General features: G+C 39.8%; 7 protein-coding genes across 11 annotated transcripts; 3 read left to right on the plus strand and 4 right to left on the minus strand.

Moving 5' to 3' along the window:
- The first annotated feature begins 2,270 nt into the window (after window positions 1-2,270).
- LOC105230209 (AF4/FMR2 family member lilli) lies at window positions 2,271-95,044 on the plus strand. 4 transcript variants are annotated; one of them, XM_049453893.1, is made up of 9 exons: window positions 2,271-3,048; window positions 45,888-45,964; window positions 75,105-76,043; window positions 76,916-77,098; window positions 90,019-91,807; window positions 91,904-93,654; window positions 94,362-94,532; window positions 94,597-94,714; window positions 94,788-95,044. In XM_049453893.1, exons 3-9 carry the CDS (start codon window positions 75,200-75,202, stop codon window positions 94,816-94,818), a joined length of 4,887 nt encoding a protein of 1,628 aa, XP_049309850.1. In that variant the 5' UTR covers window positions 2,271-3,048; window positions 45,888-45,964; window positions 75,105-75,199; the 3' UTR covers window positions 94,819-95,044. The 4 variants fall into 4 exon arrangements, with proteins under 4 accessions (XP_049309850.1, XP_049309849.1, XP_049309848.1 ...); XM_049453892.1 differs by lacking the exon at window positions 45,888-45,964 and adding an exon at window positions 20,598-21,464 and having other exon boundaries at window positions 2,289-3,048; XM_049453891.1 differs by lacking the exon at window positions 45,888-45,964 and having other exon boundaries at window positions 2,289-3,048.
- On the minus strand, window positions 14,991-15,670 carry LOC105230180 (uncharacterized). Its single transcript, XM_011210803.4, has 3 exons — window positions 15,427-15,670; window positions 15,169-15,350; window positions 14,991-15,101 (listed from the first exon to the last, which is right to left on the minus strand). The coding sequence occupies exons 1-3, from the start codon at window positions 15,470-15,472 to the stop codon at window positions 15,039-15,041; spliced, it is 291 nt and encodes a 96-aa protein (XP_011209105.2). The 5' UTR covers window positions 15,473-15,670; the 3' UTR covers window positions 14,991-15,038.
- Window positions 32,717-33,823, plus strand: LOC105230181 (uncharacterized). Its single transcript, XM_011210804.4, has one exon. The coding sequence runs from the start codon at window positions 32,747-32,749 to the stop codon at window positions 33,701-33,703; it is 957 nt and encodes a 318-aa protein (XP_011209106.2). The 5' UTR covers window positions 32,717-32,746; the 3' UTR covers window positions 33,704-33,823.
- A 1,945-nt stretch (window positions 95,045-96,989) lies between the features above and the next one.
- On the minus strand, window positions 96,990-104,928 carry LOC105230179 (protein mahjong). Of its 2 annotated transcripts, XM_011210802.4 has the most exons (13): window positions 104,088-104,927; window positions 103,602-103,752; window positions 102,671-103,534; window positions 102,336-102,608; window positions 101,894-102,273; window positions 101,596-101,818; window positions 101,491-101,535; window positions 99,906-101,429; window positions 99,709-99,829; window positions 99,553-99,650; window positions 99,107-99,481; window positions 98,289-98,346; window positions 96,990-98,229 (listed from the first exon to the last, which is right to left on the minus strand). In XM_011210802.4, the coding sequence occupies exons 1-13, from the start codon at window positions 104,528-104,530 to the stop codon at window positions 97,964-97,966; spliced, it is 4,821 nt and encodes a 1,606-aa protein (XP_011209104.2). In that variant the 5' UTR covers window positions 104,531-104,927; the 3' UTR covers window positions 96,990-97,963. The 2 variants fall into 2 exon arrangements, with proteins under 2 accessions (XP_011209104.2, XP_049306929.1); XM_049450972.1 differs by lacking the exon at window positions 96,990-98,229 and having other exon boundaries at window positions 98,289-99,481; window positions 104,088-104,928.
- A 287-nt stretch (window positions 104,929-105,215) lies between these two features.
- On the plus strand, window positions 105,216-106,234 carry LOC105230178 (protein TEX261). The gene is made up of 4 exons (XM_011210801.4): window positions 105,216-105,414; window positions 105,466-105,767; window positions 105,835-105,940; window positions 105,996-106,234. Exons 1-4 carry the CDS (start codon window positions 105,345-105,347, stop codon window positions 106,109-106,111), a joined length of 594 nt encoding a protein of 197 aa, XP_011209103.2. The 5' UTR covers window positions 105,216-105,344; the 3' UTR covers window positions 106,112-106,234.
- Window positions 106,215-107,357, minus strand: LOC105230177 (ribose-5-phosphate isomerase). The gene has a single exon (XM_011210800.4). The coding sequence runs from the start codon at window positions 107,212-107,214 to the stop codon at window positions 106,378-106,380; it is 837 nt and encodes a 278-aa protein (XP_011209102.2). The 5' UTR covers window positions 107,215-107,357; the 3' UTR covers window positions 106,215-106,377.
- Window positions 107,358-219,961: 112,604 nt separating this feature from the next.
- Window positions 219,962-221,530, minus strand: LOC105230176 (antitrypsin). The gene is made up of 4 exons (XM_011210799.4): window positions 221,385-221,530; window positions 220,460-221,322; window positions 220,239-220,380; window positions 219,962-220,162 (listed from the first exon to the last, which is right to left on the minus strand). The coding sequence occupies exons 1-4, from the start codon at window positions 221,395-221,397 to the stop codon at window positions 220,026-220,028; spliced, it is 1,155 nt and encodes a 384-aa protein (XP_011209101.2). The 5' UTR covers window positions 221,398-221,530; the 3' UTR covers window positions 219,962-220,025.
- Window positions 221,531-288,358: the final 66,828 nt, after the last annotated feature.

The raw sequence follows: 288,358 nt of genomic DNA on the forward strand, positions 1-288,358 counted from the left end.
ATAGTCATTATATTTGTATAGTTATTATATTGCTTCATTGTGTGTGGTTGTGTGGGGAGTATACATTAGGGTGGGTAAAAAAAAAATTAATTTGCTTCTTTTTCCATTCCATTTCCACCAATGAAGAAGCGGTTGGTAGACACTTTTAAAAAGTCCTTTCAGGTACGAACTCTTAATCGTAGCGGGATAGTCCGGCGTCTAACGGTTTATTATGACTTTTTTCTTATTGCTTGATAAAAAAAATTGTTATTTCGCTTCCAACTATCTGAAAAAATATTTAATTTCATGGATTTTATAGAAAGTTGAAAGCTTTAAAAAATGGTCTCCAAAGATTGTTTCGTAAGCCTAACCGTTTAAAAGACATTAAAAGTAAAATTGTGTTTATTTTATATAAAAATATATATATATATTTTTTTAATTTTATAACTTAACGAAAAAAATATTAAAATTCGGAAAATATATAGATTTGTAGGAAATTTACTGTTCTTCTAAAATTCTACAAAATTTAATTTAAACAATTTTTTGTTTTCAAATAGTTGAAAGCGAGTTATGATTTTTCTATCTGATAATAAGAAAAAATAAAAATAAAAATAAAAATAAAAAACTGTGCGGTGGAGGACCTTCCCAGTACAATACTTACTTGGAGAGACTTTCTTAAGCATGTCTAACATCCAATTTTTCAGAGTACCAATTGAAAAAAAAAAACAAACTTGACCCACCCTAATATACATGCATATATTTTTTGTATAATTATTAGTTTTCATAGTAGTTTATTATCTATATTTGAATATACATACTAACGTTTTCGTAGTGGCTTATTGTATCTTTTATGTCGGCCGTGTAGCCTTTTAATGATGTCTACACTAAAGACTTAATTAAACTCGGTGTAGGCGTTACACAGCCAAAGAAGTCTAATATTTAAGTACATTGAAATAAAATTTAGATATGTAAATATGTATATCTACATATTATATACATACATATATGTTTATTCTAGCAAATTATTCTTAAATTTTAATACCCTAAACAGCTCAACTATCTTCATACACTAGGCATAGATAATTTTAGAAAACAAAAAAATCAAATTAAGTTGAAACCCGTTGGAAACGACGAAAAATAATGAAAATGAAAGTAAAAATAATTTACGTCGATCACAGATCAGGAAGAGTAAAGAGAGGGTGGTGGTTGACATTTTACGGTTTAAAAACGATTTTTGTTGATCTGACGCAAAACTAAGAGTGCTCTTAAAAAAGTTTCATGGGGTTGTATTAACACCCTATTTATCTTTGAACATACATATGTACATATATGTAAATGTTGCTGAACCCATTTTGCTCAGCTCAACTCCTCTCCTGTCTGCTAACTGCAATATTCACCTGTTCCCTCCTCTTTCATTGCAATGCAAATTTTGGCATGTTTACTTTCGTTCAAGGCACACACAACCACATTTTACCAAGCAACAGGTGTCGCAAATTCTTGTTGTTGCTTCAAACATAATACAACTTGTTGCATGCTCGTTGCAAACAACGAAACTTTATTGCAGTCGGCTTCTTGGAGCGTGTTGGGGATATCGGAGCGAAATTAGACAGTGTTGCATTTTTATAAAATTCAGGGAATTTTTACGAAACTGAAATGAATGAGAGAATAAACAAGTTAATAATTTATGTTAACTCCATTAGCGAGTATAAAAAGCAGCTGCGCTAAATTTAGTTATAACTATATATTGCATAATTCTTTATTTGTCGTGGAGAATATATGTCAATTTAAAAAATTTTAAAATTAACAAAATGGAAGCGTTCCAAAAAAGTTGAATTTTACCTCAAATTTGTGTCGTTTTTGGCCTACCAAAACTCGACTTTTGATCAGACCAAAAAAAAAAATTGTTTAATTGAACAAATAGGGTCATAAAATCTCGCTTTTCATTGAATATTATATCACCTTAAAGTAAAAGCCTGCATTAACCTGAATGCTAATAAAAACACCTGTTTCCGAAGCAACTCCCGTTCAATGTAAATCGGAAGCATCTCCAGTTGAATCGACCTTCATTTCTCTATCATATTCTGAACAAATGAAGCACAAAGCAACAAGTTTCAAATGGGAACTAGCAAATGGAAGGCCACTCTATGTATGGGAAAAATTAATACCCATTCCAAAGCGGCAACACTGCCATCACACTCATGCTCCCAACAACACTCACGCACTCATGTTCGCTCCACTACGGCGGGAGCGCGAGAGCGCCAACCTAGTGCCGCTGAGTGCCATCTGATTTTATTCGTGAAAGTGGAGTCAACTGAGTAGCACGTGTGTTTCAGTGGCGCGCGCGCGTTTTAACGAAGTCAACCGGCTAAAAATGGCAAAAAGGTGCACATAAGTGGTTGTGGATAAATGACAAGACAAAGTGACGTTTCGCTGATAAGAAATTGAAAATAAAAACATACAAAAAAACAAAAATAAATTAAATTACAAAAATTAAATTTGTTTACAAAAGTGAAGAATTCAGCAAGTGCATGTGTGTGCGCGTGTGTGCCTGAATTAAGCAGCGGACTCGGTGGAAGTGACAAGCGAGCAAAAGGTGCTGACTTGAAGGTTCTCGCGTTGGGCACAACAACAAAGCGTTCAAAGCAGTGCAGTGTAATAAACAAATTGAGCTGATAGCTGCTTGAATAACAACAACAACAAAATGACTGTGCAAGCAATTCATAGACGCTGATGGGCTGCTAATTGAAAGTGATAAAATCGGTGTAAAATATGACAGAAAGTTGCATAAAATTGTAATTTTGTATAAATCACAAGCAACTTGTGTGTGTGTGTGCGTTGTTTTTAATTACTTAGCGGTCATACGCCAAGGTGAAAAATATTAAAGTGGCTTAGAAATTCATTAAGTGATTTGAGAGATATTTTTGATTGGTGGACTAGTGTTGGTGAACATTCCTCGACAGCAACATTTTGCAACATAGCGATTGTGTGTTGCCGTGTAAAGGCTCGTTCAACAAGCAGCTGAAAAATTGTTAACCCTCAACGGCAACAACAACAACACAACAATTCGAGGTAAATATTTCTACAGAGCAATTTTGTAATACTCAAACTGGATCATTGGCTCTTGGCCCACATGCCAACCAAATTGCTTTCATACATAATTAAATGCCTTAATTAATGTGACTAATTATAACATTAAAATGTAAATGTAAACTAAAAGAACTACAGTGCAACAACAATCTGTGTATGCTTGCTGCACATAAATTTATGGCCGTGAGCATGTCTAAAGGCCCCTAATATGCGCAAATCGGTCGCGTTTGCGCACGTGCATTGAAGCGTCACAGGCGCAGTCCACTGCTCTGCCGCGGCGCGTTACTTGGAGCTATCTTTAGGCGCTTTACCTTTTAACTAGCGCGACTGTGTCTCAAGCCATCTTTAAGCCAGGGCTTAAAAGCGCGCGTGCGGTCGGTTGCACGTTCTGACGCTGTTGGCGAGGCCGTTGGCCGCTTTTGAAATTGTGTTGGTGATTTGCTTTGATTTTCGGATTTTTTTTTCTCGACATAGTTCTTGCGCCTTGAGTTTCGTTTTTAATGCTTTACTTTTCATTGCGAATTACTCCATTTTCGCTTCCTCTACCAACACACCGCAGCGGCTCGCCAATTATTGCGCTTATTTGGTACAAAATTAGTCAGCCAATTAGTTTTTGCTGCTTAGAATGGTTTGCGTGAAAAGTAAAATGCGCGCCGTGATTTATTGCAAAAAAATTGGTTCATATTTTAGCCATACGTATGTGAATGTATATGTATGTACACATGTAAAAGTGAATTTGTGGCTTGCGAATAAGATACACGAAGCTGAGTATAGACATTTGACTTTTAAAAGAACTAGGCGGCTTAAGCTCAAATATCAGTCTACTTGCTATATGTATAAGAATACATACATATGCTTATGGAAAACAGATAAAATATACCATGTATGTATGTATAAAGATATGTGGTTCATATGTACCTATTGCGATTTTTTTTACCGTTCGTCATGGGAAAAATAATTCCACATTTAAATAGGCTTCCCCACAGCGCAAAAGCATTAAGTATTTTGAGTTTAAGCAAAATAAAGAGCAAATAAAAAAAAACAATAAAATATTCCTCACAAGAACTTGATCTCGATTGCCACTTATACATATGCTATAGTGATCTGATCAGAACAATTTCTTTGGAGTTTGCTTGAGATAATAACCCATGCCAAATTTCTTGAAGTTATTTCCTAAAATAAAAAAAGGGCAGAAGGGCAGGCATACATAGCCAAATCGTGCAGTCGTATACATATCTCCAGTGCTACCAATCACATTATGTCATACGAGTACCAACAGGCTGGCTAAAAAAAGAAGCTCGATGTTTGGGTACCACATGAATTGTCTGTGAAAATTTTAATAGACTGAATTCACATCTGCAATTCTTTGCTGAAACGATATGAAATCAAACCATTTCCGAAGCGAATGCTAACAGGAGACGAAAATTGGATCAAATACAGCAATATTGGGCCAAAAAGATCATGGTCCAAGCGTGGTGAAGTTCATCAAATGATCGTAAAGTCAGGATTGACGCCTCAAAAGGTTATGCTGAGTGTTTGGTGGGATTGGAAAGGAATCATCCACTATGAGCTGCTCTAGCCTGGTCGAACGATTAATTCTGTATTTTACTGTTAACAACAAATGAGATTAAAGCAACCAATCGAAACGGCCAGAACAGAAAGAGCTTCGTCTTCCATCAGGACAACGCTAGACCACATACTTCTTTGATGACTCAGCAAAAACTGGGAGGGCTTGACTGGGAAGTTTTGATGCATCCACCATATAGCCCTGACTTTGCGCTTTGTTTCGGTGCAATGCAGAACTCCTTTAATGGAGTAAAGGTGGCATCAAGAAAATTACCTGTTGCCTGTTTTTCGCCAAGAGGTCAGAAAATTTTTACACTGACGGAGTAATGTCTCTAGCGGAAAAATTGTAAAAAGTGGTCGAACAAAGTGGTATATATTTTGTTCATTGAAGTTTATTATATTCGTACATATAAAAAAATAAATAAGTTGAAGTTTGATAAGAAATACGAAAATACTTTTTCGACTACCTATATTTATGTTTACGAGTATGTAAAAGTAAATAAGTTTCCAAATAGCGGTGATTTCTTGTATGAATCAGCAACTGGTGCCAAGAATTCGCTATTTGATTTTTGCTGCTAATTCAATCAATCAACTTGCTTGTTATTTTCTTTATTGACATTGAATCAGAGTCTAACAAATATTTATTTGTGGATTTTTCATCAATTCAATTGGCCTGCAAGAGTGCTTATCTACCCTTCAAAAACTATTTTTCGACACATGACTGTAAAGCTGTCGCAAAAAGTCGAACTTCTGGACGCCACAGCACAAAAATAATTTAGTCAATTCGCATTTAGTATAGACTATGTGAACACGCGCATGTGTTGTATTTAATGACAACTCAACGCACTCATCCACTATCTGTCATAAATTAAATATTATTTGCACAAAAAAGCGAGACGAAACCGTCAGGTGCCAAAAATGTATGGACTCATAAACAGTTATTGTGCAAATAAAGGGTCATTTGCAATAGATAATGGAGCTAGCTGTTTATGTAGGTGTTTACTTTATAGATCATAAATAATAATTTGTGCAAATGCCACAAAATTTGCCAGCTAGAGTGCTAACGGCAGATAATGCAACTCTTTTCAGCCCTTAAGCCAAATTTACTGTAGTATATCGTCACCTGAAATGCAGAACCACATATCATCAAAAAAAAAATTGAAAATCGTTTTCAGATATAATAATAACCAATAAGTAACCATTTTATAACGAAAACTTTAATTGTATGATAACCAATATATAACCATTTTATAACCAAAACTCAAATTTGGTTTCAATATTAGTGGTTTCTATTATATCACTTGTCCTTCGTCTGTAAACTTATTAAAAGTGATGTTACGCTATTTTGCATTTTAGGAGACGATATGAATGTATGCATGTACGAGTATAGTATCCAAATCAATGAATATTTGCATGAATATTTTAGAGATTAAAATATCGAAAAGCATGTCTACTTGCAACAAGTGCAACATATGCTCCACTAATTTCGCACAAGCTTTAAGGCGGACTAATACATATGTACATACATGCATATTTACACTTTTCTACCAACTACAGTGTAAGTGTAACCACATGTCTGCATGCCAACGTAGGCGTTGAGCAAGTCCATGTACATACATGTTTGTATATAAATGTATGTATGTTTGAGTGTACGCACAAGTATTATATTTTTGTCCATATAACTAAATATGGGCTTAAAAAACTTTTATTTTCGAACACAACATGCTTGTGAACTCAAGTGACCAGCTGTTGGCCAAATGCTACTGGTTATAGTTACTTTGCACGCACATACATACACAGATATATGTATACATATGTACAAGTACATAGCTATTTAGTTGCTCAAATTCTTTGCTTGATTGCTTTTCATTCGCTTCAATTCACATTTAATGCTGTTATTGCTCGCAATTAAGCGAATTTACCGTAAACGTCGGCTACGCGCTGACTTTAATTTAAAGCCACTTGAAGACATTTTAAGCAGCGCTACAACGCAGAAACTCTTAACACACATATGCGTGAATGTATGCATGTTTGTAAATATGTTTGAATATGCTTGAATATGTGCATGTATGCGGGTATGCATGTATGTGTGTTTGTATGTATGTTAAAACAACTCATACATCGACATTGTAATTAAATTGCGCCGCTTTTACTGTCAACAGCGAGCAGCTGATGAACTATCAACGCACTTATGTAGTACATACATCCATATACTTATATATATGGTATGTATAGTATGTATGTATATATGTTCATATGTTTATGAATATGGGTAGCTACGCATTTTTTGGAAAGTTTAAAAGTTGTAATTGTAAAATATTAGCCGCTACACTTGTACCGTTGGTGAAAGACTCACATTTTTAGCGTGAAAATCGTGAATTTTTTTCGAGAATTTTGAAAAAATTTTCAAATTTCAATTCTTACATTAAACTAATTTAAAAGCTTTTTGCTACATTTTGTGAAATAATTATTGCATTTGCTTTAAAAACTCCATAGTTCTCGTTGAAAGTGGGCGAGCTAAGCTCTTTTAGTTTTTTTATTATGCATAATTTTAAATATTTTTATATGCAATCCTATTTTGTGCAAATAAATTTGTTATTGCGCAAGCGTTCAGCTTTCAAGTGCTACAAATTTCATGGAAATATTCGCAGATTTGTCGATTTCATAAAAATTTGAAGTAAAGATTAGTGTTGAGCCATACTTTGATTTTTTCTAATTTTAGAAAAAAAAATTTTTGAAAATAATTTTTAGTAAAAAAATCACCTCCATTAACCGGACAAATGAACACAAAATTTTCATTAATATTTTCATACAAAACCAATTCCTATCACCAGACATGAAAATGTTCCAATGACCATACACGGATAAGATTTTGGTAATATTTCGTACAAATTATCTCCATTAACCGGACAAGATATCATAAAATAATAATAATAATAATACCAAACGATGTGAAGGTAATTGTGTATAATTTGAAGGTCCGGATGTTTTTAAATTCTTATTAATACAATAATGTGGAGTTTTGAGACATTTTTATGAACAATGCGCAAAATGATCTCGGAAAAAAATTGATTTGAGCTGCCCTGGTCTGGCTTGCGGATTAATATTTATTCACTCCTTCATGACACGGGTTAGCATTTTTTGGTTCGATATAGTTCTGAGTTGCAGCATCTGGCTCAAAAAATACATTTGAAACACAGGTTTTTGCCACGCTTCCATATGTTGACATCTCTCTTAGCCGGACAAAAACATGAGGAATTTCACTGTATGTACTTATGTATGTATATAGCTGAAGTAGTCCCACAGTTTTTAGATATCTCACTGAAATTTTGCGCACGTTCTTTTCGCTCTAAGAAGCTGCTCAGGTGTCGGAACCGCCGATACCGGAGTACTGTTGCTCATAGCTGCCATACAAACTGAATGTTCAAAATCAAGTCTTTGTATGGAAATTTTTTGTATTTCGCAAGATATCGCAACGAAATTCGGCATGAGTTATTATCCAAGGTAAATATGTAATCTCAGAAAAATATAACAATATCGAAGCACCATAGCATATAGCTGCCATACGAACTGAATGATCAAAATCAAGGTCTTTGAAGGAAAACTTTTTTATTTGACGAGATATCTTCGAGAAATTTTGCACGGATTATTGCTTAAGGCAATGCCACAATATCCAAATAAATTGTGTAGATCGGATCGCTATATAGCATATAGCTGTCATATAAACTGACCAATTAAAGCTGAACATTTTTAACTTTTTGTATTTACATAATACGTTGAACCCACAAATATACTTATATTCAAAAAATCAAACACGCTTTATAATTACATATTCATACTCTATGGTCTTTTTAAATTATATAGATATGTATATACATACATATGTTGCATTTTATTTGCTGCTTATAATTACTTTAAATAGTGGAACGTGTTCACCTACGTTCACCGCCGAGCGCTATTATACTATTAGACTAATAGCGCAGTTGCGCCACCGATTAATTGCTCTAAAATTCTAATTAAGTAATATATGTAGCAACAAAAACACACACACATACATATCAATATTTATGTTCTCTTGGGCAACATTTATTTATTTGCCGCAGCGAATTTCTGCCAAACTGCTTCATAGCCTACACGCATACACACACACATGCAAACGAACGAGTGACTTACCAGCAAAAAATTACTATTTATGTGTAAAAAATTATTAATCTCTGCGCTTGGCAAATTGTCAAGCCAACAGGTGTACAGCGCACCGCCACACACGGCCACTTCAACGCGCTCTGCGCCGCCACTGACACTCTAACTGACTGGCTGCGACGCAATGATTATTGTCTTTAGTTTTCAGTTTTCTTTTATTCGCGTCAATATTTGCGTTCGCCATTCTTGCGCGCCTGCTGTACATATGTACATATATACTTACATACTTGTAGGTGTGTGTGCTTATGGTTGGCTGTTCTTTTGCACACTTTGTTGCTGTGCAAATTTGCCACCAAAGTGTTGGTGTCAAAGTGCCCGACAACGGCTGCGGCGAATGACTTTGTAACTTTTGTATTTACTCACATACACACACACATACTCACTTACATGCACATGTGTACAATTTTAGCCACAAAGCCAGCGAGTTTTCATGCAGTTTTTGTCCGTTTTTTTCTGCAGCGCGAAGCTTTTTGCCATGTCTATATTTTATAAGCGGTTTCTTGCTGACTGCTGCACTTGTCGTTCACATATTTGTCAGCTTTAGCGACAATTAAGTGTTATACATATACACAGCTGAGCTAAATATTATATATATTGTATATATATTTATGCAAGTATCAAGCCAACTCTGCTTAAATGAGTTTTATCGCGCATCTGTGTGTGTGTGTAGTTGCTTGGCGGCTGGCGGTCCCTCTTTGGCCTTTTCCGTCTGTCTTCGCCAAGCCAGCTACTTGCGTCGGCATAACCTTGTACGATTTTAATGACATTAGATCGCTCAGTTGCGATTATTGAAGTTTATGGTCTCGCCACTTAATTCATTCACTCATTTAAGCGTCCATTCATTTGCTCGCGATTAGTGTTATATAGTTCGCAGATTTCATTTATATTTATTATTATCATTTTATAATGCCCTTTTGCTTTTCGCTACTGTTGCCGCTGCCTGTTAATGCCTGCTTTGATTTCATATGAAAATAATTACATTTAAATATTACTTATATTTATTTTTTATTCTATATACATATATGTATATGTATATTTACATCCATGTACTTGTGTATCTCTCTTTTATCGCAGCATGCAACAATTAAAAATAATACAAAAAGCCTTAATTTCAAAGCGATTAAATTTAGTCTTTATATTTTATTTTATGCTCGCGCTTCGACTTATTTCCGCTATTCGCATGAGAGCAGTTGGAAAGCCGATAAAATCGATTCATTCATGACAGAATATTATAGGCGGCTTTAGCGACATTTTTGCTATTTGTTGCATGTAGTATGTATGTACTGTATGTATAGCATATATGAATGTGCATATCGTCACCTAAAAGGCGAAACAAAGTATCATCAAAAAAAAAATTTAAATGTTTTCAGATATAATACCGAATATACAACCAGTTATATGAGTGTATACTCAAATAGTATTCCTTGTTGACAGTTTGGCCTTTTACAATAAATTAGTAATGCACCACCCCACGATAATCGAAGAAAACTGTCAATACAACCTTGGTTTTTGACCTGCTTTGACGTGGTTTTTTGAGTTTCGGTTCACCTTTGCCACGATATTCCACATATTCCGCCGACTAATCGTCCGTTTCCGTGTCGTGAGCATAGATTCAAAAGTCATTGCCAGTAATAATTCGTTTCATGATATCCTGATAGTCGGAAAGCATTGTTTCACAGACGTTAACGCGACGCCGTTTTTCGAAAGAATTTGATTTTTGACGATTTTCTTTATTATGATTTTGAAACCAATCGTGCTTTCAATTTTCTTAAACCCAAAGGATCCTTTAAAATAGTTTTCACTGAATCTTCCGATATCCAACGATGCTAGTAAGATCCATGTCTATTAACCTTCGATTCTCAAGCATAAATTCTTTTATTTTATTGACGTGTTGATCATCAGTTAACGCGTTCTCGATCGTATTTGAATAATTTGTACCAATCAAAAACACTTGTTCGACGAAATGTTTGTTTTTGAATAAAAAGTCTTACTATTTTTTTCCCACAGTAATACAGCAAATATCGTTCGAAAATGAATGTGGAATTTTTAAATATTTTATTGAAGTTTTTTGAAGCAAAAACAAGAAGTTATAATACCCTTCATAAATGCATTTTTTATAACAAAAAAAGGTATGAAAAATATGTTTATCTTGATCTTGATTGATTAGTTTGTATGACAACTACATATGTATATGCTATAATAATCCGATAAGAGCAATTCCGACAAATGAGCAGCTTTTTAGGGCGAAAAGAAGATGTGCAAAGTTTCAATTCGATATTTAAACTAGATTGTTAGATTTTGGTAAGAAATAAACTAGTCTGGGGTTAGTCCAAAATGCATCAATGTACTTCTAGGCCTCACTGCAGCGCTTATAAATACAATATGTAAAAACATTTTTTTTTAATCTCAACAAAAAATTTAAAGAAGCTACAGCAATAAATCTTCACTTGCTGTGAGATCTCTCAAGTAAGAGTCTGTGCCACTTTTAACCCAATTTGCGGCTTATCAATTTCTTCGGAAAACAATTATCAAAACAAAAGCAGCGAGCGATTATCGTAAACAAAACGACGAAAAGGGGAATGTCTGCAGTCACCCACTTTGGCGCCGCCGCTCTTATACAGCGACTGCGCTGAAAATCTCGGCGCTTTCCGAGAAACATAATAAAGCTAAATTGAAAGAAAATTATGACAGTCGCCAACTGGGAGCTGAATGGTACCGAAATGAACAGCATTAAGTACTTGTCACGTGCAGTTAACAGTAACATGTCACAAGTGAAGTGAAACAACCACAAAACAGCGCGATATGCTAAACTGACAGAAACTAACCAAATGTCAGCACGTAAAGCAAAATACAAGTATAATACATTATAACCCATAACTCGAACAAACAAATAAAAGTTTGTTGCAGCAACTAAAAAGTTGTAAATGAAAAGCCCGAAACTAAGAAAGATTATGCTAACTGCAACAACTTCACCAGAACTTGTCAGAAATCTGTACGTAAGCACAAATGTGGCAGATGAGAAATGAAGGTACTCGTATTGTGCAGACATGACCACTAACACGCACACACATACAAAAATAAATAAACAAATCAGCTCGTATGTGTATGTGTGTGTGAGCCCAGTTAATGGGAGCAAACGGCAGCAGTATGACAGCTGCCATAAAGAAGAAAGCATTAAACACACTCGTAAATGATGTGGAGCACACAAATTGTTGCAAGCGAAAGAGTGGCGCTGACTGGTTGCTAGAATCACGGTAGACCATACAGAAGCAGCCATATGTACATACAGCGGTGTGAGTGTGTGTGTTCGTCAGTCATTCATGCAGGCAAGTGCTTGAGCAATAAATAACATTTAACTAATGCAGGTCAACTAATGGAGAAATAACACTCATCACTCACACAACAACCGCAACAATAACAACAGAAAAGTCATAAAAATCTTTAATAAATAGAAAATGTGCTTAAAAACTTGGTTTTGCCACAGAACAGCAACAAATCGCTAGTAAATTGGGATGCAACGAATTTGCATGAAATCTCGATATGTGCCACAAAACCAAAGACGTTTATGCAATCATAAAATAGTTGCTTGATAATAGAAAAATGAATGCACGAAGATATAGCTCAAAACATGTGAGGTAATCACAACCGTATTGGGATGTATGGGAGAACAACTGTTGAAGGTAAAATCCTCAATATTCATTGTGGAGAGAAATTGAAGATAAAGGAATGAAATAGAAAAAAAAAACATAAAAGTAGTAGCTCCTATAGTGAAGTCTACAATTGCTTGTCATTAATCAAGTTATAAAATCATATTCGGATAAGGTGATCCATTTCAGGGTTTCCTAAGGTGATATCACACGATCTTGGTGGCCAATCGACCGGCCCAAAACGTGAAATTATCTGTATTGTCCTGGGAAGTTCTACATAGGGACCATAAACAACTATCGCAGGGAGAGTTTATGCAAGCGTTTGAACCAATTTTCGAAGCACAGGAATGGAAAGAAATCATTTGGTGACCAAGTCTGGATTTTGCGGTGGGTTACTCATCAAATTGTTGTTTTGAGTGCTCAAAAATGTAATGGATTCAGTCGATATTCTACTTAGTACGCACAAGCACCTGTTGGCAAGAGTAATCCTGCGTTGCATTTCGAAGCTGACATTGTTGTTGCTGTTAATGCGTGTTCCAAGTTAGACGAAATTATCTACAAGTTCGAAGTTATGACTGTCAACGGTAAAGTGAGAACCAAGCTGCGGGTACGACGACTCTTTGTTTGATGACAGGAGATATTTCATCTTGCCCTCGTTCACTGCACCGGACCCATTTGCTTTGCTTCTTTATCCTGTCTGGAGAACGCAGAACTAACGGCGCGGTTGTTGAGGCCATTGATATCAATATCATCGGCATACGCCAACAGCTGTACACTCATATAGAGGATTGTACCTGCTCGATTAAGTTCTGCAGCTCGAATAATTTTCTCCAGCTGCAGAATGAAGAAGTCGCATGTGCTGTCAAAAGCAGCTTTGAAATCGACGAAGAAATGTGTGTCGATTCTCTTTTCACGGGTATTTTCCAAGATTTGGCGCATGGTGAATACCTGGTCGGTCTGTGAGACTAAATCTCTTAAAAACTTCTTTAATTACATTTGATATATTCTGACATTAGAGTGGGTTAACAACGAAACGCATTACAAAGAAAAATAGATTATTATAACCCAAAATATGCTTATTTTGGATGCTTCACCGATTGTTTTCCCAAATTGGTTAACTGGGAAGACTGAAAAGCAATATTCTCGTCTACCTACAGCACCCGCAAATAGCTGCGACAGAGCAAATAGAGCAGGTGAATTATTTGATTGAATAGATGATGGAAAGCCTACATAATAATCCACATACACACATACATGTACAGCATACAATCAAATACAAATACTATCAGCTGGTTTCTATAACAATTGCTGCTTGCAAGCGCATTGTGACCACAACAGCGGCCAGTTGTAACCCACATACCCGAAAGTATGGCTATATTTCATACAATAACAACAACTACCATTCGAGGCTCAGTTGATTATCGCTATTATTATGCAAATTGCGCTTACACAGCTGAACAAACTGGGTCGACACCAATTCTAACAATTTCTATCTCTGAGGCCACCTTTTTGTGTGTGTGTGTGTGTGTGCTTGGAAGTGTAGTTAATCAAGCGCTTTAGACCGCATTAAATCACTCGCGATCACACAAATACCAACAAAAAGCAAATGGGCAAGCGGAATTAGGTACAACACGAGTATTTAGGTGGGTTAGTGGGCAGGTTGGTAGTGGGCTCGTTTTGACCAAAAATGCCATTTAACTGATAAGCCGTGAAAAACGTCCACTTCCGAGTCGAATGCCGCGGCCCACTACCTATATCTAGTTTACGCCGGCACTCGCTTGCAATTGCAACAAACTAGCAATGCTGCTGCTCACTGCAGACTGGGAGGTGTCTGAATACTCGGTACAATTTCAGTTTCGAACCTTTTCCCACTTTTTATTTGCGCTTTTTTTTGTTTCGTTTCACCCCGGAGTTAGTCCGCATTTTTCCGCTTCACCGGCAGAGTGGCACAGTGGCGCATGACTTGAATGGAAATCCAGTCATCAGTGGATGTGTGTAACGGGTTGAGGTGTGGCTGATGGCGCTCGAGCTTTACAAATATTAGCTGACTAATGAAGGCTGCTAAGCCGCGAAAAGTGGAGTAAAACGTGACTGACTTTTCATCCAATTTTCAAACAGATTTTGCCATTTCCTTCATCATAAAGCGACTGAGCTATTTTGAATGAGAAATATGGACAGTGCAGCAGGTGATTTGTGGCCAACATTTTCCTCATAATTCACATAATGTTTGCTACGCTTATTCTTGTGGTCCGTGAATGAGTTGAGGTTTCTTGCATTTCACCCATTTCGTTTTGTGGCAAGTACATGGGGACTAATCAGGCGAGGTTTCACGCTAACCACTTTGTACTTATTACTTAAATGGATTTTTGTGGAAAAAGCGCAGCAAAGCTTTGCTTAGATGGCAGCGCCTGAATGCTTACTAATTGTGCTCAATTATTTGCCGATAACGAACTGTGCGCGGGAGTCGTTAACAATCCACACAAAGAAAGCTAACAATGAAAATTAAAAATCTCTGATTTATCATTTAATAATTAAGTCATTTGCACACTTCAAACAACTTCAAAGGCATCTATCATAGACAGGCACTGTGTAGTTCCAGTTGATGGCCTCATCCGTGAAATGCTACAAGTAAATTGATGTGTGATTAGTAGCTGCCGCGCGACACTAGAGTCACTACTCTTTAGCTTACCATATATATTGATGAAATCAACGTGATAATGCCAACGGAGAGCACAGCCGTATTCTTCAGATTTCTACGGTTGTAGTGCTCCTGCCAATCGCCCTCCGGCTGCGGCAAGTCATTCATGGTGCTGCGTAGTCCACCGCCGGCGAAGGGTGTAGTTGGCGCCTTGCTGGCGTTGCGTAGCGTCGCTAATGGTATTAAGGGAAAATTAGTAGCAAGTTTTAACGTGTTGTTTTTTTTTTGGGAGCCTGACAGCGTACTTACCCCCACGCAGCGCCTTACTCACTTTCAGCAAATGCTTGGCGAGCATTTTTCGCTTTCGCTTTTAAATTTTGCAAAATTTCTTATGATATGCTATGGCTTTTTGTTTCAAAAGTATTTAAAAACTATTTAAAAGTATTTTTTTTTCGATTTAATATTTTTTATTCAGTTTTTGTTTTTTTTATTTTAGACTCAAAATGTGCTTCTGCGATTTTTTCTAAATTATTTAAGTTGTTCTGTAATTTAAGTCAGATTAATCGATTTTCAGAAGGCAATTTCAAAACCAACTGCGTTCAGAAAAGTTTTTGATTTCAAAGTACTTTTAGGTTAGGTTTTTTGAAAACGTTATTATTTCATGTTTTAGCTTTCGAATTGAATTCTATGAATTTAGTATGTATTCTACGCCAATAATATAATTCTACATAATCCTTTAGTTTAAGGCACTCACTTAAGTAGTCTATATTGAAAGAGCTAGCCTTTCACTTTGTCAGGAAATTTGTCATTTATGGACATGAATATTTACTCGGCGGCCGTTGCCTTGTCTAGGTCTCTAATTTCAAGCGTCACTGCTTGTGTTAAAACTTTGACTTGTGCCATTTCTTTTAGGACCTCTTTTGCGCGTTCTTTGAGAAGACTCCTTCGTTTTCGTTTTGAGTTTTAGCAGAAGTTCGCCCTTCTCTGTTTTCCTAGCTCAAGTTGTCACCAAGGTTAGGTAGTATATGGTCTGATTTAATTTTCTTCAGCCTATCTGCGAAGATATGTCGCTAGTCTTCGAAGTCACCAGAGCTTTTGTGCGCCTCAGCTTCCATTTTGGGATCTTTGGTTCTAATTTTTTGGATTCCGGTTTTTTTCTTTTGTATTTTACCAGTTCCCATTCAGGTGCCTGTTCTTTAGTGGGAAGTGTATTTGAGTCCATTGCATTTTAACACTATTATTCCGTCGCTTACTCCTCGCAGTCTCTCTATCGTTTACAAACTTCTTCTTCTTCTCCGCAATCATAAACCATGTTTTTCCTTCTTTTACAGGGGTTTGATTTAGTAGGTCGCTCAGAGCCAGCTAGCTCATACATTGAGATTTTCCGGTTATCTGTTCTATGATGTCCCTCATGGCTTGGTGGATAGATCGTTCCAATCTGCTCACCGAGTTGGTAAAATATTTCCTTCAATAATAGTGCATTTGTTCAATCGCTGTGATGATCCCGTGATTATCTTTGCGATGCAGGTCACGTAAGGCTTGACGTAAGTCGCTATGGGTGTCTACGTTCAGTGCCAGATCAGCATTAATCTGGAGCAAGGCTCAACCTCACCTGGAGACAGACGCTGCCCAGTAAGCCATTCAATCTGAGTCCGGGATCCTGGGATTTTTCTTTAATCGTTCTATAGTCTCAGAGACCACATGCAAATTCTCAATTGTTATTTCAAGAAGTTGCTCCTTGGAGGATGGAGTCATGTGTAGAAGTTCACGCAAGTGAGGAAAGTTCTCTGATCGCCATTCACTTGGGAGTGGCCAGAAACGATTCTTTTACATATGGCTCAAGCAGCTTACGATTTCCGGTCTTTGGTCAAGTATCCTCTGGGTAGCCTAAGAACATCCGTTTTAAGGCGAGCTAAAGTGAGAAGGCGAAACATCCCCTACATAGGGTTGTGCGCTAGGTTTGGGACCCTCCACGTAAAAAAAAAACACCCAATGAAAACTTCGGCTATAATCGCGTAAGCGGTGTCTACGCCAATTAAGAAGAAGCTCCTAAGCTACAGAGATAAAAAATCATTCATATACTGGGTAATACACATGTATTAGTATCTGAAGCCATATGCTTCAGAGATAATAGGTCCAACGCCTGATTGCAGCCAACACCTATAAACTCGCGTATGGCATGCGCTTTGAGGAAGTAAGAACAAGAGGCTGGGCGACATGCTAAGCGGTGGCCCATTCACATAAATATACTATATACATACATACATACTTACGTACACACATACATACATTTTTTCTAAAGTATGCGTAACAGTTATGAGCACAACAGCGAGCGCGTGCTTCTCACATTGGTCACCAAATAAAAGGCATTAATAATGACGCATTTTTATGGTAACAGCAATTATCGGCTTAAAGCGTTAAAGTCGCAAGTAAATAAATAAAAATTAAAAATATAACGGGAACAGGGAACAGAGAAGGATTGGAAAGACATAAAAACATGCACAGATTGCCACAGCAGAAATTGTTATTATCATTTCGAGGCGCAGTGAGCAAACATAAATGGTTTTTATGCGCACTAAGGAATTACAACAGCAACAACAAAATTAATATAGAAGAAATGTGTAATGCGACATGCAAATATTAGCATAACAACAGATGCATTTGAAGAACTTTGCTTCAGCTTCAGCTCCAGCTTGGATGCCGAGCAGTAAATATAATCATAAAATAACCGTAAAATGCACCGCCGTGCCCACGTATAGTGGTGAGCGAGTATACATGTATGTATATATGTAAATATGTATGTAGGTATGCTATCTATGTGTGTGTTTGTTGTATTTAAACGCGCATGTAGCAGTATAAATCACGTTAACTGTACTAAATACTAACGCCAAGTCAAACAAAATGCCTGAACATAAACAATGCGCCTGACTTATGGGCTGAACCCCGAACACCGCCCGAGTTGCGGTGCATAGGTAACAAAGTTGCGCCGCCTGCTTCCAACAAGTGCAGTGGAGCACCTGTAGCACCTGCGGCAGCAGCGCCACAGTGAGTCGCCGCAACTGCCGCTGCAATATATTTGTATGTATGTAAATATGCATAGTATGTCTGTATAAATTTATACACTTGTGCCGTAGCTAAGTGTTTGCTTTGGTATGCTTGCGGAAGCTGCGCCGCGCGACTGTGTTACAGTTATGCTTTATTGCATTTCGGTTTTTAGTAGATGTGTTCTAATTGATAAGATAATTTTATACGAGATTTATGTCTCTTTAGCTAGTTATTCAATTTAATGCTCACATACTTAAATGCATGAAAGGGGCCCAGTAGACTTCTAGCTACTTAGCAATGCTTGCTTACTCATTTGCTTAGCGGTGTACTTTTTATGGTGAGTTAACTCTTTTTTGTTTAATTAATAATTGGGTTAAAGCAACAAAAACATTTTTCATTTGTACAAAACTATTTATTTGAAATTTATTTACTATTTTCGGAAAAATAATACAAATCTCGAATTTCAGTCGTGAATTCAATAAGAACATAGATTAGATAGGTGTATAAGACCTCAGATCATACACAAAAGTGTCATTTGTGTATAGCATCCATCGAATTTTGGGTTAAAATAAGGCTGCATCAGTCAGTGGCAGTTACAGCGCACGCTCGAAAGTGATGTTTTGTTCCAAGGCCTGAATCGAAGCGAAATTGTCCGCATTTACTGAAGTCTAATGGTCTGATATCACACAATCTTGGTGGCCAATCGAACGGCCCAAACGTGAAATTATCTGCTGACCGAAGTGTTCTCTAAATAAATCCATTAATCTTGTTGAAACTAAATCTCGCCGAGATCACGAGCTTCAATTTCAGACATCCTATAGCACACGGTTCGATAACGGTCGCCATTGACGGTTACGTTCTCACCGGGTATCATTTTTGAAGAAATATGGACCGATGATCCCGGCGGCCTTCAAACCATACCAAACCATTGTTTTTTCTGAATAAAATAGCAGCTCTTGAATCCCTTCATGTTGTCATTTGTCCAAATGCTACAATTTTACTTGTTTGCATACCTATTGAGCCAGAAATGAGCCTCATCCCTGAACAAAATTTGGCTCGAAAACGTTGGATCTTCTTGAATCTTTTAAGAGCCCATAGAGCGAAGGCATTGGTTAACAGAGCTTAACTGACAGATGGCTGCTAACCAAATATTGAGAGAAGGATCCTAAATTAATTTGACTGCGCGTAACGGCTGAAACGTGGTATTTTTTGTACAGATTTTTAGATTATTGTGGCATCTTTTTAGGCGAATAACACTTTTTCGTTAGTTTTTCTTTCGTTGCGCAGAAATTATATGAACTTCTCAAATGGTTTACGTATTGCAACCTGATTCCTCTACTTTTTAGAATTTAAAGATGAATAGCACTGAGCAACTTTACTAACTTTAGATTGATAGCAATTTGCTGTTTATGATATGGACGATATAAAATCAAAATTTTTGAACTAACCTCTGTTTATACTTACTAGTGCTATGAGTTAGCTTCGTATGTGAAGCAGATATAATTTTGCATGGAGTCATAATATTTTCCAGCCATTGTATAGATCGAGGTGAGCATATAAACGCATATGGTTATGCTTATGTATGCGTGTGTAGGTATATGTAAGTGCGTGCGTGCTCGTGTGCGAAATGTGCAATCGCGTTAAATTTAATATTCGCCAAAGAGGAAATGGCTCATTGCGACCACAACGACACCACTAATAGTTGCAACAACAGCCGCAACGCCTGCATTAAATAGCAAACAACAAGAGCAACAATACCCATTCTAATGACGAACACAAGTCAGTCAAACGGACTAAATTACAAATTGCAATCGTTGTAATAGAATCTTAAATGTCATTAAATGCAATTGTGGCAAAATGTGGTGCGCTTACATGTATGTGCAACAATCAACAAGCAGTTGCAGCCTCTATTTGCCGTTGTTATTGTTGTTCTTGATGTGCGCGTTGTCGTTGATGCCGCTTGTTGATTCACCGCGCGTAAATATTTGTTGTTTGTTATCAAGCAAGGCGTCGCGAAGGCGTCTAAACGCTGTGGAATGCTTTGTGGGCAATTGTTGCCACACAAAGCACGGCATTGTTGCGCGCCTGTCACAGACAGCAGCGCATCAACCACAGTAACAACAACCAGAACAACAACAACAACAACAATATTTATCAAAGGCACACTTTAGTGAGGCGGACAGCAAATGAAATAATAAACGCATTGTTAACGGTGCATTGGGGCGGCAGCGGCCGCAAATGAGAAAATTACAAGGAAAGCGTTGAGAAATGCGAGAAATGATGATGCCGCCGCTGCTGCTTAACCCATTTTAAATTGAACACTGTTTTTTTTTACTTTTTGCGCAAATACTTTTTCTACGCCGCGTTGCGCCGCGCTTCACTGCATGCCATACTAATGCGGACCGTTGTCTGCTGTCTCTGCTCTTTCTTTGCAGTTGAAAATTATTTTCGCTTGCGTAAATCACAACTTGCAACATACACGCAGCGTGGCGCAGCTGGTCGCAACGACGCGCACCGCTCTCCTCCGCCCCTCTGGTCTGCCACTCAGACATCGCGCGCTAGTCAGCCAGTCAATTTGCAACAGAGTTCAGCACAGTGCGCAGCAGTTCGTCGCAGTTGATGCGTTGCAAGTCACTTTTCAAATCAATTAAACGCATTGCGAGTGGCAAATATAGCGGCAACAGCGAAGCACTCAAGCGATAGTCGGTCAGCGTGACCGATCTCCGAGTGAAGTCGCAAAAGTGTGACAGCAACAACACAACAACAAGCGAACGCATCAGTTTAAGCGCACCGGTGGCAGTTGGTTGGTGCACAGTGTTGGCAGTTGTTGCAACGCAATGAATCACAGCGCATATTGTTTGTGCCGGCTAAGCGGAGCTTATCATTAATCAAATTAGCAGCGCCAGCAATAGCAGCAACAACAGACCTTAAGTGGCTGCACAAAGCGGCAGTGGCAAAGTCAACAAACCTCTGTGCAGCGCACTGTGGAAAGAAGTGGGGAGGGCAGCGTAAACAAGCGTTGTGAAAGAAGAACACTTGTTCGCTGCGGAGTTTTAGATTATCACAAACGGTTGGCTTTTCAGCGTTAATTGTGTTGTATTTGGCCGGTTCAGCTGGCAAATGGATAGTGGAAATATTTAATGGTGTTAAAACGAGATTAGTTTTTGTGCAATCAATGCGTTTTTTAAGTGAGTTGTTGCTCTAAACGAATTTCTGACAGACGTGCAACCGGAGTGTATAGTCCGCTGAGTATAGTGTATAGCAACATATGAGAATCTTGTGAATTAGACCTCAATTTAACGGTAAGTGCATGCATGTTGTTGTTAAGTGATTTTGAAGAAAACATTATTTTTTCTCAACCTTTTGAGTCCACGTAGTGAACTTTTGAATTTTTTTATAAGATAAGCCAATGAGCTTTTCAAAAAGTTGATACGGAACTTATTAACGACGAGCTTTTAACGCTAAATATTCGAGCTTATATCTCAAGATATAGCAGGTCAATTCAAATGCCTCCGGCGTACCATAGTAAAATACTTTTTTTTTTGGCAAAATTCGCTTTTTTATTCACCATAGTTGCCCGATATACTGATTATAGCGACCCTCCAAATTTTCGATACCATTTTTGTAGTACGATTTGTCCTTTGCTTCAAAAAAAGCCTCATTTTCGGCGATCGCCTGTTCATTGAACGAAAATTTCTGCCCAGCAAGCATTCTTTTAAGATGTGAGAACAGGAAATTGTCATTGGGGATCTGGTATCTGGTATTACGGTGGATGCGGAAGCAATGCGAAGCTCAATTCATGGCTGTTTTACATCGTTTTCTCAGACTTGTTGCACAGTTCTTTGCCTTGAGGAAAGAACAGTTTCTTTTTCTTCAATTGAGGCCGTTTTCCGGCGACTTCGTCCTTTAAGTGGTCCAAAAATGCTTTGTAATAATAGCTGTTGATGTTCCTTCCTTTTTCAGTTAGTCAATAAAAATTTTCCATGCGGATCTCAAAATTCAGACCCCATAACCTTGCCAGCCAACTTTTTCGTTTTTCCACACTTTGGAGCGGGTACGTCGTGTGTAATCCACTCGGATGACCATCGATTGGACTTCGGAGTAAAATAATTTTTCCCTTGAAGATCTCCCAACACTAATCCGAATCATCAACTCGTCGTTGTATTTGGTTAAGAGTGAGCTCGCGTGGGACCCACTTTGCAGAGAGCCTTTTCATTCCCAAATATTTGTCAATGATATGATATATACATTCAGTTGATACCTCTAGAGTCCATCTCCAGAAACTTCACTATATCGTCATCCAAAATTATTTTGAAAGCTTTTATGATGTTTTCGTCAGTAACAACCTCTTTTGGGAGTCCACTGCTTTCACCGTGTTCGGTGCTCATTTCACCACGGCTAAACTAATTATTGATGATTCGCGACCAACTTATAACCCGACAGCTTTCAAATTTCTACACTTGTCTTGTAAAGTTTAAAGATAACTAAAAATCATATGGATTTAAAACTGTTAGCGCCATCTATGTGTCAGCCCAAAGACTGTCATTCAATGAGGAGTTCTTCTGTAAAGCCCTCTGTACTTCATAACTTCTCAATAATTTCTAATTTTTGACTGCAAGCTTAGAAAAAAAGTCTATTAGGCATAGGAGTGAGCAAGAGTGGGTCACTTATTTAAGATGTCACTAAAATATTTCGTAAAACACACCTAATTTCGAATAGTACTGAACTCAGATATCCTCTTTCTTGAACACTTTTAGTGATCTACCGATCACTGAGACTTTTGAATACAATCGCTTTACATTTTCTCTTTTTAGTAATCGCTTGATAATTCTCAAATATCTACTGGTCTAAGTAATTAATCCTTTATATATAATTAAATGATATCTTAACTTTATAAATGTTCAAAAGCTAATCAAAATTTTAAAGGTTTTAATCACGCACTAAAAAGCTGTGACCATAAATCAAACCGTAGCAATGACCGAAGTTTGAAATCTTGCGTGAAACTGAAGATAATTTAACTGTTCGTTAAAATGAAAGTGATTCACTGCCATTTATGTGCCCACAGTCATGATCGCCAGATTGAAACACCTGTCTAGTATTGCAACTGATTTACGAAAAACGCACAGCGTCACTCTGAGCAGTCTATTGGTGTGAGGCATTGCCATGCGGCTTAGCCATTTGGAGTGACAAAGCGCTGCGCCAGTGTTATGAAAAGCTTTCGAAATCGAAAGTTGACATTTGCTCACGAAATAAAAAAGTAAATTATTTAAAAATGAAACAACAAAAATATTATGCCAAAGCACAAGCACCTCAGTTTAGACCGGTGACATCGCTGAGAGTAGTAGACATCTCTTTAGCAATGGAAATTCCAAAGGCGAAATAAATTCATATTAGCTTTTGTTTGCCTCTTTGCGTAGCTTTGCTTTAGCCATGCAAACGAAAGCAGTTTTTATGCGCCGCTTTGGCCAGTCTTTTGCTCAGCTTAAGGGATGTGCACTTCGAAGTGATCTTCTTTGTTTGTCGGCTAAGAGCTTTATAAATATTGACACTTCGCTTTGATGCTTGGATTGTCGCACCTTTTTTCGACTTCAAGTGCGCATGCATTCATAGCATAAACCGAGCAAGACATGCTGGCGAAGTCTTAATTAGTGTGCGACGAGCTAAGACTATGATCGTTATGAGAATTTGAGTGACTTATAGAGTTTGGTCTTTGTTCGTCGAAAGAGGACTTTACTTTTCAATTGCCTACTCAGTTCGAAGGCACATATTGACTAGAGTTATTCTGCATTGAGTTTCGAGGCAGAGATTGTTGTTGGTGTTGATCCAAGATAGACGAAATTCGACGTCAAGTTCACTACCAGACCTTATCCAGTCTGGAGAAAGCAGATAACTTTGCAACGGCAAAGGTTAACCTGAACATCCTGATATCAATATCATCGGCATACGCCAGCATCTGTACACATACCAAATTCAGACATAGGCATAAAGGCAGCTGCTGCTGTCTGCCTGCTGTCAAAGACGGTGGGGTTTTGAACTGCAATTGAAGCACGCTTCGTGGATTTTTGAAGATCTGATCATCCACTTTTAAGAGCTTGTGGGTAATTCAAAGGATAAATATCTGTCGAAGTGAGATCCATCGATTTCGGATCCAACCTTCCATCCAGCCTATCCTATTCTGAGTCAAACGCTCGTTTCGATATCCTCATAGTATTAATTAAAATCCACCACCTGCATTGTCCACTAGGCCGAAGTTACTTTGTGATAACTTCGTTTGGGCTTATAAACCGACGCATGAGTTCCACCAAAAATCATAAAAATTAAAAAAAATAATAAAAAACGAAAAGCAGAAATAAATTAATATTTTAACAATCCATAAAATCGCAACTCACAAGAGCGAAATTATGAAATCTTTTACGACCGTGTCATTGCGGCGCATTCGCCGATTCGACTATTTCGTAATAGCTTTATGTACTAAATAGATTAAAAGTTATAATAAAATGTACCGTGAAACGACTTTTCATGCCGTGGATAATTGCACAAATTCGCACGCACCAACGAAGTTATTACAAAATTTTTGTAGCAGCCGCTTCTCCGTTTGGCGAGTGCTGCATTGCTGGCTGTTTGTTGTGTACTGCATTTAACTACCGCTAATCCTACTGACTAACGGCTTCCGCATCTGCTGCAGATGATCTTTGCCGCTTGTGTGTGCCGCTATGCCGCGCGCTTCTTCTTCGCTGCTGCTGCCGCTACTAATTCTAGAACTCTTTCAAATTTAACAACTAATTTTCTCGACATCTAGTGTTATTCACACTTTTATCGCTTAGTTATGGCATGCGCGTATTTAGCCCCAGCTGTACCATGAAGCAGCTGGAACATTTCCGCACTTTGACGCCACGGTGGGGCACCAGCGCGCCCAACTATCTGCGCGCCGTGTTTGTATTTGCACTTATCTGCGAATAGTTTACCAAAGCGTTCGTGTAGAAGCGTATCTGGCAGATACACTTGTTCGATAGGTCCGCAACGCACTGTCACCGTCACTGACGCAGCCACCAGCCAACGCGTTTAGCGGCAACTAATGATGCTTGTTACGGTTGCGCCACTGCACCTCCTGCGCGCGCATAGTTGCCGCTTATGTTGCTCGTTTTATGCTTGCTCTGCCCGCTCGCCGTCTGCACCTTCTGCGCACCTTTATTCACGCGCGCTCGTTTTTTCTGTTTGCAGTCGTCAACCTTGTTGCGACAATTCTAATTGCAAGTCAAATAGACGCGTCGAGTTGTCATGACGATAAGCGTCGCAAGCTCAGTGCCGTCAACGCGTGTTGCACTACATACGCGCGCATCATATCTTCGCAGTGGTATCTGCGCTGCTGGAAAATAGATTTTGTGCAAATTATTGGTTTCGCGCGCCCGCGTCGCAGTCGCTTTTCAAGCAATCCATCAGCAGTTAGCTAGTTTTCTGCGTTCTTTATTTTCCGTTGTTGTTTACGATTTCATTATCTTCTACTCGTATCTTTGTATACATATGTATGTACGCTGTTCTCTGCCTCTAATATTTGTTGTCATTTTGCGCGTTCATTTGTTGACTAAAGATCAATGACACGACAAGTCGCATGGCATTTGTCGCGTTCCAAGTATTTGCCGCGGTTGTTCCACCTTTTTCACCCAACATTTATGAGCAAGATAAAAATGTGTGCCGCGTTGTGCTTCTACGACATTTTAAAGTGCTCAAGTACTGGTAATCCTATTGCGAGTTCAATACTCTTGTTCAATTATTCACAGTTAGTTCTCAAGAAGTTCGGATATCTACAATGCTACTGCGATATATCCTCGAAAGAGTAGTCTCAATAAAATTTTTCTTTCTTGGTGGGACTTGATATTCTTCTCCTTTTTCTTTGGCACTGTAATCGGGGGCGCTCTGAGCGAGATCACCCCGGATGTCACAAGGACGGCAATCTGTTTTCTATACAACCGATTGTAGAATGTTTACATAGGCAATTCTTTGTTTTTTTTCCTATATAAAATATTTGTTAGAGCTTTTACCAACGTGGTTTCTATCTAACATTGTTTTTTAAAGCTTTTTAGTTTTGAAATAAAGTTATCCTGTAAAGCTTGCCCCACGAGCTTTCTCAGATGTGGAAGCTTTTTAATTTTGAAGTAAATACATATGTATCTAGCTTGAGATTTCACAGATATTGAAGCTTTTTAATTTTGAAATAAAGCTGTCTTATAAAACTTACTCCACGAGCTCTCACTTTTACGAAAGCTTTTCAATTCTGAAATAAAGCTGTCTTCTAAAACCTGCCCCAGCATCTTTTACAGACGTGGAAGCTTATTAATTTTGAAAAGCTGTGTTCCAAAACTTGCTCTACAAGCTTTCACTTTTATGAAAACTTCAATTTTGAAATAAAGCTGTTTTCTAAAACCTTCCCTATTAGCTTTTACAGATATGGAAGCTTTTTAATTTAGAAATAAAGCTTTCTTATAAAGCTCGCTTCACAGGTATGAAAGCTTTTCAATTTTGATATAAGCTGTCTTCTAAATCTTGCTCCAAGAGCTTTTACTTTTATGGAAACTTTTCAATTTTGAAATAAAGCTGTTCTCTCAAGCTTGCTTCACGATCTTTTGCAGATATCGAGGCTTTTTAATTTAGAAATAAAGCTTTCTTATAAAGCTCGCTTCACAGGTATGGAAGCTTTTCAATTTTGATATAAGCTGTTTTATAAAACTTGCTCTACAAGCTTTCACTTTTGTTGAAACTTTTCAATTTTGAAATAACTAAACTTTCAGTATTTACTGACATTATCTCAACCAACATTAATCACCACAAAAAGTAAAAACAATCAGACATGTGGTAGTGTATATTTGCTAACGGTAAAAGACAATCGATAATCGCTGAGCGCCGCCACTTTCAATGTCAATGGCACTTGTGGCTTCATGCGGAACTTAATGACTATGTACATAAATGAATTTTTAATTGATTCAATCGTCGCATTTCAGTTTTCGTGCAGCGACGAACTGGAAAAAATCACTAAATAAATATATAATTGACTAAGTCCACACATTTTTCCCACACAGCGCAGACGTCATGCGAGCGATGCTTTCATAGACTTAGCGCTGCCAATTCACTTTCGCCACACACAATTAATTCAGCACTTGAGCACCTTTTAAAGCTTGAAATATTTCATTTCTTGTTCAAACTGTTAAAACTGCTTTTTTGCCACTTAAAAGACTGTCTTTCACAACAGCGCTCTTTAAGCGCTGCACTTGCACTTAAAAGCTTACCTTTTAAGGAGGCGAAATACTGAGGGAAAAAGTAGTGGGAAAATTATTGTCGAAGAGCGCAAGCACGAAAATAATAAAAAAAAAAACTATTAACCAAATTTTTGTGTACGAATTAACGCGGCGTTGGCAAACAAGAGCCGCGCGCATGCGCTGTACAACCCATCGGCCGAAAATAGCAAGTTACGGAAGGAAAAATCTAAAAATATGATTTAAAAGTAAAAATTCGTTGTACTTGTGGCATTAAAAATATACAGCAAAAATGTGTGCCGCACCTGGCAATAAGAACAACTTGTAGAGGCGGTCAAAGAAAGCAAAGAAAACATAAAATTATTTATAAAGAATTGCGAAAGTAGCAGAAACGCGCTGCAAAGCTCGTACAAATTCTAAACACAATTAACTCCGCCAGCAACACAGAAAATAACAATTAACCGACTATAATAAATGCCATAAAAGTGAATATAAAAGTAAAGAAAGCAGCGCACAGCTAGAACAAGTCCGGTTGCCGCTTTCCACAACTCAACTCAACTCAAAACGTTTTGATTGCACGAAAGAATTATTGAATCAAATCAAGAACAAATGCGAACGCGAACTCATTTAGCGCGCAGATGAAGTTGGCCAACAGCAGTTGGTGGTAAACAGCGCTGAACCACGGCGCAAAGTGGGCAATCAAAAGCGGCTGCTTCAACAGTAACAGTAGGTCAGGCGCGCAGCAGTAAACACCGCGCGAGCGCGCTTGTGTGTGTGTGTGCCAATTAGGAAAGTAGCAAAAAAGACGCGAGCGAAGCAATCGCTGACAGTGAAAATTTGAAAGATTAAAGAAAACGAAACACAAACATAGCAAGCTACCATGCAACAACAGCAAAGCTACGTGCGAGTGTATTGGCGCAGAGGCGAAGAGTCGCGAAACTGCGATGTTTAATGAAAAACAAATTGAATTGCAGCGCCCAATGATCAATCAAGAGCGCAGCAGCGCAGAATCGCGCAGAAAATGACAACAGTTGTCGAAATGATAGCGCCGCTGCCGCGCGCTGGCTGGCAGTTAGCAGCGCGCTCTAAGCAGGCAATCGTTATTGAACGCGCGCTCAACACACACAGCAAATATAATCGATTTGTTCGGGCAGATTTCATTAGTCGCTTAATCGGAACGCAGATGCGCATGCGGACGTGCAGATATCGCACGTGAATGTCACTACATTTGCATGCATGCGAGTGTGTGTGTTTATATATGCTTTGATGGTGTTAATGGTTGTGAGTGCGTGTTAGTGGCGTGTAGAAAATTTCTGTAGTTCATGTTATTCATTTATGCGCCGTACTTATTACTACCGCCGCGCGGCTACACAGGCGTGCTTTGTCAGCTTCTTCCGCTTGCCGCTGCCAATTGCTTGACTTACAAGTAGCGGCGCGCTGTCAGTCGGCCAGCCGGCCGGTAGCAGCAATATTACTATTGTTATTCATGTTTTATTTTCAATTTTCAGCGCACGTTTTCAACTTCGTGGCCTTTTTCCGCATAATTTCCATATTTTGCTGATTCATTTCCTTCTCTCTTTTAAACAGTTCAATGAAGTGATGGGTAAATTCTCTTCGATTTTGCTTTATTGACAGTCCGCAATGTGAGGTTTTATGAAGCGGTGTATTTGCCATGTATGTTCACCTTTATAGCGGTGCTTATAAAAAAGTAAAAGATGTGCACTAATAAAAGCAAAATGTTTATTTTTCTAGGAAGTTCATATCATAATTTTATAGTTTTTTTGTTGTTGCTAATCAATTCTTAAAAATTTAGTGCGATAAAAAAATATATAGGGTAGTCGAAAAAGTCTTTTCGTGTTTCTACGAAATTCTCATTTTTTTTTGTTTATAATGAACTTTAATGAACGAAATATGTACCATTTTGGTCGACCACTTTTAGGCATTTTTCTGCTAGAGATTTTATTCCATCAGTCTAAAAGTTTTCTGGTTTCTCGGCGAAAACCTGCGACAAGTAATTTTCACAGACTTCTCTTGAACCCAACTTTACTCCATTAAGTGAGTTCTGCATTCTCCGAAATAAATGGTAGTCCGATGGTGTAATGGTCAATCATTGGTATTCATTGCATTTTTGGCTTTGAATTTGATTACAATCGTGTCTCGATGCGATGTTGTATGGCCAAATAGAACTCCTTGTGGACCGTCAGTCCCTTCGGAACAAACTCATGATGCACCAAACCACGAATATCTAAAGGTGGTTTTGGCGTGTTTCTTTTGTTTCGGCTTGATTTTCTTCCTCCATTCTGATGTTTGTTGAATTGTTTTCATATCAACCTCATAAACCCATGTCTCATCGACAATTATAATGCTCTCCATTAACATGGGATCGAAATTCACACGATCAAGCATGTCCAAAGAGAACTGTTTACGGTTTTATTTTGAAAAAAATTCAGCTTTATCGGGACAAGTCGAATAATAATGCGTTTCATACTCAAAATATTCACCAAAATCGTTCGAACGGACTCGAGAGAGATGTTGAACTTTCTTGCCTGACGATTTTCAAGAACCATATCATTGACTTTTTTCGAATTTTCATCAGTTGAAGAGAACGAAGGTCGTCCAGAACACGACTGTCTTCAACGATCTTTTGACTGTCTTTGAAAGCTTTGTACCACTCGTAGGCTTGTGTTGTTGATGAAACTGACAATAATCTAGAAACGTTCCAGAATTTAATATGACGCCCTTAATTTTTTGAAGCTTTGAAACCCTTGTAAACCTCTTAATTAAGTTACTTTAACACTCGCAATACCTTTACTTTCCGGAAGCTAATATAATTCTCCTTTTTTGTTCAATGTTCAATTTTTGTGGTGAAGCCCTGCTGTCCTCTGCTCTTCTCTCAACATTATCATCAGATACGATTAATCAGCTGATCTGCTAATAGAATACCAAGGTATCACTTTCATGGTTAATTCTTCAATTTATTCAATTCACGAAAATCATCATTAATTTCCACCTAATTCCCACATTTATTTAACTTTTCGTTCCCTGCTTCTATTTTTAGTTTAGCATTGGCCCTCTCCAAAGCTCTAATTAAGCAAGTTTCGTAATTTCGACCACTATTTTTGGCTTCCCAACTCTAAAAATATATTATTTTTTCTCCACATTTTATTTATTTATTTATTTTTGTTTTTGTTATTTTTTTGAGGAGCAATCAATTCCATCGCATCATTTTCTTAGCCTCAAGCGTTTTCATTCTCTTAAGAATTCAACCCATTTTTCTGCTTTCCTGCCTTTCGCATTTCACATTTTTATTTGTACTACTTAATAACGGCAAATCGCCACATAACTGTTGGTTATTAAAAACTCACTCATTTCGTACATTGAAAATCATTAAAGCGCCGCGCCGACGCATGCCGCGCTCGAGGCTATCGGCGGTCGTTGCATCAGCAGCAGCAACGTTCTGAAAATGCACGCGCATGGTTTTCTTGTAAATATGTATATGACTGTGTATGTGTGGGCATTTGGAAGGAAAGTGTCCGCCTGCTGCCACAGCCACGTCCAAACATTTATTGCCGCCCTCTGCTGCCTGTCGGGCATTTGGCGCGTGTGTGGCCTCCTCAAGCACACATACATACCGAGAGACAAAGTGGCTTGCATGTGTACTATGTGTCTGCATGCATTGCGGCGCTCATCAAAATTTTGTTGGCCATTATTAATTCCTTCGGTCAACCTTGGCAGTGAGTTGGCTACCGCTTTCTTAAGCGTGCAACACACATGCAATACATGCAGCTTGCGCGCAGCTCCGGCTTGCGGCACACTTTTCACTCTCCTCTGTGTCTCGATAATAAATTGAATTATTTATTAAGAACATTTCGTGCTTCCTTCCTTCGGGAGTAGCATTGCTTGTGCGCTGGTGGGCTGTGCCACAATATATGTGAAATTATTTTCGGTAAGACGTTGCCTTGGCGATTTATCTTGCGTTTTATTTAAGTCTTCTTTTTTTGTATTTTTAATGCTGCATCTTTCACCACAGACTTCTGGGTTTTATAAAACCGCTCGCATGTAATAAAGTAATTAAATCATGACAATGAAATTTGTTTTGTGGCAAGATTGATTGTGTGGCCCGCTTATGGCTTACCAAATTTTTGTGATATTTTCTTAAAATGATGGATCATGTTGATCTTGTAATTTGGTGAGGTTGAAAAAAAAAGCAAAAAGCGCAGTGTGGCAACATTGACTTAGCGTTGCCTGAACAATTGTGTGCATTTACTTATAAGTTTACTTCAATGAAAGGGGATTTTTGTATAAGAAAAATATTTTCTTATATTCCAGCAGTTTAATTAGGGGGAATCACTATAAGTATCCTCTTGAATTATATAACTCTGGAGTTATTCTCAGAGGAGTGGCCTCAGGAGAGGGCCTCTTGACAATTTTATAATAATTTAATCGATTAGATAAGTTAATAAGTATGAAGATTACATCAGCGGAAGCACTTTACTTGACTAAAATAATTATTCCACTAGGTTGCCATTCTAGCAAAAAACCTTTTATATCTGTGTTGATGCGTTGATAGCAATTTCGTATAGGATTTCCACTTCATAAGCATTTTATATTACTAACTATATACCCTTTCGTACTGTTAAGAGCTTCAAACTTCCACTTAACAAACATGAATTACTCCTAAAAATTCATATCCAGACACCATTATCTAATATAAAGCAATGTCTAAACGTCAAAAGTAAATCAGCTGTGCAGAAAGGTTCCAAACTTGGCTCAATCAGGACACACACCAATTGAAACTTGGATTAACCAAGACACACACCGCTGACATTGAAGCCCGTTGAATTAACTGCCTAACTTTTTGCGGCTTAGTATTACCTTTTAATTAACTATATATACATACACTTGAAGACTATCTGAAAGAAAGTGTTATTACAAAGCTACTTGCCAGACGCTCAAATCGAAATATCTTACCTCATTATTCAAATGAGGCTTGGAAGTCAACGTGACGGCTGTTGCATCACTTATTGTGTTTATCTTGAGTATTGCTCTAATTACTTTTTGTTTGCCTACTTTAGAATATAAGTGCGCGTTTCACTAAGTTGTGCATAACGCTTTCCCTTGCTATTGATACGCGCTCAGCAGGTGCGGAAGCTTCACAATTCAATTATTGCCAAATAAACAACTTTTATTTGCGCACACTTGAATCCACCAGAATAACAATTACTTGCTATCGATACTTGAGCGCAATCAACGCGATTGATAAGTGCGAGCTGCCTCAAGGCGTAGCACCCATAAATACAAGTCGTCGGACCTTCAGCCAAACAGTTCAAGTGCAAATGTCAAAAAGAATGCTAAGCAAAGTGAGCGCAGCGATTTTAATTTTAACGGTAATTTTCTACCAGGCAGCAGCAGCGCCACAGGATACGGTGGACGCGCCTGCTTCACCAGAGGGTCGCGCCAGCGATATCGATGAGAGCGATATCGAAGAGCGCGCTTTGAATTTTCTAAACGTGAACAACTGGAATGAGCAGGCCATCGATAGCCGTTATAATGGCGCCGATGCGACCGCTTTGGCCTATGCTTTGAATAGAATCTACACTGGTACGGCCGCATCCTACAAGAAGATGGTCAAGTTGCAATTGTATTTGTTCCAGAAATTCGACGATGCCGGCGATGTGAATGACAAATACTATTTCAATGTGGCATACTACTTTTTGAATATCAGAAAGAACAAATACTACAACAGTTTGACCAACGAACAGAAGCGCAAATTGAACGAATACAAAAGCTATCTGCCGCCATCGCTCGACTTTATCTTCTTCCAGCCAAACTTTTGCTTGATGAATCGCAAATACTTGCAACACATGTATGCCGCCGACAGGGCCATTGATGGCCAACGTGATTATATTTTCGTCTTTACAAACAATAACAACAATGTTAATAAACGCCCTTGGACAACGCAAGTGACCGATGTGTCCAACGATCGGCAGACGAAATTGAAATTCACGCTCAAACACAATCAATCGAAACGCGTCGCTTATTTGGAGCGCAACAGCTACAATGGCCAGTCTAATATGGTGGCCGCTTGGCACTCTAGCTTCCAGCAACCCAACAATGCCGACTGGACTGTGGAGCTCTACCAAAATCAGCTGATATTTAAGCAGAATGGACGCCTCATCTGTGCCAGTGACTCGATGTACAACAACAACCGACGTTACGTGTTTGGGCAGGGCGGACATGGAAATGGCAATAACGCACCAGAATGTCAGTGGTATGCCAAGGAGTGTCCATGAGGAGAGTGTGATAGAAAAGTTAGTGCATACAGACACACACACACATCGAAAGGAACTGGTAAATGTAAAAATGTAATAGACAAAGCCGAATAAAATGAAATTAAAATTGCAAACGAAAAATTGACTACAAATTTATGCTCAGCTGAGTAATGATATGAACCAGCAAATTTCTAATTTTTTTATACTCAGTGGGGGTAAATTTTCGCTGTCTTTCATATACACTAGCATACATACATACACATATGCATACATACAGTTACATTTGTGTAATTAGATATTGCATCACCACTTCTGAGAAGAAATCAGCTGTAACCGATATAGTAAACACTCATTGACTCATAATTTCTTTTTGTGAAACAATTTAATTGTTGGTTTTCCAAACGGCATTTTTAGTACTTACTGAAAATTTACTGCTTCATTTGAAAACAATATGCAAAACAATATTTTCGGGAAGCAATCTCCATTTATCTTCTTCTTTACTGAAGAGTTAACAACAGCGCCCAGTCTATTTATCACTTGCTGTGTTTCATCGGCGTTTTGAAACCTTTCGATTTCGATTCGGTGCATTTTGGATTTTAATTTTCTATTGCCACATAAGCAACTCACTGCAATTGGAAAAACATGCATACATTTCTGTGTGTAAATCTACAACGATCACTGCTGCAATTTTGCATTTTGTTGCTTTATTTTGGACAATTAGTGCCTATTGAGATTGTTTAAATGCTGATATTAACCAGCATGGTCGTAGCAAGCATAGAGTGGTGTTTCTTTAGTCATATACTTCAGTTTAATTGCGTTGAATTTTCACAATCATATGTAATTTACAGATTTTCCAGAGGTCAATATTTCAATATTTTAACCCATTAAGTCGACTTCGGATTAAATGCTGTAAATTTTCCATTTTCAATGACATGTATCAAATATTTTAAAACTGATTTTTACGTATATGTCTATAAAAAGTATTATTTTGTTTAGAAAGAAGACGTAATTAGGTGAGATTTACCTTGAAAATAAGTAAAATGAGTAAAACAGCTGATAAAAAGGTAATATGGGGGCATAAATGTCAGAACTGTAAACAATAGTCAGCAATATATTGAATTTAGGTAAAATAATGTCACTATGTATTTTTTAAAATATTTTTCTACTATAAAGAAAAACTGTTCTCAGGCACACGCAAAATAAATTCTGGAAAAAACTGTTCCCAGGTGTCTGAAATATTTAAATTGACGAAAATACGTATAAAAGGATGAGACATTTTTCAACACAACATTTTTTACAGCGATGAAAACTGTTCCCAGGCACACAAACTATATATTAAAAAAAATCATACATATACAGTTAATCAAACTTTATACCTTTAAAATAATTTTCCGCTACAAAAAAAAACAGTTCCCTGGACACCCAAAGGCACAGAATATATGCGTAATTGAAGGGAAATATGCAAGGAAGAAAGAGACATATCGCTACAATAAATTGTATGTCTTTAGAATATTTTTTACTGAAAAAAACTGTTCTCGGACGCCTGAAATACATAATTTGAAGGAATTATTCGTAGAAAAAGCCAACTTTAGAAATTTTTTTATAATTAAAATATTTTTACTAAAAAAAACTGTTCCCAGGCACACGAGGTTTATAATTTAAGAACAGGATTCATAGAAAAATCAAACTTCACAAATTTATTTAACTTTAAAATATATGTTCTTACTAAAAAAACTGTTCCCAGGCACGCGGAATATATAATTTTTGAAAAAGAGCCAAAAAAGAATAGACTCTAAGTCTCTCAAAAAAGTTTAATTAATTTTTGTTGAGACCAAAAGGGTAAAAAATATAAAAATAAACTGCCGTAGCAGGTACCTACATATGTACAGTTGTCCACAAAATAATAGGAGTGCTAATATAAACAATTTGTTCAGCTGCATAACTGTTTTAAGTCACATGTAAATGACGCGGTACAATAACAGTACACTTAACGGGATGCTAGCATTAAAACACGAAACTCATTTTTATTGTGATAATCCTTATTCCACTTTTATTTTGCTAATTCTCGGAGACACATGTTATTGCTTGCCACAAAATAATAGGAGTGTTAGATATTTCGTTTGCAAAATAGTCATTAACATAAAAAATATTCACAAAATTAGAAAAGTAAGTACAGTTCCATAATCTAGCAGCTATTTTAGTTAGTTATTGTTTTATTAATAATTCGGGTTTTCTCCAGTAGGTAGAGGAAAGCGTTGTACAGAGGAAAAGCGGGATATAATAAAAAAATTAAGAAAACTAAGAAAAACTAATAAAGAAATCCAAGAAATCGTGAAATGCTCTCCTCAAATGATATCAAATGCCTTAAATTTTAGAAAAACAAATGAAACTCGTGGACGAAAGCGCAAAACATCCACTGCAGACGATCGGAATATTGTACGCTACTGCAAACTTAATCCCTTTGCATCAGCTAGGAAGATCCGTGACGAATTAAATTTGTCAGTTAATACTGAAACTATTCGTAGACGTTTGGTGCAAAACAAATTATTTGCCAGAAGTCCACGAAAAGTACCGCTACTCAAAAAGAAACACGTGGAAGCTCGCATTCAATTTGCAAAAGAGCATGGCTCTTGGCCCGTGGCTAAATGGCGAAATATATTATGGTCAGACGAGTCCAAAATTGAATTATTTGGTACTACAGGTTCTAGAAACTTTGTCCGGCGTCCCCCTAACTCGGAATATAATCCCCGGTTTACAACAAAAGCCGTTAAACATGGCGGAGCTAAAATCATGGTATGGGGTTGTTTTTCACATGCTGGTATTGGTCCAATTCACTTAATTGAAGGCATCATGGATCAAAGGACATATGTCAAAATATTAGATCAGATAATGTTGCCGTATGTCTCATGGAATATGCCATTGATATGGGTATATCAACAGGATAATGACCCTAAACATACTAGCAAGTGCACAAATGAATGGTTTAAGGCCAACGGGGTTGAGGTTATGCGGTGGCCTGCTCAGTCTCCTGACCTCAACCCCATAGAAAACCTGTGGACCGATATTAAGAAAAGAGTAGCTGAAGAGAAACCAACTAATTCAAGAGATTTATGGCATGTAGTGAAAGAGGCTTGGAAGGCAATACCAATAAAACGTTGCCAGGATCTCGTAGACTCCATGCCTCGGAGATGTGATGCTGTGTTAAGAAATCGAGGTTATTCCACGAAATATTAAATATTTTATTATCCTGTGAAACTTTGGATGCATTATAAGTTCAAATTTTAGAATATTCCCTTATTATATAAAATACTCCTATTTTTTTGTGGAACTAGTTTTTTAGTTTAATTAATATAGACTCCGATATAAAACTTTGTTTATGTTTAACTGAAATGTATTAAATGTGGAAGTATTAATAGATCTTTAGTAAATTACATTCTTCAAAAATTTTGAAAAAAAAACTCTTTTGCTAACGAAAATTAAAAAAATCGTTTTTCTCATGTGGTCACTCCTATTTTTTTGTGGACAACTGTAGGTATTAATATATTTCTTAACTTCTGTAACTTCTTCCTTTATTTTTGAGTGAAAAAGTGGTATGAAATAATATATTTTGTATATACCTTTTTCTTACTATGCCATCAACTATGAGCCGCTCTCAAGTTATTGGAATGCTAAGCGCAGCTCTTGCGTAAGCACTCATAAAAAAGGTGTTCCCACCAGTTTCATGCAACTAAACTGTGTGCAAAGCGTTTAAGTGCGCTTCTTTTTGTTAACTACATTGCGCATTTATGGAAAATGAAAATTTTCACTACACCCATTACATAAGCGAGTACGAAATCTGCGCAGTGTGTAGGCCTTTCCTCTATAAAAACGAAGCCTACTACTTCTCGCCCCCTCATAAACGCCACCGAGGCTAAGCGAAAAAGTGTGAACAAATTAACTGCAAGTGGACGCCCACTCCCCCAAACAGCGGCGCTTAAAATTGTTCATCTTCATTAGTTGTTTGGCGCTTTGCGTTTAATGTGAATATAATGAGCAAAACAACTGTTGCATTGCAAGATTACTCTGCTTGCGACGATGATTACTCAGCAAATTGTTGTTGCTTGTTGTGGCACACTAAATTTTGGTGTGATTGTTTCTGCAAGTGTTGGCGTCATTTGAATGCACATATGTTGCGTATGTGTTGGTGTATGTGTAAGCTTGTGAGTGCCGTCATAATACGCCACCACTATTTGGTAATGCTAATGCCAATGGTAATTACTTTCTATTTCTATAATTAATAAGGGAAACGAAATGTGTGAATGAGCTGAGGAATGCGCGTGAATTTCATTCCGTTTCAGCTTTCATATGAAACAATATAACATATTTAAGTAATTGCTTTTACTTAAATTGCTGGGATTACCGCTGCTTGAGTAAAGCAATAATTGCAACTTTTTAAAAAAAGAGCTACTTGCACATATAGTATATGCATATTTTCATATGTAACATCATTTTTATTGTGCAACATAATTTTTGCATACGCAATTGTTATAAAAACACAAATAATAGCGAAAATGAGCTTTCCATTTAGCCACAATGCAGTTATACATGTAACTGCGCAGATGACTCAATCCTTATCTTTGAACGAGCGCTGCCCGTGGACAATGAAAAAGCCACAAACAATACACACATACACGCATATTATTGCAATTGGTGATGATACAATGACCATTTACTGTATTCGTGTGCTTACGCTCACTTATGCAATACACATACATATACTTGTATACATACAGTCATACTTGTAAGGGGCATTTATTCATGTTGATTCGCTAACATCATGCAATAATTTATTAATAAAGAAAATTATGCATACAACTTTCATGCGAAGTACCACACTCAAATAATATAAATAAATAAAGATATGGTTGTATTTATATATTTTTATCGTGAACTATTAGAAGGCAGACAGTAAGTAGCTGAAGTACTTATAAATATTGTCGCCATGACTTCCGTGTCAACTTATAAAAATATAAATAAGTGTGATGTGTACTTGCATATAAAGGATATATATATTTTGAAGTTTACTGCGGTTTATTTTATTTATGGTAATGGTGAATGATCATAATGATATTTATAAAAATATAAATGAAGGTCAATATACATATATGTATGTATATGACTACACTTGTTTGAAGGGGGTCTAAGATATGGCTTTGGGATGTAATTTTCATTACCTAAGGAAAGTACAAAGTGTGGTTAGACTACTAAGTTTATGTATGACCTTCTTAATTACAGAAATTACTCAATTTAACTGTATAGTAAATTGAAACTAGCCAATTTAAGTAATGTAAAACAATTTCAGAGTAATTAAAACAACATTTTCATTCAAAACTAAATAAATTGTAAGACATAGAGTTTAATGAAAACTGTTGCCAGTCGTGAATTGTTCTATTCTTTACACTTAAGGTATAAAAACTACCATTTTCATTCAAAAATAAATATATAGTTAAGTATAAACTGTTCCCTGTAATGAAAAATTCTAGTTTTTTACGCTTTAAGGCTCAAAATTATCATTTCATTCAAGAAAAAAATTAATTATAAGTCATAGAGTTTAATTAAAACTGTTTTCAGCCAGAAAATGTTCGAATCTTTCACGCTTGAAGTATAAAAACTATCATTTTGTCTCAAGAACAATATAAATTTTAAGATTTAAAGTTATTTAAGACTGTTCCCATGAACAGTTCTAATTTTTCATGTTTAAGCAGTATGAAAACTACCATTTTCATTCAAAAAGAAATAAATTATGAGTTATAGTTTAGTGGCAACCTTTCCCAGTCTTGATTAATTAAAATTTTTCACACTTAAAGTATTTTCATTAAACAGTAAATAAATTATAAGATACATATATTCATTAATATAAAATATTTAGTTCACAGGCACTAAAATAGTACTTCTTTGTCGAAACTAACCTTATTTTCTTTTCTAAAATTGACTAAAATTTTTACGAATTACAACTATTTAATCTATTTAATATTTTTAAATGTTTCTAAAAACTGTCCCCAGTTCCAAAAATTACCTGCTATGTTCCCAAAAGCTGTTCCCAGTGTTGAAACTTTACTTATCATCAGGAAGATGCAACAAAACAAAAATTCTTAACTGTATGAGTTTTTAGAAGAGAATTGTGGATATTTAGATAGATGCCTTCTTTTATCTTACATACAAAACTCATACCATAGAAGTAAGGCTACTTAAAAGTCATACATTATGGCGAATTTCATTTACTTCCCCAAACTTAACATCACTCTATTCATCACAAAAACCTGACGAGTAGCAGAAATAAACTACTTAATTAGCGTTAACTGCGAACCAGTAAGGTAGTGTGCGACATGACGCTTTTGTGGCACGTTTGTCACACAATATTAAAGCTGTTATATGCTCATATTATTCACTTGGCATCAAGTGACAGCGCGTATATAAATTGTTGTTATCTTAATAGCACTTGTTGCAACAATATTTCGCATTTAAGACGCCTTGAGTGGCAGACACTTTTCTCTTTCACCGCAACGGTGCGTAGCAAAGGAAAGTGTGCAACAATTGCTGCAATTGCTGAATACCATGGCAATTGTTGTCTGCTAATGATAACAAGTGTTCACAGTTTTCATTGTTGTTGTTGTTGTATTGCTGTCACTAACTGCACTTGCTGTGCGCAGTTTCTGTTCGAGGAGCTTTTTCCATGGCAGAAAACACTGCAAATACAATTTATCGCATCGCTGCACCAGCGTAGCGGCAACAAAAGTTATTGCCTATGATAAGCGATACAAAGCAAATAATACAACAATAAATAAGAGCGACTGATTTCACATTTTGTGACGCCACGCTGGCGGAAAAGCGCTACTGCGTACATATGTATTTTGTGCTGTTTTATTGAATCGTTTGCCATATTGTGCGTGTGTATATACTTATTACCTTTTTTGGTTTGTTGTTGTTTTTGGTTTTCTTTAATTCTTTTTGTGCGTAATTAGTGGAAAATTATTGCTTATTAAACAACGTTTGCAACAACTGCATGCGTAACTGTTACGTCCGTATGTGTGTTTGTATGTAAATAACAACAACACGCCTACATAATTACAACAAACATGTCCATACTCGCATACGACTTGAATGTATCGTACAGGTGCTTTTTGTGGCATGACTTCAATATTCGGTATTGTTGCACCGCAGCGCTTGTAGTAATGTTGTTGTTATTGTTGTTGCATGTGCCTGTTGACATACATTCAGTTATTTGTAGATGTCATTATTATTGTCGCCACGTCGCGCCGTTTGCTCGGCACTTTGTTGGGTTGCGCGGCTGCCCGGCTGACTGTGTGGTGACTGAGTGGTCGGCGCGGCTGCCCGGCTGACGCTGACTGACCGCCGATTACCAGCGACACATGACAGTTTTTTGACCTTTTAATAACTGCAACCGCCACCGCGGAAAGGTTTAGCGGCGCTGCCAGCACAAAACCGTTATGCTTAATGCCTCACACACACACACACACACATATTTATATAAACACAAACACCGGCAAACTAGCGGTCATTGCGGCGAGGGCTTAGTCACTTGTTGCTCAAGCCACTTGGCTGGTCGTGGGCTGTTCTTTTTCGTTGTGGGCTTTTTGTTTTGGTACCTTATTGTTTTTGTATATATGCATCTGCATTTGTATGTCATATTGCTTACTCATATGCATCAGTGCTTCACTATCAATAAACGTCAGCGCATTTCAATGCGGCCATAATCATTTTCTACCTTCTATGCGCGCAGTGATTTGTTGCTGTTATTGTTATTATTGCTGTATTATTATTTCAGTGCGCATAAAGGCAAGTATTTTTATGCCACTATATAACATATGTATGTATATGCATGTATGTTGTTGTGCTCGTGCCCATTTTCGTTTTTACGATCATGTGCGGCGAATTTAAAGAACAATTCCCAGTTTTTAGCTTTCTCCCCTCAAATTTTTATTTACAACAATTTAAAATGCAGTTAAAGTCGCGTTGGCGGCATATATATTAAGGTGTAGTGCCGGTGTGGGTGCAGTTAATTGTGTGCATAAAATATGATTGCAACAAAAAATGTAATTTAAAAATAAATAAAGTTTTGGTCACCGCGAGTTTGCTTTCGGAATTCTCCTATTAAACATAACTCTGCGTCGGCCTAAATGGGTTAACTGGCTTGATAGTAAGACTCTTTTTTATAAGCCAATATTGGAAATTAGTTTTTACATGTACATTTGAGTGTTTGTTGGCTAATTAAAGGGTTTAGTAAAAGTTCGTAGGTAATATAATATTACTAATCAAACCGTTCACACTTGGCTGTGTCACATATAATTTTTTTCTCACCTGTAAAGTAAAGAGACAAGTATTACAATGTGATTAAAGATGTTTTGATAAGTGTTCCACAAGTTAGAGAACTGTTCTCACTTTTACTTAATTCCACAAAAGGATAGAGGCTGGAACCTGATATGTTTAAGCTGTTTTATGATCTGTGTCCAAAATAAAAAAAAACTGCTCCCAGTTTAACAGACTTACTTTTTAGCTATTTACAACTTTTAAACACCTTTATAAATATTTCAAGCTCGCAGTAATGTTAATACTAACTTTTCTTATATTTATAAAACTGTTCCCACTTTAACTAAGCTCCATTTTTGCTATTTACAAGTTTTAAACACTATTCTGCATATTTCCTGCTCGGAATAATGTTAACACTAACTGTTCTCATATTTCAAAAACTGTTCCCATGTCTAATTTTCGCATTTTCCAGTAATACTATTTGTTATCATATCTGAAAAACTGTCTCCTGTTCAATTTTAATTTTTTTCAAAAAATACTAACTGTTCTCATACTCGCTCCCATGCTTGGTTTTAGTTTACTTTTGCCAAAAAAAGTTTCTAAATATTTAAAAACTGCATATCATGCTGCACCTCAGAAAACCTGCTGCAGTCTCACCATCTTAGAGATCGCCCTGTACTGAATAACAGCTGCATGTTGAATATAATTGAATCACATATTTAACATATTAGACTTTATATTACAAAAAACACCAATAATCATATCCTCCTTTCTTTCGGCAACCTCATTATGACTTTAATATGTGCGAAAAGTTACGTTTTTCAGTACAAAGCTGCTCGAAAGGAATTTACAACACAAAAAACTATGCACAAGAAAGCTAAATTGCAAACTTGCAATTTTTTCAATGAAAATATTAAACAATGCTTTATTTTGTATTGTTCACGCTTTTGGGAGAGCAGTTTTCGCTGAAAGGCAAATGACAAATTTATAGCCTCAAAACGGCGATGAATCAATTCGAGCGAACAAAAAAGCCACAAGCGGACAAATGAAACACAAACGAAGAGCGCTTTGAAGATAAAAATCGGCAATTACCTTGGCGAATTGTTGTAGGTGTTGACACACTGCGCGATTCCGTATGATGCAAGCTGCAAGGCAAAAGGTGCTGACACAAATAAGCACAAACATGCGCACGCGCAGACGCAGACGCAGTTGCGAAACACACAAAATTAATTAGTTTTGAAATACACTGGCGGTTGACACATATGACTTAGCAAAAGCTGTCGGCAGGCTTAAGCGAAATTCAATTAGAAAATGTTGTCGCATAGCGTTGCCATACAATTATGTAGCTAAATTTATTTTATTTGGCGGAAATTCATGCAATATAAACTTCAAACCACACTCAGCACATTTTGATGAAGTTTTGGCGCCCACTGCTGACACGCTTTTACGCGCATCAATGCAACAACATGCGCCAAGCATGCAACAGCTCACGCCAGCTGGCAACACCGTTGCGAGTTCATTGAAAAATACCGCCTAAAATTAGCATCGCACACTTTTTTATGGCCAGCAAGCAACAAGTGACTGGCAGCCATGCCCAGCAGCTAGGCATGTTGCCGCAACAAGTTGCAGCACAAGAAAAGCCACCGAACCGCCAACAAGCTGCAGACCTGGCCAGACGACGGCAACTTTCCATTTTCAATTTTTGTACAGATTTTCCTCCAGCAACAACTATTACTATAACAACAACAATAACACGAAGATTTACAGCAACAATAAAAAAGTGTGTAAACAGCAGCAAAAACCAGCCAACGAAAACGACTTTTCATTTTTATGAATCGCCTGTTATGCCAGTAAAATGTTGTTAGCCAACAAGTGTTGTTCTTGTTGTTGCTATTAGCTATTTGGTTGTTTTCAGTGTATGCATGTGTATCGGCATTTTAGTGGTTGTTGATTTGCCGTTGTTAGCAATTTTTATTGCCAATTCGGAAAATTGCATACGCAAGCCAAGCAAGTGCCCGCCACTCGCCCGAGACGAGCGCTAAGCTGCACTGTGTCGGCTTATGCCGTCAACGAGCAAATAATAAATTGAAAAAGCGTTGAGCGTTAAGTCGAAAAAGCCAAATAACTTGTTGTCGTCTGCGTGTTGCAGCAACTTGCATTTTCATCTTCTCACTTTTCAAATTTATGACCGCTCACAATTTCAGCCGACAAATTTTCCTGTCTACCGTCTGCCAAGTGTCGTGTGCGGGCCACTTTTAGCGCTTACCTGTATGTCTGCGGCTGGCACTGTGGTTGTGGCTGCGGCTGGTGTGGTTACAACGCATCTCCTTGGGGATAGTTCACATGTTTTTATTGCTTTTATTTGATTGCTGGCTTTTGATACGCTGTTGTTGGCTTAAATATTATTGCTTATTTGACGATGATTTTCCTTTCACAAATTTGTAAGCGCTTTCGTTTAGGTTTCGCGGTAGTGACTTTTTTCTTCTTTGCACCATTTTGTGGCTAGTAAAGTGGTGAAAATAGCATTTTTCCACAAAGTCTGCTATGAAGCTGCGCTGCTGCCAACCGGTTGTTTCTGGTTGCATGCACTTTCATAGCGCCATAAATTTTGTTCGAAATGAAAGCGAAATTTCGCAACACTGACGACAATCTCTGTATGAGCGAAGGAAGGAATGAGTTGTTTGAAATGCCATTTTTAATTTAGTTTAAACGACTTTGGAATGAGTTATGGTTAAGAAACTGGCTTTGATTTTGAAAATACTAGACATTATATGCATATTTGGCATACAGTAACAACCTGAAGTGAAAATTAGGTTTTTGCGATTTCGAAAAAGTTGTTCTCTTCTAAATCAAATATCTATGAAACCCAAAAATATATTCAGTGTGTTTTCTTTCGGCAAACTAGAACTTGTCTTTGGCTTCAGTGTTTTTATGGAGCTGGTCTCCAATAGTGAGCACTATAAACTATTTTCCTTATTATAGGGATAGCTTCACTTTGAAGTCTACATAATTTCAGTAGCCGACCGATTGAAGTACTAAAAAAGTAAAAAAAATTATACTTTTTGATTTATAGGAGATTTTTGACGCCGAAAATGGAACCCAAAAATAAAAAAAAACCTTCATTTAGCTAAGACATATTTTCCGATCGACGATCAAACAAAAAATCGAAAAAAAATAATTTTACCTCAAATATTGGTCAGTCAGATCAAAAAACGGACAGATCAATGTATGCAGACCTAGTTATGCAACAGACGAAAAAAAAACTACAAATCATCACTTCCTAACCGTTATTGAAAACATATTGTACCATACTCTAATGGCAATTAAACTTCAAACTAATTTCCTTATTAATAAACTTGTTTGCGTTGCAACCGAAATAGTTGCCACATCATCGGCAGACAAAAGGCAGATTACCATTTTCTTATTTGTAGCTCAAATCACGCGAATTAGAGTAAATAGCCGCTTCCGCAAATCAGCTGAAGCGTGAATATCGGTAAAGTCAGGCTGCCAATCAGCCAGCCAAGCAAACAATTCACCAATTCATTTCCGTTTCGATAGTCAATAGGAAATTGCGCCATGTGTGTTAGCAACGACGATGCGCGTCTGACACTAATCGCGCTGGTGAATTGGTGAATGGGCGAATGGAAATCGGGTGAGTGTAATTAACGGACGCAATAGGCGTATGCCGGCAGCTATGTGCATTGATTGTTTGAAAGCGAAAATTACAAAAAAAAATTAAAAAAATAAAAATAAAAAAATATATATAAAATATAAAATAAAAAAAAGCAAAATATTTATAAAATAGAAAATGTAAACCTTTAGGCATATTCTAATCCCACCTGTGCCGCATGTCCAGCTTTATTAATTAGTTTTTGTTATTTTCTTTCTTTACTTGCAGGTAAGCGCAACAAATCGCCTCATAATTTATTCAGTCGAAACAGCTGTGTGTTGACTTTACGGTGAATTCTTCAGTGTGTAAGTCATTTGATATTTTTTAATTAACTCTTGTAGCTTAGTTGTAGTTATTTGTCACAGTACAAGTAAGTATATTTGCCATAATTTCTGTTACAAATGCATTAGTCGTGTGTTGACCGCTCGAAATGCCAAATTAAAGCCACTCTTTTGCCAACACAAACAATATTTCATTCGTTTTCTTCAGCGCTGAACCGTTAATTGCTGCATTCATTTGCCAGTCGCACTGTCTACACGACTGCTTTCGTGAGTTCTGTTAGTTTAGCGCTGCTCCATCAAGGTTAACTTCATTTCGGTGGCCAACAAATATTTTGCCTCAGTTGGCTTTGTTTATCATTGACTTTTAATGTGCATGCATTGCCTGAGAAAAGAGCAGCAATCTAAAACCACAACAGCAATTCGAAAGCGCAACAACCTAATTGATTTCTGACAAATGACGATTTAGTACGGCAGCGAACAGTTGAGTGTTAAAAGCGCACAGTGCTGGGCATATAAATGGAATAGCTCATTTTGATTTTAATTTTTGTTAAATTAACAAAAATATCAAACAATTCTTATTTCCATAAAATTGTATAAAAAAAATTAAATTTTTGTTTTGAAAACACTAAAAATATTCTAAATATAAAATTTGTTTACTATGTATTTCACTCCACAGTACTGTAAAAGCCTGACTGGCAAGCTTTAGCTTCGCGCGCTATTTCTAATTTGGCATTTTGCCCCGCTAACGTCATAGCGCTTGTAGGCGCTAATTGTTAAAAGCATTGAACTTGAACCTTATCTTGCATACAAATTTCATTGTTTACAATTATGCTGCAGCCTTATAATAGGGTTGTCTGTTGTTATTGAAATGGTCGCTGAAATAAGGAGGTTAATCGTACAAGTTTTTCTTGTTTTTGTACATTGTCAACCTACATTTGGGCATTTTTTCTAAGTAAAGTCTCATGTTCATGTGTGTTGTTGGGGTTATTAATCATTTAGATAAGAAATAATTTGAAAAAATAAATTCATATGAAAGCATACACCTATTACTGAAGACTTTATGAGATCATCAGCAAAATGTCTGCAAACTGTTTCTTATACTTTTATTGGTAAATACATGCAAAATGTCAGAAGTAAAATATGAGCTTTCATATCATCCAAGCTTTTATTTATTTGAGCTTTTATCATGAAAATAGAGCTTTCAGAAGTGAAATGTCAACTTTCATAATATCTAAGCTTTCATTTATTGAGCTTTCATCATGAAATTGGAATTTCATATTAAAGTTATGACTTTCAGAAGTAAAATGTGAGCTTTCATATAATCGACGCTTTCATTTATTTTAGCTTTCTTCATTGGAATTTTCAGAGGAAAAATGAGTTTTTGTGATATGTAACCTTTCATTTATTTGAGCTTTTCTCATAAAATTAGAATTTAAGATTAGATATGGCTTTCAAAAGAAAATGTGGGCTTTCATATTACTTAAGCTTTCATCATGAAATTAAAACTATAACATTCGTAAGGAAAATGTGAGCTTTTATTTATTTGAGCTTACATCATAAAATTAAAGCTTTCTGGCGGAAAATGTGAGCTTTCACTTTACTTACACTTTTTTTTACACATGCTTTCATCATGAAATTAGAATTTCATATTAGAATTATAACTTTTTTGAAGTAAAATGTGAGCTTTTATATTATTAAAGCTTTCAGAAGTCAAATATAAGCTTTCATAACATCTAAGCTTTCATTCATAAGAGCTTCCAGCAATAAAACTTGAGCTATAACATTCATAAAAGCTTTCATTTATAATTTATATGAGCGACATACGCCAAATGAAGTCGTCATTAACTACACGAAGTCATTTGCAAATTACGTCGTCATAATGAATAAATATTATGGCGACTTACAATCTGAATATGTTATCAGCCTTATACAACCGCACGATTCGAATATTAAATGCGAATTTTTGTGTCATTTTGCTTTTATTGTTTTAAAAATCTGATAAAAAATAATTAATACAGCCGACACGTAGTTGGCGCGAAACGGGCTTTATATAGCTGTAAACTACAGTAATAAAAGCAACACAAATGTGGTCGTTTCAGCGATAGAGATATAAATGCTTCGCAGCGATACGTGTACGCCAGCGCCAAATATTGGCAAAACGTTAAATCGATTTTATATAAATGTGGGCCAAAGCTGATTGGAATTCTTTTATTATGCAAAAGCGAATAAAAGTCGTAAATTGCAGAAGCAGCCGAAATGGTTGATATTCAAGTAACAACAAAAATTATAACAAAAAGTTCGCGCAACAATAAAAGTTTGTTGTTTCAACAAATTGTTGTTGTTGTACATATAAACCGCTCTTCATGTCATTTATGTTTTTAAATTGACTGACAAAAAAATTTGGGTTTCACGCATAAAACGGTGCTCGAAGCGACTGCCGACTCATCGGCCGCTTTGCAGCGTTGCCACCGCGCGCTGACGCCAAAATGTTTTGTTAAGTCCAAATAACAGCGGCAATTTATGGCATACAAATTGAAAACAAAAAAAAATAAACAGAACACAATGCAAAGAAAACGTTACCCATTGCCATTCATCGGCTTTCGACAATCAACAAATAACATTCTGCATTCAACATTCACCATGAACAACAACGGCTACACCGGTGTACAAATAACGTGTGGCCTTTTAACATTATTTTGTGCGTTCTTGTGATTTTTGTTGTTTCTTTTACACATTTCTGTTGTCCGCACTGCTTTCGTGTCTTGTTCTGCTTTGTGCGCATGCGTGCGTTTGTGTACGCACAATTGTGTTTACTTAGCCGCTTCTTTAGCTGCGCTCTTAATTTATGTCAAAATACTGTAAAAGCGAATGTCTGCGCATTGTGTGACTAAGAAGCCGCGCAGCTAAGCTACCGAAAGCGCCGATAATTCGACACACAATTGAAGTGGCGGCTGAGCATAATTTGTTTTTAGTTTCCTTTTTGTTTGGCGGCGAAAAAGAGAAAATGTGCACAAGAATCGGAACTCACTTGAGCTGCTTGTAAGCGTTTATAGTGAAGCTAGTGGCTATGGCATCATTATTTCTTTATTTCTAACTATAAAATATTGTATTGAAAGCTTTATAAAAGCTCTAAACAAAATTTAAATGCGATAACGCGAAATTGCAGCAAGTTATTGAGATCTCAGAAAAACAGTTCAGTTAATTTATTTCATTATATTTTATATTTTTTTGAAAAACCATATTAGAATCCGAAAGCTTTAAGCTGTATGAATGTACTATGTATAATAACCATAATTCACCAAGTCAAAAAAAAATTTAATGCAGAGGATATAAATTTAATGAATTTATTTTTTTATTATTTTGCTTATTTTTGGCGAAAGCTCAGCATGAATGCGCAGCAGTATTAGCGAGCTTTAAGCTACATAGGCTTCACAAAATATAAATTATTTTCTATTTTTTTTAAAGAGCTATTTATTTGCTTATAAAATTAATTAACATGGAGCTTAAAATAAAGAAAAGCTTTCTTCTCGGTAGTTTTGGCGAGCTTTAAGATTTATAGACTCAAATAAATTACTGTGACTTCAATTTAATGTGCTCACAAAGTGAATTAGCATGGAGCTTAAAACAAAAAAAAAGCTTTTATTTGAAAGCTCGGTAGTTTTAGCAATCTTTAAACTTTACAGACTAAAAATAATATATGACTACAATTTTATGTGCTTATAAAATTAATTGTCACGAAGCTTAAAACAAGAAAAGCTCTTATTTGAAAGCTCCGTAGAATTAGTTAGCTTTAAGCTTCATAAATTACACATATTCTAAAACTGGACCCTAAGTAACCTTTCATAAAGGTTGTATGCTGTATAAAAGCTAATTCTCTATTTACTTTAAAAAGCTTTTTATGTACTAAAAAAAATGAGTTAAATAAAAACATTCAATAGCTGATCGCAACGTCTAAATTAGTAGTCATCTTCGCTCTATTCGTCAGAGAATCTTCTCTAACTGAATGCGGATCCCCAGTACAGTTAGTCTTCTTCTTCTTCTTCAGTTAAATGTAACGTTTGTATTTGCAACTTACAATAAAGTTACTGAAATTGAAAAATATTATTATTAAAAAAGTGACTTAAACACTCAACTATTATAAGAAAATCTCAAATTCCAGATCTTCTATGTAAGCAGCGCTAAGCGATTTTTATTGCTTCACCCAATTGTTGCAACAAAATGCTTAATTGTAGTACTCGTAAATGCTTTTTGTTTCTTGTTATGCTTTTAAGTGCCCATTTAGTTTTTATGCAATGCATTTTTTATTTGCTTTTTGGGATTTCTTCTCACTTCACGTGTGTAAAGCCCTTTTATGCAATCTTTATTCGCTCTGAATATTTGATACGTTAATGCAAGAGCTATGGGGTTGCCATAATGACTTTATAAGCATCTCGCGCATGTGATTACGCATGCATGTAGTTATTGTTGTTGTTTACATTAGCTGTCAGTTTTCCAAAATAAAATGTTGAATGCTGCAACATCAAAATTTAGTTGTAAACTGAGTTTAAGGTGATTTATAACGATTATCTCATTTTGTACATTGAAGGCCGATCAAGTTTGTCGCTTAAGTCTTTGGTAAGGAAGTGCTGCATTGGACGATACTTATACCTTGAACGAGGTAAATTAAGTGTGCCACGATGTTTGTAAGACATAAACGAAATCATAGGAGATGCTAAGAAATATATACATACATATATCAGCTTGATGAACAGAGTCCATTTAGCCGTATCTTCCAGTCAGTCTGCTTGCCGGTATATGTATACGCGAACTAGTCCTTCACTTTTCAAGTAATCCCCAAAAGTATGCTTATTTCTTGGAATCGTCGATATCCGTCTACGATAGCATATAGCTGCCATACAAACTGAACGATCAGAATAAAGTACTTGTATGGAAAGCTTTTTCATTTGACGAGATAAATTTTCAAAATTTGGTATAGGTTATTGTATAAGTCAGTATTGCTATCCACGAAAAAATTTATCAGATGCTTATATGGAGAGCTTTTTTATTTGACGAGATATCTGCACAAAATTTAGTACGGGTTATTGTCCGAAATAACGGTTCAATCTCCGAAGAAATTATTCAGATCAGACCACTATAGCCTATAGCTACCATACAAACTGACTGACTGACCTGGGGTTTGTAGTAGAGTATAATTTGTGTGAGTATAATAGCTGAAAACTAACGTTTTTTTTTTCTTTTAACACTTTCATGATATTTCTGATTTTTTGGCTTAATTTCTTACAAGAAGTACAAAAAGCACCAAAACCAGCCAAACCAAAGTGCCTACAATGATTTATATCAAGAGGAAACTCTTTACTGCCAATAATAACCCTCTACTTGCAATAATATGATGAAATTACTGCGCTATGATGTTCAAATAATCTCAAAACAACAACAAATATGTGTAAGCTGTATTTATCAAACAAAAATTAGGTGAGTCTTTACTCCACCAAGAGTCACTACCTGTTCTCTCCTTCTCTCTTGCCACTTTTTCAAACTTCATAGCATTAAATTATGCTATCTTATCGGCAACAGTAGCAAAAGAGTCGCCACCGATGCCATGCAACCATGCAAAACAAAAGTAACTTGCAGACAGTTATGCTGGCAACAACTCGTAGCAACTAACTGCGGCCAGACAGGCGGCTAGTGGCAGCAACGCCATCTTCATCATTTGTGTCAGTTGTACGCAATAATCAAAATCGATCAAATTTTTATCTAAACAGGAAGAATTCAATAACAACGCCAACGATAGCAGCAAAGCGGTTAGAGGGGAAGCATAGCGAAAAGGTTGCAGCAAGCGCTACTACATACGCGCAAAGGTCTGCAACAACGCAGCCAGGCAGGCAGGTATAGCAAATAAAAGTAAATGGCGATACATGTGTAGAAAAAATCGTCTAGCATGCAATCAGGATGCCTGCCAGCGCGGCTCACCGCCTTTTCCACAGCACAAGTTTGTTTGTGTATGTGTGTGGCAAATCATTGCAGACAGTTCGTTGCTGCTACTGTTTTCGCCACCAGCACACACACACACACACACATAATGCTCCGTGCATTTTTAATATTTTACTTGCCACAAAAAGAGGCAATAGACCGCACAGCGCAAGGAGCGTGCCTGCGTCTGCTGCTTTTGCTGTTGTTGTTTCTATTAGCTGGTGTGCTGGTGTTTGTGTGCGTATGAGTGGCTTACCCAGTTTGGGCCTTAAGGCCATAAACCACTACACCAACTACAACTAAAACAACAGCAAAGTCACCGGCGAGTGTGGCAAGCACAACAAATGACGGCAGCAGACCAGCCAGCAGTAGCTGCTGCTTGTTGCTGCAACAACAGTAGCAGCAATAGCAACTCTAATGAAATTCCATTTAGGGTCTAACATGCTGCCACAAAAGGCAGTTTCGCTTTCGCCTGAAATGGTGAATGAGCAAAAGAATAAAATCAAGCGCTTTATTTGCTGCTGCTGCTGCTGCCGACGGCTGTGGTAATGTTGACCAAAGCGCAAAAATAGTAAAAGGCATCTGCAGGTTTTTGCAGTTTGTTTGTTTTGTTGTTTTGTATCCACTGTGATTTTTTTTCTACCGACTGCCATAAGTCTCTCGTGCTTCTTGGCTTATGTGTTGTTTGACTCTTTCTCCTTTTTTTTGTTGTTGTCTGAAATATTTTTATTTAAAATTTTACAAAAATCATTTTTATGTTTTTGGTTTGGTGAAAGACCTTCCTATTTGGCAGTTTGTGGCAGCTTTTAGTTTTATTTTTAATCTCGAAATTTTTTAGATGAGTTTGTATAATATACATATGTGCGAGAGGCACGTTTGTGGACCGCGAATAATATAACTGATCTCATTAGCTTAGCTATCAAAAATCGATAGCTGGAACGCAAACAGCCTCTATTGCTATCATTATGGATAAATCATTATACTATATATTTGCTTCACATGTTGTGCTTTTCAAGTGATCCTTTAGTTTACACTATTACACCAAGGTACTTCAGGTCAGGTTTATATGACTTTGAAGTAATCTCACTTGTCCACATGGTGAGCGATATTTTTTCTTAAATTCTCCTAGAGCTTACGAGTAAGCTTGGGTTTTCTGCTTTGGCGCCTTTAGACCCATGGTAGAAAACCATCGGTGGTAACCATGTATGCAGTCATTGCATTTGATCCGGAGTTTATCTAGATGTTTGCCCACTATGATCACATTGAATTCAGCAGCAAAAGCGATTTTTCTCAAGGCTTCTGGTTGATGTATACCAGGCACCCCTTCGTACATCAAGTTCCAGAATAAGAGGCTTAGAAACGAGCCTTGCGGTACTCCACTCGAAATAGAGTAGCTTCGCGTTGTTTCGAAAAAAAAAAATTATTGTTTTCCAATAAGCTCTTAATGTACATATGTACGTATGCAGTTCCCCAGGGGTCTAGTATGCTTGCTTTTTCACAAAGCTTTTCGAAACAAAGTGTTTTTTCGAAACAGAATTTTTTACTATTAGTAATGACTGACCTCAGTAGCTTCTTATAATTTTTATGCTATCAATTTCCTTTTGCTCTAAATATCAGTATGCCTTAAGGGCTTCTAGTGTGACGGCCTAAAAAAAACACAATTTTTGAGAATTAAGAAAAGGGTAGGTAGCTAGGTGGGAGTACAGCCCTGTTGTATTTCAGGGTCTATTAGCACTATCTGTGCCACTTTAGTGCACTTGTCGCAGACCTTTTTATTATTGCTATCACGTTTCACCTTCTCGTTCAAACCATTGATACTAATGTCCGATATGCTTTTTGTGGATATCCCTATCGATAGGGTTGGGCAATCACGGAGAAAGTGGAAAACTGTTTCCTTATTTTCTACTAGTTCAGCAGCCTCGGCAAATGCCCTGTTACGGTGCTTAGTCTAAGAGACTTTTCCTGGACCTATTTAATAAGTTGTCAGTTTTTTCTTGTCATATATTGTCATATCTGTTTAGTTATTGCATTTTGTTATACTTTTTCTAAATTTGAAATTGTATATTGAGCTCTTTCCTGATCGATCCTAACAGGCTTGGTATTAACTCACCTCGGAATCGTTCTGTACTTATTAATTTCCCATTTTAATTTTACGAGTATATTTATACATATTTTTCGAATGCTCAGTTTGAAGAAAAATCCTCAGTACTTTTCGAGTTACATGCGATCTTCGATGGCGCCACAAAAGACCTTCATTGCTGATTACGGCTTTGAAACCAAAAACAAACATTCTCTCCGAAAGATGTTGCCTTCACAATGACCTAAGTTCGACAAAAATTTTGGCAAAGTTTTGGCGTTTTAAAAAAGTTTAATTTTACCCAAAATTTGGTTCGCTTTTTTTTTTTAAATTTAGTAGCCTATTGTATGGAGAATTATATACAGAACACAGATAATTTTAAAATAATAGTGATCAAATGTAACTTTGGGAAAAACGTTTTTACAGACAAACTGTTGCAGCTAAAAGGCTCTACTGCAAAAACTGTTTGAGATATCGATTGAAATTTTAGTATGTTATTTCTAAGACTATAAGCCATTGAAATATGAAAATCATTGTAATTGTTCTTGCAAATGCAAATGCCGAATTTTGAAAAACTAACAGTGTTCAATAAGTTATTACAAAATAGTGAAATGTCAGCAGACACACATACACATATGTATAGAACGCCGTATGTATATAAGTAAACACGAAGAATGCGCATAAAATGGTAAAAAGCACGTCAATGCATGCTTTGAGTAGCCGCCAATCGCTTGCGAAGTTGGTCAGCAATTGTAAATATTTGCTGCAGCGGCGACACACATTCACGGAAACTAAAAAGAGCGCGCTGACGGCGTGGCGAAAACGATAAAACGTGTCATGATGTATGTAATATGGAATGCATGCAGCTAAAGCGCAGCAGCGGCACAGTGGTGAATCGATGATGTGACAGTAAATAGCAGAAACAGCAGCCGCCGCGCTGGAGGTAAACGTCAGGCGAGAATAGCCGCCAACATGTTGGGCGGCGATGAGAACAGCAAGTGTTTAGTAAGGAAAATAGCGAGACGGCGAGACGAGAAACATGGGTAATCATAATAATTTTAAATGACTAAGCGAAATGAACGGTTAAACACCGACAGCCGAAGCGATAAGTGAAAGAGTCAAAAACGCGCAAGCAGCAACTCACCGCTTGGGAATGTGTGCGCATGCGCATGTGTGAAAAAGCGAACACGGGGCTTAAGCAGGTGTGCGTGTACGCCTAGCTGCGTACTTAGCTACTGCATATGGACAGACTGCGTTTGTACTATATGATGCGTCAAATTGAGCAATGATGATGATTATAATTTTTAACAAACAATCTTTAAATGCATGCAACACGCACAAAAGCGTTTATCGAGTGACGAGTGAAAGATGAAATGTAATTCAAAAAGGCCGTAAATGCTTTGAAAAATATATAATGAAATAAAAATCAACAATTACGCCGAATCAGTGAATCAGCTGCAGTGGCAGCAACAGTAGCAACGGCGCGGTGAAAGAAATAGAAAATAGAAAACCGAAAATCTTTAATTTCTTTCTCGAATGCTTTGTGCAGTCATGTTTTCTCATGCGGCGATGGCTGATTACGTGCCGCAAGCGCATAACTCGTAATAGAAAATAAATTTGAAAAATATTTGAAAAAAAAAATAAAAATCATTTTCATGCGTTGCATGCCACAAATAGTGTGTAAATGCAGCGTGAAAAAGCGTTAGCCATTAAATGCGCATGAACACTCATAAATTGTTGATTGGAAGGCTGTGAATTCACGCGTTAAGTGCCTCGAAGAAATAGGTGAATTTTCAAAAAGCAAAAGCGTGTGTGTGTGTGCGCTTGTGTAAAAATATACTTAGAGCACAATATGCGTGCGCATACGCAGATGCAATATTGTTTTGGGAATAAATGTATTTTTTGAAAAAAAAAAAGTTTTTTTTTCTAAAAAATTTGGAATATTTTTTTTTCAAAAAATTTTTTATTGTTTTTTTGTTAATTTTTATTTTTTTCCCCAAAAATCTTTTGTTTTATTTTTCTAAAAAAATTTATTTATTTTTCTAAACAAATTTTATTTTTTTTTCTAAAAAATTTTGATTTTTTTCTGAAAATTTTTTACCTTTTTTCTAAAAAAATTTAGTTTTCAAATTTTTTTATTTTTTTTTTATGAAAAATTTTATTTTTCTTTTATTAAAAATTTTAAGTTTTTTTCTAAAAAAATTTTGATTATAGTATGAGTTGACTGAAATGTTTTGAAGGAATTCACACAGCATCAAAAACGAACATATCTGAAAAACAAACACTTTGTTACGGCATGATACAAACTTTTTTTGCTGGTTCATAGAATTTATTGAAAGAACTTTACGGCATTTGCTTCAGCAACTCATCTTCATTTTATGCCGTTTTTGTAGTAATTTTTTTTATGTAACTCTATTTATACTCAAGTTCCTTTTATTTACTCTATAAATCAACCCATTATTTGATTGAACTTAAATAAATCACCCTCACTCTGCGCATGCGCGTTTGCCTCTAAAGTCTTTTGTTGGCCGCCACTTTGCCATTGACGTATTTATCGAAATTACAACAACAGCTTCGCGTAATTTAAGCTGCATTCCAGTTTTATCACAGTTGTTGTTGTTGTTGTCGACTACATATTTGCCTAGCTATGACGCTATAAATTAGTGTGAAAAAGCGCTTGCCTATTCAGCAGTTCATTTGAGTTCGTCTCCGACGAAGTCTTTTGTTTTTCAACCAGACGCTGTTATGGCATCGCCGCGTCGCTGTGCTTTGCCGTTTAAACGCATATTAAATAAGGCACATAATTATATTTTCTGCGATAACATCTGACATGTTTGGCTCATTTGCTTATTGCTGAGGTTATGATGTTTGAAACATAGCAAGCGTGTTATTTATTTTGACAGCTCAAAGTCAATATGTGGCGGTGGAATGCTGCGAATGATAATAAATGCCGTTAACATTATATAATGGCAATAAGTGTTGAGGAAATGATTTGTTATACATCAAAAATGCTAAGGAAGATCATTTCTTGGGACTCTTTATATCAGAGCACTATAGCATATAGCTGCCATATTAACTGATTGATGGAAATCAAGTACTTGTATGGAAAACTTTTTCATTTGACGAGATATATTAATGAAATTTGGTCCGGATTATTATTCAACGTAACGCTACAATCTGTGACGAAATTGTTCAGATGGAACCACTATAACGTATAGCTGCCATACAAACTCACCGATTGGAGTCTAGTGCTTGTATAGAAAACTTTTTTCATTTGCTGAAATATTTTCAGTAAATTTGGCCCAAATTATTGTTCAATAGAACGCTACAATCTACGCACAAATTGTTCAGATCGGATAAGTATAGCATATAGCTGCCATATAAATTGAACGATCGGCATCAAGTGCTTGTAGGGAAACCTTTTTAATTTAACGAGATATTTTCAGCAAATTTAGCTCAGGTCATAACCTAAGGAAGTAGTGTCATTCCTGCAAAACTTATTTAGATCGGAGAACTATATAATATAGCTGCCATACAAACTGACCGGACGAAATCAAGTTCTTGTAAGGAATTTTTTGGGTTTATGAAGGGTATGATAGCTTTGATGCAACTTGTTACTTGTATTTGTTTTTTCTTTCCTTTTCTCTCTCTCTCTCTCTCTCTCTATCTGTGTTTCTCGCTGAAGTTATAGTCATAAAAATCATTAACCCCTAACTAAACCTTATCTAATTTAACTAATATATTCATATTTGGATTATCTATGTAATCAAACTATCAGTGTATGCTCCTTAAGACACGAAAATGTATGTGAGTCAACTTTCTGAGAACGATAACACTGTAACATGTCTTCTTGAACAGACCTTTGTGTTTATATAACCCTTAAACCAACTCGAACTTTCCTTTTTGGTTCCAAAAAAATATAATAAAAATATTAATTTTGCACTAAAAATTTTTTAGTAGATATTTTATGTTACTACAACAACAAGAACAGCAACTTATCAATGACATATTTAATATTTATAGCTTTTCACAACAGTTCCCCCTTCTATTTCTCTGGTAAACTCAAGTCGTACCACAATAATTTACTTTTTATTAGCAAATTTTATCACGCAACACCCTGTACATAATTCTTTATTATATTCTTGAGCTCAGAATTGTATTAAAAATCAGTTATATCTTCGCTTTGTTTTATTTATCATGTGCAGTCCCTTAAAGTGGGCACGCAGCGCTGCTTTGTTTTAATCGCCATATTAGCTGTTGCCCATTATAGAAAATCGCCACATGCATAATTAATTGCTTATAAGCTTAGAGAATGCTTTAGGCACATGCTAAAGCTACATATAAAATCACAAAAACAAATACAAATAAATAAAGTTAGCAGTTATTGTTTGTTTATACTTGTGGCTTTGCTAGTCTCCTCACTAAAAGACCAATTCAAAGTCCCAAATACTTAATAACATGCAAATTTTATTACATTGTTGCTTTTTTATTATTAATATTTTTTTCTGTTTGACTATTTTTTTAATCTCATAATTATTCTTTTTCGTATTTGATTTTGTGCTCTGCTGGCGCGATCTTCTGCCATTTCAGAGCCTAACAATGGCGCACGCTCTTCATTCGCTCTTTGTTGGTTGTATTATGTGAATTGTCTGCTGATTAAATCGCTTATTGAATAATTACTATATATTGTATTCACGTTACAACCGTTAATTTGTTTATACAAATTTTTGAAAGTTTTGTCGCATTGTATTCGCACATTGTCAAATGATGTGTTAAATTTTAGTCAATAGTCGCGGCTTAAAAGACGCTTTTGTGCGTTTTAGAAAGGAAAATAAATCAGAGTTTGAAAGTATTCGCAAGCTGTATGAATCTGAATAAAATTTGTGGAAAAATAAAAAATAAAACTACCGAGTTTGAGCTTGTGAGTGACTGGTGTTTTTTACTGCCCTCAAAGCTGGAGTTAATATTGGCGTTTTGCAACACTGGTTGGTGCATAAAGGAATCATTGAAAATGAGCTTGCTGAACTCCTGGTAAAAAAAAGGTACGGCAACCAGTCCGATAGGACCGGAACCGTCATTCGCTGTGAGCCTGAGAAGGAAGAGCAGGTAAAAAACGCCACTGGCAACACGTGCATGGGCTTCGACAGACACGTTTGATTCTGAGAGCGTATGTTACAAAACGGTCTAAGAAACTAATCACTTTTTCCAGAGACAAAGTAAGGCAGCTTGTGGGAGTTTATATGGGTCACGGGAGTCTGCGAAGTTATCTGTACAGATAAGGGTACTGTTTCAAAGATCATGTCGCTTTTGCGACCAAAAAGCAGAGACACCAAGGCACATGCTCCTGAATTGCTCCGCAATGGCAAGGCATAGGATCAGATAATGTCACAAATAAATCCAGTGAGAGAACACATTAAAACCATTGAACTAGGAGCTTTACTCAGTTTTATCTTTAATATGACGGAGTTAAACGAAGTGTAGCAATTAAAGGAGAGGGTGCAACAGACCACGGAACACAGTGCGTTCTTCAAATTCCAATATAATCTAAACTAATATTAATAAAATATATCGGCATCTAAAATGCAAAATAATGTAACAACACGTTTCATAAGTATACAGGCGAAGAAAAAGTGATATAAAATACAGCAGTAAAATTTATAAAATACAAAAAGAATTTTTAAGCCAATATATATTATCCAGTGCCAAAAATATTGTATGCTGAAACTATTTCCTTGAAATTCTCCTAATAATGAAAAATATAAATTCGTGAAGAATCGCTTACTTCGCCCCAAATAACCGTTTTTTACGGTGAAAACTAATTTTCTAAAACGAAATGCAGTTCATGCTATACGCTTGATTATATAAAGAGGGTAATGCTTTTGCATTAAAAATATTTTCTCAAGACTTCGCTCAAGACACCAACATTAAACTGGAGTTCACACCACATTGACTATTATTTTTCTAAGAATTCTCATATATATTTTGTTATATGCAAGATGCTTTAACTAACATCTGAAGCTTGAATTTGGTCAGCAGCAATTACATCAAGTGTACACAGAAGCCGATAAATGCAAGAAGTAAAACATGACCTCATATTTACATACACAACAAATATAGGAAACGTAACACACTTAAGATTAAGCATATTTATATAAACAGCTGGTTGCACTCTAGCTGCCCAGCAGCAAGTTTGCGTCTTCATAATTATAATTTTTTATGAATTTTGCGCTTTGCCGCTGCGCACGTACAAGATTCGTAATTGAATTCGAAATGTGTTTTGCCATGGCACTCATTCTCATCGAAGGCGATGCAAGCCGTAAAAGAATAATATTGGCGTAAAAAATATTTATAAGTGCATGTATGTATGTAATAATGTAAGAAATTACACATTAAATAGCTAATTTGTTTTTGCGCTTTTGCTTGTGTACGTGTATGTGTGTGTGGCAGCTCATAACTGGTATGCAAAATAATCAGGTGTGCAACAAGTCAGCAGCCGGCAAACAACATGCAATTAACATGTCACTGCCGGGCAACAACAACACAACGCTAAGCTATGAATGTAAAAAAGCGCACAACAATGATTGCTCTGAGTTTACAAAGCGACAACAATAGCAACATATCAAGTAAAACCGAAAATAATTGGCAGACAAGCACTTTTAATGCCAATCACCGTGGCAAACAACAACGTTTTTTAAGAAGTTAAAAAAAATTAAATATTTTTTTTAAAAATAGATATGCAAATACGAATTAGGGTGAGTGCATTCGTTTTTGTTTAAGATAAAATAGCGGCTACTCAAAAATAAAGATCGATTTTTTCACTAATTTTTAAAATTTTTCAACTTTTTCGAATTTTTAAAAATATTAAAAATATTAAAAATTTTAAATTTTATTTTTTTTTTAATTTTTCATAAAATGGAGACTATTCAAAACTAAAAAAAACGATTTTTTCACAATTTTTTAATTTTCGAATTTTTTTTAAATATTAAAAATGTAATTTTTTTCGTTTTTTGTTGCTTCGTCTGATAGAAGGATAACTATGGAATATGCCATATTTCACGTTAAACTTCAGATATTGTGGCCACGGCATCAAAAAAAAAATATTTTCGAGAAACACACGTTTTAAGTTTCGTCCACAGTACAAATCGGTATTGCCACAACACTAGAATAACTATAACTTCGAAAAAAAATTTAAATTTTGAAAAATCCTTTTAGAAACATATTTTTGATTGTCTAAACTACCGAATTAGTAAAAAAAATATTTTCGATTTTTTTTTTTAATTTTTGACTTCACAAGAAATATAGCCACCCTAGTGTTTATATATTAATTGTTATAGCAATAAAATTCCAAAAAACCAACAACAACAAATATTTATGTAATTGTATTTTCAAAATTTTATATGCTTGTATGTCTGCCTAACGCCCAGCGGCAAAATAACGCACAAACAAGCGATGGGTGCCTTCAGCAGGTTTGTGCCTTAAGTCTTTTGTGTTGGTGGGTGGGTTTGACGGCTGTTTAGGGCGACTAAGCGACTCATCAATGATAATTATTGCTTACAAACATTTGCTTTAATGTTACTTTTAATTGCATAACAATCGCAGTTAATGTTTAAACTTTACATAAAAACAATAACAAAAACAACAGCGACAAATAAGCGCGTAATAAATCAAAAGGCGAAGAAATAAAGAAAGCAGACACATTATAAGTTAATCAACTCAGAGGCCTTTGACTGCGTAAAGCCAACACAAAGCAGCAATAACAACAACAACAACAACAAAAATAAGTGCGCAACAAGTGTTTTGTGGCATGCAACGTCGACGAGCTGGAAAAAATAAAAGACACAGACATAAAAGAAACATTTAACTTTTTGTTGTTGCATGCCACATTTTCGCTGCCCCACTAGTTGCATATACATATGTATGCAGATGCTGCAAGTGTTGCTGCCTTCGTGGTTGAATTAAGTGTTGCCTGTTGTTTTAGCGCATTTAAGTGTTTGATTGTCTGTGCGTTATTTGCATGTATGTGTTAGTTCTGTGTTACTGCATATAACATAAACAACAACAAACACAACTTGTGATTACGAGTAGCAGCATCACTTGCTTATATGCTATCGATCATTATGACACAATGGATACGCTTACAGCTCGAAAGAGGCGGCGATGCGGCTGTATTTCACACGCACACACACATATTTGCATGCATAAATACATGCAGAATTCATACATAAATATACATTATAGCTTCATGTGTCTTATTTTCAAAACATTTAGCTTATTGTTGTTGTTTTTTCTTGTACTGCAGTGTTTAGGAAAATATGCCACACACAGCAGCCGAGCGACAGCGCTGCAGCTAATTACCCAAGTGGTGTGGCCTGAAGTGTCATGTAATATCTTCGTTTTACTGCTTTTAGCATTCACCAAGGATCTTCTTTTGAGGTTTTGGTCTTTATTCATGATTTCTTGAAGAAAAAGTTGAAACATTCCGAAAGTCAGTTTGAAAATTTGAGCTTTCAATTATGACACTGTTTCCATTACATTTATTTTACTGAAAACTGTACTTAGTTTCGGTTGGTGCACGTAGAGATTCGTGTGTGTCAGTCCAAGTTCGCTATAATGGCTCACAGCCTCTGCCTTTCAAAGTTCATATATGCATGGAAAATATATCTCATCACACTGCCTCGGTCATCCCGGCGATCCACCACAAAATAGGTGGTTAAATATATATAGTCTTCAATTTTTACGAATAATATACCCATCTAAAACATAACTGACGGCCAATGACAGCGTACAATTTGGCGCGCGCAGAAAAAAGAGCAATTGTTCCTATGCCAGCCAGCAACCATTCGAGTAAGAATTTCAACAGTTCTTCTACTACTTCTGGCATTCAACGTCCAGTTAGTGGTAGCAACTGAGCAACTGTTGCTGTAATTGTTGTCGCTTTGTGTACTCACTCTTTAACTGTTCGCCTGCTCACAGTGCAGTTACACAAGTGGTACGCTGCTCGTTTTGATGTTGCTATTGTAAGCGCATTTCTTAAGCATCATTTAGTTGTTCCCGTAATTTTTTCGCTACATTTTTCACAAGTGAGCTTGTTTTTTGTTTTGCCCATTTCTGTTGTCAAGTCGTCAACATTTGTTACGGCTGTTTTGTTATTATAGCTGTCGCCGCTGCCGCTGCCGTTGCTGCTTTTGTTGCTGTTGTACGCCATATAGCGCTTGACCTAAACATTCGCGAACATCTGTTAATGCTATTATTATGTGGTAACTGTTGTTGTGCCGATATCGGCATTTATTCAAGTGTGTGCAGCATTGAGTTGTTTGTAACTGTGTTTTTTTTTCTTTTGCTCGCAGGTGTTGTTGCGGTATTTAGTGGCAGTTGTGTCTTTGCTAAGGCAGTTTTAACAAGAACGTGAACAACTGTTTTTTGCGTTGCAAAGGCAGTATTTTGACAAGATAATAGTTTTCTAGCGGCTTGCGCATAACTTAATTGAAAAAAATTAGTGCTATTTTAGTTAAATTTCTTTCAGAATCAACTGTTCCCATATGTGAGAACAGTTTTGTATTGCAACATAAGTTGAAAACACTAGTTATATATATTTTGATGCAAAAAAACTATCAGCAAAGCCTTTTTAAACTGTTCCCAACAATAGAAAATAGCTATTTTATAGTAGTATTTACTGTGAAACTTAAAAAAATATGAACAAATTTGAGATAGCTAGTATAAAGGATGAAATATATTTTAAAGAAGAATGAAAAAAATATATGCTTTTACTTACAATACTGTTCCCATATATGATAACATTTTTTTAATTCAAGAAACAGCTATATTTATATTCTAAATCCTTTTAAACTGTTCTTAACAAATGAGAATAGTGATTTATTGTTGTAAAATTCCAAAATTATGGTCAAATTTAAAGTTGCTAGTAGAAGGAGATGAAATAATTTTTCGAAACATAAGAAAGTGCAAAAACAAATATAAAATTTTTTTACTTACAGTACTATACTTAGATTTTACACTGACTTGGTCAATTTCGTTAAAATAGTACCATTTTATTGAAATTTCCTTTGAAATCAACTATTTCCATACATGAGAACAGTTTTATAAGCTCATTATTAAATGAAAAACCTATTTATGATATTTTAAGAACAAAAATTTATCACCAAACCTTATTTTAAAGTGTTCACATAAATTGAGAACAGTTTTTTCATGGCATTATTTGCTTTAAAAGTGAAAAATTATGCCAAATATTAAATTGGCAAGTATAAAACCATGAAATAAGTTTTTCGGAACTTAAAAGAATGCAAAAATATATAACGTTATTACTTTTATTACTGTTTTCATACATGAGAACAATTTTGTACGTCAATACTTAATGAAAAAGCTATGCTATCATATGTTCTGGTCATGAAAATATCACCAAAGCTTTCGGTTAACTCACTTGTGGGAACAGTTTTCTCATTCAATATAAGGTGTAAAATGTATTTACTGATATTTTTAGATTATAAAAGTTTCACTAACACTTTATTTAAATTGCTCTTAAATTGGGAATAGTTAGTTAATGGCATTATTTGCTGGAAAAGTGAAAAATTGTGATCCAGTTCAAAGCAAAAGCAAGTATAGAAGATGAAATATATATATTTTTTAATAAATTCAAAAACAAAAATTATGTTTTTACTTACAGTACTGTTCCCATACGTAAGAACAGTATAACAACATTTCATTATATTTTTTTTTAATTTTTTTTTTAAGAAAGAAAAAAACAAAAATAATATATTTACTTCCGGTACTGTTCCCGTTCATGATAATCGTTGAATAATTAACTTTTATTATATTTCTATTATTATTTTTATATTTTTAGTAACAGTACCACAGTTAAAAATTTACACTGATTTGACCAATTTCTCTTAGTGTAGCAATTTGAGTACAATTTCTTGCCGCATTTCTCCATTTTTTTTCATTTGCTGCTTTCCATTGTGCAATAAGTACTTGCCAATATTTGTATGCAACTCTCACCGCTGTCAGCCCATATTTGTAAATCACTTAAACAACTCGCCAGCGGCTATATTGACAAGCCAGTCGACGATCGACAACAGCCAGCTGCAGCGCGGGATGGTAGAGTGCACGGCGTATTTGTATGTATGTGCGTATATGTGTGTACTCCTTAGACAACCCTACGCGCGCTGCAAAGCGATTTACCACATTTGGTTAAAACACAGCAACAGCGCCCGTGGCAACACAACAAACCACAATCAAATACACCTAGGGCTGGGCTGGCCAGCGTTAGTCGCGCTAATGGCCGCCAATTGCTGCCGCTGCTGCTGCCGTTGTTGTCTGCATTGCAACACGTGCATAGTGTTGTGTCTAATGCCAATTGTGTTTGCTGCTGTAGCTGCTTGTTGTTAGGCAATGTTACTGCATTTGTTCTTGCAGACGATTTTTTTTATTGCTGCCGCTGTTGTGCTTTATTTTTGCTGGTGTGGCAATAGCGCACTGGTCGCTCCTTGTTTGCGAAATTCGCGCGAAATGCCCGTACGTTTCGTATACTGTACGCGCGACGCATGCGCGTGCGCACGTTTTCGCCACAAATGGAGTTATCAACCAAAAGTGTCTTCATTGCACACACACACACACACGCAGGCGCGCGCTTACCAGCAATGCCGTTGTCTGCGCATGACTTGCCACATCAATTGGTTGGCGTAATTTTCCAAGGAAAATGTTTGCACGCTTTTGTCGCTGCCGCATTGCCGTTGCCACTAATGTTGCATGCAACATGTGTTGTCTGCGCACTTATTTTGCGCGTAGTTGTCAGCGCTATTTGTGATTGCAAGCCTCTCACCGCGTCCACTTTTTCGCTGTGCTTCTTCATTTGCCATTGCAACTAATGAAGAGCGCAATATAACACATGTCTAGCGAAAACAGCAACAATAAATTGCATTATCGAAAATAGTGTAAAGAAAAAGAAACAACACCACATAACATTGCTATACCCAAGAGGCAGCGGTACACACGTAGGGGCTGCCGTTAAGGCTTAAACACTTATTAGACATGTTTGGTTGAGCAACAAGTGGAAGTCAAATCAAATGAACTTGCAACTAGCAGGCTGTAATATGATACAAGGGCGCTCACTATTGCCGCTTGAAATTTTATAGAAAGAAATGCAATGTTATCAAATCTAAGCGTTCCTTGCAACATATTCTGTGTCTTAAAATATTTTACAAGTAGTTAGACTTATTAGACATTTATAAAATGCACTTTGTGTATTTGCTAAAAATTGGAAACTGTACCCAAAGCATTAAACTTGACACTGTTTAAAAAATATGTATGTTTAAATGAAAAGTGCTACTCTATGCTAAAAACAAAAAATATAAATATAAAACTGTTCCCACCACGTTGAATATGGTTATATAGAAAATGGGTATTTTAAGATAATAAATTTCACTTATTTATGCTTAGTAATAAAAAATTAAAAATAAAAAACTGTTCCCAACTGAAACTGTTTGAAAAATATGCATGTTTGATTGACAAATTTGATTAGTTTATGCTTAAAAATCAAGAATTCGACAAAAACAACTGTACCCAGAAAGTGGGACCAGTTTTTAGTATGTGCTAAATGTCTTATAAGCAAAACTAATAACTATAACAGCAACAATAATTAACGTTGAACTGTTCTCAGTTCCTAAGTAAACGAATTATAAAATATTTTTCTCTTATATAAACTCATAAAGTAATTGGTTTCAGACTTCAAAGGCATTCTTCCAGTTTATGTAGCTAAACACTTTACGAAAATCCATTCCCACGCATTTCAACTGCCAGCGTGAACTATTTTTAAACTCGTCAATCGGTATTTTTCAGCCATTATTTGCCGCGGATGCATATAAACTATTTCCATAAAATTACTACATGCCACTTAATGTTCGAAAAGTTGAAATACCACTTTTGTATTTTCGCTTGATCATCATTACAATTTTTTTTTTTTGCATTTTGCTAGGCATGCGCGTTGTTGACATTTATTTTTACGCAGCACTCATCAATTGAGAAATTGTTGGCTGCAATTAAAAAAATTACATGTACGTGCCATAACATTTACCATGACCGCGTGACGCGAACGCCTGCGCCTGCGCCTGCGCCTGCTTACATAAATACCCGATACGACCGACATCTATCGTGCGATTTAGTGCGCGCTCACATGCGTTTGTATGTGTCGGACATAAGTGGCACACTAACATTGCAGTGCGGCTAATGCCACGCCAAACTGGAACACATGAGAATGCCGCTGATAACAGCAAAAGCGTGCGCGCCTTCATAGAAAATTGACAGAATCGCCACTCGAATGCCATCACATCAGTTAGCCGCCGTCTTCATCGCTCAGCTCCCGCACTCACAAGTTCACAAACGTCTCAGCGCTGGCTGTGTGTTACAGCTACTGCTATTACAATGCTGCTAGTTGGCTATTTTTTGACTTGCTTGTTGGTGGCAAAGTGTGCCGTTGCTGCTGAAAGTTCCTCATCCTGTGTTGATGACGGTGATGATGCCATCAGCGCGCGGTCAAGCCAACAAACCAAATCCTATTCACGGTCTACGCAAAGTCTCAACTACAATGTTTTGCGCTGCTCTTGGCAGTCAATAATTTTCGCTGCTGATCTGGTTTATACAGCATTCATAAGCTTTGCGCACACACACACACATCACATCATTATGTGTTTTTATAGCTTCGTTCGCTTGGCATCTCGTTCCATGGAAGTTATAAGCAGAAATGTTTAATAACATATATCATACGCTTACAACAAATACGAGTATTTGCTGCGGCGCTTCGTGATTGGGAAGACAAAACTAGCATGCGCGCACATGCAATATACTAAATGTGTGTGTGTGTGTCCGTGTAGGTAGCTAATCGTTTATCTTTTCTTGCCGTAGATCATTGAGTGCTCGGTGTCGATTGCCAGGTCGTTGCGAAATCGCAAAACGCTAATGATACGATTTACTCGGCGTGTGATTAAGATGAGAAGACAAGATGCAAATGCCTACATACATACATATGTACCTATACATATATTTTACACATGTGCACTCTTGGCACGCACAAACAGCGTTCTACCAAATAACAATTACTGCTTTGGTGCGCGGTTTGCTTTTCCTATTTTCTTTACAAATAAGCACAAAAAGAGGTGGAGTGTAAAAGCAAATAAGAAACGAATAATCTATAACCAAACGGAAGCGTTGAAAGTTATGCAAACGCCATTAAATTTTACATTTTTAATTTTCATTTGCCGATTTCAGTGAAATATTTGTGCCATAATACAGATTTAAAGGAAAATAAAAGACAGGAATAGTTTTTATTATGTTAAATGACGCAATTAATTCCAGTTTTGCAAAATAATAAAAAATGGGAACAGTTTTTAAATAGCTGTAATCAAACCAGACAATTCAGGAGCATTTAATAATTGTCATATAGTGCAACTGTGAGAGTATATAAAAAGTGGGAACAGTTTTTTTAAAATAAAATCACATTAAACCACACTATAAGCACTTAATATTTGTCCTATAACATAATTATGACAGAAAATAAAAAAATGGGAACAGTTGTTTTCAACCATAGGTGCATAGGTATAGTTCTAAAATGCTATGTCTGCTTTTTTGTTGAATATATATATAACATCTAAATGTTACAAATTTTATTCGATGCTCTAAATTAACAGAAAGGAGTTATTTTTCTGTATACATACATACATACGTAGGTAACCCTCTGCAATCGGTTTAAGATATCCAAACTCCACAAAAAAATCATTAAAAGCGATTAAAAATTAGATACATATAACCTGGCTGCAATTCCACTCTAAAATTTGTGCTCATTTGCATACCTGCAGCATTCACATGCAACCTCTTCCCAATTCGAGTATCACCAGTATATTGCTTCCAACACTCGCATATTTGTCTTTTGAAATTAATCGTTGGCGCCCATTCTTTCCTTTGCTCTAAACTCGAATGAACACATGTAGCCATTTAACATTGACATTGTTGCCTCAAAAGGTGCGCCCTCCAATTTAACATTCCCGACGATGTAACAAACGCTTTCCCTTCAATAGGGCAGTACACAAGCTTACATGCTTTTACTTGGCGCTTCGCTATTTTATTATTGAATCTTGTCTAACCAGTTGGCAGCGAGGTAGAAAAAGGCGAGTGGTGAAGGAGTGTGCTGTGGTGTGACGTGTTGTGGGGGAGACCAAAACAGATCCTTGCCAAAGCGTGTTAGCATATCCGCCTGTAACACTATACCAACAACATATGACGCAATGTTACAACATGTTGCAGCAAGCAGAAATCAATTGTTGTAGTACGTAATGCAAGATAACATGCAATCGCCGAAGCGACATGCGCTAGTGTTGCTTCATTTAACCAGGTGTCGACACTGATCTGTAATGACAACAACATATTTTCAAGCTCATGCTCAGCACAACCTGCCTGGCTGCAAACCAGTTTGAGGAAGTCAAAGAAAATAAAGTATTTCAAAAGTGATTAAAGTATAGCAATGGACAGGGGGAGAGATGATAACAAATAATTTCTAATAAGCGGAGTTATGAGAGTGAGAGAGGGCCTCAGTTTGCTAGTTTTAAGAACTCTTCAGAATCGTGTGTTTTTTTTTCTCAAATAATATTCGGAAATGTTGCCAAGCTTATAGCCCTTGGTTGGATAAAAACTCGTTTGCGATCCAGTCTTGTATATCCAGCTGTTTGGGAACGGTTAGCAGTTGATCCATGAACGTTAGCACTACGCGGTTGATATATTTCGCCTTTGTCGACTTTTGACTTTTGGTGGCTTTTTTCCTAAATTCACTGAGACCCACATGCTCACGTCCATTCTCCACCATATCTATTAGAGTTGAGGGCAACCAATCTGTGTGAAGCCTTAGCCCACAGCTTAAAGAGATGAAGCTTTGTTGGGTTCAGCGATGAAACAAAATTGAAGACTCCAGTGTTAGCAAAGCGGGGATGAAAAAAGTTTGCTAGCAAAGTAAGAGCTAAAATCAAGTCGACGCTTCGGCGACACGGAGTTGTAGTCTCTTAGACTTGATGCCCGCACTGAATATCTTGTTTCCGAAGTCTTCAGTCAAAGTCTCACAAGCGATTGTCAATCTAATAAAACGAAATCTTGAAAAAATTTTCCACGAAACCAAAGCTATCTTCTAACTGACCGCTTACTCTCAGGTCCGACAGCGAGCCTGATATGCAACAATTCCGATGACTCATTCGTATGGCGCTTAACCGAAGACGAAAAAAAAACTAATTAATACACACACACAACTACAACGACATGCATAATAAATTATCATATGAAAGTGAGCGGTGGAAAGTCATTGGACATAAATTTACAAATACAAAAACAAAAAAGAATCTAAAGATTCTTAATTAACCTGACCGTACGGCTGCAGCAACAGCAAAGGCAGCTACGCCGCACACATTGCCAGTTAGTGGCCAACAACAGACAAAAGCAGCAGTAAACAAACAAACAAACAAATGGCAACAACAACAACAACAACGGTCTATGCAGAACAACAAAAGTACTTAAGGCAAAAGCGCAGCCAGGCATTGGATGCCATTGGCAACGGTAACTTGTCAAACAGGTGTTGCAGCCGTTACGGATGAACAGCAACACGAACAACAACAACAACAACAAAAAGGAAACAACAAAAACTATCAAAAGTCGCTGGCAATGCAATTGCGCACAAAGAAACCGAATATCAACAGAATGACAACAACATTTGGACACTTATTTTACTTTGTTGCACACAGCCACGCACTCAAGCATTTGCCCAAGCAAGCAAGTTATACAATATTCAGTTGTATGTATGTATATGTGTGCGTGTGTGTGTTTATGCATACATATGTTCTGATATATGGTAACTTTGGCTTGCAACATAGCGCGCGGTGCCGCTTACATTGAAGGTCAGCAACTTTTCAATGCAGCAATAACAAAAACAACAGCGCCAGTTTTATCAATAACAACGGCAGCCACAGCAGCAGCAGCAGCAGGTACATGCAGTAGCTCAAACGCCGGCAAGAATCGTGCTGACCGTCCTCGCCGCCTCTCCTCCTCACCGGTCATAACCTGGTAATCCGGCCCGTTTGTCTGGCATGCCATCGACATAGTCATTGCTGCTGCGGCTACTGTATTGTTGTTACCGCCGGCTGCAGCGGCTTGCTATAAAAAAGTTTAAATTACAGCTACTTCATGCGATAACACACACATACACACATGTGTCAAGTGTAAGTGGCAGGGTGAGGAAGATAGAGAATGAGCCAGCATAGAATGTGTCATGTGGCGTCTAAAATGCAAATTGTTACATATTTAATTAAGAAAAAATAATTGGCTGTAAATTTATTTTTAGCTAGACTTGCTGCAACAGGTTCGCAATAAAATAGAGTATTTTAGACTCAAGCTAGTTGAAATGGTAGTCGTAATGGCTTGCAACGAATGAAGCTAAAGAAGTATTTAGAACTACTAAAATGTAAAGCGAATGAAAGTAGCAGAGAAATTTTCGGGAACAGTTTTATAATCTAGGAACAGTTTTATTAAACTCGTTTTAGAGAGTATATCACTAGAACTGCAACGTAGGGAGAAAGAAATACGGCTATGAAGTTGTTTTGTAATAGTTTTATAATGTGGGAACAGTTTTTAATAACATTTTGGACTAATTTAAGATAAAAGAACATTAAAACAGAAGAATCCACATGCTTTCATTTAATGTTAAAAAAATTCCTTTTGATTTTTTAAGCCTAATGCCGGCTGGTTGTAAACACTTTCAATTTCCAGGCCAAACCTGCGTTGCTTTATATAGCATTGATGCACACCGCTACAAACTAGCGCCCAGATTAAGTCTATAGCGCATATCGCATACCAAAGTCATGACGCAACAACGCACAACAACAGCAAACAAACCACAGCAGCCATAAAGCAGCACCAGCGCGCAGTAGCCACCACCAAACGACCTCAGAAGGCGACGCAGTTACGTTGTCCCCAAAACGAAATTCCACACACAACAAAGGCAAAAGACACCGAGTCAAAAAGAGAAAAATGTGTACATAAAATTATACAGAAATATACATAATGAAGTCGAGAAACGAGAAGAATGTTGTAAATTCCACATTTGCCGCATTTAAACCGGCAAGTTAAGTGTTTAGCCGCTTTGGTTGCGTTAGAACTACAAGAAAATGCCGGCAGCAGCGCACGCCCACATTGCTGTCGTGCTGGCTTGCTGTCGCGTTGCAAGGGAAAACGAACGCAACGCAATTTGCGTGCAAGTGGTTTCACATTAGGTGCGCATGCGTGTGTTTGGCGCGACGTAGAAGCAAATAGAAGGAGAAGGCTGGTAAACGGCAAGCAAAAGTGCGAAAATCAAAAAGTAAAAATATCCAAACTTGTGGCTTGGTAAAACTAGGAATTTATGGGGTGAGAACAGAAGTGAGAGGGAGAGTTTGTGGCGCTGCATGTGCGAAGGCAGGCATGCGGCAAGCCAAAGTAGGCAAGTCCGCAAGCCACTTGCCGCAAAGTATACATATATGCACATGCATAACGCATAACGCAGTTCGTAAACGTAAATGATGAAGTATTAAAGATTATTTGCTATGCAAGTTGCCCACTAGGAACCTCATAACAGCGAAGAGGTTTTGATAAAGAAAAAAAAGGATTTTAAGTTGTGGGATTTAAATTGAAAGTGTAGAAAAGTTTAAATGTTTTCTAAAATAGACTGGGAACAGATTTTTGTGGTTCTAAAAATTGTTCTGGTAATCAAAAAACATATAGAATTATTTTCCAGTATAAACTGTGCTTTATGACGATCCTAATAACGTTTTTGAAGCTGGGTACAGATTTTTGTAATAATATAATTTCACAAAAATATTATTTCAACTATTTTAAGCCAGTAGTACTGTAGCTAAATGATATTAAATTAATAGATGATAACTAAGAACAGCACTAGCAACGTATTTTCATTTGGGAACAGTTTAAATTGTCAGCGGTTTTATGCAAATATGATCAATTATACAAGTTATTCGCTAGTATTAATATTTATATATATATTATCATCACAAAAAATACCTTATCTCCAGCTCAATTTGTATGGAACGAAAAAAACGTTAATTTCAGTTGCACTAAAGCTATAATACTCGTACCTATCACAAATACAAAAGATTCCTTATAAGACATTTGATCGGCAAGTTTGTATGGCTGCTATATTATATAGTGGTCTGATCTTCGGAGATTTGGATAATGGTCCAAGTCAAATTTCGTGAAAATATATTCTCAAATGAAAAAGTTTTCCATATAAGCACTTGAAGCCGATTTTTCAGTTTTTATGGCAACTATATGCTATAGTGGTCTGATATCAGCCGTTCCGTCAAATGAGCAGAGAAAAGGTAGGGTGCGAAATTTCAGATCGAAATCTCAACAACTAGGTCGTATGGTACGGACATGACTAAATCAGCTCAAGTCGTCATGCTGATCATTTAGGTTATTTTATAGGTTATCTGACTTTGTTTTGGGTATCATGGCAAACTTTTTCAGGATAGAAACACTTATAGAACATAATGAGAATTTTTTTTGAAAAGAATCCCTACAGGGACGCTGAGCATGCATAATATAGACCACAGCAATAAATACAGACACGGTTACGGACAATTCACTTTGAAGTTGGCAACCTTTGAAAGAATGCGGACTTGCCAGTTCAACACAGCAATAAAGCTAACTTAACCACACTAAGGAAAAAAGGTAATAAACAAATAGTGCAAGCACACGCACACATACATAGACGCTTGTTGTTGTTGTATTTGTGCCTAGATAATGAATATGAGAAATAAATAAACGGAAAACAGAAAGGGAATGCCAGCAGCCGCAAATAGGTGTGAAAAAATCACCTCATATTTATGGTATCTGTGTATATCTGCGTCAACAGCATGGCATGGAATAAATTCATAATGATTTGTGTTGCCACATAATTTTTTTGCACCATTTTGTTTACATTCATGAAAAGTAAAATAATAAAATGCTCAAGCGCACCAAAAAGTAGACAAAACCAGGAGGAGTGAGATACGTTGAGGTGGCAGCGGGTTGAGCAGTGAGCTCGTATAATTTGTGGCATACTATATGTTGCATGCTTATGTCGCCGTCGCTGTAGCGCAACTATATGAAATAGGAGTTGCATTCCAAGCAGCTGTCGGCAAGTAAATGCTTGTTACGGCAGCACTAGCAGCAGCAGCATAGAAAAATTGTTGCACGTGCTGGTGTTGTAGCTGCACGGCAGAGCGCTATGCGGTGCACTGGCGCTTGCGGCATGCAACAAGTAGAAAACAAAATGCGCATTGTAGTCTGAGAATGAAAATTAAAGCGCAAAATTCTTACCACAATTGTGTGGCATGCCGTGCTGTTGCACGAACCAATGCGGTTTGCGGCTGGCGGTCTCTGACCATTACCGCCGAATTGCGGTGCCAGGCAATCGACATAATAATGAAAAAAAGTTGGCTCTAAACTGGGCTCAGTGCCACTGGCAGTCGCCGTTGCGGCAAGGGATTGCAGTTTGAGGTCGTTCAATGACTCTGCGCACCGGTTGCGCGCCCGGTTGCATGTGCAATATTTTTCTCATGAGAATTTCGTTTTCAATTTTTACTTTTTTGCTCCACAAAAAAAAGGCGAGAGTGTTTATTTGCGTGCTGTGAAAATGCAGCCAAAGGAAGTGAACTGTTCTCAAGCATGCGGCACAGTTTTGTGGTTGAGGAATTTCGTATTTTGGGAAATAAATTTGGCGTTGTACGAAGCGTGTTAAAAGTGGAGAGTTTTGCTGGAAAATTACGACTTCATTCATGGAAATGTAGATAAAAAACAGAAAGCATAGAGGAGCTGGTCTCGCTGGTTCAAGCTTTGCTACATTGACCCTTTAGTTTATCGTAAAGTCTCTACAATCTAAACGGCTGTCACTTATTATCAAAAAAAAACTATAACTGGTAATATAACTGGTTTTAAATTTAGTTAGCATAACCTATATTCTCAATAGCAAATTTCTATTTTTATATTGTTAAGCGTCCGTTATTGTCTACTAATATTTTTCATACTCGTTTCTTCATCTTCTTTCAGTGGCCAAAAGATAATAACAGAAAACGCTACCAACACCATCATTCATACCACTGAAGCCTTGCTCTAATTACTTGCGCCGCCCGGCAGCCTAAATTATGCGCCTCTTCAAGACACGCAAGTCCATCGACACATTTGGCAGCGCTAACACCAACACCACCACCACCAGCATCCATCCGTCATATCAGCAGCACTACAACAACGGCACACAAACCGCCACACCCACACCGACCGCCACAACATGCGCCGTCAAATTCAGCAAAACCATCGCCGGCAGCACAGCCATTTCATCGTCGCTACCCGATCTGCATGATTCGCCCGTCATGATCCTGAGCTGTACGAATCTTAGCGCTAGCCACACGCCCACACCGCGCACACCCACCAGCGTCGGCGTGCTGAGCGCCAGCAATAGCGGCACCTCCACACAAACGCACTCACCTGCCGCAGTTGGTGGCGCGGGTGGTGGCAGCTACACACACAACTACAGCAGCCACAATAGCAGCGGACGTCAGACGCCGTCAGCGCTGTCGGTGGCTTCATTGAATGATGCTGCGCTGCAGCGATTGCATCACCATCATCAACAGCAACAGCAACATCATAGCACCACACACTTATTTCAAAATGGCAGTGGCGGCGTTGGCGGCGGTGGAGGTGGCAGCAAGTGCAAAAGTAACACTTTGTTGGTGAATTATGGTGGCAGCAGCAATAATATTGCGACAGCGCAACATTATTACCAAAAACTCGGCCAGCAGACTTTGGGGCAACAGCGCAACAGCTCGTCATCGAGTAGCTGCATCTACGAGAAAAGCAGAAATGCGAGTTGCCACAATATTTCATTGATGCCAAATGGCGACAAGGGTGGTGGCGGCGCTGGTGGCAGTGGCGGTGTCACGCCAATGAAGAGTTGCAGTGGTTCAACAATATCGCTGATGGCGTCAAACGGTAAGTGGTGTTATAAAAGACCTCATTTTGAATGTGGGTTAGCTTGAAGTGTTGCCAAGCGAGTATATATGTATATACATTAGAGCGGATCAATTTACAGCAAGCCAAAAAAAAATCAGAAATTCGCGTATGCTGAAAATGCTCTACGGATCATTCTGAACAACTTTGCTTAAGTGACTATGAGTCTAAAACCAGTTTCGAGTCAGCGATTTTTAATCGAAGTTTAAAATACCTGAATAGTCGGTTATATTGGAGATATGTGATTTAGCTATCTAACCGATTCCGAGAAATGATTAATAAACTATAAAATGCGACTACGTATTAAATTTCACTTGGCAATCTCAAAAACTGACGTACAAATTTTATAATGCCTAAAAAAGCATCGTCTTAAAACCGGTTTATAACTTTTAAAATGCAAAATAACGTATCATCAAAAAAATCAAAATGGACTTTTTATTGCTTACGATTCACTACATCATATTATATACATGTAGCATAAAATTTTAAGCTTCCGCTGCCAGATATAACCACATTATAACCAATATGTGACCAATATATAACCAATACATAACCACTATATAACCATTTTATAACCAAAACTCAATTTTTGTTTCAACAGTGTTCTATCATATCGTTTTTCCTTCGGCTGTAAATTTTTGAAAAGTGATGTTATGTTATTTTGCATTTTAGGTGACGACATGTGAACTTCTCAATCCAGTACTAACGCTTATGTTTTAAAATTTCTGAAAAGTAATACTTCTATTTCTAAACCAAAATTAATTTAAATTGCCCTGAAAATAAAATCGTTAATAGTTTTTATGTTTTTTGCACATACTTTCTTTGAACCACAAGCTTCTTTCTTTTTTGCGCAGGTCATTTGCCCAACTATCAATTGGTCACCGCAGTGCCGGTTGTCATATTGGATGACGAAAAGAAAACCACTTCAAACGGCGGCACGACAACTGCAAATGCAGCGACAACCTCAACAACATCCGCTACAACAACAACATCAGCAACCCCAGCGAGCATAACTGCTAATAGCGCCACAAGAAATGGTGAGTACTTTTCAATATTCATACACTGAACGGGGTATAATAAGTTTGTTATGATGTTTGTAGATGTTTGTAATACCCAAAAAGAAACGTCAGAAATCCTCTAAAGTATATCCTTTATATAAATGATCCGCATGACGAGCTGAGTCGATTTAGCCATGTCCAGCTGTCTGTATATATGCGAACTACTCGCTCAGTTTTTGAGATATCGATTTCAAATTTTGCATCCGTTATTTTCTCACAAAGATGCTGCTTACTTGTCGCAACGGCCGATATCGGACCACTATAGTATATAGCTCCCATACAAACTGAACGATTTGAATCAGTGGCTTGTATGGAAAACTTTTTCATTTTATGAGATATCTTCAAGAAATTTTTCATGGGTTACTTTCCAAAAGAAAAATATAATCTCCGCAAACATTGTTAGGATCGGATCACTATAGCATATAGTTACCATACAAACTGAACAATTGAAAAAAATTATTTGTGTAGGACACTTTTTCTTTTGAAGAAATATCTGCAAGAGAAATAGGCAATGATACAATCTCTGAAGAAATTGTTCGGATCGAATCACTATAGCATCTAGCTGCCATACAAACTAACCGTTCATAATTCCTGTAAGGAAGCTTTTGTATTTGTGTTTTATAATTCAAATAACACTTATGATAGTTTATAAGAGGGCACAAAGGTTGGAAACTATTTTAAAAATTTAAAAATTCATTCAGCAAACCAACAACAAACAACACCGCATATCAGCGTGTAGAGCTTCGAATATAGCGAACTTCCACCCAATCGTATAAAATAAAGCTGAGTGGTATAGAAGTGCGCCGATTTTGAGCTATTTCTCTGAAAAACTACTTCAACTAAAGTAAAAGACTAAAAATTCAATTGTATTAAGTATTTACCAAAATTGCTTTAATTGCTCACCACATGATGATGCCCGACCGCAGCAGCTTTCGTGGCAGTAGTGTTTCTCACGCGCCATTTCAGCAACATTTATATGCGCCTTAAATGAAACTTGTTCTTGTTGTAATATCCAAATTTCGGCAGTATTTTATATAAGGGCACAGCGTGGAACGGATGTTTGTAATCTCAAGTTCCGAAAACTGCATTTTTGCATGTCTGTATGTATATTTGTGTGTATGTATGTGCTTACCACAAAGAAAATTACGAAGAAACAGCGAAAATTCTTTGATTTCTGCTCGCTACAAATTATCTGAAATTTCTCTACAATTTAAGAAATACACACATGTATTTACTTATTTTTGTTGCTGTGATCACGTACGAGTGTAAAGATTATTATTTTGCATTTATTGCACTGTTACCGTTTTCTTTCCAATACAAACACATTAAGTGGTAATAAGCACATACCCACATGCAGAAATATGTTTGTAATTCAGATTGTATGGTTAGTGATGTGGATTTTTTATTCGGTACTCGCTTAGAAGCAGTGATTTGCACCGAAAAAAATTTCTGATATTTTTATGTTTTTCTTAATTTGTGTGCATAATTGTTGGGCTTTTATTGCCATATAATTTTTTATCAAATACAGGAGAGAAAAATTAGTAAAATAGTCCAAAAATGGGCTTTTTGATGTCTGAATAGCAAATTTCTTATGATATTTACACCACAGATTACAGGAAGCAGGATATGTCTAGAACAAGACACCAGGGAAACAATGGAACATCTCATGTGTACTTGTCCGGCGTTGGCAAGACTACGCTGTAAGCATATGGGGTCCCCACGGTATGAAACACTGTAGGAGGTTTCGATAGTAAGGCCACAGATTCTGTTAAAACTCACGTAAAGCGCAGGCATCCTAAGAGATGACTACTCCTCATGGACCTAGTAACTGAACTCCATCTGGTATCGCAAAGGCTCAAAACTGGTCTTTGCGTGGCTCCTTGGCTTACCAGATTAACCTAACCTAAGCTACACCACTTAAGCTAGCAAAGACTGCTTTGTATCATTAATAAAGAGCCGTCGAATGTTTTCCATTGGTTCAGTCATCATTAGCCTATCAACTTAGGCTATAATTCACGGGTACCCAAAGAAATTAGTTTATCAGAGTCAAATTGCTAAACTTATGAGCTCAATTCACAAGCCCATTTATTGATAGAATTTGATCACAAAAAGTTCGATCATAAACAAGTGATGATTTTACAAATAATTTGGCCTTTCCCACCATCCTCTGGTATTATTTACCACTTAGACCATAATTTTTAACGTGACAAACCACAAAGTATGCAATCATTTGCTTGTGGCATGCCTGAGTCCCGACACTCTGTAGGCGTAGTAAGCTGGAAGGTCTCTTTTTCCGATAATGCCACTTCTGCACTTAGATAAAAATCGAGGTGATGTGATTCCTGTCCACGTAGATGGATCCTAGGGACTTGAGTCCGCTCTTACAAGTCCCTGGTAATGTAGAATCTGGAACTTCCTGTTCCATGTCGCAAAACCGACAGTTTTCGCAATATACTATGCCCAATTTAGACAAATGCTTCCTGAGCGTGCAGTGCCCTGTATAGAGCACGATTTTTTTCCGCATGCATAAATAAATTAAAATTTTAGCCTGTACTCTTTTCTATACAAAATCCTTTTGCTGCAACAACTGCTCCCGCGGCTCACATCACTATCACTGCTGAGCCACCATTTCACCACCAGCCACGCTCTGTTAACACACATTCATAGAAATGCGTTTATTTTTCATTCTGTTACTTTTATGCTTTTAAATTGGATTTCTTGTATGATTAACTCGATCTTTTACTCTTTACGCTGTTGCGCCTTCCATTCTCATGTGCTTTTATTAACTGCAAATTGCCTTAATTTTCTTGCCAATCAACTGTGGCGATCTGCAGACAAAGAAATCATTCTGTGTTTCTTACAATAATACGAACAAACAAATCGAGGCAAGCGCAGTTGAGAGTAAAGTCAGTTATATTTGAGCATTTGTTTTTTTAAATCAAAAATATTATATAATATGATCAAGATAGTATGTATGCATTAATAAAAACAATAAATAAAAAATAATAAAAATATTATACATATCGCCCAACAGAGCAAAGTAAGCCATCAAACCGTTGTCATCTGAATATGAACATTGAATGAATCAAATAATCTTCATACTTTTCCACAGTTACGGTGCTAAAAATTATAAATTTTATTGCGAAAGAGATTCTCTTCTTTATTTTGTATTTTGATAACTTATTAAATTTGGTTTTCGCGTCTTCAACTCAATGTTGACAGAGTTCGCTACTTGCCAATCACTAAAACTCATAATTCAAATCTGGTAATATAAATATTGAATTAACAAGCTAGCAAAGCCCACTTAATTCATCATTAGCATACAAACTAATTCCACTGTGGAAAACAAATTCGCATGTCAAATTTAGGCAATCAATTTGCAGCGACAGACATTTAAGCAAATATTTATCGTAGCTGCGACATTGATTTGATAATGAATCAAAATAAATTGTTGTGACTAAGCAGCATACTATGATATGAAATCTTAAAGCTTAAAATATTTATAAGCTCTTACAATATACAATATATGCGGCGAAAGAACTTACTTCAATAACTCGAAATTTTTACTGTTTCTCAAATCTAAATCATCACCTTGGCAAGCGATATTAGAATCCAGTCCCATGTGACACATCCTATCTTCTTACCAAATTTTAGCCGGACTGATGGAATTGTTTTTCCTTATTCTTCTTAAATTAAATACTCTTATGATTAGTTCCTCTAATCACATATTCGGAAAAGTAGAAGAAGTCACATATATCAAAATGTATCCAGAGGTAACATGTGCTTGGGTTACCCGGGCTTTTAAGTCATATCCGACAGTTAAAATAAGTCTAAATAGATCAGACTTCCATACGTGAATGGAGAAGAGGTTTAGTAAGGTAGGAGAATTCTATCTCAATATATACCGACGGGTGATAGGTCCAAACTTGAATGCGAGTTGGTATAGGAGTATACTCCAAGAAGCTTGATATCTTTCTTTCCATCCGTCTACCAAACTCAGCTAGCATATTCTAAGCGGAAGTGGTAACACCACTTGCCCATAATTTGGGTTTCGTGTTATAGGAATATTTTCGACAACAAACTCAAATCGCTATAAGTGAAGGAGTGTATAGGAAGGTTAAACAGCCAACCCCAGCTGCCGGGGCATAAACGGGAAGCCGGTAATGAGCTGACCAGCACCATCCCGTGGGATACCACACAAGAAGTTGTTTCGCACGGAGAAGAGAGTGGTGAGCGAATGGCACTGACATCAGGCAAGAGGAATGCGCCACGCCAAGCTGCTATTGGGAGGTTACAATCTAGAAAGTTTTAGAGATATGATGAACCTCCTCCCAGATAAATTCCGTCTCTCTCTCCCGCTCTATACTGGGCAGTGCAGGCTCAAGAAGCACTTGTCTAACATAAACATAAACTCCATGGATGGAATCTCCAAAACACCTGATTCTAGATTGCCCAACAATTTGTAGAAACAGGCTCAAGGACCTGGGATCCATCTACGTGGACAGGGATCACATCACCTCCATCGCGCACAGCAAGCTATATATGTATATCATAAGATATAGGAGAAGGCGCAATAGACCATAGGTCGCAGTGCAAAACGTCAATTATTTTTTATTTATCTCTAAGCCATACTGAGTTGAGTCGGATAAAGACCTTGAGATTGTGTGCTATTTCTCGAAAAGACAATTTTAGAAATTATAAGATGCCTTTTCAAAGGTAATATCTTGAGGATGACGAAAGGCAATAAACCTCTTGATGTCTGCTCTAATAAATATATCCAGCGCGTACTCATTCAGCAACCCACTCAGCGATTTATGCATCACAAAGATATTCAACACTTCCCACAAGCATATTCATGGACAAACTTGTAGCTAACAACCTTGCTGTAAATCCACTTACAGCCGCTGAAATGTGCGAAAAAATGGCTGAGATCGATTCTAGTATTATTTTTATTAGTATAAGTCTGGAACCTTGTGCAAATAATCTGTGCGTCTATAAGTTCTTTCAATAAATACTTGGTCCATTATACCCGCGAACTCTACAAAAACTAAGCGTAAATATGTAAATTTGTAAGAAATGATTGACAAAGCCACGAGTATTTCAAGACTCAGCCGTCATTTACAATCAAAAATTAAAAGCATCAACAGTAATTACATAATACAGTAGCCAAAGCAAAACGAGAAATAAAACAATTGAAAAAATATTTTGATTTTGAATGTTTGACAGCGCCCCGGAGCCAAATGTGAGCTTAACATTTTTGCCATGCGAGATGAAGAAAAAATGGAATTGATAATAATGGAAATAAAAAATGTGCAAAAATTAAAAACAAAACATGAGAAAAGAAAAGAAAACAACATCCTAATGAAATATGAGCGCGTTGAACTTGATGATGATAAAAAGGCATATAAAAGTTGCGTTGAGACACGCGAACTTGGCAGGTTTTGGGCCGAGACGCTACGTCTGAGTAATTTTATATAAATTAAGGCCGTCAACGCGTAGTAAATTATCTCCATGGGCAGAGGGTCGCACGACAACAAAAGCGCGCAGATTTTTCTTTACTAGCAAAGTATCTGTATTTCCTGGCGTTTGAATAATTCAGCGCCGATAAGTCGATATTGAGCGCCCTAGCCTTTACCTTAAACGCTAAGCTTTTGTTGTAGACATTAAAAAATGTACACGCAGTGATACTAGTAGCATAGCAACAGCAACAACAACATATGTAAGTACGATTGTTTCTTTGTCTACCTGCGCGCATAAATGCAGACGACTACGAATGTTCGAAATTAAGTCAAATTAAATGGAAATTAAAATAACTCGCGTCAGCGCTGCACATACTAAGTAAGCGCATATACCACACAGTGCCAACAGCGACGTCGAAAATTTGCATACAATGCACGCATGCAACATTTATCAGGCGGCGAACCAGTTTGCTTGCTGAGCTGTGTTCAAATTCGTTTTTCATTTTCGTTTCTTAAAGTTCAGTTTTTGCATAGTTTTTAAAGCCAAATCCGAAATCACCCGCTACACTGGCTTTTTGCCACTTTGAGCGGCGGCGGCGCGTCAGTCGTACGCGTTCGTCTCAACCACGCAGACCTAACCAAGTGAAAAGTAAATGAAAATATTGAACATGTTTCAGCTAAAAAACACTCAAATTGCGAGCGAAAACTTTATAAAAACAAACGAAAGCCTCAAGAACTCAACGGAGATTGTGAAATTGAAATGCGTTTGAAATTCAAGCATATAGCGCCCTGCCTGCGCTTCAAGGTCAAAAGTGCCAAGCGACCTTGGCCGAAGCAAGCGCAACAAAAGTACGCAAAACACAACAGTTTGAAGCCGAAAACAGTAATGGACATGGATATGATAACGGATCACGCGACTGAGGAACAAAATATGGAAGTAAAAGGGGAAGAAGAGTTCTCCTTAAATGATAAGCATGCAACATCTTATTTAAAAAAGAAGAACAAACATTTGATGAGTAAAGGTGGGCTTAAAAATTAATTAAAAAATTTTATAAAAAAAAAAAAATTATTTAAAAAAATTTTATAAAAAAAAAATATTTAAAAAAATTCAATTTTAAAAAAATTAATTTTAAAAAAGTAAAAAAAAATTTTTAGTGAAGTATGTGTACTATATACCACGTATAGCACCCTGTGGCAATACAAATGTGGTAAGCTTGAGGCAAAGCACGTGTTGTGGTTGAAGGCTGGTCGTTTGATCAGGCTGCTGTTCGCAGTCTTCACTTTATTAGCAAGCTTTGACCCAACCGTAAAGAAACTCACTGCCTTTTTCTTCCGACGGCTTCTTCACACCCACAACTCCCTCGTTGGTATATGTGCAGAGAAGCAGTCACCAGAGTTCGGTTTGGTGACTCTATGATCCAAGTTATGATGATGTATGAAGTGAAAGCGTGTGGGGATATCCAAGTGTTCAGATGTGTGTTCTGACCCCAGATGCTCTGAGTCTGATAGCAATTTTTGCAGCCATAAAACTGCCGACGATGTTTAGGCGCACAATGTGCAAGATGGTATTGAAGTGCTCTGGTTGGAGTGGACCTTAATGTACTACACATGTTGATGACCGCCACCCGTTGAACGCTCTCGAGTTTCTTTGCAAGTGTGGTCTTTTCTAGAGCCATCCACTACATAAACACACCAGAGAACTGCATTTTTACCCTTTTGTTAGTGAAACAGCAAAATATGCCGGAAATGCAGCCAACGATCTTCCATCTTCTAAAAAATCTAAAAAATTTAAAAACACTTTTTACAAATAAGACTTACTATATCAACTGATCAAATGTATAGTGGCAAAGCGTTTAAATGTGAAGATGGCTGCGAAAAAGTTCTATAAGATCAGCTGTTGTCATCAATCGAAATTACTGAGTGAGGTAACCAATGTATAAGTAACTCAAATATCAAGAAAGATATCTTAACAGAAAGTGAGCAAAATCAATACAAAGTTTTCCTTAACTTTCGTATATCAAACAAAATAGTTTTCGGCTTTCGTCCTAGTCGATTTTAGCGAAAAATTATCAAATGGTAAATAAGGCACTAATATCAAGAATGGGCGTAACTGAACTGAACAGCAACCATGCCTAATGCCGCACACTAGTTCTCCACTTTTATCAGAGATATATATATGTATGTATGATGGTACGAGTACATTTCATCAATTCATATACCTACATAAACGTATGTTTGCGCGTTTGTGGTATACAAAATTTCATGAAACACATTCCCAATTGCCCCAAGCATAACCGACGCCCACCAAAACGTATTAAATTCGGACTGTGGCAAATGAAATTGGAAAATTACGATCGAACGTGTCGCGTGTCAAGCCCACTTTTTGTCAATACACAAATTATGATTTTCACCTCCACTGCTCTGCGCCGTGCACGAGCCCACCCACACGCCTACTATCCTGCCGGGAAGAATGCAGATGTGTTTCTGTGTGTGTAATCAGAACATCTTAGCATTTGGCTGTGGCGGCCAGTTACGGCTGGAAAGTGAAGAATTCTTGCACGACTCTTTTAAACGGGCAACTCTTCATTTTTCGCCACAGCCATAATACTTTTGAAATTTTTATTCGTGGCATTGCCTTCGGAAATGTGTAACGCGATAGCTTGAGTGCGCCGCTCCCGAACGTTAAGCGAGGGTTTTTAGCATTTTTTTGCCGCGAAATATTTCGACTATTGAACGCTGCTTGTGGAGATCATTTGGCGTGCAAAGCTTGAACCTCAAACAGAAAGTATTTAATTCGTAACATTCCCCTCATTTATTCCATTTATTTATATTTCCATGTGTGTGTCTAATATGCAGTTTTAACTCACTCAAGGTGCGCAAATAAATATGATTTTTAACGAGCGCAAGTTCAGAGTGTACGAATGCTGTATTCAATTCCTGCTTCTAAATATGATTCCTAATCAATTTAAAGAAAAGTCTATTGAATATTTGTTCTTTATGTTACCCAAAAAGCGATAAAAGTCGATCAACAGATCCTCCTAGAGTTGAGGTTAGCTACCGACAGAAGACTTAATCTCTTACCCTCCCTCTTGACTTCGATCCATCTGTGAAAAAGCTCACCGTACCTCTCCTCCAAAGGCTTCGCACCGCACACAAAGCAGGTGTGTAAGCAGATAAGGAACCGTCAGGAGAAGGTTGCATCATATAGTAATCTAAATTGTAAGGAATATAAACGAAGTACTGGAGAATTTCACCCATCTTTCGTAAGTCTAATAGCAAGCCGCCAAGCATCTACCAGCTATGTCTACAGGTGCTACCTGTAGCGTGGTATTGAGTGTCATTGATGCATCAAAGAGCTGTCCACCAGACAACGAACAACTCCATAAAATATGAGTTGTTGTTGTTGTAGCTGCAGAGTTCTGGTCCGTTCCAGTTGCGTAGATCCGACTGATGTGGGAGCATAAAACATGAGTCGATTGCTTTGGTCTTTAGTTCTTTTTTCGAAGCTTTTCTGTCAGCTTATTTATTGAGGACAGTGAGGATAGCGGTATACTGGTTAGTAGAAATCGGCTAGAATGTCTTGTGCTTTAAATTTATAACTCAATCTCTCGCTCTCTCATCAAAGGATTTCATGTCAGTTGAAAGGCTTTAAAGAAATATGTCTTACATTTCTCGCCACCGCTTTGCAACACGATAATTTAAATCACTAGCAACAATTGCTCACACTTCAACACCAACAACGGTAGTAAATTCTTCGGTGTTGTTTGTAAGAGCGGAGATATTGCAGAGCAACAACAAAAGAGCAAAGCTGCTAACAAAACTTTCAATATAATTTGTGCAATTACACTTCCACTTCAACGATTGGTTTAGCCCGATTGAGTGGTTGGAATGCAACACCCAGCGGACGCCAACGGCAATAACGCAAGCAAATAATAGGAACATCACAACAACAGCAACAACGCGTAGAACACTGACAAACGACAGCTATAACTAGTATGGGGCAACATCACACCGCCATTGCCATCAACAGCAATCAGTATTAAATTAGAAGCCAACAGACAATTGCAACGATGACACCAATGCGCCACACGAACGCCGCACAGCCCAAGTCGCTAACAAACAGCAATAATAACAACAGCAACAATGACACAACAACAACAACATCAATACATAATAATAATAATAACAAGCAACTAATGCTAAATGTGCGCCAATGGCAAAAGTAATCAAAGCGGACACGTGCTGCGCATGAGGTCAAAGGCGGTGCGGCGCTGCGCGGTGTGGTGCGGCAGACCACGAAGCGTCTTGCAGCCGCACAAAGCCAGCGACGGACAGGCCGATGAATGAGAATGAGCGGCACTTTTGGAGCTTGTAAGAAGCCGCCCAAGTAACCGCAAAGGATGCGGTGCGGCAAGGCGCCAACTGCGCATGCAGACCGCCGCTATACTTGTACGAGTATGCGGCGCATCGAAGTTTTATATGTAAATGAAATTGGCAGCAACAAATGGCTTTGATTTGATGAAGAGCACAAAAGCGAGATAAAAAATTGGCATAAAATGGTCTTCCGACTAACAGGAATGCGCGCAGACGCGGCGATTGTGTTGGCGGCTTAACGGCAAAATGAGCGCGGACGAGGACGAAGTGCACGCCAGCAAGCAATACGCCGACAGGCAGTCAAGCCAATGTGTTGCGCTAAGCGCAGCATTGTTGCGGCTTCTACTAAGCCAATATTTTTGAAGTCTGCAGGCGGCTAAGCGTCCCCGCGCGTGTGTGCCTGCGTGTGTGTGCGCATATGTCCATATAAAAGTGTGAGTTGAAGTGTGCTGTGCGTCGCGCCTATCAATACCGACAACTTGCCGCAACAGAATGTAGAGCAGCGCTAACAAAACAATAATTTGTTGTGCGGCATGGCAAGCAGCGTCGGCTCGCCGCCTTTATACATGTCTCTATGCATGTATTTGCCATTCTGCATACTGGATTTGTGCCGCTCGCAGCTGTATTTCAGAGCCATACAGGCGCATGCAACATAGTCGACAATTTTGTTTGCCTTACTTTTTTCAGACGAAAAAAAGAGTATTTTATTATTTATGATTTGTTGCTTTGTCGCGTGGCTTTAAATACCAAATGCGCACAGTGGTGTCTTACCTTCAAAACTTTGCTGCTGGCAAGTGATACATTTCTATACTTTTATACACTTTTAAAAACATTTGGCTACTGCTACAACCCCTGGTTAGACCCTGGAGTTAGTGTAGCACAACAATGGTTCGGTTGCTTCCGTTCTGAACATTTCGATGTGAAAGGTGGACCTCACTCTAGTCGACCTATCGTTGAAATTATAGAAACGATTGATTAGAACCATCACATAAGCAGCCATGACAACGCTAAGGTACTAAACATTCATCATCAAACGGGTTTGCACCATTTAAAAAAGGTTAGCTGCAAAAAGAAGCTCGATGTTTGGTTACCACTTGAATTGTCTGTGAAATATTTAATGGACTGAACTAATATCTGCTCTTCTTTGCTGAAACGAAATGAAAGTGAACCATTTCTGAAGCGAATGGTAACAGAAGACGAAAAGTGGATCGAATTCGACTATAATTTTCGAAAAGATCATGGTCCAAGCGTGGTGAAGCTCAACAAATGGCCGCAAAGTCAGGATTGACGCCTCGAAAGGTTATGCTGAGTTTTTGGTGGGATTGGAAAGGAATCATCCACTATGAGCTGCTCCAGCCTGGTCGAACAAATGATTCTACATTTTGCTGTCAACAACTGATGACATTGAAGCAAGCAATCGAAAAAAAAACGGCCAGAACTGATCAATATAAAGGGCTTCGTCTTCCTTCAGGACAACGCCAGACCACACACTTCTTTGATGACTCGGCAAAAACTGGGAGATTTGACCGGGAAATTTTGATGCATCCACTATATAGCCCTGACCTTGCACCATCGAACTACAATTTGTTTCGGAGAATGCAGAACTCCCTTAATGAAGTAAAGTTGGCTTCAAGAGAAGCCTGTGAAAATTACTTGTCAAAGTTTTTCGCCGAGAAAGCAGAAAATTTTTACACTGATGGAATAATGTCTCTGGCGGAAAAATGGCAAAAAGTGATCGCCTCCGTTTTGGTTAATTAAATAAAAAAAAGTTGAAGTTTGATTAGAAATATGAAATGACTTTTTCGACTACTTAGTATTATATAACACATCCACTTTTCTCCAATCAATGCCCACTGTGTGGCGGCACAGCAATAAGCTGCGGCAGCTGCGCCGTAGCATCCGCTTTGCAGCGAGTTCGCCGCTTCGCTCCAACTATTTGATTTGATTCAGATTTCGTTAGACTGCATCGTCTCCAGTCTCACAACAACAAATTGTTCTGGCATTAAACATTTCTAAGTGGGTGCGCGAAGGCGGACGACGATCATGCAGCCAGTAAAGCAGTTCCTCTTAAATGTATGCCGCTGGTTTGTCTATAAGACTCTCTTCTCGTTGTTTTTCTCTGTTTTTAATGCCGCGCATTGTTTCATTTACAAGCGTCAATTATTTTGTACGCCACTGCCTGCTAGCCAATGACGGCTGCAACATAATTAATGGTCCCACCGCGACCCACGCGACCAACGGCATGTAACCGCGCAAGGAAAGCGCGCCAATATCTGTGCAACTTCGGTGATTGTTTACTGGCGGCGCAAAGAGATTTGAATATTCTAATTGTATACATTTTATAGACGCTTACTTGCTGCGTCTTTGCGCTGCCTGCGCCTTCTTCGCTTCGGAGGCGGTGTATGGCGTACTTTCAGAAGCCGTTCAACATCTAACCAGCGGCTAATCGCTGTTGTAGTCGTTCGAAATTAGATTGGATGCCAAAGATAAAATTAGAATGGAAAATTGGAATGGAGAGGTGTGAAGGAGCTTGTGGGGCAGCCACGTTGAACTAGCGGCGGAGTTAAGTAGTAGGCGGTCTAATGTCTCCTGGCTTGTTTGAATTCTGTGTGATTAGCGGGCTGTTGAATTAGGTCAGCTATATGGGTCGGTTCGCAAGACGGTTAACTTTGATGAAAGGTAGGAAAGGAAGTGCGAGAATCAAAGAACCGTAAATCGAATTGAACAGTTTAGAAGCTGAAATCGGGTTTTCGTCTTTTGCTGGACGAAACTCGAATAAATAAGATGGTTTATATGTTTGGTTTTCCTCCATGCTCTAGGCAATATATTTTGTTCAAGAAAGGACGTATTCCGGTAGCTTTAAGTCGGCTCGGTATTCTGGATTTAATTCCGCAGTTTGGATACTTTCTGTCGAAGCTTCTGTAAGAAATGTTGCTGGTTTGACCGTTATAGGGCCTTTTGACCGGGATCATAAGGATTTCATTTATTTTTGTCTCATTTGTTTATAGTCTATCTTCTGCTCCTTGAATTTTCATATTTTTAACACTCTAACTCTTATTCTTCCAGTCTTCACGTGGGGCAAGCGCATGGGCCGCAAGCTGGACATATTGAAGCGTAGCGACACCACAAACACACATAAGTCACACACAGACCTGCGTTCGTTGTTTCACACATCCACACATAACAACAACAACAATAATGATAATGCCAAGGACAACTATCAGACGCACACGCTGAAGAAATGCAAATCTGGACCCATCGAAACCATCAAACAACAACAAAAGCAACAACAACAGAAGAAAGAGCAAAGAGAGCAACAAAACAAACCGCAGGAACAACAACTACAAAATGGCGAGGCGCACAATAAAAACCAACAAAAACAAGAGAAGGCGAAAGAACACAGCAGCCACGCCAGCAGCGCACAGACGAGCACGCCGACCCAGTCGAACGCGCAACAACGCTCACAGAAGGCGATCAAGAATTTCTTCCATCGCATCGGTTCCACCGGCATGCTCAATCACAAGTCACACAACCTGATTAAGGCCGCCGAACCGAGCGGCTCGACCGGCAGCAATCTATACCGCAGCAGTTCCACTAGTCAGCTGACCAGCTCATCGTACATCAAGTGTGACGATCCCACGGAGGGTCTGAACTTGGCCAACAACCGCCAGAGCAAGGTGCAGAAGGGCACTACAAGCGCGGCGACAAATCTCAAATCGAGCAGCTGCGATGACATCGCCAAAGTAGGCACGAGCAACTCGCCGAATGGCGATGACACAACGCTGAGCGCACAAACGCAGACCACTACGAGTCAGGGTGGCGCGGCCGGTCAGGAATCCACAAACCGACGTGGCGCTTTTCCCTACGCATTTCTACGTTCGCGTCTCTCCGTTTTACCAGAAGAAAATGGCGGTTCAGTGATGAAGCAACCCTCACTCAGCAGTCTGCATACAATGGACACTGGCGGCTTACAAGCGCTGCATCAGGCGGCGGTGCAGTATATGCAAGCGGGTCAGCAACGCTCACCCACGCCGCAGCATCGGAACTCCACGTCAATGCTACCCAGTGATGTAACGACGTTGGCCGATGGCACTTTGGACTCCATATCGCTGACTAGCACTTCTCCAAATCACCAGAAAAAGGTGATTTATCGGAATGGCGCCCTGATCAAGCGCTACTCGTCGGACGACAGTGCGATCAGCAATTGCTCGCCACAGCAGACCACGGCTGCAGTCGGTGCAAGCGCTTGCAATGGTGTGTATGTGAACGGCGAGGTGCTGGTGTCGCGCAACAACAGCCTCTCCTCCAAGGACTGGGAACCACTTTACCAAAGATTAAGTAGTTGTCTAAGTTCGAACGAGTCGGGTTACGACAGTGACGGAGGTGGCGGCGGCGGCGGTGTTGGCGGTGGTGGTGGTGTTCCCAACAACAGCAGTGTAGGAAGCAGTGAAAGTACATGTGGCAGTGTTATTTACCTCGGCAATAACACGAACGCACAACTGCTGGGCAATAATCTTGGTATCTCCAGTGGAGATACGGAATCTATTGCGTCGGGTACGTTGAAGAGGAACTCGCTGATTTCACTCACCTCCTCCGAAAGTGGCGTCGGTTGTGGCGGACTGCGCAGCAGTAGCATATGCAGCACGACAAGCGGTTCCGTGTCGCTGGGCGGCTACAACTATGACTATGAGACGGAGACCATACGTCGGCGTTTCCGCCAAATCAAGTTGGAGCGAAAGTGTCAGGAAGACTGCATTGGATTGGTTTTGTCGCCGAAGACTGTGATGACGTCAGCAAATGAGCAGCAATACCGTTACCTGATAGTCGAGATCGATCCGTATGGCATGGCGCAAAAGTAAGTAAACTTAACAAATTATAATTTTTTTTGTTGTAGATGCCGTAACATCGCGAGTACAGTAGTAATCATTAAACCTTTCACTCTCATCCACAGAGATGGCCGCCTGCGCATTGGTGACGAAATTGTCAACGTGAACGGTAAGCATTTGCGCGGCATGCAGTCCTTCGGCGACGTGCAGCGTCTGCTGTCGACATTCGTGAACAACTGCATCGACTTGGTGATTGCGCACGACGAAGTCGCCACCGTCACCGACTTTTACACTAAAATTAAAATCGACGGCAGCGCTGGACAGGCGTACAACTCAATGCTATCCTTGCATGGTGGCAACGAACCAGCGCCTGCTTCGGCGCCGCCCACAGCCAATCCACAAAGCGAGTATTTGGCACGCGCCCGCAAGCGGCTCAGCTATACGCAGCGCACGCAGAGCACGGACAGCATAAACTATGATCTGCAAAGTCTACAGATGGCGCTGGAGAGTGAGGATGAGCGTCAGAAGCGGCGACCATCATCGGCGGTACTGGACGCCACCGCTAGTGAGCTGGATGTGGACGATGACGCGCGTTCACTGGCCAGTGTAACGACAATGCATTCGCTGAGCTCGATGCCAACGCCAATGCCGCTAATGCAACATAGGCGCTGCTCCACACCGCGTCACTCCATGGACACAGCGGCAAATGGTGGTGAGTTTGCGGCCGAACACATAAGGCGCCGCGCGCGTTCCTCGTCGGGGCAACGCAACCTCGAGCTGACGCCGTTGTACAATGCAAGCGCCGAGTACACGCCGGTGTATGCGAATCGCGCGTCCAGCATATCGCTGTCCACGCACACAATCAGCGACGATGAGAAGTGGCAGCTGTTGGCGCGCAAGCGTTGCTCTGAGGGCGCGGCATTGCTGCGCGTTCAGCAGCAACAGCAACTGCACCAACAGCAGTCGCAGGACGAGCTGCTGACAGGTTGTGGACGCGTGGCGGGCAATCGTAGTGCGTCGCTGACCTATGGTGCGTCGGCGCCACTGGCTGCCGCTGCATTTTTGGATACTGTCGATGGTGCGCGCGGCCAGTCGCAACAACAGGCGCCAGCGTTTCCGTCGCGCACGCACTACACGCGCAACTCCATCAATCTGTCCAACTCGCATTATCGTTCGCTGCGGTTCGCGCATTCGCGTCTCAGCTCCTCGCGCTTGAGTCTATTCATACAGCCGCCTGCCGGTGGCGCCACCGAGAGCGGCAGACTAACAGCAACAACAGCTACAGCTAACAACAATAACAGTAATTACCAAAACTCCAAAGCCACTAATAGTACAAATAATACTAAAACACAAACAACAACAAGCATCACTACACCAACAGCAACAACAACACAAAGGGCGACGTCAGTGGCCAACAGCGCGGCTGCAAATGGCGCTGCCAGCACTGATAGCAACACCACCGACGATGATGTGCGCCAGCAGCGCAGACAACAGCAACAACAACAACAGCTACAGCAGCAGCAACAACAACAAGCGTCGTCTGATCTCACTAATAACACTAATACAAATGTTAATCCCTTTCACCTCATTTCTTACCAACAACAACAACACCAAAACTTAACCGTACAACAACCACACCACCAGCAGCGTCATCACGCAACGCCTTCACATTTATACCAACAACATTTAACCGTACCATCAACTTCTATGCCCACAGCCCTAACCAGTGCGAGTTCGAATTCGAACACAACAACAAGTGCAAAAGCTGCTGCGGCAACACATTCATTGCAATATCACCGCCCTTCATTGCCTGCGGCGAAACTAACAATCCGCGATGAAGAAATGGCCGAAGTCATTCGCGCTTCGATGAGCGACGGTGAGTTGGCAGTCGGAGGGGGGAGTGTGGGGATGTAAGGCATCTCCTAGAAGAATTCTTTTGAGTTAGTTTCTTTTGATTCCACGAAAGTTACTGAAAATATTGAGATTTGTACTTATCTGGGCCCAGCAGTGCTAAGTTAGCCCTTTTATAGCCATCAAAAGCCGCGCGAGAATATTATTTACTAATTTAAATAATATTTAGTAATAATTTGTTACCCATATTTCAACTAAAAAATTAATTAAAACGCTTTCCATTAATGCTTTTTACCTCTTTTCCGAATTCTCCTCGAATTCATAGAATTTCCGCTACTAACAAATAGCTAATTGGTTACTAGCACTAACTAACGGAATAAAAAATAGTCCAAAAACAAAAAATTGACTTTAAGAAAAATAAAAATCTCACTCTCTGCATCACCCTGTGCCTGTGAAAGGCTGGCGTCACATGACGCCTGAAAGCAGGCAACACTTTTCGTTTGTATGGCGCCGGCATTTGCTTGCTGCTGATGCTGTTCGCCTGGTAGAGTGGCGTGTGCCAAAATTTGAGCTGAAAATCTGGCGAGGCCGCAAGCAACGCCGAACCACAGCCGATGGCGGATCAGGGAGTGCGAATTTCTTGCTTTTTCATAAATCTTACTTTATTAAAGGCTACAAGGCGACTTCTACTACATTGAATTGCATTAAATTTTTTTGTTATTATTTTCGCAGGCGCCAGCCGCTCAACGCCAAAGACCATCACTTTCTTCAAGGGGCACGGCATGAAATCGCTGGGATTCAGCATTGTTGGCGGACGTGACTCGCCAAAAGGCAATATGGGTATTTTCGTAAAGACTGTATTCCCTTCGGGGCAAGCGGCGGACGATGGCACACTGCAGGCGGGTAAGTAAAGCTAAGCGCTTAAATATTGATTTTGATCTGATCTCCACCTTTTGCCCTCTCTCAGGCGATGAAATAGTCGAAATTAATGGCACCTCGGTGCAGGGCATGAGTCACGCTGAAACCATACGCCTGTTCAAGGATGTGCGCGAGGGTGCAATAGTGCTAAAGGTGTTGAGAAGGAAGTAAGTCCCCAGTTACCGGATTTGAGACAACCTAACGGTACAAAATTTAATCTCATACTTATTTTTATCGAAGGTTACAGAAGGCGAAATCAATGGGCGCTTAAGGTGGACCAGAAACCATAACCTGGAAAGTAGTTATCACGAGGCACGGCCGTTTGTTAAATATTATATTAATATTATTTAATTAAATTAAATGTAAAAATAAATATTTAAAGTATGCAGATGCGTAAGTTAGCGTTAAAAATGTTTGTAATGTCATAATATAGTCTAATTTATATAGTGATAAGCTCGAGCTTGATTTTAAACAATAAAATAAAGTATTAAATTGTATTTGCGGTTTTTAATTGTTTTTAAAGAAATAGGCGAATAGGTAGGTAAAAAATAAAACTATGAATAGTAAAATTAAAAATATTAAAAAACATAAAAAATAAAAAAAATTAAAAAAAAAAATAAAAAAAATTAAAAAAAAAAAATAAAAAAAAATAAAAATTAAAAAATATAAAAAAACATAAAAACATTAAAAATAAAAAAAGGTAAACTAAAAACAAACATTAATAAGGACACTAAAATTAGTAAAAAAAATAACAAAAATTTATAAATAAAATAAAATTTAAATTTTTAAAAATTTTCAAAAAATTCCATATTCAAAAATTATTTATATAACTCATATAAAAAACTATAAAAAATATAAAAAGAAAAATAAAAAAATTTGGAAAAAACTAATAAATAAAGAGATTATAAAAAAGTATAAAGGAGATTTGAAAACTAATAAAAAAATATACACATAACAAAAATATGAAATATAAAAATTATTTAATAATCAATAATTTAATATAAAAAAATACAAAAAATAAAAGGTAAATATTATAAAAAAAATATAAAAAATATAAAAAAAAATTAAAAAAATTAAAAAAAAAAACAATATAAAAAAATTAAAAAAAAAACAATATAAAAAAATTTAAAAAAAAAACAACAATATAAAAAATGTAATAAAAAATACAATAAATTATAAAAAATATGAAAAAAATTATATAAAAACTACAAAAAAAACTTTTATTAACAAAAAATAATTAAATACAGAAAAAATAATAAGATATTAAAAAATTAAAAATATTAAAGGAAAAAATTAAAAAAAAAATTTAATTACAAAAAATTAAACAAAAGTAAAAAAAGCTTTTATAAAAAAATATATTCAAATTCCAAAGAAAAATAATAAAACACTAAAAAATTATAAAAAAATTAAGAATATTAATAAAATTAAAAACATTTTTTTAATAAAAAAAAAATATAAAAAAAATTAAAAAAAATTAAAAAAATATTAACAAAATAAAAAAATTAAAAATATATATAAATGTTTAAATAGAAGATAAAAAAATATATAAAATTGAAATAAAGTTAAGCGAAAAAAATAAATATTGAAAATCAAAAAAAAAAAAAAAATAACAATGAAACAAAAAATATAGAAAATTTGCGTAAAAAATAGCTAAAAGGAAACAGAATTTTGATAAACTAAAACAATAAAAAATAAAAAAAAAAACGAAAAAAGGAAAAAATACATAAAAAAAATTGAAAAAATAAAACAATAATTTCTTAAAAAATATAAAAAAAATTAAAAGAATATTTTAAAAATATAAAAAAGAAAAATAAAAAAAATTAAAAAAATAAAATAAAAAAAATTAAAAAAAATTAATAAAAAAATATAAACACATTAAAAAAAATTTAAAAAAAAATATAAAAAAATTAAAAAAATATATACATACATCTAAAAATATTAAAAAAAATATACATAAAAAAATTAAAAAAAAAAATATTAAAAAAAATTAAAAAAAAGAGTAAAAAAAAATTTAAAAAATAAAAATGAGTAAAAAAAATTAAAAAAATAAAAAAAAGTATAAAAATTAAAGAAAATATAATAAAAACAGTTTAAAAAAAATAAAAAATATAAAAAAAAATTATTAAAAATAACAAGTTACAATATTTTGGAAATATAAATTTTAAACAATGAATTAAAGAATTTATTACATAATTCCAAATAAATTAAAAGTGTTCATTGACTTATAGATACATATGTATGTAGCTGTTATAACAAAAAGAAGCAGTTGTCAAATTTCTATTTTTACTTCAAAATTTTTTCAGTGCTATGCTCAAGCAAAACATAAGTTTTTAAACATAATCAAAAAATTTTTAATAAAAAAAAACCTTTTTAGAAACTTCTGAGCAAATGACTTCCAACTGTTAACAAAAATAAAACGGTATGCAAAACGCAATTGAACATTCACTCTCTCTCCTTTAATAGCTCACAACTGCCGAACAGCCGTTAGTTATGCGAAAAGCATGGATAATTTCAATTTCCTTTTATTTACATACAATATATAATTTTATTTCGATATTTTTTTTGTTTTGTTGATTTTTTTAAGTTCTTACAAAAAAGAAATGCAGTAATAAACTGACGCGCATGCGCATTACAATTACAATTGTTACAATGAAATATCATTTACGCGTCTTATATAATAATAATTATGTTTTGAAACAAACAGTATAACATATAATAAAAAAGTAATAATCAAATATTCTAATAATTATAATAGAACATCGAAGAAGAGAAACATTGCAAACGACATTTTTTGTTTTTGTGTTTTTTGTTTTAATATCGGCTTTCAAGCCGATTGGGTAGTTGAACATGCGAAAAGGAACGAAGGATTTATATTTTTGTTTTTTGTTTTCTTTGTAATTAATTACTTTCTAAGGAAATTTAAATACAAAAATTGGTGCGCGCTACGGCACTTTACAACTATAAAAAATATAATCTTTTAGATATAGAAAAATTTGAACTAAAAATTGTTTGCATTTCCAATTTACTATTGCGCGCTCTATGCATGGCTTTGTGTGTTTGCGTTTTGCTTTGCTTTGTTTCTGTATTTCGATGAGGCTAACTACTTTACACGGCAACTGATGGAGTGAAAACTTATAGTACAAGTGGGTAAACAAAAATTCTGCTTGCTCTTTCAATTGTGGTTGTCTTTCTAGCATCTGTTGTTGTTGCTGTTGTGGTTGTATTATTAATAAATAAATCACTATTGTTTCCAGAACAAAATTAAGATTAGAACTGCTTCACTTTTGCTTCAAACTTTAGGCGTTTAGGCGCATCAACAGATCGTGGAAAGTTTGCATGCATTTTTGCATTGGTTTCGCGAGCATTTTTGTTTAGTATACTCCTGGAGTAATGGACAGCGACGTGTGGGACAGTTTCTAGAAAGGCCGAAAATGTATTTCCATAATCTCATCATCGGACGAGGACGATTCGCGCTGAGCTTGCTCATTGTCATCGCCGTCGTCGTTGTCATCGCTCATGGACGAATGTGAGTTGACATCTACCCAACCATCATTGTCGTCGTCATCACCGTCATTGTTGTCGCTGTCATCATCGCTGTCCATATCTTCGTCGTCGTCGTCGTCATCGCCGTCCGAACGATTGCGTCGCCGAAAACGAAGCTGACCTTCGCTCATATCAAAAACTGTAAAACAAAATTAGTTAGTATTCGCAACGCCGCATTGCTGTATGTGTGGCACTCACTGTCTGTTGAATCGCTGTCCGAACCGTCCTCATCAGACTCAGGCTCTTCATCATCTTCCTGAAAGCAGAGATAACCAATTATTCATAATCGCATCGATGAGGTCTTGTGCTGCTGCGTCAATCCCAGCGCCGAGGCCGGCGCGCAGAGTGTTGCCATTAACAGCCAGGGCTCCGGCGACGCCGCCGCTGCCGGCACCACCGCCGATCGCTCGGCCTGCAACAGCTCGATTGTTGCGATTGGTGCGAAACGCATTACCCGCACCACCTCTGCCTGAGGCTGCTGCTGCAGCTGGTGCTAGTCTGGCGCTCCGTGCACCGCCAGCGGCACTGGGACGTGGCGCAGCATGACCATTGCTACCGCGACCGATCATTACACCGACGCCGCCATTGCCACTGGCGGCCGCGGGCAACGCTGAGCCGCGAAAGCTCACGATGATCTCTTCACCACCGCCGCCGCTACCGCTGCCGCCGTTGTGTCGCCGACTTGCGTCGATGTCGATATTGATTTCGCGTATGCGTCCAAAACGACGAATATGATCACCGGCCCGACGATGGTTAACTGCGTCGGCGTTATCGTCATCGTCGTTCTGGTTGCGGGCAGGGGCAGGCGCAGCGCCTCTACCGCCACCGCCACCTGCTCCTCCTCCGCCACCACCACCACCATCACCATCATCATCGTCAACATCAATATTTATAATGGCGTTATTGTCGTCGTCGTCATAGTCGTCAGCGTCCGCATGTGCCGCTGCGCGTTCGGCGCTATTGCTTGCGTCATTGCCGACGCCGACGCCCATGCCTGACGCGTCGCCATGACGCACCTCATCTTGATTCTCGACCTTCTTCATGCCCACAGCATAGATTTTGACGAACGTTTCCGGCCGCGAGTCGAACGCCGGCTGGTTCTCCACGAGCGCAATCAGACTGCCATTGTCGCTTATGCTCATGTCGTAGATGCCGCGCCGCACGTCTATCGTCGATATCGATGAGTAGTCGTACGCGTCCAGGACCTTAAAGCTAGTCTCACAGGCGGGCAATTCCTCCAGCATCGCATCGATACGCTCATCGGACGCTTCCGCGTTGTAGCTGTAGATGACGCGCATGGGCGAGAATTTCAGGAAACACTGGTCCAGCACAGGCACCGTCTGCAGCAGATGGAATGTACGCAGATCCCACACTTCGGTGTTTGAAATAATCTGCAATCCAAAGCGGTTAATTGGTTAAATGTGTACGAATAGATAATAGGAATAATAAAGTCAGGCAGTACCTCCAAACCATTCGGGTGGAATACGCCGGAAAGACATTGATTGAGCTTGTCGAACTTGTGTATCTCCTTGCCGGAACGCACATCCCACAAGACACCATCTGAAAGCCGAGACCATTAGCATTAAGCACAAAGCTTTGAGCGCGGCGGGACACTTACCTGACAGAATGAGCTCGTCGGTGGGACAGAAGGTGGCACGATTCTTCACATACTGGTTGCTGAGCGTTGGTGTGAAGGTGGAAATCTTATTTCCCGTATTTATGTCGTAAATGATGGCGCACTACAGCAGTGGATAAATTGTAAAGGGGTACGAGTTAAATTTAAAAGAAAAAATGAAAATTTGATCGTGGACTCACGTCATTTTGCGTGCCGAGCACTTTGTCCTGCGTCAGATTGTTGAATTCGCAATAATAGTCATCGCCAAAGCTGAGCTTCGTTGCGAACTCGTTATGTTGTATAGACCAGAGCACGCTGAGCGGCGAACGCCAAGAGCACGAGGTCAGCACCAGATCGCCAGCGCGGTTCGAAATGATGGAATCGACCACATAACCGTGGCAAGTGGATGAGAAGACCTCTGTGCCGGTGGAGAGATTGAATGCTTTCACCTCGCCGCGGTGCGTGCCGACGAGCAGCAGTTTGGAGGGCGACACAATCTCACACGTGGAGAACTGCAGCGAGGGGAAGTCATTGGAACGCACCGAACGCCAAGGCGCGAAGTTCGAATGCACATAGCGTCGATCCAGGCGCGCTGTATTATAACCGGCTTGCGCTTTGAAGATGCGCGCTGTTAAATTCAGATTATCGCCCGAGCGATTGGGCTTGGGGTCCGGGCACTTGTGTGGCGTGAATAGGTCGAATTGTGGACATGTGGTCATCGGGTTGTTGCACAAGGCATGCTGATTCGTGAGATACTCGGTGACGATGGTGCCCAGCGTGATGCCCGTCTGGTTGCCGTGCTGCGGCGGCGGCGAACCACTCTCCGAACGCACGTCCTCTGGCAGTGAGGAGATTTGCTTCTGCAGCGAACGCTGCGCATTCGCATTCGCAATGGCCAAAGCGCTGGCGCTGCTCGCGCTGTTGTTGATTTTCTCCGACTTTTTCACCAATTTAATGGGTGTTACCGCGCTGCTGCTGCTCGGCAGCTCGTCCAGCGTCAGGCTGCTGTTCAGTTGCTGCTGGTCGCTGGTGGATGAATTCGCTAAGCTTTGTATGGCATTGTTGACGTCTTGCATGCGGCTGCGCAGGCGCTGGCGCACCGTTGATGAAGGCAGCACTTTGTAGTCGAACGGCGATTGGTGGAAGCTCTTCGTCGTGTTCGCCGAGACCTGCGGCAAGCCCGCCTCCTTCTGCAGCATTTGCGCCGTCTGCAGCAGACCCTTCGATTCCAGATGGTCGTGTATCAGCTGGTAAAGCTGTTGCTCGTTATACTGGATTTTTGTTTGCGCAATCACATTCGCTTTGTGTATGTTGGCGAGTGAGGGATCCATTTTGTTGGAAATGGGTTTCGTTTTGCCCGAGACGCGTTCGACGAGCTCGATGGCGTACTTCTGAAATAAGACGTGTTCGGCACGTTTCTCCTGCAGTATGGGATCGCGCATCAGCGTCTGTATCTGGCCGTTCGAAAATAGTGTTAGTTTCCCGACGATTTGGCCCACGCGCTCGGAGCGTGCCAGGCCGGCCAAAGCGCGACAGGCCATGCCACGTATGCAGTCCGCGTCGGTGATGGGCGCCTTGATTTGCATCAACGAGAGCAATATAATAATGCCGTTATTGGAGCACACCGACTCCCACACCTTCTCGATTAGCTCCTCGCAATAGCGATTTGCTGGTCTGTTGCGCTTGGACGAATTTAGCGCTTTCCCGGCGCTATTTGGCTCTTTCTACAAAATAAACGAGTCTTTAGAAATGTAACTGTAATATTGTTGCTGTAATTAAGCATACCTTGGATGACGAGTGGAACACTTTCAAGGCGGTATTTGGTTCCTTCTGTAAGACAACGGATAATATTGTAAGATTTTTGTTTGTACTGCATAGAGCTTAGCTTACCCTTGAGAGTGGTGCGCAGACGCAATGGACCAAGACAGCCAAAGCTGATTTTTGCACATCCGCGTCCGCTGTTATATCGCCGGAAGCAGCAGCCAATATGAAGTAAATACCTGATGCACCTGCGCTATCCGGCACATCCAAGCGCTCGCAATAGACCTGGAATACGCGCGGTATAACACAGCAAATGGACAGCACATCCAACGAGGAGCGCACTATTTCGGATCTAGAAGGGTTTTGTCATTAGTATTGCACGATTGGAAATTTTTTTTTGAAAATAAACTTTCTTTAAGGAATTTACCTGACGCTGTTGTTCCAGTCGTAGGAGAGCGCTATGATTTTCAGCAGCAGCGTTATGCCGCTCACTTTCAGTAGCTTGTCCACGGGCGCCCAATGTGCGCGCACCGATGTGTTTTCCTGCAAGGTGCGTACTTGTTCGCTGATCTGCTCCAGTGTCAGTTTGGCCGCTTTGGTGACATTATGCTGCGAGAACTCGTTGGAAAACAGGCATTGCGAACGCATGAAGTTGTTGTACTTGTAGAAGAGATGACTCTCCATGTAGCGTTTGAGTGCCACACACACATGACGCACGAGTTGACGTGAAGCACACTCCAAATCATCGTTGATAGGGTTCTCGTCATCATCGTTGTTTGATGGATTCAAAATTTTAAGTATTGAAATCTAATAAAACGAAAACTCGTCTTACAATGCCGTTAGTGCAGATATATAGTGCGAATACATACCACATTGTAGAGTTTCCGCAGACCATCTTGCGCATCGAATTCGTCCAAAATGACTTTGAATTGAAAACTGAGGCCAAAGAACATGGTCGCATGGCAGACGCCCGAATCATAAGAGCGTTCCATTAGCCACAGCGCATAGTGCACTAATTCGGCTATCACAGTTCGTGGCATGCTGCACATGCGCTCCATGGCCTCTTCGCAGTAGGCGAGGTAGTAGAGATTTATTGAAACACCAGTTGCTGCAATGCTAGGACGCGGCACTTTAAGCAGCAACTAAAATGTTGGGAAATTGATTAATATATGAAAATATTTATAGTCAAAATAGTTGTACTTACCTCCAGTCCGCCGTGCGCGATGAATTCCAGAGCGAATTTTTTATGGCAAAGCAATGAAGCCAGATATTTTAGCGCCTCAAATGCCAGACATGTGTCACGCCTGTCCAAATCCTCCAAATAGCCGAACACTAAATGCATAGCACGATGTTCGAAAACCAAACCTAAATAGTCTTGATGATTGCCGAGTGATGTTAAATACCGTAACATTAGCATTTGACTCGATTCGACGGTGGGCGGATGCAGGGGTATGTACATTTTTTTGTAGTAACGCGAGCCGCTGCCTTGTGGGAAGGCATCACGACTGTTCTCCAACAAAGTCGACATGTTCGAATTCGAACAATTTGTGTCCAATAATGTACTCTTTGAAGCTTGTGATGTTGATGCTTTGGCATCGTTCTCTGATTGGGGCGATGACACAAAAGAGGCGTCGTTATTGCTCCAAGGTGGCAGTAACTTTTCAAATGACATATTATCTTCTGAGCTGGAATCGGGTGGTGGTAGTGTCAGCGTAGAAAGGCTACATTCATTGCCAGAGTGGTAGATAGCTTGTAACATATGCAGTCGCTTCAGCGTTTTGGGTATGAGGCGAATATTGTGTTCCTTGAATGACACTGCTATTTCGGTTACCTCCATAGCTGCACCTAGCAGACCGGTAGCATAACTTTGTAACGGCTCAATACTATCTTCGGCCCAACCGAAAATTCTATGAATCAGATGCTCGAATTCGCCTTGGAATACGGCAGATGTCTCCAAACCAGGCGCAATTATGAATATTAGGCGACAAGATAGTATATTGAGTTCTAAGGAACTTTTTTGTATATTTTGGCGTGTAAAGAAATTATCACGCAGATAGTCGCTTACAAGCTGAAAAACAAAGAGTAAATTAATAAAAAAAAAGTTTTGTCAAATGTCAACTTATTGTATACGTTACCTTACTGACGAACACATCTTTGCGGAAGAGCTGCTTCAGTAGTACACCAAATTGGCACTTGGGATCAGTACGATATGGATGTCGATCCTCAAATGGATCGTGATCTTTGCGCATATAAATTTCCTTTTCCTTTTCGAAGATTTCGGCCAATCTAAATGAATTGTCATTATAATTATTTTTATTATTGTTTGCATAGGCAACGTTCAATTAAATAGTTATCTACTCAAATGAAAGTGCCTTTTGTTCACTCAAGTACTAAACTATTTTTAGATTTTTTAATCACTCATTTCGACACAACAATAAATAAATTACAAAATAAAAGTAATAACAAAAACATACATACAACAATCTAGAAAGACAACAAATAAAGCATGCTTATTCTGTTTTTTTTTTTATTTTTGCAAGCAGTAAAAAACCTGTTTGCGTGCATAAGCTTAGACGAACAAACCTAAAGGTATGTACATATGTATGCGTGCAGTCATTTACCTTTTCAACACTGGCACTGGATCGAATCCGGAACGTGTATGTTGTGCTTCCCAAATTTGCAGCACTTGCGACATATCTTTATTATCGAAATTTGGCTCTTCATCTTCGAAACCATAGAATGGATCGGCCTCAGCAGCTGCGCCAGCTCCACCTTCTTCATTTTCGCCTGCCTCTTCATTTGCGGCATCCCCATTAGCTTCGTTTGGGCCATTAGCTTCATTCTCCTCAGCTGCGTTCATCTCCGTATCTGCTTCCGCATTTGGTTCTGGTGGTGCTTGATCATCATGTGTATCACTGGCAACTTCACTACTATTCGCATCCTGATTTTGCGTCGTAGACCCTGTTGCAAGCGCTGTAGACGTTGTTGGCTGAATTTCTTCTGCGTCACGCATTTCCGCATCACCTTGCTGATGCTCAACTGGCTCTACGTTATTGGGCGGCATTTAATGCCACAATTTTATCTTTTTGTACAAATCTAGTCCTAACCTAACAAAACTTTCCCACACGTCGAGGCAAAGAACGGAAGTTTTCCTTCTTTTGAGTTCGCGTGTACAAGTTAACGTTGTTGTTGTTGTTGTAATCACCCCTTTCAATTTTTTGCGAAATTGGTATTCAGTACAATTCAAGGTTAAAACTAATTCGGAAATCGACGAATAACTTTTCACTTCTGGTTATAAACAAATATTTTTGTTAATATGCACTTATTTTTAGTAATTAAATAAAGAAACAAAAATCGTAAAACTATGCTTAAATTTGTGTTTCACATAAAAGAAATTCCACTGAACTAAGCAGAAGGAAAATGCACGCGCTTTTTTCGCTGCTGTCAAATTGGTACTGTGCTAGTGATGCCACATCAGCATACCAAGTTATTTATTTTAATGAAAAAATATTTGCTCAAGATACACATGGACAAACAAACACAACATTTATCATTAAATATACAAAAAACAATTAAATTTGAAATTTTCAAATATTTATTAACCCAACTGCGTTAGCCTTTGTGGACTTTTACCTTAGAAAATTAATTTTTTCACTTCTAATTAGCCTCGAATATGGCACGCTTCAAGCTTTTTCATTTTTGTTTACCCGATTCCATGATTGAATGATTGAATCAAACAGCTGATCCTCTAACTTCAAATAGGCGGCCGCTGACGTTTTACTTTTGTATTGCTTTCTTAATAAACAAAATTTCCAATTTGTATAAAATCATCAACTGTATAGAATAATAAGAAAAACAAATTGTGGATTAAGTTTAACATGTCTTTTCTATATATACTGAGTTGGGTATCCACGGTGATACATATTGTTTTCATCACAATATCGATTGGTACGCAGAATTTATGAACTTATGCAGGAGCTAATTGTTTATTTATTATAGCGGCGGGTCTGTACTATATCGCTGAATTGGTGGAAGAGTACACGCAAACTGCTCGAAAGGTCATTACAATGATGATCAGTGCAACAGTATTTGTGTATATAATGTTCATATTCTTTGACAATTTACCATGGAAGATGATACTGTGTGGCCTTGCAGCGCAAATGTTTCACGGGATAATCATGAGTAACTTCCCATTCATACGGTTCATCTCAGTTCCTTTTGCTGGCGCAATTGTATTACTGATTATTAATCATATGTTGGCTTTCCAGTACTTCACCAGCTATTATTATCCCTTCCTGCAGGTAGGCGCTGAATACAGCGTTTCTTATACATATATAGTAATTAAAAAATATATATTGATGATTTTAGATTTTGGCATATTTCACAATATGTCTCTGGCTGGTGCCATTTGCACTCTTCGTGTCCCTGAGTGCAAACGATAATGTGCTGCCGACTACGGTTAATGACAGTATGGGTAGGTTATGTGAATTTACTTGTTGCTTGAAAATTCTGACTTAATATAATCATAGGAAGTCAAGATGTGGTTACGAATTATTTCAGCCGTGGGAAAAAACAAGGACTGTTATCGCTTTTTAACTATGCTAAGGATAGTTTATTACCCACAAGAAACAAGAAATCTTTCTGAGAATTTCTGCTTGTAAATTCTTGAAAATGTGGACTGCTACCAAAACATATTTTGTTAAGTTGAAAAAGCTTGGTAATTGCATTATTTATTAATTAAACATAAATTATAGAATTTACACCGAAACTTTTTGTATTTTATTTTCGCTTATGTGTCAAGAAATGTAAAAAATTTAGGAACATAAAAATTTAAAAACTAAGTACATCCGTAATATCATATAAATTCGCGAAATTTATCCTGAGTGATTCTTCAATCATACATTAAGTAAATTACTTATCCTGTGTCTTAACGCTACCATCATTCATGCCGAAATAAGCTTTTGTTGCCATATTCACAAATAATCCCGTTTCGACTACTCCCGGTATTTGCAGCAGTTCGCTGTTAACCTTTGCCCAGTCACAGTCGCAATTTTGCTTGAAATGCCAGTCTAGTATAAAATTGCCATTATCTGTTACGCAAGGTCCGGCTTTAGCCACTGCCATGCGAAGTTTGAGCTCTCCGCCGTATTTAGCAGCAATGCGGTCTTTTATCGGCACATATGCCATTGGCACTACTTCAATGGGTATGCCCTTTTTGTACTGTTCACCCAAATGTTCTGAATTTTTTGTATAATCTGCTATTATTATCAACTTTTCCGCGCATGATGCTACAATTTTTTCCTGCAATAAACAACCGCCACCACCTTTTATAAGTACCATATTCCGATCCACTTCGTCGGCGCCATCGATTGCCACTGCAAGTTTAGGATTGCGGTCTAGATCACCAAGTACCAAATTATTTTCCACAATGAGCTGGCGTGCTTGAAAGCTGGTTGGCACACATGTCACCTTCAAACCTTCTTTTTGTACTCGTTCAGCAAGGCGTTCCACAGCAAATACCACGGTTGAACCACTACCAATACCTACGACGGTATTTGTCTTTACCCACTCGTCGACGGCGCGGTGAGCGGCAATGCGTTTTGCTTCGTTCAATGACATATTTGAACTTGAGGCTGTCGTTTGCAAGACTGTTTTTGAGAAGCTGCTTAGTGTTTTCCTTGTGAATTTTTGGGGACTACAATTGTAGTGAACTACTTTTAGTAAACTTATCACTGGAGTCCTTGTCATGTGCTGGCATTAAATACAATGCAATCAATAGTATTAATAGCAGAACAAGTAAAACTTTAGATATATCTAACCAAAACAGTTTACTGAAGTTATTGAATGAACTTGGAATTATCAGTTTGTTTTATTTCTCTCTACTATCTCTTCGCCTGCTTTACGTCAGAGAACAGCTGCTTCGCACGTGTCTGCCGGGCTGTGTTTATTTTGTATAGTGTGCCTCACAAATTTCGCCGTTATTTTGGAAAAAAGGTTTATTTCTATATTTTTATATTTGTGAAGCTAAGCCGTGCTAAGGAAACATTAGCTTCAATCCCACCACCTTGTTATTAATTTTGAATTCGTTTATAAGTCGTTTCCTCCTTTCGAAAACTCTCTTCACATCCGATTCACATACAACTTTTCTCGCTTGGCTTGAAGTTCATACTTAAACAACAAAGCGAAGAAAGCAAAGTGCACGTTAGAATGAAGGTTTTGCTTTCCTTTGTGGTATGGAAACCACTTCAGTGACGGGTTTAGGTCATACCATGTTAATGGAAGCTGCGGTTCAGCCGTTCTCTACACTCCTATTTGATTTGATGGTAGGAGACTGCCTTAAGTGCTGCTTGACTCCTGCTAAGAATGGTTATACGTTCGTTGCGATAGTTACGTTGAAGGTTTATCTCTATGTACCGACTTATGGCAAAGACTTTTGCCTGGAATTGCTTGGAAAACTTCCTGTAGGTATGGAGAGCTTGGTGTGGGGTCGTGCGACCCCTGCATCGATCTCCTTCGACATTTTCGTGTACCACTTGATCGTATATATTATCCCTAAACAGTAGCTCAGAGTGGAATTAGTCCATTCAGTCTTGCTGCCAAGAGTAACCCTGAACTTATTTGTGAATGCTGTTCCTTAGGAAAAGGGCCAATGTTATACTACCCCTTAACTCTTTTATCCGCTGGGCTGAGTTTTCTCACCTCTGCCACACCCTTCTGCTGTCATTTTTAGAAGTGAGTGCTTAGCTACCTGATCGATTACTAAATAGATGGAGCGGTGTGCGATCAAGCATGACGTCAAGTGTTGCCGTTGGACAAGTGCGCATTGCACCCGACATGCAGATAGATGCAAGTCTTTACGTGATTATGGGTCTCATGATCATGGTGTACAACCATCTAATGATCCTTGGCAGAGTGGAATCCAGCGTGAGACCAAAAGACCTGGTCATATACAAGATCCGGTATAGTCTCTGCCCGAGTAAAATTACTGTAAACCTGAATTAATTTTAGGTTGTATCTAAGCAGTTGGGCACTATTTCGACCCAGTTTCAATTTCAGTTCAGTTTGGCGCAATCTAGTCTAGCTCAGTAAATCAATATCCAGTCTGCTGTGGCTTAATCGTACTCAACATCTACGACCCCAGTAAAGAAAATTAAGTATACAGAGGATTATGCTCTGTAAAATTGTATGAACATGTTAATTTTGTCTCCATCCAAGATAATTTGAAGTGCAACTGGTCGCGTGGCAGCAAATCTTGCTTAAGCTTTACACATCTTTCCAAAAATATTGTTATTATTGCATGACTATGAGAATGTGTATGTAGATACTCCTATGATACTACAAAAATTGTTGATGTCATCAAAATGAGACTCCTGAATAGGCAAATGTAAATAAAAACAGTACAAAAGCAGCTCCCGCCTCTTTCGTGCATATCAAAATAGACTAAAGCACAAAAATAACCGAATTAGCTCCTCCAATTGTGCCTCAGTAGTGCTTTAGTAGTATATTTATTGTGTCGCAACCGCCCACTCATTTTGACATACCCAAGCATTTCGTCAATAATGTCAATCAACCCGTTCGCCGACGCCAAAGCAACGGCTATAACTTCTGTGACGGTTAACCGAGATGCTATCGCTGACGTAGGCGTTGTTGCTGGCGTGCATACTTTCTCCGTTACGTCATGTTCGGCTGTGGGGAAGCAAGCATTTTGCGCCTTCTTCTCTCTTGTGTCTTAATTCTTTACCTCTTGACTGCCGCTGATTAGAGGGAGTCCAGGATTAGAGTGCATTAAGGGCGTTTCCAAGCGAACTCCTTACCCATTTTACATACGCAGCACATACCGCATGTATGTACATATATACATATACTGTTAAAAAACTTGCTTGCTTCATTTGTAATTTGCAATTTTCCAATTCATTTGAAAATTTGTTTGCCTCTTTCTTGTACGATTGTTATGAGCGAGTATTTCGCTGTCTTTTCTTTCCACTTTCCACTTTCCTTTGTTTCATTGCCTTACTTGTATTTATCGATTACTATACTCGTAAAACTTTTGTTGTGGAGGCATGTTGGAGTAACGCAATTGTGAGTACATACTTGTTAGACTTCAAAAGTAGGCGACACACGCAGTCATCGTTTGAAGGCGAATTTTGCCGAATGCGCTGAACCCAGTATCCAACTAATGGGGCTGCAGAGCTTTTTTAGAATTTTGCAATATAAGTTTCCCCAGAGCATCAACAGTTTCCAGGGCAACAACTCATTTAAGACAACCTTCATGCAATTCGTCTTGAAGTAATCTACGACTTCGATCAAATTCCCCATACGATCGATAAACACCGGTCCTTGATGGAGCTTCATCGCCAAAAATTGAATTAAGTAGCGTTTGCTGAGTTAAGCCTTGTATTTCGGAGCGTGCGTGCACCGACTGGATTCGGTAGAGGGCGTTCCTAGTTAACGAGTCGAAAATGTAGCTTTTGTTAGACCAGAGGTAGGCGATTAAATTCTGTGTGAAACTTAGTAAATCTGCGACATAGACGTTAGATATGATCAAGTAGACTTACCCAGATGTTGCTTTAGTAAGAAATGGTGTGTTTCAGTGGCACCAGGCCTTTTTGGAGGGCCGGGAAGAGCTCAGTGATGAAGACCGTGCAATGAGCAAATCCAAAATGAAAACGTTGCTCATTGTCTTTTTTGACATCAAAGGCATCGTCCACCATGAATTTGTTCCTCCTGAATAAATCGTCAACGCCAAATTTTACGTGGAAGTCCTTAAGAGACTCAAACGAAGGGTCAATCGGGTCCGACAAGACATCGCAGCTGATTGGAAATTGCTCTACGACAACGCCCTGGCTCACACCGCCTTTCTTGTGAACAGCTACCTAACCAAGGCCGGCATCTCAACGGCTCCGCAGCCGCCCAACAGCCCATATGTGGCTCCCCCGGAATTTTTTTTTGTTTTCTTGCCTGGAAAGGCCGTTGAAAGTCAAGCAGCATGCACTTTGGCTCTCAAGGCTATTCCGGAGAATGCCTTCCGTGACGGCTTCAATGCTTGGAAATCGCGCTGGCAGCGCTGCAATGACGCAGAAGGAGCCTGTATTGAAAGTTTTTAAAGAATTGTAACGATTGGTTCAATAAATTTTTTTAAATCAACTCAGACCTATTACTTCCCGGACAAACTCTGCATAATGGTGCAAAGTAAGTGGTTTCGTAAGTAGTTCTGTTAACCTGCAGTTTACTGGTTGACATGTAAGTGACTTCAGAAATTCTGCATTTTCGCGAATTTCGAAAACTTCCAAAGGCGGAAAATGCGACAGACTTTATGACAGAAAAAACAGTATGTAAGAAAACTATATACCCGAACTTGTTAAAGAAATGTTAAGCGCTGTAACTAGGAGCCTTTGCATGAGAGCAACACAATTCAATTACAGGCTTCATTAAATCGATTTACGCGCATTACTTGTCGCGTTGCCGCTGGCGTTGCGTTGTAAGCCGAATAGCAGCTATTTAACCCTTTAGCAACCAAAGGACCTCCATACATATACTTAAGTTAAAGCATTTCAAGCGGTTCTACTGTGAAGACACAAACAAATATTTGCTGAAAGAAAAATTAAAAAGAAGATGTCAGCAAATAATCCAGTTTAGCGCGCTCCTCCAACATGATAGCTGACATTTGCACTAAAATTTCCATTACTCAACTCAACTTTAGTGGGCGAACCGTAGAACTTGAAAGTCTACTGTCTGGAACCGAAGAAAGTTGCACGAGTTGCGATTTTTCGATTTTCGCTTGATTAATAAATGTAAATGGGCAATTTCTCGCTAGGATAAACAGCAGGCAAGCTTTCGCTTTCAATGCGACACTCATTTGCCGCTACTTGGCAGCTTTTTTATGGCAAACATCATTTTCACCTGCAAAAATGATAAGCACGCCGAGTGGGTAAGCGATACTTATCAGGGTATGTGTGTGTGCGCGTACAATGACACTTGGGACATTCGCTTAATGTCAATGTCACACTTAAATAATAAATGGCGAAGTGCACTGAAGATAGTACCGAAACAGCTTGAATAAGAAGAGGAGCTAAGTAAAGGAATAAAAATCAAATCACACGCCGGCGCTTTGAAGTGGAAAATGATCAAAAGCATATATTTTTTATTGTGAAATCGCAAAAAATGAAATGTCAATACGACGGTCAAATTAAATGTTCAATTTGGCTACGCCTTTTTAATTTCCATCAGCCGGAAAGCGAATGTTGCTGGCGCTGCTTGGCATTGTTGCCACAGCCGCGTCTGCCACGGCCCCAGGGGGAGTAAACGAAATTAGTCTTCAACCTACATTCGCGCTTAAGCGCAGCAGTGAGGGGAGTAGCCAGCCAAAAAGAAGAATGAAAAAGGGTGTCAAGCAATGAGCAGTAGAAGAGGGAGGCTAAGTGACTGGTTTGCGGCAGCGTATGATTCCAGCCATATTGTCGCATTACGTTGAAGCACAGCAATTTATAGCGCTTTTTTATTAAATTTCTTTTTCATTGTACTTTTTGCTCTAAAGTAATTGTGTTTGCATCAGGAAAACTACTTCGCAGTTGTTTGGCTATTCGTTGCTTTCTTAATACGACAAGTCTGGTCCCTTACGATACTAGAAGGAGTTTAGTTGCCAGGTCCAAAAGGAGTAGTCATCCTTTAGGATGCCTGTGCTTGACGCGAATTTTAACAGACTCTGTGGTCTCACTATCGATCCTTGATCCTAGCGCAGCTTCGTCCCTTTATGAGCCTTTTCAGGTTTAGGAACAAAAATAAGTCTCAAAGGTCCAGCTCTGGTGGCTGCGTTGCCATTAATATGTTGGGCTTGGCAAAGTATTCCGGCTCAATTTTTGTTCTTCCACATATCCTAATGTTTGTAGCGGAATTTTTTTCGCAAATTGCTAATAATTCGTAGGTAATATTCTTTATTGTCCATACGACCCTTTGTCAAGAACACATGACGCACGACTCCCCTGTTATTGAAGGTAATTGTTAGTAAAACATCCACTTTTGTCCTAACTTGGTCGAAAGTCTTGTCTCATCATTTTCAGCTTTCATTAGAATGATTGAACTTTCGTTTCCACGTCCTAACCATAAACCCATAATTCGTCACCAGTTATGGTGCACTGGAGCAAATTTGACGAAGACGAGACAAAACATATCCAGGCAAACAGCTGTTAAAAATGGCCGACCTTGTCAGCATAAGTAAGGGATATGAGTACCAACATAACGCAATAACATAGTCGAAGATCGAATGCCCGTAGCCCGAAAAATTTCAAAATACGCGATACTTTTTGTACGAACTTCGTTGGAGATTCCAAGCGAAGCCAGGTCCTTCTCCACCTGGTCTTTCCAATGGAGTGGAGGTCTTCCTCTTTTTATGTTTCCCCCAGCGGGTTCTACGTCGAATACTTTCAGAGTTGGAGTGTTTTCGTCTATTCGGACGATATGGCCTAGCAAGCGTAGCTGCAGTCTCTTGATTCGCTGAGCTACTTATATCAATGTCACCGTATATCTCATACAGCTTGAACGTGCCATCGAATACGATATTCGTCTCTTATTATGAGAACCAAACTCGCTAGGAAACGGTGTTGAACTCACCCGCTTACGATGGCCAAGTCTTGGTGGTTAGTCTGAGAAATGCTGATGGATATTGATAAGAACCTATTGAGATCAGAATATTTGAAGGAGCTCGTTATTGCATAAAACTCTCTTCTGGTTTCGTAGCTTCGTCCCAACCGCCCTACACTCGGTCTCAAAAATATAATCTGCGCAAAGTTTCGCATATGCTTTGTACCGAGCTTAAAGACGTTGCAAAAGTTCCCTTCGGTCAACCACTGCCAGCAGCTGCCTGCGCCAGCATACATATTCATGACGATCGCTTGCATTATTGCTAAACGAAGCGTGTCCTAATTTGGTTGTCACCTGTTGGAGTGCACTTTCGTATAAATATATGTATTGTGTGCGTCGGAAAACGATAGGGCGCCAGTGATAAGTAATAGCAACCCGTTATTTACGTTAGGAAAAGCGCTATTAAATCAAAGCGTTAACCATGCCACGCAGCAAATGAAAAATTTCAACACTTGCCAACGTGCAGTTCGTCGTTTAAAGTCACTCGCGCAGATTTAAGCTCTCTCCCGACAACTGTGAAATAACTAAACTTATCTCGGGCGATTGCGCTGCTTAAAATCTCGTTAAACAGCTGCTGGAATAGCTTTTCATGCACATCAATTCACTTGTTGGAAACTTCAAATCCCGCTAGGGGAATCTACGGAGTCAGACCGCAGACCGCCACCCGCCAAATACAAAGCATACGAAAAATGTAAATGACCGCAATTTTTCTAATACACCGAGTGTCCCGCATGCGGCACCAACGCGCCGGTGGACGGGCAACGCCAGCGCACACCTACAACAATACGCAGACCGCCGGAGTGCAACCCTTGGCAGGACACAGCGCAATGTTTGTTGGCCCTGTGTGGCAGTTGACGTTAAATGATTCGACCGTAATGGCAGCGACCGCCCTGAAGGTCATTTATTGAAACAAAAAGAAACCGCACGAAACCGAAAGAATTGCAAAGCAAATGATGCTGCGCGCCAAAGCGCTCCCCGCACACCAATAAGCAAACACAAATGAATGGCGGAGTCAGAGAAATAAAACGCAGACGAAAATGAATGTAGTGAAATCAAACTGTAATAACGTTGATGATGACGAGCGCTGCCCCAAACCAGTGTCGCCGCGGTGGCTCCTTTGCGCCACTTGACGGTCGCCTGCCGCCTGCCGCCAAACGAAAGGAAACGCGCTTTTTGCTCGCACTGCGCGTTGCTGCCAAATGTCTCGACGCCGTCAATACATATGAACGCATTGATGTGTGAACGTGTGCAAAGCGAAAAGGTTAGGAAATCGACGTGAAAATGTGTGTGTGTATGTGTGCGTGTGTGAATTCATGGAAAAAGTTAAAAGAATTGATTGCCTTTTGTCTGTGTGTGCCACCTGATGCTGCTGACCAAGCGAACGACCAACGAAGCGCACAGCGCGGCAGCGGCGCATTGGACTAAGCGGTGCGCCTTCACTCAACAGCGACAGGCGGTGGCGACAGCGGCAGCGCAGCAGCCAAACAAATGTCTGGCTCACCGCTGCTGGCCGGACGAGCGCGTCGCGTCGGCCACGCATGATTGATTGAAACATTTTTATGGAATTGTGCGGAGTTGTGGAATTTTATGGTGCGCCTTCACTGTTAAATTTCGCTGCATTCTTCTTTAATGCCACAAACGCTTTTGCGGCGTTGAGTGCGGACTTCGCTGTTGTATGTGGCTGGTATGCGTTCGGCACTCAAGCCGTTGATGTGCTGGACCACAACTGTGTCTCGTAGCCGTGTTGTATTGCTGGTGTGCTTGTGTGCTTGCGTGTTGCCAGGTATGCTGAGTGGTAGTGCCGCGCCTCAATGGCAACATTGCAGCATTTAATTCACAATTTTTTGCTGATGCCATTTTGATGACAACAAAATTGATTTAATGCCTCTTGTGTTCTCCTTTCTTTGCTTTTTGCTTTGCTGCTGTTGTTGTCTTGGCGCTGCTAAGTGTAAGCCGTTGCGCGGCACAGGTGGTGCTGCCTTCATGAAACGCTAAATTGGTACACGTAGCGAAGTAAATGAGCGCTGAATTTTAATATGATGCGAGTATATTACGCGCCTCGCCGCGTCGCCCCACATACACACACATATGAACACAGCGCAGGAACTCGCACTATGCGCCGCAGTGCGTACGCTATGAATTTTAAAACTTATTAAGTTGTTTAGCGAGCCTTTTAGTGCAGCGCTAGACAACGCATTGAACGAAATATAACTGTACATGTGTGAAGAGTATTGGAAAAAATGAAAGTGCTCTGAATTCGGATCACGTTTGATACGCAATATTTTCAGCGTTGAGAAAATTCACTTGCGAGCTAGTTTGGAGCGTGAAAGCATCCTTGGAGTAACTTAACTAAGACTTAACTGCAACTTAGTAAAGAGATTAATAACGGTAAAACTAAAGTATAAACTTATCACTAGTAATGTGGGAATTTTTCTAGCATTTTTTTGCTATTAATGTCTGTAACTTCGAAAATGTTAAAAAACAGTGTTTGATCATCGTGTTGGCTTCGAGGAGTTAGCAGAAGATCTCAACAGCTCTTATTGATAGACTCTACATATTTTGTTTAATATTTTGAGCATGGATTCTGTTAATGCTAGAATACCACAGAAGCTGAATCTTTTACAAAAACGACGTCGAGTTGAGGTCGCAAAGAAGATGCTTGACAAGCCAGCAGAGGACCCTACATTTATAAAAGGGATCATTACTGGGGACTAGACGTGGATTTATGAATACGAGGACGGAACTGTTTAACAATCTAACGAATGACACTCTAAATATAAGCCGAAACGGGGAAAAGCTAAAATTCACTGAAAGCTCTAAAAGCCATTGCAGGCGAGCTTATAACGAGTGGACGGGAAATTTGATTAAAAGTTGGTACGCTTGTATGTATGTGTAGGGAACCTATTTTGAAGGCAACGTATTTTTTTTTGTCAGTCCGGTTCAAATTTGATCAGATGGTAAAATTAAGAGTAACGTAAATAATGGTTATTGAGAGATGTTTTTTGTGTTTTCGTTTTTGTTTTTGTTTTTTTTTTTTTTAGAAAGAAACATCGAAAGCAGGTGTGCGGAGCTTTAATCCGCGAAACTTAACCTACTTCTATCTCATATCTTTTCCTCGGAACCACTGGTCTTAATATTATTTCATGGGAGGGACCAATACGTTAAGTCTCCTCTATTGTACGAACCGACTGACGCTTAATCTGCTGTAATTGTCTCTTTCCATATAACAGAGAGCTTAAACTTAGTTTCATGTGATAAGTTTCTCCCTTATACTTAAAAATCGAGGGCGATGATAGCATACGTGTTCAGAGTCCGACAGTATGGACTAAAGTCATGGCGGAATTTGTAAAAGTAGCTTCTAAAGCACCCATTATCAATGAGTATTTGGATTAGGTGGAAGTCCGGGCACATGGATGTTGTTTTCTATACAAAAATGGTTATTCGGTATCAGTCTCTGCATCCACCGTCTTTTCCATGAAGTTTCCCAACGTTGTGATGCTTTTGGTTCGCTCCTCTCTTTTTGCTGTTGTAAAGTGAGAAATGTATTACAAGTGAGGTCAAAAATGATTTAGTTATTGCCTGATTCTCAAGTGAATCAAGCTAATATTGCCTTACCTAATATTACCCTAAACCTCTCTTTACCTTATAATACTTCAACTACTTACACTAACTAGAAGAAACCTGAAATCCAGCAAGTATATTCTTTGTACACCACTTCTTTTCTTCTAGTTACCGTCCATCAAAATAAAGTAATTAAAGCATTCCTCAGCTTTTTTCAGTGTAGAATTGTCAACAATGCCGAAGCTTTAGTGCTCTTCACTCGGCTCAACCCCTCTATGTTGATTAGTATGTAGGTAAAAAGGAATGTAGAACAATTGAAAGTATAAATTGTCATGTTAAGTAGTGCCAAGAAAAACTTCAGACAATTATTGCTGTCAACCAGAGCTCGTTCTTTCCATGCCACTCCATGCACGCGACGAGCTTCAAGCTCTCAAGTCACTCAAAAAACAAGTAGTTATGCCTTTCAGTGCTCATAAGTGTGTGTGTGAGTGAGTATGAGAAGGGGAGTGTGTATTATTGGCGTAAGCGTGTTCTTGCTTTGATTTGTGAAGAATAAAGTGGAGTAGTGATAATTGACGGCGTAATGATAACGAGTATTTGTGAAAAAAGAAGGAAGGCACAAAGTGCCGCAGGATATGAGGAAGCTACGTACTTAATTACTATTATTATATATGGGAACACTTAAAAAGTTGTTATTGAAAATCGTTGCAGAAAATATATTTAATGCAAATATGTATCAGGAAAAGCAAGACATTTTTTCATAAACGAAATAACTAGTTATTACCCGAAACTTCCCAAAAAGTAGTAGTTTTAACTTTTCTTTGTTTTTCGAGTGAATTCTGATATATTTCTCGTAATCATTGCACTTTATACATATGTATATACGTGTGTACAATAATCTGCGAGATATTTAATTAATTCCTTTATTTATATTTTCTACTATTTCTGTTTTTTTGCTCTATTTTCGTAAGTGCAACTTTTTGAGTGCAATTAATTTAAGTGCTTCTGCTTGCATTACTTTAATTCATATTTCCGTGTTTAATATTTACGTTTCCATTGCCCTAATACCGTTATGGCGCATGCCACATGTGCGTGTGGGTTTGCGCAGCGGTTTTTACACACACATTCTGACTTCACAAATTTTAAATTTTATGGATTTTAAAGTGAAACTTTTTATTTTCAAACACCGCACTTATTTGCAAATTCAATACGAAAATATACACAATTCAATATAAAAACAAATACAATGTACACATGCATATATGTATACATACATATATAAATATATTTTCAATATGCGCTTATAAATTCCTCGCCTACATCTGGATTTCCAGGCCAATATTTGTTTAGCTTTTTCCATTTATTTTATAGCATTTGCATTGAAATGCACAAAAAACGCTGCGTGCAAAAAGCTACAACAATAAAAGCAGTCTGACATTGATGTGCGAAATATTTCTATTTGCGATTCTTTGCATTTTTAAAATAATACACAAATAATGCACTTTATTTCATATTTACACACATATTTACATCGCACAAATATCGCTTTTTGCACAAGCTTAAATTCGCTTCACTTTTTCCAGCAGCTTTGTAACTTTCTGCGCTGCATTTTTATCTAAAATGGATTGAAAAGTGAAATTCGAAAGTTGTAAAAGCAACAGTTGTCGTGTTGCAAAAAAGCGCCCACAATTGCTGCATTGCAAAGTCATTAAAGAAATTCAACTTTCGTTGCACGGAGTTTGGTTGCATGCAATGTTGAAGAAGCTCTTCAAAACACGATGCCTTCCTTGGTGCAGGATTTGTATGGATTTGCATACAAGTTTAACAAGGTATAGGAAGCGAACAGAAAATAAAATATATGAAAAGCAAATTAACAGCAATTCTTATGTAAATATTTCTAAAAAGTTCCCGTAAAGCTTAAATGACACACATTTGCCCACTTTATTTCAATAAAATCTAAAAACTAAAATATAAGTAATTGAAGATCTTATAAGCAATATAGAAAGTGCCTCGATTTGCTCGAGACGAGGTTAAAATCTTAGTAAATCTTAGTAATTTAGAACAACAAAGCTCCAGGGGCTGATGGATTACCGGCTGAACTGTTTACAGTCGGCGGCGAGGAAATGGAAAAGCACATGTCCCAGTTGCTAGGCATGATTTGGTTGACTAAATACATGCCTATTGATTGGAATATGAATGTATTCAGAAAGACTCCTCACGTCTTGAAAACTACGTCACTGTTGGCAGCTGTAAATTTGAAAAGGTTAGGGACTTTGTACGTCTCGGAAACAGTATAAATTTCTCCAAAAATCTAAGACTGGATATCCAACGCAGAATAACTCTTACCATGAGGGGCTTGGGTTCGGTTGGCAATCGAGAAGGAGAAAATTACGTTCTATAAGCCTGTAATTATTCTTATTATACGGCGCAGCAACATGAACGATGACTACTTGAGATAAAAAAGCGATTCGATCACTCGAGTGAACCATTCTTCGCTAGATCTATGGAGCCGTCGGCGTGAGCGATGAATATCGAAAAGATGAAACCACGAACTGTAAGTGCCCCACGGCAACATGGATATAGTTAAGCGCATAAAGTCCAAAGAATACGTCGGTTCGGCCACATCGTTCGGATGGAAGATGCTGTTCTAGCAAAAAACTTCTTCGATTCGAGTCTTATGAGAGGGAGGCCAGCTACACTTTCAAATCACATCACATCGCGGCGTGAGCATCACCTAAGCATTGGCCAGGCACCGTGTCTGCTTTTCTTTTATAGAAGCAGCAGGCAGCCAGCTTCCCGCGAGATAACATTATGACTGTTAAATCACATCACATCGCGGCGTGAGTGTCACCCAAGCACTGGCTTAGACTTAGAATGGAAGCTATTGTGCCCACACATCCAATGGAAGGACTTAGTGCAAGCCAAGTGTCTACAACTTGGATGTGCAGCTGGCGTGACCTCGTAAAGGATAGAGGCAACTGGCGAAGTTTGTAATATCAAATAGGAATAATGCATACATCTCGCATTCCAATAATTTCTATGCTCTCTCCATACCGCAGAGAGCACAATTTGAGTGTTAAAAAATGGGCGATGCAATATCCATGAATTCGAGTTTCCGAAGGATATTAGTATTACATAACCAATAATTTCAACGCTGCTGGGTATATTTACATCATCAACACTCTTTTTTCAACTGTTCTACAAAATATGAAAATTCAAAAGTTAAATAGAAGAAGTATCCAGTTGCACCAGCTAAAGCTCTGTGGATTCCACTTCGCATTTATGGCATTTCTTTCTATGTCAGCGACAAAACTTTAAGAAGGCCATGTGCCTTTTGTTCCGCAGTGAAAAAAGTAAGTAAGCTTTAATCTGCTCTCTAAAAAAGCAAGCCGATTTGTGGATGTTGGCTTCGATAAGTGTAACGGAAATGTTTGCGGCAATCATCATTAAGCTGGATCGCCATTGTAAAGGCAACGACAATGAATGCGACAGGAAAGGGTAGCGTTGTGATATGGAGCATGGGAAAATATAAAATTCCTAAATTCGTAATGTGGTAAATGTAAACTAATAAATAATTGAGACTTCTCGCCAAGCGCTCTGGCATCCCCTGCACAGGAAAGTAAATACCGAAAGTCACGCACGGAATTTGCGCTTGCAGCAAAAGCATATTGTTACATAGGACATTTTTAATGTACATATATGTACATATGTGGTATGTTTTTAATGAATGAATTTATGAAGCCGAATAATGGCGTAAATATTGCATGGAAATTAATTATTTGAGAATTTTGGTGTTTTGCCACGTACAACAAACAGCGGCAAGTGCAATTTCTTTGTTTACACGGCAAGTTGAAACACAATCATTTATGTATGTATGTATGTGTATACTATATATAAATATATATGTACAAATATATCATATTTATATATTTCATGCTATTTAAACAATAGAAATTAGCTGTAAGATTTGCATTATATTCAATTGTTTGATTCATATTTTTCGTATTGATATTTTATGCGATTTTAGATGCAACAAATATGATTGTACAATAATTTTGTGTTGGTAGATAATTTTTGTTGTTGTTTTGCAAAAAAAACTAGCTTCAGTTGCACTGTAGCAGGGATTTCCTTGAGAAATAACAATGTTTCCCTACAAGTACTTGATTCTAATCGTTCAGTTTGTATGACAGCTATATGATATAGTGGTCCGATCTGAAAAATTTATTCAGATATTGAAGCGTTGCTATTGGCAATAATCCTTGCAAAAATTCGTGAATATATCTCGCCAATTACAAAAGCTTTCCTTACAAGCACTTGATTACGATCGTTCTGTTTGTATGAAAGCTCAATGATATAGTGATTCTAACGAACAATTTCTTTGAAGAAGGCACCGTTGCTTGATTTATATGGTTTTTTATGAAAAAAGTTTTGCTATAAAAACATTTTTGTGAAGTTTTAACATTAAATTCTCAAACAATGATCTTTACAGACATGATTTTGCTTAGAAATATAATAGAGAGGCTTCGGAAGAAGTAGCTAAAATCATATACCACACTTTAATGACTTAAAGCCTTAACCTTTTCCAGTTGACTTCGATTTTCTTTACTTTTCACACACATTGCCCATTTGCACCTCTTCCCCATTTCCTATTTCGCGCCACGAAATTCCTGCAATTACACATCAAAAGTGCGATAGCTTGAAAGCCGGCCGGCTAAAGCCTTGCAAGGTCTTTGCTTTTAAAATTTTCACACCCAATTTCTAGCGTTTAACATGCCCAAGGCACCGTGTAGTGGCAATTGCCGAGCACCGCAATCATGTTGTTACCACACAAGCCCCACACAAGCGCACACACACACACATGCGTGCCTGAAGGATTCCGCGAACGAACGTTGAAAAGCAGAAGAAGGCACCGATGCCGCAGAGGCCTCCAACAAGAAAGAGTTGTTGTAGGCAATCATTTCATTATAAATTTGCGCTCATTTTACTACTAACAAAACTTGTAAAAATTGCCGCAGCGGCAGAGCACACCCAAACACTCACACGCACACACGCGGGCGCATATAATTTACATAGCCATATACAATGCCACATTATACCCGTTTGTGCAATTTATTTACCGTAACGCGAGCGCTCCTTACCTTACAGCTCTATTTCACTTCCTTCGCGCACACACTGCACCGCGCCCCAGCCTTCCGCTCCGCTCGGCCCATGCGTCGCTTGGTCTTTCCTTTCCTTAAGTTGGGTCTTGCTTGTAGTCCTTAGGGCTGAATTTCGCGCGAATTGCACGGAATCGATAATTTATTAAAGGTGATTACGGTTGCGGCCTGTTTGCGTGTCGGGCCAATTTGACGGCGGCTTGCTGCAGCCGCAGCGAGCGGGCACCTGGGCTACAATGTGCCTGAAAAATGGGTAATCATGAATTGTGTGGTGATTGTAAACTATAGTTACTGACTTCACACACACACACGCGCGCACATGTGAGTTGTTTGTGTACATTACAAGTATTTACATATGCACAGTGACTATTTATTGGCCTGTTGGTTGTTGGTCGGCGTTTGCTTGAACAAATTTCAATTGGCGAACTGCCAGCGCCAGCTTTGCGCCACCAGCGCTAATTGATAACGAGCTGGCGTGGAGTTGATTTGGGGTTTTGGGCTGATTTTCGGGTATATTAAGTTATTACGCGAAATGAAATTGCTAGCGTTGTGTCAAGCTAATTTTGGAAGGAATTGGGTACGATTTATGAGCCGCAATTGTTGAAATGTGGAAATTACGAGAAGCGCCCTTGGCTGTGGGGTTTTATTTTCCTTAATTTCGACTCACATTTGCGTTGGTAGTTCCGGGTATATGGTTATTCCTTAACATATATAGATATAAATATACATATGTACGCATTTCTTGTCGAATCTACAGCCAATGATTTGGATCCATGTAAGGACGGCAAAGAAATTATTGTTACAAAAATCTCCAAAACAATTTAAAAGAATGACGTTAGTTTCGTGGGAGATGAGATTGAGATCATAGGTCTCAACACAGAGTCGTCAGATCAGTCTTTACAGCTTATAAAACGAATTCAAGGGGATTGGTCTTGTGGTGAACGAGCGTAAGACAAAGTACCTGGAGGCCACTCGCAAAGATTCCTCGCTTGTTGGGTACTACATCACTATTGGCAGATATAAATTTGGTTCGCTTTTCTCGGAACCAGCATAAATACCATCAACAATCAAAGCCTAGAGATCCAACGCAGAGTAACTTTTGTGAACAAGTGCCACTTTAAGATTGGTAGGAAATTGAGCGGTAGATCCCTCTCGAGACAATATGCTCAAAAGGCAGCAACAGCAATTTAGGCTATCCATAGAGCCAAATTAGGTCTCACTGCGTTAGTTGCCAGAAGGCAATAACTACATTTTTAGTATGTAACTCGGTTAACATCCTCAGGGTACCCGGTTTTATAGCAATAGAAGGAAATGAAAAGACAGACAAGTTGGCGAGCTCGGGGGGAGTTGAAGACACGGGCCACACACCAAGCTGCCTCAGGTTATCCAGTTCGCTAAAAGGTTGTTTGCAGTAATGGACCTTAGAGGAACACTTGAGGAATACCTCAGATCTCGACATACAAGCAACACACGGCATACCGCAAAGTTGTAATACTTCCGGGTACTGTTGATGGTCGACCGAATAAAATCATCACATGGCATCTACTCTTAATATACCACTTTCAGAAAATGGGAAAAGTGAAGTCGGTGGAATGCAGGGCATACGCGGAGGATGATGGGATGCTAGAACATTATATGTGAGAATGCCCAGTCTTCAGCTGTAGGCAACTGAACATATTTTACGGCTCCCTATGATCCAACTTAAGAGACATTAAGCAGCTGGAATGGAAAATAATCAGATTTTATACCAAATCCACAGAGTTGCTGAATAAGGCCTAATGATGACCCAAGCGCGATGGTCGATGAGTACCGATCCGTTTGAAAACAACCACCTATGTGTTGAAAACCTGTCTCGACTTGGGATGCACATCTGACGTGATTTCACGAAGCATGGAAACAATTGAAGAAGTTCTGTGTGCTCAGCCCAGGTCGAGCCACGGTTGTAGTGCCAAAAAGAAAGAAAAGGAATGGATGTTAAGGATTTCGAGCATGCCACTCTAACGTTTAAATATTTTTATATATTTTCTCGCTTTTTACTTCACAAGCAATCCTTTCACTTATGCTAATGAAATATATTTACTTCAAGACTAAACAAATTCAGCTAATTGAATCTGCGCACAGCAAGTCCAAATGACGTCCGTTCTAAAAACGAGTCTTTAAAAATTTAGAAATACTCGTTTTACTATGTAAAGAGTGGAATATCACAGCTGTCTAAGCATGCCTTCAAGCATTCATACACGTTAGCGCATATTTGCTTGCCCCGTTAGCGCTCAATTTGCCGCATCTCTGCTGATTTGAATCATTTTTGGCGTTCCAATCCATTTGTCAGATTTCCCCAACTGTCAGTCGAGAAATAAACTCGAATGTCTAATACAAAGCGACAAACATATACACACATACATGGATCACAGCGCAGTCTAACTTATGCATTCAAGCAATTATTTCTCGTTGCTGATTTTATTTACCTCCGACAAAGCTGGGAGCTTTAAGCAGAGATGATGAAATGCAGGAAAAATGAAACATTGGCAAATTAAAAGAAAGAGTGCATGCAAATGGATTCTTCCAACACACACATACACACATACAGTGGCCTGGTTAAGCTGACTCCTCAACACGCTGCTAAGTACGAGTGTGTGTGTGGTGAACTTCCGCAAATACGAGTAGTCAGTGAGTACTGCTAGTTAGTTGGCGTGTGCTTAGCGAGCTACTAATGAAAAGTGCACACACTTACACACACACACAGATGCATATGAAGATGTGCATACATTCATGCACCAATAAATTTGCACACTCGCTGCAAGCAGATTGATCGCCATTCCGTATCTGTTCGTCTGTCTGCATCTCCGTTTGTCTGTCTGTCCGTCCGCCTGTTGTATGCGCTAATAACGCTTCACTCGACACCTTGCCACACTGCAAATGCATCTTATCAGCAATATCATCCGGACAGCAGATGTGCAAATACACAGAAGCGCTTTCATATGGATAAATTACTTACTTAGCAATAGCAACGGAGCATTAAGGAGTGCAAAGCAGCAGTAACGGCAACACGTGCACAGTTAGAGCGACTGCAACTGCAATACCGTCATTATCAACTGCTGCTAACAACAGCATTTGCAGCATCGTTGCTCCACTTTGTGGCAACGTCGCACAGTCGCCGGCATTGCAATCAAATTCAGGCGCTCAACTTTTGTTGCTGCAACATCGTTACAATGCAATGCCACTTTTGTTGTAGGTGCACACACACACACACACATACAGACATTGCTGCTTATCCATGTGTTGGCTATGCTGTGAGTGCTTTTTAGAAAATTACTTCATCAGCTGTGGCGCCCGCCTGCCTTCCGTTCGTTGGCGCTCACTCTGTGGCAAGACTTGCTTCTGCTTTCATTTGGCCATTTCCCATTCTGGCAATTCCCACATTTTCACATTTTCACAATTTCTGCATTTCCATTCGTCAAGAGGTTTAATCACATAATACGTTGCCGTATCATTGCCTCCGGAGTGTAAGATAATCTTTTCAATGTTTTCATTTCAACCTTCAGGTGTGAATGCATCAATAACACAAATGAAAAATTCGTTCATTCGGCTAATGTCTTTTTTCGTTTATCCGTTGCTGTTGATATCCTTGCTGTTGCTTGTTGTTGTTGTTTTTTTCGCTTTGTTCTACTTCTGATTATTGTTTCTGTTTGCAATTTGTTTTGGTCTCTGTTAGTTTTCCCAATTTTTAGTCTGCATTGTAAGCTAATCTCTGCTGATGTCTTGAGGCATACCCACATACACATAAGTGTATGTACATTAGTGTGGGTCGATTTTGTTACTATAAAATCGCATATGCTGGGTATCTTCTACGGATTATTCTGAACAACTTTGCTCAGGAGTGGTCTAAAACCGGTTTCGAGCCAGAGATTTTTCAGAACGATCCGTAGCAAATTTCGCGCAAACACGATTTTTCGTTGCTTTTTCGCTCCCTGTAAATCGACCCGCTCTAATGTACATATGTACATATATATGATATTTTTGTATTTGTCTAATGAGAACCTTTGTTTAGAATTTTTGAAGAGTTTGTAACAGTTCAAAGGCATTAATATATATGTAATTAATATCACTAATGATAAATTAAGACCTCGAACTATTTCTATTAACTTTAACGAAATTCTTTCAAGGTTGACTTATGGGGCTACATGGGTTTCACAGTTTCAAAAAATCGAAAATTTGTTTTAATTCTATACCATCTCTAGAATATTGTACAAAATTTTTAAGTTGATTTGAGCAATGGTTTCGGAGTTACAACCCTGAGAACTTGTGCGCTCGAGGTAAGCTAGGCTAAGTGCGCCGTCTTTAAACGCGTTTTTCTCGAAACTGTGATTTCAAGGTCGGTTAACAAGATTTCTCGCGAACTACTCAACCCATCTTGATGAAATTTTACACAGGTCTTCGAGACATCATTTACAAGTTCTTGAACGAAGGATTTTTTTTAATTACAACTATTTAAAAAAAAATGCCGAGAAATTTTCATCGAAATTTGCATTTTTTTAGAAAAACGTCTGCCAAAAATTCAATTTTCATTTTTTTCCTTCGTCCAATACCTAGTTTATTGTCTTTACTAAAACACGTATTTTTTTTTTTTATTTCTGACGATCCTGAAAGAAGTTCTGCTGACAACGCAGATGCACCTTTTTTCCTAGGGACTGCCGGAAATGGCGTCGTAATGACTGCCATTTGATATTTTTTTTGAAAATTTTACAAAATGTTTATTAAATACGAGTCTTTTAAATTAAAAAAAATTTCATTAAAATATTTCATTTTTTTAATGTAAAAAAATTATTGAAAAAAGGCCGTTTTTTGCCCGAGGAAACCCATGTAACCCCTTATAGAAAACGTAAAAATTTCAGAATCACGATGGATTTTAGAATATTCATGGCTCGTAAGTTTATTAATTAGAGGAGAAAGTTCGGAATTGCTTGCTCTTCCAAAGTTCTGATTACTGGCTCAAACATTCAGTATACGATAGACATAGGAAGAGGGAGAGATATTATTCGGTACGTCAATGTGAAAAGCTGATCCTCCTTGGCCTACAATAAACAAAGAGAGAGGGGGGCGGGGGGGGAGGGTTGAAAAGGAAGAGACCGAGCGAAAGGGGCAGAAATATTATTTGGTATCTGAACATAAAATGTTGCAACTAGTCCCTTTTTGATCCGCCGTGGAATTGATAACCTGGATTAAGTTATGTTAGATGACTGATCAAAAGATCGCACTTGGACTGCTATATGTAGTTCTTTTTGATGCCATAAAAAATGAACACCTGTAATTCAAAGTTTAATTTCTATTCCTACCAGTTCGGTGGTACATCCGAAAGTGTGAGCTCCAAAGTGCTTTATGATTGATCTTGCCATTGCGGTACATAAAAGAAGGAAGTATTGAGATAACTCCACCTCGTATTTATTGAGTGCAAAGAGCCCACTGATACGCTTATGACCGATCTTGGGCTAAAAGAACCGTAGGAATGCGCATGAAACCATGGTAGCCCAGCGCTGACCAAGTTCCCGTGAAGCTCAGCTATCCAGTAGCAGAAAACACGAGGAGAGAGGAGCACTCACTCATTCTCTGCCAGTTCATCACCTTTCTACTTATTCCAGTCTTATCACGGAGTGACTCGCTGCCATTGATAACGAGGTTAGACATTCTTTAACCAGCTTTGAACGCACGGTTAGTGAGCTCAAGGCTACTGTCGCGAACTGCAATCAAGGTGATAGTCATTTCTCTGATGGAAGCTGCACACCCGAGCAGTAAATATACGGCTACCTCAATGGCAGCAATCTTCACATGAAAAACACCGCAATAATCAGGAAAATGCATAACCTAACCTCAAAATTTCGAAGAAATTTTTAAGAATATCCACAACCATGTGTTGTTTGTGGAAATATCCATAGCTTATGGTAGAAATTAACTAAACTTCAGGAAATTCACAACAGTTTTAGAAATTTGTGATTATTGTCTATAAGCTTCACCTTGACCAACGCCACAGAATACACACCTTTATTGTTTTACCGAGCATTATCATTGCGTTATAAGCACCTGTCGTATTTGGAGTTGAATGCGCTTCAACTTTTCATTGCTTTTTGCAAATTTATTTACGAAAATCCAAAGCCAACCGCGTCGCATTAAAGGCAAACTTTCACAGAAATATTTTCATGCAAAAACTAGCACACTAACGCACACTTGCCACATAGCGGTTAAAGTGAAACTTTCACTACGCAAATAAAAACCTGTTGAGCTCGTTGTTGTTGGCGAAAATTTGCAAAAACTTTGACAACTGATTTCACAACGTTCAAGTAATTAAAGTGGACGTCAGAAATGCGAGCATTAAAAATTAAAATTTCATATTCATTCGCATTTACATTTGAAGTTGAAGTGGAAGTCGACTAACCCAAGAGTACTCGGCAAATAACGGCGCTCGAATGTGTACTGGCGCATGCAAAACTTGCATTTCAACTCAGAATTAATTTGAACAAAACGTCAATTCCCTCAGCTAACTGGAGACCGGCGCACCGACACACACACACACACATAGACTGCCGGTGAGAATAAGCACAGTGACTTAGAGGGATGGTGAAGCAGAGAGACCAAGTCAAATGAAATGCTAAACACAAGCAAACAAACGAACAAACAACGAGAATGAAAAGCTGCCTGTCGACCACAGCAACTTTCTCCCCGCCGGCGGCGATGTTGCCACAACAAAACGGCCAGCAAGTGCTGTTAGACGAGGAATCGCTTGCCGAGGAGAACGGAGCATTGCAGTTGGCTGCGGAGTTGGAACGTACAAAAGAATGCACGTATGTGTGTGTATGCAACAACGTCAAATCCGGTAAGTAGACGGTAAAACTTCGGCACTAAGCAAATTGTAAAAGTACATTTCGCCAGCAAATCCACTAGAAATACACAGTAGCAACAACGGCAACAACAACCAGCAACAGCAGCTATGGCAACGAATTACTTTGAAAAGCAGTATTGCAACAGTTTTCGACTGTGAGCAGTGAGCAGTTGGAGCTCGGCAGGAAGGTAGAATTTGCAAAGCATACAAACAGGCGTAAAAACACGCATTTGCGCTCAACATAAGCGAAGCCAGACACCAACACGAACTCGTAGGAATGTGGGAGAGCACACAAGCACACGTGCTGCTCGACACACATGCCAACGAAAATGGTGTGTATGTGTGTGTGTGAATTTAGCAATATTTGTGAATTTTGTGGTGTGTATGCAGGCGACGCCACCGCTTGATAGACACTTTGATGGACGGCTATAGCGGAATAGTAGGGCAAACCAAACGACCGACCGACCCACAAGCATATACGCCGACAAAAATGAATAAAGGGTGCTGCAGAAAGGCACGGACAGACAAGTGAAGACTGGAATACAATTTTCCTCAATTTGGTTTGGTGTGCAGGTCTAAGAAATCAGCGAGGCATGTGCTCAGTCTTTGATTTGTGGAGCTTGATGGTTTCCTCTAAGTGTAGGCTCGAATCGCAAGTAACACACTATTTACACGGGGCGTAATTGAAGCCTCGCGCGTTACAATACAGGAACCCTTCATTAATCTATAGCAAGTGCAACGCTGACGCCCGTCTGTTCGCAATCCCGTTGCAAGTCATTGCAGTGGCAGTCCAGGCGTGAACTAGCACCGCAAATACCTCAAAAGTGTTTATTAATATTTTGAAAAGCGCTCACGAACTGCAACGCGTCATTCAGGCTAGACAGACGCACGTCAAGCGCACAAGCACTCAGCTACTGCCACACCAGTTTGTTCGAATTTGAATAACTTTGTTTGGACTTTATGGTGGCGTGTGGGGAAAATGCAACTATGTGGCATTGCCACGTGTTTGTGCGTTTATGGCATTTGCAATTTTGTTGTTGTCTTACTTTATGCCAGCCATTTATGCAATTATTTTCCAGCCAAGCCACAAATTACATTAGAAATTCTTCAATATTTTGGAGTATAATTGAGGAAAACTTTTAGTTAAAGTTTTATTGTTGTTTACTGCATTGTTGTTGTTGTGATATGTGCACATTTTTGAAATTTTGGTTAGAGGGTAGGTGCAATGTTTCTATTTTTCAAATTAGATTTCCAAAACATGTAGCAAAATATTAAATATAGTTAAATTAATTGGTAGACATTTGGTTAGAAGGATTTTTTATTTGCATAAGAATAGAAAGGAGAACAATATTTCAAAATTTGGATGCATTCCTGTTCAGAAGTCTCTGGGTGATTGATACTATTTCGTCCGAGTTATTTGGCAGGCCTTTCCGATCTGATCTCTATTCGTCTATATACTTTCAGGAGTATATTTACATGATCAAAATTGGAGGCTTCGAGGATGTTGTGTTCATAAGGTTCAATATTTATTTGGCAGACATTGGCGTCTTCGTTCTTCTTCTTAACTGGCGTAGAAATCGCTTACGCGGTTATAGCTGATTTAGGCTAAAGCTTCGCTATATTATAATTGGACTTACTCTATGGCATGAAAAGACGGACGCCTAATTTTCTATGTATGTCTCAGTCTTGTAATGGCTTAGGTTGCCGCTTTGCGGAGTTCTCAGTGGATGGCAAATGAGTCTCGTTAAATTTTCCATCGTAAAACTATCACCGAGCGTACGTAGGTTTTATTTTCTATCTTGTATAATAGAGTCTTCTATGTACTCTGCACACGTCAGAGAATTCGGACTAGTGTCATCATGGAATCTGTACAGGTAGCTTCTAAAGCATCAATGCACAAACAGGTAAAAATTCAGTGGAGGATGGATCCATGTGTAGAAATTCACGCATGTGAGGAAAGTTCTCTGAGCGCCATTCGATTCTTTTACATGTGGTTCAAGCTGCTCACGACTTCCGATGTTAGACCCAGTGTTCTCTGGGTAGCCAAAAAGCAACCGTTTGAAGGCGAGCCAAAGTGAGAAGGCAAAATATCCCCTCCCCACGGTTGTGCGCTGGGTTTGTGACCCGCCTCTTAAAAAGCCCTACCAATGAAAAAAAGAAGAGCAAATTCAAGTTCCTGGGTGGTGAAGCTATAGGTTATTCATACTTATATCCAATGTTGGAATCGATGGAATACTGTTGCGAAAATATCTTTGAGAAAAATTTCCGAGTTTTGATCCTTCTTGGTCCACAATTCTTTAAGTAAATGAAATGAACCATACGTACCTCTCTTCTTCTGATGAGCGGTATTTTATTTCTGCGTTCAAGGCCAGTTGAGCCCGAAGTCCAGTTTTGATTACAAGGGAGTAATAGGATTACACTTTTCCCACAAGTTTTTGTGAATCAGCTCGCATAGAAGTAACAGTCTGCTTAACGACTGAAGTCAGCTAGACCAACGCAAACATTGTAAAATGAGAATTCCGCTATGACCTTGGGGAGTCCTATCTTTCGCCAATAAAATTATTTTATCAAAAACATGGATATTGGCTATTTGCCTTACTATCCCTCTCTTTGCATACAATGAATGTGAACGAGGTGTTGCAAGTTGTATTTTCGAAAATACGATAGCGTGGCAGTTTGTGCCTAATTTACGGCCCACTGACAAATAGAGCTCGTTTGCCGAAATATGTCGAAATACGGCAAACTTATTTATTAAATGCTTGTATATCGGACATGTGAACAACGGTCATACACAGTGTTTTACCGTATTAACCAACAAAAAGCTTGTTAAATATTTTATGCAGCCGGGGTGTTGCAGGTTCCACCTACAATACGTTGGTATAAATCTGATACACCGACTCTGTGGGTCTAAATGTCACTATGTATGCGTATGTGTGTGTGCTATAAATGACTATATTTATGTGCTTATTTGTATGCCATTCGACAATTTATTAAGATTCCAATTGCATTGAATGCCGACGTCGCCGTCGCTGCCACTGCGAATGGGTTACCTTCATACATTATGCTTATTTGTGTGTTTGTTGCTTGTTTTGTTGCACATTGCTGTTAGGTTAGTGGCTTACAACATGACCACCGACAACTATCGGCAATTCGTGCGGCAGTATGTGTGTGCGTGTGTGTTTGAGCACAAGTATTGGCTTCATTGTCGGACAATATTAGCAACAGAAGCAGCGGCGGCAACAGTACCTAGCGCCCGTGTGCACCGACGTCGCCACATTGCCATATTACCAGCGTTGGATTGGAGATGCTCATAAATTGTGTGGCCAACTCGAGTGTATGTAACTGGAACAGAACCACTTCAGCCGAACGGCCGGGCGGCCGGCACGCAAGCTGGCAGGCAAACAACTAACGGAGCTGTCTCTAACTGAATGCCGGCACGAAGGGGGTCCGACGGACGGTCAGCATGGTATACACGTAGTACAACGAATTTACATGACACTTTTACAAGTTTGCAACATGTGTACCGCTTCGGCGTACGAGCCGACTCAAGTATATGGGCTCGAGTAGGCCTAATAGAGTTGGCGCTGGCGCAGCAGAGTTCGGGTGCGGGGGAAGCGGCGTTATAGCCAAAAGAGAAGAAGGTGGAGTCCAGAACGGTTTGTGCCTACTTTAGATGGATGACTATATGGACTTGCCTGTTTGGAAATTTATGTGCGCATGTAAATATAATGAAGCTTCAGCCACACATTTATCAAGAGTAGCTATAAAATGCATATCTACATATAATATCAGATATTTTCTATGCGTATATGTATGCCTCTGCCGACGGACCAATCCATTTTGTTGTTCTTATAATATTTGAAAAATAAAATTCAATAATTTTCATGGAGCACATAGCGTTGGCTCGTGTTGTGGGTGCTGCAGGCTTAGAACACATACGAGGCAACTAAATGCGAGCCACTTCCAGTGTGGAGTGACACTCGAGATGCCGGCCAAAGATAACTGGGCGGCCATGCAGACAGACAACATCAATTTCAGACTTGCAAAACAGCACTAAGCTGCAAATACGCTTAACGGTAACATTGCAAAATCATAATATTCTAAATGTAAGCCGCCAACACACAGACGCACACACGTACAATGTCAACTGGTGCCAACTTTGCTCACAACTAACAAGGCTACGTAATATTTCCCTATCGATATGCCGTACATCATCACAGGGATCACAAATATTTCATAGGGTTTGCCGAAAATGTTGGCGCACATAAATTGTGCTTTGCAGCGCACCCCACCTGCACCCAGTCCCTCAACAACTTGGCGCACATTCACTCACCAACGCGCCATGCGACAATCGAACGACCACAAATTTGTTGGACAGTTTTTGTATAGCATATTGCCAAAATGCCAAGCAATGCACTAATGCTGTACCATAATTCACACACACACATACACATTTAAGCAGTGATAAGGGCAAGCAATATTGCTTTACTCGAGCTTTAAATCGACGCACCCACACTCAGCGCCATGGTTGCCGGCTGCAGCTAGCTCGGCGTGCAGTCAGCCAGCATATGGCGCTTGTCCGTGGCATGACGTAGTCGTCGCCACTGTTAGGCAGCCGTTGAACCGTGTTGCCCCCTTGAGTGTGGCACACTGCTGGCACACACACAAGCGTCCACCCGAAGCCTCACGCCCCTCCCACCATTTGTGCTACCACCAAAGCTGGCATAGATGCTCTATAAAATTTTCTATGCATTTTCTGCCACAGTTTACTGGCGCTTGCTGCTTACCTCCGTTGCGTTGTCTCACGTTCGCCCTTTTCATTTGGGTCGCTGCCAAGTAGAGTTTATTTTCCAGTCCGATAACTTCATCGTTGCAATAAACATTTTATTTCTTCATTGTAAAAAAATATCAGAAATACGTAAAATTGGTGACAGAATTTACTGTATAGCTATACGCTTACATAGGGGCACGGGCGTTGAGGTCTGCAAGTATATGTTTATTTATTTCATGAACTCGCAAAAGATACTGTCAATTGTTTTTACATTTATTTCTTTGCCATTTTTATTCTTTCCTCTATTTTATGCTTTATTTTTACGTTTACGTACTCGCAAATCGTGGAAATGCATTTGGTTATGTTGTCGGAATTTAACGGTCGAATTGGTGGCCACTTTGTGCTGTTTATGGTCGGGTGTTGGAATTTTGGTTATTTTAGAAGGGTTCATATTTATGGTAAATGGTGGATGCATGCTAAGTAACTGTGTAAATGTGTTAGGAAGCATTGCGGAAAGGGTAAATACTAAAATGTAAAGGAGATGTTCGACCTTTCGGTTACCAAAGTTAAAGTAAGTTTAAGTAGCAGTGGCCGATTGTTGAGGAAACTGATAGAATGTCAATTAAGGGGTGTTCTGGCCTAGAGGTCTGAATTTCGAGCGTTGTTGGCAATTGAGACCGTGTCCTCGGCGCCATGATTTCTACCCTTGTGGTCATCTGAAAAATAAAGCAACCTTGCCATATTTCAAACAAATCGGCTAAACCGGTCCAGTGCCACATCCATTGGAAATCGTTGGAAAATGTAACTGTGTTGTAAACTGACGATGAGCCTTTCCAAAAGCTCTGTCAGGGTCACGAAGGACCTCTCCGAGCCGTTCGATACCTAATGATGTTTCAGACAAACCGACTCCCTATCGTACGACTACTGCTGGAGAAAATAATTCGAGTTGCAGAGCTGAACCGAGAAGTTACAATCTTCGAAATTCAATGCAGAATAACTCTTGCCAACAGATGCTACTCAAAGGACGATGACAACATCTGATGAGTCGACGTTGCGAATTTTCGATAGAAAGGTTCGGCGGAAAAGTATGATCCTTTGCACATTGACAACGGCGAATATTGCATTCGATGGAACGAAAAGCCATACGAGATATACGACGACAGTGACATAGTCCAGCGAATTAAGGAACAGCGCTACGTTGGCTAGGTCATGTTGTCGGGATGGATGAAAACACTCCAGCTCTGAAAGTATTCGAGGCAGACCCGCCGGGGGAAGCAGAAAAAGAGGAGAATCTCCACTCCGTTGGAAAACCAGGTAGAGAAAAATCTATATACGTTCGGAATCTCTAATTGGCGTCAAACCGCAAAAAGGAATAATGTTGTAAACTCAGCTATGACCGCGTAAGCAGTGTCTACGCCAATAAAAAGAAGTAGTTTTCACCAAAAATCTCTTTTCCTTTAAACTCAAATTTATGCTTTAATTATTGCGATAAACTTAACTTTAAAGTCCGTTAACATTATTTCAGTGAAACTCGACTGTACTATGATCAGACTGTGAGCCAAACGGTCTACAGGACACAAAGCCAAATAGTTATTTATGTGCGCTTATAGTTGCCACATTTAAATTTATATTGAAAAGTGTTGCCAATTGTCTTTAAACTGGCACTGCAAGTTGCTTTTCTCACACCAGCTGCCGTTCCATTTCGCCAGTCCAATGTGCCTGTAAATGCCGTTATGTTAGACACTTTTTTCATTGAAGACTTGTCCCAGAAACACATAAATTTTGCATAACTGCATTCTGGTGCGTCGGACTCTGTGCCATAGTGTTTTTGTTTGCCCATTCTACTCTTTTTTGGTTCGGCACAACAGCTACAGCAGACTTTATTAAGAATTCACTAACAGTACTTTAGCGCTATCTTTTCTTTATGCGACCAGCTGTCGCTTCCTGCGCCACAGCCGCACTACTGCACTCTCTTTCTCCCTCTCCAGCTCATTGCAGTCGCTTCCGTTCGCGCCTCGTTTGCAGAGATCGCCTTCGCATTAGTTTTTCATTTATGGCTCGCAGCCATCTGCGCGTCCATTTATTTCATTCACACTATCACTGCCTGCCAAAATTTCACAAAATCATGCAGCAACAACTGCAGCATCTTCTTCTTCCTCCTTTCGTTAGGTTCTTTCAATTTGTTTGCGGCAAAGTTTTGCATGAAAGTTTGTGCCAATGTAGCTGCGCTTCTTCTAGCTACGTAGTTTCTTTGCCGCCGCATGACAACGTTTCATTTTGATTTATGGCATTTGACCATCAAAATTGGCAAGACGCGTACCGCCTATAACGCAAACAAACAAAAATCAAAACGGCCAGCCGGGAGTCTACCAAGCGCCTAACCAGCCGGCAATGCTATCTAATCATGCCGCTGGCGGCGCCAACAAAAAACGCATCGGCTACATTCATAACTCAGCGCTTCTCAAACAAATTTTCCGCTTTTCCCGACAATTTCTGCCCACCGCCGTAATCCCCAGCAGGCACACAGAAATTTACGCATCACTACGAATCTGTCGATAGAAGTGTAAAGTCGTAAAATTGTTGCCAACTTATGCGAAAAAATCGAAAACAAGCGTGGGGCGCATGCAATCCAGCGCCAAAAGGCGTCAAGCAAAGGCAGTCCGCATAGCGGCTCATATATAAATTTAATTTTACCGTAAAGTATTCGCCTTTCTTTCACACTTCATATCGGCACTTCGGCTTAAGGTGGTGCTGGTTCATTGTCGGCTTCGAGGCCTACAATTTCTACACTCCATTTCAATATCATAAATCTACGGCAAAGTAAAGAATGGGCTATGTCTTGTTTTGCTATTATTGTTGTAGTTTTATTACCTTCCAGCGCATTGAATACGGATTGCCGTTGGAATTATTCATAAATATTTTTGGCTTGTGCGTGTGTGAAGAACATGAGAAGAGGTTAATGAAGCTAGTTAGTGCTATACACTTATCTATATTAAGCTTGTTAAAATATAAATAAGTTTTGTAATTACAGCTACTTTAAAAATTATCACGTTACTTTAATATTTTTATAAGAAGCCAACAATACACCTGATCACATTACGAAACAAAACTGAAGAAAAAATTTGAACTGATGTTTTTAAAGGTCTGTGAATTATTTGAGGTACCCTTTTAACGAATTTGAGTTAAAAAGCTTTCCATCACGTAGAGCTATTTTTGTCATTTTAGTAAATTGTGGTTATTTGACCTCTATACCCCTTGACTACATCGCCATTTTACTTGTTACGAAATTTTTATTATCACTTTCGGTTTTATCAATCTAAAATTAGCTTCTAACATCACAGTCGTAAGCTGGAATTATATTAACGCTTATTTGAAAAAAATCCAAATTTGCTTATCGTTTCCAGGCTATCTTTGGATGGAACCGCTCAGTCTTAATGCCAATATTTTGTAAGAACTAATCTATGAAAAGCACTTACCCGCACAACCGATCTGTATAAATTCGACAGGCACTTTAATTTGCTGTTTATCTGTAGCAGGTTAGTGAAAAAGTTTAATTTTTATGCTCAAATTTATAATTACTTATTTTTATACTCACATCTCCATACCATTACGCTTTTACTTTTATTCTTCAGGCTTCTTGGTGCACTTAAACTTCTGTACATATGCTTTCGTCAACACTGGGAACTTTATAGCTTCTATTATAGTATTTTCAATTTCCTTATATTCCACACAAAAAAGTTCTTATAATATATATTAGATATCAAATCAACAAACTTGTTAGTTTAATAAATTACAATTCTAATATTTCTTCGTAAGCTTGCACTTTTCAAATGCGAATGCGGAAACTAAAGCGCAATAGCGGAAATGTCAACGAAGGCAAGTTAGGGAACCAGAGTTGTATCTACATGGTAACAAAATATTTTGGATTTAATTTTTTTTAGATATTTATTTAACAGAGCTTTTATGTTTTGGTACAATCTTTAAATTTTTAAATATATTCTTATAAAATATTTATTGCTTACCAATAAAAATATCGTTTTATATTTCTTCACTTTAAGAAACACTGACTATACTAATGGCCAGTAGATGGCACAGTCTACTGATCGCTCATAATGCATAGTTTTTAACAATAAATTTATTCAAAGCAATGAAAAGCAAGAGATGGTATTATGCAGAGCAGTGCTTTTGTATTAATTAAATAAACAATTAATAAAAATTTATTAAAATTATAAATTATAAATATTTATTCAAACATATTATAATCAAGATCTTGTACTGAAAGTCAGTAGCTGCAACCATATTACTTACAATGAACGAATATTTTGTTGAAACTAAAATTATGCGAATTCTACAATTAAAAGATTTATTTAAAGATGTGTTATATATGTATATTTATATAATCTAAACTTTTTCCAACAATAATATAATAATAATTTTAGCTTCGCCTACAGAAAATACTATATATAACCCATAACCATTTTTCATATAACTAGTACTTCAATGCGTTTTCTCTCCTACTAATTTTCCAACAACAAATGAAACTATATTAATTAGTATATTTTTTTTCTAATTATTTTTCTATGCTACGCAACAAACCTTCAAAGGTTAGCTAATACCAAAACCAAATGCTAATTAAGGTGTTTGGCGCAGCTCATGTGTCTCCGCTAACTGTCAGTTCTTTGCCGCCATTTAAACTTATTCGGTGCAATTCCGCCACTCCAGTGAAGAATTTGTGAAAAAATCTTATTTTGTTTTAGATATCGCTTTAAATTTAGTGCTTCGTGTATAAAAAAGTAGTTTAGTGTATTTTTCTTAGAAAATGAGTGAAATAGCAGTGCGGGCGTAGTTATTTAAGTGAAAATTTGAGTGTGAAAGCGCGTTGGGCCGGTTCAGCGGAAATAGCAAAAAGCTGTTGAGTATAGTGTAAACTATGTTAAAAGTGTACAAAAACAGTTAATGTGGACACCGGACTTGTAATTAATTGTGGTAAGTTGTTTTTGGAATAAGATAAAATTTACAAAACAATATTTTTCTCTGGGCACCGGCCTTGAATTAGCATTTTGTTGCGGTGCTTTGTTGCCCTTTAGAGCTGTTTCGTTGTCTGTAACCTTGTGAGTATGTATGTATGAATATATGTGGCACTGACTTAATTCTGTTGCTTCTTTTATAATAAGAATTATAACTATAAAAAATAAGGGAAATTATAAATTCAGTTTTACAGAGCTTTAGAAATAAGTCTCTTTCGCAGATTTTTATCTCCTTTACAAAAATGTGCTACATCACAAATTATAAAAATAATTACATATATACGAGTATATTAATAAAACAAAATTTATATATATTATCTTAAAATCAAACTGTTGAATATTAAAAAAAACTATTTATAGTCCATAAAAAATAGTATGAAGCTTATACCGAACTCGGTGCATTTTCTGAATTGAAGATGGCCTAGCTGGCGATAGTGATATAACCGATAGGCATATACCATATGCTGTCTGTATGTATGCTGATCGCTCATACAATTTTAATCGAATTACTCAATCTATCCGCTCCAATTTAGTCGCCGCATTAATCATTCTGTCACCACTGCACCGTCACTCCGCTGACGCTACACTAAATATGCATAGTGGGTCACACTTTTCCTAGACTCTTCAAATTTACATGCGCTGAATGACTACACCATTGCACTCGTTGACAAGCAATTAATTTCTTAGAGCATGCAATTTGCATGTTATTAATATTGAACTTTAAAGCGCAAAAAAAGCAGGACTTTAAGCACTAGAAGTGTCGCTATTGACAGCCAGGACGGTTCGAATAAGGCGCTAACAAGCAGGCGCAAAAAATAAGCATCCGCGACTATAAGAGGCAATGATTGCTTTGACAGCCAAGGTGGCGAAAATGCCCCGAGGCAAAAGTGACACTTGCACTTGCTCGAGTGACAAGTCACACGCTTACACAGCAGTTCTGTTGGTCACCAATGCGACAAAGCCACCAATGAGCTTGTTGCGTTGCTGGTCTCCGCCATGCCTGTTGCTGTTAGGGGCGGGCGGTGTGAATGGTGTATTGTGATAGCGATCATAATGATGTTGACTGACTACGCCATACGTGGCACAATATCACTGATGGACTACAATTATAGAGCGCCACTTGCGCACAAACCAATATGCAGACTTGCGGCCGTATGAGGTGGACTACGAGAGATGCCTCAAGTAGTTAGTTGCTTTGTTGGCGTTTTGCGGGCGCTTGTTGCTTTGCTGCTGGCGTGGCTCATAATAATACCTCAATGGCTGCTACACCTTCACTGACGGCACTCACTGTCATTTTTGCTTATCATCATCAGCCAGACACGACAACCAGTCATTTATTGTTGCTGTAATTGTTACGACAACCGCAACAACAACAGCCAACCGGCAACGTACAACTAAATAGCGTTAACTGGTGTCACTACATGCAACAACAACAGCAAGTGACGCGGTAAGAGTTAGTAAATATGGCTGAGCGTAGTGGCAGCTCAGTTAAATGAAGTCATGGCGGGCCATGATGGCGCGGCCGGCCACACCGTGCCACATACCACTGGCGTGTCTTTGAGCGGAATCACGCCCATTTATCAATTGCGACAAGGAGCGCGCCAGTGGCAGCACAAAGCCATCATTGCTCGTCGCGCTGTGCAGATGCGAAGTGAAGAGCGAAGAGTGAACGCGGTTGAGGCTAATTGCAGTTTATGCAAAAAACATCGTTAATCAACTCATTGACAGTTTGTTATTTGTTAAACAAAGTTAATGGCGGTGTAGCACAGTGCCACACGCACACACAAACTACATGCATCATAGCGTTGCTGGTGCTCTGGCACTTTAGGCGGCACGAGGGGTGGGTCACATCCGTTTTCAATTGCTCGCGCTTCTCGCGGCAAAACTAATTTTTCTTATTTCCCATTTTCCGGTTATGTGCTATGTAGCTTCGTGGTGCTCTGCAAGCGTAATGCCAGCTGGACTAACGGTTATTTGAAATGCCATCATTGTACGTATCAACTGTGACATCATTTCCAATATGAGCATAAGCTCGGTACAAAACTTTTTTTTCTAATAATGATGAGCGCATGCTAATTAGTGGCAGTTGGCAATGTTTTTCCTATTTTCTGTTCAACTAGGCGCTGTCAAAGCGATATTAATGAGTTACTACTTTAGGCTCTCAGACTGACATAGTTAATATTTATTTATAATGGACAGCTACATTAAATATCGGGGGCGATGGTTGAGGGTATAGGAAATTGGCTTTTTTATAATACAGATTTAATCCATTTTAATATTCATAAGTTCAAGCGACTGATTTCGATAACCTGATTCCTACGCAGTTTGTAACAACCAGACAGAAATATCGGATATATAAATGGTATTCTTGTATAAGACTAGCGAAGTCAATTTAAGTCTGTCTGTCTGTATATAGGTGAACTGTCCCCAGTTTTTGAAATCTTGTTCTTCTTTGGCCCTACAACGGTGAGTCGATCCTTGGTACATCTCAAGTACAGACAGGTGGCTCAGGTGGCTATGGCCTAGGTCCTTCCATTGGATGCGCGGCCACCTAGCTTCCGTTTTCCACTCATCAGTCTCGAGTCGAAGCAGCATTTCGTTGGAGCATCATCCTCCCTGCGAACTACATGGCCTAACCAGCGCATTTGTCACATTTTTATGCGCTTAACTACATCCATGCCACCGTAAAGCTCAAACAGTCTGTGGTTTCATATTATTCGATAATAATCGCCCACGTGGACAGCTCCAAAAATATTACAAAGAAAAGTTTTCTCGAATACTCTAAGTGATTTTTCATCTCCAGCTGTCATCGTCCATGTTTCTGCTCCGTGCCATAAGGCGGGAATAATGAAAGATTTATAGAGCGTAATTTTTGTTCGTCGAGAAAGGGATTCTCAATTGTCTACCGATCCCAAAACAGTAGGTAACTGTTGGCAAGAATCATTCTTGATCTCTAGGCTTAGTTTATAGGTGGAGCTTATTCTGTCTGTCCGATATGTACTAAGTCCTTAACTTTTTCAAGGGGTCTTTCTGTCTGGCCTCTAGGTACTTTGTCTCGCTCTCATTCTTACAAGACCAACTTCCTTTGCTGCTTTTTTTCTAGGCTGTGAAAGGCTGTGTTGACGGCTTTTCATCTGATATCGAACGGCTCGGAGAGGTGCTTCCCGATTTGAATGGAGGTGATGGTTGTACTCATCGTCATTCTTTTTGCAGTACGAATTTCGTAGGGATATTGAATTTAGACATGGCGTCAAAGACGCAGCTTCTATCAGTGCTGTCCACAGCGCCTTTGAAATCGACGTAAAGGTGATAGGTGTCGATCTGTTTGTCAAGGGTCTTCATTAGGATATACGTATTGTAAAAATCTGATCTATGGTAGATTTGCCCGGTCCAAGGCAATACTGATGAGGTTCAATCGGTTTATTTTCAGTGGACTTAAGTCTTTCGCGCAACGGTCGAAAGAACCTTATATGTAATGTTAATAACGCTGATCCCGCGATAATTAGCGCTGACTGTGGGATCTCTCTTCTTCTGGATAGGGCAGAGTACATTTATATTCCAAGAATTCGGCTTGTCTTCATTTGACGGAGTTAAGCATAGAACATCCGCCTTTTCAGCTCCTCGCCACCGATTTTAAACAGCTCGGCCATCCTTCGGCCTCTAAAGCAGTTTTTTAAATTCCGATAAGAAATTTTGAAAATGTCACTTATTTGAGAAGATATCTCCTCGAAGTTTTTTAGTGACTGTAAACATTTTTTCGTCAGTTTTTAAGACATCCGAATGAAATGAAATAAGTAGGAGCCTTCTGATATTCTGTTGATCATTTTTCGGAATCGGCCAGATCGGAAAACTAATCACATATCTCTCATACAACTGAATATTCAGATCCTTCAAACTTCACCTTAAAATTCGGTACTTCGCAACTGCTTCGTGACCCATAGTCTCTTAGGCAAAGTTGTTCAGAAATATTTGTAGAATATTTACCGCATACGTGATTGTACAGAAAAAAATCGACCCATTCTAATGCATAAAGTTCAGTATTAATACATATGAACTGCATGCTTTTTCTGGTCCTTCATTGTCACAGCACTAAACTAGATTTTGTTATCTATTAATATAATTAGATATGTTTATTTATATGAAATTCAACATACTTTTTGTAAATTGTGTTACATGTTTGTGTAAATATATTTTTTTATTGAGTCAAAGCGTTTTTCCGAGAATTGCTCTGTGCCACAAAATTCCTTTAACAACAATTTCACAATACTGTTATGTTGGAAAACTATAAAATCTAATTTACAAGTAATTGAACAAACAATTGTGATAGTGTGTACGAGCCGGTGTTGACACAGGCACCAAAACAAACACGACTCGAACCAAGTCCAAGACAAAAAGAAACATACAACTGTTGTTCCACGAACCAGCAAAGCTACAGGCAGGTGAGGAACAATGGAGTTGAAAAATGCAGTGGGAGCGGAGAGAAAGAATTACACACTCATGCGAATTTCCAAGAGGAATTGCCAGCGAGCACAGGAAATGAAAAAGCAGGCTAGGAGTTGATGGACCTAGAGCAAAGTGATTGCAAAGGGGAATAGGGTGTTGTGCAGGTGACCAACAAATGGATGTATAAGAAAAACCCAAGCCTAGCGCAGACCAAAAGGCTAGAAAAGTAAGAATGCCACAGAACTGGCTAGTTGAGGCACTGGTTGAACGGATAAGTTCCTTGTTTGCCTTGCACCAAGCTCACACACACACATATACAAACACACTTGGGAAACCAAGAATTTTCGCCTTTGTTGTTATTGTGTGATATTTGTATAGCTTCTGTGGCAGGGTGTGCAATATTGTTGTGGCAGACCAATAGAAACACCTCAAGGAGCTCTGAAGAAAAACCAGAGCAGATAATGAAAAATAAGGAAAATAGATGGCAACCCATAAAAGAAAATGTGAAGAACATACGGCGTTGAAGCAAAGTACTTATATAGTAGTGCGTGTGTGTGCGGTGGAAGTGAGTGCAAACTTAAAAAAGAAATAAATACTTGGAAATAAAGTGAGCGAAAAGCGCAGGAGTCAGCGCTGCAGCAGATGCTGAAGCGGAAGAGAAGCGCGTCAACCTGGAACATGCAATTTTATAAAAAGGATATTCGCAGCGCCCTGCGACGAAATGTTAGCCTGCGGTGAGGTAAAAAGGACAATTGCTTTACAACGCTAGAGTGAATAGCAATAAGCCAGGTAACAGCTACACGTTGCCGGTGGAAATGTCTGCGCGTATGGCCATGCTGAAATAAGCCAGATGCAGAAGACCAACCGGCCGAACGGCCAAATGGCTGCACGGTGAACCCCAGCGCCTGGGCATGCGACGGGCCGAGTTTTGTTGTGCTTGGCTTTTGTGACTTACACGATGAATTTGCACTGCTGGCGGAATTGAATTGAATTGAATGAAAAGCTTACAATGTGAAATATGCAAACATTTGTTTTATGTGGCACCAACCAACGCCCGCACTAACGCACCCCACAAGTTGGCCTACTGTGTAAACACAAACAACAACATTGGAATGTTATAATGACTTCGCAGCCATTGAGTGGCACTGCCGTGAGGCATCAGTCCCCTATAACTTCGTCAGATGGCAGACGACATCTGTTCCAGCGGAGTACCGTTCTGCGTCGCGTTGCTACGACTTCCGCAGGTATTCTTGTGAAATTTTGAATAAATACCGGTAGACGAGTGCTTTCGCTGTTGAAGTTCGTGATGTTGTCGGGGTGCCGCCGTTCGGCCTTGGCAATAAAAGCCGGCTGTCAAAAGGTAAACTTAATGTCATACTGATATACAAATAAACGTTCGCACAATGAAATTTTCGAAATTCGTATTTTGTAAGGAATTTCGCAATTACGTTAACGAAATTACGGATTTGTATACTTTTTGCCCGGTGTATTTGCAAGCGCCGTCTCATAGCAATCAAGACTGGCATGAATGGAGCTGGTGTAGTGCATAGAAAATCTACTCAAAGGCTGTATGTAGAGTGGCAACTGAAGCTTCTGGCTTAGCGCCTATTTTGTTTAATTTCAGACACTTTAAAAAAGGGGAGTGAAATATTTATGGTTTTTTCTCCTGGAAAAAATCAGCTATCCCTCTCGAAATAGTACCTAGCTTTCTAAATAGAGCCTAGTCTTTAAGTGATGAGCTAAAAAAACACAAGAACTTCAAATTTAATGGGGAAAGTTTGTTATCATTTGAAAGAATATTGTTAGGCATTTATTCCATTCAAATGTTGACCGCGGCTTTGTCTCAGATGGTCCATCTATTGAGTTTAATTTTCGGTGACTCATTCCAGCATTTCCACTGGTAACTGGCGAATGGCACGTCTGATGTTTGGCTTCACGGCCTGAATCAAAGCGGAATTGTCTGCATAGACTTTAGACTCCCTACACAGATCCCTACAGGAAAAAGTCTCTCGGTGTGATATCACACGATCTTGGTGGTCAATCGAAACGTGAAATTATCTGCTCACCGAAGAGTTCTATCAATACACCCATAGATTGATGCAGCGCGTGGGAAGTGGCGCCGTTTAGTTGAAGACAAACACAAGCTTCAATTTCAGGCATCAAATTATCGGTTATCATGGCGTGATAACGGTCGCCATTGACGGTTACGTTCTCACCTATATCATTTTTGAAGAAACATGGACCGATGATTCCACAAACCATAACAAACTGATGTTTTTCTGGATGAAATGGCAGCTGTTGAATCTCTTCAGGTTGCTATTCGTCTCAAATGCGGCAATTTTACTTGTTTACATACTCATTGAGCCAGATAGAGGCCTCATCGCTGAACAAAATTTGGCTCTAAAACGTCGGATCTTCTTAAGACCTAAGCCTTTTCATGATGAAATGCCGAACGAAAATAACATGACACGACTTATGCGCGATCCTTCAAAAATTTGGATCACCTGTTATAACCCTTTCTCTAACTCGATTATTTTTAGGTTATAGTTACGAACCACCGTTAGGCGAGCAAAAGTAGTATATACAAAGTAGACTGGATGTTGAGATTTTTCTCTTAAGCAATTTTGGCCCTCCCAGCCACAATTTTGTCAGTGTAAATTCGCCTAACCTCAAAATCGATAGCATTGCCATTGGTAATGAAATTGTGAAATTGCACAACATAAAAACGAATTGAAATTAAACGATCTGTAAATACGGCTATTAAACGGAAACTCGGAAAGGATTTTTTGCTACTTTGCACCGAACGAAGAACAACTGTTACACCGAATGCAAGTGTAATGAGAAAGTGTGTGAAAAAAGTAATTTGTATTGTTCCTACCTACCAACGAGAGAGACGAGGGCGGGCGCAACAGCCGGAGTGCGCATGAAAAGCAATGAACTCGGTGCTAATAGCAGCGCCACCTACCTAGAAAAGCAAGCAAAAAAGTTGCCAATTGATAAATTGAATTAAATTTTTTATAAGCAACAATGGCAAGCAATTCTAGCGGGAGTACGGCATAGCTCTCACAATACTAACGGTATTGGAATAGGTGATGGTGGTAACTTTGCGCCGAACAATGGCTGCCAATAATGTTATTTAGTTAACTGTAAAAGCATTCACGCCGGCGAAGTACTAACGCTGTGGAGTGTGGTGGCATGGATGCATATTTACAAATGATTCCACTTACACAGCCACTTTAGAATTACCGTTTTTTCCCGCTCCCGTTTTTATCACTTTACTACTCAAACACTTTTCCATAGTTTATGTTTCCACGTGCAAATGACTCTTAACCTTTACTGCTGCCGCTTCATCATTTGACTTTTGGCTTTGTTTGGTAGCTTTGTTATTTGTTTTTGCATTTTTATGCTCTCACAGCATGTTGTAACAGAGTTTTGTGCAAATAGGCGTGTGTTAGAAGGCGACCGGAATACTTTTAACGGCTTTTAAAGTAGAGATGGAGAATTTTTTCAATGACCAAAATTAATATTTAACTTTAAATATTGTTTGGCTTTCAAATGTTGTCTCTTCTTGCGCTTATTTATTTCAGCCTGTGCCGTTTATGGTCTCACAGTGCATGCCGTTAATTGCGAGAGCTCGTGCTAGTTTCGTACGGGCAAGTGCTAATAGACAAAGTAATTATCGATATACTTTTTATAGTGGTTTCTACAACTATTTATAACGGTAATTTCACACAAATGTGTTGATTCGAAGATAACAACGTGCAAGCTCTATTGGTAGAAAAGAGAGAGAGAGAGGGAGTGGTACACTAGCAAAAAACCCTGAGAGCAGCAGTGTGTGTGCGTGAGTTCGTTCCAGCTTCGAAACATTTGTTTAGAAAGTTTAAGAAATGCCGCAAAAATGTTTGGGCCATGGAAAAGTTTAGTGTTGCTGTATGTTTTGAAAGTTTTACTGTCGGATGCAACAATGTGAACGCTGTTGCGCATGCATTGTTTGTGTGGTATATTGAGTAATAATTAGATATCTCTTTAAAAATTGGGTTAGTCATAACAGCTGATGATCTAACGTATAAATAACAACAAATTTTCGCATCATAAACAGTTTCAACGATTTATTTTATGGTTGAGAAATATGCTACGAGCAAAATGCTTATGTATTTTAGTGTCTGAGAAAACCAGGTGGGGGATTCTGGGTAACTTAGCCTACCGAAATTTAATAAGTTGATATTAGTAGAGGAAGTGAATGTGATAAGGACAAGAGGAGGAAACAAAGGAGATATATGTATGTACGTAGGTCGCCCTTTTTATTTCGTGATTAGATTATTGCTTTAAATATATACTCAGTTAAGACTTTTACACTTAGGATGCGTTTGCACCAATTTACGAAGTACTTTTGTCATTTTGATTGAGGCATCTCTAAAATATGGGTTCTGAACGGTTCAACTGGCACTTCAGCTGTCGAAGAACATTGTCCTCTTACTTCATTTTTTCGCACGGGAATAAAAAGAAGTCACTCGGTGCTAAATCTTACGGTGATGGCTCAAATAATCCATAATTTGAGTGGTTATCATTGTAGTTGTTTCAGTCGATGTGTGAGAGTCACATTATCTTGGTGAAGAGTGATCGATAAAAACTGGTTCTTTGATGGCGCTTCGTGATCAAAAATTTAATTAATAATTATGCGGTAATGTTTGCGATTCAATTCCATTTTTTTGCCGAGATGAATATTTTAAATCACTTTTAACAACACAAAGATCTCTCGTATGTCAAAACGTTTTGAGTATGCATACCATCAAAAAATGTCACTGCCAAGCAATTAAGAAAATTTTCTCGAAGACAATTACATTGAAGACAAGGCTTCTGGTATAAGAGACACTTAAACAGCGCCCCTACAATAAATAACTAAATTTATTTCTAACACTGTAGCTTCAGAAATATTGCGAGATCGCGGCTATTTCCAACGAATATCTTATAAATCTCATACTTCAATATGAGGTAAAGACATGAAACTCTACTCTCTTCCAATAACTTCCACACACGCGATTTGAAGCTATTAAACTGAGCAATGATTAAAAATATCACTTAAGTCATATACGCTTGACTTTAGTAAACAGCTCAAATTGGCGGAGCACAACTACACTTGCTTATGTATCCACACACCGGACGCATAAACCCAAACCCATGGATGGATGCCACGTCATGACCGGCGCAATTTAAACTTTCTCATTGCCAGCATAACGAATTGACATTTGGTAGACACGGCGCACTCACACTTTCGGACGAAAAAGACATGCCGGCCATAATAAACTGCGAAATAAGGCACTCAAAATGCTGGAGCTACTGGATACTGGATTGCTTGGACAGGCGATCAAAGCACTCACTTACATGAGTGTATGCTGGCGGCTGTGGTGTGGACTTTGGCACAGCGACACAATTGCAATCAAACTCCCTAAGAGCCAAATAAGCTGTAAGTTTGCCATATTGCGTGCCAAGTCCCGCATACATACAGACACACACACACACACACACAAAGATATGCATATGAAACGTAAGCTGTTGCAGCCGTTGTGCGGTAAACACCATTTATCTGCTGAAATTGAATCAAGTTGATCCTTGAACTTAAACACACGCGCACACACACTTGCGCAGCCGGCAACTCCCGGCTCGGTGACAAACTTTAAATTGCCAAAATGAGCGCGCGTGTTGACGTGCAATAGCCGACAGCTGCCAGCCACCAGCCACCGAGCTACCAGCTGACATTAGATGCTGGTAGCAAGCGTTCATTCCTTCAAGGGACGCCGGCGGCTGCTCACACACACACACACAAGCACAGAACGCTTGCAGTTTGTTTGGCGCGCATTTCTCTTGTGACGTCGCATATTTCCAGTGGCAGCTTCAGTTGACGGCAGTGGCTAACTGCAAAAGCACAAACAAACAGCCCCTTCCGAACTGTCGCTCGCCTCACGCCTCATGTCTCACGTCGCATGCCTCGCCCGCCCTGTCACTCGACCTCCAAATGCAGCTTAATGTTCGGAGTAATTCATGCATTCATTACTGGGGACCAGCTTAATGTGCGGTGAAACAATAATACAACAACAGCAACTACATTGCTGATTTCCCGCCACCAGTCGGCAATGGCCAGTGCAATCATGGTGCGGGCAATGTTGCATATCTCGAGTAATGTGTGGAGCAGTGAGTGCATCACATGGCTCTTGCTGCCAGCAGCCAAATCCTGGCGCAGGCTAGTGCTGGCTCTGTGGCACCGAAGACATTCATTATGTTGACCACGACTGCATGTACGTGACATTTTGTTAACTACCGTTAGGTGACATTGGTCCTTTCCTCTCACACATACACACACACATGTGCGCTCCTGCCTGCAGCGTAATCGTGCGCCCTTATGATACAAATATTGCTGGTTCCAAAAATCAGGAAAAATTCATACTCATTTGTGAGCGACATTCGCTTGTCGCAAGCAATCATTGCCAAGCAGTAGGGCGCCCGCTGTTGTTAGCTTGTAGCAACAATACGTTCGGCGGCGCCTAGAACTAGCTACTTTTGTTGTTGCTGGTAGCAGCCGGAGATGAATGACAGAGTTGCACTTGTATTAGCTACGGGTTTGGAAATGGGACAATGCCAAAAAAGAAATTTGTGCGGAAACTTACATTCCAAAAAAATACTCCTTCTTGAATGTAGGAAAAGGTAAAGTGGCTCCGCTCCAGTTTTTAGCGAACGCCCCTTACTAGCATTAGTATCGAGGTCCATCATAATCAGCCTCTTTTGGGGCCTGGTCGTAGCGAAATCGCAGGAAACTGCAAAACCGACGAGCTAGCCAGAGGTAGCCTTGCCTCGATCATATTGGAATGTGACCTAGTTGGATCTAGATTGGCATCTAGCGTTCTAGCTCTGAACCAATAGGTGTCCCGCGTGCTTAACATACTCTGACCCGTTCCTGAGGGACTGCTTAATCTTTTTGGCCTAGTATAGAAGATATCTGCTGATTTATGTACTTGCCCTTAGCAAAGTTCGAAGAGTTTCAGGTAGCATTACGGACCGGCGTTCTGGGCTGTTCTCGTGAGTTTCCTGATAGGATCGACCTCTAAACCTAACCTAATATAACCTGCCAACGTTTACGCGAAAGTGGGTGATCCGAGTCCGTACTGTGTACATAAAACCGACTGTTATGGTAATGCATTCCCCATTTTTTCTCACTGACCTCACTCAGAGTCAATGATTAAGTCTTTATTGCCAAATCCACAAGTGAACATGTTCTCCCTTCCGTGGCATCGACTTCAGCTCTCTAATTCTCAAACAACAATGTCAAAGCTATCGATACCCACAAAGCCATAAACACCGACATCAGCACTCAGACACGGCGGTGCTGTCAATACTGCCAACGAGGCGGCTGGGTGGACGTTAGAAGGCGTCGGAAAAGTAATGAAAGAAACGGCTGTGAGAAATCACGTCGCACATAAACCATTAGAAACCTACCACGCCGGCGGGTGCAGGCGAAACTTTCGATTCTCCAAACGAAGTTTGTGCTGACACCATACGAACACACATGTGCTGGAGGAAAATCATAAATGAACTTGTATAATTTTAAATCGAAGTAACTTGCTTGATGGCTGCCTAATCCCGGTCGCAGTCCATTACTTTACCTTGCCACTGCGCAATTTCCTGCTTAGTGGCACACATAACTGCCATATAATATTGCCAGTGGCACAGCCACAGTCGCTGCTGCTACACATGCAGTTGCATGTGCCACTCCCGACTACGTGTCGCGCATAGTGATTCCAATTGCCATTTTTGGTTATGTCCTCACGGTCGTCACCGTCGTCGTCGCCAACGTCCGCATATCCTCATCCTAGTCTGCTTAGCGTCTAACTACCTAAGTGCGAGTAGTTGCTGGTGTTGCTGTTGTCGTTTGGCGCTGTCCTCGTGTGAATGACACGTCGCTGCTGCACATACTACGGTGCAATAAAGATGAATGGTTGCATGCCTCATGCAGCAACTTCATACACATTATGCGAGCACCTCTGCACAAATGTGGCTGTGTATGTGTGTGTGTGTGCACACATGAATATATAGTGTGCCCATATGAGTTGACGCAGTCATGCTTGGGCAACTTTGTTGTTGCTTGGCGTTTGTGTGGCATGTGTGCGGTGTTGGCAGCATTGATAAATGTTTGCAATCGGTGGCCGGCGTTGACTGGTCTCCGACTAGGCCATGTCTCGCCTGTGGCAAGCACTGCATGTGATTCTGATTTGACGTCTGTACGTGCCACACTCATTATGTGTTGTTGCAAGGAAAACTCATTTTATATATGTTTTTTATTGGAATTGATGCCAAAGGCGGGAGAGCCGTTCGGAGATTGGAAATTTTCAGTTAATTAAAGCTGTTTAGATTTGAAAATTTGACCCCAATTTTGCACTGCTTGTGTTTGTATTAAGGAGAGACGATTTCGGCTCTAAATTTTCGACAGATTTTTAAAATTTTCATAGAACCTAAAGTTCGAGATCCATGTAATGTACTAAAATGGGAATTGCTGACTTATTCACAGGTGTGGGTTCAATAGGTCAAAGAGAGTCTAAACTAAAAGTTTTTACTTCCGTTTTCGCTTTCAAATAGTTCGAACTGATATTTTTTGAAAAGACAGAAGAATACTACTTATACTGGCGATTTCACTCGAGAATAGAATAGATGGATTTCTGCCAACATCTTAGACTGTATTAGGTTAGGTCGTAGGGTTGATTCAAAATCGACTGTTTACATTTGGACAGATAATTTACGTCATTTATATTATCCGTAAGTTCCTAAAAGTGAATCCTCGGATCCTCATCGATCGGAGAGACGTTTTGGGCTTACTACAAATTTGTTTAGTCGATTAATGTCAATTCCAGTCACTTCGACAGGTTTCGCGAAAGTCTGTCTACCGAGATATTTCAATCTCAGTCTGCCAAAAGCTAGATAATAGAAAAGGAAGTGGCAACATGATTCCACCTTGCCTTCCTCCATACCAAGAGCGTCCGAAAAAGTATTTAGTCGAACCGCGTGTAAGTCTATTGGACATTTGGGGTCCCGACGGTATGATACACTGGAGGAGGTATCGATAGTAAGGCCGCAGAGTCTGTTAAAATTCGCGTCAAGCGCAGGAATCTTAAAGGATGACTACTTCCCTTGGACTTAGGAACTGAATTTCATTTGGCATCGAAAAGGGCCAAAATTGGTCTATGAATGGCAGGCCTACCAGTGTAATCTAACTTAAATCTCTTGGACAGTGTCCAGTCAGAAACCGACAATAGCTGCGATATTGACTTTGGTATGGGACGACCTCTCTGGGCCTTTAGAATCTCGCAGTCGCACAAGTCCTGGCACTTTAACAGCGCCTGCTGAGCTCATTGAAGGTTCAAAGGTTCAATGCCAGAGCGGAAACAGACATCGGCGAACCGACTCGACTTCAAACGGACGAAGTTGGGGAATGTGTGTCCTCCGTAGCCAGCTTTTCGGCTTGCAGTTTCTAGCGGTCCGCTGTGTTCGGGCACCCATATGAGTCTAATATGGAAAAAGCTTAAAGCTATTGCTAATGAGGTTATCCACTCCGTGACTACCTTTGAGTGAACAGTCAGCGAGCTCAAAGCCAGTATAGCCCTTCGGCTGTCGGAGTGAATATATGTACAATGAAATAAATGAAGAACAGGTAAGCTCGGCGATTATTAATTAGAGCGATCCAATTCTATGTATGACTTCCTAGCTTATGTTTTTTTTTTGGAATGGCTTTTGAAAGCAGGTATGTGGGTGCACTCGCCTCAGCGGTCAAGATCAACAAAGGCTATGAATCAGTGCCATAAATTTTGTAGGAGAACAAATAATAATTTAAGTCGAGTCGGCAGCGAAATGACCAAAGGACTTACGGCCAACGAAGATGACTTAACTAAAACAATGCCATAACAACAATGAAAACACAAACAATGACGCTGATGCGCCGACAATGCGGCATTTCAACTAATCACTGACATAATGAAGCCGGTTAAATAAGGATCAACGGCGCTGGCAGCAGCCTGACAGATGGACGCGAGCCCAAAGCGACCGAACGCGCCGAGCGGTGCGCATTGTGGGCATTGAATTTGCGCTTCCTTGATTGTTGATGCCCGACACGGGCGACTAAACAACACAAATGTGTGTGTGTGGCAAATGTCTACTTACAAATGTACGCCTTGCCGCATGTGTGCTTAAAGCTTTGTATGTATACACATTGGCAGCCTCAAACCGCACGAGTTGCTCGCGCGGCCGTCGAAACGCCCGTAGTGCTAAATGGCATAAAGCGGCCCATCAATTTTCGCACTAATCCCGCACCGCGTTGCATAAATCTTCATTGCGTGCGGGGAAATTGAGACATCGCGTCGAGCGAATCAGCGCAAACTGACTGACTACAATGTCAGTGGCGCGACCCTTACGGACACACGGTACTAGGCGCCGCGCAGCAAGGGCACCTAAACAAAGGTACTGTTGCAAGTTTGTGTTCTCATATGTTGGATGGTGATAAATTCCATTTGTACAGTACTTTCGCGAGCGCCTTGCAACTCCGCCTTCACCTTGGCTTTCACGAGTGCTCTGGGTCCACCATGTAGGGTTCTACAGTGTTCTTACTCACTTGCCAAGAGTGTGTGGCGCGCGGCGAAACCTTTAATTTATGCACTTGTGGGAGTTACGCGTTGTTTGTCGGCGCGCAGCACCGACGGCAGCCGGTTTATTTGTTTATTTTTACCCTTTTTTAGCACCCGCTACAAGCTTAGAATTCATGGTATTGCACAATCTTGCCATTTTTTTCTCTCTTTTGCTTTGTGTTGCATGGTCGAGGCCCTTTTTCACAACGACAAATTATTTAGGTGTGTAGTGAAATGTGCGAAACTCCGCTGATTGTGGAGCGGCCTTTGCTTTGACAGCTGTTTGACAGTCATCGTGCAAATGCGAAGTGGCTGCCGCGACCAACTTGTTTATTTATGGGGAGCCCGACATGCTGACCCTAAATTACTGCTGAGTGCGACTGCCTGAGGCGGGTGCGGATATGGCAGCTCGGCAAATTGCAAAGGGTTCCAGAAAAAATACAATGTTGATGCGGGAATTGATGTTATTTTTTAGAAGAAATTACTGTCAGTCACTCTCTGCATTTTCCTCTCTGAAGAAATAAACTAATTTTGTCTTTTCTGCTTGATTTTCGTTTTGCCAGCGGCAGTGGGTTGCAGATTTTGATTGGTCTACGAGCAGTCCCTTGTACCGATTGCGTACTGTTTCAGTGAATTTCAGTTTTTTCCTCGGCGTTTTGACACCGCATAAAGTGAAAGACAACAGCTACACAAATTTGATGAACAATTCGAATCACCACTGAAATTTCAACTGGCGAGTGGCACTCACCAAATTGGATGTAACACTGTGACATTAAAGGAAGGGCTACTTATTGTGCTCGTGCCGTCTTTTATCTGTTTGGACACTCCACACTCAGCTGTCGCAGTTGAAAGTACGATTTTGTAGATGATACATGTACTGATGGCATCGATTGCGAGTGGCCAACTAAGGCACTTTTGCATGAGAGTGAGCGTTCCAAGGAGCTCGCGGAGGAGAGCGAGACAGCGTGGATGCAACAGCACAGGTGACAATTGCGATAAAAGGCCAACGAAAGAGAGCAATCAAAGCGGTTTGGTGACACGAATAGGCGTACCGTTAGTTTGGACAAGCAAACGAGTATACACGGCTTGTTATTGCTGATGGACAAGATAAGTGAGCCGCCACAACAACATACGAATTTGATAAAAGAAATCAAGCAACTACAAGTGTAAGTGCTCAGCAGGCCATACTTATACACATCCTTATATATTCTCGTGGATGTGTTGCAGGCGACCCGTACCACTCGCATATGCGAGTGAGCAATTTGAATGGCCATTTGTGCCAATCTTCTGAAGTGATTGGTTAAGTATGTGCCACAGTGGATTCGAAAGCTGCCTCGAGTGTCAGATCGAGTGATAAGATTTCGAACACCTCAACTGCGTGTTGTTGCCATAGCAGCACTTTGGCACTCGCTCTGACAGCTCGTCGGCTCGTCGGCATGGCGTTGCTGCGTGTTGTCATCATCAGCAATAATTGCAATGCGTAGAGTGGTCAAAACGATTAGGGTATGTAGGTGCGGCGTGTTGTGTGTGGTGTGCTTGGCAAGTTAAAAGGCTTTCAAGGTAAATTGGCATTCAGTCAATAGAGATAAGCAGTGGAAATGCGGCTGAGCAGCGAGCTGTTGAATATGGAAAGCGATTTATTTGGATTTGGAGCACATTTGCTGTGTGTCATTGAACGTTGACATTTGTATGTTGACAGCTTAATGAGCGAAATTTTAATGACACTTTGTGTGTGTAGACAACCGGAGTAACTGTAATGGGATTTGCACTTCAATGAGCACTTCTCTCAATAATTGTGTGACAGTGTGTACAGTTAGGGCACTATTTTCAAAAATATACGTAGTTGCGTGTCTATATTTTAGACATAAAGTGCTTTTGCGGAAAAGTAATTAACTGCTGAAGCCAATAGTATTGATGGTATGCATGAGTGGAGCTTGTCTCACGAGTTATTGATGAGAAAAGGACGACTGTAAAATTTCAGATGGATACTTCAAAAACTGAGCGACTATTTCGCGTATATACGAACAGGTTGGTGGACAGAAAGACGAACGGACGGACCGGCAGATGGTTAGAGAGATAGACATGGATAAATTGGCTAAGCTCGTTATGCTGGTCATTTATATATAGACCTTATAAGATCTCTGACGTTTCTCTCTGGGTACTACAAATGTCGTCGTAAACTTAATATACTCGCATCTGGTTCAGGGTACGCAGAAATAGGTATTTCATAAGTTCAAATCTAGAGGTATTAAAGAGAGTAAGTGAATCCAATATGAGTTAGACGTAAGATCTGCATTCTCTTTCTGTCTGTAAATATGGAGACTCTGAAACATGCTTGGAAGATAGATAAGGTTATCGACAGGCAACTGCTTTGCTTCATAGACCTAACGTTCTACCATAAAATCGCTATTTTTCGGATACAGAACAACTGTGAAAGCACGCAGACTTCTGCCGAGTTGACAGACCTTGGACGGGTAAAAATCCGAGACCTTTCGGGTTATGTAGACTCGACTGACGTGGGAACGGTTGCAGGTAAACGGTATTAGTTTAATGCAATCGAGAGCTTCTCCAAGTATTATGTCAGAAACTGTGAGCTTACAACGTTTGTAGCCAAAGCATGAAAATATTTTTCTTAGTAGAGAAGTGTCAAAATATGACCACCAGAGAGGGATAATCCTAAGGAGCTTACCAAGCTCTAAACTCACCAGTTCCTGTATTTGAAGTCTTAGAGCTATGGTAGGGCTTCAATCCCGAGGGTTTCATCATATGTGAAGGCCGTAATGCTAGTGATGTGTTTTGCATATAGACTCCCCATTGCAAACAAACTGTCGTCGCACTCGCGACTTGGCTCCAACGTCACTGTTGACAGTCATAAGTAAGTCGTAGATAATTTCGCCTATCCAACGAATAACACTTGCCTACAGGTGATACTTCGGACTGAGTATGCAATTGAGATGTAAAGGCCTCTCTCGACGAACGAAGATCAAATTCTATAAGTCACTCATATTTCCCGTCCTGCTATATGGTGCAGAGGCTTGGACGATGACAACATCTGATGAGTCGGTCTTAGGAGTATTCGAGAGAAAGGTTTTGTAGAAGATTTATGTTCATTTGCGCTTTGGCGACGGCGAATATCGCATTCGATGGATCGTTGAGCTGTGTGAGTTTTATGACGACATTGACATATTTCAGCGAATCAAGAGACTGCGGCTACGCTGGCTGGGTCATGTCGTTCGATTGTATGAAAATACTCCAACCTTGAGATTATCCGACGCAGTACCCGCCGGACGAAGCAGAGGAGAAGGAAGACCTCCACTCAGTTGGAAAGACCAGGTGGAGAAGGTCCTGGCTTCGCTTGGAATCTCCAATTGGCGCCACGTAGCGAAAAGGAGAAACGACTGGCGCACTGTTGTTAACTCGGCTATAATCGCGTAAGCGGTGTCTACGCCCATAAAGAAAAAGCCTTCCCACTGCTCCGCAAAACGATGTATTATTAAATCCTTAAATTGAAATGGAAATCCCGGTACGTTGTAAGCCATTTTAATGGGTCACCTCATTCACATAACCTTACGGTACTTCTCCCGCTACACATTTATCTCGCCCTAGTGGAAATAACTGCAGGCTTCCTTGTCTCCTAGTGGTCTTCCAAGAATTATACGCAACTAAAATAATAAGTACGACTTAGAAAAACGCTTTCATGCAACCCTGCATATGCGTGCACAAACTCATCTAAGCCTGTGTGTCCGTGTGCGCGCTGGAAAGTGGCAATTAAAATGCAACAAAGCGGATAACAGCAGCCAACTAGCACAGAAGCACTTTTCGCAATCATAAAAAACACTAAGCAGCAACAAAAATGCACACACATACACTCACATAAATGGTGGCAAATAAGCAAGCAAAGCAAAAGTAAAAAAATACTAAAACGAAATGAGTAAAGCAAAAGCAGCGCAAAGACAGAAATTATGTTGCATAGCAAAAGCAAAATGTGCAAAAAGTGCAAAAAGAGCGAAAAGCACTGCACTCCCTTGAACATTGCACCTCAGGTCCACGGACATCGCCTAAGCTGCATCCGCTTGCTGCGCACCGGACGCCTCGGTGTGCGAGTACACGACACCACTACTAAGTGGCACAAAGTGTGGCAAGTGTAAGCTCTAAACTGCTGCCACTGCAGCCCAGCAGCCTACGTTCGTGCGCCTATGGGCCAGATTTCATTATGCTGCAACATTTGTGTGCAGCAAGTAGACGCCGTGGCATGCGGCGCAACAGGCTTTTTTCTTCAATTTATGGGTGGCAACACCAACACCGCAGCGGTGGCGCCGCAGGGCTACATTTTTCTGCCATTTGTGGCGCTCGTCGCACAGCACTTATGCATCCGCTCATACGGAGATAGCAGCGCGCCAAGACGTGTTAGATGCCAGGCTTCGTTGTAGTTTTCGCTTTTTCCATTTTCTATTTTCTATTTTTTATTTCTTTTTACTTTTTTTTGTTTTTCCTTTGCTATTATGCATCCTCTTGCGTGTATGCCCGGGCCGTCGATAAAGTGACAATGTTGTCAATGCATCAAAATGCGGCAGCAACATGCAACACTTCAATGCTGCGCTGTTGTAACAAATCTGCTCGAGTCTTTTATGGCGAGTGCGCGTGTGTGTGTACGAAAGTGCGCTCCCCAGTGCCCTCAAATATGTGGCTGAGTGTGTGTGTGTGGGTGTGCTTAATGCTTAAACTTACATGTTGCAAGTGTGCTGGCGCTGTGGCATTAACGCCACTGCTGCCTCATGTGGCGGGCAACAGTTGAAGTGATGACTTTATTAAGGCGCTGTAAAGTTGAGTGCCGCCGCTGCTGCTGCTGCTGCCTCCGTAAATGAAGTGTTAAGCATACGAAGCGTTTTATGACACTCGAGAATTGAATGAATGCAATGCATGAAAGGCGCTGTGAATTGGGGCTTGAGAAATAATATTCGGGCGCCACACGTGTGCGCTTACAAATGCGAAATGTGGCGTTGATTGCAGTTGGAGTGGGCGGAAATAAAAACGAGCTGGATGTTTTATTGTTTTCTCTTCAGCAATGTTATGCTTTAGCGCTCTTTGAGGACTTAATTTAGCTGAATAATTAAACATTTGACATTTTGCGACATAACCCCACTTTTTTGGCTTCCGTTTCCGTCAATTTACTGCGAACGCCAGGTGCCGCTGGCACAGCAGCCTACACAAACTTTGGCAGACAAATTACCATGTCAACACAAATTGAAAACGGCAAAGAAATGAAGTAACCACACAGAGGTATGACGACAACGCTGTTAAGCGCCTAAAAGCATACACCGTAAATTCGGCAAGAAACCGGGCTTAATGCGGCAGCTAGCCAATTTGCTGCTTATAAGCGAAAAAAATAGCAAAAACACATAACCTACACCTTTTTGCTTGTCGGCGCATTAGCTCGGATTGCTGCTTCCAGGCCTGCCTTTCAGCGCAACATGAAAATAATACGCCTACTTGTGGATATTGTTCATTAAGTTAACACGTAAGCAAACATATTGCCAAGTGCTGCAGATAAAAAAGCAAAAAGTGGGCAAAAATCTGACGCCAGCAAGAAAAATACTACGAAAATTGCGCCGAGTTCTTTGTAATTAAGCTGCGTGCGTGGATGTGTGTGTGTGTGAACATGGTTTTGTCTTTACGAACACGTAACAAGGCACCAAATTGTAGGCCTAGAGCCAAAAGAAGCTACGCAAATGTAAGAATTTGCCATGCACCTGCGCACGTGTTGCTGAATAAAAAGTGGTATTGTCAGTGTTGCCAGGAGAAACTTTGCTTGTCGATGGCGGAAAGTATGATGTTAGAGTCGAAAGACTGACATCTAGCTCTTAATGCAAGTTGCAGTGTATAAGAGGTATGTGAAGGGAATTTTGATCTCATTGAAAGAGAGACTTGTTAGTGTCTGGGACACATTCTTACGTCTCTTCTTGCCCTAATTTGCTCTAGTTTTGTATTATTTTGGACATATTTCTCTAATTGTATTTATATTTCGTAGAGTAGTACTTCGGATGTAAACAGTACTCTTCTTTTGGGGCCTAAGTTGCAAAAGTAAACAGGACTTCAAAAAAAAAAAAAATACAGAACAAATGTTTTTTTCGGTTTCGGTTTCGGCAATTTATTTTATTCAAAATAGAGACTATTTCAATACAGCTTTTTGCACGGTCCAAAAGCATGTCGAACGAGTGTTTTAGCTCGTTGGCCGGTATGGCCGCCAGTATGCCGGTACTACAAGCCTTTTGAATGGCCTCTACGTCTGCACAACGCTTTCCTTTCATGGGCAAATGCATTGTTTCGAAAAGGAAGAAGTCGCACGGTGCCATATCAGGTGAATACGGGGAGTGGTTAATGTGATTTTTGGTCAATTTGTGCGGAACAAACCGTGCACACACCTTTTGTAAGCCCAATTGTTCGGTCAAAATGCCATAAATCGATGTTTTACCAATTTTAAAATGAAACTTAATGTTGGCTCTTGGTTCGAAGCTCATTTCCGTACCGATAACACAAACATACTGACACTTAAAACGCAATAATTTCACTTCGAATGAAGTATTATAAAATTCTCACTGGACAATCGATAAAGATAGCAGATTCTAACGCATCAGTCGCTACCTCAACACTAGTGTTGTTAAATCCCGAAAAATAAAAGGCAACCTCCCTAGCAATAAGTTTAAGCTCCCGTCCTGTGGATCTGTGACTTAAATCACTGTAAGATATTTCAGTCACAAAGAAATCTTAATATCTTTCTTATCTGTATACGAAGATAGCTTTTATATATAACGGTAAAAATTGCTTATTTTTTCATAGCTCAGTTGTCAGAATGTGACTAAACAATCGGAGAAAGGCAAAGCGACAACTGGAAATGTAACGTTAAAATAAGTACTTTTTGAAACCAAACCACTTCCGGTTTGGATTATGTCGCTAAAAACCAGAAAAATATTAAAAACTTTACAATAAAAACAAATATATAGGAATTGCTAATACTAGTCAGTATATTCCAGTGTATAATATATCGTATATATATCACATATAAGCACTTTGCTATACTAGCAGCTTTTGAATTTTGTTGAGTTTCACGTCTCATTATACTCGCACGGCATGCTACTCAAATTAAAAGCTTTCATGTGGCAACATGATTATCAGCATGCTAATGACTCGCTTTATGCAATATAAATTAATTATAAAACTAATACTATGTGCTGGTGACCCAGCGAGAAATTCCGCCTACAAATGTGTAGCTAATCTTTTGAGACTTAAGTCTAGCAAGTCTAAAGTCTTAGCTAATGGTTTTCATGGGTAAACTTTTAATTAAGCCACTGTTGTCTCATAGCTAAAGCAAGCAGTGTAAGTTTCCTTTAATTGCGGATGCTCATGACTTGCTTTCCGTCGAGGTAGCCACAAGGTATAGCTGCATAGTTATTAAATAGTTGTAGCGACCCGCATGAAAATGTCTATGATTATTTTCTAGCTCAGTAAACTAAGCTAAGCTATGCTTACGAGCGTAACACTTCATCAGCTTCGTTAGTTGCATTTGGTCGGCTGTAGTTAGGCACTAATACTCACAAAGTTGTTGGAAATGTAAAATACAGTTATTAGGATAATTAAAAAGCTTTAATAAGCATTTTAAGCTAGCTTTTTGGTTGAAAATATGCACTTTATTCTAAATATCGAATTTTGTTTAAATAAAAAAATCACATTCGAAATATTTAAGCAAAATATATAAAGTGGAGTATGAGTCTCGAAGCTTAAAAAAGCTAAAACGAAATAAGGTGCTTTTCCTTGAGAAAATATAGTGTAGCCTAAGCGATATGAAACTTACACTCATTGTTTTTGGCTAAAGTTCACACTTTTTCATAATTTCTGCTTTCTCCTTTTCATGCCGCCGGCAGAAAAAGAAGACGTACTACAGCGACTTCTGGGTCATGATATATTCCGTATTTAATTTGATGTCTTTGCGGTTTTCCTGCTTGTGATCAACACTGCTTCAGTTTTTTACCCAGAGAGTTGAACGCTTGTTACCGTGTGCCAATTCTTATATCGTAGATGTCGCATGATTGCAGAGGTTCTCAAGTTCGCCACGTACTTTTGCCACTACAGTTACTGTACCTGCTTCGGTAGTGGGAAACAAAGCATTCCATCGTACTATACATTCTACAACAATGGACTAAGCACAGAACCTTGTGGAACTCCACCGGTTACCGCGTATTTTCTCTTGTCCGTTATTCATATCATACAGTAACAGTCGATCAGACAGGTAGCTGGATATAATCTTAACCAAGTAAGCCTGGGCTTCGTAACGTTCTAGTGTACTTATGATATGGGGCCTGTATTCCGAGTCAAAGGTGACTACTGCGCAGTATTCCCTTGTATCATACAGCCATCTGGTACCCTTTATTACCTTGTTAGCTATGTCAGTAAGCTTCTTAATTGCATCACTCGTTGAACTCTTTTTGCGGAGTCCATATACATAAGTTGTCGGCACAGACCTTTCTTCTCTTCTTTTTCTAAATGCAGCTCTAATCGTACACAGATTACCCGCTCTAGTATCTGGCCAATCGTATACAGCATACAATTTCGTTCGCCTACTGACCCACAAGTGTGCACTTCTCAACCGAATCTTAAGTTTTTGCGCTCAAACTATTCTCTATAACGACTCTTTGAGAATTTTAGTCTGACATAAGTCTTCGTCAGTTTTCCGCTTTACTACCTACACCTACTTTTTATTATCTCAATTACACAATGATTACTCGTCGAGCGGATGCAAGTAGCGGAATGTAGTGCCAACTTTTTATAGGTTTTTGTCCGCACTTCGTTTAACTGTCCAGCGTTTATGTGAGATTTGCTTAAGCCGGTTCACTTGTTTAACTGTATGCATAAATGTCAATCACAACAACAACAATAACAACAGCCGTAAATACTATTTCAAAGCACACTACAAATCTGGAAATGGCAACTTGGTGTGGCCCCGCAGCTGACAATGTTTTATGCGTCGAGCAATAAGTCTACAAAATGAAGTGATTACGGTACTTATTACCCGGTAATAACTTTGATTATTATTAGCGAATAAAATGCGCATAAATTCCTGGCGTATTGCTTGAATTATGCATGAGCGGCGGACCTAGCGCTGCGTCTTACGGCAGCGTGCTGCTGAGTCTGCGAATGCGTGTGAATGGCTTAAAAATGACAGTGATGCCTGCAGATGCTAATGAAGATGGAATAGTAAATGCTGTGCATGATAAAGTGACGGATAGTCGCCATTGGTGCTTGTATAATGATTATCGAAGGTGTTATATGCGAGATGAATGGGATGTGGGAACAATATTATATGATTTTTTATGAAGCAAAATATATGAGTTTTATTTATCAAAAACATGTATTTCTTAACTCCAGGGAGTGCTCATATATAGGGTAGTCGAAAAAGTCTTTTCGTATTTTAATAGATGATAGTCTTACATCTTTGATGACTTCGCCATTGGTGCTTGTGTAATGATTACCGAAGGTGTTATATGCGAGATGAATGGGATAAATGAGTTGAAGTTTGATTACAATTACGGAAAGACTTTTTCGACTACCCAATTAAAACACAACACAACTTCGCTCAAATATCAAAACTAAAACTTCGACATGAAAAACCAACAGTTATTTCCCCATACACTTCCTGCAGAGGGCATAAATTCATGAGCTTTTTCGGTTTACCATTTCAAAAATGTTCACTTACTCGCTCATTCCATATTTCATTTTCATTTAAGCGCGCGCTTATTAATTTAGACTGTCAGTCAAGCATGCCGCCAGTCTTGGCTGCAATAATTGAAAATCACCGCAAGCAATTTGCAAAAATAACAAAAAACACGCATATACACAAACAGCGCGCTTCGTGGCCACTCAGAATTTTATAGCGATTTCATTGTTTTATTATTTAAAAATGTTGCTGGCAGCGGCAGCAACAGCCAGCGGTTGTTGACACATTTTTCGCGGCAAGCTGACACGCGGCAGCCATGCACTGGCGCAAGAAGTGGCATCACTGACGTTCAATTGGTATAAACAATGATTAGGAGCCGCCGCAGGTTGATGTGGCATGATGGATGTTGGCAACTTTGTTGGCAAGTTTGTTGGCAAGTGTGCGTGTGTATGTGTGCTGGCAGCGTTAACTCGCTACACTTAATGTAATTTAGCCAAATTTGGCTGGCAAACATGCCTTTATTGGTGGTATTAAGCGATATTATAAGTGTTGCTTTGGAGATTGCATGTGCAACATGTATTTGATTTGACAGCCGTCAACTAATAACCACTATATAAGCGGCTGTGTGCTGGCATTGCTTGAAAAAGCTGTGATGTGACCATAAAATCCTTGCTTGGAATGTGGATTTGCGAAAGTTGTCGAAATGCCAATGGTTGCGATGGCTGCCACACAGCAATTGAATTCACATTACTGTAAGCGGTTGGAAATTATGAGCAGTTACCGTTTTATGAAGTTATTGCTTAATGTAAGCCGACTTTTAGTGCCCCTATTTATTAGTTCATTAAACTGAAGCATTAAATTTGAGTGGAAAACAATAAAGTTTGGTTAAGTTAGGTTGGTTAGGTTAGGTTGGTTAGGTTAAGTTAAGTTGAGTTAGTTTTGGTCAGGCTAAGTCGCAGGGTTGTTCAAAAATCGATGAATCTCCCTTTGCCAGATATTCGTAACATCCATAAGCCCCGAAGAGGTGATCTGAGTGATATGGTAGTGTGATATTTGAGTTTTTGGAGAGCTCCCCACAGAAGACCCCACCAGCTAATCTCCCTCTTAGCCTAGTTCCATCCGTGAAAAAGCTTACTGTATCTCGTCTCCAAAGACTTTGCCTCGGTTAGTCTAATGAAGAAGTCTAGAACTAAAAAATAAAGATATATTAGAGATCAGGACCGCAATTCCATCTACATTGCTGCGTTACTAGCATTATTTTGACATTCGTGGAGCTCTGACCTCATAATCGCCGCGATAACACGCATGTCAAATCAAACATCTCATATGACGTTTTTGCTTTAAAAATATCTGTTAGCTACTATATAATCTTAAAATGTAACTTTAATACAAAAAATATTATAAGAAAGTCCAACAGATATTCATTCGGGTTCCAAAAATTAGTTTTTGTCTTTATAAATATAAAATATTCTCTAGCAACATTTTTACTTTACGCCAAACTGTTCACCAAGTTATTTGCTTTCCCTCAATTTTTTCTTACATTTAGACCGTATTACTGCCACAAGGCAACATCCACATTTTGTGCTATGAAATATTCTTCCCCTGTAATGTTGCAGGCAACCTGAGGGAAAACCTTCTACATTTTTCCTCTGTGGCACATAAGCGTTTCTCCGCCTTTTATAGCAACACCAACAACCCTTCAGGCTCTCACTCATATGTCTAATGTGGTTCATAATCCACATGGAAACGTACCCCTGCGTTGAAAAGGGGCTGCTTGCTGCGTTGCCAACCAGTTTGCTTGTGGATGACGAATTTGCGTTCCATTACTATAAAAATGGATTGTATGTTATAGCAGTGGAACCCAACCCTAACCTGTGAGCAAATTGAAATTGTTGGGGTAGCGCATGGTTCTTTCGTTCTTCTTCTAATATTCTTTGGTTTTCATGGTTCCTTATTAACTGAGGAGAGGTTGAGGGAAAAGGGCTTATATATGTACTATATATATTCATTATTCATATCATGTCTTAAAAGCATGTAGAAATCAGCAAAAGCAAGTAATGAAATATTTAAAAGTTAGCTCTTTAGCCACGCCAAGCAATTCCCGACGCCACAGGAGTCCATACACAACACCAAGCACCGCCGCGTGTGTCTCGTGTGATTGGCGCATTGTTTTCATTTAAATGTCATTTCGGACACTAAGTTGTCATTGATCATAAAAAAGCTATTTACCCGAACCAAAGGTGTGTGTACTCCCTTACACAGCTGGTAGCGCTAAAGCATTCGTGAAAACCGAGTTCAAGTAATTAAATGTCGTCGCGGCATTGTTGGAAGACGTTTCACTTTAAATTTTATTTTGACATCAACTTTAAGTGCAGCGTTGTGTCGTAACCAGCATTCATGGCTTACGTGTTTACATGTCAACCGCAGCTTTACTTGGCCGCTAAGCCTGCAGCGCGCTGAGCGTGTGGCGCGTGCACGCGAGCGTGTAATAAGGAAATCTGCAGCAAATCTGTAATGAGAAACGGTTAAAAGCACGAAAAAGAAAGAAAACGTATTATAGAAAATGTGAAACCGATAAGCAAAGCCTGAGCCGCTGAAGCCGGCGGGGGGAGCAGCTGCAGCCGGATACAGCTAAATGGGCATATGTTGCAACAAAATGCGGCACGCTGACACGAATGCCACATTGCGTACGCCAGTGATTTGCGTTTTCGCACCTACAATTCCAGGCAGCAAATACTGCCGCAGCAACAACAACTAAATGCTATGAGTCTGCATTTTTCCTAGGCAGCTGCTGTTTGCAGTTAATTTTGCTGTTTTTTGTTGCCAACATTGGGAATGGCGTTGGTTGCTGCAAATGATTATTGCAACACATAAAATCGCATAATAATTTTCACACTTTCTTGCATTCCTCATCGCGCTCTTGGCGTGCATTGTGTTGCATGCGGCAGGCTGCCTGTAATCTTCTGCTTCGTTAAATGGAAAACGGCGCAGAAATGTGACGTAAGGTCGGGGCGTTGCAAATATGCCGGTTTGGTGGGCAGCTGGCGGGCTACGGGTGTTGAGTGGTACCGCGTGCAAATTGAGATGAAAATTAGCGAATAGTTCGGGGTCGGCGCATGAATGTGGTGTTGCTTCGTCGCATTTCGCAACTCCGGTGCTGATTGCCTTTTCGTCACCATTCCACTGGAAATGTGTAAGTATGTGCACTCGGCGCCAACGCTTGGCAGGAAACAGCTCATTAAGGGTATTAATGTGCACGAAATTTTTATGTCCAAACCCCTTGCACTTTAGAAAATTGGCAATGAGTTGGACTGAGTGCGAGGTGATTTCTTAATTATGGGGAACTTTTTACTAATTTTTTGAAATTTACTTAAGTGCAAAAAAATTTGCCAATATATTTGTTTTTACCTTGGTTTTTGGGAACTCTAATATTGGTTGAAATTCCAATATTCTGGAATCCTAAGTAGACTTGGTGACCTACTACGTTAGCTACCATTGTCATCGCTTTCATATTGGATCGTACGGAAAAGCCAAAAATTTGGTAATTCTTGGTATTTCAGAAGTAATGACATCTACACTCTTTGAAATATATATAGATAGATAACAAAAATTGAGGCTTTGCACTGCAACCCACGGTCTATTGTGCCCTCCCTATATCGCATATGATCCCCAAGGTCTAGCATACTGAACAATTCCAGGAGCCTGCTGGGCGCGACTGAGGTGATGTGATCCCTGTCTGCGTAAATGGAACCTAGGGCCTTAAGCCTGCTTCTGAAAATTGCTGGACATCCCAGAATTAGGGTTTCCTGTTCCATGTCGTGAAACAGGAAATTTGGGCAAGAGACTATGCTCATGTTGGACAAGTGCTTTATGAACCTGTAGCATAGAACGCGACAAGGATGCGCAATTTGTCTCGGAGGTGATACACTGATTATGGTATAGCGAGCCTCTAACTATTCAAAACGATTTTTGTAGTACGATTTATCCTTTGCTTCAAAATAGGCCTCAGCTTCGGCGATAACCTCTTCATTCGACGAAAATCTGTTCCCAGCGAACATGTTTTTTAATATCTGAGAATAAGTACTTGTTGATTGGGGACCAGATCTGGAGAATAAGGTGGTTGCGGAAGCAATTCGAAGACCAATTCATGGATTTCTTCCATCATTTTATACATTGTCTTTGGGAATTTTCCCTTTCCTTTTCTTCAATTGCGGACGCTTTTCGGCGATTTCGTGTTTCAAATGATTCAATAACGCTATGTAATAGTCGCTGTTCATGGTCCTTTACCTCTTTTCAAGGTAGTCAATAAAACTTATACCCAAAATACAGACCCCATAACCTTGCCAGCCGACTCTTGCGTTTTTCTACGCTTTGCAGCGGATTCATCGTGTGCAGTCCACTCGGATGACTGTTTGTTGTACTTTGGAGTGAAATGACACAAATCGATGCAAAAACTCGTTGTTTTGTTTGGTCAAAAGTGAGTTTGAACGGCACCCACTTTGCTGAGAGCTTTCTCATGCCCAAATATTGGTGAATGATAAGATGTACATATTCAGTTTACATCTTTACAGTGCCTGCTCTGCGGTTATCCAAAACTATTTTGTGGATTTTTTTGATGTTTTCGTCGGTAACAACCTTTTTTGGACATCCACTGCGTTCATTGTATTCGGAGCTTATTTCTCCACGTCTAAGCTTAGCATACCAATCCTTGATGGTCGTCATCAAGTCAAGTGTTTACTTCAACTGTATTTTTTCCCTTCAATATTTTATCAACACGCAAAATTAGTCTTTACCATTTTTTTACAATAAAAAAAGTTTCTTCACTCAAAATGATATAAATCACAAACTAATGATCCGACAGCTGTCAAATTAATACATGCGCCTGGTGAAGATTAGGGGTAACCAAAAATTTTATGTAACCAAATCTTTGTGTCAGGCTAAGGACTTTTTAGTTGACCTGTTAAATATCTGACAGCGAAAAGCTGGATTTTTCGTAAAAATATCAAAGACAGTATCACAAACGTGTAGAAACAGATGAGTTCTCTACATTAAGAAACAAAACGAATGATATTCTGTATCTAAAGGAGGAAAACCAGTTTTGAATTTACACAGTCAATCAATCACCGATCAATCTCGGTACCTCGGGGTGTCAGGGAGTCATAAGTGCTTGTTTAATTCCAGTCAAAATCAGATATCGAAATAAAGGGTCTGGCTACCGTACTCTGAGTCAACATAAACTTCGAAGCATCAATTTATGCACTTCACTCGAAACAATCGGTAAAAAGCTCCATCATAGCTCATCACAGTGCATGACGTAAGCTGGAAAGGAGGCGGATAAAAAATACTTCAGCTCCTGCGGAAGCTAATTGTCTAGGACACTGATGTCTAAATTTCTAATCAGTTTAGCGTCTTTTTTTAATTAAGTACCGTAACTAAGTCTTCTTTGCAAGAAACTTTGTGTGCATTTGCGCGCTCAGAGTGCATGTTGCAGTACAAAATAGTTGTCAGCTGAGACAATAGTCAACACTCACGTTTTCAATTTCCTCCAGAATTCCTGTAGTGCACATAATAAATTGGCGCCAAGCGTGTTGCAAGGCTGTACAAACAAACAGTTGCACAAGAAAAACCTCCACACACAAACATCTACACGCACACGTAGAGCCATGTGAAGAAGTTAATTTGTGGCAAACAGCGAAATTTCTGTCAACATTTTTTTCCGTCACCGACAATTGTGCCATCGTGTGTTGTTGCTAATTTGTTGCCGTTACTGCGGTTAGCGTTGCTGTTTTCACGTTCCGTTGCACGTTGTAATGCCGTTGTTTAAGTAGTTGCCCGTAGTTGTTGTAGTTGTTTATGTGATACCATGAAGAGTTGTTGACTGAACGAAATGTGGCCGAGAGAAAAGCTGCACAAAAAATATACAGGACAACAACAACAATGCAAGTAGTATCGAAAATCGACAAAAGCAGTGCGTGTTAGGAATGCGCTGCACACAAGAGTGTCCAGCAAAAAGCAAGGGAACACGCTGAACACAAAAGAGACATCACGGCTGTGCAACAACTACAAAATGGAAAGGCCGTTGCATGAAGCTGGTACAAAGAGCGCAGCAAAAAAAGGTTTGCAACCGCTAGCTAGCAACGGAAGCGCAACTCATATGCTGGCGATGCACACACACACACATTTGTGTATTTCCAAATCGATACATTTTCGAAACTGAGGGAACACGCCCAACGCGAACGAAGATAGGTTAGCAGATCTTTTTCAAGTGCGAGTAAATCTTTTATCAATTCATTTCTTAAAAGAAAAAGTTATGATTTTTATTGATAGGGACTTACGAACGGGTCCCAAATTACTTCCCTGGTAACTAGTTGTAGTTTTGACAAAAAAAAATTTTGGAGATAAAATTTATAATTTCTAATGTTAGAGCTTAAGGACTGGTCTCAAACTACTTTCCTGGTAACTAGTTGTAGTTCTGAACATGACAGGGCTGAGATTATGGCCGCATCTGTGACAAGCGCCTATTCGGAATAGCTTACGAATTTTATCCGACGCTTTTTGTGACCCGCATTTCTTTCAAACACGTTTCTTCGGACGATTTCCTACAGGGTACTTATCTAAAGCCAAATAGGAATTCATACTCCTACAGCACTGTCTCTCTGACCCACAGCCGTCGTTGCGTTTGCTGCGACCCGCTCATGTGACATGTGCAAAGCGGTTGCAAGTTTGGTTGTAGTCTACTTTTTTGTTGTTGTAGTACGGCACATTTAGTTGCGGGTGGCACGTTTGGCGCATGGACAACGGCCAACTGTAGCAAACGCAAACCAAAAATCCAAAACGAAAATTAAATAAAAGGCACAAATCCCTGCTTTTTGTTGTTTTTGTTGTTGTGCCTCCGGTGTGTGTGCAACACTGCGTGTCTGACCAACATCCGCACAGCTGACCGAACGCGCGTGGCCGCTTGCCATGGAATCCCCTTCAGTACATGCGCCGCGGCCATTGGCAGGTCGGCCGGTTTGTCGCTCGTTTGTGACAATGACAACAACAACATCGGCGAAGACAACATGCCGTAGCGGTTGCAACGGATGCGTTAAAGGAAGTGGCATGTGGCTAGAGTATTTCATACTCGCACTCCCACACCCACACACACACACATACGTACGTGCTGCGAACGCCGAACAATGCCACGTGCGTCCGCGGCGCAATGTGCGCTTTTCCATCCGCAAAAACCAATTTTACTGTCACACTGAGGATGTTGTCGGATGCGCAAATGTTGCAGGCAGAAAAAAGCGCCCAACAAAGCGCATATCGATTGTAATAATAGGCGACACGGCGCACAAGATGGCGGCAGCGGCAGCGCGGCGGGAGTAAAAGTCAGCCGACAAGCATGTTCAACCAGCCGACATGCCGCGCAACAGCAATATTAATAACAATGACAGCGGTCGAAGCAGTTAGTGCCCAAAAAATAGCAACAACAACAACAATAACAACAAATGCGTTGGGGATTTCCGCACAAATTGAAGAAAAAATTGGTCGAATATATACATATATAAGCACAAACACTAGGCGATATCGAAGCGCCAACATAACAGCAATAACAACAAACACAGTGGCAAGCATGAACAAAAGTTATAAGAGCAATAACGCACATAATGACAGCAAATGTAGCGAAGCAACAATGTGTATCCGCGCAGGCAATAGCTTCAAGGCGGCAAACGAGCACCAACAATCCACAGAAACAACAACAACTACAAAGAAGTCATTGCTGCGCCTAGCGCGTTGTCAATTTGTAGCAAAATTATGAGCTACAAATGCGCCGCTGACTGCCGCGCCACAATATTGACACAAAAACAATAGCAGTGCTGCGCTTAATACACAAGAGCAAGTAGCAACAACAATACCAACAAAAACAACAATATCTCCAGCCACTGTCCAATCTATGGTAAAAGAATTGCGAAAAAACCTGACCGAGAAATATGATAAGCCGAAGCGCGCAAATAAATAAGAGCGTGGCGGCCAACCAGCCACGACTGCCAACACTAATTGTGCAACAACAACAGCAACGCGCCGAGCATGCCACAACAATTGCCATGAAATAGCTGCTGCAACTATTAGTAGCACTGCCAGAAGATGAAGTGTCTGCGATAACACCCCAGGGGAGGCTGCACGCGCACACGAACGCAGGGACATGTGTGTGTGTCTACCTAGATGCCCACTCACATGCGCGCGTGTGAGCCGTGTCATGACGCAAGGAGGCGGCCAACAGGCTTTTAAATAGTTGCCAGCAACAAAATGAAGCAAAAACGAATGTAATAATGCTCGGTTGACAAGCGTTGTAACAAGCGCGCCAGGGAGGGGAAGACGCGCTGCGCGGAATCGGAAGAGGCGTGCGCCGAGTCAGCGCGTTGTGGCAGTTTTGTAAGCGCTTTGACAGGCGTACAGCTGGACGGACAGACGGTTTGGCTGCTGCTGCAGTTGACTTTGTTGTTGTTACTGTAGTTCTAAGTGCTGCTGGCGTTGAGATGTGGCAAGAAGATTAGTGTTTCTTGTAATTTCACGGTTTAATTATATGCCGCAGATTAGATGATTGGCCGGAATGAGCGGCAAATTGCACTCATTCATAGCTGGTATGCAGAAGATAGCGATAAAAGAAGCAACAACAATTATGAACAACAATTAAAGTTCATAAAAAATATATATAAGATATTTGTTTTACGCTGAAGGTAAGATGAACGGCATATATCGCACCTATCTTGAATTATTTATTTAAAAGTTGCTTAAATTGCAATATCACAGCCTCATCATCACATCATGTCATAGTCAGTTATGTTATTAACTCGATATAAACTGTATTATCTTAGCTTATTTCATTGCCATAGTCGGCAATATTATATGAATTTGAGATTAGCATTTGGGGGAAATCAATTTTTCTCAAGCAATGAATTCATTTCATATGGTGTGATATCACATCGAATGTTGCTATAAGATTTTTTGCAAATTAGTCACATCATTTATTACATCGCCCAATACCGCTTAAAATCACATCTCTTAAAACCTCATCACATCAACGGATTGCATCGCATGATATCACACCAATCATATCACATGATGATATTGAAAATCTATTCTCTTCAAATATTCCGCAACATATCAATGGTTAAATTAATTTTTTTTAGAAAAACCCATCACATCATCATAACGCATCGCATCACTAATCACATCACATGATATTATTGTAAAAATATAATGTCATCGTGATATGATTCCCATCGTAAAATGTGCTTCCCTTAATATATCGCTTGAAATCCCTAAAATCACATCTTTTGAAATGTTATCACATCATCATATTACTTCGCATAAATATATATCAACAATGATATAACATAAATATATATGTATCTCTGCAAATATCGCGTGATTTCATTCGAATTCAGCCTTTTGAATTAACTTTATATCACCATATCATCATAGAATGGCATAAAATCACATCTAATCACATCACATTGAGAAAATACTATATCATACAAACATTGAAGGACAACTGAACACATCATACATCATCATGTGACACATATCTCTCCACTTGACATCGCCTGATACCGCCAATAATCAGATTTCCTTAAATTTTGCCCCAACCACGCCTCTCATTGCATGATATCATATCAATGACAATTTACCATTTAAAATATTTTTCTCTGCAAATATCTCGTGATATCACAATTACTCGGTTTTCCACATTACCAACATTTTAGATCTAACCCCTTAGCCCCTTTAAAAAATCAGTTCAATTTTGAGGTCTGTATATATTAAATCCTCTGCGCGGCCATATTGCCACTACTCACTTTAATTGCTCGAAGGCGCAAAGGCAAAAGGAAAAAATAATGATAATAAACCTTCCATCCATCAACAATTTAAACACTGATCACCTTTTACGGTATCAGTTTTTATTTGCTTGTAAGCCGATTTCTGGCAAATTGTTTGCACGCCGCTCAAGCTTTCCCACACAGACACTCTCGCAGGATTTTCCGCACGCGGCGTGTTGAAGCGTGTGCTGAGCATGATTTTGTGCTCCGAAAGCGTATTCATGCCCAGCTGTGCATGTGTGTGTGTGCTTCAGCTCTTACTTATTTGTGTATCAGTTTACTGCAACGGTTTTTTGTGCAATCAACAAGCGGCATGCAACTTACTCATTCTCAAATAAACTTCCGACGACATGTCGCAGGCTCAAACCAGCATTCACATACACACACACGCACATATGGACACACACGAACTCAGATGCACAAACGCACGTGTGCCCTGAGACTTTTTGCCAATATGGCAACACTACGTTTTTCAATTAAAATATTTATATTTGAGGCTTGTCAATAAAAAAGCAGCAAGAGCGAGGAGTGTGTGCATTTATTTATATATTGCTGTTGGTGTTGGTATTGCTATTGGTATTGCCAGCAATAAAATTCAATTTGTAGAACTGAAAATGTTGTTTTTAAACTCAACGGTAAAGATTAAATATGAGTAATGGTTGTGGGGCAGGCCGGTGGGGAATGGAAAATTGGCAGTAACAGGAAAATACGTAAGGTATAAGGTGAATCAGTGCGGGTGTGTTGGTGGATGGAAAATACATATCAGGGTGCGTCATGTATACCATATATCTATATTAGGGTGGCCACAAAAATTGAAAGATACTATATTTTTGAAATATTTTAGTGGCAAATTATCAGTTTGTTGTGAAATTAACGCTAAATTAAATTTGTTGGAAGATTATAGTTAGATTATAAATATAAACCGTCTCTTTTCTCATTTCAATGCCAATTTTTTTGGAATTCTAGAGTTGCCAGCTTGCGTTGAATATTCATAAATTTTGCAGCCTTTGAGTTAATAAAGACATGAAATGCGCTATTGGTCCAAACAAAATATTTGAATTAATATATTAAGCAGTGTTGCCACCTGCACACATTTTACATTAAATTAGTAATGGACTTCAACTTTTGGTAATGTTTGAAAAGAGTTGTAAAAATAATTTTATCTCAATAAAAGGGAAGCGCAAAAAATGTTGAGATTGGTTGCCACCCTTTTATAAATTTATTGAATGCACAAGGGCTAATTTGGCCTATTCTTCGTATTTTTTCACTCTTAAGCGCCTTCTAGCGGCCGGAGTATGTAAGCCAGATAGGTCAAACAAATTATATCATCTATAGGACACTTTAAGCATTCATTAGCGTTATCAATCACCCACCTAACACCACTAGAGGTGTGGCAATCATCCAGAAAACTGTTAAATTTTTTTGTGTCACCCCTAATTTTCTCTACTTTTCGTATTTTAGAACGCTTCTGCTCCATCTAGCGGCCGGTGTATGTGAGCTAGACAAGTGAAACAGATGGGATCCTCTAGAAGGTACTCATGACTTTCCTTGGCATTATCAGTCAATCCCTAGTATTACCAGGAGCTTGGAAATTCTTTAGAATGCCCTTTGGGTTAATTTTTTCTATTTTTCAACCCCTATGCGCCATCTAACGACAGGGCTTTTCTTAGCAATATCATTCGTCCGCCTAGCACCACTATGAGCGTAGTAATAGCTAAAAAATAAAATAATTTTTTTTATGTCAAAATTTCGTCTGTTTGCACAAATTCTTTAAAAAAGCGAACACCTGTGCATTTTTAAACAAATCTGTACCCCATCAGTGTGCAATAACCTCAATTTGTCACTATTTAAATACAAGTTTTTTCCGAGCAAAGTCCAATAAACACTTGGCTTACAAGAAAATTTATTTCTTTCTATTAAAAAATGCTGCAAATATATATATCCAATAGGCGGGAAAAACTAATAGCAGGGTACCGAAAATCCACAATTGAAATGAATTTGTTCGCGCATCAACGAGCTGCCAGATCAACGTGCCCAAATCAATACAGACTCATCAATTTGCCAGTTCCGGTTGCAGAGCAATAAGCCGGCGAATAAAAAATGAAAATTGTTTGGAAAAACAACGGGTGAGCCTGTAAGTGAGTGCATGGAGTGGCGCTGCCAAATGTGTGCTTGACCCTGCCACGCACGCAGGTTGACTGCAGAACCCAGCAGCACATTTTTGGTGCAACAGCGGCACTTGGCTATAAATGGGAAGTACGATAAATATAATATAAATGCATGCAACATGTGAAAAAATCGAAAACTAGTGCCTATAAAGAGTACTGTTACTCACGCGTACAGTATTTAATAAGTTCTGAACCCAAACATAACCTCTGCGAGACCTTCGGCCGGAAGTTTTGCTACTTTGCCTTTGAAATTGCAAGAACTGAATGCTTCAAAGGCACTTCCTACCAATAATTTCGTAAGCTATGCACCACTTTTACGCAGTATCATGCCTAGCGGCACACGTTCGTGCCTCACGCCTGCTGCGCTGTGTGCTTTGCACCGTTTTTGTCGATTTAAGCGCGTAAATGCATGCAATCTGCTTGCCAGTTATTGGCGTAATTATTTTTGTTGCTTTTTGTTGCAAATAAAAAAATACAAAAACAACAAAATACATGTATACATCACATATACACATGCATAGCGGCGCCTGCATTTGGGCTCACCTGTGCGCCAATCTCACAATTGTTGCCGCGCGGCAAAAACGAGGCATACTTTTGTGCGCTCCAGCCTGATTGGTATGCGTTTTTTGTTGTGTGTTCGTTTTGTTGTACTACCTGTGCAACATCCGCTGAGAGTTTACAATGCATATTGCCTTTTAATTTTTTATGCAGCATATACGGTATTCCTTTATAGTGTAAACAAGGATATCAATTTAAAAATGGTGCGAAAGTTCGTTGTTTCATTTGCGCGGAATTCGCACAAAAATGCTAAGTTTAATTACAATTTTTTTTGGCGCGTCTTTGTTTGCGAGCGCAATGAATGCACCGAAATTGGGATAAACATTGCTTAAATATTTAATTTTTATTTTGATCTGCCCGTTTTTGTCATGTGTGCAATGTTTTTGTGTGTGTTTGTGTGAGCGTTTATATGTGTTTTTGAGTATATGCGTACTTATATGCTGTAGAGGGTATGTTAAGTATGCCACAAGGTTAGTGAGATCATAAGCAAACGTGGAGGACCCTTTGCCATACATATGTATAACTAATTCAACAGCGTGACGGGCAGAGTCGATTTAGTCAAGTCCCTCTGTTCGTCAGTATATAAGCGAACTAGTTCGACCCCCAGTTTTTGAGTTATCGGTCTGAAATTTTGCACATGTTATTTCCACCTAAAGAAGCTGATTATTTCTCGGAACCGCCAATATCGGACCACTGTAGCATATGGCTGTCATAGAAACTGAACGATCGGAATCAAGTTCTTGTAAGGAAAACTTTTTCATTAAACGAGATATCTTCAAGAAATTTGGCATGAGTTCTTATCTAAGTTGTTGGCATAATTTACGAAGAAATTTTTCACATCGGATAACTATAGCATATAGCTGCCATATAAACCGACCGATCTAAATCAAGTTCTTGTATGGAAAGACCTTCGATATGACAAGATATCTTCATGAAATTTGGCAAGAATTATTGTCTAAAGTAGTGATATAATTTACGAAGAAAGCATTGAAATCGGGCCTCTATACGATATAGCTTCCATACAAAGTGACTGATCTAAATTGAGTCCTTATATGGAAAACTTTTGTATTTCACAAGATATATCCACGAAATTTGGCATAGATTATTTCTTAAGACAGCGCTACAACATCTGAAGAAATTTTTTCGATCAGATCACTATATTATATACCTGTCATCCAAACTGAATGCTAAAAATCAAATTCTAGTATGGAAACTTCGTTATCTTTGAAGGGTATGCCATCTTTGGTGCAACGGAAGTTAACTTTTTTTCTTCTTGTTTGTTTTTCGCTGCAACCTAGTGACATTTGGCAGCAGCTGCAGCTTTGACATGTGCAACAGTGGACTACAATTGGCGGAGAGATTAAAAATATTAATATTTCAAGAAGGTATTGGTTATAAAATGTGGTATTTTCTCTAGTAAAAAATACTTTAAAAATTTTTTAAAATAAATTTTAGCACTTTTTTGAAGTGAAAACTGCAAAGTTAAGCTTTTATTTTATTTTTTTATCAACAAAATTCAATAAAATATCAAATAACTCAATTAATTAGACTTCATCCAAAAGCAGACGAGTTCTAAAGTTATTTAAATTTATAACAATGAGTTGTTTGTGTAGCTGTAATGTCTTTAAATCAAGTTTTGTCGATACAACGCCTTAAGGTAGGCTAAATAATATATACTTGCCACATTTAAAGCTATTTTGAGTATAAATTTCGGGTTTCTTCAGCAAACACTCAACTCGTTATAGCAACAACTTGTCTGCAAACATATTCCCACAAAATAAATTGTGTTCAATTACCGCTATCTAACGGTAGCGCCGTACAAACGCAACGTGATAAGCACTTTCACAGCCTTAAGCAATCTATTTGTCTATGAAACCAGCAATGCGTTGACATCTGAGCGGCCAAAAATGTTGAGTCATGTGCGTGCGTCTGCGTGTGTGACTGTGTGTTTGTGTCTGCCTTTGTATGGAAATTAACTTGTATAATTATGCTTACAAATTTGTGCTTTACCCTTGATTGATTGCTGTCACCGGCTGTCATGAAATGTTGTATACATACATTGGTGTGTGTGTGTTGCAAGTTATTTATAAACCAAAGGCTGCGGTTGCTTCCCACTAACAAGACATTCACCTTGACGCTGTGTCACTTTTTGCTCGCGTTAATTTTACTTATGTTCTGTGGCAATGTTTCGATTATGTTTAATGAATTTTTAATTGCAGTCATATACAGTTATGTAGGCATAGACTAATGCCTGGATATTCAAATAATGAGCTGATAATTTTGGTGCTGAAAGGCGATGGAGTTATTAGTTGGGAGTGGGAATGAAAGCGTGAGTGGTGAAGGTCGCCTTAATGCAATAATAATGTGTTGTGTTTAAAGTTATTTTTATGTGGAACTATTTATAGGTTAATGAGACTCTTTTTAGTATACTTAGAAGTAGAATTGTTGTGTTAAAAAGAACTGTTTTCTTATTTTTTTGGAGGAAAGCTGACCGAAATTTATAAGTTGGGTTCTATTTGTATGAAAGGGCTTAACTATTTTGATTTTGAATGCAATTTTTGTTGCTTTGTAACATTTGTTCAAGAAATACATCTGTTTTTCATCTACTTTGACATAGAACTCCTTTCTGAACTTAAAAGTATGCTTTCATTTATATTGAACTTCGACGCCACTGCGTATGAGTAATATTTTTAAAAGAGTTAACTTTCTTGCAATAAATGTGATATCAGTTCAAATAGTTTGAGCGCTGTTCTTAATAAATATAATGTAAATATAATATAATGATTCTAGATATATACATTTTTCCCCTCCCCTCATCCCCTGAGATTACTTACAAGTACTCTTGACTAACACAGGAGGCATAATATTACCAAACTTTAACTGTTAAGCCATTAGTCATCATTACAGGCGCTTGCCAGTCATAACAATTTCCACCAATATTAACCACATTATAGTTTGAATGCAAAAATCAGCGACATTTTGCTTTTCACTCGCTCAGCGCCATCAAACAAAACGCTTGGTTAGAAAACTGAAAATGAATGATTCACCGCTGTGCAGAAAAACTGAAGCGCAGCTGCCAAATTATATAGTGAAAGCAGCGCTTGCCTTCCTCAATATAACCTACGCCCCACAGTATGCAAAGTCTCTTACGTCAGCAACTTTTTACTGTTATTCCTTCATTTTTTTCCATATTTCTTTTGCTACTTTTTGGCATAACAAATTTGTCAAAGGATTATGTGCTGGCTGGTGGGCGGCATTTGCTGCCGTTGAAAGCGGGTGTGGCAAGTTACTCAACTTTCGCTGCTGCTTTGTGCATATTTGCTGAGCTTTCAACGACTTTTTCCACAGCATTGCTGCTGCAGTAACAACCTTTTTCTTGTTGCTCTTCACTTTCACATTCCCTTTAACGTCGATTGTTGCTGCTTTCTTTTGCAAACACTTACACTCGGTTGCGTCGTTTGTGTTTTTAATTTGCCAGTATTCATTACATTTAATGAATTACGCTCATAATTAATGGATTTCTCTTACTGTGCGGACACTGAAAGATGATGATAATTTTTGACGGCAATAAAAACGCGCTCATATATTACGTATTTAAAGGAAAGATGCGGGCCGCAAGTGGCATGGTAAAAAGGTTTATTCTTTTTGTGGGAGAGACCGTTGGATTTGACACATTTTACATGACAATGAACTGCCGCCAGTGAACTTTACAATTAAGGCTTTGCTGTATATTTGCGCACTGCTGAGAGAGGAACGTGCAAAGCAGGCTTAAGTTATATTATAACGACACTTAAAAATGTGTTGTTGTTGTATTACAAAATTATGCAAAAATCAATACAATGTATAAAGTTGAAGTCAGCTTGAAACGCCATAGAAAGTGTGGTAACCATAGAGGTAACTCATACGCCCTACAGCCAACTAACAAACTAAATAATACACATATTTTGTATTAAATAAACTAGTCTAAGCAAACTATTGTGCATATTATATGTATGTAAACTTTTGTGTATACTTTTTTCGTACTGGTTCCTTTTTTCTCAATATACTGTTTCCAACAACTTATCCATAACCCTTACAAGGACAAAAAAATTATTTAAGGGAAAAAAATTTGAAGAAATGTGTGAAAATCCTGCGAACAAAAGATGTCCAAATTATGTTCGTAGCGGTTGAACACAATTAATTACAATTTCGAACAACAACAACAACAACACATCGCATCATTAACCCTGCAGTGACCCACACAACAGCAAACAGCGCCAACAACTCGACAATGGCGCAACTAACAAAGCAACCGCAAGCAGATTTGCACCGAAATAAAAGCAACAAACAAACAAAAAAGAACAGACAACTGAACACACATACATATACAGCCTTATAAAAACACAATGCCTGGCAAATGGAACTGTTGAAATAACAAAAGGCAGCAACCGCAATGACCGTTGCGCGTGGAAAAATTTCGAAAATGTGTCGGCACTGTTGACCAAATAGTCTTTAGCTACTTAAAAACCAAAACAAAGCGCGCACACACATACCTACAAATGCAGGCTCTCGCTTCTCTCTTATGTAGCCGAGGGGTGTGGCGGCTCAGGGTGTCCACAAACATGTTGCTGCTGTGATTTCCGTTTGTTGTAAACTGTCATTGCTGCCCAGTTTTATTTGCGCCACATGCAAACCGCGCTACGCAAATGTAACTACACACACATCCACACGCAGCAGCAGCGTGGGCATTTATATGCCCACATTTACAAATTACTTTAAAGTTGTTTTTGCGGTGTGCTGGCCATTCATTGCCGCCTTTTATACAAAACTCTTTCTGTCACCAACAACGCTGCTGCCTCTCCTTTGTCCAGCTTGCGCTCCCCAAACTGCCGCTAGTAGTTTATTTTACATGCAATGCCAAGCGTTTGCACGGCCCTTTGTTTGTTTTGCTGACAGTCTCTCAATTAGGTTTAGTAAAGCTCCGTTTTATTTGGGGTTTTGTTGGAGATTTGGGTAATTTTCTAAGCAAATTGTGTATAAATGTTGGCTATTGTGTCGTTTTTATTTGCCGTCTCAAACGATTAACGGTAAAATTGCTCAAACCTTGGACGAGACAAAGGCGAGCGTTGAAACTTTTCGTAAAGGGCTTAAACACCTTTGGCTAAACTTAAATTGTGAGGCGGTAAAGAAAAGGACGGCATTTTTTTGTGCTTGAGGAAGCTGTTGTTTTAGTTAAGTGTTGCCATCTATTATGCGAGTGTGTAAATATTGTGCTCGCGATAAGGCTTACTTGGATGGAAAAAGAATCGTGAATTTTATAAGGTTACGGGATATACAGGGTGACGTCATAACGATTATAATAGCTTAAAAACGGAGCGAATATTGCCATATAATCGAAATCCTTAAATAAAAAAAATAAGTATTTTAATTATTTAAATTGATCTAGGTAAAAAGAGCTGAATAAAATTTGCAGATAAAATTTTTTTGTGGTGTGTTGCCACCTGTTTGTCAATTATAGTTTTATGAGCGAATTATTATATTATAGAAAACTCAATTTTAGAAAGGAAAGTAGTAAAAAAATATTTTTTGTGCATAAATGGTGTTGCCATCTGTTTTTATTTTTTTAATTAACTAATTTCGTAAACTACATGAAATATTTTTATAGATAACAAATTATTCTGGTAAAAAAAAAGTTCTTTGAAAATTACTTTGAGAGGGTTGCCACTCAGTTGCCATCTGTTCCATGTTCTTAATTAAATAATATTATAATATTATTATTTTAATTAGTCTAGGTAAAAGAAGCTGAAAAAACTTGCAGTTAAAATTTTTGTGCTCGGTTGCCACCTGCTTTTATTTTTAAATCAACCAAATTGGTAAATTAGATGACATACATATTTTTGTTGACAACAAACTATTTCGGTTTAAACAAATTTTCTTTCAAGATGCTCTTGGGTAGAATTGCCACTACGTCGTCATCTGTACGGAATACTTAAATAAAAAATATAATGTGATTATTTTTTAAATAAATTAAACGGAGCTGAATAAGAATTGCAGTTATTTTTTGTTGTGATGTGTTGCCACCTGTTTGTCAATTAAAATTTTAACAATGAATTATTATAATCTAGATAGCTACAAGTATTTAAAGAGGACAGTAAGAAAAAATATATTTTTTTGCGAATAATTATTTTGAGTAGGGATGCCACTACCTTGCTATCTGTTCGATATTTTTGAATACATGTAAATATAATATTAGTACTAGTATTATACAAATGAATCTAAAGGGTGTTGAAAAACACTTCCAGTTAGATTTTTTTTGTGGCGTGTTGCCACCTGTTTGTGAATTATAATTTAATGAACGACTTATTTTAATACAGACAAATAATATTATTTAAGCAGAACAGTGAGAAAAAAATAAATTGTTAGGTAGTGTATGAGGGGTTGCCACCTGTCTATATATAATTTAATCAACTAAATATTTTGTTGAAATTGAAAGTTAATGCTCGATTTATTTTAATTCAGACAAATAAAAATATTTAAACGAACACTAATAAAAAAATAAAGTTTTAGGTAATGTATATGGTGTTGCCACCTGTCTAAATTTTTTTAAAATAAATAAACAAATTTATTGTTGAAATATTTCCATGCTGACAACAACTTTTACTGGTTTAAAAACATTTTCGTTCAAGTTATATTTGCGTAGAGTTGCCACAACATTTTGATAAAAAAAAATAATATTACTGCATTGGCAAAAATGTGTCCTGCTCCTCCTAAGCAATAGCAGCTTAACTTTTATTCTCTAAATTCTTCCCTCTGAACCGTGATTTGGGCTGTCGCTTCGCTTTGTCTGTCAATTGGATGAAACCGTTGCCTACATCCAGGCGCATTATTGAGCTTTTACATGTAAACATTTTCCAACGTCTGCAAATACAGAGCGAATCAAACACCAAATATTATGGTAATCAAATACACAAATGCATGTCTATTTTATTTACTCATCTCAGCTAAAATGTGGTATCTCTCATTTATAAGTATTCCTCATTGCATTTTTCTTAAAAATATTTGCTGCCACTAAAGTCCTTAGCAATATTGTAATTTTATGAAGAAATGAATGCAACCATGTGTGCATTTCAAAAATATATACTAGCAACTGCATGAGTGAAAATGACCAGCTTTTTAGTCAATTGCAATGTAGTAAGTTAAATAAATAACTCATATGCAGAGGCAGCGAACGAAAAAGAAGAAGAAGCAAGTGCTGTGTATGCGGGAATAACCAACTAGTTGTATGAAATGCCAAAGAAGCTGGCGACCACAGCGGATATACAAATGTCACCAACGTAAAAAGCACAATTTTATTTTTTTCCAACAACAACAACAATATTAATAAATAAATGGAAAAGCAGAAAAAAGGACGAAAACGAAAGCGCACTGCTGTGTGGCAATCTGCACTAAGTGAGTTGCAACTAAAGTGTTGGAGGGTTCAAGCGCATTGGCGAGCCATAACAGCAGGGTGCATAAACGTCTCATTTATTATATGCCACATAATATGTATGTGTGTGTGTGTGTGTGTAAATAAACATTTCTGTGAGCGTTTGCAGTCACTTGCTGCGTATTTAAATATTCTGTGCATTTATATGTGCCACCGACTGTGTACACCAATAATCGTCATTGAATTTATATACCTCAAATGGTTGCACACACACACATACATACTTACTTATATTTACACTATTACATATATGTATATATATTTCTACATTTTTGATGTCTGTTTAAAAGAGGAGGGCAACTTGTGGCGCACCGTTGCATTTCTCGTTGCAACACACACAAATACATGTAAAGCCACACACACTTTCATATATGCACGCCGTCATGCAATTTTGCACACATTCACTCATTTATTTTTGCCTTCATGCATTCACTCTTCATTCTGTTTTCGTTTGCAACCAGCTGGCGCTTAGTATCAATTGCAACAACAGCAAAAAACAATGTTGTTGCATGCACTAAAACCACTTTGCACTTAGGGGAATGAAATGCAGCGGCAACAAGCTCTAAATGCAATTCATGTAAGCGCAACAAAAACAAAAGTGCATACCGTTACATAAACTAGGGGGCACAAAAGCAACAACAACACATTTATACTGTGCTACATGCAACCTCTGCTGCTCCCCTTACGTCTAAGCATTTCTGCCTTGCGACCGCAAGTTCTCGCTGCTTTTGCTTACTCCTTGCCCCACCGCGCGTGTGGCCTGCGCTGAGCACACAATAATATGCAAATATCAATAAATAGCGCGCTGCAATGCGATATGCAATTCTTCACGCTTCCAAAGCGCAACACACCGGGACTCCCCCACTTCACGCAAGGGACCAGGCAGGCGCACACACACAAGCATTGGTGGCCGCGTTGGGGGAAAAACGGCGTGTTGTGTGCGTTGGCAAAGTGTGCAATATATCATAATATTGATTGAAAGTAAATAAAGCGTTCAAAATGTGGCATAAAAATGTGCGCACTGCTTTTTGTGCATGAAATTTCGAAAAAGTTACGTATACGCCATGGCGTTTGCGGCTAAAAAATGCCGTGGAAGTGTTAGCAAGTTAAATGCAGCGATTTTTTATTCGCCACATTTGCATTGAGCGATAAATCATTTTGGTTTGGAAAAAGTGCGCGGTGCGGTTTTTCGTCGCCGCGGTGTGGGGATTCACAATATTTGACATTAAAACTGATGGATAGCAATTCGAAAGTAATAATATTTATTTGCAATTTTTTCCAGTTTATTGTGTGCGGCGCTTGTGTACGGGGCGAGGTGAGCAGTCAGGTGAGGTAAGTGGCTTAAAATTGTAAGCTATTCATTCAAATGTGGAATTTAAAGCAAAAAGCTTGCAGTTTATAACAATGTATTAACAAAAGGATTGTCCGATTATCTGCTTTAATGTAGAATTTACTATGGCAATTAATTATTTATTGTTTTTCATAAAAAAATTGCATTTTTGGTTTACATATACTTGATTAAATCCTTTGAGCTGTCTTTGTGTATTATATTTGCATTTTCTTAAGCGGCTTTTAGGCGCATTGCTTTTTATTCAATGAAAGCGACTGACACACATATATTGACATCTTGTGGTGAGTTATGAGCGTTTGCTGGCAGCCGCTATTCCACTTACCGTATATTTATGAATGAAATTAACACACAATTTCATCTCGAGCTGGTTTTTTTCTGGGGATGGTGTTTTGTTGCCTGCTGATGAACAAACTGCTGCTGAAAGCATTCCATGTTAGTTAGTTCGGTGTTGGCCAGTAGATCCTTAATAGGTTGCCAGTATCTGCTTATTAGCATTATAAGATCAGGAAGAACGGTAGGAGCACAAGTGAAGACTAACTTCTACAAAGTATATGAAAAATTAAAGTGTTCTTTTGGACAAAGTCAACTTTCTCGACTTCATCCTGTTGAAGTGGCGAAGTATTTGCACCTTATCATAAGTAGAAAGCTTTCACGAAAACCTCATATTAAGGAGGAGATGAGGACGATACTCTTTGCGCTATACTACTGTGGAGAAACTTTTGGGGAAGCGGTGATCAAAGTTGTGGTTTTGTTTTACGCTACCGTGGTTAGAGCAATATTGTTTTATGGATTATTTGTCTGGTTGAGGGGGTTCGATAGAGCTTAAAAGCTGCAACGTGTGGCGGCTCTTATTGTTATCTGCATTGCATTACGTACAACACTAACGATGGCACTTAATGTCATTCTAGATATAGCACTCGTCGACTCCAGGCAGACTCCGGGAAGCTGGACACATTAAGGTCCCCAGAAATGGACATTCCGAAATCCTATCTCACTTCGATTACATCCTTGAAAACTAAGACTACTGCGTTGCGGAACCTTGCTATTACTACCATTGCCATCTTTTCCACGAAATTACCTCCGAGAGGTTCGCTGTCCAGTTAAAGATATGTGGGTGGGGCGGAGATACAGCACTCGTCGACTCTAGGCACACTCCGGGAAGCCGGACACATTAGGGGCCCCAGAGATGGACATTCCGAATTCCTCTCTCACTTTGATTTCATCCCTGAAAACTAGGATTACTGCGCCTCGGAACTGTTATATTACTCCTAGCCACATCTTTTCCACGAAATTACCTCCGAGAAGTTTGCTGTCCCATTAGAGATATGTGGGTAGGGCGGAGTCGTTGAAGAGGAGAGACAGCGAGCTTTCTTACAGATGGAGAACGTAGCTAGTCAAAGTTTCAATTACGAAGACTCCTCCACAAGCTTTAGTCACACTAAGGCTGACATACTTTTTACGAACCCAGTGAATTGGTTGGGATAGATATTAGCAGCCTGCTATATGCGACGGTCTGTTTGATACATACTTTGGAGCTGTGGGCAACAAAATGGAGAAGCATTTATAGCAGTTCAAGTGGGATTATTCGTGGCCTTAAGAGTAACCAGTCTATGGACCTTACCTACACTAGCATACTTTTAGGTTACCTGTGAAATAAATTTCTGACCTCAAAGAAAGCTTTCTACTTAATACTTAAAAAAAGCAGAAGTACGAATTTTAGACGTCATGGTTACTCTCGTTACACATTTCCTCTCAATATATAATCATAATTTGTATGCCATTTCACTGGCAACAAAAGCAAAAACGCCTAAAAGTGCGCACGCAAAATCCCCCACTACAAAAACTATCAGCTATCAAGTGCTTAAATCCGCGTCAATGCAGAATATTAATGATTTTTTTTACTTTTCGTTTTTCTTTTGCCTTTTTTGCGGCCTCAATGCATTCACAATGAATAAATAGTTGCTTCCACTCGATTGCCGCGCTGCCATTAAGCGCATGGGGCGCATATTGCTGGCGTTCGCGGAGGCAAGGAAAATTGCCATTATCATAAATCTTTGCTTGCGAAATCAATTTGTTTGCATTTCTATTTCCATTTTTGATTTCTCATCTTTAAGCACACAGAATTTTGCGCTTTCGCATTTTGTATCCTGTGGCAGTACGCACGCGCGCTATAACAATGTAAACAACATGCTTGGACAACAATAGCAAATACACGTGCGTGTAATGGCCGCCAAGATAGCTAGATAAATATTGTAGCAATGAAAATAATGTGCGCTGTCATTTCATTTTTAATATGCTACTCGACATTTTTGACATTTGAAATCCTTTGCTCCTGCTGTGCGCCAACGTCTCCGTCTTTCAGCTGGCGTGCGCTCGTCCGCTCTTTTATGCCAAGCAGAAACAAAAACCAAAAAGCAAAAAACAAAAAACAAAAACAAGCTAAGCATGTAACTTAATATTATAAATCTTGCAATCGCATAATATTTGTGCTGCCAGCCGGATGGATAAAGCCGGTTAGAGAGTGAGAGCGAGAAAGAGAGAGAACGAGCGTGCGGTAGCAAGCAGACAAATAAATGGCAAGTCGGGGCATGGCATTTCGGGCAGACAGACAAAGTTGAGTTGTTGCTGCCACAAAAGCAACAAACAAAGTTGCTCCATTGCTGCTGATGATGATACTGATGGCACTGATCCTTGTTTCCTCTTTTGGTGCATTTTTCAAGTGGCATATCTATGCAAATGTCTTTGCAATGCAAACTCATTGAGGAAGATAAATGAATTTTATTGCTATTCGCAAATAAGAATTGCCATCAAAAGAGCTGTGTCGTGACACCAACACACACACACACACACACACTTACGCATATCTCCACAACATACATTATTTATACTCAAGCAAGTTTCTGGCAGCTTCCTTCTACTTGTTATTATGCGGATTATGAGAAGACATCAAATTCTATTTTTTGGTATACTTAAAGTGATGTCTTTTTGTTATCTTTAGATATAAGAGTTTATAGATATTTAAGTTGATTAAATCAGACCAAGTTTTTGGGGGTTTAGAGTAAAATTCTTGTAGTTCCTCAGCGCTTAAGAAGACTTTGAGATAAATATTAATTTCTCTCTGGTTCCAGACTGGGTCAGTGAGATATTTGGTTGGGTAACCAAGAGCACATAATTATGGTTATTACTTGATACTTAGCTCCGACATCAAGATCTATCAGAAGAACAATATAATACAGACCAATATATATGTCGATAGTCAGACGGCATTCAAGGCAATAATAACACAACGCATTACGTCAGAGAATGTCCTTAGAGCCAGAAAGGCAGTAGGTGTAGGGGTTGCCGAAAAACGGCTGTATACAAATTGGATTCCAGGCTAGAAAGGAATTCCGTTAAATAATTAATGAGCTGGGCAAAAATTCCTATCGTCTGGCTACTGAAGAAGTGACGCTTTCACAGCTTCGTTCTGAAACTGTAGCAGCTTAAACTCCTACTTATCCAGACTTCGACAGATTAAATATATGTCCCGATATCATGGGACTGACTGCTGATTTAGTTTTTAAAAGAATCAATATCGAAACATAGCTGTATAGCGCCTTCTTTTTTCGGAAAAGTTACCGGTTGAATCCTGAAATTTAAAAATTTTGTGTCTTTACTTATGGATTCATCTTCAACTTGGGTCTTCAGCTTGAGGATTTTTTTCGATATTGCATGAAAAAATATTTTTTAATACCCCTTCTTTACTTCTCGTCTTCGAGTCATATCCTTGAAATCATATTCCGTAAACTTAGAGTAAAACCTTATGCCAAGGAGACCGTCCAATGTGAGTACCAACCAGTCCGTTCCAACAACAAACGGGTCTAAGTAATCAGTCCGTTCCCGAACCCGTGTTATTATCCGGCTGAGTCTCGGCAGTATACCTCGTAATTATTTCAGGGTTGATTTCTGATGCAACAACAAAAACAACATCAATCATGTCGACCAGTTCAAAATTTTGAGTTCACATTTCACCCCGTCACTCACATGTTTACTTCATTATGTAATTATCAAATTTCCGTTTCAACAATTTTCTAATTAAGACTATTTACACACTTTGCGCAATTAATTCTTTCTAACAAGCAATTAAGAAAAAAATTGTTACGCTTTATGTTGACTTTAAGTCGAGCGCGCGTTGCACTAACCCATATTCGTGCCACTTTCGCATTCAACTGAAGGGCAGCGTATTTCATTTATGTGTGTGTGTGTGTGTGTGTGCGAGACGATTTCATTAAGCCGCAATTACAAATTCAAAGTGAAGAAATATATACGTCTCATTAGTATTCTTGTGGCATGCCACAGAGACAGCAGCGCACCGAAGTAATCCGACATGCAAAAAGATGCAGCAGATTGAAATGTGGCAAAGGTAGTAACTAGTCGCTTAGTTAGTCGGTGTGTGTGTGCGTGTGAGTGTGGCGCGCAGCTACTTGTGGCACGCTCCAGTTACAAGCTATCAGGTAAATACAGCTCGTTATTGCACGACTAAAGCCAGCGCAGAGCTCGGAGCGCGGAGTATTTATTTATCTAAGCGAGTAGCGGTTGGCAGCATAAAGCGTTTCGCGGTTGACGCAGGTCAAGGTTTATTGATGCTAACGAGCGCGCTGGATTGATGGCTGAACGGCACTGCCGTCAGTTTGTACCCAGGTGTATGTATGTGACTACAGTAATATGCGTTCCAGTTAGTGGTAACTCAAAGCGCTTCGATTTGCATGTGCGTGTGTGTGTGCGCGCGTGTTTTTCCTTGTTTGTTGTAGCAGCTAGTATCCTGTTATGTGCAAAGGAAGTGGGCTAAACCAGTCGTCAGCCAACTGATTAATGTTTTATGGCGCAGTGGCGTATGATTAATGGGCAATTATGGGACGCCTGTCTACGGCCGCAAGCATAAATGTGTGTGTGTGTGTGCGGCATTTTGCTCCATATTATGCAAACATGAAAAAATTATTAAAGTTAATGGGACTTTTCATTAATTATGTGACTTATTGAGCGGCAGAAATGCGTGTGTGGCCATTTTTAGCTACCGCGCGGCCACCAAGGCAACATGTGTGCGCTCTGCGCGCGCCTTCATCAGTTTTTCGATACTTTTGTGAAGGTATTTCAGAAATGACAATGAATTTCATAATAACAATCACAAAAAAAAAGTAAGGAAAATGTGAAAAACTCGCGCAAATTTCAACTTGCAACACTTGCAAATTTCCGCTCCAATTGCCGACATTGGCGGCAAGAGCAAGCGCGTCTGTTTGCTTGCATTTCGCAATTTATTTGTGGTCAATTTCACTTTTCGCATTTATTTAATTTCACTTTGTTTGCCGTTTTAACGCTTTTGCTGCTCAAATAACTTCGCAGATAAATTTTGCGTAAATCGATAAATTTCACGTTGAGCGGCCACTTATCGCACAGCGCGCACACACAAGCAAGCTCGCTCCCTCACATATATAAAAACACGCAGTCACTCGCTGGCGCTAGTAATGCCAGCGCTGCTTCCAAAATGTCGACGCTCATTTGCATAAATTAACAATAATAGCATTGTGGCTCGGCCAAGCGCACACACGCGCGCACGCACACGAAGAACAAGCGCGCTTACAACAGCACTAACGAGTGTTGTTGCCACAGCGAGAACGACAGGGCGATTCTGCATGCGCGCATAAATAAAAAGGCGCGATAAAATTGATACGAAATGCAACAACGCTTCACTGCGTTAGAGGCCACTTCGTCGCCCCGCCGCGCGTATGCTTCGGCTGACGCAAATAGATTTATGCATGCAGCCTTGCGCCGTTTGAACATTTCGATCGTCTGATTGGTTTTAAAACACTTAATTAGCGTAAATATTAAATACATTTGCGCCACTTCAGCGGCGTCTGTGGAAGCAATTTATTTTTGAAATGTCTCATTGCCGCTTTTGCTCTTTTTAGGCAACTTGTAATGTTGCTTACTGCTTCAATATGTACAAATCAAATGAAATCGGAATTTTTTTTTAAAGAAATTAAGTGCTAGTCTGCCTCAAAGCTACTCAAAGTGGCAGCTTTAAGGTTAAGAGAATTTGGTTAAATATTTTCGCGTTGAGCTTTTCTAGTTCCAGTTCGGGAGTTCATGACGTCGAAAGGTTTCTCAATAACATTTATGGTATTTAGGAATAGATTTGCGGCAGATACATACCTTATAATTTAGTGAATAAAAAAATATTAATAATCTAAAAAGGCTCTCAAAATATTCCCAGATTGAGGATCTATATATCACTATGCCAAAGTTGAACAAGTGCTTGCTGTGCGTGCAGAGAGATGTGTAGAGCGCGACAAGGAGCCGGAATTTCCTTAAATCTTGCAAGGTTGTACCCTCCTAGAAGCAGCTTGACATGGCGTATTCCCGCTGCCGGTACTGTTTTCTCCCTTTTTTCTTCTCCGCGCGGAGCAACTTCTTATAAGTGTGGGACCTCACTGCCATGCATAGCTCTAGCCCCATCTTCCTCGGCCTGTTTGCGATAATTTGCGTTGGAGATTGAGTTCTGCACATTTTATAGAAAAGACTTTTGCTTGGTCCCGTAATGCCTGCTCCGTCAGTGTACCATTGGATAGTTCAGCTTCTCAGCAGTGTATCGAGCGAGGAGTCATTCCACTCCATCCTTACTGCCGAGAGTAACTCTAAAATTCTTTGCAAAGATTATCCTCTTTGAAAGGCCGTTCCTTGGAAGAAGGGTGTGTTTTTCTCGATGGTCTTCATTTGTTGAGGTGACATTATCTTCTCTTTGCCGAAACTCTCTGCTGGCATTAGCAGCATGGTATGTTGTGCTACCTGCTTAATCATGGGGCAAATCCGCATTGCCCGAAGCGTAGGCGAACTTTTGCAGCTCGATAGTTGAAGGCTTACCGAAATCTGCGTTGCCTTAGATGCCAAAGCAACCGCTCCATAATTGACAATTGGCCTTACGTTTATAGTATACAGCCATCTTGCCTTGCAATTAACCCACGTCCGAAGTTGTAAAAAATAATGGCTCGAAATTGTTCCGATTTAGTTCCATCTTTGGCCGAAATGAACATTTTAAGTTACTGTAAACAACACAAGAAGAGCGTATTGGCTTCACAGAAACACTATTATCTTTATCTTAAAGAATCTAGTCCGCTTTTGGTCCCATCTCACGAATGCTTCACTAGCCTTAAGGTTCTGGTTGGTACACATAACGTCGACCCTACATGGCAGAACTCCAAGTATTGCTTCAAACGAAGCTGCCTAACTGAATCGTTCCAGCTGATAACACAAATGTCGAACACGGCTCACAAGCCGTGGTAAAAATATTTTTCGAGGAATAAAAATAAGCTGCTGGAATAAAAACTTCACAAAATTCGCTTGCCTTAAGCGCTGTTTGGCATAAAACTCCTTCTATCCAAAATACAATGTTCGCTAAAACTATTTGGCTATTTTGCGCTCAATGAAACCCACACATAATCGGTTGGTTAATGCTTCAGCGCTCTTCGGCTTACAACGCAATTGAATTTCATTAGCCACAAGACCGTTGGAAATGCATTTAATAAAATGCTGTGCTAAACTTCCAACGCCGAAATCCTTGCTTAGCATTTACGCACCGAAATTAAACCGCAACACCAATAGGCTTTAAAATGCAGTTTCCCCACTGCTAGTGGCAACACTTGCTGTGTCGATGACAAGGCAATTTGCTGGTTGACCACCCAGTTAGCAGTGGCGTAGGCGCCGATCGGATGGAGTTCGATGAGTTCAACAGGCGCGCTGCAGCCGTTTGCAGCATGTTAGGCTTTAACCGCGACCACTGCGAGTGCATGGAATGGAAAATCGAGCGCATTCACTTAATCGCCTAAAAAGCAACTTGATCCCAGCCACGGCCAATCGGCCAATGCTATCGACGGCAGTTCAAAATCCGAAAACCAAAAACCAGAAATTAGAAAATTAGTGCTCAAAAAACAGCAAAAGAAGCGACGCAATCGACCATCACCAATTTAGCGCCGATTTTAGTTTAATTACACGACCGAAGCGGCAAACACGCGCGCACACCACTAACCGCCACATGCACGCAAACAACGCAGGCGACTAGGTGCGCGGCGCTAATGGAGTGGCAACACAGAATGACGCCAATGCGGTCAACGCAATCGCCTGCCTGGCAACCCAATTAAATTGTCGCTTTGCAACAATGACGATGGCCCGCGCACAGACGTCAATGTTTTTGGCTGACGTTGTCCGCTAGCCACTGTGCGCTGTCCGTTAGCCACCCTCTGTTGTCTGCTGTTATCGTCCATTTAAGCACCAAATTACATTTTGAAATTTTCGCACGTTGCACGTCGCGTCAGCATCGATTGGCTGGCCAACTCTTTCATTTGTGTTTTTGGTGGCACGAAAAAAGCTGTTGCAACATTACTGTGGCATGCCCCGTTTAGTTGTGCTCTCCTTCTGTGTAGCATGCAACACATTGTGGCCCTCTAATTTGCTGGATATGTCAGTTGCAGGTTAGCGCTAACATGAGATTGACCTGGAGATTACTGGAATGCTCTGTGCTGGAATTTAGCTAAAGAAATGTATAGTAAATAAAACAACAGTTACAGTAGGGAATACTCATACTATTATGATCGTACGGTAAATTCTATAAGTTAGTTACTATGCATTACATTCCATTGGCTTTCCGTGAGTAGTAAGACGTCTTTGCATTGCAGAAATAGGTTGGTAGAAGGACTCCATAATAAATAAGACGTTAGGAAATAACAGGAATAGATTGGGTCTGTCAAAAAACAACCCAGCTTCTCTCAATGGTCTTCGGGTTAGTTAGAGTCTGCTAAGCTGGTATTAAGGACTTCTTTCACAACATCGTCTAACCTGAGCGCGTTTACTGATTTCGGTTAGAGGTAAACTCCCAAATACCCTCGTTAACCTTTTGCAAATAGTAAAAAACATTAATCGATGGGCCGTATCATGCGGACTGAACTCAAATGCTAGCAAAACTGAACTGTATTGTTCACTAGGAAACACAAAATAATATTGCGCCGTCATTAGAATAAGGTACGAGGCTAATAATTGGAGATAATGCAAGCTAAAGATGGCAGGATTAAGGCTTCGGTTAGTTCAATGGCTCTACAAAGCCAACAATGGAAGAGAAATACGCGATAAGGCGAATGGAAAGTATGGAAACACATTCTTACAACAGCCGGAACTACGTAACTGGAACAGACCCGGATTTTTATCCGGTCAAAAATTGTCAACTCGATAGAGGTGCTATCAGAACAGCGCCAAGTTAGGTAATTCTGCACTTACCATGCTAACAACAGACTTATTATTAAGTTTCCATTCCTTCCCATTACAACGGATTTTCAAAATCTTACAGAGTTTAATCCAAATTCGGTCCCTAATATTACCTTCCCTTCCAGGGATGATACTTAAAACGTGTTCGAACCTTCACATTACCTCGGATTTTCAAAATCCTATAGAGTTGAATCTAAATTCGGTCCTAATAGTGCTTTCCCTTCTTGAGACGCCTAGAAAAGGGGCGAGGTAGAGGTAGGCATCTCTATGGATGGTTTCAAACTAGAAAATCGAGCGGAAGGTGGTTTCCTCTCTGCAAAACTAGATACCAGATACCAAAATCGCCTTCTGTCTACCAGAGCACTGCAGTGTCTTCCGAGCGAACTAGCCAGTACCGGTACCATTAGACTCCGTTAAAGAAGGAATTAGTATGGTCTGGCTACTTGCTGATATCTGATAGACAAATGTGTTATAAATAAAGCTGAGTCTCGATGGACTCAAACTCTGACTAGCTCAGCAAACAGGCAGCCGTGTTAAAAATGAAATATGGGCCGCATATGCAGACTTATAAAATTTAAAAAGAATGATATAAGAACTCTAGTAGGGATGCTAATGGCTCACTGTCTAGTATGCAGACATGCCAATAGCCTAGGAGCGTCTTAGAGTGGCTGCTGTAGAAGCTGTCAGGAGTTAGAAGAGGAGGACACTATCGAACATCTTCTCTTGAATCTTGAAGTATTGATGAACTTCTTAAGAAGCATGGGTGGAGCCAATAGAATAGAGTAAGGGGACTTTAGTCCCGTTGGTATCACAATGGGCCTCCTAAAGAATCTTAGGTGCATTGTGAGACAACCACTTTACATTCCCAACCTACCTATCTTCTTACAATCTTCTAGCTTATAGAGCTAGAGTTCCCGGATTCGCTTATTTTGTTTAGAAATAATCGATTATGCAGCATCTATTATCTATTGGCTTTAGTTCAAGAAATATTACAAAATCTAAAACATTTCAAAATATGCACATTTCAAGGTTCCCACATGCGTCCTTCATGGAATTTCAATTACTTGCTGCATCAAACTTGTACTTTCTATACTTGCAAAAATATATGAAGGTGTACGAATATGCAGACTCACTGCCGAATACAGGCACCTTAAAAGCTTCGAGTTTACTTTTATAAACTTGAAACCAGATTGCAACCAGCTATAAGTGCATCTATACCTATACACATACACACATGAAACTTTGACTTGCGATTTCCATCGAGAACGCCACCAGCTAGACGCAGGGTTGCATATGAGTGAGGTTGGCTGCATGCTGCCGAAGGATTTTTCCGCTACTTTAGTTAGTGTTTTCGGTTTTTATTTCAATTTAATTACATGTTGCTTGGCTTCTGATTTCATTTGCCAAAGCAATGAGCGGCATGGAAAGGTGTTGAAAAGGTAACGAGTAATAAAAGCAACAACAACTTACAGTTTGCGCACCTACTCATTCATTTCTTAACAACGAGCAATAAGGCTGAGTGTGAATTCAAATGGGACTTATAGGGGGAACACGGCTGGCATACGTGGCAACTGTTGCAACAACTCGACAACTTAAACGAGAGTGCTGCTATAAGAGTGCAACAAGTAGGCAACACTTAATTATAACGTAAAATAACCTGAAGCACACACACACACACAACTAACGAATTTGCTAACTGAATTCGAAGCATTGGCAAACTGGAGTGCTTGCAGCAGCATTGTGTGTGTGTGTGTATGTGTGCGCCGGTGGTGGCAAGTTTATGCTTTTTTTATTTGTAATTTCTGCCTACTTGTTTGCTGGCACTAAAGTGCAATGCATAATTACAGGCGCTTAATAAACGAGGTAACAGTGCAGCAAGGCGTAAATTTCTACACATTCAAGTGTAAAATTACGCCAACAAAGCCAAGAAAAATGCCGAGGCCTGGCATGGCTTGCAGCCAGTTCAGCTGCAGTGGTTGTGCGCGTGTGTGTATGGAAGGTTGAGCAGCTGTGTGCGCCTGAGTGTATGCTACTTGAGATGGAAAGTTTTTAATAGGCAAAACAACTTTCGAAAATAGAGCACAACAACGAGGACGGACCTCGGCTGCAGTCGGCAGTGCTTACCGCAGCGGAGAACCATTTAGCGTTTACAGTGGGCGCTGTGAAGTTTTGGAGTGGCGCTGTGACAGGCGAATGTCAAGTGGAACATTTCTTGTACACAATTTGTCAAAGACAATGTTGTGTGCAACGCGACATTGAAGCAGAAAAACGAATAAGATAAAGCGCCGAAGATTGCTGGCATGATAGTTGAAAAAGTGCAAGAGGAGCGTAATGTGTGCGTTCTGTGCACGCGCGCGCGTGTTTCCAATACAAACAACGCGCCGCAGAAACTTAAATTAAAAAACTTAAAGCTGCCTTAACGGCCACGAATGCGCTGACGGAAGCCTCAGCTGTCATGCGAAGCTCATTTCAGTTAGACGCTGCTTCGTCCTCACTGCTTTCAAGCTTGAGGCGCGTCTCTATTCAATCAGGCAGTGACAGTTTGGCGAGTTGCGGATTGAACTAGTTGACCAACTGCCCTTGCCGCCGGATAAACCGTTTATATAAAGCTTGGCAGGAACTTGATAAGCGAAATTATTTGAAATTATTATATGTCTACTCGGTTTACTGAAAAAAGAAAAAAGCCCTTAAAACCCACATATATGTATACTTAATTTTGGCATTCTCTTTTCTACATATCGAGCTCCTCTGTGCCCAGCTTCTATAGCGTTTACATTCATGAACTCAGCTGTTTTTCCAGCTGACTTTGCAGTTAGCCACTCTTTGTACTCGGACCATTTTCATTCGTGCTCGTTAAACTATCTCATTAATGATGCCAATAAGCGCAAAAATTTGCTGACTCCAACATTATTTCCTACTCGTTGCTCTCGGCTCCTAGCTATTCGGTATCTGTGCCATTGCCACGACAGCTGTCACATTTTAAAAATGCGTTTAATGATAGAGAACTGCTGATAGCGCCAAAAGTTATGGGCGGTGTTAAGTGCTTGTAATTGCCGTAAGGACACTGTACCAGATTCGTTGACTTCATGTTTGTATATAAAACTGAAATAAAGCAGTTATGAATAAGAGAGTAATTTGAAGAAGGTAATTGGAGTAAATTTTGTGTAAAAATCCATGCTTTGCCGTAGCCTAGATATTTCTTCTCTTAATGTTTATTGGCTCTTCTGATTTTGGTTCTATCAGCATATCATATAAGACCGCGTTGTGATCACTTACGATTTAAGACTTCAAGGTTGATCAAACGAATTCAATTTCTGCATCGGACCATCTTTGCCCACTAGTTACGCACAAGTCTTTACTTATTTTTGCGCCAATTGGAGATTCTAAACGAAGCCAGGTCGTTCTTCTCCTGGTTCTTCCAACGGAGTGGAGGTCTTCCTTTTCCTCTGCTTCCTCCGGCGGGTACTGAATCGAAATCTTCAAAGTTAGAGTGTTTTCGTTCATACGAACGACATGATCTAGCCAGCTTAGCCGCTCTCTTTTAATTCGATGAACTATGTCAATGTATATGTCATAAGCTCATCGTTCAATTGACTACGATATTCACCGTTGCCAATGCGCAAAGGACCATAAAACTCCCGCAGAACCTTTCTCTCAGGAATAATGAAGAACGGGAATAATGAGGGACTTATGGAGTTTGGTCTTTCTTCGTCGAGAGAGGACTTAACTTCTCAATTGCCTACTCAGTTTAAAGGTGCTATCTGGTGGCAAGAGCTATTCTGCGTTGGATTTAGAGAATGACGTTGCTGTTCGATTAGTACTGGTTCAGTAACGTGGGAATCAAGTCGCTAGTGCGACGACTGTTTGTTTGATGAGAGGAGATATTTTGTCTTGCCCTCGTTCACTACCAGACCCATTTGCTTTGCTTCGTTATCGATGCGGGCGAAAGCAGAACTAACAGCGCGGTTGTTGAGGTATTGATATCAATATCATCGGTCTAGGGTCTATTCAGCGCTTGAATTATTTTCTCCAAGAGTAGATTGAAGAAGTGGCACGATAGAGATCTGATGTTTATAACCTCATTTGATATCGAATGGGTCGGAGAGGTTCTTCCCGATCCTAATAGAGTTTTTGATATTGCTCAGTGTCAGCTTACACAGCCCTATTAGTTTTGTCGGGGATACTGAATTCAGAGATCGCGGCATAAAGACAACTACTTTTCGTGCTGTCAAAAGCAGCTTTGAAATCGACGAAGAGGTGGTGTGTGTTGATCCTCTTTTCACCGGACTTTTCCAAGATTTGTCGCATGGTGAAACTGGTCAGTTGTAGACATTCCGGGTCTTAGAAATGGGACATGCTTTCGGCCGACTATATTCTACAAAGAAACTCTAGTTTTTCATCGCCGTGTTTGAATACCTCGGCCGACAATCCATCGGCCACGCCGCTTTGTTGTTCTTCAGACGGTTAATTGCTGTTCGAGCTTCCTCATGATCGGGCAATGGAACGTCTGCTCCATCGTCATCGATTGTGGAATCGGGTTCGCCTTCTCCTGGCTTTATACTTTCACTGACATTCAGCAGGCTAGAGAAGTGTTCCCTCCATAATTTTAGTATGCTTTGGGCATCAGTCACTAGATCACCTCTGGGGGTTCTACAAGAGTATGCTCCGGTCTTGAAACCTTCTGTTGGTCGCCGCATCTTTTCGTAAAATTTCCTGCCTGTCAGCATATCAGCACTTTATACTCACGCATTTTGACCTCTCTCTTTGTTTGTCTGCAAATGCGTTTCACTTCCCTCTTCAACTCACGGTATCTATCCTATGCCGCAGTTGTTATTCAGATATCTATACAAGAAGGTGCTTATTTCGTGTCAGTAGACAATATCGGACCACTATCCATGCATTAATTTAACTGACCGATAAAAAAAAAGGTGCCGCCGAAGTTTCTGTTACGTTCATTCATGATTTTTGTTTAAAAGATCTACATAAGTGTAGAACTCTACATCCTTGCTCTAGCTTATCCTCATTCTCATTTAAATAAGAGAAGTTCTACTTCTTCCCTTTTTTTTACAAATTGGCAGGAGACACACAATTCATTGATGCGATGACTAATATTTTTTACCGAAAACTCATGACACAAATCAATAGGAAATGTACCAGGTCAGACTGATGCAGGAGGTCAGCGTTGTTGCACGGCAGCTTCGCAGAATTTCGAGCAACGTCATAAATATCGAAAGCAATAGCGAGTTTCTACGCATGTCAACGCATTTTAATTGCGGTAAATGCCACCGAATAATGCCGTTGGTGGCAACTTATTGGAAATTTTAAGTGGAAACAATGACAAACAGTCGCACACAACTCTGTTGCATGAACGAGCTGTCACCACTGACGCATTTTACAACATTGTTGTATTTTTTGTTGTGGTTGGCCAACAAAACTTCATTTCACACTTCAGCAAATGCACTGCAGCGAAAAATAAATAATTGTGCGTTTCAGTGTTGCAACAGCGGCAGGCGATGCGTGCAAGCAATTTTTAGCAAAGCAAAGGCAAGAAGCAGCCGGAGCAAAGAGTCAGCAGCGCCGGCAAAAGAATAGCAGTGGTGGCACAACACAAACCTATTATTTAAATTAATATGAAACAAGAAAAACAACAACAACAACAAAGCGGTGACACAAAGTGGCGAGAACAAAAAGCAACAATGATGGCGACTGCAACATTGAATGCCGCAGCTGCGTAGCATGCATGCGCAGCACATAACAACAACAACAACAACAACAACAGCCATAACAGCTAGCAAGCAAGTTGCAATTTGGTCACACTCTCCTGAGCACATGTAAATATTTCACACTTTGTTATTTGCGAAAGCTCCGCGGGCCCTGCGCCGTTGCGGCCACCAACAACTGCTGCGGCAATGCAGCTAGAATATATGCACATGTATAATTTAGTGTACATTGTACGTGTTGTCGCACGCCGCATGCTCCACTGCCACGGTGACACAGAACGCCGTTCCATTTAGCTTTGCCACATTAGCCGCGCTGCTCGTCGCGTCAATGAGGTGTAGATGAATGGTTGCCGCGACTGGTTGCAATTGCAGTCGAGCATGTGCTGTGGGGCGCATTCGGCGCGCTAAGATATACTACAGACCTCGTTTGTCGCAATTAATTAATTACCTCTAGTAATAGGGCGGAGATGTATTACAATTATGTGGCAGCTTCGTTTTTGTGCTCTGGCTAATTGAATTGAAAACGTATTTGGCTGGCAATGTTTATATATATTTTTTAGTGTTTTTGTTTACTTTTTTGCTTTTCGAATTGTTAGTTAAGAGTTAAATCTGACAAGTACATGTTCTTCTGTGGTTCTTCATACGTTCGCAGCATGCTTTATAGAAGCTTCTTCTCGGGATGGAGGTATTTTTGTTTAATCAATGCATCGTGGTACATGAAATCACTATAAAATAACGATCTGATTATTTATAAACCGAAGAAGAAATATGAACCGATGATTCTACCGTGCCATAAACCAGATCTAACCGTTGTTTTTTCTGGATGAAATGGTAGCTCTTGAATTCTTTCAGGTTGTTCTTCCTCCCAAATGCGACAAATTTTTTTTTACATACCCATGAGTATGTTTTTCTTGTACATACAAGGGTCTCATCGCTTAACAAAATTGTCCTCGAAAACATCGGATATTCTTGGAATTTTTCAAGAGCGCATATAGGGAAGCAATGTCGCTTTGGAAGAACGAGCGGTTCACAATCTGTATTTTGTAGGCTTTCAAATTAAGACCTTGACGTAAAATGCGTTCCAAGTCGTTCCATACGACAGTCCGAGTTGCTGAGAACGGCACCGAATCGATTCTCCACGGTCTTCGTGTACACTTCCAGCTACGGCTGCTATATTTTCTTCACTGCTTGCTGGACTAGCCAAAAATGGGCCTCATCGTTGAACTCCGTCTTCACAGAACAATCTTTAAAGAGCTTGTCTCAGCATTTTTTATATGACGTCCTCTGTACTGAGCAAAGTAACCTATATAGTAGTTATTTGTGATCTAGTTTCATCATAAATTTTTGGGAGGTAATATTAATTCTATGAATCTTGATGTGAAGAAATTCCGATGGAATTCCAACCCATTACAAATTGAGGGTACTTACTTGCCGTGCCTGCCGGGCAGGTCAGCCAATTTAGTTTGCGGACGGGCATTTCCGCGATAAATGCGAACGATTATAAAAGCACGCCAAACTAAATATCACAGCCAAATGCAAATGATATTTCTGCAGACTCTCAACATAACACGTGTGAGTATGTACCCGTGTGCCATATGCGAAGCATTAAGATTCGAATTCGAAAAGTGCTTGAATTGCTCCTGTATTTGGCTGCTATTATCTGTTGAAATTCTGTTTTTTTTTGTATTTTTTGCACAAATTATTTCTTCCCGTTTGCTCTGTGTATATCTTTTTGCGCTATGGCACCAATGTAGCTGCAGCTGCTGCAATTGCGCACGCCTTGCAACGTACATGGCGCACATATTCCGCTGCAACTTTGCATCTTTGCGTGGCAGTTTTGTATCGCATTTGTTCTGTTTTGGTTCGCCCTCCAAGGACAAATGCATAAAGCGAAAAGTGAATTTATTCTCAGTGCGCTTGGAGCCATGGCTGCTTGGCGGCTACCTCGGTAGTGCAAAAATGTTGCACGATAACGCTAGGTTGCGTGGAATATTGAGGCCAAAGTTAAGCGCTGCTTTATTATTAAATAGAGCAGGGAAGTGAGTAGTATTTGTGGTTAATTTCTAGTGATTTTTAGGGAGCAATTACGGCGATTTTAATTTTTAAGCTCAGATCTCAGCTTCATATAATAGAATGTCGTTGACATAAGCTTTCATTTTGCTTGACTGGGACTTTCTATGTTGGCCATTATTCTGCTCAGTTGGGAGGTGATTTTCGCTGCCTTTTCTGTGGCGTGCTGGGTTTGTATCCTGAAGGATAGTCTCGGGTTCAGGCTGCTTTTTTTTGTCTAAGAATATTCGACGACGTACTAAGGATATCCGTAGTCGTCGTAAGAGTAAACGCAGTTGTCCTAAGATTATCCGAAACAATCAGGAATATGGTCACGGAGCGTGAGTTTCTCGCTTTGCAGAGAGACTTAGAGATTGCAGAAATAGTCGTTTACTTTAAGCACTTTAAAAAACATAGATTTTTTTAAGTCCAAAGATTCCTACTCACCCTACGTCCATGAAGAAACACATGCCGCCTTGTCCAATTTGACGGTTTATCTCCATTCTTTCACTATGGACTTTCAGCGGACTACCTTTTGTTCCGGCGCGCCGTGGCATCTTGAGTGAAGGTTGCCGCGATTGCTACTATGTTTTTTGCTGCTTCTGCTGCTGCTTTTGTCTTGCTACCTTTGTAGTTCTCCCTCGGCATTGCGCTTGCACACGCCCAGATGTCACTAATCTAAATTTATGTAAATTGCACGGCGTTTTGCTCTGGCACAACTCACCGGCCAACGCCAACAAAAAACGAGCACATATTGCAATGCTGCAACTACAACAACAATAAAAGCAAAGGCGGTGCAAAGGAGCAGGAAGCTGAACGCAGACACAGAGAGAGTGCGATGTAGTGAGATAAGGAGGGAGTAACAGCAGCGCGCCGGCGAAATTAAATACCACTATGAATGCAATGACTTCTAACTTGCAACCGTGCAACGGTTGGCCAATTCATTTCATTTCATTTGCGAATGCGCGACTGGTGTTGCCTGCTGCCACTGTTCGTTGCCAGTGCGTCGCGTCACCAGCTTTGCGGCGGTGGAGTCTATTAATTTGAGTCGCGGCTAAGCCAGCGGCCCAGCCAAGCGTCCAAGCCACGGCACACGCCATGTAAATTGCATTGAAAATTGTAAAATAAAATGGAGCAAACAGCAGCGCATGTTGCACGTGTGACTATGTAGTGAATTGCTGCATGCATTGCTAGTATTATAGCCGCGGCCAGTCAACGCTTGCCAGCTGCTGTGGCCCGGTGGCAAAAGATTTGCCTTTACATTCTATTAAATTAGAAGGCACTCAAAGGTGTTGCATGCGCCAAATGGCCAAATGATGTGCTGTTGCTGATATCGCCTTTCATTGCCACCAATGCAACAGCAACAGCAACAAGGCTTTACTTGCATGACGCCACAAGCTACAGTTGCGGAAGTTGCTGTCGCGTCTTGCGTTGCAGCATTTTTTGCATATGTTAATTACTAACCGTTGGCAGTTGTTGCTTGCAACAAATGTGGTGGTGGTGCCCTTTGCGCGTTATTCGTGTTGCAAATGCAAAATTATTGCAATGGCACGAAGTGCAACTACGCGCACTAATATCCATGTTGCAATGCGGCAAGCTGCGCCGGCCACAGCGCATCAGTTCTTATCTAAGCCAATGAATGCTTATGTTTCTGCCTTCGTTGTGTGCGTGTGTGTGTGTGTGCTTTACTTTAATTATCACGCGCCTTAATTGAAGACTTGTGACTGCAACGCGTCGTTCGCTTGGCTGCATGCAACATGGGTACGTACATTTGCCAGCGAAATTTAGATAAGATAATTGTGCTGCTGTTTGTGGTCGCGGTGGCAGGATAATTGGAGTTTGCTGCGTTGTTGGCCAATTTGATGACGTTTCAGCATTCATTTAATGGCTGGCGGTGAAAAAGTGATGTCTGTAGTGACGTCTGCTTTTGATAAGGAATTTCTCAGAGGTTTTTTTGTTTTGATACGGAGTGCATGAAACGATAAGAGAGGCCTTCAGTTTGAAAATATCTCCATCTTAAAGATTATTGGTATAACCGGTATAATTTCTAGTTGGTTCGAGGGAATCCATTATATTTCTTCCAGAGAAGCAACTATTAGGAAGAATGGTAACCGAATTGCTTAAGTTTAGGGGTGAAACTGCTAAGGAGTATATGAGATGAGAGGAGAGGCCTTTAGCTTCGCAAAAGCCTCTATATTAAGAAATGTTAGTATAACAGAGATATTTTTCAGTGGGTTCGGGGTATTCTAGGCCTTTTCTTCCACGCATGCATTAGATTAGATTAGATAAATAAATGAGGATTGCGCCGCGTCCTAAAGCCTATTGTATCCTCCTCTAAGCTACAATGGCTCACCTAGTCCCAGCAAATGTTAGGTGTTATTGAGATGATGTGATCCTTATTTGGAAATGTGGATCTAACCACCCAATACCAATTTAGCATGGCACATGCCTAGAAGTCGTTGTCAATATCTCTTCCCCACTGCTTAATCCTTTCGGAGCAGTTTCTTTATGGTATGGAGACCTACTGCAATGAAAGGTTCGGGTCCTATTACCTTGTTGGCCGCCGCTGTGGAGTGGGTAAGCAAATATATATTAGGGAATACTAACCCATCCATTAGTTATTTTTCTTTAATTATAATTTTAATTATGATTCCTTTGCAGTCAGCAAATAGTGCAATTCTGGGGTGTGAATATCCTCCTTTCCAAAACTCTCAAGAAGAAATGATTTCTGAAAATCAGAATATTTCAATTCTTCTTGAGAGTTTTGGAAAGGAGGATATTCACTGAATATATTCTGATTTTCAGAAATCATTTCAACGCTTTCCATACCTGCAAAAATGAGAACTTAACCGTTTTCTAGCGCCAAAATGACCGTCAAATTACTCGTCACTATAATCGGCTACTGACTAGTAAAAGAATAGGTTTTTGGAAGGAGTACGATTAATTAGCTGAAACGGCTTACAAATATTTTTGTAATCAAGAAAATTTACCAGTTACTTGGAGACAAAATCTCACTCACAAATTGTTAAGAACTTTGATAAATTCCAAGCCAAGCCATATACAAAAGCAGAAGAAACAATCGATCGATATCCACGAACTCCAGCCAAATGTCGGCTCGAGGTAATGCTTGAACGGCTTTGATGCGAAAATCGATAAAAATCTCATATTAATTAAAGTTTCTCCGAAGCTACAACAATAGAGGGAGGACCCAAGCAACAACACGGTGGCAAAGTAGAAACATAACAAAGCGAAGAAATGCCGAAAATGGAGACAGACAAGTAAAAAGTGCACGAAAACCGAATGAAGACGACCGAATTGAGGCTGAAATGGAAACGCCTTGATGCAAAAGCCAACACTTTGAACGGGAAAGACAGTATGGGAGACGGCGTTACTGCGGCGGAGGCCAGGCGACGGTGGTGGCGCGAATATAAACAAACAGTGTAACAAATGCGCGACGAAATTGAAAATAAAGTGGGAAAGCGAAATGTTTAAGCGATAATTGGATAAATTAATGCAACGCATCAGTAAAGCCGGCGCTGATGGGCACGCAACAAAGGCTGCTGGGGAGTGGTGGCCGAAGGTGGGTAGTAAATAGCAATAACACTACTAACAACTGTGCCGCCGGGGCGCAAGCAACGACACAATTGAGTACGAAACAACAGTGGCAATAATTAAGTGATATGGAAGACTTCACTGGCGCAAGCGAAAACATCAAAAGGAAGAAAGGAAGCAATTTCCGAAGCACAGCACAGAGAGCGCCAAGTCATGGAGACAATTGCTGCAAGGGCGCACATCAAATTGAATGGTAGGAAGCAAGGAGCTGCCGCACATAAGCTGAGCTGTAAAAATATACGATGGACTCTACAGAGCTAAATATAGTGGAGAAGCTGAAGAATGCACAAAAAAAAAATCAAAAAATAACAACAATATGGCAAGGCAAACTACAGCAATTGAAGTAGCCGCGGAAACCGAGCATCGAGCGTCGCTGTTGCTGAGCAGCGGAAGGAAGCAACAAAGCAAGAAAACATAATTATCGAAATGTATAGAGCATAATAAACAGTTATATTAGCGAGTAAATTTTTAAATTATCTCGCGCTATATTAATTACGCTGCTGTTGTTGGCGGGTGAGAATGGCTGCGCGACAAATAAAAGACCACATTTTAGCTGAGAGGGTACGTTGTGGTGAACAGCTGTTGCGGGCGTAATTGAGAGTGATGAAGACGGAAGCTTGTCGTATCGAAAGTTTTGTTGTATGTACGAGTTGGTAGTAAGATGAAGCAGTAGAACATGATTGGGAATGTATTGTAATGAAAAGTGTGTTGAGGATGAACTCGTATAAAGTTTTTATGTGGAACAGCTGTGTGTAATGAAAATGGACAGAAGGAAAGCTTTGTGGGATTTCCTTGAGCAGCAAAAAATAGGTAAGTAGAAGTGCTGGCACGTCGGGATATGCCATTTCGGTGCACTATCGTTGGACTTATGTAATCTGGCTATCTCGCTTAATCTTTGCGCTCCAACCATTTGATGTCACCTATGAACGTGCTCATGTCCGCTATGCTTTTTGTGGACAGCCATTTAAGGTTTTGGGCCAGATTTGTTCCAAGTATTCTCTGTCCGGTTTGTCTTTGAGCTGGACAATCACAGTGAATGTGTAAACTGTTTTCTTATTTCCTTCTAGCTTGCAGCTCCAGCAAATGTTGTCATAGGTCGTGTTCTCTGAACAGCAGTGCCCGTTATAATACCTGAAAGTCTGAAACTACTGTTATTGGATCTATATAATAAGTCTTTGCTTCTAGTTTTATAATACTTGGGCCATATCTGCGTCTTGATTTTGCAGTTGGTTATTGATTTCCTCAATTTTGTTCAAAGTGAGTATAAAGCCCTCTTTTGATCGTTCCCAGCGGACATGGTATTAACTCCGCTTCGGTTGCAAGTAAAAAGCTTTTTATAGCGGTATGGATACTCTGCTACTCCCTTCACGTTTGGCGCGTATCCTCACCCGGAACTGGCTTTTTATACTTTTGAAGAATATTGTCAGAATTGCTTATATTTAACTGGCTCAGGATGGCGTTATGTCCATAATCTTTCCTATTCCAACATCTTAATACATATATTCTTACAGCTGTATTCCCTACTACTTTCCGAGTGAAGACTTCTATGGCCAGCTGATGCAGAGTATACGCGTCGATCGGACATGACTTAATTACACCGGTAACCCTTGCATAGGTTACTATGTACTTGTTAGTTTTCTGTTATTATTGTATGCCTTTAGTGCTGGTCGCCAAACCAGTTCTCCGTATGTAGAGTTGTCCTAACGATGGTAATATACATTCACAGAACCGCATATGGTTTAAGGCTCTAGTATCTGCTATGTATTCTTTTGCAGGGGTTTTAGGACATTCGTTGTTTTTTCAGTGTGAATATTCCGATTCAGTTTGATATCGATTTCAAATCCCAGATACTGTGTGTGACTGTGAAGATAGATAAATTTTGTACCACCGAGGGAGTGAAGATTAAATTGAAGCATTTTGGTTTTATTAGTAAAAAGCATCAGTTCCATTTTATTAGAGTTAACACCTAGTTAGTCTGTTATACGCGGACCATAGGTGCAACCTTTGTAAACTCTTTCGAAAAATCATCAACACTATGTTGCCTGCGTATGCTACTGTTTTAACCCCTTCTCCAATGATTTTAGGTAGTTTAAGTCTGACTTATCATTAAATTGAATTGAATTCAAGTTTATGCTGCAATTAAATCATATTATGAACAAGTGGAACACTGCGATTTTATACTCCACTATGTTTATAAATAGCTTTCAGGCGCTCTCTCCACCTCGCCATAAGTCCAATTACTATTCGTACACCCTTTTAAAATCATAAGCTATTCAACCATTCACTCAAATGACTTTTCGACACTTCCTAAATGAATTTCGTTGCAATTCGCTGCCTGCTTAGCGGATTAATGTCAAAATTGTATTTATTTCACTGTCATTTCCGGCGCGAACCTCAATCAGGATTATGCCTTCATCCGTGTTTATATTTGTTTTATATGTATGAGTGTGTGTCTTTGTGTCTGTGTAAGTAAGTCATTATGGCGGGTAATCAAGAAACTTTGTGAGAAATACATAGAATTGCGGAATCCAAATATTTACAAATATCTTCAAACAAATGACTCATGAAGACTAAGATCCGGAGCAGTTGTAAATAAGAGATGAGCGCGCCAGCCCTGGCATGGGGGGCGGCCATAAAGTTTGGCTTATAGTAATTTATGAATTTGGCGACAAAATGAACCGGGAGAATTTGCAAGAAATGCCGTGCTTTTAGCCATAAAAGCGAGCTTCGAAGCGAGCGCCGCGCATAAAAAACTCAAAATGGCAGCAACAACAACAATGCGCGCGGCACGCTAAGTTCAACAATAAACAATAATTAATAAAACGCATAAAATTGTGATAAACAGCTTCCGTTTGCTGCGCCAGACGGGCGGGCGCGCAGGCGGGCTTTGACTGGGTGGCGCTGAGTGGAGCTAGTTGTAGCGCGCGGCGGCGCCAAGGCAGCTGGCACTTTGTTGAAGCGCAAACAGCGGGCGGTACACTTGGCGGAAAGTTGCTGTAAGCCATAATCTATACGCCAACACACACGCACACACACATATATATATATAAAGAAGACGCGCGACTTGTGCACACTCATAAATACATTGGGCAACAGTTATAAAAAGCGGAGAGTGCAACATTAAACTTTTCAAGCATCAAATTTGCAGCAGGAAGCTCATTGTAACTAAGCGAAGACGCTCGCGCGCGTACGCCGCGGGCGCCAGTTGCCACAAATTTTGTGCAGCGCTTTGTTTGCGCGTCTATGTGGCAAGATAAAGTTCGATTTTGTGGCGGCGCTGGCGGTTGCAAGCAAAGTTTCGCAAGCACTTTGCTTGTGATACACATAAATACCCAAGACACACACACGCACATACATACCATCAAACCGGCTTAATTCTTTGCGCACTTGTGGCGTGCTACGGTGTATCTTTGTGTGTTGTGCGGGAAGTTCTTGCAACTTATAATGCTTTAAACAGCAAATTTTTAATTATTTTGCGCTTTACGACCACAAGGCGTTGCTGTTGCAACACAAGTCAACGCGTGTATAAATTTTTACTGTTTGCGCTTTGGAGTGTGTGCGCGTGTGTGTCTGAGCGTGTATTTGTGGTAATAAACGCTTGCAGCACTTTCATGCTTGTATGCTTGTTTGCACTCTTGATTTGCTTTGGCAGTGAGGCATGTAATTGCATTAACGCGTGCGTGTGAGCGCGCACATACATATACATACATATTTTAATATCCACATATGCATACTATGTGAGATTTTGAGTCACACACACACTTTCAAACCATATGGGAATGGCTAAAGCATTTGAAATGAAATAATTCACAGCTGAGCATGTGTGTGTATAAGTGTGTGTAAGAGTACGCAGGTATGTGTGCATTATCATCACATTGCCATATTGCCACATTTCTTGCGAATTCAATTGGATTTTACAGATTCACAGCTTCACAGCTTCCTTTGCGCTGAAACTTTCCCTGCAGCTTTGAAGATAGCTTCTCTCTTCTTTTCTTACTTCTCTTCTTCTGTCATCCTTTTAGGCTTTACTGCCATTCCCAGCTTCTTTATGCGTTTTAAAGCAAATAAATTTTAATGATGATTGCAAAGTTGATGATCGCGCCGACGACGAAGTTGACGACTGCGGTGCTTAATGACTTGCCACACGCAAATGCGTATGAAGATGCCTGTTACAAATTGCCGACTTATTGGCGAACAGGGTGTTAACGCAAAAGAATGTTTAATATTTCTTTACAGAGACAATTTTTAAAAAATCAATACAGGGTGCTTAGGGGTTCCAAGGCTTGTAGGTAGACAGATGTTTAGCTGCCCTGGAATTGAAAGCAAATTTCACAGACTTAGGGACTGAAGAGTTTTCATGGGAGGCGTTTTTACGTGGTGGATCGCAAACCCAGCGCACAGCCCTGTGGAGCGCCTTCTCACTTTAGCTCGCCTTCAAATGGATGTTCCTTGGCTACCCAGAGGATACTTTGTCCAGGACCGGTAGTCGTGAGCTGCTTGAGCCTGAATGGCGATCAGAGAACTTGACTCCATCCTCCTTGCTAGGTCAAGCTCCAGCTCGGGAAGTATTCGACACAGTACACGCCGGGTGAAGCAGAGGAAGAGGAAGACCTCGACTCCATTGGAAAGACCAGGTGTAGAAGGACCGGGCTTCGTTTGGAATCTACGAGTATAAGAACTACTCCAACGGTTACACTTGAAAGGTTACTAAACCTGACACCAATTTTCATTACAGTCGAAAACTCAATCAACAGCAAAATTGGCGGCGCTAGAGAAATTTTCTACAAGAACCTTCGGACATTGCTCGATAGTCAAGAGGTCGTTGGGTAAAATGAGCCACATACCGTCATGCTTTATTTGGGAGAGAAGGTTCAAGTTCCGCTAGAAGCAAGGACACGCGACCTAGAAGCGGAAGTTTCAACATCTATACGGACGGATCGCAAAAGCAGTGGGCGTCAGGATCTATTGCGTGGAGCGGGATCTCAGGAGACCCTTAAAGCTGCCGGAATGGTGCAGTATATTTCAGTTAAGTCTTTCCGGTCAGGAAACCTGTTAAGACTGCAGTAAATGTCGAATAGAATATTAATATACATATGGTATGTCGATAGCCAAGCAGAAATTAAAGCAATAACCTCATATGACAGTTCGTCAGAGAATATCCTTACAAACAGGAAGGCAGTAGATATAGCGCTTGCTGGAAAGCGGTTGCATATTCGCTGGTTTCCATGACACAAGGACGTTCCGGGAAACGAAATAGCTTATGAGATTACCAAAAGTGCCAATCGGGGGACTTCCAATCCAGTTCAGGAAATACTAAAGTCGTTAAAAACGTTCCTCAACAATATTTCCGAAAGGGCCGACATACGGATCAGGGTGAGATGCAATGCCTTAGGGGCATACTAGATCGGCAAGATCATTTGCAAGGGCCCGGAAGGACAACACATAATATTTCTAATCACACCGTCTCGAAAAGACTGCGGAACCGATCTCTAGAGATGGTCTAAAGATAGGTCACAGCTTGCTGCCTTGCTTGATACATGTAGAAAGAGAAAGAAAGTAGGCCTGGGAGAGACGCTGGAACACCTCCTCTGCTTATGTCCGGTATTGTCTTGAATTTGGCTTAGATATCTCGGAACTTCACAGTTTAAGAGAGTGCTGGAAATATCGGAACTAGATATCAAGTCTCTATTTAAATTTGCAAAAAGCATTGACGTCCTGCATGCCGTAAATGACAGCTAATATTAGTAATGAACCCCTCCATCTAGCGTTATAAAGGACTTGTAGGTATCTGTATGCGAGAAAGCCAGTGTAAACTAACCTGCTCCCTTAAGTCTTCAGCAACAACCTTATATTTTTATGAGTATTTATCATTGGCCTTCAGTGGATCAGTGGTAACTCACACAGTCCTTTCGCATAGGCGTCTGTCTGCCAATTTTTGTTCGTTTTTAATTTTTGTTCTTCCTTCCATTTTCCTTCCGCTCTTCCTTAGGGAGTTAAGGCTTTCATTGAGAGCTTGAGAAAGGTGTTTAAAACAAGCGATTAACGTGGCGGGCGGGCAGTCATTAACTGCAGCGGTATTAACGGCAAAATCCGCTCCATCCTCTCATTTGTTTGTATGTGTGTATGTCTGCGCTTGTTGTTGTAAATGTTTTTGTTTGGATTTATTTATATTTTTTCCAACAAAAGTTCTGCAATTAAAAGGCGAATTATTGCTTGCCACATGTGTCTGATTTGTGTTGGTAACAATTTCAGCTTGTAAACTCGCATGTGTATGGAGGCACACATATGTACATGGAGACATGTGTGTGTGTGTGTGAGCGCAAACATTTTTAAACCAGAGTTTCGCACTCTCATACCGATTGGCGCGCAATTCCATTGCACATGCTTACATATGTATATATGTACACCCAAGGTTGCCTTCTCCATGCCTCAGGCTACATGCCACATGCCACTTTTAGGCGCTGTTAAACAAAAAGTGGGCGCATAAATGGCAACAATAAACATTTCATTTACTTAATTTAAATAAATCAACTTTTGTAGCGCACTGTGGCCATAATTATTGTGCGCACACGCACACATGCATGTGTATATGTATTTGTTTACACCGCCATACATCCATATCATGTGTATCTACAAGTGTTGCATGACTTATAAATAATTTTAACTGTTGTTATTTGCTTTGTTTTTGTGCCTGCCACAGATTCTGTTGCCGCTTATTTGTGCGTGTTGTTTGTTGTTGTTGATTTTTTGCCGTTTTTTTATTGTTGATTTTATTTTTCCACTGTGATTTCATAATTTACGAGTTGTAAAAGTTGTCAGACGAATATGTTGCACGTTTTTAATGGTTGTGGCAATTCACTGAATACAACATACATACATACGCACACATGCCTGCCACAATTGCGCTGCACAGCCGCTGCTGTTGCTGCTGCTTCCTCGGTTGTTTGTTGCCTGCTGGCACTTCTTTGCCACTGTTGCCGTACGATGATGTATGTATGTGTAGCACAGCGTTTGCGTATATGTTGCCACATGTTGCAACATATTTTCACGCGAAATTTTCTAAGATAAAAACACGCGCATTTGCCAGCAGAAAGTGTCGTTCGTTTCGGTTGCCAGTTTGATTGGCTGGTTGGTGTTGGGTGATGATGGCTTGGTTGACTGAGTGATCGTGCGGTTCCTGGAAGCGTTACGCACTCGTAAATTTTATCAACAATTTGTAGCTGTCGCTCGCATATTGAAGAGTTCGCAGAAAATGTGATAGCACGAATTGTTGTTGTACTGGTATGTATGTGATATATATCTATGTAAGTATGTGTGTGTACTGGTATGAATATTTAATGACATTAAAGGCTGATTGTCTTAGATTGCCAGTAATCGCTTTCGTGTTTACGATTTACACTTTATGCCAATAATTTTCCACTTAACATACACGAAGTGACAAACTTTGGTTCAAATATTTTTCTATGGACCGGCCTATGGCCTGATAGAAGCCCCATATCCAGGGATAAGATAGTCTTACTGAGGACAAAGAGCTCACTAGATCGCTTACGATCGATCTTAGGCAAAAAGGATTTTGCGACAGCGCCTGGGCCGATTGTAGTTCAGCGCTGGTCAAGTTCCCACGAGGAGCAGCTATCCAGTAGTAGGGTATACGAGAAAAGGGGAGCACCGACCCATTCTCATTCTACTGTCATCCTACCTACGATTCCACTGTAGCCTGTCGTCCATACTAGTTTTATCGCAAAATGATTCGATGCTCTTGATAACGAAGGTAGGTATTCCTTAACCGGTTTTGAAGACCCGACTAGAGAGCTCAGGGCAGGGCGGCGATATCCTGCTATCATAGTGGATAGTTACTTTTCTGAGGGAGACTGCATTCCAGAGCAGTAAATATACCGCTACCTTAACGACAGCAACCTCGGCTTGAAAACCACAGCAATTGTCACTGGGGTTGATAGAGAGTTCCCGAAAATACAAGTATATCCATCCACTTACCTTCGCTTCCGGCTCTGATCCATGTCTTAAGAAGCTCATGCTTTCGGAGTCGATCGGGATATAAAATGAAGTCTACAACGATTTCAGTTAAGGATATCAAAGTCCTTAACTGAATATTGTAAAGGTTAGGTTCGGTTATACTGGCTGGCAGTCTTATATCGAAACCTACTGGTCCTTTGTAATGCTAGATGCAGTATTAAATGATTAAGTTGGGTTATGTCTGCTAGACCTACTGGTCTCTTGTAGAGTCTGGAACTGATCCTTCAAGCTGAATGTTTGTCCTAATGGATGTCAACGCTTTTTGTGCAATTGTATATAAAATTGATATATAAGTGAAGTTATACTTCTTCTATTGTTTTAAACAGCGAAGCTCTTCCGCAAATTTCATTGTGTATTGCAGAATTCAGCTATCGAGTCTCCTTGGTGCAGCTCTATTATGTGTTAAGATGAAAGAAGATTTTTACAGCTTAACCGCCCAAAACACAAACGTTTCTGTTGCGATAATACTAGGTAGATAAAACTTGATTATATACAAAGACTCTTGGATCACAGTTTTCTATTCTTAGCATCGCTTGTGTAAATTATAGCCATTTTAAGTGGCCCACTATTAGTTACCAATGCACGCAGGCAAAATGCAGCAAATACCTGGAAACCAAAAGCAGCCACACGCAATAAATTGCAGGCGCTTGACCATATCTACAACCCGCTAAGTTTGCTGCCAATCAGAACAATTTGAGCGCTCGAAGCCAGCGATTACACGCGGCTGCTACTACTTTACTACTCGACACAAAAAGCACAGCGTGGCACTCAATATTAGAGCACTAGCGCCAATCGAAAGATAATCTACAAACGTGCCACCATCACCGGCTTTCAGCACCTCTGCAAACACATACACATGCACGCGAAAAATGCGGCACAACAATAAATTAACGCTAATGATTAGCGCGCTAATCCAATTCGTGAGTGCAAAAATCAATCGCCGCGCCAAAATATAGCCCCATCAGTGCGACAACAACTCAATAGGGGCGCATGCTTGTGTGTGGCACGTAGCCAACTGTGATTTTCGCTGGTATTTTGGGCGTAGAATAGCCGCAGTGCATTAGCTAATAAACATCACAATTCATTAGTGGCATGCAGCATGCGGCAAGTAGCAGTGTGCAACGGCACTGCTGCGCTGTGGTTGCGCCTCTTTATTTGCTGTTGTAGCAACAGGCGCACCGGTGAATTGCAACAACTTGACATTGTAAATTACCGTAATTTGCGCGCACAGCAGCTGTGCTTTGTTGTTGCCAGCGGCAAGCTTATCGAAAAATGTGCATCGCACGCTGTGCGCCGCAGCGCCGCTGATCGTGAAATAGTTAAATGATTGCTTAGCTGTAAATGCGAATACCTGCGCGCAAGGTCTACGCCACAGCCGCATTTATTTATGTTGGCGATAAAATCGCGCCAACTACTGCAGCCTGCGCGCAGCGGATAACCGATCGATGCAACGTTGTGCTGACGCCCATTAGGCGTGTTGCAAGTTGGTCGAAGGCTATGTTTAAATTGCAGATTTTCAGTGAAGATAGCGCGCTGCTTTGTTGCCATACCCTTTATTGTTGTGCGATCGCTGGCGCGCGCGCGCGTTTGTCCACTTCGCTGCATGCCACTTAAGCGCGCCAGCATATGTTTAGCTGTTTGCGCTCCTTTTATAGAGAAACATTTTTATTTTCCGTAAGCCCATTTGTCGCCTTGGGCGCATGCGTCGTATGTTGCACGTTAAAATGCCATAATTTCAATTGGTTTACGAGGTGGCACAAACGCACCACAACCGCATCAGTACATGCGCACATATATTATATACGTAGCGCGCGCTAGTCACTTGCCGCAACTAGCATACCGGCCGTTCGCCTACCGCCCACCTTTGCGCGGCTTGCAGCGCTCTTAGCTGTGGCATTCATTCGAAAGGATTACAATAATTGAGTGACGCGATTAGTGCTGCGGCTGCGGAAATTGCAAAATGTGTGCGCCAAGCAGCTGCCTACCAATGCCACCACCGCGACTTCGGCTGCAGCAATTACACTGATGCTGCGTCGTCTGTTGGGGGTGTACACAAGCACAAGCTGTGGCGCTTGCCTTGGCGGTGGCCACAATTTTTATGACACCGCGGTGGCTTTGTAGGCAACGCGCGGCGCTAATAGTGTGGCGCGGCAGGCGTGCAGGCTCGCCTACAAGAAAATCCTTTTACATGCGTGTAATCTTTAGCCGCTTAAATTGCTTTGTTATGAATATAAAATAGGCGCTTGGCTGTAATTGCAATCTCGGGCTTCATTAGGCGGAACTTACATGTGTGCGCTGGTGCGTTTTCACAGGTAAAAGCTCAATTAATACGGCGGAGTTTATAAAGTTAGTGAAGTGTGCTGAGTATTTAAATTTGCAAGGCAATGCATTTCAAGTGTTTCTTCTGGCATTTATTGGGCACTTTTTCATGATTTTGAGATAAGCGCGCGATTGGTGTGGTTTCTCAGAGATAAAAGCGCTGGCGTCTAATCGATATGTATTTGTTTTTATTGATAAAAGTAGAGTTTGTTGGAGTGTTAAATGAGAGCTTTTGGTGAAATTCTAAAAGCTGGAGATTTCAGCGAATAATTAAATTAATGTTTAGAACTCTGATAAAAGTGGCAGATAGAAAGGAACTTGTTTTGACTTGGCATAAAGTTAATTGTATCAACACAGTACTCATTTAGTGTAGATAAGGCTAATTTCTCTTCTAAATGCCTTATCGAAAGGTGGTATCTAACAATAATGTGTGGTGTATTCTTGTTTCGACTTTGATAATTGATTTGGAATAATTCTTTATATTGTGTGTAAAGTGCGCGGTTTTGTGGGCTTACAAGAACTCTACTCCTTTTATTAGAACATTTTTCAACATCTCTTTCAGTTGCATCTTTTTTCGACGCCTTTTTATGATCGAGGGAGTGAGGATCGGCTAAAGAAATACATTTCATTAAAGCTTATTTTTGTATAGTTTGGATCAATCTGACCGTGGGGTAGCGTCCTCTCCACCTTGCTCAGGATCCTAGTGGCAAACGGACTTTTGCAGGAGCTTGAGAAACGAGACTGTCGGGTGGTAGTTTTAGCGGACGACCCAGTCTTTTGGTAAAATAAAATTAGTAAACACCGCTAACGATCTCATGCAAAGATATCAAAATGTGGCAATCAAGTGGGCAGAGAGAAATGAATTATGCATAAACCCAAATAAAACTGAGCTAGATGCAAAACCCCTGATGTCACTCTCTCTCGTTGGGAAGCGCTATTTTGCATTCCATGGACAGGGTGGATTATTTGGGGCTTATCCTAGAAATAAAGCTCTCATGGCAGCGAAATATTGAGGAGCGAGTGAGGAAGACATCGGCGGCCTTATGTTGTTGTAGAGGAACAACCGGAAAATGGTGAGGTCTCTCAATAAATAATGGTGTTCTAGCCCTATGAAATCTTAGTTAAGCCAATGTTGTTTTAAGGAGTCGTTGTCTGGTGGAGGGTATTCGGCAAAACTGCACTAGCCAAGCAACTGAAGCGTGTTCAAAGAACGGCCCTCATCGGTATTTGTGGTGCACTAAAGACAACACCAACAATGGTACTCAATCTCATTCTCAACGTAACAGCTGGAAACATATTTAGCTAGGAGGTATTAGATTTAGGGAAAGTGGGTATATGAGGGGCTCAGGGCAAGGGGATATTGTTTCGATCGGTTTCTTCTCTGCTCACACACCTGCGAGGGACGGGGTGAAGCCATTGGAGAAGAGGTGTAATGAGCTTCTTCGCGGGGGAATCGAAGTTTAGAGGAAAAATAGGAGGTGGTGTTTTCTTTCGGGAGCTCTCCATCAATTCTAGTTTCAGTCCACCAGACCACTGTAGCGTCTTTCATGCAGTGGTGGCTGCCATTAAGGTAAATATAAATAGCCCTAAAGCGCAACTTCCTTCAAAGAGATGTGCATTCACTCTGATTACCAGGCGACTATACTGGATTTTGAGTCCAAGTGAAGGAGTACATGATCTTATTAGCAACAACTTCAAGCTTTTTTTCTATAATTCACAGTGAAGCCACCGGAAACTGCAAAGCCGATGGATCTGTTAGGTAGGGCACTCTTGTTGCAATTTCATTCGTTTGGAAGGGTTTCAGTTGTTCGATGGGCTCTTGTGCTCTAGCGCTGGACATATGTGCCTACAGTGACCTTGGTATGCGTTAGTCAACAACCAGAACTTGTGCGACTCCGACATTTTTCTGGACCAAAGTGAACCATAAGTGGTGCACCTTACTAATTGCACTTAGCAAAGATAATCTCGCAACTATTGTGGGGGTCTTGACTGAACACTGTCCAATACGTATACGGTATACGCAGGAAGGCTAAGCGAATCATCTTCTGACTTTCTTATACATTGCCCGGCTTTTGCCAGACTGACATTGAAATATCTCGGTAGAACTTAGCGAAGTGACTTGAGTTGATAGCTGACTACTATAGCGTTATCTGTTCGATTCGGTACTTGTCAATCAGATGATAGAGAATTAACATAAAAACTTGAGGATGTACATTGATGATATCTGATTTTGCTTCCACAGAGTAAAGCAGAGCAATTCAAATACTTAAGTCTTACTTGCTAGAAATGCTAGCCAAAATTTCGCAGAAAGTTTTGAGCGAAGCGTTGGCTTTAGACGAACTAACTAAGTTGCGAAGACACTTTGAACTTAATTAATTTGTTTGAACTATGCGTCACTTGGCAGACAGTGTTGCATGAAGTCTGCGAAGCCGAAGGATCACATGAATCACATGTAAAGAACACTTAATTAAAAACAACACACGTAAACATACCAACACACACACCAACGCCTGCCAAGTGGCAGCCGCGGTCGGTGCCGCACTGATGCGCGTAATGAAGCATCATTAATTTCAATAAATTCACTATTACAACAGATTGGAGCCAAACAAAATATGCATGCGCAGATACAACAACAATAACAACAACAGCAATAAAAGAACAACAAACACACACGTTGCACGCTGTCAAATGCGCAGTTCGCAAGTTTGCATGCAAAATGCAATGAAAGCGCAAAAGTTGCTGCCAAAAGTTTGATGCGCGCAACGCCCGCGGGGAGAAGAAGCGCACGTATGCGCTTGTCTGTCGGTGTGTTGGTGCTTGGGAGCGTAGGTGTGTGTGATAGCTAGTAAATACGGCGAAATATGAACTTTTCAATGCCGGAAAAGCAGCCACAAATGCAAATGATGCACATGTTGCACATACAAAACACGTACTGGTATATATGTGTGAGCGCATGTGGGTGTATGTGTGTGTATGTTCTTTAGGTATTTCATTGTGCATGCTGGTGAAAGTTTAACGGCGCTCATAAATACTAGCGCACAATGCATACCGACACGTGAAAGTTAGTTAGATTGTAAATACCTATACTATATAGTACATTGTGTGCAGGTGGCATGCAACACGCGCACGCACACGCGCGCGCGCACTCAAAGCAGACATGCCTCACTTGCCATAAGTTGTGTTGTAATAAGTTTGTGCGATGCGGCGTTAATCATGCTAACAACGATGGCTGCGTCAACAACAACAACAACATCAAAACAACAACAACAATAATAATGACATGCACACCAACCACACACACACCATGCGCACACATACAGCCACACAACGGAAATGAGTTAATTGACTTTTGTTTTCTTGCCTTGTCGCGGCGCAACGCCAGCGCCGCCAACTTCGGCTTGCGTCGTGGCATCGCGCATAAAGCGGAAATAACCCAGAGTTGCTTGCGCCGCAGACACACAATCACAGCTGAATGCATTTGTAGTGGGCGGGACGTACGCAGTTGCCTTATTATGTCTGCATGCTAATGAGCTGTTGCATGCCACATGCCGTCTACACTGTATGTGTGTATGTTGACAAGCTTTCTTTGCAAATTGTGCGCGTAGATTCTTCGGTAATTAGCTGATGAAAACAAGGCAATTTTCATGAAATTCTCATTGTCTGGTTTCTCGGCGAAAAACTACGAGTAGTAATTTTTATAGGCTTCTCTTCAAACCAACTTTACTCCATTAAGAGAGTTCTGGATTGACCAAAACAAATACTAATCCGATGTTGCAATATCAGGGGTATATGTTGGACGCCTCAAAACTTCTTAGCCAAGCTCTCGCAGTCATCAACGATGTGTGTAGTTTAGCGTTGTCCTGATGGAAGACGAACCCCTTACTGCTGTTCAGTTCTGGCGGTTTTTCCGATTGCTTGCCTCAATCTGATAAGTTGTTGACAGTAAAAAGTAGAATCGACAAAATACGAAAATACTTTTTCGACTACCAAATATATAGGTTATGTCTAACACAACCATGTTGTTTTCGAAAACTTTATATCCCTATAGATATTTCTACATTTATTGGCTACAAACCTTCTACAGCAACGAGTCATTTTTGGAAAAAAATCCCAGCTTGATCACTTAAGTTGGCTAACACGAAAACCAATTTACGACTATGGCTGGTAAAAGTTCGAAATAAATATTCCTGTGCCATGACTTATCATATAATAATTAAAAAATACGTGTCTTCCAAACTAAACAAGTCCTTAGGTACAAGAAATACCATTTTCATTTAAATTTTTTATAACTGATTGAGTTTACATGCTTATGAAATTACTTGTGTTCGTAATATGGCCGCCAAAGTAGATGCGCTCGTTGTCCGTAACAGCGTAGAAAAATGGCCGATTGATGTCAAATTCGGTGCACTTTTCGATTTCGGTCAATAGAAAGGACACTAGAAAAGCCAAAGAGGGAAAAATTTGAAGCAAAAAGTTTATAACTTCAACGCCTGCAGGCCAGTTATTAATCACCTTTTGCGGACGATGCGCCGGTGCCATCGTCGTTGATTTCAATTGCGGCTATATGCCTTATTTGCGATATCTTCGTTATGTTAAAGGCCGTTAGAAGGCGCGTAAAGTCGATACAATCGTTGAATATCGCGTTTATGCCAAGCTTGAAGACCAAAGCGTTAATAGTCATTTCAAATGAGACTCATATGAGACTTGCAAGTCAGCTCAAACTAGTTACTCACCTCCTTTAATATCTCATTAATGAGTAGATTCGATTCCAGTTTGACACGGGGCATACCCAATTTCACGTTTCTCGTCTTCAACACCGACGGTAAGACGGTGATATCGACGCGTTGCAGCTTCAGGTCCTCTTCCAGTTTCGGCAAACCGTCGATCTCCTTGGGTATGAGTATGATGAGCTTCACATTTAAATTACGGTAAGGTAATACCAGTGCCGTGGCCTTCAGTTCGTCCAACTCACCGAATGGTAATTCGCAGTAGTCGTGCATCATAGGCACCTCCACCTTCTCGGTTGGCGTTAACCAGAAATCGCTTTTAGTTAGAAATTTCTTCGGGAATGCTTTCCGCCATTTGCTCTCAAAACGGCCAATGCTTATGAGCAAGTTATGCTGCAGTACATCCATTGTGTCAGCTGCAATACGTGTACGGATTTGGTCTTCCGTCTGTTCATTAATCCAGGTGTTAACGTGATGTGTGATTCTTTCTAGCTGCTCAAAGTTAATATTCTCCGGTCGGGTTTGAAATTGTTCCAAGCAGGTAACGCGGAATGCCATATCGATCTCAAAACGGTTATCCACATAGATGGCATTGTGCTGCGTGAAGACAAACTCGTCCTTATTGGCATTGCGGCAGGCTTTGAACTCTTGTACGCCCTGATGAGAGCTCTTCAAACCCATCGCCGCGAGCAGTTCGCGATGGGGCTCTCGTATGACGGAGATGCTGATTATGGTCAGTAGCGAGCGTATGGCGACTGGCGATATAACGAAATTGCTCGTTGGCTCATGTTTGGCCGTGACATAGATCAAATCGGATTGAAAGAGCGTACTGGCTGCCGCTGACGAAGACAAATTGCGTTTGACGTGAGCTGCAATTGAAAGGACCGTGTGTATCATGATGCAGCACTCAATTAGTTTAGGTTTTGTTTACCTCTAAAGCTCATATTATCTTTAATCGAAGAATGGTTGTGTTTTATTGCTTTTAAAAATTTTGTATTACATTTTCAAAAATTTTGAGACTTTTTTTTTTGTTTTTTCTATGTTGAAAGCTTTCAAATCTAAATTTTTTTCATTTGTTTTGTTATTCGGAGAAAAATTAACAGGGTGCTGCAATAAGCAATACAACGAAAAAAGAAATCGTGTGGCATATTCGCAGTGTGAACCAGACCTAAAATGATATTATTCCTCTGTAGGCTGAAGATGGAGTAGGTATATCTCAGCGGACTATGATTTCTGATAGTAGAAAATGTTTCATTTAAATCAAATGGCAATTGTTTATCTACACACTAGGTGGTCCTTGGTCATCAGACCTTCTGCCTTGTAAACCACTTAATTCAGATTGTCCTCTTAATCCTGTGTAATCACGTACTCCTTTCGCATCACTTAAACCCACCGAACCTATTAGAGCCTGTTCACCAGGTGGACCATGAGTACCAATACTGCCTTGTTCGCTCTTGATATCCATTAAATTGCGATCCCTTTTTGCGCTAGGTAGTCGTGCCAATTTCAGTGATCCAGCAAAACTAGGGGATCCTTGCAATCCAACTGGTCTACTTTTCTTATAGCCATCTGCAGCACATTCTTCTTTTGTAGGATCTGGATTTTCAAGCTCTCCAATTTTTGCTGATACACCAGATGCCCCTAGCGTTCCTACTAAACCTTAAGAGTTACGAACGCCTGGACGGACAGGCTGTTCCTCCGGTTCAAAAGTGCAGAACTTCTACGTTCACTTTTTTCACATAGTAGTCCAGATAGTTATTCAGTTAATCCTAACATTCCTAGCGTTACTATACAACCCTTAGCACTTGATATTTCACGGAATCCCTAAAAAAATTAAATAAAATTTAATTGCATAGGAATACAAATGCGGTTTTCTAATGAAATTCTCAGTGGACATAAATGATGTCCTGGGGTTCCGGGCTCACCAAGTTCCCATGGTATTGTATATTAAAGAACCGGACCTTTTTCCTGCGGATATCCGAGTTTTCCACGCAATCTCGCAAGTCCTACCAGGCAGTGTGGTCTTACTAGGCCCTGTGATCCTGGCGGTCTTGCCGATCCATCTTTTCCAGATCCTTCTGGATTACCAGCAGCACCCGGAAAGACCTAAATCGCTCGTCTAAGTTCTCTACGTCCATCATCCTGATAAGAGGTACCAAAAGGACCTGGAGCTCCTGGCAAACGAAACATAATAGGCAACCAAACCTTGAAAGACCCATTTAAAGTTCTATAATCAATTTCCGGCTCAACCAGCTCCAACTATTCCATTAATATGTACACATACTTATATACTTGCAACATGTGCTACATTTGCATTCACTACCCGCCGCTACCACGCCCATTTCAGCTAAACGGCTAACACGTCTATACCGTTATTATGAACTAACAATGGGCTCATTAGCGCACGTGCCACAATCCTAAAAATTGACTAAGCATTCATGGAAAATCCCCACACTGCCACACATACACACAGACACCACTGTGAGTAACCACATTTATTACGCGCTGGAAATTTTTCCGCGGCATTTTTCGATTTGTTATTCATGTTGCAGTGGCAATTTGCCGCCAACGTGTAATCGACACTGGGTAATTGACAAAACGGTAATTGATAATTGCCAATTGGCCATGTGTTTGTTGTTTATTGTATACTTTGCAATGGTTATTTTATGTGTTATTTTGGCCGAGCATGAAATTAATGCGATTGTCAACTTCGTTGAAATTTTGTTTCCGAAAAATTTTGTTGCAAATGCAGACAGCTGTGCGCTTAGTTGCCGCATATCAACTGCCGCACTGGTGAATCACTGGCTTTGTTATGCCCGGTGGTCGGTGGTCGGTGGTGGTTGCAATCATACGTTAGTTATGCACTTTCTGTTTTTGTTGTTGTTGACCCACTATACTGGCTGTCATTTCACTTGAAACTTAGTCTCATTTACATTTCCGACGAAAAGTTTGCTAAGACACTTAGTTGTGGAGAAGTATTTCATGAGTCACTATTTGTCACTCTTTGGCAGGATATATGTTAGTGCTTAAGAAGGGATAAAGAGGAATGCTGTTCTTATGAACATTTTGAGGTTTCTCATCACTTGTCTAGTCACCGGAAACTATGGCAAACCTCTTAGACCCTGTTTCATCTTTCTTATAGAGCTGCTTGCTTTTATTAACTTATTGAGTCGACCTTATCCTTCATTTCTGTTTGCCTTCCAACCTTTTCACTATTTTATTTTTATCCGGTTCAAAGGATAAGTCTTTAACTTCAACTGTTTCTGCCTCCAGTGTTTCTTCAAGTAATTTTTCCTGAATATGCGAATCTTTTTTTCACGCTTCGAGAGTGCCAATGCGACCATATTCAGTTAGGGCGACTATTATGGCGGCGATGAAGAGCTACCAGTTCAGAAGGCTTTCGCAACTTCACAATCGCTAGTTGCTGATCAACGCTTTCTGAGCTCGTGCATAGTCCGTAGATTCAGCGGTCGAGTGCACGGGGACTGTTCGTTCCTATCCTAATTTAATTTGGATCTGGGTGTCTTTGCTTGTCAGCTCATCGGCCTTACAATTTCCAATGATTCCGCTGTGACCAGATACCTAGACAAGTGTTATGTGGAAATAGCTTCATGCTACTGTTTGTGAGGTTATGCACTCTTTGGCTAGCTTTGTGTTCACTGTTAGCGAGCTCAAGTCCTATGTAACAGCTCTGATATAGGAGTGGATGCACACTTCACTAAAAAAAGCCGAATTTCTGTAAAGTACATCTGTTGCTACCTGGATGGCTGCCACTTCTGCTTGAAAGAAACTGCAGTGGTCTGGTAGTTTGAAATGGTAGTTGATTGAGAACTCTTTACGAAGACTCCTCCTTCCAATGAGCTTTGAACGATTCGTGAAAAGGCTCACTGCGCCTCTTCTCTAGCGAATCCGCCTTCCCACATAACTCACGGAGGTAAGTTCGCGTAGAAGATGCCGCTAAAACTAGATTCGGCGGCGAAGTGGTCCAAGTTCTCACGATTTCGGATTGTCTCTCTCTGGCACCCTTAATGTGCCCAGTTTACGGGAGTCTGATAGCGGAGACTGGTGCTATATGTAGAATCGAACTAAATGCCTTCGATGATATTGCACGTAGTGCCCCACTGATGACTACAAGTACGAGAGCCGCTCGCTGAATACGATCTAGCTGTTTAGTGAATGTGGCTTTCTTAATTACCCTCTATTGGAATAATTTTGCTGAGTTGTCTGTTTTTACCACACTTCAATACTCGCTCCATTTCCCCCTCCGCCTTGATCTTTTCTCTCCAGTATCATCTATCAATCTCGAAACATCAGATAAAGAAAGTAATGACCCTCAGATATGTCTGAATTTCTACTTATGAGCTCCCCTCCTAAACTAACCTAGTTAGCAACCAGCTTTGCTTGAGTTCAGTAATATATCCCTTATTCGACAACAACAAAGGTGCTCTGATATAGGAGGTGCTCTATAGAATGTGTTTCGTCATCTCTGATGTCTCTCTTTTTTAGACTTTGCAAATTAAAATATTTACTTTTACGAAACAAACGTTTTCAAAGAGCTTGCCACATCATGTTGTTGCTATTTTATGTAGTTTTCCTGCATTTAAATTATGTCCACTGAAATTGCGTAAACATTTATTATTCATTTGCGAAATTTATTACAAAATAATTACCAGCTAATGTAAAACGAAAACGGCGAATAGAGTACCGTTAGCCACAATAGCCTGGCGTGCGGTGTAACGGCAATTCAGTTAGCTGCTGATTGGTCACTCTAACGATTTACTATATTTGGACAATTTCAAAACGAAATTAAAGTTGATTGTTTTTTAAACGAGCTACGCGCCAACAAAGGCGGCACGTACGCCGCACTAAAACAACAAACTCATAATAATAATTGCCGCAAAAGCAACAATTCTGCGTGCGGAGTGCCAGCACAAAATGGCAGCAGGAGGCGCGGCCGCATTGGGAACGGAAAAAGAGACATTATTTTTAGAACTGCATATATTATATAAAGAGTACAGTGGGCTCTTCTATAGGAAGAATAAGGATTTAGTGACTTGAGTATAGTATCTCTTCGATACCAGCGACTGCTCTGGCTCGGTCATGTCGTCTGTGTAGATGAAAACAATCCGGTTCTGAGAGTGTGGAGGATGCTAAATAAGCGGAAGACCTCCACTCCGTTGGAAAGATCAGGAAGAGAAGGGCCTGGCTTCGCTTGGAATCTTCAATTGGCGCCAAATAGTGAAAAGGAAAAACGACTGGCGAACTGTAACTTTTCCAATACTAATGCGGGTTCCAGATTAATTTTCCTAACCCAAAGTGTAGTACCATGTGAGGTTATGTGTTCGGAGATGAGTAACTCGCAGGAGTGCAATCTCGAAGCACTCGTCGTCAGTGACCTCAAGATTGTCAGAGCCGCTTCTAAGACGTGTAAACATAATGTCACGTTTTTATAGTTATTTCATCCGATTGAAGTAAGTTCTACAACTGAAGTTAGAGTCCACAATTGATCCCACTATGCAACCGGACATTGAACGAGCTTGCAACCAGAATTTTATATGAGCAATCGCCGGCGATTTCTAGCTGTGCGTTGGACAGTTAGAATTATTTGTTTTACTATCTTTCGCTGCAGCTGCTGCTGACGCTGCCGCAATCGCTGTTGTTGGCACATTGTCTATTTTTAGGTTGTTGCAACAAAATTGTAAACCAATTGCATATTGCTGCAATGGACAAAGGAAAATAGCAACAAAAATGCATTTACGCACACACAGAAATATTGCTTATTTGTAAAACAAGTAACAACAACAAATTGTTGCAATAAAGCAAACAAAATTAAATGCCGTTGCACAAGCAAATACGCCACGTGCTGCCTCATTAGCGGAAATTGAGTGGTGCGGCGTCGGTTGCCGGAGTGTTTTGCATGAAGTGGCTCCACGGTGTGGTAACATGACGTCATATATGTATGCATGTGCTATAGTGGTTACAGTGCTGGCCCTGGTAGTGGGTCCGGTGTGCCGCCTTTTGCAGTAGGCGACTTCATGCGGCTCATGCAACACTGTGCTATCAATTTTTGGTTATTTGAAACTGCGATTTGCTGCAATAGTCATTAGCCGGTCAGCGGAAGCACCCTTGCCGTAAAATTTGCAGTAAATATTGCCGAAATATGTGCTTGAAAGTGGGTAAAGGTGTCGATTTTTTTTCATGACGTGTAAAAGTGGGTGACACATGCGCTTCGAATTGCTGCAACAGTATGAAATCAGAAACATAAATTTATCAGCTTAAAATATCTACATTTCCATTGTCTCTTAGGAAGTTCATTTAGAAATAGAAGCAGAACATAACAGGTCAGTTGAAAAGTCTACGGCTTACCATAGTAAAGCACATTTTTTGCCAAAATTCGTTTTCGCTATTGAAGATAGTTTCCTTAAAGCTTCAAAACAGGCTTCAAAGAGCAGGAAATAGTCGTTGAAGAACAGATCTGGAGAGTAAGAAGAAAACGGAAGCACTTCCAAGAGCAATTAGTGGATTTTTGCTACCGTTTTCGTTGACTTGTGACTCAGTGCATTCCTTGTAGAAACAGCACTTTCTTTTCTTCAAACGCTGTCGGCGATTTCGTCCTTCAAATGGTCAATCAATGCTACGTAATAGTCGTCATTAATGGAGTTGTCTCTCCTCTTTTCATTCTAGACAGGAAGCTTTCATGGAATCCGAATATCGAAGAGAGAGCAAAACAAGGCATCGATTGCCTTGAATTGCTGTAGAGGAGCCATTGACAAAAGGTGGGGTCTCTCACCAAAACTGGTCCTCTGGCTCTATGACACCATAGTCAAGGCCATTATGTTCTATGAAGTATTTATGTGTTGGAGGGCTCAGAAAAAGACCACACTTGCAAAGAAACTCGACAGTGTTCAACGACTGGTACTCATCAGCATGTGTGGAACACTAAGGTCCAGTCCAACCATGGCACTTAACGCACATATTGTCCGTGCACATCGTCAAAAGGTGTATGGCTGCAAAAGTTGCCATCAGACTCAGAAAGTCTGGGTTCCTAAAAAAACGCTTGTCTGAACAATTAAAAATCCTCACTTACTTTTGATCGTGGAGTCGACAACCGAACTCTGGCGGCTCTTTCTCTGCCCATATAACGGTGACGGAGTTGAAGGTGGAAAGAAGCCGTTGGGGGAGAGTGGCAGTGAGCTTCTTTACGGCGGGGTCTAAGCTTGGGAAAATGTTGGTGGAGGAGTTTACTATCAGGAGCTCTCTATCAACTCTAGCTTCAAACGTCTTGACTGTTGACATCCTGACTGTTAACAACCTGAGAAGTGACCATCCACTCAGATAACAGGGCGACGATACTAGCCTGAAACTCATTAACATTGCAGGGTTGGTAAAAAAGGAAAACCTTGGTATCAATAGTATCGAGTGTCTTTGCGATAAGACTGGTATGGGTATCAGGCCACAGCAGAATCTCAAGAAACTGTAAAGCTGATGAGCAAGTAGGAAAAGGCACCGCAGAACCGCTATCAGTAGAATAGGAGTGGGTTGCTGCTACCGTATTCTCTTGTGTTCTACTACTAGATAGCTGGGCTTTGAGGAAGCTTGGCCAGCGCTCTCTTAGTTTTGGAGCTTTTAATGGGTCTTTGCTCTATTGGCGTCCACGCAGTAAGGCTTGGAATCGTACCATACGCCATCTGCAGAAACTGTATGGAAGAATATAAGGAGAAAACAACTTATATGCGGTCCAGTCCAACATACTATATATAAGTATAAATAAATCGTTCACTTCGTTCCACCAACAAACTGCAATCGTTTTAATAGCGGTTGGCGCCCTCAACGCAGTTGCCTCCGTTGTAAAAACTCATAAAATTCGTTTAAAGTAGAAAATTTTATTTTAACACCACCTGCCGTGGCAAGCTGATAGCGCCGCTATTTGTTACATTTGCTGCAGGCAACATGCACCCATGCCCACATACACACACACGCACATGCACATGCAATCTTAAATATTCATTTAGCGCAGCATTTAATTTTCGTTTAAGGCACATTTCGCACGCAGCGCCAACGCCAACAATGCACCACCAACTGCCGCAGCACCGCGCTAGCCGTCCACCGTTGGCCGCGTCTCGCCTCGGTGGCTGTTGCAGTAAGCCTTGTGGGCGTTTGCTGCTTGTTTTTACTATTAATTAAAAATAGTGCGGCGCTGCGGCACGGTGGGTGTGCAGCGCCCACCGGCCTGTCCATTGCCGGTCATAAATGGTCATTAAAGTGAAGATGATGTGTCAAAGGCGATTTATGAGCTTAGCGTAAAAGGTTTGAGTTTCATTAAAATATAGTTGCTTTTTATGGTCGGGATGGGAGTCCTTTAGAACACTGGTTAAGTGGCCTTGGAAGTGGGTCACATTCGCTGCGAGTAAGCAGGGTTGCACTCCACGCACCCAAAAACATAATTAAATCGCGTCTACATGAATTTTATTTAAAGTTATTCAAAACATTCTTAGAACAATTTTCTGCTGCTTTCGTAATAAATTTGCATTTGCCTTGCCATATTGTAAATTAAATTTCGCGCGACTGGGGAATTCCATACTTGGCAAGGCAAGGCGCAGCGTTGTCACTGCGTTTATGGCACTCACACACACACACACATACATATGCTACAACACACGCATACTCATATAAATCATAAAAAGTCATTTTGCAACTTTGCTTAACATTGCGCTTCCTCGCGTCTGCTCTTCCGCTTTCCCTACGGAATAGTCTGCCTTTCACAACTTTTGCCCTTCTTACGCCGGTTTACTGCGCTTTGCCATTTACTTTACTTCTTTTTAATTGTCATTAACAAATGTTGCAGCTACATTTGGCACTGTGTTGAAAGCGACGCAGCAATAGAAATAGAGACACAGCAAACATTTTGTAAGAATGCTTCTCAAAATTAGTCCGGAATGTTTGTTACGCTATGTACCACTAAAATTGCTTAACTCAAGAAAAGTTGTTGCATACAAGTTGCACAGTAATGGCGGAATCAAGGCGATTTCCCGCTGCTTTTATGCGATAAACAAATATTTGAAAAATAATGCCGTTGATTTCGAAGTACTTGTCATAAAAGTGACTCAGACAGGAGACAGGAGAGGTATACGATTGTGCCGATTTGACAACTATTTGACAACTGAAATCTGACGTCCACTCAATAGCCCTCATTTGGTAACTGTTCCCTGACAGCTATCTCAGAACTTCTATCTGATATATGCTTAATATTTCTTTGACGACAGCTGTCTGATATCAGTTGCAAAGCTGCCATTTGACATATACCCTTTAATATCCAAGTGCCATGTGTTTGACAATTGTCAAATGCCGAATGAATATCCTGTAGTAGCTGTCAGACGATAATCAATTGTTGAACGTGTGATAATAACTGTCAGACAGATGTCAGATAAACTTTTGGAACTTGAAATTTATGCCATATCTGATATTAGTTTCGTAGCTGAGATTTGACATCTGCCTCCATCTCTGACATCCAATAAACATCACTTTGTTAGTTGTCAAATGCCAAATGAATGTCATATAGTAGCTGGATGTCAAATGGCAGTTGTCAAATGAATGTCACACGTTTAAAAAAAGCTGTCAGACGGATGTCAGCTCAACTTTTGATGCTTACATTTTGCAGCATACCAAAATAATAATCTTTTTTAGGTATAAAACTTAAAAAAGCCAATCTCTTTTCTCGATATTCATCCTAGTTCGATTTGATAACCGTTCTAAAGCTGTCATCTGAAGTCCATTTGACAGCTACTATTTAGTATCTGTTCTCTACAGACATCTGAGAACGCCAAAGTAATTTCCGTTTTAAAATTCATGTTTTCTGAAATCCGTTTCTCAGCTGCCATTGGAAACTTGTGCCTGACATCCATTTGAAAACTGTAAAATGCCAAATAAATGTCAAACATATGCGAGTTGGATGTCAAACTAATGTCAGATAACTAAGGTTAACTGTCAGACGGATGCCAGATCATCTTTTGAACGATACTCGTATTCATTTGAGTTTGATTTGATACCACTTTGGCAGCTGTCATCTGACGTCTATTCGGCAGCTACGTTTGACCTTCCTTTGACAGATATCTAATTTAAAACTGTCATTTGACATCCAACTGACATCCGTTTGACAACTGTCAAATGCCAATATAAATTATGTTAGATAGTAGTTGTCAAATGAATGCCAAACGTATACGAGTTGATTTCAAAAGGCGGGTGTCAAACGGCAGATGTCAAACGAATGTCAGATAACTGAGAAAAGCTATCAGACGGTTCTAACATGGCAGCTATGAGATAGAGCTCATTATTTTATATAATACTGCCAGTTCATGTATTTATCCAAATCAGTTTCAACCTATGTCAAGGACTATAAAACAAGTATAGGGTTCTAAAAATGGAGAGTGCCAGAATTTAGAAAAAAAGAGAAGAGAGATTTGGTTAACTTCTTTTTTGTGGTGAATTTTGAATGCTATACTCACAAAACGTAACTTAACATGCAAGTAGTTACCCACCTATGCCTGTGTCGCTGTGTGTGTGCATTAACACACATTTCTAATTTAGTGCGAACTTTTTCTTTAAACGCCGTACGTGGTTACAAGTATTTAAATACATAATTTATCTTCATACAAGCACTTACACATACACATATCACCAATTCCAATGCAGCCAAACGTGCGTTCGCTACGCCGAGTCACTGCACAGCCAAATTTTTATGACAGGAAACTACAAACGTGTCTGCGCATGTAAGTGTGAGTATGTGTTTGGGAAATCTGCGCTTTAGTGAAACGAAGCCAACACACATACACATGCATATGCGCACGCATACATTTATGCACATTTCGGCTGCTGCGACTACAAACACAGATTTGCTGACACATGTGTGTGCTCCAATACACTCGTAGACGCCGTTACATATGATGCTCGTGAAAATTCGACTTCCGTTATTTGAAATTACACAGTTTTTATGGCTAAAATTTTCAGTTTAATTTAATTTTATGTCGGCAAAGTTTGTTGCCAAAATGGCAGGCACTGGGTCTAAGCGTGCGCACACACACAAATGCAATTGTGCGGCGAAGTTGCTTTAATGTGCTCAATGCATACATATGTAGACACTTATGTGGCAAATATGTACTATACATATGCACAGACAGACATACTTATATATCCATACATACGTACACATATTCACACATACATATTTAAGCATGCAGTCAAATATTGGAAGGGACATGAAATCTTCGGATTTTGGTAAACTAATTAGTTTTTGGTGCAAACTTTTCAAAACAAAATTTTTTGGTTTTTTGAAAACAACAATAAAAACAAAAAAGGCATAGTGGTGCCCAGTGAACAAGCAGTTTAGTTCTAACAAACACATTTCGTAAATTTTTAAAAGACTTGTGTCCTTCCTGCAGGAGTAAGGTAACTCTATGCCGTTGAGCTGCTCCGCTTTCATTACTATTGTGTACAATATACACATTTAGTAACCTATTTTTAGTTACTCTTTTATCGGCAATGTAAAAAGCTTGCATAAAATCTGTTATCGTTAATTAACAGGTAAAAAAATTTCATTGCTTTTTGTATTTAAAGAAGTTTTAACATTTTTTGCAGTCACTGTAAGTTACAAAGTGCTGTTTGAGGGAACGTTACGAATAAAAAAGTTAGAAAAAATTAAAAAGAGTGATTTTTTTCTTCAGCTAGGGTGAAAAACTCCAAAAAAAATTATAGGGTTGCCAACTTTTTATATTTTACTTATATGATTATTAAAAAAAAATTACCTAAAAAAGATGGGCAATGTGGGTTTAAGATTCGCACATGACGAAAACAATATTTTTTGTATTTTAAAAGAACTTATTATAGGGTTGCCAACTAAATTTATTAATTTAACTTTTTGCAGCCACTGTAATTTACAAAGGGTTTTTTGAAAAAGTTAGAAAAACTTAGGCAACATAAATTTTTACTTCAATTAGTGCAAAAAACTTGAAAAAAAAGTATAGGGTTGCCCCTTTTTTTTACTTCAATTATATGATTATCAAAGAAAATTGCGTAAAAATGCTGAGAAATGTTCCTCTAAGGTTCCTACATAATGATAACAATATTTTGTTGCGTTTAAAAATAACTTATTTTAGCGTTGGCAACTAAATTTATAAATTTAAGCACATGAAAAAATAAAATAATTTTTTAAGCTTTTTTCATTTAGGAACAAGCTAAGCTAAGTGATTTTTAACTGCAACTGGTGAGAAAAACTCCAAAAAAATTATAGGGTTGCCAAGTTTTTAGACTTCAATTATACGATTACTAAAGAAAACTTCTAAAATAAGTGGGCAATGTTCCTCTAAGATTCATACATGACACTAACAATATTTTTTACATTTAAAAATAACTTATTACAGGGTTGCCAGCTTAATTTAATAATTTAAGCCTCTTAAAAAAATAAATAATACTATTTTTTTTTTGCGTTTTTCGAGCTGTTAAAGCTTCATAATGTATCAATATATTAAACAAAATTTCATTTCCTAACCTCAATTTTTTTATAAAAGAAAAAATAAAAAAAAAAACCCACCACACATGTTCCCACTAAATCTGATTTATTTCTACATTTTACCCAAATAAAATTTAAAGCACTTTGTATTTCCATATTTCATAGACTCAATTGCGGGCAAATGAAAAATGTGGCGCCCATCCATTATTCACGAATTAAACGAAATTACACACACACATTTTTAGACTACACCAATACCACTGCATAAATATTTAATGCATGAGGCATTGCTATTACTTGAATAATTGATGTCATCAACGGCGAATACATCAAAATGGAGTTTCCCAAAAATTTGCCACAGCAATCAACCAAAACAAAAAGCAAAAAAAAAAACCTAAAATAAAAAGAGAAATTACCTGCAGCTAATTGAATTTCGGCGGATAATTTCGCGCAGCCACCTGAGTACCATAAAAAACGTTTAATTAATTTTACCCACACATACACGCGCACCTATTAATATGTGAATTATTATGCATACATGCAGTCAACGTTATGATGCCTGGCGATGCTGTACCGTTAAAGACACGCGCGCTGATATATGAATAGACCGAATAGCAGACATATTCGTCTAGCGAAAGAATGAAGAGCGTGAAAATTTTCAGCGTTAATTAATAACTGTAAATGTGAGTAAATGGCGTTGCGTGTTGCGGTTATTAACCAGTGAGCCGAAGAGTTGGGCATTCTTCAAATGTTTAGATGAAGATGGTTGAAAATTTAGAAGCCCGTTTCAATGAAAAAATAAAAATCTTAGAAAGAACTTCGATGGAGAAGCGGCTGAGGTATAGCGCGAACTTCCCTGAAGTCCTGACGTGAGAAGAATACAACTGCAACTTTAACTGTCACAATTGCAACGAAATCTTTCACTATCTTCTTTTGCTAACTCTTTCCATGCCTTTTCCCCGTCTGTAGCCTGTTTTCAAGTCCAGTTTTTAAAGCTTATTTTGATCTATCCTCGAGGAAATCATCTCAGTGGAGCAAATTCGGGTTGAGCCCAATGAAACTGAACTAAACTGAACATTTTTCATTTCTTCCGCTCTGTAGTCAGCTGATGGAGCTCTGCTACTCATACTTCGATCAGTTTGGCGGTGATTGATACAAAGGCATCAAATGAATCTTAAATACAGTGTTACCAAGGTTCGTCATATCCATATTCTGCACTCCTACAACAACTATGTACTCTAAGAAGAATCGAGGTCCCGCTGGTTAGGCCATATTGTCTCTATTTCTTTTAAAAGAAACCCTGTATTTGGTAAGCCAGTGCATGCGAGCTCAAGTACTCATCTAACCGGTACTTTAGACCTCGTCTCATTCGTTACATCTCTAGCGCAAGCGTTGCTGGTTTGCTCGCAAAAACTTTCCAACTGTGTGTGGCCGGCCAACTTCTAGCTGGTGGGTGGAGTGGTGCGTTATTATTTGCTTTGGTTTGAGTTTCGGTCATTAATAAGTAATAGACTTGGCGCCGCTTGGGGGCATTTATCAATTAGCTATGCACTCGCAAGTGGTGCATGTGGAACATGCGACCGAACACATGTATGCATTAATAATGCTTACAACATATGTACAACAACAAGAATGTATGTTTGCAAGAACATAGGTTCAATCAACTGCTGTACAAGTATTTATGCGCGTACATGGCTTTGTGGCACGCGCTGGCTGCTTGCTTGCCTTAAATGGACAGGCACAAGCTGCGCAAAAAGCATAGTCAAGGCAATGGAATTTGAATGCGGCAAGCCCTTCCGGAGCATGTGGCCAGATATGGCACTGTAAGCATTGGAAATGGATGGAATCGACATTATAGCGGGAATTTTGAAAAATATTCGCTGAGAGAACTCATTTGATTAGATATACTGGAAACAAGTCAGACCGCCAAGACTTCACTTGGCTTGTGGTCAAAACTGTAGTTTCAAGTCGGTACCGTGAGATCAGATGAATGTAGATTGGAAGAAATGACATCAGAGCTAATAACACTATTCTCCTCTAATATCGCTAGGTGCTTGAACAGAAGCAGAAGAGATCTAAATAATTCCCATTGACTATATTTAATGCTAATGAACTTGAGGTAATTTCGCAATGCGACCGAGAAAAGGAGCCTTATGAGGAAGTAATCTCAACCTTTTCATTCTTCAATAGAGGTGAATGAATCAATAGTTCTATGACCGACAGTTCCATCGCCGAAAAATATATATTCACCGAGTAAGCAAAAGGTGAAATAGGAGCAGAAGCAGGCTTCTTCTGTGGAAATCCACACACAGAAGGTAGCATCAAACTATGTGACTACAATTCAGTCTTTCAGGCCGAAATTGTGGGCATAACAAAAACTGCCTTGTCAGAAAGTCCATGAACTTTTTAGTGGATAGCCAAGCCTTTAGTAATGCTGGTCTGGCCAAGTCTTAAGCTGCCCCAAGCCATTTAGCGCCTTCTAGAAGCAAGAACCCCTAGAGGAAAACCCGAGTTCTTGGTACACAGGTCATACCACAAAGTTACTTTGGGGTAGCGTTGATGGTGGATACACCTCATACTGTTTGGCAAAAGGGAGCTTAGAAACAATATAAGGGTCATCACAGGGCACCTACTTTTAAGATCCCAACTTCAGAAAATGAGAAAAGTGAACTCAGCGGAAGAGCTTGCATGGATCCTTATGAGACGCCGGAACATTATCTAGCGAATGCCCAGCCTGCAGCCATATGAAACGGGACATATTCCACGGCTCTCAAAGCTTCAACTTAAGAAACTTGTGCAGCTGGGGTGGAGAAAATAAGGATTTTTACCAAATCCGTTGGGTTGCTGTATAAGGCTTGCCTCTCGTGAACACAATGGACCTAATGACGACTTAAGTGTGACTACCTGCGGTCGGGATTTCACGCTCGCCCTTTTTTTTACAAACCAACTAACTAAAATTTAATGTAAATCTAATTGAAAGTGATCAACTATGATCAAATCAAATGGATCCATTAGATTTGATCAGCCGGGTTGAGCTTAAGCCAAGGTAGAACAGATCTTCTCCAGACAAAATACTCACCTCTTCTACAAGGATCATAAATCCATATGCCAGGCACATCGGTTCAATGTAATTCCAACATTTGTTAGACAAACCTGACACCCAAATGGTATGGCTGCTGCCATCGTTCGCAAAACTAGTTTATAACTATAGCGATAGATAAATATGTCGAAAAAAGCGACTTGCGTCCACAAGAGCAAAGATAAATGATGCACGAGGAAAAGTTGAATTTATAACAACGCTTATTTTTCGCACACAAATACACAAAATCATTGTGCTGCGGCGAGGAGCCTCGCTGCAAAGCCATAAGCTGAGCAACATGCAAAATTTACAACATAATGCGGTGGCAAACAAAAATAGATTAGACCAGGCAGCATTGGAGCGAGTGGACAGCACTTGTAGAAAAACGGGAGATAAGCGGAGCAAATGGCGGAGCATTAGGCGATGGCCCTACCGAACACGCTGTCTGAGCGGACGGCAGCGGCGAGGGTCTCATCAGCACGGAGATGGCTAGAATATTATGTGCACAAGATGGGCAGAAGCTCACCGCACGAAGTGCTTGCGAATGCATCAGAGCGGCTCAAGCGCAAGCGAGGATTAGTCGGTGGGGGAGCGACCTGGCTAAGATGACATTGCGAACAGGAGGAATGCAGGGCATGCAGTGCAGTTGCGTCCGTGTAGATAAAATGTATTTGGCATTAAAAGTGGCGTAAAGTGAAGTTTGCCAGAGATTTAGTGCAGTTGGCAAAATATCTAACTAAAATGCAGCCAGCCACACGGTCGAGGGGTGCGGACGCGGCCACGCAGAGCGTACTGCAAATGAGTAATCGTAAAATATTTCGTAAATACGAAATTAGTGTCGCAATTGTGGCATTTGAAATGCGAACGCGCATACTATGTTTGATAAATCGTGCGGTGGAGCCATGTAGGGTAGTGAAAGGGTAGCGTGGGACAGCGTAACGAACCACTGGAAACTCCAGCAATAAAACTTGTTGTACCGTGGTAATTGTTGAAACAAACAAATATATTTTAATTAATTGTGTGCAAAATTTTAAATTGGATTTCTGGCAATTCGTTATGAACAACTGAGCTTATGATTAGCTAGCTAGCTGTACAGCTATGTGGAATAAGGTAAATCAGTGTGAAAGACAAGAGAAAGCTAGTTCAAGCTTGGTTTAAGTTGCAGAATGGATGCTTAAGACAAGAAGATGGATGTAGAGCAGAATTTGTCACTTGGTCCGTCCGACTATCCGTCTATCTATCTTTCCATCTGTCTGTCTGTCCGTCCGTCTGTCTGTCCGTTCGTCTGTATATCTGTCTTTATAAACGGGAACTAGTCCCTCCATTTTGAGATATGAATCTGAAAATTGGTATATGTAGTTCTTTCCCCAAGAAGCTGTTTATTTGTCGGAATTGCCGATATCGGACCAATGGCATATAACTGCCAAACAAACTGAACGATCGGAACCAAGTGTACGTACCGACTGGATTCAATAGAGGGCGTTTTTGGCTAAAGAACGAGCGAATGGTCAGTTGTCTCCGAGCACCTGGAGAGTTGGGACAAACATCTTCGCGCGACGTGTTTCTGTAAGCGGTAAAAGCCGAAACTACAGCCTTCGTTAGAGCAAAGGTGCGTGATTAAACTCTGTGTGAAACTCAGGAAATCTGCGACAGAGACGTTTGATATCATCAAGCAGGCTTACCTAGATGTTGCTTTAGCAAGAAGTGGTGTGTTTCGGTGGCACCAGGCCTTTTTGAGTGTCGGGAAGAGGTCGCTGACGAATGAGCAAAAACAATGCTTATTGACTTTTTTGACATCAAAGGCATCGTCCACCATAAATTTGTTCCTCCTGGACAAACCGTCAACGCCAAGTTTTACGTGGAAGTCCTCACGAAACTCAAATGAAGGGTTAATCGGGTCCGACAAAAAATCGCAGCCGACCTAACGAAGGCCGGCATCCCAAAGCTTTCGCAGCCACCTTACATCCCACATGTGCCGCCTCCCGGACACTTTTTTGTTTCCTTGTTGAAAAGGCCGATGAAAGGCAAACATTTTGAGACGACAGAGGCTGTGATAATGTGGCGAATTTCCATACTGACAGCAGATGTCGCTAAATCAGAGTCCCGCACGGAGGTTTCAAGTAAATTAGATTCAAATCACCTCGGAGACGAGATGAACACATGTCATCTTTGTATGGCGAAATCTTATTAAATCTAAATAAATTAAAAAGAAGTCAAGATAAGAAAAGATTAAAGAGTTTGTGATCACTGATTTTCTAATAAAATATAATTTTTATTCTTAAGAGGTCTTGAAACCCATGCATATATACATACATATATGCTCTGAGATAAGCTTCCAATCCATACATAATATATGTAGGAATATATGGAGATGGTAAAGTTACCCTGCGTAAGGCGTAAGCACATTTGCAACGTCATTATTTGCAATAGATGAACTAATTCGTTGACTTAGAGACACAGCGATGCACACGCATGCCACCGTAATGCAACAGGAGCTGAGGCAGCGAGCATGGTGGAGCGTGTGTGCCTGCCACACATGTCCGGTGATTTGTTGTCAGGGCTTACAAACGCAGTAATATGCGCACAGAATATGAAAATGAGTAACTACAACAGCGGCTTAGCGCCAACCAGCTTCGAGCTGCGTGTGTGTGTGCGAGTGTTTGCGCCTGTGTATGGGCAATGAATAATCACTTCGAATGCAGTTCATTAGTTAAGCTGCAATTTCATCAAATGTGACACGAAGCAGTGGCATTTATAGCCACCACTCTAATAAGCGATTCACAGTGTTGGTCAAATGTGTGGCGGCAGTGCGTGCATTAGGCTGGCTAGTCTGGCAACTCTATTAGGGCCAACTGTCTGGCAGTGACGGCCATGCATGGCGCTTAGTGGCAGCCACATGAGCATAACTATGCTCATTTCAACGTATTGCATAGCTGAAAGTATTTATTGTATGCACACTTACACATATACACACACATACACACATAGTTGTGCGGCAGCCGAGATTTATGTGGACTTCCTGTCACTATGCTGTCCACTGCGTGCGTATAATCCCTTGAATCGCCAGCTTAGTTGGTAATTTGACAATATTTGGCCAATAGTTGTTGCTGTGGTGGAGCGTATTAGGTGCTAATGTTGAACGGAAGCTCATTGCATACTTAAATTTGAATTTCAAAGCGTATTTTACATTGAACGGTGCGTTTGTGGGAATTTATAAATGCCTGAATGTGTGTTTAATTATTTATGGAACAAAAATGAGCTGGAACTAATGATGAAATATTTTATGAAAGCTGGATTTCGAACATTTTAACTTTAATAAATGGTTTTTACTGATGAAAAGAGGGTGTTCCATCCAATTTCCTTATTATCCTTACAAAAACATAATTGAAAATCCGTAATAAAAGTTTTGCTTTAACTTCTTCTTATTTGGCTAACACAACCGTGTGTCGGTCTGGGCCGAGAACACAAACCTCCATTTGCTTCTATCCTTTGCGAAGTCTTGCCAGTTGTACATCCCAAGCGCTGATAGTTCGCTATACCCTTGGTCCTTCCATTAGATGCATGAGCGATTCAGCTGTCCACTCAGGGTCTCCAGTCGAGGGATTATTTTCATACAGCATCATCTTCCATGCTAGAAACGTGGCCGAATCACCCTATTCTATAGATTTTAATGTGCTTAACTATATCCATGTCGCCGCAGAACTCATACAGTTCATGGTTCCATCTTCTTCGATACTCATCGTTTTCTCATCTCGGGTCGTCATGGTCCATGTTTCTGCACCATATGATAGGACGGGAATGATCAGAGACTTTTAAAACGTAACTTTTGTTCGTCGAGAGAGGGATCTGCTTCGCAATTGTCTACCAATCCCATAGCAGTAACTGTTGGCAAGAGTTAATCTGGGTTAAATCTCCAGGCTTAGATAAATAAATGATGATTGCACCGCGATCTAAGGTCTATTGTGCCCTAAATGGACCAGGCTGACATTTTTGATGCAATTTTTGCTGGCTCCGAGATATACAAAGTTCACAACTTTTTCAAATGTATAGCTGCCAGCAGTTACGTAGTTTTCAAGTCGCGAAGAATCTTTGTAACTATGTGGCCTCCAAGTATTCCATTCGACACTCGTTCACCACAAACCGGTCTCTTTCGATTCATTTTCCAGGCTAGAAAAGTCTGCGCTGACGGCTATTCTTCTATTCAGTCAAAATCCAAAAAATTATTGAGAAGTTCTTGAGCTCTAAACCATCACATTTCAAATATTTTCCGTAATAACCCGGTGACTCTGACAGCATTGGCCGCTCTATTGGCCATCGGAAGGTCATAATTGCTTGAGATCAATTTAAAGACAAGAGAAGCAATCAAATCGAATATACTTGCAACGCATATAAATGATTGAGAGATCACAACACAGCCAAAATTCTCTTGCAATAAACAAAAAATAGTGTAGAAAGAGGAAAGGAAGAAAGGGCAAACACCCTAACGCAAAAATCCTTTTGACAAATCGCGTCAATGTCAACGAAAATAAAATTTTCAACATTACAGCGGCAATATAAAGTTCGATTGCTTTATTATTGTTGAGATGAGCGAATTGTCAGCATTAAATTTGAGTTAAAATGCCGCAATGTGGCAGTTGACTGACACATAGAGCGGAGGTAGAGCGGAAAAGCAGAGTGAAAGGATGCAAATGAAACAAAAGGTAGAAATTCAATAGTAAATGCGAAACGAACACACCGACAAATAAACTAGTCAGCATTGATTGAGCGTAAGCCATGAGCGAGCGGCAAAACGAGTGAGTGAGTGCGAGTGCGGAGGCAGAGAAAGAAGTGGGAATTTTGTGCGCGAAAATGAATTGCGTTAAACATGACATTTCAATTAGGAACCACGATGTTTGATTGAAACATAAAAAGCACGGGTGATTTAAAAGCTGAAACTGTAAAATATAGATAACTATTTGAATTTGGGTGTGTGTAGATCTTTCTCTTTGTGTATATCGTTAAATTATAATGCATATATTTTGCCTAAATTGTGCAAAAAGTTCTCCTAAATTAATAATTTCTGCCATGTTGCCGAATTTCTTTTGCCATGTTGCCGAATTTATTTTGCCACAGTGCCATCTATAGGCCGAATATTAAAATGTTATGCTGTTTCTCTTTATCATTCAGACTTCGTTTGACTTTTTAATATTTATAAGTATATTTATTTTCATAAGTTAAGTCCGGTTCAAGAGTATTCAGAAAACTGTGGAGTCTGGTAGTCCATGTAGTCAAAAAAAAAAATTATGTGTTTATTAATTTAATGCTTTCAAATCCCTCTCAGCTAGAGAGAATGGTATACATCCACTTTCATTTTCCTTCAATTTCGCACTTTTCAAACTGAGTCGTCCTCTCTACGCTCTGGAGGAACACAAACAAACCAACCATAATACCACATACCTATATACGGAATTTCTAACCTTTAACCAAAATACCTTCGGCTGATTAAATAAAACACTTGATGTTTTCTATTAACCGAAGCGCGCTCGCTCTGTTGTAATCTTAAGCCACAGCAAACGGCATAAAATATTTATTTAAATACCAGCTCAACCGCACATTTCTATGCAGTGCGGCGGCGTTTCAGCAGATTACCGAATTTGGCGCGCTTAGTTGCGAAAAGAATAGGCGGACACTTGTGACGGCAAGGAAAGACAATATATTTGTACGTATCTCTGCAATTTATAGGATGTCCGTGTGGGGTTGGTGGCGTCTGCCGCAAATGCCATTCATTTCAATTTTCCTGCAACGTGAGGTTTTACTTCATGCCACATCTGTAACGCGCTGCGGCTGCGGCGGCTCCATTTATGTGCTTTCTTCTATTATAATCCTATATCTAAAAGAAGACTGCCGGGAATATATACATACTGTAAATATATAGCTATCTCATATAAATTCGCGTTGTCGTTTAATATATGAGAGCGAGCGAGGGGCGTTTTGAGACCATAAATATGTCAGATTTATAAATTTTGCAAAGAATGTAGGAAGTAGAGCTTAATTGTTTCGGAATGCTTATAAATTGAATATTAAAAAGTTGCAGCTTTATTGGATTTAAGTATTTTAATGTTAAATACTGTGGAGTATTGGAAGAGGTCAGTAAAAAAATGGCATTTGAAACAAAATCTTGGCTTGATGGCGAGTTTACGAACACTGCCCCACCAAAATCACCCATCAAGGTTTAGTAAGCCGGACTTTTTGGGTAGATAAGTGACAGTGGATGAAACATGACTGCCTCGTTTTACTCCGAAGTCCAATCAGCAGTTATCAAAGTGAGTTCCATGCGATAAGCCCGCTCCAAAGCGAGGAAAAACGCATCAGTCACCTGGCAGGGTTATGTCGTTCGTATTTTGGAAGGGACCAGCGACGATTACATAGAGTTATTGGACGATTGGAAGGACGAAATCGCCGATAAACGGCCGCTTTTGAAGTAAAAGGAAGTGTTATTTTACCAAGACAATGCCCCGTGTGAAAAGCCAGTGAAAACGATGGCAAAAACCCATGAACTGGGGTTCGAGGTACTTTCGCGCCTGCTGAATTTTTCACATCAGGCAACCAGCGATTATTTCCTGTTCTCAGATCTCAAAGGAGCGCTTACTGCTAAGAAGTTTTCGTCGAATGAAGAGATGATCGCCGAAACTGAGGCCTATTATGAAGCAAAGAACAAATCGTACTAAAAAATGATATCGAGAATTGGAGGGTCGCTATAATCAGTGTATCAACCTTGAAGGGAACAATGTTAACTTTTCAGAAGTTCTTTTCTCATCAAGAGGCTGCTCCTTCGTCGGAACGGCAGTTATCTATCAAAGACTAGTTCTTTTATGGAATACGTTTCTTTTCGCCAAGAAGTACAAGCCAACAATACTTGTACCTAACAATAACAACAAACAATTGACATCATTTAAATACCTGCGAGAATTGACTTCTGCCACTTCCACTTGATTCCACATTTCAATATTATGATTGGCTGCTTTTGCCGCCAATTTGCTGACATTTTTGCACAAAGCATGAGTTTTCAATATGAGCTGCTAACACACACACGCACATACTTATATAAGCATAAATGTTGGCTGTGCTTTGGAGCGTCAGCAAGTGGACAACGTGGACCACCCAACCGAGCGCCAGGCAGTCGTGAGTCTGGCGCTGCAACAACAGTCATGATTTTCAAAGTGAAGTGATGTGTGTTGCCATTGTTGTTGTCGCATTTGCAGTTGATGCTATCGGGGACAGGTGATGTGGGAGCTTCCTATGATACAGCTGAAGCGAAAAGCGCGGAGAAAACTGATATCGAGGGGACAAATCGCCAGGATGACTGATAGAGACTGAGGGAGAGCAATAACGAGAGCGGCGAGCGTGGAAGCGGCGGGTGTGGGCGCTTGTACAATATAAACTCAAATGAACAGCATTTATGGATGGCTGTTGAATGAACATGCGGACATGGCGGCCGTTGGCTGACACGTTAGCGAAGTGGCGGAGAGAAAAAAGCGCAACGCTATGATGGCAATTGTTGTTGTTGGCGCAAAAAGCAGCAATCGAGAGTTGGTGGTTGGAGGGCGGCAGGTCAATTTCGAATGAGACGCATATCAATTGATGTTAATATTGACGATGACGATGGCGATAGCGCGCCGAGCTGCAACGAGCCGGGTCAGGTAGCGGCGGTTGGGAGGCGACTGCCAGGCAGCGACACATAAGCGGAGCATCGAAAAATGTGGACAGTATAATAAAATCATAAATCGCAGTATAAGCGATAGCCGATATTAACTGGAGATGGCAAGTTGATATGCAGAAAATTGGAAGTGAAGTACGCTGGAGAGCAGGCTGAGAGCTGAGAAGAGGCGGGCGGCGAAAAAATGATGTGGGCGTAAAATGGAATGCCGGTGCGGCGCAATCTGGGGTAATCGGTTGTTGCATGAATTATGGCTCATTTATATTGATACACTCTTGTGACAAAAGAAGCTTTGCTTGTAAACGGCAGCAAATTTGCAATGGAGTGGGGCAGCTAAACTGTTGATTGTTGTCTGTGTTGTTATGCAAATCTTTCGTTTAAATGTGGATTCATGTATTTTGAATTCGATGCTTATGTCAATTGACGCGCGATTAACTCGAAGCAGGAGGGGTAAAATGTCTCTAAGTGATAAAGGTACTGGGTTGAGAGTCGGCAGGAAGTAGGAGATGAAGAAAGAGAGAGAGGAACGACGTGTAGTTCATAAGATCAGACAGCCTGTTAACTTTGTGCACTCTATTACAGAAGACAGCGATTACAGAGTGCTCTTCTAACGCTAATTTTATTATGCTAATCGTTAGATTGACAGAGTGACGCTAATTCTATGAAATAAATTGAAGGAACGGCGAAGCTTGATTGGTTTAAAGTCGTCAATATCTGCTGATTTGATTATATAATATAAAAATGATTAGCATGTCTTATGATGTACTTCTGCCGAATATTGAGGAGAGGCTGAGAATGGCACTAGTTGCCCTATATTGTTGTAAAGGAGCATTGCTTTATAAAGTCATAATTAATCTGTTTCGACGAGGCAGTACCAAAGGGAAAGGGTCGCTCTCATTTCTCACTGCAACTCGAGCTCTTTGTCGGCAATGGGTGGTCATTTGACTCCAATTACGCCATTCACTGATGGGAAGTCGGTGAAGGTGTTGATGGCTGCATAGCTTGTCGGGAGTTAGTTGCGATACCCACAAGAACCAGTTCTACGACTGATTTTATCCGGCCAAAGGCTGTTATTTCGGAGACCTAACCCTGTTTAGATCGATAAGCCATAGTTCAGCCAATACTGTTCTATGGTGTATTCAATTGATGAAGGGGGCTCGATAGGGCCACTCTCGCTGAACCGCTGGAACGTATTTAACGAGCGGCTCTCATTGGCATGAGGGGTATGCCACGTACAACACCTACTATGGCACTTAACGCCATTTCACATATAGCAACCAGGGACATTGCTGGTAGATACATTGCTGTGAAGTTTGCCGTTAGACTCCGGGAAACTCTAAACATTAAGCTTGCCGGCATGGAGCATTCCGAAGCTCTTTCTCATTTCGATTGCAGCAACTTGGATCACTGCGCCGCTAAAACTGATACTACTACCACTACTTAAAGCGGCATCTTTTCCGCGCACATACCGCCGAAAGATATGTGGATGGGACGAAATCGCTGGAGAAGAGTGAAAGTGAAGCTCAAGGAGAGATGGATGTCGGGAGCTCTCAATAAACTCCTATTTCAAACTGTCAGACCTTTGAAATGTAGAAGTGGTAGCCTTTGAGGTAGTAGCAGAAGTACTTCTCTGAAATGCGGCTTGTTTTGGGGAGTTATGCAGCCACTTCGAAAGCAGAGCCGCTATACAGGTCTTGAGCTCGCTGACAGTGACAGTGTTCAAGGTTGCATGACCAAACTGGCAGTAACATCAATACCAATATATCATATTTCCATATTAAACTTGTCTGGGTGCCTGGCCACAGCGGAATTGTCGGAAGTTACAAAGTAGATGAGCTCGCTAGGAAAGGCACCTTAACCGAATCCCATTAGGATGGGAACGAGTAGGTGTTCCCCTGTATTCGTGCTTTCGGACGATTGATCCATGAGCTTAGAGCGGGTCAACTAGCGTTTGTCAGCAATCAGCAGTTGTCTTCTGGTCCAGGGTGAAACTAAACTGTTATCTTTTAACAAGGGTTACACAACCGCATTGATTGGCATACTAATTAGATATTGGCACTCATGCGGTGAGGCTGAAGATTTTGTGTAAGCGAACTAGTTAAAGTTGCAGTGAGGAAGATGAGGTGGGGGTTCATTGCATTTTCTCTTCTATTATTCAGCTTTCGTAAGACTAAGGTTGCGGCATCTTTGGCTCCCACGCTTTCTACGAACCCAGAAAATTGGTTGGAGGAGATATCGGCCCACTCACTAAATTTGTGGCTGGCTCTAGGCGTTTTCTCGATGTCCGACGGTCTTTTTGACTCATATCTAAGAGTTCTAAGCAACACAATGGGCAAGCATCTAAAGCATACCACGAGCAATCAAACTATTCACCTAACCCAACCTAATCTATGACTCAGATCGAGTCGATTTAACCATGTCCATCAGACGCCGGGCAATATAAAATCTTAAAATACCGAAAGCTCATTTTCTAAGAGCTTCGGCTCTCATCAAGAGAATTTGATTATCTGTATGTTTTATTCTTGCTCTCTAGAGAATCTCAGATAATTAGATCGCTTTCCTGGCCTGTATCTTCAAAAAAAGACAGAGTTTCCAAGATCAGCTGATAGACTCCTGCAAAGAGCAAAGGTCTGCACATATTCAAAACAAATTGCTGATAATTAAAAACTAATTTTCAACGAATCCGCAGGATATTGCAAGCTGTTTGCGCCGCCAGCCATTCCCACGTATCGCTAATCAACTAATAAAAATGCAAACAACTAAATTACACTCAACCCAAATTAGGAGTCTACATATTTTTCGGAATATTTGCATATCGTTTTAATTAGTCAGCACAAGCGATTGCGACTACATGCCACTACCGCATACGCAGGCACACCAACACATGTGCAACACACAGCGAGAGAGAGAGATTTACTGCTGTTGATTGAATTATTAATCTTAGAAAAATGTGCCACTTGTAAAACGTCAAAGCGAAGCAGAAACGACAATTTGGGGCAGCCGAGGGCTAACCACTTGCAGCTGCAGCACACACTGCCACACAGCAGCGCGCATAAATATTCAGTGTTTGTATGTCGCATGAATAAATTATAAGAACACTCATACATATATGTACATGTGTGTGTGTATGTACTTGCATGGCCCAGCGGCATAGCGGGCGCAGCAGCGAACGGCAGGCGTTGTGCCAGTGTAATAACCTCTGGGCGCGGCGGCTGAGGCGTTGTTGCATGAGTTACGCCTCCAAGTCTGCTTGTGCCGGCGCATATAAACACATGTATGCATGTGAGTGTGTGTGTGCTTCAATGAGCTATTTTAATATGTCTTCAGTTTTGTTTGTTGCTGCTACTGTGGTTGTTGCTGTCGCTGTGCTTGTTGTTGTTGTACGCTGCTTTAAATGCCTTCATTTGCAGCTAGCGTGTAGACGGCTGCCCAGACGTGTGGACGTTGCTGATGCGCTGGCGAAAAAAAAAAAACAACAACAACAGCAAATATTGCGCCAACGCTGCAAATGGGGGCATGATTGAGTGAGCAAATGAAAGTCGTCAGCGAAAGGAGTTGCAGCAACAACCCAGAGACCAACAACGCTGAGTCAAACAGGCTTACTTTGCGAGTGGTGGTGGAAGGGGCGTGACGCTAGCAGACAACCGGGCAGCGGTGAGTGTGACGCATTACGCTCATGGCTGGAGCTAATAAAGCATTTCACGCTGAGAGCGTAAGGGAGCGGTGGGTGTTGGGCGCTGGAGCGTGCGACGAACCGTTTTGCCTAAATAAACTCATAAATTCTGTCGTGCGCAGGCAAGCGTGTGTTTGTTGCTACGGAAACGCCTGTGATGAGTGATGAGCGTGTGCAGCGCAAATATTTGTTTGCTTTACTTTAAAGAGGCCCACGAATATTTGCATGTAATTGGGACGCAAATAAAGTTATAAGTATGTTAGGAGGCGAAGCGCAGACTGAACGAGAAACGGAGGAGAAAGTGAGAAAATAAATTTAATATTAGTATTGAACTCTTGCTCACACAGATTTTGGTTGATGAGCAGAAGAGAGATCAGTATCTGCTTATTTAACTCTTGGAACTGCTTTGGAGCCACTTTTCTAGATATTTTAATCGAACACCGCGAGGTTGTTTCCAGGTTTCTTTGGCGATTTTTATTATGGAAAATAATTGAACAACGAGTTTTTTGTCAATCCGGGTCAAATTTGATCAGATGGTATTTTATATTTTATTTAGTTCGTATTTAATTTAGAATTTAGAATTCCACTAAATTACATAATACATGAAAGATCAGTTTTTGTTTTGCGGTCAATCCGGTTCAAATTTGATCAGATGGTATTTTCATTCATATATACTTAATGTTATGGAATTAACATTTTCTTTCAACACTATGTTCAAAAAATACAAAATAAAGTTAATATGTACTTATATCCTGCCAATTTAAAATAACAATAACATTTGATTGCTCACACAAAAATGCGTTGAGCTTACGGTTATCGAGTCTTTGTAATTATTTTTGTCACTCATACTGGCGCACGTCACAACTGTCATTAATAAAACTATTATTGCCTGTTTAATGAGACTCGCATGCTGAATAACGGCATTTATTATTGTTATTATTTATATTGTTACAGATTTTTTCAGGCAGCTGCGCAACTTAATTAAACAAATTGCAAGTTTTTGCACTAAAACTTTTTGTTCGCTAATTAAAACGTATGTAAAAATTAAGCAGCTCATTTATTATTAAAAATATGGACAATAAAAAATGCTTTTAGTATGTGTTTGCTGTGTTAAAAAATAAGTAAATAATGTGAAAGGTAAAAAGTAAATAATTTGAAAGTTAAAAAAGTGAATAATTTTTTGGGCAAAAACTGTAAAAATCATTAGGCCAAAACGTGCTTTGCAAGTTAATTAAGCTAAACATCAGCCATAATGTCAGCGATGAGCGATTCGCGACGTGGACAAATAACGAAAATACAAATGGTGTAATTAATATTAAAAAACGTAATTAAAATGGCGACTGATAAGCTGAAACAAAGCCTTAATGTGGAAGAGAGAGAAGAAATTAGCTGCACATGTCCAAAAGTACTATATATTGGGTAGTCGAAAAAGTCTTTTCGCATTTCCAATCAAACTGCAATATATTTTTTATATTTATAATGAACTTTAATGAACCAAATTTGTATCATTTTGGTCTCCCACTTTTTGCCATTTATCCGCTAGAGACATTATTTCAACAGTGTAAAACTTTTCTGATTTCTCTCCGAAAAACTGCGAAGAGTAATTTTCTCAAGCTTCCCTTGAAGCCAACTTTACTCCATTAAGGGAGTTCTGCATTGACCGAAACAAATGGTTGTCCGATAGTGTAAGGCCAGGGCTATTTGGTGGATGCATCAAAACTTCCCAGCCAAGCTCTTTCAGTGTTTACCCAGTCATCAAAGATGTGTGTGGTCTAGCATTGTCCTGATGGAAGACGAAGCTGTTTCTGTTGATCAGTTCAATGTCATCAGTTATTAACAGTAAAATGTACAATCAATCGTTCCATCAGGGGCAGCTCATAGTAGATGATTTCTTTTCAATCCCACCAAGCACTCAGCATAACTCAGCACCACGCTTGGACCATGATATTTTTCGCACATTATTGTCGTATTTGATCCATTTTTCGTCTCTTGTTACCATTCGCTTCAGAAATGGTTCGATTTCATTTTCTTTCAACAAAGAATCGCAGATTTTAATTCGGTCCATGAAATTTTCCACAGACAATTCATGTGGTACCTAAACATGGAGCTTCTTTTTGTAGCCAGCATTTTTAAAATGATTCAAACCCGTTTGGTGATAAATGTTGAGTACCTTAGCGATGTCATGGCTGCTTATGTGACGGTCCTGGTAAATATTTCCCATAATTTCATGGACTTTTTCATAGAAAGGTCGACCAGAGCGAAATTTCCAGAACGAAAGTGAGTGGACCATTGCTGTGCTATACGAACTGATGCAGGATCGTCTCCGTAAACTTCGGAAATTTCATTATGTTAGGTTAGGTGAGGTTTGGTTAAATGGTCGATCATAAGCCATCTGATTGGGACAGTTTATAACACCGGACCATTGTGATACCTAGAACTTCTATAAAATTTGATCATAAAAGTCCTCATGATTATACAGAACCGATCACGCTTTACCTTAGCCTTAAAGTGCCCTGAATGACTCAAGGTCATTAGCGGCTTACCAGTCATTTTAAAGGCTTAAGAGTTCAACCTAAAGGCTTAAGCTTTCAATTAAAATCATTTTAAAAGCTTATGACGTAGAAAAAGCGTCATTAAATCCCTAAATGCATTTATTACCAAAATGAGACAGCTTTAAAATTATAAATATTATCAGCAAGGCACATAAAAACATAAACTTAAAAACTTAAAGTGAAACCGCACTTTAAATTTACCAAAACAAAAAACGGCGAAAAAGCTGCCTAAAAAAAGCTCATGTCATTTCTCATTAAAGCTTTGAGCGAAAAAAATGCACACATAAAACAATAAGCGATAAAAAAGGCAACATTAACGTTTGAAATGCGACAATTATACGGCAAATAGTTGCAAATCAATAACCGCAAAATGTTAAAACAAATATGCAACATGCAACATGTGGCAATGATGCAGCCTTTACGCTTATAATATCAGATATGCATATGTATGTGTGTATTTATGCAAAAAAAACTGTAAATGACATTCGCCAATTTGCATTAATAGCCAGTTGACAAGCAAATGTTGCCACATTTTGTGGCATTGTAATCGCATAATACAAATAAGTGAATTATTTAAGTTGCAATGCAAATTATGTTGTGGCAGGTATGTGGAAGAGAGAGGGAGAGGAGTGAAGAGAATTTGCGGAATTCACGAGAAAATATGTACAAACCGAAAATTATGTAGGTGTTATACAACAACAATAAAATAGGAGAGCGTTTCAGTTTATATTGTGGCAGTTAAGTGTGAGAGAGAGAGAGTGGGAAAGAGAATGCGGAATGCTTCAGAAAAATAAACCAAAAATATGGCGGAGTTTTGGTTTATGGGTAAACTCTTCAAAACTCTGTTGGTATTTGAGACTATAATACAGTATCTGCATAAACCTCGCGGAGATCTCGATTTTTCGGACTTACTACCATATTTTTTTAATTGGTTAGTTATATGCCTCTGTTTACATTTTTTTCTCGGTGAATTCTTCGACACGCGTAAAATTTACCAGTAGCGCAACTAAAAGGAAATAATGTCAATGGAATATTCAAATTTGACCCGGACTAACTGAAAGCTAATTTTTCACGTATTTCAATACAATTCTCTTCTTATCTACTTCAAAATAGGCTCCTTTTGAGGCCACACAAGCCTACCAACGTTTAGCAGAGTTCTGTAGAGTTAAAAATCCTAGATCGGTATAAAAATCCGGGGCCGTTCCGGTTACGTAGACCCGACTGTCGGAGGAATGGCTTCATCCAATTTTCCTTACACTTGCTATAAGCCTCGGCTGGGATGGCCTTCAATGCCTTCAGTGAATTTTGTTTTCCCGTATTTTACTCATTTTTGTAGCGCCGTTCTCTGGATGTTTGGACAGTTTCGACTTCATGTTCATAAATCCACGTCTCATCTGAAGCAGGGATGCGTTCAATGAATTTAAAGTCCTCAACTACCTTGTCGAGCTTCTTTGTTGCGACCTCTACTCGACATCATTTTCCAAGATTCAAGTACCTTTTCCATATTCTCCTTTTTTTTGGCTTTTTCAACCGTGGAACGGTTTGGGTCAGTCTGGGCTGAGAACACAAAACTTCGTCAATTGCCTATATTCTTTGCGAGATTACTTCAGCTGTACATCTCAAATGCAGACTGGTCACTATGCTCTTGATCCTTCCAGTGTATTCGTAGGTGCTCTTGCTTCTGTTGCCTTTTTTGTTTGTTTTTTTTTTTGCGGCCAATGTTTGGGAAGATCAGTATCTAAGACTTTCGTTTTTCTTTCTTTGGAATTATATTTTTCCATGGCAGGTTTCTAACCCAAAGCCAGTACCTCAGCTGGATTTGGTTTCAAGTTTACATAACGATCCGTTTGCTCTAAGACAGACGTTCGCTTGTAGCCGCACCTCCTGTTGGACAGACACTGCAACCCTGTTAAGCTCTTTAACCTATTTACTCGATGTGTTCCTATCAAGGTTTCTTTCTTAGGTATCATTCACATCGAACATTTCTCGCTTTGCATGACAGTTCATACAGAAATAACGAAGCGATAAAAACAAGGGGGATGTCAAAAGGAACGCTTTGCCTTCAGTGCTTTTCTCTAATAAAACTGTCGACTATTGCTCGGCAAAGCTTGAAAAGCTCAGAGTTGTTCAACGATTGGCTTAGCTTTGCGTCGAAAACTTTTTATGTGAACGTACTCATACAAAAACGTACATCGAACTGTCAAAACAAATAGCTGTCGGAAAACGAAATAAAAGTTCTGCGTGAATTCAATCATTAGCCGTGACCTAGTCATCTCAAAGTTGTACACGTTGATCGGAACGAATCGGATCGATTAGACGTGGTCGCAGGTGTTGGGATTGAGTTGGTTAGCTCAACTGTGGCTATGATACCCAGAATAACTACCACACCTCATTTCTTTCCATACCCAAAACATTAACCGAAGTATTTTCAGTCCATCCATAAGAGATGTTGAGATTCTCTGTTATCTCTCAGAAGCAAAGACAACGATAGTCAAGAGCTGTTTCTTCAACTTTTCGATCGTCATTAACATAGTTGGATGGAGAGCGATTCAATTTAAGAGTCTCACAATATCTCTTATCAATCGACTGAATACATTTCGGTTAATGAGGAAAACTTTCGATGACTTCCCGATCTTTTCTGAGAACTTTGAGCTACTCAAACATTTAGGCTTGTGATAAAGTCGACTCTTTAAACAAAGTCTGCAACATTTTCATCAATTTTCTTAGACGAACCAAGTAATAAATTTTACTTTCAAATTTATTCGAAGTTTGATTTTCATTAAGAGCGTTTAATTTTATGCCAAAGTGGCTGGCGCAAATAAGCCGCCCAGAAATAAATTGAAATTTACAATATCGCGCTTGAACACAGCTTTAAATTGTAAATGTGCAGGCTGAATGAACCATGTTTAAGCCTAATACTGAAGTGTTTCCTCAAGAAGAGTGAGGAAGATGTAGAAAAGGTGGCAGGCAATTCAACTTTATTTAAGAATACTTCGCTTGTATTAAGAAATGGCATCAAAGGCAAAAGCGGCAACGCCCAACTCTGGAGAAGTTCCTATTTAGCTGAGTTAGATCTGCCAATAAAATCGCTAAAAGTTGTCGACTTTGAACTGGCGTTAATTAGTTTTCAATATGCGAAAGGTGGAACTGCAGATGAAAGCAAATACTTGCTGATAGAAGAAGAAAAAACTCAAACGAGAAATACAGAAAAGTTTTGTAATAAATTTCAAAGTCGTTGGGAGAGTGTAAAGCAGAGAACTGAAACTCAAATGCGTACTGCTTGATGCTTAATATTGGCGCAATAATATTGCAGGAAAAATTTATAAAAATATTTGCAGAAACGATATTTTTAATAAGCCATTGCAATGACCACTTTATTCTTATTCATTATGCTTTATTTGCAACATGTGGCAAACTTCAGCGTAATTTAAAATTCGGCCGCCATCAATACAGTTCGACGCGCCACCTCTTCCAGTGCAATTAGAGCGCGCGGCAAACAAATGAAAATGAAAATGGGCTAAATATGCGCCTCATCACTTTGTTGCAATTTGAATCACAGTCGCTGCAGAAATCAAATGAAATGAAATGAAGCGCGCGGAATGATTCCATCAAAATGCCATAAATCATAATAAAAATTTTGTTTTTACAACACAACGCGCTCGCTGCAGCGCGCATAAAATGCTTGCGCGCTCTTTTATTTCACTTGCAACATTAAATAGTTTTGGTGCGTGTGTGTGTGTGTGTCGCGCACGTACGCTTGAGTTGGTCACTCTGTCAGTTGGTTATTTGATTGTTTATTTAAATTGGTCAATCAGCGCGGCAGCGCAGACAACAGCAGTAACAAAAGCGGGGCAGCGACACGGCGCAACATATGGCCGCTGGCAGTGCGGCAACAAATCATAAATTGAAAGTTGCAGTGCAGACGAAATGATCACAGCAAATAAATGAAAATGCAAAAATAAATGCCAGAAAAATAACAACAAAAATTTAGTTAATTTCGCGCAATTGCCGCAACGGTTCATTGGTGCATTGGGGCAGCACAGCGCATGGAGGCACGCAAATGAAACGAAAAAAGACATGAAATATAAAAAAGGAAATAGAAAAACGCAAAAAAACGCAGACTGCATGGCGTGATTGAGTGCCATGCATTGATTTACTGTTATGTGTTGCTCAAAAGTCGACTTTGCCGTAGCGCAGCGGTACGCGGCGTATGAGTAACCCGCTTTGTGCACTGGGAATACGCAATTGGGAGCGCTTGAATTTAATTAAAGTGGGCGCTCGGGACATTTTTGTAAAGCGCTTAGTTTATTGTAGTTCAATTACTGAATATTGGAAATGAGTGCAATTGGTTTTTCACTTTTAGCGGTTTATTTCTGCTGAATGTTGCCACGGCTTCATTTATTCTGCTTTGAGTTGTGTGAGATTTCAACTAAAACTAGATAATTATGATTGTTATTATTATTATTATAGTTGTTACTATCATTGTTATTATTGTTATTATAAATGACTTAAAAAGTGGCTTGTGTGCACGTTATGAGGGCTTACAGATGCAAGAGAGGCGGTGGTAACGATTCAGATAAATATTTTTGACTTCGTTAGTCTAAATATGTGTTTTCTTGACCAACTATATACCACAAGGCATATATCTGCAATGAAATAATTAAATTGTAAGATAAATTTGACAATATAATCTCCTAAACTCTTGAATACAGTAGTGATAGATATCTCATTGCCACCTGTTGCACCTTGTTAAGACTATTCTCTACTATTTATAGTATAGTAGCTAAAGATTATTGAGGTTATGTCTTCGATTTCAGGTCTTAAAACATCTTTTCTATGCCTGTAGCACTCGTATTGATCATTATAGAAGAAATTTCGATGATAAAATGATAACTTTTGCATCCTGCATGCCCTTTTATGGTGAGATATTTTAGATCCTCAGAAGGGGCAGCTTTTGTTATCTATTTGGTTTGAGCTTCAGTCCACTGAGCTTGTAAAACTAACATAAGAAAGTGGAAACTGATGACAATTGTTAAATGTTAGAAAAAAAACTGATTTTATACCTGACTTTCCTGTCATGTTTTGAATGAAAGGTCGACCAGAGCGAGGTGCATCTTTCACATTGAAATTTCCAGAACAGCAGTAGCGAACCATTATTGTGCTCCACGAACTGATGTAGCAACGTATCCGTAAACTTCACAAATTTCATTGGCTAGCGTGGCATTCTTCCCTTTTTTATACAAAAATTTCAAATCATATCATTTTCACTCATTTTTGAACAGCTGTAACATTTTTTCGACTTCGCCGAATTTCATTTTTTTTTTTGTGTGAAAAAAGGTTAAGGTCTCAGCTACACTATATGGTATGACACAATGTGATCGGTAGCACTGGAGATATGCCACTGCAACGACATCTATTGACGAAATACGAAAATACTTTTTCGACTACCGAAAATACATAAAATGTAAGTATGTATGTATGTAGTACCACTTAATATTTGTGATGAACTGCGGAAGATATTCACAAATACTCGACTTGTATTAACGCCTTCCATATTCACACTTGACCAAATACTCGTACGTTCGCCCTAATGACACCGTAAATGTTTACAACAAATAAGCTCTGACATTTGAGCACAAAGAATGCACTGACACTGTGGAAATTACAACATTATTACTGCAAGCCGTTAAATGGAATTGCAGATGACAGTGGAAATTGCAACACGGATTGCGGAGCATTGGCGACAGACAACAAAACACGAATTGTAGCAGCGTTAAACGCTGGACGAGACAGACGCTTCATAAAAGTTTATCAAAGTGACAGAGTTTAAAAGAAAAATGCTGCAAAAGCAACAAAGAAGCATATGTGAAGCAAAAGAAAAAATGCCAACTCACCAATTGAAGTTGCTGAAAGCTTTGCGATGAGTGCTGGTCTTAGCGAAAATTGTTATTGCTGCGAATGCCTTTGAACTCCAGATGACAGCTTTGCTGTGGCAATCCGCGCTCGTGAGCATTACCAACTTCAATTGCCGGCACACAGCAGCAATAAAAGCGTTTAAGCAACGCGTAGAGCTGTACTTACACACCAACACCAACACCCACACATGCACTCACACATATCACGGCGCTGATGTGTATTAATGCGGGTGGAAATGTGCGCTTGATTGTGTGGCCAACTAAATGACAGTTGAGCATTGCTGCAATATTGCTATTGTTATTGTCCGGGCCATTGCAGCTGTCACTGCAACTTGCAACAAGCTTGCCACCAGCAGCAGAGTAGAGCTTCTTTCCAAATCCAGCTAGCAAAGCAACTTCGCATTAAACCATTAATATTGCTTTTCGTCTGCGGGCGAGCGCTTAAGGATCGAGCAGTTGGCGTGAGCAGCACGCTGCGGACAACTCGTGAGATGGCGAAGCTATAAAACTGTCAGCCGACCCATTGCGGCGGTGGCAGCGCTGCAAAGTAGAGAACGTCGTCTAGCCGCAGTACACGGCGTATACGCAACCACGCACGCTGGGCACTCATACAACAAACACACACATATGCACGTCACTGCATATGTGGGGCATTGTCTGTGGCATGTGAAATGTAGCTGTGGCCGGCGCAACTTTTGTCAACTGCACTTGCTTGTTGCAAACTTGAAGTGACGTGAAAAATATTGTTGCCCAAGCAAACCGTTAGTGCGAGAGCAGCAAAACACCGCATAACTCCGCTTACGCGCTACAGTTGACACATGCAATACTGCGCTGCGGCCATTCATATGCAATATGTTGCACTAACTGCGGTTGGGGCTGCTTTGATGGCGGGGATAAAAGTTCTTGAAGTTTAAAAATCGCATGCGGCACTCATCGGGGACCTGCTGTTGCAATAAATTGTTGCTTTTATTTAAATTGCTGCCAAACAGCAGCCAAAGTGTCTTCCATTCGCATTTTTATGCAAACAATAATATCTAGCGGCGTCATTAGTTTTGTTGAGCGCACAAAACTTTTTCGATAAATATTCATTTGAACGCAGCAGCGCAGCGAAATCGTCAATTATAAGCAGTTTCGGCGAAATATTTAATGGCAATGACGACGCTTGTGTAGTGAAGTATAAATTTCAATTGGATAAAAGTCATTATTTAAAAAGCAGAAACTTGGAGGATCACATCTTTTGTGATTCTTAATGCTTAACGAGATTAGATTGCTTATCGCTTAAAAAGAGAGGTTTCTTATAAGTACTTGATTTAGTTTAGTTTGTATGGCAGCTATATGTTAGAGTGATCCGCTCTGAACAGTTTCTTCGTATATTGCAATATTGCCTCTGATAACAACTCATGTCAAATTTCGTGAAGATATCTTGGCAAATATAAATGTTTTCCATACAGGTACTCGACTCCGAACGGCCAATTTGTATGGCAGCTATATGCTATAGTGATCCGATGTGAATAATTTCTGCGGAGGTTCATCCACTGTCTTAGTCAATTACTCGAGCCATATTTCGTAAAGATATCTCATTCAATAAAAAAGTTTCTCTAACAAGCTCTTGATTCCGATCGGCCAGTTTGTACGCCAGCTATATGCTATAGGTGAGCGACATCTGTGGTTCCGACAAATAAGTAGCTTCTTTGAAAGAAAAGAGCGTGTGCTGAATTTCAGATCGATAACTCAAAAACTGAGGGACTAGTTCGCGTATAGACGTAGTAATATATAACGTATAACGTCTCAGCTCGTCTTGCTAATTATTCCTGTCTTTTCATCAGAGTTAGCCACCAAAATCGCCTTCCATACTAATACAGAGTCTTCCAAGCGGAGATCACAGCACTTAAAGAAAAAGTTGTTCTGACAAGGAAAAGATTCACAACAAGGTATATGCTCATATCTATGTATGTACGGTTAGCCAAGCGGCGTTGGAAAAACTGAAGTTTCTTAAGGTCTTGGCAAAGACAGTGAAATAATACCTTAATCTCTTAGTGGATCTAACATCCTATTTCACGATAAACCTACAATGGGATCCAGCACATAGTGATATCCCAGGGCACTGTGAAATAGATGAACGGATGAAGATTTTATATGCCTCTGGCTATGAGATATAGCTGAGTTTAGGTGCTGACAATTCCTTACTTGTTCAACTGGGAAGGAAACGTGGCATGAATGGAATATGGGCCGTATATGCCAACTATTAAAATGCGAAAGAAAGGTCGTAAGAAATCTAGTAGGAGTGTTAACTGTTTAATCGGCAGGCATGACAGCAGACTGGGAACACGATATAATGACTATAAGTTGTATAAGTTGATAGGAAACAGAAGTATGTATAGGAGACTGTAAACCCCCTTCTTTGTGAATGTAAAGCTCTGTACATAAAAAGAATCCTAACTATCGGTCAAGAGTTTCTTGAAGTCGTCTTGGAGGTTGCTCAGATAAAGCCTTTTTGTACTGACGAGCTTCAACAGAAGCATGGTGGGGTTCAGAGAGAACACAAAAGAGTGTGGAGATTTTAGTTCTAGTGTGTTCACAATGAGCTTCCTAACGGCCTAGATGCGTCGTCAGTGAGTCGCTCCATCTACCTGCCAGTCCTGTATATGTTTTATACGAAGTTTCGTACTAGGTGTAATCTACATTGAGGCCTACTTAATACAAGCTGTGCAGGGTATAATGACCGCGACACTCAAAAGCCATTTCCAAGAAGCAAAGACCATTAAAAAACATAAAACAAAACGATTTGACCGAAACAAGTATGCCAAGCATGCAGTTGTTCTTTGTACCGGAGGCAACTATGGTTTTTTTAACTAGACCTTACTCCTCTTCTGTATTGGCGTAGACACTCTTTACCCTGTTAAAGCCGAGTTTTCAACAGCGTGGCTGTTGTATCCTCTTCAATGGGAGTGTTTTTTTACGTAGCTGATCTAAAACTCTGGGGAGGAATAATTCGTCCTTCTCACCTTAGCTCGCCTTCAATCGGATGTTTTTTGGCTATCCGGAGAATAATTGGTCTAAGAACGAAAGCCGTGAGCTACTGAAGACATAAGTAAAAGATTCGTTTCTGGCCGCTCCCAAGTGAATGGCGCTCAGAGAACTTTCCTCACTTGCGTGAGCTTCTACACATGGCTTCATCCTCTAACTTGGTCTTCATTATTCATAATTGTCAATATAAATGTTGAGTTGTAGCATGGCTCAGTATAATGGTTGTTTGCCCAAAGGATATACATATTATGTTGTATTACTTTATCAAAAAGTGTTTCGAACTTTAGTTTCTTGCTGATTAAGAAAAAAAATAGCTTTGCTCGGACAAATCTTGTACTCGTATACCGAAGGCCAACAGAAAATCACTGAAATAAAAATTCTATAATCGCAATTAAAAATCATAATCAAATTATGACAAAAATAATTTAGCAAATCAAACCAGCATTCAAGGGCCGTCATAAACTCGTTCCAATTTTTTCTATAACGAAGACAACCGAAACCACAAAGAGACGCACACACATGAATTCACTTCGAAAGCGCCATAAAAAAGCCGAGATCAAATGAAAATATCAGAAAATAATACCGTACTCCTCAGCATGTTGCAACCTGTGCAAATGTGGCAAAGTAGCAAGTGAACGCCAGCGCACAAATACACTCACGTCTGTGTGCGGTGTGTATATTTTTCAACAGCCACTGTACGTGCACTCAAGGCTGCCGCATGCAACAGGGAGCGCGCAATGTCGCCGCCGCGTCCGCTGCAGCTGCGCGCAGTCAATGTCAATTGCGGTAAAGTGCATTTTAAGTTGCAATGACACTTTACCGCTGGCAGTTTACACAGCTGAGTGCAGCAATAACAAACCGTAGCTACATATGTACCTAGCTGTACTTACACAGAGGACATACACACACACCCACCCACGCACACTTACAAGCGTCAACATCAAAGTCAGCGCTTTCCTTCGCTTTTGAGCCATCAACACTCCTTAAAAATGCGCGCGCAAAGCAAACACACACACACACCGATATATAGAGAAATGTGCGCTGCTGTTTGCCGACTGTTGCGTGTGTTTGTGCGCGACCTTACCGAATTTTGCGTTGAAATTTTAATGAGCGACACTCCACCTTAAGCGCCGCTGCTGTAAACTACCGCCGCCAACCAGCGTCGGTTGACACTGCTCGGTTGAAAAGGGGGGCAATTGTTGCTGACGTGGCTCACACAGACGCCGATACATATACATGCACACAATGTGGCTGGGGATGTGGAAAATATGTCAATGACTTTTAAAAGGGATGTTAATAAAATAATAAAATTTGTACGGAACTCATTAACTTGCCACAACGGATCGTGCAACAGTTGCTGTCGCAAGTAGTTAGCTACCGTGTTGACAGCACTTATAGCTGACGTGGCGGGCGTTGGCTGCGTTCTCTGCGGTGGGTGGCAGGTGTGGGAAATTGATACTAGCTTTTAGAGGGGGAGAAGGGAGATCGCTGGTTGCACGGAAATTGCGGTGAGCGTTTTAAATAACCGTTATTCAAGCGTTGCCAGCGTTACGCGCTTTAAATTGTTGTTGTTTCGTGTGAAAAACTTCTCGACGACGTTGGCAAAGACGGAGGCAGACTTTAAGGCAGCGAATTTTTCAGTTTTTGTTAATAAGAAGACTATTTCAGCAATACTTCATCCAAACTAAAGCATTTTTGATAAGCTTTAACTGTATACAAGAAGCCCCAGGGAAGCAATGGAGCATCTCTTGTGCACTTGTTCCGCTTTGGCAAGATTACGCTGTAAGTTTTTGGGGACTCGCCGGTATGATATCCTCGAGGAGGTATCGATAGTGGGTCCACAGAGTTCATTCACTCACTTCAAGCACATTCTAAAATATGACTATTCCTCATGGACCTAGTAGCTGAGATCCATCTGGTTTCGCAAAGAACCAAAACTGATCTATGCGTGGCTTATTGGCCTACCAGATTCGCTTAACTTAAACTAACCCAGTTTTCTAAGCTATACTAAAATACAGGAAAGAAGAAAATAAAGTATCGTATCTCGCTTGATAGATGGCGCTTTGTTTAAACCTTGATTTAAATTGCTCTCTTCTTCACCTTATCATGCAATCGCTTCTGACTGCTGCCTACAGTCTATGCAGCTTTTTATTTGCCATAAATTTTATTTTTCTAACCTCAAAACTTGAACCCGCAAATACAATTTGCATTTACTTATCATATTTGTATTGTAAAATTTCATTTCCGAGCATACTTCTTGGCGCAATTAAAAATTTAATTTATTCCGAAAGAAATTTGTGCAGCGATTTGCCAAATCGCGCCTTAACTGATAGCTCTGCAGCTGGAGAATAGAAAATTCTGCCACCACTTGACGCCGCTTAAATATTTGACTAAATTCACGTGCATACATATTTACATGTTCACGAATGCCACAAACTTTATTTTATCAAAATACGCGCACGTTTCGCTCAACTGACTATTTGACTTCGTTTTAGCAATTCTTAGAACATACCTACCTGTGTCTTTGCGCCAAGGGATATACTACGAAAGTATAGTGAACACGCGCTCAGTCATAAAGTTTCGCTCGAATAGATGGAGGAAGCCAGCTCACGGCGAGTGCAGCTAGAAAATAGTTAACTTTTCAATAAGAGAAGCGCGTGTGCAATGAAGACTGTATGAAAACTTCTAAATTTCTTTGACAGCAGGTGAACGACAGAAGAAAACGCGCTCAGAAAGTATCTTCTGAAGTATAACAAGGAACAAAAGATAGCGCAAATAATAAAATAATGGAAAGCCTGTCAATATTTGTGGCATAGTTGTAGGCGCAACTTATTTCATGTTTGGTGTTTCACTTGTTCAGTAGTGAACTTAAGTGTACTTCTCATAAGGTTTATGAAATTAAATTTATATATATTATTTATTAATCAAAGTCAAGGATACGAGTGTTTAGAGCTTCACATGGAGCTATTGTAGTTAAAAAATTTATTATTTTCTTTAAAAAAAATAAATTTTTAGTATTTCGTATTTCGCAATTATATGCACTGAGTTGTCTCCAAAAGCCACCTGTAATTTAAAAGAAGTTTGTCAGAGTTAACTGAGCAGTAACTCGTTACTTCCTGCCTCTCTTATTACTCTCAATATCGTTGCCAATATTCTCTTAAAGGAAGCACGAATTCGTCTAAAATACTTCAATTATTACAAAAAAGGTTTAAAACTTAGTTAAGCAACACTAAAACGCCGCTTTAAAAGTTTTGCTTTTGAAATGACAGTTCTTCGCTCACTTTCTTAGACTGGAAACGCAAATTAAAAGGCGTACAAAAGGCAGCAACTGGAGTAATTGCATCTCGCGCTTGCCTCAGCTCGCCGCAGCTCACCTTCGGTCGCTGCGCAGAGGACACTCGGCCAGAACTGGAGCGTAGGCTATTAACACCACAGCGAATGCCACTTCACTTTTCATTTTCTTTTTTAGATTTTTTTATATTTTTTTATATTTTTTTTATATTTTTTTTTTTGCGTCTGCTGCCGTTGCGTTGTCGTCTTCCTACACAACTTCTCAACTCAGCTGAGCTAGCGCGCTCGCACTTTTTTCCATCTACCTGCTTGTACATTTCACATTCTGACTTTTAACTTTGTTAATTTGCACAATTCCCTTTGCAATGCGCACGCACACTCACTCACTCTCACGCAAATTTGTTTAAGTCAGTTGACTTTGTTGCAAATGGCGTGGCAGCCGAGGTTAGGCGTCAGGTGTGGGTAGGCCTTCATAGACGCGTGCACGCGCTTAATGAAATAACGCGTTCAAGTTGCACTTTTCTGCTTTGGCAAATCCAATTCACAGCGGCCGCGTGTTGCAAGTGTAGCAATTCTGGCTTGCACCGTTGCCTACGTGCGTGTGTGTGTGTTTCAAGTTTTTAATTTTAATTATAATTTCTTAGAAAAATGCTGCGGAGAGACGTGGCGGTGTGTGACTTAGACTCTAGTACTGTGCAACAAGCGTTGTTTTGTGCGGCACTTACTGTCCCACGCCTGCGGTGTCATTAAAAAGCGCGTTTATATTTCTTTCTCTTTCTAAAAGTGAGGCGCAGACATTGTTCTTTATCTTTTGCAAATTTAGTTAAGACGTTTAAGGCATTAGGGAATTATGAGAGTAAACGTTTGGCGCAATAATTATGACGGAGGATATGTAAAATTGATAAATTTGGAAGTATGTGACTTTGGGAAGCATTTGAAGGATCTTTTTGCAGACATGATAAGGAGTTTGTTAGTTGCGGCGGGCATAAAAAACTGTTAGTGGATTCTTATGCCGAAAAACGTTTTCGCTTTTATCCGTAAATAAATTTTCACTGCAATGAATACTTTGGCATAGTGCTCATGACACCGTATTGCATTAGAAGAAAAAACAATAAAAAAAATAATAAAAAATCAAAATTTCTTTCGACATACAAGTATGTTAATTCCCTTCTAATAACTACCAAAAGCGGTTAAAAGTTTTTCAACAACCGGTTACCGAGATGAGGAGCTCAGTGGCTGTGAATGACCTTATGAAATAATAATGAAATAAGATGGATCTACATCGAATAGTCTCTTCTTTTCCTAAACATTTTAAAATCGAACCATTCTTCGTTTTTCTTTTGAGACGTCAAGCCAGCTATACAATCCAAATACAGACAGATCGCTGTTCACTTGGTCCCTCCATTAAATGCTTGGGCGCTTCCGTTCTCCATCCATGTGTCTCGAGTCGAAAAAGCATTTCGCTGTAGCATCATCCTCCTTGCGAACGGGATGACCTTACCAGTAAATTCTTTGTATGACGGCTCCAAAGATCTTGCAAAGACCATTTCTCTCGAATGCTCCAAGTGCTTTCTCATCGCGGATCGTCTTCGTCCATGTTTCTGCGCCGTATAATAGGGAACAATGAAAGATTTGTAGAGCGCAATTTTGAGCGTCGAAAGAGAAATTTTCGTCTCAATTGTCTACTGTTCCCAAAGTAGCACCTTATAGTATGAGTTTCTATGCGCTTGAAGGCTCCGTGATGTATAAAGTCCCTAACTTTTTCAAATGTATAGCTATTATATATGTACATAGCTTAGCCAGTAATATATCTTCCCCTCAAGCTTAGTTGTTCCTGAGTTGCCTTAGAACTGCTTTCACCTTGTTTTGATGGAGTGGTGGGACGAAAATGCGCCAGATTGTTCTTCATTCCTCGTAACACTACTTTCGTCATTGAGCAGGAAGTGTTCCCTCCATACTTTGAGGGTACTGTGTGTGTGTCTCCAGTGCTGTCTTTACAGAAGCCAGTCCGGCTTGAAAACATTTATTTGCTGCCTTAACTTCTGATACATTTTTCGGAACGAGCTTCCGCTAGCCAGCATATCAAGTTCTTGGATAATGATTTGCTCAATATGTCGTTTATCCCCGGCTTATCTTTTGGTGTACACATTCGTTGGAGAGCGGCAGAAATATCTCAATAAAATTAGCCGAGCGGGACTCTCCCTCAACACTAATGTGTTGAACACACCAACAGCTGTGATTCATGATGATTCGAATACGTCTGAGATCTTCAAATTTATTTTCCCCAAATTTTAGCTGACCGACACTGCTCCTTGCTTTAATTGCTCGCCAGCATAGTTTAACGGTATTTAATATGCAAGCAAAACTGAAGCAAAGCAATAAGAAATAAATACACAGCGATAAGCAAATAAAACGCTGCAATGATGGAACAACATGCTGTCATTTGCAGCTACTCAGCGATGCAACGCTGTGTTTGTAGGTCAAGCATTTCGTCGCAGTTGCATTTGCTTTGTTCTCATGCTCATTTCTTGTTTTTGTTTTGCTTTGCGCTGAATAAAACACACGTGAAACGAGAGCTGCCCGCAGGCAAGTGACAATTCAATGAAGGGAGAAACTAGAAATGTAAAAAATAAAAAAGAACAAAAACAACGAGAAGTGGAAAAATAATTTACGAAAAAAAAAATTATTAACGAAAAAGACGAAAACATTGACGAAAAAGCGTACAAAAATGAACGAAATAAAGCTCAAACCAAATGTGAGCAAAACTGAAAAGTACTACCAAAATATAAACTAGAAAAATACTACACAAATACTAAATAAAAATTTACAGCAACGAAATCAAATATGAAATATAAATAAAATACGCGAAAACACGAGTCGTCAACAATGCAAGTCGTTTGAAGGGTGGCTACTTAGCAAGCGCTTTGCGCTAGTTGATTTTATTGTGGAACTTTTGTGGGCTAAATATTTCGCCCGAAAGTGAATTGTCATTAGCCAATGCAGCGACTACGTTTCGAAAGCATACTTTAGGGCGCTTGGGCAAGCAAGTGTAGGTGAGTGCTGGAATTGCGCTAATTAAAGTTAGGAAAATGCTGCTAAAAAGCGCTAACTTGCAGAAAAATTTCAAGTGCGCTTCGCCCACAAGTGACCACTTAACGGTGCAGTGTTGTGTAAGGACGAAATTTCCTCTATTTTTCTGTACAAAAGTGCTCAGCGCTGAGTTAAAGTGACTGCCAAGCGCTGTTGTGCGTCACAAATTATTCAGAAGTTCGCGAAAATGTTGAGCTAATATTTAGAAAATAAAATTTGTTTCGCGAAAATTCCGAAATCATCCATCAAGAGCATTGAAGCACTCATTCAATTGTTGACGCACAAGAGGAGCGAAATATTTTATGGCTTTTGCGGTGCGCAATGAGAAATACGCTGCAGACACGCACACCATTGCGAGCGTTTTAATTATGCATGTTTGCACTTTGATTGTTGAAAATTAAATATTTGTTGCTAGTTGCAACAAAACGTAGTGCAACAAAGGCAAGTTATGTGTGCACGCACACATGCGACTGCATTTGCACACGTATGCCTGTATATGTATGTATGTAGTGCTGGCCCTGCTTACGGCTGCCGCCAAGCAAGACATCTCACTTGTAATTGATGCCCTGCCAAAGCGTCGACTGCTTGCCGCACGATACCGTATAACCGCAACCTGCTCCTCCCACTCTTTGTATGCGCGCCGCTATCGCCTTTAGCCGGCTCACCGCTGCTTGCATTTCTTCGGCTTTCATTTTGAGTTCAGCGCTGTCGACGAACACGACGCACGAACAGCATGCAAAGTCGTAATTAAAATGCCCCGAAAGGCAAAGAAGGTGTGATTTATGGCGAGCAAGACGGCAGTTGCAAGCTTTCAACATGCAACCGAGCCGCTAACAGCGAGCCGCAAATATTCATGCCGCCAGCGGGCCGCAGGCAAGGCTGCGCATGAAAAATATATGCAACAAAACGGTACATTAAAGTCCAAAATTGCATAAATTCTATGGTTTATTCCAAGAAAATTGGCGAAAAGTTAATGCTGATGTGCGATGAGGGTAGCTGCTTGGTGCAAGCCGAAAAGAAATATGCTTGCAGGGCTGCCAACATTAAATTTGATTTAATTATATTTGATTTTGCTTGAAATCTGCAGTTTTTGAAATTTATGCAGCATGCTTTTAGGCGTTTAAAGTCTTCTTCTTTGCAATCAAAGGACGAAGTTATATTTCTTAAACCGTTAGTAGATAACTCTACGCATATTAGGAGAAAACAGAATGATTGTCGTCATCAGGACGTCCTGGAGTATCGTGTGTGGACGAGAGCCTTCTCAACGAGCTTCAGCTCAAAATTTTTCCGGTGGAGAGCGTATATCGCATGCTCAAAGGCCCAAAAATCTGTCCTCTGATCTTGGTCCATCTCGACCCTTCAGGCTGTTCAGAAGCATCGAGGTCAACCCAAAAAAATTTCTCCCTCATACCCCAATGCTTCCGTTACTTCATCTTCGCCCACACTCAAAAGTCGAAAATGCGCAATGCGCACTTACTTCCATTGCAAGGAACGCATCGTGCTACCTAGCGTGGCTGTACGTTCCATCAAAAATAGTGCTCACTCCCCAGGAGTCCCAAAACTCTTTAACAAAGAGTCCTTGGTCTACCGGCACAGATCATCCAACCACGATCTCTAAAATTCACCTGGCACATACGCCGAGGTTGCCGGAAATCCAAAACCGTTGACCGAGCTTTTTCGAATCCTGTCCCCCCTTTCAACGTGGATTGAAGATTCGTCACGCATTCTGACAAACCCCTTCGCTCCATCTCAAGACAAATTTGCGTTTCGCTGTTTAGCGTGATACTATCTTGGGGGCTGCTCCCCATCATTCATCCTCCTGTGCCCGAGCTATCCAGAGAAACTAGAAGTAATATATGGTATGCTCTTATTTTGGCATAATGGCAAACGGCTAATTGTCGGTCACGATAATGTGCAGTGGAGCTTAACAGCTTACAAAACTTATTTGGCAACCTCACCTTAGAGCTTTCCTCGATTGTGTTCTAAATATGTATACGCAGACAGATAAAGGAAGGAGAGGATCACAAAATATTTGAAAGAATCACTCTTCTCCAACAGCTAAGCGGGTATTAGATCGTGGTTCTGAGAGAATTCTAATATCAATGCTTGGATATTTTAAAAATGGGAGCTAATCTGTTTATCGAACCACAAACTTTATAACCAAAGCACACCCACTCAGTTTTAGGCTTCTAGGTCAGATGTCAATGTCAAGCCAATCAAGTAAACGACAACCAAATCAATCCTATCAATCACCGGCGCAGGCAAGCAGCGCCACAACGCATGATCACTAGCATTCAGCTCAAATATTTCTGCGATGAACATCAACACAAAGCGGCAATGAACGGCACACATAAACTCACTACAACAACAAATGTTGCTATCTCTCACATTTGCAATTCATCTGCATATCGAATCGAGCAAACCGCCGGATCGCCAAAATGACTGCCTTAATGGCAGCGCCTGATTTACTGATGTTGTTGTTGTTGTGCTTGGTGAATGTGTTGCTTTTTGGCTTTTGTTTTTGTGTTGTCGAGAACGGCGCACTTGCCACCTCAACCGCGCGCACAGCCAACATTACGCCTCCGCATTGCAAATGCAACGGTCAAACTTGCCACAGAATGCCGTCAACATGCCACACGGCCACCAAGCAAGCAACATACCTACTATGCACCTACGTACTACACACACCAACATTTGTACGGTAATCAGGCAGACCAACAGACATACAGACAGACAGACAGAGGGACAGACGAACACTCAGCCAGCGGAGGCCGCCACTAGAATGCCACTTTGCTGCACGTTTAGCTAGAACGAGTAAACATATTTTGTATCCGCAAATGTTGGAATGCTTAGTTGCGGTGGTTGAGTGCAAATTGCAATTATTGTTGTTGTTGTTGTTGGCGCTGCTACTCATTCATTTGCGTTGGCATGCAAATCAGCTTGTTGACTTGTTGGCGCAGTGGGTGGCAGCGCCGTGGCAAAAAACCGAAACAAACAACAACAACAACGACAATCAAAACACTCATACTAGCCGCGCTAGCAGCAACAACAACAACCGACTAGAATAGACTGGCATTGCAAGTGGCGCATGCGTGTGGCATACAGCGAAACACCTTGAGTGCCGCAATGCGCTTGCGGAGTTGCATTTCCCCGCATTGCTGTTATTGTTGTTATTTGTTGTTATTGTTTCGCGTTGCGTACAAAATGTTTCTCATGATGAATTGCAATTTGTAATTTTCTGCCTATTTTTCGCAAATTGACAGCCACTTCGTCTTCGACGGCCGCTGCCTGTGGCCGTCCGCTGCCGTCGCTCATCCTCGTTGTCGTTCATGCTCTCCTAACTCGCGCACTTGGCATGTCGGCATACACCGACGGTACATATTTACTTGATTCGCCTCAAGCGCTTGAATCCGTTTTGCCACCGAAACCGTCCCGCTGACTGACTATGCCACCAATGGCATGTTGCAACATGCAACTGGCAGTGCTTTAACACTGTTTCTTAATGCCTTTCATATTTCTGTTTCTGTTTTTGTTGTTGTTGTTCTGCGGTTGTTGTTACATGACGATTGCGTGCTGTGTAAATTGAATTTGATTTTTATGTTAATTCCTTAACTGGATTCGTCATAATCAGCCGATTGTTCAAGCAGCGCGGCAGCGTCGGCTTGGCGCTCGTGACTTAAATGCAAAGTAAATGATGCATACTTGTTGTTATTGTTGTTGGTAGATAATTTTGAAGAATGCAGCATTCTGGTGGTGACTAAATTATATGCATTTCAGTTAGTTGTGTTATCCTTTTCTAGAGCAACGACTGAAGTTTTTTCGAAAGTATGTCAACGCGTTTAGTTTATGGGTCTCGGAGCTTCTATGATTGGGAAATTAAATATATAGAGCTTTTAGAAGTCGAGTTTTCTAGGCAAGATTATAAAAAAACTTAGTTTCCAGCAGCGCGAAGGCACTTTAAGTAAATTAGGACACAATTGTTTAGAAGTGCAGTAAAGATTAGACGAGATAAAGCTAGGTTAGGTTAGCTGAGTTCATGTTAGAATTGTATTTCATCGCCGATGTCATCTATGACACTCTAAAAGGCCAACAATTAAAGATTTACTTCTGTTGTTGGAAGACATATCCCTTATTTATGCTGACAAGGGCGAATAGTCGAAAGTTTGAAGGTTTAGTTTATTTTTGACAGTTGTTTTGCTGGGACGAGTTTTGGTTCGTCTTCGATTTTTTCTTATTCCAAAAAAGTATTTAGAGAATCTGTATACAATTTTGTGGGAAAAGCTAAATTAAGTGCGTGGAAGTAATGTTGACTTTGGCATATGGTGAAGCTACCTTGGATAAAAGCAACGCTTATCGGAGGTACAAAATGTTCGCAGAGGTTCGAGATGATGGGAACGACGAAGAGCGTGACGAACGCCCGAGCACGGGAGATGATAACATTAATGAAGTCTAGAAAATAATATTGGCCAATTGTCGAACCTCCATTATTGAAATTGCTGAGGAACTAAACGTTTCAATTGGCTTGCGCTTTTCGATTTCAACCAATGATTTGTGTATAAGTCAAGCCGCCGAGAAGTTTTTAGCAAAATTGCTCACTTTTGATCAAAGACAGCGTCGCGTTGACATTACTTAAGATTTCTTGGATTCAGTTCTACCAAACTACCCAGATCTGATAAAGAGGAACATAACTGTTGCCGAATCATTACGGTTATGACGAGAAACCAAAGCTCAGTCAGCCCAAGGAAAGCTGACACATGAGGGACGACGGAAAAACGCATGTCAAGTTAGGTCGAATGTGAAGGTTTTGCTAACAGTTTTCTTCAATTGTAGAGTTGTTACCAAAGGTTGTACAGATCCTGAAGATTACTTGAAATGCCCATATTTAGCGGATTTAAGAAGAACCAAAACTGGCTTATTCGCCATGATAACGTCCCTGCTCTGTAATCGTTGTTGGTATTTGAATATTTGGTCAAAAGCAAGATGTTAGATGTTACCGCAGGCACCGCATTCAGCAGACCTGGCCCGCGGTGAGTTTTTTGTTCCCAAACCGGAGGAGGCGCATGAAATGCCAACGCTATGTTACGATTGAGGAGATAAAAACTGCAACGAAGGCTAAACAAGGTTATAAAAAGTATTAGTTTAAGTACTTCGAGGATTGAAAAAACACTGACAGAGAACAATGGAAGATATTACTTTGAAGGCGGCAAAATAGATAAGCATTTTCCTAAGAAATATAAAATATGCGATCTTTTTTGAACAAACCTTATATAAGCACTTCCAGTATTTAAGCATTAGCCTCCACTTGAACAAGATATAATAGGCTACCTCAAGCATCATAACCAGACTACATTACTTTCATGGATCAATAAGCTTCAGCTTAGTCACATAATGTTTTCGAGTATGGTTCTCTGATAGCCAGTGCTTCATCGCTTATTTTCATCAGCGCGGTAGCTTGATATATTTTCCTCCCCAGCTGTATACTCACGATACTCTCGAGATTACTCCTATTTTCGGACTTCCCCGCCTCAGTTTGGCTGGTCGGAAGGAATCCGGAGTGCACCACACCTCGATAATTAAAGAAAACTGTCAACATAGCCTTGATTTTAACCTGTTTAGATGTGGTTTTCCGGCTTCGGCTCACCTTTGTCACGATATTCGGCCGATTAATCATCTGTTTCTGGGTCGTAAGCATAGATCCAAGACTCACCGCCAGTAGTAATACGTTTCATGACATCCTGTAGACGGAAAGCGTTGTCTCATAGACGTTAACGCGGCGTTTTTTTCGCAAAACTTGAGTGGTTTTCGAACCAATCGTGCTCATACATTTCTTATGTCCAAAAGATTTTCTAAAATAGTTTTCACTGATTCCAACGATGGCAGTAAGATCTCTGACTGTTAATCTTCGGTTCTCAAGTACCAACGCGGAAGTTTCTGCGCAATAGAATGCTCGGTGGAGCTTGCAATACATCGAAAATGATTGAAGAACTGAAAAAGACGCCGAGATAACGAGCACAAGAAGTGAGAGAGCAACAAATAAACCACTTAAAGCTGCAACGGTATGAACGAGTCAGGGATTACACACACATACATATGTGAAATGGCATTTACTTGTGTGCGTGTACATACGCGTGACATTCAAAAAATTGCTTTGCCCCGAAATGGCTAGAAAATTGCCAGCTTTTGTTAACAACGCAATTGCTATTGTTATTCTTGTTTTTGTTGCTACTTTTGTTTCCCACTTTTTCAACATCAATCGTTTGCTAGCAGTTTTTCTGTTTGCTGAACGCCGTCGGCTGCGGACGTCGACGGCGACTGCAAGCACTCAGCAACATTGCCAAGGCAAACAATTGCCAATAGCAAGCGATTGCCACAAAAACGTTGCATGAGCCGCCCTAGCAAAAAGCAACAATGCGCATATAAACTTAGACTAATAAAGGTGCACCAAACTGCAGCAGCGCTTGTTTACATACACGCACACATACAAACAAACACGTGTGCTTAGCTATTTTTGTGCTAGTATGTGTTTGCAACTCTTCACTTTTTGTGGCAATCTCGTTATTGTTTACCTACCTTTCTTCAGCGTTGCCCCAACTTAACCTTTTTGCTTGTGTTTCTACTTGGTCTCCTCCATGGTCACTGGTGGAGTGCTGGAGATTTGCCAGCAACCTTCCGACTGACTGCCGTCAACGCACAAGCAACAGTCAATGTTGCAACATCAATTCTCGTTAGTTTGCCTGTGCCACGCTGCTGCGGCGATGTCAAGTTCAACTTGCAACAGTTTCACCTTAACAAACAACATGTAAACAAGCCAGCACGCACTGCTGTTTGCCCTCATGCATTTGTTGCATTTGAGATTAATGTGTGTGCGGCATGTGTACACATGATTTTTGAGTAAACTTAAACTCTACAAGGCCAGCAAAAACATTTCGCAAAAACTTGCCAGTATATTAGCTAGAAAGGTTAGGCAGGGGAGGCGGTGAGGCAATGTGGCATGAAGGAATTTTGTGTTTTCTCCTTTGGATTCTTCAAGCGAAATGTTTCGGTGCAACAAAATTGATTTCTTTGTTGATGTTTGAATACTTCGAAGGCGTTGCACATTGCATGTTTCGAAATAATTGCAATAGAGTCAGCAAAAAGTGTTCCTTTCCATTAGAAAATTAAATTTTGAAATAATTTTCATTTTACTCAAAAAATGCTGCGAGGATGCAATGAAATTTGGTTTCTTAAATGATCGGACACCAAACAAGTATTTTTCCAAAAATCGTAAGAACTGTTTTTATACAAGCCTTACTATATCAGCTGTTCAAATATACCTTAACGATAGAGCAGTTAATCGTATAGTTGGCTGCGAAAGAGTTCAATAAGATCAGCTGTTGTCATCAAACGAAATATTCTAGTGAACGACCCATAACTTAGTCTTTTATTTCTTTTTCAGATCTTCCAGGGCCGTTGGCGATCTTAATTTATTTTCTCGACGCTAAACATGTGAGTATTGAACTAACTCTTATAAAATAATATCCATGAAATTTATAAAAAAAATCGGCTTTAATGCTTATCGAAAGTCTTTCGATAAACTTAGTATAGAAGATCACTAACAGATTAACACTTACCGATCCAAGAGGTTAGATCGCCGAAAAAACTGTCCTTGGTTGGATGAAATCCGAGTCAATTCCGGTGCGTAGAACCGGCTGTCGTGGGTAGAAGATCCACTATAATACTTACATCGATAAAGCTTTCGCACTCTTCCTCCTTTTCGGTCGTCAATCTATATCTTTAACAAATGAGTCATTTACCAAAGTGAATATAGGAAAATATCCACAATTGTTTTAACTAGAACCATAATAAGCTACAGCTTATGTAACAGCATATCCTAAGCACCGATTTCCAAGCGAGTCTCGGACGTCTCTGCTCAACTATCAGTGTTAGCTTTCAAATTCCTGGTTTAAGAAGTTTCAAGAGTGAAACTTTCGAAGGTTTTGCTCACTGTGGTTAACCTCGCGATCAACAATCTACTTTATTGTCAGTCTTATCTGAGTGTCTGATCACAATGGAATTTCTGGAAAAAAGCTAAACTGATCAGCTTGCAATAGAGCACATTTTTCCCAATTACATCGGACCATCAACGAGTTGGTTCTTCCACGGTCTTCGCGATACGTAGCAGCCTCTGGTTCACAACTAGCTGCTGTGCGACCGAGAGTTTGTTGTGGTCAAGTTCGGAACCCAGGAGATCCATGAAACTATTCGCTTTCAGTAAGATTCATTCTGCCGCTTTCGCAGGAGTTTTTACTGTAGAGAAACTATCATATGTATTAAAGAATAGTTATTCTCAGTGATAGCCAAGCGGCACTTCAGCAAATCTCATCCATTGAATCTAAACTGGAGTATAAAAAGCGCTTTACAGGATTGCCACAGTTAACAACATTCCACTAGCGTGGATCTTTGGGTATAGAGGAATCAATGGAAATAAGCTGGCCGATCAACTAGCAAAAGAAGGTGCGAAAACCAGTCCGTCAGAACCGGAAACATTCTTCGCTAACATTACGAGAGGATCTACGCAGTGGAGGAAATGGCTGGTAGACAATGCTACTGCCAACAAGCGCTTGCACTTCGACTGGCAGGGATGTTTCTGGGAGAGTGTGGTAAAAACGGTCCAAAAAACAAATCGCTCTTCCCAGAGACAAATTAAGGCTGCTTGTAGGATTTTATACAGGTCAATGCGGGCTGCGGTCTCATCTGCATAGATTAGAGTACTATTCCATGGTTCAATGTCGCTTTTGCGACCAAAAAGCAGAGCTGTCAGAGCACATACTCTAGGACTACCCCGAAAACGCATGAAGAAGGAGTCCGGCAACTGGACTCTTCCTTCGGAGGGTATAAGGGAAGCTGGTTATGTTGTCACATATGCAACATTGGATCCTCAACCCCCTAATGAAGAGCCAAACGACGACAAGAAGATTAAAGTCGCTGACGATGGAGATATGATACCAAAAGATTATACTATAACCAAAATGATACGTTTTCAAAGTGGTCCTAAGGGTAGACGAGCTAAACGTAAATCAACGGACGCAGCAACACTGAACCCAAAAGCCAAGAATGAAATATTTCTCAGCCCGGTAACGACCTTTACTTTTTTAAGAACTTAAAGAATCTTTAACCGTTTGTTCTACAAATCAAACAAAGTCTGTTGGGAACAGCTGGGTTACACGAAGTGTTTTAATAACAGGGGAGACCATGGGTCGCAGTACATTCCTCTAATTTTATTCTCAGTTAATCTACTGGTCATTGTTTAAGGGACGTTACTGCGGTAAGTCTGAAAAGAGTTTGTCGAACGCTAGCTGCCGAAGTTGCTTATACCCAGACACTCATATCCAGCTTTTGCAAGACTAATGTCGAAACAGCTCTTCAGGCGAATAGCTGGAACTGATATTATCCGCCTCAAGAAAACGCTATCGATTTTTGAATCTTTGTGGGACGATATTTTAGGAGGACAAGATCTTTCGATCTGTTATTCAGCAAAGTGCAAATATCAGCTCAAGGTTCGAGCAGGCGTCCAACACAAGAGGTAAATGCCACTTTTAGTTATATCTGTATGTCTCCTATCCAATCCATAGAATCCTATTGTCTTTAGTGGGATTTTTCGCGCCGCATATGATTTATGGAATCGATTTTCAAGTTGGCGATTTGGCAGAGAAAAGAAACACTAAAAGTGCATGAAAGTTCATTATTAGACATGAGTAGACATGTATGTATGTATGTGCATGAAAATAAAACACAATCGCCGGCAATAATAGGCGGTCAATGAACGTGTGGGTGTGTTCCGGTGCCGGGCTTAGACATGCAAAGACCCATGAATCCAACAAAACGCAACAACAAGAGGCAGCTGATGAGTGGGAAAGCGGTTGCAACATTAGCAGCCACTGTAAATTGCTTGCTACAACACGCGCTCGCAACCGACCGCGCCGCGCCGCTGCACACGAGCAATTTCATCAATCAAAATGAGTGCGGCAGCGGCAACTACTTTAAGCGGTACAAAATTATGCTTTTATCTGCATACAACAACAACTTGACTGTTTGGCAGGAAATAATCGCAGCATGCTTAGGCACTCCGCCGCAGCGCCACACCGCGTTTACTTCACTGCCACCGAGCTATTTCACAATTTAGCAATTTCTCATGCGCTGGCTGAGCTGCACGTCCTTGTTGTTATTGTTGTTGCTTGTGATACCATTCGAAAATGCAAAGCGTGCAACAAAACGCTGCGCAATCGCCAGCTACCATCCTTACGCGCCGTTTGCTGTGCATTTCCAATTGTTGCTTTGTTGTTGTTGTTTTTGTTGTTGCTCGTGTTGTTGTTGTGGTTGCATGTTCGACCGCATCATATTTCATATTGCATGCAAAGTTTGTCCAAAAAGCCATTTAAAGTGCTGGCTAGCCAATTGGCTGGTCGGTGGCTGAGTTGCGCGCTACCGGGGTCTGAGCAGGCCCCCCCAACGCCCGACGCCCTGCCGCCGCACCGCCAGGCGAGTCAAGTTTGCTCAGCTCAGCAGCTCGGCCAGCCTTCATAATGACCACGGCTGCTTGCATACGGGATTAACAATGTTGTAACACGATTTTGTGTTTGCAATTGTTGTTGTTGCTGTTGCACTGTTTGTTGTATTTTGCAATTTAGCGCTAATCTTTTGTTTTGCTTTCGAATTTCTGCCTTTTTTTACTGTTTTCCTCATTCAGGCGTTAGTTATTGGCGTAAACGGGAGGAGTGTGGGTATCAGTGTATGTGTAAAGCTGTGTGTGTGTGGTTTGCGTGGTGCGTGCATGTAAATTTGCCAGCGATTTCTCATTTGTCAACAAAGTTGGCCAACATTTTCATAAACACCCGCAACACGGCGGTTTATAATGCTTGGATTTTCTACCAAACTGCTGCCGGCTTGCGTTTGTACAACACACACATACCATCATATATACACATACACACAAACACTCACACATACATTTCCTCAGTTTCATATTACATTATTTTGTGTTCTTGAAGCGTTTGTGTGCGGCTGCAGTCCATTTGATTTGGTTTAGTTGCGGCCTCACCTGCTTTACTTGCCACACAGTGCCACATAGCGCCTGGCTTGTTTTTGTTGTCGGTTTGTTGTTTCTTGATAAATTGTCAACGTTGGCTTGCTGCTTCGTTAGCATTGCAAATAGTTTGCATTAGTTTTCTGGCTAGTAAATTTGTGTAAAATAATGACCGAGCGACGCGAACGCAGAAATCCGCGAAAGATTGAGCACTTAATGCGGCAAGTTGAGACATAATGCGTAAAGTGTGAACATGATAGATTGAGATTTGCAAAATTTATGTAAATCGCTGCTAGAAGGATTGTTGCAATTTGTTCGGTGTTCTCAAAATTTATTTGATATTACAGGGAGTTTGAGTAATTACGACTACTGGCTTAAGAAGCATGCATTTTTGGGTATGGATCACACACAGTCTGCTGGAAAATAATCCCACTTGGACAGCTAGAGACGCTTGTCCGTTGTCCGAGACGCTAGACCGTTGTGTATCTACAAAGCGCCTAGAGCCAACCACAAATCTATACAGATATACTGTCTAGAATTAGGCATAAGGCAGCCTTTTAAGTGCTTGAACCATTGCAGTATATACCATACAGAGGTCTTTACTATTAGGAAAGCCGCGGAGCTAGCTATTTATGCATCAGCTAGAGTTCCTCTAGAGTCCACCTACGCAGCCAAGAAGCAATAAAAGCAGTAACCTCGTATTGCATATCGAGCCAGCAGTGGAGAGTGTCGCCAGTAACAAGCGCCTGGTGCCAGACCACAAATGCATCGATGGCAATGAGAAAGGGAACGAAATTGCCAAGGGTGGTGTACGGCTGTCATCCGATAACCTAACTGACATTGATAAACCGATAAGTTGTCTCTACAACGTTCTGGACAAGATTGCCAGGCCCTGCCATGTAAATAAGGTTAAAATTCGTTGGAATAATCTATCAGAATGCAAAACTTCAAAGGTCATGTGCAAAACGGAAGATTGAAAATGTACAAAACTCTTGCTCACTCTTGATAAAAGAGGCTGTAGGAACATAAATGGACAATCTGGTGACGGCACACGCTTGCAGAATAAGGCTGAGAGATCGAGATGACTGCAGAAAATGTCAAGAGCATGGCATCAAGAAAACAATAAAACATCCCTCAGCACTTGACTCTCACTTGCAAGTAATTACTTCAAATATTTAGGGGTCTGACAGTATATAAACCTGGAGGAAGAGAGTGAGATGGTGAAACTGCAGAACCTATCGAAATTCATGAGAAGCGCTGGTTTCCTGAGGGATGACTTTATCTAAACTAAAACCAGACTATGGGTGGCTTACAGGCCTACCAGATTAATCTATCGTGACTTAAACTGACCCAGGTTGCATTTTACATTTTTCTATTACCAACAGTAAGAGTTAAATTGGCTGGTCTTTCATTAAGGTTCATCCTCGGGATGGAACCATCGAAGTGTAGTGCGCGAAGTGCTTCTCTGGTTTTACGATTTCTTGCTGATTAATTCCAAAATGTGTGAAAATGTGGTTTAATTTTTGTTAGTCTGGCTCAAATTTGATCAGCTGATATATATGATCGATTAAAAACCTAACTCACTTCTCAGTTACTTTTTCTGCCTTTTCATCGTCAACTTTTTGTCTTAATGGCCGCACGTTTGATTTCTTCGAACTATAGTTGGCGTTTTTATTGCTTTCCACTACTTTTATTGCCAACCACACACACACATATGCACATATCCGCCGTTACTTTTCCATTACTTTCAACATTATTTTTTTGTGGCCATTTTATTGCTGATTAGTTTTGCACTTTACTGCCACCTACGCCAACACCGCCAAGCCGCCCGCAAATGCCTCCCCAAGCTGCCACAAGCACACGCAGGATTAAAACATTGTGATTTCCAGTGCTGCTGTTGTAGTTGTTGCCGCTGTCCAGCGGCGATTATGATTACAGGCAAACAACATTCAAGCGCTAATTTTCGGACCAAACCGTGGCATGCCACAAGCGACCGCAGCACCGCAGCACAGCTACTAAGTTGCAAACAAAGATATTAGATTAAAGTTTGCGGCAGCGCCTTTCGGGTGGGGGTGGGGGTGCCCGGCGTTGAGGCCTACACCCGTACCCATAATCATGCTTCACTCGCTGGCAGCTGCTAAACGCTGGAAAGTGTTTTTCTTGCTCAAAACTCACATTTACATTTATTATGATTACCAGCTAAGCGATTGCTTGTTGCTTTTGTTGTTGTTCGGTTAGTTGATCGCTTGCAGTTGGTGGCAACTACAAGCCGTGTGCGTGTCTGTGTCCGCTGAGGTGAAGGTAGATAAGAATTTTTCGTATGATTAATGACCAAAAGCACTTGGATTCCGCAGAAGACTTTCTTGCTCAGTCGCTGGCAGCGTGAGATTTCCGTCAGTGAGAAAGCAAACTGCTAGTTTTACGTACACTTTTGCTAATCCGTTTTACAGCAACCTAAAAAAAGGGGATAAAAACACTCAGAAAATACTAGTTTTTGGGATATTTCTGAATGTGTAATTTGTCAGACTTTAAGTTGTGGCAAGCTCAGCGGTAGCGCCAAGTCCTTTCAGTGCCTTATGGGGGGTAGCGGTTTAATGGCTTGTGTATTTGGGTTAATTCGTGCCTCTTATGGCGTATTATTTTATCACGATGAAGGCGGATAAGCACAGTTAATGGATTTTTAATTAATTATGTATTATATTGCCCTTAGCGGTGTGAAAGCTTTATAGATTTAGGGCGAACTGGTGGCTCAGTTCATGAACCTGGAAAAAGACGTATTCCACAGCACTCTTTGTTTGTATTGCATATTATGGAATCAGGAGCTCTGATAATTATGTATCATTCTCTTCTTGGTCTATTGTAAATACTTCACTGAATGAATTTTCATTACGCCTTCACGTGAAAGAGGAATTTCAAGATTCGCTTCACTTCTCGAGTCACAACATGACGAAGAGAGTTTAAGATAGCTTAATTAGAGAAAGAAACCCTCACATATTTTTCCAAAGTCATTTTTTATAAATCAGTTCTTGAAAGACTTTTTTGAAGAACCAACTACAAAAATCTTGTGTTTTGTCTGGAAATGACATGTTTTTCCATCTTGACGCAAAATCCGGCGGTACCTTAGTATTCACACAGTTTAGGATGGACTTTAATATACTTGAGAAGACTGGTGCGAGGTCCATTATCAAGAGGATTCTAAAGTGAAGTATGCTGCGGATACGTTTTATACGAAGCTTATGTATTCTATAAGTTCTCTTGGTTCGAGCTCGCTGGAGTCATTGATTCAAGAAATACGTAAGATGTGATACAGATTTTTAGAAGTCTGTAAATGTGGACAGTAGACTAGGGATAGAAAACGAGAAGATGATCAAACATCTTATGTGCGATTGTGAAGCTTTATTTACGAAAAAAAAAATCATCACTATCGGCCAAGGATGTCTTGCGAGAAGCCAAAAGAGGGCGGGAGTTCTAGTCCTGATGGTAACACAACGTGTCTCCTAAAGGCCAAGGAGAGTCGTGAGGCAGCCACTCTACCTACCTACCTTCGCTAAATGTTCAAATTCCAATATCTTATTCACTCCTTAACTCTGTTAATCTCTTCTGCTACGAATTCAAATTCACTTTAACATCTGCAGTACTTGCTTCTACTACTTTCTAATTCCTTCGACACTATAAAATTCGGCTAACAAATTCCAATGGAAATTACTTGCGCGCTACATATCCTCTAGCGAGTTAACGACCGCTCGACCTGCCACTTTGAGTTTACGAAGCCGAGTTGCAACTTCGCGTTCTCGCTCGCGAAAAAGCGCACCTGTTCTAGGGACATTAAAGAGTTTTGCAGCCACAACTGACTTTCATATCGCCAACCAATCATTATTCTCATCCGGTTATAAAGTTCTAGTAACGATTAACCATGCAAGATATTTGCATATGTAGTAGTAATTGCTTTTTAATATTGAGCGGTTAAAGTAGCGTGAGTATTGAGCAGTTATGTGGTGGCCATATGAGCACTTACGAATTGATTAGCAATAAAATGTAGCTTCATTGTATATTAGAAGTTAAAGTTGTTAATACAGGGTGTTTAGATGGGACTGTTGGGATTAGAAAATAACTGAAGTCGAATAAAATAAAAAACATAAATGAGAAGATTCTAAAATAAAGTACGTTCCGGTAAATTTTATACACAGCTTATGTATTCTATAAGACCAATAGGTTCGAGATCGCCGGAGTCGTTGAAGAAGTGCAGAAATATTGGTTTGTATGTATATATGCAACTACAATATTTCATTATTAAAAACAAGCAATTAAAGGCCTAGTTCGGGTGTAGTTGAATCTTTTATGTTCCTTCAACTTGTTTCTGGGTCTTGATTCTTTTGCTTGTATTATCAGGCCAATGACTATTTTGCTAACATTGCCCAAGTCCACAGCCTTTACTTACATAAAGCCCAGTAAATAACATTTACTATTGAGGTCAATGATCTGTTTGTATTATGTGATCAACGACCGTCTTATTTACATTTTGCTGAGGCCCAATGGCCCTTTCTTACATTTTATAAGGTCAATGATCATTTTTTTTACATTTAGTCAAGACCACAATCTTTCTTTACCCTTAGCCAAGCCAACAACCTTCATTTACATTTTAGGTCACTGACCCATTTGTTTACATCTTGAGGTCAATGACACCTTTTTTACATTTTGAGGCCAATGACCTTTTTGTTTATATTTTCCCAAGTCAACCACCCCTTTGTTTACATTTCGTGAAGTCAGTGACCCTTTGGTTAAATTTTAGCCACTTCCACAACCTTTTTTTCAAATATAGTCAAATAAATGGCCGATGTTTAGATTTGTGGTCAGCCACTCTTTAGTAAATTGCTCAGATCGGACTATATTCTGATAGACTATAGCATGCAGTAGATGTCATAAAAACTGGCCGGCCAACATCAAGTTCCTGTAAGGAATATATTGCATAAGTAAAGGGTTTATGGCTTCGGTGCGTCCAATGTAATCTTCAACTATTACATATTAACCGAAAAAGATGCTCTGTGAGTTTCAACCATCACCAATTTAATATAAGCAGTAAAGTAAACTAGATGTTTGAAAACTTGATATTAGTTATTTGGGGGGTTAAGGGAAGGTTTGGCTCGATTTTATCTGTTTTCCAACTGGCTTTCAAGTCGTCTCGTTAACCGGATCATTAGCTTATATATAGATGTAACCCTACATATGTTTCAATTAGGTTTAGGTGACACAAACAATCGTTAGGTGGAAGATAATGGCTAGTCGAAAAAGTCTTTTCGTATTTGTCAATAGATGTTGTTGCAGTCATATATCTCCAGTAAGTAATTATTAAAATAAAAATTGATTGGAAATACGAAAAGACTTTGTCGACTAACCCACATTAACAAGGGGCTCCAACTAGAAGGGGCTTTGAAATATTTTTCATGGGAAAACCGGTAAGATGTGGGTAAATTATATTGAAAATGTGTAAGTCTATCCACATAAAGAAATTTAGATGGTAGTTTCTGCGGCGACTTAAGACTTTTTGTACTTTAGTAACACCCTGTTTTCCGCTACATAACATTTGAGTTTGGAAACTGCAGCTCTTGGCTGAATTTGCGGATTTCGTGTACTTTAATGTGCAATAATACTTAGATACCGACATATATAGCCTCACATAGGAAATATTCTTGTGTCTAGTATATAGTCTACTACGAAGAGAGAGCGAGAGAGGGTGAGACAGGCAGTGTATCGACTGCCAGAAGCTAACTACACCGCTAAGCTCGTTAATGTTGCTAGAAATCAGCAGGCAAGGCAAGCAAACTGTCAGCACGACAGTCAATCGATGGCGAACTAATGACAAATGCAACATTGATACGTTGAATGCCGCATGTTGCACATAAATTATGCCACATTAACCGCACACTTCTGTCAACCTGTCCACGGCATGTTGTTGCTGCATGCGTACATATGTTGCTTATGTGTGTATTGCAGGGCTATAAAATTACATATCCAATTGGTTATATGATGCATTAATTAAGATTTTCTAAAGACGCGTTTTAACGATCGCAATACACACACACGCACGCATAAGAATTGCTGTTGCCACAGCGACGGCACACAGTTAACGCTATCGTTGCTGCTTTCGGCGGCTGCGTTGATAGTCGACAATAAAATGGCATTTAATTGTGACTCAATTAAATGACATGACGATTGAGGCGCGTCAGCGAAGCAGAGAACGGTGAAAAAATCAAAGCAAGTACACGGAACGAGCAGAAAAGGAAATCGAAAGCGAAAATGTAGTAAATGCGGTTGAGCAACAGGTTGTTGACACGCATGTGGTCGCTTGGCTGTCTGTTGCCTGTTGCACCTGCAGCGCTACTAAAATTGTTAATTGTCATGTGCGCTCCGTCGCTGTCGCTGAGAATTTATGGCTTTCATTGAAGTTTTTCGGTTTGGCATTTTTAATGAAATTAAAAAGCGAAATAAAATCAAAAGTGCTTCAAAGGTGCTGCTAGTAGAATGGAACGGAATTGGATAGCGATTGTAAGCATTTCCCTATAAAAAAAAATATATAAATATATGAAACTATATACTTTACAATCCATATCTGTATAAATAATAGAACTTAGAGCATATGATCGGTGGGAAATGGCCAATAAATGCAGCGGTCCCTACCGCTAGCATGCCAACTGGCTGTAAACTGTCGCGCATGCGCATAAATTGATAGGTCTTGCGTCTCTAAATGACATTATTGACAAAAAACAAAGCATTGCCCACCGTTCGATATAAATTTTGAGCGCGAAAGACAGCAAACAGCAGCTACCACACCGGATTCACCAGTTCTTTTCTGCAATTCGAAGGCTATAAAACCGGCGAATTCCACTAGCAACGCTATTGCGTGTCCACCGAGCGTAGATCTTCGTCCTCTCCCTTTTATATATTTAGTGTACGCGTATTTGTCGGTAAATTTTCGCGCTTTACGACCTTGAATGCAATTTTAATGTCGCACTTAAGGCACGTATTTGTGCGGGGCCTCGCATATTTCAAGCCACCGCTTCGCTATTTGTATATATGTATTTTGTCGTCCATAAGGCCGTCGGAGCTCCTTGGTGGGAAGTGAGCACTTCGAAAATGAATTGGTTGCAAATTAAGTGTCATTTTTAATTATGCGAAGCGTGGAAATAAAGGAATTGTGTGGCAGAAAAGTTGGGAATCGCAAACGATGGCTCGTAAAATTACTAATAAGCCTTTTAAGGCTGACAATGATGATTGGGGATATCAAAATGCATATAAATTCAGCATTTTGTGTGATGAGCTGGTCTTCAATGCGTTGCAGGAAACTGATATTGCAGATGAATGTGGATAGAAAGAGGAGAATAGAAGAGACATTAGCTTTGGCTCCCAATTCAATCCTTGGAATTAAAGGTACAGTTAAGAGCGATGTTGATGTCGAATTGAGAACTTTAATTGGCTTCAGACCTGGAAAATCAATAACTGACAAGATACGGGTATTCACCAAGCGTCAAATCTTGAAAATGACCCGTGAGAAGATGATCGATGCACACCACCTCTTCATCTATTTCGAAGCAGCTTTTGACAGCACGAAAAGGATAATACGGCTGTGTAACCTGACGTTGAGCAATACCAAAAGCTCCGTCAGGCTCTGGAAAGACCTCTCCGAGCCGTGCGATACCAAACGAGTTTTCAGACAAAGCGACTGCCTATCGGCCGACTTCTTCAATCTACTGCTGGAGAAAATAATTCGAGTTGCACAGCTGAATAGAGAAGGTACAATCTTCTATAAGAGCGTACAGCTTCGGTGTGCGGCAATGAGCTCTGCTTTCTCCAGACTGGATAAGGAAGCGAAGCAGCTGGGACTGCTAGTGAACGAGTTGAAGACAAAACATCTCTAGTCATATTCATATCATCCGAATGGATGAAAACACTCCAGCTCTGAAATTATTCGACGCTGTACCCACCGGGGGAAGCAGAGGAAGAGGAAGACCCCCAATCCGTTCGAAAGACCAGGTGGAGAAGGACCTAGCAACACTTGGAATCTGCAGTCGGTGAAAACAGTGAAAAAGAAAGAACGACTGGCGCGTTGTTGTTAGCTCGGCTCTAATCGCGTAAGCGGTGTCTACGCCGTTAAGGAAGAAGAAGAAGTGAAGAATTATAAACATTCAGACAAATTATTTTTAACGCTAAGCAAAGCACTTGTATTCTATAAAAAGTTTGTCAGCCAATCCAACACATACTACACACCTTCACTTTGTACAATCAATAATCCAGCATTATTTATTTCCATATTCTCCGGCATATATAAGCACCTATAAACCCTACTCAAGGCTTAGCCACATTAAAATTGTTTTCAATATAAATAAGCCTTGTGTTTTTGGTGCTTAAAAGCATTAAAGGAGACGCGCATTTATTTAAGCTTTTGTTTATCTAGTCGAGTGCTTGCTGAACTCACCTGAAGTGCTGCGAACGTTCGATTTGTGGCGGACTCAGCCACTTTAAATAAATCTTAGATAAGTGGGTGCTGAGGTTTTAGAATACGGTGAGATGTGAATTTGCCAAAGCTGGTAGTTTCGTAGGCTTTTTTTGTGTCTTTGTATTTGACAACTGATGGTTCAAGTGCTTTCTTTTGTGCTTGGTGAAACTCATACTACTGCTAGCATAATTCTTTTTTAGTTTTTTGTAAAGGATAAGAAACGCTGCATAAAAATAAGAAATAGATTATATTGACATTGTGCTTTGCTACTAAATTCTAATATTTATTACTTATTGAAATACTATAAGCTCAAAGTTGATCTTTACATAATACATTTCTTACATAAAACTGCTGAGAAGTGCAGTCAAACTGCGAAGAAACCGAGAGCACACACACACCACTCAGAGGAGAGAAAGAGTGCGTTGCAAGGCTAGCAAGCAATGAGCGCAGTCACTCTTCACTTCAAAGGCAACAACACGAAAATGCAAGCAGATATGTTTGTCATACTTGACACAGCTAATATCCGTTATTTGCGTACCACCATCGATGGCTCTGATGGAGCAGACGTGACATATTGACAGTTGGATGTTGTCGCTTTGTGGCTTTTGATTGTCCAACAAGGTGTGAGCGTGTTAATTTCAATCTTCCAGCGATTTTTTTTTTACTTCAACCGGACACTTCCTCGAATTCGCTTTTGCCAAAAAGCCAAGGCATTAACTCACACGTAGCTTGGTGCGGGCTTGTTAAGCTTCAGCCACTAATAGCCAACAAACTGTGAGTTCTGCCTGACATGATTGCTTGACTGATTGCTAGGCCGACTGACTGACGCACCGACTGGTCATCTCATGGTTGGCTGAGTGCTTGAGTGGCCTAGGTGGATCTCTCCACAGATGGCCGAATTGACAGCTCATGCGTGTGTTATGGGGTTTGGTGCGCCGCAAAGCATGAAAGTGACACCGGACAAATAAACGCTTCCAGCCACATTTGCATATTATAACTGAGCGTACGAGTGTATATGTCAGCATGTGAGGTGTGAAATTTTAATGCCTTAAGCAAAACTGTGTAAAAGCGACTTGAGAGCTTCTCTTAGTACACGCACATTTTGCTTTGAGGCGACTTTTAGCGCTGCTGACAACTAAAGTGACAGCGAACTCTTCCTTTAAGCTCGCGCCATCGAGAATATATTGATTTCTCTGCACTTTGCACGAACGCAATCGCATATACCAACAACAACAACAACAACAAAATAGTGCCAAACAAACAATGAAAAAAGTTTTACATCGAAAAAATCACTCATCGATTCTGTAGAACCGATGTTACTTGCTGGTCAATCGAAGAACATTCGCGCAACTAAAGTGCAACTAAACGAAAATGTAAGAAAAAAGTGGTTCAAGTAGAAATAATAACAAAAAACGCGTAAAAATAGTGCGGCGTGAAAGCTGTTTGGCACGTTGCGGCTTTGGAGCTTTCGCGAAAGTTTTAATTGTGTTTTCTAAAAGTTTTTAATGAAGCTGGTACATGGTGGGTGTGGTGAAATTATGTGCTCAGTTTCAAGCGCCTGTGCGCCCGTATGTGTGGGTGTGCGTGTGTGAGAGATTGTGGGCGCGAAAAGTTGTAAAGTGCAAAGTAGCGGTCACCGAGAAGAGAAAATAAAATATTGACAAAACGTAAAATAAAACAAAATGGCGCAAACTTAATGGAAGGAAAGAACAACGAAAAGCAGCAGTCTAAATAAATAATAAAATAAAGAACTAATAAATGAAGAAGTAGCGCAGATTTAGTGAAATGAAGATCTTGCGAGCATTTTCCAGGAAAATACGAAGTGGTTTCGCGAAAAATTGTTCGCAAAGACCATGGAATCTTGAAAGAATTGTGAGAGATGTATAAGTTGCTAGTACTACTCTGCTATGATGCGGAGGCAAGGAGAATGATATCAACTGAGGAGGCAGCCTAAATAGTGCTGAAGAGAAAGTTTTTGCAGAAGTTGTATGGTTCTTTGCGTATAAGCAGCGGTGAATACCGCAGTCGATGGAACGATGGGCTGCACGAAATATACGACGATCGGTCAGCCTCAACCAATTTGAGGATCTGTCATCATGGAGGCTGAATTTACCGACCGTTAAAGTCGCACGATTTGACATCGATTTTGACATCGTGGGAAGGACAGCTCTCATAGGGCCGCTCAAAGCGCTCATAGAAGGCATTTTTGGTCACATCGTTCTTCCTTTCCATCGGGACGTGGGCGCAGATGAGCAATATATTGAAGAACTTCGATTTGATGTGGATTGTGATGTTCATCCACCGGGGTGAATGACAGTACTCGGCTATGGAGTCTCTTTCTCACCACGAATTCCACACTGAATTTGCGCTTCTTTGTATGGCCAATGTAGTAAATGCCACAAGGACCTACTAGTCTCAATCCATGTCCCGTCCATCACATTTCTTGGACGACGGTGATGTCAGCTTTCACTTTAACATCATCAGAAGGGGGGTTTCTCTTCCGAGCTGTGGGTAATTTTCTTAGGAGGCGTTTTAACTTGGCGGTTCCAAAATCCAGCTCACAACCCTGTGGAGGAAATGCAAAGAAACTCTCAGTTTACATGATAATTCGATCCTGGCGCCATATATCGGTTGAACATGACCACATATGAGAATGAAAAGACAAACATTTCCTGCCACATCGCTAAGCGCCAACACACATTGAAAATGTAAGGACGTGTGAGATAACGGTACATAAGTCACTTTGCTGAAACAAAATTTAAACACGTTTGCATTTGCATTTAATTTTCCTACAACTAAACATAAATTATGCAGAATACTCGCAGGGACATGGGGCTGCTGCGTGCGCCACTAACGCCGTTATGCCTTTTCATATGCAAATGCAAACCACTTGACAAATTATTAAAATTGCTACATCCTGACCCGAATGTTGCCACGGCGCACGAGTAATGTGGCACCTGTGCTGTCAGTTTTAGCGAGCAACAAAACACAAGCGCTCAAATGTGGCGTTGCGCGTACTATGGTACACCAGCCCTGGCGGTCAGGGTGGCTGGTAGAGGCAGTAAATTTTTAAAATTTACTCCAGAGGCGAAAAAGGCAGCAATAGTAAGCAACAACTCCCGCACGAGTGGAGCAAGCGAAGCGCGCGCCGTCTTTGCTGTCAGCTGCAACCGCGCTCAGGCCTTCCTTGGCGGCCTCAAGTGGCAACACGTGTGTTGGACGGCTGCTTGCGCCAGTTGCTTGCCAGCTTTTTGCAGTTACTCACAACAAGCACACATATGTTGTTATATGAGTGTATGTGTGTGTGTGTGAAGGACTCTGAATTTACTAATTTCATATTTTGGCAAACTTTTTTGTTGCATGCGGGGGTGATTATACAACAACATATGGCGTATGCCGCAAAATAATACACACGCTTGACAGAATTAATTACTTTACAACAACAACGACATCATGTATAAATATGTTTATGAAAAGTAACTACATTAAACAGCAATTTGGCGTGGAGAAAAAGCGAAGAGTTTTTT

The sequence above is a fragment of the Bactrocera dorsalis genome, chromosome 3 (genome assembly GCF_023373825.1).
Source record: "Bactrocera dorsalis isolate Fly_Bdor chromosome 3, ASM2337382v1, whole genome shotgun sequence".
In the NCBI taxonomy this organism is placed as follows: Eukaryota; Metazoa; Arthropoda; class Insecta; order Diptera; family Tephritidae; genus Bactrocera; species Bactrocera dorsalis.

Excerpts from the sequence above, each read along its gene's own strand:
- LOC105230180 (XM_011210803.4), bottom strand. The coding sequence starts at position 15,472 with ATGCTCGCCAAGCATTTGCTGAAAGTGAGTAAGGCGCTGCGTGGGG. Across the intron at positions 15,351-15,426 it reads GAGTAAGGCGCTGCGTGGGG|CGACGCTACGCAACGCCAGC; the intron begins GTAAGTACGCTG and ends TAATACCATTAG. Across the intron at positions 15,102-15,168 it reads TGATTTCATCAATATATATG|CATTTCACGGATGAGGCCAT; the intron begins GTAAGCTAAAGA and ends ATTTACTTGTAG.
- LOC105230181 (XM_011210804.4), top strand. The coding sequence starts at position 32,747 with ATGTCAAAAAGAATGCTAAGCAAAGTGAGCGCAGCGATTTTAATTTTA.
- LOC105230209 (XM_049453893.1), top strand. The coding sequence starts at position 75,200 with ATGCGCCTCTTCAAGACACGCAAGTCCATCGACACATTTGGCAGCGCT. Across the intron at positions 76,044-76,915 it reads ATCGCTGATGGCGTCAAACG|GTCATTTGCCCAACTATCAA; the intron begins GTAAGTGGTGTT and ends TTTTTTGCGCAG. Across the intron at positions 94,533-94,596 it reads CGATGGCACACTGCAGGCGG|GCGATGAAATAGTCGAAATT; the intron begins GTAAGTAAAGCT and ends GCCCTCTCTCAG.
- LOC105230179 (XM_049450972.1), bottom strand. The coding sequence starts at position 104,530 with ATGCCGCCCAATAACGTAGAGCCAGTTGAGCATCAGCAAGGTGATGCG. Across the intron at positions 103,753-104,087 it reads CCAGTGCCAGTGTTGAAAAG|ATTGGCCGAAATCTTCGAAA; the intron begins GTAAATGACTGC and ends CAATTCATTTAG. Across the intron at positions 101,536-101,595 it reads TCTGCGCACCACTCTCAAGG|AAGGAACCAAATACCGCCTT; the intron begins GTAAGCTAAGCT and ends GTTGTCTTACAG.
- LOC105230178 (XM_011210801.4), top strand. The coding sequence starts at position 105,345 with ATGTCTTTTCTATATATACTGAGTTGGGTATCCACGGTGATACATATT. Across the intron at positions 105,415-105,465 it reads TTTCATCACAATATCGATTG|CGGCGGGTCTGTACTATATC; the intron begins GTACGCAGAATT and ends TATTTATTATAG. Across the intron at positions 105,941-105,995 it reads TACGGTTAATGACAGTATGG|GAAGTCAAGATGTGGTTACG; the intron begins GTAGGTTATGTG and ends ATATAATCATAG.
- LOC105230177 (XM_011210800.4), bottom strand. The coding sequence starts at position 107,214 with ATGACAAGGACTCCAGTGATAAGTTTACTAAAAGTAGTTCACTACAAT.
- LOC105230176 (XM_011210799.4), bottom strand. Across the intron at positions 220,381-220,459 it reads TTAATGAGATATTAAAGGAG|CTTGGCATAAACGCGATATT; the intron begins GTGAGTAACTAG and ends TTGGTCTTCAAG. Across the intron at positions 220,163-220,238 it reads CGGCGCATCGTCCGCAAAAG|TGTCCTTTCTATTGACCGAA; the intron begins GTGATTAATAAC and ends TGGCTTTTCTAG.